Below are 284,829 nucleotides of genomic sequence, written 5' to 3'. Positions count from 1 at the left end.
GTATGTAAAATACAGTATTTCTGGACACCAAGGTCTCAAAAATCCTGCCTTCCCATATGAAGGAGCCCCCGAGAATGCACTCGGCTACACGAGGGCACAAGCCGGGGAGGGAGAGGCATGGGGACCGCAGACCCGGGATGCACCCAGGACCGAGGCGACCACGGCACCCTCCAGGTAAGCACCCGGGGCTCCGGGGCTGTCGTCCATTTAAGTTGGCAGATTACCTGACGTGTCTGAATAATAATACAACAAAAGCAAGGAAGGCCATTCCAGGGGAAAAGTGCCTCAGAAAACAATGGGGTCAGGGATATTGTGAACACATCCACACCCAGAGCAGCAGAACCTCGGGACACTGACTTAAACCCGAAACTGTGATGTTTCAGGTTAAATGCAGGATACAAAGGGGGCGTGTGCATGAGGCAGCAGGGTATAAAAAGCTGCATCCTGATCCTATAAAGATGACCTCAGCAGACTATGCCTAACAGCCAAGTGCCCAGAATCAGCGGTTCTGACCTTGAGACCGAGAGGGACACGCATGTGAAAGGGCTGGAAAGAGCTGCTGCGGGGGAGGGTCTGCGCAGGACAGGGCACAGGAGTCTTGTTCTAAGCTTGAGACGCTACAATCTGGATTTTTAAGCTTTACACATTTTATTAGGTTAAAAAATAAGTACAGGAGAAGTCTCTATTCACAATTCAATACAACGACGTAAAACCAATATAAAAGCCCTTTACCTGGAAATTGTAAAGCTCTCTCTTAAGCAACATTTGGATTAAAGAAGAAATCAAAACCCACATTTGGAATATCCAGATATACTAAAAACAGTACATCGGAGCTAATGTTCCTCAGAGGAAAATTCATAGCCTTAAATGTTTATGTTAATAAACAAGAAGCAATGAAAATAATTGAATTAAATATCCCTACAATTCTGATACCAGTTCCAATGTATGTGTTTTGTAACACACCACCAAACAATTCTCTAACACCAGCTGGGGATCCTGCAATTCAACTCAGTTCCGACACTCTCTACCTGGAGGGAACGTCAGGTTAGGGGCTCAGCCCCACGACATGCCCCCGGCCCCCGACCCCAAACGCAAGTCCAGGTTGTCACCTGTGCTTCTGTCCCGCCGGCTGTAGACTGGAGGCTCCCACGACCCCCTCCCCGGCTTCGGTTAATTTGCTGGCATGGCTCACGGAACTCAGAGAAACCTGTTACCCATGAGATTACGGATTTACTGTAGAAGGAGGTGACTCCGGAACAGCCAGACGGAAGGGACGCACAGGGCAAGGCAAAGACAACAGGTCACCCAACTTAGACGTAACTCTGGTCTCGGCTCGCCCAGCAATGGGGTCTCAAACCAGACCACCAGCACCTGCCTGGGAGGCCCTGCCTCCCCTATCGGACAGCGACCTCGCAGTAAGCAACCCGCTTTCTGCCTGTGTAATTCCTTCCGCCTGTAAAAGTCCTTCATCCTGCCCAGCCCCTCAGCTCCTTTCCATCTGCTAACTGCACGCTGCCCGCCTCACCAACCCAAAATACAGCCAATCGGAGCTTTCAAATGGACTCAGCTGAATTCTGTTTTTAACAGGGAAAAAGGCACGGGCTTCACGACCCTCCCCAAGCCCACACCTGTCCGCGAATCACCACGTGCCCACCCACCAGGAAGCTCTCCGGACCCTCTCGCTGGGGGTTTAATGGAGGCCTCAGGACACAGGCGTGGCTCATTAAGCCACTGGCCACTGGTGAGCGGACTCCATCCCCAGCCCTCTGCTCTCCGCTCCACGGTGCGGGGCGGCGCGGGGTGGGGGGCTGAAAAACTTCCAACCCTCTAATCATCAGCCCCCACCCTTACGGGACCATGAGACTTTCCAAAAGTCACCTCGGGAGCAGAAGGACACCCTCCTCCCTCTCAGCACTCAGGAAACTCCAAGGGTTCTAGGAGCTCCAGGCCAGGCATGGGGACGGAGAGCAAACACAAAGTTCCTACGATAAATCACAGCATCACCAGCCCACTTCAGAGGTGAGGAAAGGACAAGATGTCCCTGGCGGCTCTTTCTGGCCGCCCTGCCAGTGAGCAGAGCCCCCGAGCAGCGGGGCTTACCTTCCAGCCCCCGGGCGTCACGGTGCGAGCTCGGGGGGGACCTGGTGCCTCTCCACCTGGACCGGGAGCGGCCCCGGGATCCTCCTGCCCGTCGGTGTCACGGCCCGGGTCATCCTGCCCGGTCGGAGCGGCCGCACTGGGTGACGACACAGGTGACTCTGGAGGCACCGGGACTTCGTCCTGGCTCTCTGGACCACCCGCTGCGTTGTAACGACACTCGAGAGGTCCCATGGGGCGGACAGGCGCTGCGACGAGGAGCTGCCCCACCTCCGGCCACACCGGCAGGGACCCTCCGAAACGGCGCGACTCAGAGACGTTTCCGTCTTTAGCACCTGTGGTTTGGAGTGACTGGTCGTGGCGCAGCAGATAACTGGGAAACCAGGGCCAAGGCGCACTCGCCAACGGGCCGCTGCCCCAGGCCTAGGAGTCGGCAGGGCGGGAGGCGCCGCCCCGGGCGCCCGCGGTCCACCGAGAACAGGCGGCCACGCCGCACGGCCGCGGCCCGCGCCACGGAGGGTCAGAGCAGCCCGCTGCGAAGACGGGCGGCGACGGCCCAGCGGCCGCAGGACCAGCCACCAGCACTGGGCCAGAGGGGCAGGGCTGCGTGGCGCACTCGAGAAGGTTCCGTGAGCCCAGGGCCTCCCGGGGAGCTCTGGTTCCCTTTTACTCAGAGTTTGCTCTGCGGACTCCAGAAGGTTCTGGGAAGCCCTGGTTCCGTTCTGTCAGGCTTTGCTCCGCGGACTCCAGAAGGTTCTGGGAAGCCCTGGTTCCGTTCTGTCAGGCTTTGCTCCGCGGACACCGGAAGGTTCTGGGAAGCGCTGGTTCCGTTCTGTCAGGCTTTGCTCCGCGGACTCCGGAAGGTTCTGGGAAGCCCTGGTTCCGTTCTGTCAGGCTTTGCTCTGCGAACTCCGGAAGGTTCTGGGAGCCCTAACGCTAACTGCGAGGACAAGAGGTGTGGCCGGTGGGCAGGCGCCACACCCAGAGCCGGGGTAGGCGGCCGGGGCGGCCCAGCGAGCGCCGGGCTCGACTCCGGACAGGGTGACCGTAGGCCGCGGCCGCGAGGACTGGGGCGGGGGCGGGGGGGGAGCCTGGCGCAGGCGCTGTGCCGCGGGGGGCGGGGCCGCCCGGCGGCAGCAGGAGGTCGCACTTACGTTAATCATCTCTTCAAAGCCCGATCTCCAAATACACTCCCATTCTGAAGTACAGGGGGGAGACACAGTTCAGTCCATAACACTGCTGTTTAACTAGAGTTGCCAGATTTAGCAAATAAGAACACCACGACACCCAGCTAAATTTGAATTTCAGATAAGCAACCCATTTCTGTAGTTTATCTGGGATTCAAATTTAACTAAGTGTCCTGTGTTTTATCTGGCAACCTTATGCTTAACAAACCACTCCAAACTCTGTGGCTTAAAATCACAAGCACTAATTATTGCTCACGGGCCGGCAGGCCAACTGTCTGAGGTCAGCTGGCTGTAGGCTGGTCTTGGCTGGCCTTTGCCTGGGCAGCCAGCCTCTCCTCCACATGGTCTGTCATCCGCTAGCAGGTGGGCCCATGTTTGTTCCCGTGAGTCAGGAGAAAGTGACCGCTGAAGGCCCTCGAGGCCTGCCTTCAGAACAGGCACACCAACACTTCAGCCACATTTTCTGGGTCAGAACAAGTCACAGGGCCAGCCCAGACTCTAGGGGTGGGGGGATGGGCCCTGCATCCCCAAGGGAGGGGCAGCCTAGCATGTAACAGGGAGGAGTAAGGATGCGGGACCCTTTTTTCTTTTTTCCATTTTATTGAAGTAGAATTGATTTAGAATGTTGTGTTCATTCCTGCCGCACAGCAAAGTGACTCAGTTATACATATATATATATACACTCTCCTTTATGTTCTCTTCCATTGTGGTTTATCACAGGGTATAGTTCCTTGTGCTATACGGTTAGACCTTGTTGTTTATCCATCTAAATATAATAGCGTGCATCTGCTAACCCCAAACTCCCAATCCATCTCTCCCCCACCCCCTGCTTGGCAACCACAAGTCTGTTCTCTGTGTCTGAGTCTGTTTCACAGATATGTTCATCCGTGTCATATTTTAGATTCCAAATATAAGCAATATCATATGATATTTTTGTCTGACTTACTTCACTTAGTATGATCTCTAGGTCCATCCATGTTGCTGCAAATGGCATTATTTCATTCTTCTTTATGGCTGAGTAATATTCCACTGTGTACATATACCACATCTTCTTTGTCCATTCATCTGTCGATGGACATTCAGGTTGCTTCCATGTCTTGACTACTGTAAATAATGCTGCTATAAATGCATGTATCTTTTTCAATTAGAGTTTTCTATGGATATATGCCCAGGAGTGGGATTGCTGGACTATATGGTGGCTCTATTTCTAGCTTTCTGAGGAACCTCCATACTGTTTTCCATAGTGGCTGCACCAATTTACATTCCCACTAACAGTGTAGGAGGGTTCCCTTTTCTCCACACCCTCTCCAGCATGTTATTTGTAGATTTTTAATGATGGCCATTCTGACTGGTATGAGGTGGTACCTCATTGTAGTTTTGATTTGCATTTCTCTAATTAGTGATGTTGAGCATCTTTTCATGTGCCTATTGGCCATCTGTATGTCTCTTTGGAGAAATGTCTATCAAGGTCTTCTGCCCATTTTTTGATTGGGTTGTTTTTTGTTGTTGTTGAGTTGTATCAGCTGTTTGTATATTTTGGCAATAAAGCCCTTGTCAGTCACTTCGTTTGCAAATATTTTCTCCCAGTCTGTAGGTTGTCTTTTCATTTTGTTTATGGTTTCCTTTGCTGTGCAACAGCTTGTAAGTTTGATTAGGTCCCATTTGTTTATTTTTGCTTTTATTTCTATTGCCTTGGGAGACTGACCGAAGAAAATTTTGGTATGATTTATGTCAGAGAATGTTTTGCCATGATCTCTTCTGGGGGCTTTATGGTGTCCTATCTTATATTTAAGTCTTTAAGCCATTTTGAATTTATTTTTATGTATAGTGTAAGGGAGTGTTCTAACTTCATTGATTTACATGTGGTTGTCCAACTTTCCCAACACTACTTGCTGAAGGGACTCTTTTCCCCATTGCATATTTTTGCCTCCTTTGTTGAAGATTAATTGACAGTAGGTGTGTGGGTTTATTTCTAGGCTCTCTGATCTGTTCTGTTGATCCATATGTCCGTTTTGTGTCAATACCACACTGTTTTGATTACCATGCTTTCTAGTATTGTCTGAAGTCTGGGAGGGTTGTGCCTCCTGCTTTGTTCTTTTTCCTCAGGATTGCTTTGGCAATTCTGGGTCCTTTGTGGTTCCATGTAAATTTTAGGATTATGTGTTCTAGTTCTGTGAAAAATGTCATGGGTAATTTGGTAGGGATCACATTAAATCTCTACATTGCTTTGGGTAGTATGGCCATTTTAACAATATTAATTCTTCCAATCCAAGAGCATGGGATATCTTTCCATTTCTTTGAATTATCTTCAGTTTCCTTTATTAATGTTTTGTAGTTCTCAGCATGTACGTCTTTCACCTGCTTGGTGAGGTTTATTCCTAAGTACTTTTCTGATGTAATTTTAAAAGGGATTGTTTGTTTACATTCCCTTTCTGATATTTCATTGTTAATGTAAAGAAATGCAACCGATTTCTGTATTTTAATCTTGCATCCTGCTACCTTGCTGAATTCATTTATCAGTTCTAGTAATTTTTGTGTGGAGTCTTCAGGGTTTTCTATATATAGTATCATGTCATCTGCATATAATGACAATTTTACCTCTTCCCTACCAATTTGAATACCTTTTCTTTTCCTTGTCTGATTGCTGTAGCTAGGACTTGCAATACTATGTTGAATAGAAGTGGTGGGAGTGGGCATCCTTGTCTTGTTCCAGATTTTAGTGGGAAGGCTTTCACCATTGAGTATTATATTGGCTGTTGGTTTGTTATAAATAGCTTTTATTATGTTGAGATATGTTCCCTCTTTACCCACTTTTATAAGGGTTTTTATCATGAATGGATGTTGAAATTTAACAAATGCTTTTTCTGCATCTATTGAGATGATCATGTGGTTTTTAATCTCTTCTTTTGTTGATGTGGTGTATCACACTGATTGATTTGTGTATGTTGAACCATCCTTGTAACCCTGGATGAATCCAAATTGGTCACAGTGTATCATTTTTTTTATATGTTGTTGGATTCAGTTTGCTAATATTTCGTTGAGAATTCTTACATCTATATTCATCAAAGATATTGGCCTGTAATTTTTCTTTTTTGGTAGTGTCTTTGGTTTTGGTATCAGGGTGATTGATGGTGGCTTCATAGAATGTCTTTGGGAGTAGAACAGGGACACTCCTGCACTCAATCTACCCTGGCAGCCTTGGAGCCACCCGAACTGACTCCATGGTGACTTCCGCGTAGGATGGTGGAGTTCGGACATAGAGCTAAGTGGGAGCCGTAGTCATGGGGTTGGGGGAAATGGTCCTCAGTGTAGGAGGGCACGTGATTTCTCCAAAGCCTAGAGGTTCTGCTCTGAGATGGGAAGTTATCAATCACAACTAATAAGAGGCATACCTTGGAGCTATTCCAAGTTTGGCTTCAGACCACCTCAATATAGCGAATATCTCAATAAATCAAGCTGCGTGAATTTTTTGGTTTCCCAGTGCATATGAAAGTTATGTTTACACTATACTACAGTCTATTAAGTGTGCAATAGCATCATGTCTAAAGAAAGGTACTTGCCTGGTTAAGACCTACTTTCTTACTAAAAAATGCTAACCATCATCTGAGCCTTCAGTGTTTTGTAATTCTTTTGCTGGTGGAGACTTTGAAACATTGCAAGAATTACCAAGATGTGACACAGAGGCACAAAGTGAGCAAATGCTGTTGGAAAAATGGCACTGGTAGACTAGTTCCAGGCAGGGTTGCCACAAACCTTATTTGTAAAAAGCACAGTATCTGAGCAGCACAGTAAAACAAGGTCTGCCTGTACGGGGTCCTGCAGAACCATGCGAGCAGGCTGTGGAAACAGATAATCCTGTCTCTGAATGGGTGACATCTCTGCTCACCTGCAGGAGAAACGGATGCCAACGCACTGGCTGAAGACGGGTGAGGCGTCCACGTGGAAGTGCAGCCGTGCGTGTGCAGAAACTGGGTATCCCCACATCACTCATTCCACAGACATTTCCTGAGGGCCTACTGTGTGCCAGGCACTGTTCTAGGTACAGAAGACCCAGCAGGGACCAAGACAGACAAAGCCCCTGCCTCACAGGGCAATCAACAAGACAAAGAAAATGATGATGACCTATGCTTGGGAGACAAACAGAGCAGAGCCTGAGACAGCTCTGGGGATACGGCTGGTCAGAGGTCTCGCTAGAAGGTGGCACCTGATTAAACGGATGGAGAATTCAGACTCACAAACCTTAGAATAACTAGACTTGATGCTTGTTCAGTTTCTAGAATCCAGCGGTCATAACCCGGGACCCCGCGCCAGGGCAACAGCCTATCTGCTCATCACGTTGGCCATCCCAGCGGGTCTGTGAGCCCCTGTGCAAGGAGCCGGGGACATTCCTTCTCCTGACTCCAAACCAGCCTCCTCCCTGCAGGAGGGGTTCTGAGAGTCAGTTGCTATGGAAGTATTTCAACTGGCAGGAATCTGAAAGTCAAGAGCAGCTGCCTGTCCGCCTTCAAGGGCCCCCACCCGAGAGATTTAGTGGGCTTAATCAGGCATGCTGGGAGCTCGCCCCTGCAGTGGAGTGGCTCTGAGGCTTAGCAGCTGCTCCCTAACCCAGAGCTGCCTGCTGTAAGGTAGTGCCGAGGCTTCACAGCCTTCTCAGTGATGTCCAAGCAGGATCCCCAGCTGTCCGCTGACCTCAGTGGATGGAGGCAGAGGGGACAGTCTCAACCAGTGGGGAGCTCAGCTGAGGAGCACTCCAACCTCTCAGCTGCTCGTGGCCACGGCGGCTCTGGACGGATGCCCCTGATACCACATATGGGCCAGGGGCTGCAGGCAGGGAAGGGGACTGCTGGAAAAGACTCTCAGATTTCAAGAAAGGCCAGGGAGGAGCCCTGGTGGTTTATAAGGAACTGTCAGAGGCTGGGGCTGGGCAGTGACACTCCTGGACAGCATTCTGTGCCTTGGTGCAGCTCACCCAGAGAAATAATGGTGATCTGTGGGGTGGCCACAATGCTGCATGAGTAGGGGGGTTAGTAGGAACAAGGGAAGGAGAGAACTGGAAGCGCATGGGGGATGGAGGCTCCCCAACCCACCACCTGGGAACCATAAGCCCCGCCCCCCCCACGACCTTCCTCAGAGGCACTGGGGTCAGAGCTGGTGCAACTCAAACGAAAGGCAAAATGCAGCTCAGGGCAGTGTGGTCACAGGTGAGGCCCCATGGCCATGAGGGCTCCTTACACAAAACAAACACTCCAGCAATGCCATGAGAAAGGTGTTGAATGAGGGGAACAAAGCCGCAGCACCATGGCTGGAAAGGCCAAGAAATGGCCTCTGGATGGCCCCCACTGGAAGTGTCGATATCCAGAACATTCTGCCATAGCTGTGATGTGACGATCAGGCAGACATGGGATGGAAAGTGCAGAACACCAAAGGTGGAAAGCAGACACTAAAGTAGCCAGTAAAGAAGATCACCTTCAAGGAAAGAGAGCCAACTTCTTGAGAGGAATGACGGAGGCCATGGCAATGGCAGAAAATAACAACAGAATTGTGTACCTGGTAAAACTGTCCTTCAAAGGAAAGGATGAAATGAAATTAAGATAATTTCAGAGAAAATAAAAGTTTTTTCTTTGCACAGGCAACAAAAGAAAAAATGGACAAACTGGACCTCATGAAAATTAAACATTTTTGGCATCAAAAGACAGTATCAACAGAGTAACAGGCAACTCACAGAATGGGAGAAAATATTTACAAATCACATACTGATAAAGGATGAATATCCAGAATATAGAGAGAACTCCTGAAACTCAAAGAAAACCCAAAAGTCCAATTGAGAAATGAGCAAAGGATTTGAATAGATCCTAAGAAGATATGCACATGGTAATAAGCAAATGAAAAGATGCTCAACATCACTAATCATTAGGGAAATGCAAATCAAAACCATAATGATATACCACCTCGTTACAAAGGTTCCTATCAGGAGGGAAAAAAACACACAGAAAATAACAAGTGTTCACAAGGATGTGGAGAAATCAGAACCCCAACACACTGCTGATGGGAATGTAAAATGGTGCAGCCACTGTGGAAACCGTTATAGCAGTTCCTCAAAAAATTAAACATAGAATCACCATATGACCCAGCAATCCCACTTCTGGGCATGTGCCCAAAAGAACTGAGGGCTGGGTCTCTAAAGAAGTATCTGCTCTCTCATGGCATTATTCATAGCAGCTAAAAGGTAAAATACCCCACGTGTCCATCCTCAGATGAAGGGAGAAACAAAATATGGCCCATACACACAATGGAATATTAGTCAGACGTAAAAAGGAAGGAAATTCTGGCTCATGTGACAACATGGATGAACCCTGTGGACGTTATGCTCAGTGATATCAGCCAGTCACAAAAGGACAGATACCGTGTGATCCACTTAGATGAGGTCCCTAGAAGAGTCAAATTCATAGAGACAGAAAGTAGATGTTGGGGGCTGGGGCTGGGGCTGGGGAGGGGAGGGTTAGTGTCTGATGGGGACAGAGCTTCAGGTTGGGAGGATGAGAAAGCTCTGGACATGATGGCGCTGATGGCTGCACTACAGTGTGAATGTGCTTAATGCCACTGAACGGGGCACTTAAAAATGGTTAAGATGGTAAGTTTTCTTTTTTTTCTTTTTTTTGCGGTACGCGGGCTTCTCACTGTTGTGGCCTCTCCCGTTGCGGAGCACAGGCTCCGGACACGCAGGCCCAGCAGCCATGGCTCACGGGCCCAGCCGCTCTGCGGCATGTGGGATCTTCCTGGACCGGGGCACGAACCCGCGTCCCCTGCATCAGCAGGCGGACTCTCAACCACTGTGCCACCAAGGAAGCCCGGTAAGTTTTCTTATATGTATTTTACAATTTTAAAAATATTAAAAGAAACAGAGTTTATCATGAAGTGACAGGTGTGAAGGCCTCAGTGTCCTGTGTTTCAGAGTTCAGTCTCCTGTCTCTCCCAGGCACCACTCTGCCTGCCTGCTCTAATCTGTCTCCTGGCTTCCATCCTTCACCCCTGAACCCAACGTCACATTTCCCATTCTTTTATTAAAAGTTAAGCATTTAAAACACAACATCAAGAAAGTGGGGAAAAATTTTTATAAAAAAATAAAGTGAAAAGAGGGAACTCCCTAGTGGTCTAGTGGTCAGAACTCAGCATTTCCACTGCCGTGGTCCTGGTTCAGTCCCTGGTCAGGGAACTAAGATCCTGCAAACAAACTGCATGGCACAGCCAAAAAAAAAAAAAAAAAAAAAAAAAAAAGAAAGAAAAGAAAAGAATAGAAAAGAAAAAAGAAAGAAAGAAAAGAAAACTCAGAATGGGAGAAAAAATTTTGCACATCATGTATCTGATAGTGAACTTGTATCTGTAATATATAGAGAACTCTTACAATTTAATAATGAAAAGACAAATAACCAAACTTAAAAATGGGAAAAGGATCTGAGTAGATGTTTCTCTAAAGAAAATATATAGCCAGTAAGTGGCCAATAAGCATATGAAAAGATGCTCAGTGTCACTAGCCACCAGGGAAATGCAAATCGAAACCACAATGACACACGACTTCACACCCACTAGGCTGGCAATGGTCAAAAAGGCAAACAATCACTAGTGTTGGTGAGAATTTGGAGGAATGGGGACCCTTGTGCACTAATGGTGGGCATGTAAAATGGTGCAGACACTGTGGAAACTAGCCTGGCAGTTCCTTAAATAACTAAACACAGAGCTACCATATGATCCAACAATTCCACTCCTAGGTACAGGCCTAAGAGAACGAACATATATCCACATGAAAACGTGTACACAAATGTTCACAGCAGCATTGTTCATAAGTCAAGAACTGGAAACAACTCAAATGCCCGTCAACTGATGAATGAACAGTGTGTGGTCCAGCCATGCAATGGAGTATTATTCAGCCATAAAAAGGAACGAAGCACTGACACAGGTTACCACAGGGATGAACCTTGAAAACATTATGCTAAGGGAAAGAAACCAGACACAAAAGGCCACATATTGTGTGACTGCATTTATAGGAAGTGTCCAGAACAGGCAGATCGATGGAGACAGAGAGCACATGAGTGGGGCAGGGGCTGCGGGTGTGGAGAAAGGGAGGAAGTGGAAGCTAAAGAGTATGGGGCTCTTCTGGGGCAACGACCGGGTTCTAAAAGGGATTACAGTGGTCATACAGCTGTGTGCACATGAAGCACTCAGCTGTATACTCTGAGTGGTGAACTGTGTGGTATGTGACCTGCAGCTCAGCAAAGCTGCTTAGGAAACAAAAATGAGCATTTCCTCTCTTCCCCAGTTCTCTCCCCAAACTTGCTGAGATCCACCACAGCCCAGAAAACCAAGAACCCCTCTGGTTAGCACAACTCACTCTCCGAAGAAGCAGCAGTTAAGACGGACACCTACACACACACTCACACACACACACACCATGCTCCTTCATCCCTAGAATCCCTAGAAAACTGGTCTAGTCCTACTCTGTCCAGTGGAAACAGAACACGAGCCAGAAATGTAATTTTAAATTTTCTAGTGGCCATATCTGAAAAGTGAACAGAAACAAGTAAAACTTAATTTAATATCATCTTATTTAAGTCTGTCTCTCCAACAGATGATCATTTCAACACGTCACCAACATAAACAATTTACTGAGATGTTTTACATTGGGTGTGTACCCGTGGCACGTCTCAGGTCAGGCAGCCAGTCGAACACTCCCAAACGAGCGGGGCTCACTCCTTACATCCCAGGGGAGAGATCCATTTGGGCAAAGCCATAAGAAAGAACCTGTTGGCTAATGTAACTGAAGGCCACAGTACATGTCGTCTACAGGTGGGGCTGGGTCCAGGAGGTTTGTCTCTCTCTCCCTCATCTCTTGGCTCCACGTTTTTGAGCTGGTGTCACTCTTAGGCAAGTTCATGAATTCTGCACCCCCCGCCCCCACAACACCCCACATTAAGGTGTATTCTCCCTTCTCAACAGTCTCAGAAAAACGTTATTCCTATCAGGTGACATGTTGAGCCTGACCAGAAGTGATGCTCTTATTGGCCAGTCGGGGTCATGTGCCCATCACAGGTGTGGCAGCCCCTCTGGAGCATCCCCCCAGGTGAGAAGCGAGGAGCGGCTCCCAAGACCAAGGACTCAGGCCACAGGCAGCGCCCAACACCTGCGCCCTGAATCGCAGCCCAGTGCAGCCTCCGGGGTTGAAAACCCACACAGCTCTGCCGCTGTTTTGTTAATGTAACTTCTTAATTGTCCGTAACTTATCTAATCTTGCTCCCAAGCTTCTGCCCTACTGAGAAGCAGAAACAAACCTTAAACTTTCAAATATCTCAATCTGTGGTATTTAAACAGTGTCTTTTTGAGAAAATGGCAAGTCCAGGTCAGAGTTCAACTCCCTAACAGGGCTCTCCCTCCTTTTTGCTTCTTCCCAGGAGAGGGGTGGGGTCTGAGGCAAAGCTGACAGGGCTTCGCGACACTAGGAGGGGGAGGTCTGTTCCTCTGCCGGCCTCCAGCGCAACTGTCTCACGCACTCAGGGCCTCCGTGTACAGCTGCACAGGCTGTGCACTGCACAACTCCATGGGGAACCGTCAGCTCAGACTACAGTGCGTACAGGTCTTCCTGTAACTGTGTGGGCAGCAGCCCTGACCCCACTCACCTCTGGTCCCCGCCCCCGCCCAGCAGCCTCCTCTTGCTGACTGCAGGCTCCTTCCTGCTGCTGCTGGGCCCCTCAGCACCTCTGTGCCCCGGGCCGCTGTCCCTCAGACCTTCATCCTACCCTTTCCTCACCAGGTGGGGCAGGGGCCTCAGTCGGCCGGCCCCCAGGCCCGCGCCTGCGGCAGGGACCCTGAGTCCTCTGCGCATTGAAACTCTGCTTGTGGTACGTGAGGAGGCCTACAGGGTTAGGGACCCTCCCTTCAGGCTGCGGCCGGAGCGAAGAGGGGATTCCTTGGCTCGAGGCGTACTCCACCCTCCAGGGTAACGACTCGAACCGTCAGCCCAAAGGGTCTGCTAGAGCTGTTCTCCCCCTTTACCGACCAGGAGGCTGAGGCCGAGACACACACCTGCCCGCGGTCGCACGGCACTCAATACGAGACCCGGATTCCAAGCCAGAAGGGCGGACTGATCATTTTAGAGGAATGTGTCTGAGAAACTCTATTTGAGAAATTCATTCAAGGAAGAGAAAAGAGGCTCTTCCTTGCCCTAAAAGCTGCTCCGCGCCCTCCCCCGCGTCCCCTCTGCGGTGTCACACCTGTGTGTGTGCTGTCGCAGGAGAGACCAGCCCACAGGGAGACACAGGCAAGGGGCGAGCCCTAGGGGCTTCCGGGCCTGGGGGCGGGATGGACGAGGCAGGAAAGGCCCTTGGGCCGCGGGGCGGACGCCTGAGGGCGGCGGGGAGGGGGTTGCGGGAGCTTCAGGGCACAGACCTGCCGTCCACGAGGCTGCGCCGTCCTCGAGTCGGGAAGGAGAGGCCGGAAGGCCGCGGCGCAGAACCTGACCGGAAGCGGAAGTGCAGGGTGGGAACGAGGGGGCGGGGCGGAGGAGGGCGGGGCCGGCACGTGGTAACTTCGCGCGGGCAGCTGCTGGTTGTTAGAATTTCATATTAGTTTCACTTTCATCGTATTATTTTTATGGCCATTTTCTATCGATGGCAGGCGATACCGGTCATCCAGTGATGACAGCGCCATAAAGTTTCCCTTTAAAAAACGTCTTCGAGTTAAAACGGGACAAGCGTGTTTAGAGGAGGTGGTTTGAAGGTCCCGCGAAGGGAGAGGCCGCCAGGGGTGGGGGCGGGGCCGCAGCCGAGGCCTCGAGGGCCAAGGAGGGCGGTAACGGGAGCCTCGGACCCAGGGCCTTAGACGAGGACACAAAGCCAAGGGGCCTCATTCAACAAACCACCTGGGAAAACGCAGTTTTGAGACAACTGAGGAGATTCAAATATGCAAATACTAACTTTGACAAGGTCATGGGGTTATATAAGGAAAAAGTGTTTATCCACTAAAAGTAAACAGGGAAATGCTTGAGAGCTGGGCACCCAGCAAGGAACACGTGCTGGCGGGGGGGGGGGTGGTCTTCAGCTGGGCGCAGCAATGATGCCTGAATGGCCGATTTCTCAAACTAAATAATTAGACCCCAAGCAAGCTGGTGGACAGACAGCTCTGTCCCCAGGTCCTCCTGTGCCCTGAATGCTACCAGCTTATAATAGTCGGTGTGGTCTGGGTCGTGCTGCAGAAACAACAGTTCTCCAAATGTCTATGTCCTGCACAAGCTCACACCATACCCCCAATGCATGCTGGCTGGCGGCCCTGCTCTCTGGAACCCTCACTCCAGGAGCGAGATATCCAGCGCAGATGTGACCCGAGCATCTTCCACTGACACCCCCATGGTCAGGACGAGTCCCAAGGCCCCATCCAGCCATTTTCAGAAACACCACACATGCCATGAAGCAACATCACCTGACAGGCTACAAGGTCTCCACGAGGGCCCAGAGGGGTGCAGCAGGGCCAAGGCCCCTAGAGACACACAGCCTCCAGATGCGAATCAGAGCCTGCCCTCCTTGCTTCCCAAGGAGCCTAGAACAGCTTCTGCTCCTCTTGGGCCTGAGGCCCCCTCCCAGCATGGACGATCCTTGGGCTTGCACGCTGCCCGCCCCCCAGGCTCTGCTCCCTGATGGAGCACGCCTGGGTCGCCCCCGCCCAGGGGACACTGTTCCCTCTCGGGTCTCCACACTACTGCCCCTCCCCAGATGGCTCTCCCTGTCTGTCCAGCTGGCTGCCACCACACGCCCCCTCTGCAGTCGCCTGGGTGCTACCTAGCCCTGCCTATTATTTTATCCCTGCTCAGAGTCCCTGCTCCACCAGCCACCAAATCACCAGGGCTTAGCGCAGAGCCTGGCACCCAGAAGGGCTCAGCCCACCATGCTGGACCGTCAACCAGCCTCACCCCTGCCGCCCGGACACTCCCACCCCGTGCCCTGCCCAGAGCGGCTGGCGAGCCCTGGCCTTGACAGCCGATGGCTAACAGCCGCGATGAGCCCACGTGCACGGCAATCAGAAGGCGCCACCCGCCCTGCCGCGTTGCGCTCCCTGCATAATCACGCTTGATCACCGTGAGCGCTGATTGCGCCCAGAGACGGCGCCTGCTCTCAGGCTGGTGGGGCTGGGGCCCTCGGCAGCCTAATGAGGGTAATTGAGGCAGGGCTGATTGTGCCGGAAAGCCGGAGGGGACAGAGCTGTGGGGACAGGCTGCGTCACACCCCAAACAGGTCCATGTTTGCTAAATTTGTTTCCGATGCAATTTCATGCTGATTACACTGATTTCTTTAGTAATTGAGCCTGGTGCTGAGCTCACCGCCTGCAGCCCTGGCTGTCAGGATGGGCCCATTTTGGAGCAGGAGGTACTGATGATGATTTATGGTCCACTGTCAGAGCTCTTGGGTCGGAGATACTGCAGGAAGGCAGGCTGGAGTGCCGCTGGGCTTCTCTGGGGACCTCTCTCCTGTGAGGTGGTGGCCGGCTTTCAGTCCCGTGAGGCCTCTCCCCACCATGCCCCTCAGCTTCCTGTCTGTCTGGGTCACTGTGAGGTCCACACAGGTTCACTGGCCACAACAGTGGCTGAACCACGAGTGGGCCGTCAGCCTCATCACTGTAGCTGCCTGCGTCCGCCTGCAGATCAGGCACAGGGAGACGTGCAGGTCGCCCTTTGGGATCCATCACGCTCATCCTGTCCAGACCCAGGCCTGCCTCTCCCAGTTGTCACCTCGGATACCCACGCCCCCCTGGGCAGGAACGGCTGTCCCTACTGGGCCCTGGAGGAAACAGCCAGGGACAGATGGGGTGCTGCCCAGAGCCACACGCTGGGAGAGGCTGCACCGACACCTTCTGACAGGGCAGGAAACCACCTGCCAAAACCTTCATGGGATGGATCGATGGGCCTGTGCTGGGAGGGCCAGCATTGCCCAGACTGGGCCCCTCAGCTGCAAGGCTCCCAGTGGGGTGCTCCTAGCTGAGAACATCTGGCACGTGCAGCTCCAATGCTGCTGCTCAGGGTGGGGACCCAGGCCAATGTCCAGGCTTCCCCAGGCCCTGTGGACTTTAACAGGGTCTCCAGGGACCGACTGCTCTGAGCCGAGGCAGAAGAACACCCAGGGGACCTGAGAACACACTGCGTGGGCCCAGGTCAACAGGACCCCCTGGATGGGGCTCGGGCCCTGTGTTTTCAGTCTCAGCTGATAGTTGCCCGGTGGTCCGGGGGCCCAGAGCACAGGAGCTCTGTGATGCCAGGCCCCCTGAAACACAGTTGGCAGAGACCCTGCTGCACTGGCCACGCCCTGAGGGCAGGAGTCCCGGCATCGGGCAATGCTGCTCCCAGGGGGGAGCACAGGATGTGCCTGCAGTTCTGCTGGCCGCGTGGTCCCACCCCAGGACCCTGAGTAAGGAGAACCCAGCGCCACGAGTTTTAGCAAAAATGTTTATTCTCTCCTTAATGTGTGTGTATTTACAAGTACTAAATCTGAGACAGTAAAATAGGAAATGGCTGTGTATTTACACAGCCTGCGAGCCACACCGCCCCCGGGAGAGGCGGCGGCAGAGGGGCCGCTCAGGCTGCCAAGCGATCGCTCTTCTTTTGGGTGGGGGCTTGCGGCGTCAAAGGACAGCTAATCGTGGGCTTCGTCTTAAAAATATCTCTCTCTCTAAATATATCTATTCTAGCTTGTGTAGCACCAACGGCGTGAGCCCTCAGCTCCAGCACTGGCGGGAGAGCCAGGCGGGGCTCGCTCAGCAAGGGCAAAGCAGGGAGGGCGGGGGGACCTCTCCCGTGGGCCTGCGGCCTGGGGCCCGGGTCGGGGAGTGCGGGCAAGCTCGAGGTATATGGAGAGGCCAGGCTCCCGACCGAGGCCGAGCCGTCCCTGGCGCTCCTGAGACGCGTGTGAGCGAGGGCGGGGTGGGGTGGGGCCCGGGGCGGCGGGCAGTAGCAGCAGTGTCGGGGCGGGCAGGCATACTGGCACACCGCCCCACACCACGGCCCAGACCCCCGGCCCTGGGGCTGCAGAGGGGCCTTGGGGGCCACCCACCTGCACAGAGCAGCGCTCCCACGCCACACCCCGGCCACCCTCAGGCCAGAGCCGGAGCTTGGGGTCCGAGTGCCCGGCAGGAGGACGGGGAGGTGACGGCGGGTGCCTGGGCCCAGTGCCGAAGGCGCAGTAGGGCCAGCAGGACCGTGGATACAAGCGAGGAGGAGGACTTGGCCTGATTCCAGCCCCGGGAGGGGAAGGTGCGGCCGTGCTGCGGGGTGGACTGCAGGCGTAGGTCAGCGATCGGCTCGTGTGTAAACAGACGGCGCTGAAGTGCTTGCACCTGACCCGCGCACGCACTCCGTGAGGCCTCGCGCCCGCAGGGCCTGCTCCCCTCCTGCCTCACCACCGCCCAGCCCGCTGCCCGCGGGGCAAGCACGGGGCCGGGGAGGCCCGAGGAAGGGGGGCTGGGGCTGGATTCTGAAGACGGCGGCGCAGCGGCCAAGGAGCCCCCTGACCCGAGCAGGGCTGGAAGAATGGGGGCTTCGATGAGAAGCAGCTTCAGGGAAGACTCGGGGGGGAGCGAGACCCGCACCTGGACGGAACCCGGCCCCGGCCAACGCCCACCCGGCCTGAGCTCCCACTGGACACCCGCCGCGCGGGGGGCCCAAGCCCTGCTCAGTGCCCACGGGGCCCAGGGACCCCTGCACCCCGGTTCCAGGAGCTTCCTGAGTCAGGAGGTGGCGGGTTTCACCCCTCCTCCCGCGAGGGAGCAGCTCCTCAGCTGATGGAGGTGTGCGGTCTGGCTCACGCCGCTTGGCGGGGGGGACCCAAGACGGGCGGCCGGGGGCGCGGGGCCAGCCACAGCTAGCTGTCCCTTAAAGTCCGCGGGGATCTGTAGTACCGTCGAAAAAGTGAATTGAAAAGGGGACAGGCCACTGCCTTCACAAGTGACTGATTAATTAAAAAACATGAAAAAAAGGCCTAACAACCTCTAGTATTCAACTCTTGCAGTTTTAAAAAGATCAAGTCAGACTAAACGCTAGCACAGTCATGCAGGAATCCACGGCCCGCGTCCGGGAAGCTCTTGGCCCGAGAAGTCCTCTCCTTCTCACGTCAAAACGAAAACAGGACGACCCGCAGGTCGAGGGCGGAGGCCTCGGGGGTGCTCCAGCGGGGAAGCTCTGGCCACTTTCTCCACGACCATTTGGTATTGCTTTCCCGCTACCTTAATTCTCTTATTCTAAAGTGTAAAATTTCTCCTCCTCCAGGTAACTATACAGGACCCCACTGGGGCTGGAGACAGGCTACAGCCACATATATATATATATATATATGGATATATATGTACAGATTTTTAATTAAAAACACGCTGTTTCGCTCGCTGAGAGCAGGATGGGCAGACCGGCTCTGCAGGCCCCCCGGTCACTGTGTCCTGCTCCCGGCCAGGCCAGTGGGTGTGGTCCGAGGCCCCCATGGCCCCGCTGCCCAAGCAGAGCACAGCAGGACCCCCTTGCTCCCCTAAAAGACGAGCAACAGCCCCCAGATGTCCCTCCACTCCGAGGGGCCAGCACGCTGCTGAGGGGCCAGACTGACGCCGCTGGGAGGCGGGTGGGGGCCGGGGAGTGGGGAGGAGGGTGCTCGGGGCTGCTCCCGGGACCTCCACAGCCGAGAGCTCAGCCCGGGACAGGGGCGGGCGCGGTGGGGGGAATAAATAAGGGGAACGTGCACGTATGACCCGGAGCCCCAGGCCCCAGCGGCTCCCAGAGGCACAGCCCTGAGGACGGAACGGGATCCGAGTCCTTCTGGAAGTCACTTGGGCCCTGCGTGGAGCCGTCCTGCAGCCCCTCCATAGGAGGGGGCCGGGGGCCTCTCTCTGGGCGAGGTCGACATGGCGCCCTGGCCTCGGCCGCGGAGAGCACGCGGTGAATCGGAGGATGGCGGCGGCGGCGCACTGGTGAGTGTGGGGTGGCCGGAACGTGGCAGGTGGGTGGTGACGCCTGGACCGACTTCAGCTCACCGTGGCTGGGCCCTGGGCATTCAGCCTCCCCGCCTGGCCGCCAGCCACACCCCAGCCCTCAGACTCTGCCTAGGGAGCCGGGCACAGCTGACCCCCTCCCAGCCCCTGGGCCTGGCCCTCCTGGCCTCGGCAGCCCAACCTGTCCCTACAGGGGGACTCCTGCCTCCCCCCCGGGGCCTCAGCAGTCACCCACTGTCCTGAGAAGGCCCCCGGCCACACCTGGGCTCCCCAGCCCCACGGCGAGCAGCTCTGGGCGTGGAGGGTGCTGCAGGCACCGTCTCACCCACACCAATTAAGAACCGGGACCCCCACAGGCGGGAAGGGGACGGGGCGGCGAGGGGTCCAGGACTGCACACCCGGCCCCCAGCGCAGGGCACCTGGCACGGTTGGGGCAAGGCTGCCTCCGTGGACCTCCCAGCTCTGGCTGCTGCACAGGAGCCGCCCCCGAGGACCCTCTCACTCTCCTGCTGGCCAGGCAGTGGTGGCCGATGGCTCAGCTACTCAGGGCCATGGTGTCCACCACCTGCTCCAACTTGCTCCGGAGCCGCTGCCGCCGCGCCTGCTCGTCCTTCTCCAGGGCCGTCAAGATCTGCGGAGCGGGGAGGGCAGCATCAGGCCCGTCCAGGGCTCGGGGTCGCACACGGCGGCTGTGTCCAGAGTGGGCTCCAGGCTGAGGCCACTTTGTCCCTCCCACTCTCAGCTGAGGGACCTGGGCCTGGAGTCGGGACCCCCAGACCCCGCGTCCCTGGGGTCTCCATCCGCCCCTCATCCCCCAAAACCACCCAAACAGGGCTCAGGTCCCCGCCAGCCCTCCAGGTCCCCGAGCACCAGGGCCCACCCCCTGTACCCGCGGGTCCTGCCGGGTTCTGTGCTCACAGCCCTGTCTCCCGCGGCGGACGGTCAGCCCCCAGCACGTGGCCGTGCTGCCGTCTCCCTCCACAGCCCCATCGCCCCACGTCTGTGCACCCCTCACAGCACAGCCCCTCGGGAAGAACCGCAGCCCGCCACCCCCAGGTCACGGCTCGTCCTCCGCGGCCCTGCTTCCACACCCTGCCCTGAGGGCTCTGCCCATCGGCCCCGGGGCTCAGCCACCCCCTTCCCTGCTCCGGGCTCCCCCGGGGGCCACCTCCCCCAGTCTCAGCTGAAGGGCCTCCTGCTCAGCTGCAACCCCCATGCTCTGATCTGCCGCCAGGTCTCCTGCGCTCACGGCCCCATCCTCTCAAACCCACACGAAAGTCAGAGCTGGCGCCAGAGCCTTCCGGCTCCTGACGTGGTCCCTGCAGCCGGGCAGCCCGGCCGCAGCCCCTGCTCCCTGCCTCCCATACCTGGCAGTCAGGCTCCGTCTCTGAACCCCAAAGGCTGTCTCCCTCGGGAGCAGCCCAAGACCCCCCCCCAGCCTGCACACCCAGTGACGGCCCCGCCTCCCCCTCCTCTTAGGACATTCCGATTCAGCCGTTCTGCAGCTGGCCCACTCTGGCCTCAGGGCCTGGGCTCTGGCCGTGCCCGCCCTGCCCCTCCGGCCCTGGGCTCTGTCCGTCCAGTGCAGCCCACGAGCCAGTCGTCCGCCCCGACATCTCAGGGAGGCCCAGCTTTGCGCGCGCCCGCCTCCAGAAGCAGATCAGGTGCCGAGGGTCGAGGACGGCCCGTGCCCTGTCCTGGAGACGGGCCCAGACCCATCAGGCAGTCCGGGCTGCAGCGGGAGCCTGCTCAGTGAGGCTGGCGAGCTTACCTCGTCCTTGTACTTGCTGATGTAGGAGTAGATCTCGTGCAGGGCACTCATGCTATTGAACTGGCTCAGGTGCAGCCGCGACTGCTCAGCCAGGTACGCGCTCATGTCCTGGTCGCTGATGGCGGGCATCTTGGCGATGTCCGCGTAGTACCTGCAGCGGGGGGGCGGGCGGGCGCGTGAGCTGGGTTCCGGCCCCTCCCCCGCCCGGCCCTGGGCCCGTGCCCCCACCTCTCCACCCAGCTCTTGTAGTTGGGGATGTCCTTGGCGTAGAGCAGCTTGTTGGACGGCGAGTCCTTGCCCAGCTTGTGCTCGGACGTGGAGCAGGAGTCCATGAAGGTCTGGGCCACCACCGACAGGCAGGCGTCCGTGATGCTGTTCTTGTGGATGTCGAAGACGAACTGCGGGTTCTTGATCACGTTCACCCAGAAGCGCAGGGGCAGGCTGCGGGCGGGCGGGCGCACGGTCGGACAGGCCTCGGCGGCCCTCGGGCCGGCGGGGAGAAGGGGCTGGCCTGCGGCCTCGCCACCCTCCCGGCTCTGGCCTTCATGGTGACCATGGATTTCCACGCAGCCGGGGAGACAGGCCCAGCTGCTCCTGCTGGCCAGCCCCTCCCCACGGTCCCAGGGGAGGGTGTGCACCCCCACAGGCTCTCTCGCCCTTGGGCACCCACTGTGCCCGGCTGCCAGCCTCCAGGCCTGAGTGCCCGCTCACGGCCGGGCCGGCTCCCCAGGAGTCTTGGTGACAAGACCAGGAAGGGGTCCAGAAGACGCAGCCCCACTACGGCTGACCCCAACCCAAAAGGCCACCTCTACGGCAACCATCAGCTGGACTATCAACAGCCCCTAGCCATGTGTCGCTGTTTAAACTTAAAGATTCAGGTTCTCGGCTGCACCAGTTATGTCAAATACCCCTAGTCACACGTGGCCACATGGATGGCACAAACCTAGAACTTTCTATCATCCCAGAAAGGTCTCCTGTGAAGTGCTGACCTACACTGCCTCCCCTTGGTGCCCGGTGGACCCCCTTATGGGCCGTGGGCAGCACAGGTGGAGCTGGAGGCCCAGGGTGGGTTCGCTTGGAGAGGACCTGGGCTGCATCCCAGGCTTGGGGGGCAGCAGTGCGCAGGGAGAGGTCAGGGCATGGGGAGGAAGAGGCCAGAGGCACAAAGCTTGTGAGGACCAGGCGGGCCCTGCCAAGGGACCCAGTCAGCTCTGGAGGCAAAAGCCAGACCGGCAGTGAGGAGGCGACGGGACTGAGAGCCCCAGGAGTGTTTGCTGTCACCTTCACCCTCATCGCTGTAGCCAGCATGGGATGGGCCTGTCCCACTGAGCCCGTTTCTCACATAAAGCCTACACACCTGCACGCAGCCGTGCACGCCCAGAGACACACACGGATACACGTGTGCACACACACACACCCCCGCCACCCACATCCGGTCCCACAGGTGGGTCAGCGGATGCCCCCCATGGCTGAGTCAGAGAGGCCCAGACGGAGAGGGACCAGCCGTAGCCCGGGGCGGTGGACGGGGCCAGCCTCCCGGCACTGCAGCCCCCAGCCTAGACGGGCTGCCCCCAGGCCCCAGGCTTCCTGCTCCAGCGGGGACCTCGCCCCTCCCCCGCCCCTCCCCCACCCCAGGCCGGTACCAGTTGCTCTTCCAGGTGTGGCGCACGTCCGCGTCGTGGATCTGGTGCTGGTCGGCCTGCTCATCCAGGAAGTCGAACATGTACTTGATGGCCAGCGGCAAGGCCGAGCCCCGGTGCGCGGTGCTGAAGATGGTCTCGAAGAGGTCGTCCACGAACTTCTGCAGCGTGCCCTGTGGGGGGCAGGGCAAAGCTCCAGGGGCTGCCCCGGCCCCGTGTGACCCGCCCAGGTCCCCTCCCTCCACCCACCTTGGTGGCCAGCAGCCGCGTCAGGTAGATCTCGGAAACCATCTTGCTGCCACGGTCGCCCTCGCGCTGGTCCAGGTGGTCGTGGTTCTTGACCAGGTGCCACAGCTTGGTGCCGCTCTCCAGGTCGGGCGTGATCATGGGCGTGCGCGAGCGCAGGCTGTCGGGGCTGCTGGCGGTGCGCAGCATGCTCTCTGCGGGCACCACGCCGTCAGCTGCTGCGTCCCGCCCCACCCCCGCCCGCCTGGCACCTTGTTGAGCAGGCAGCTCCCCTGTATGAGCCTCAGCTCGCCCCTCTGAAAGCTGGGGTCATCCGCTCCCACCTCCCTGGGTTTCTGGGGACGGTGCTGCCCGGGGAAAGGCCGAGTGTCCCCGGGACAGGCTGTAGCCAAGCCGTCCCAGGCTGCCGCGGTGGCGCCCAGAGCAGCGTTCTGTCCAGGTCAGTGGTCTGCCCGTTGCCCCCGCCGGCCCTCCGCCCCGCCGGCGCTCACCGTATCTGCTGAGAGACTTGGTGAAGGTGGACGAGTTGGAGATATTGTAGGCAGATGTCTGCTTGGGCACCAGGGCCACCGAGGACCCATCCGTCACCTATGGGCAGGGGGCCGGGTGACGCGTGACCCACCACCCGCAGCCAGTCTCTCAGCTGAGCCCCAGCCTCCCCGCCAACCCTGGGCGACCCCCGCAGGTGACCGCGCCCTCTCCTCCTGGAGCACGGCCCCCACCCCCGAGCCCCATCGTGGGACGAGGAGGCCCCAGGCGTGGCCGCAGGTTGGGGGTCACCTGGTAGTGCGCCAGCGTGTTCAGCCTCTTCCAGTCGTTATCGATCTTGGTGGTGACGTCCTCATCTTGCAGGATGATGCGGGCCATGCGGCCCTGGCGCCACTCTGCGGAGGAGGGGGGCGCTGGGTGGGGGCAGGGCGCCAGCAGGTGCTGCCCGGCTCCTTGCTCCCTCCATCTGGACAGGCCCAGCCCAGAGCAGGAGCCCCGCACCCCTGCTGCTGCCCAGCCCCTCTGGCAGCCCCCCGCCTGCCCAGCCCCGCGTGGGGTGCCCGCCTTCCGGAGCCCCAGGCCGGCCTCCTAGCCTGGCCCTCGAGGCCTCCGTCCACCGCGGCCCCGGCCTCACCCACCAGGGGTCCAGCCTGGCTCTGCTCCCCAGGCCCTCCCGACTTAGCAGGTGCCCCTGCCCGCGGCCCGCTCGCGAGCCATCTTGAGAGCCTCCACCCAGCTCCAAGGGCCCACCTGCTTCCTAGAGCACACGGGGACCCCACCCCTGCCCCCACCGGCAGGGGCGCGGCCCTCTCAGTGCCACCCTGCTTCCACCACCCCGGGGAGCAGCCTACAGACCCAGCCTGGGTCACACACCCCTTCCCTCCAACCCTCCGGGCCAGCGCCCAGTGCTTGGGACGATGCGACAGGGCCCCTGCCGGGCTCACCCAGGTCCATGTCCCCGGCCTTGGGCCGCTGGGAGTACGGCACGCCCTTGTACACGGCATCCAGCAGCTTCTCCTTGACCTGCGTCACCGTGTCGCAGTTCAGCCCCTTCACCGGCACCTCGGGCGCGTTCTCGTTCTCGGGGTTCACGCAGTTCAGGGTCTGCAGGTGGGAGGGCAGGGCGTCAGCCCCCTCCTCCTCCCTGGCGGGCGGGAGGGGCGGGGCGCCGGCGCTCACCAGCGTCTTGTAGTCGATCTGCTGGCGGATGAGCTTGTCCTCGCTCAGGGAGTAGCGCGCCTCGCCCGTGATGGCGTCGATGGGGCCCTTCTCCATCTGCTGCTTGATGGCGCAGTAGAGCATGAAGAGCGGCTCCCCGGCGCACTCCTGTGGGCGGGTGGGCGGCGTCAGGCCGTGCGGGACCCCCGGGGTCCGCCCCAGCCACTGCTCTGGCCCCCAGCATCTACACCGGCCCCCCCACGGAGAAAGGGCAACATGGCCAAATCTGAGAACCTTCGTTCCAAAGTCCAAGGAAGACGGTGAAAACCACTTCATGGCAGACCCTCCCCCACGGAGATGGGCACGAAAATCCCAGAAAAAAACCTCAGCAAAGGGGCCAAGCGGGGAGGACCAAGGCCAGTCAACCCCGCCTGAAGCCTCGCCCAGTTCAGGCCTCAGCAGGACCACTGCCCCGGTGCCACTCACTGCCCAAAGCAGCTAGTGCTGCATGTGGATGAGGCGCAGGCTCCGGTGCCGCCCCCACGGCCCAGGGGACTACAACAGGTGTGACCATCATCTATCAGATGGGGGGGCCCCCTCAGCTAGGACCCGCCTGCAGGAGAGGGCCGCCCCCCCTCCAGAGCGCGTGGCCGACGCAATCACAGGTGCAGACGCACCAGCCCAGGGCCGGAGGCTGGCAGGGCGGCTGTCCGGGCACTTGGGGAAGGTCTGCGCTGCCCACCTCTGACCACATGGCGCGCCCCCACCCCCACTGCAGCCACTGGGCGTGTCCCCACCTCAGGGCCTTTGCACCTGCTCCCCCTACAACCAGAACTCTCCCCCTCAGGTCTTCGCTGCCCCTTCCAGACCCCACCCAACGCCCCTTTGTCAGAAAGGCTCTCCCGGGCCCTGGGCCGAGCCCGCTGGCCCTCACTGCCATCACACAAAGCCAGCCCTCTTAAATGGTCTTGTTTGCTTTCCTGCCGTTTCCCCTCTGGAGTGGAAGCTGCCTGCAGGCCAGGGCGTGCCTGGCCCCTCCCACTACATCCCCAGTGCCCAGCACGGAACGGGCGCGTGGGCGGCTCTACAGACGCTGCTGGACAACAAACACCTTTAACACACCGCTGTGGAAGGAGGGCTCCCGTCCTGCCCCCCCTCCCCTGGAGGGCTGCCCCGACTGCAGTGACCGAGCTGCTGCGTGCCCTGCACAGCTGAGTCCCCACCTCAGCAGGACACAGGCCCCTCTCGTCTCGGCCGCCCCCGCCACGGAGCTCGGGAGTGAGTGTGGCCCAAGCAGGCAGCTGCCGGCCTGCTCCCGGGCCCACCAAGAGCGGCCCTACCCGGAACCAGATGCTCCAGGCAGCTTGCTAGCATCTGCGGTAATTAAAGAGACAGCTGCCAAGGAGCGGCAGTGGGCACAGGTCACCCCGAGACCCTCCAGCAACGTGCCCGCCTCTGAAATCGCTTCGTCTGCAAACTTGGCTGCGTTACATCAGCGAGGACAGAGGCACAGCCGTTACAGCCGCCTCTCCCTGCAGACGCCACGACACCTGCTCCCCTCAGAAGAAAAGGGGCGCCTCAGGAGGGCAGAGGGTGAGGTTACACAGCAAATCACAAGAAGCCAGGACTCGAACCCACACAATCTACCGCTAAAGCAGCTGGTCCTTAAAAGCCAAGTGTCCTTACAGAACATGCAGGCTGGGCAGGCTGGTCACTCTCAGCCTGGCTGCCAGGCTCTGACCCACTCCCACAGGCCCGCCCAGATGCCGGGAAGCAGGAACCAAGGAGCAGAAAGGCTCTGAGACGGGAAGGCCCAGAACCCAGCCCTTCCCTGCTGGGCCCATTTCCTGCACAGGGAGGAGGAGGATAACCTCGGTGTCTCTCAGGCCCAGCCAGAAGAAATGTGCACAAACTGCCAGTGAATCTCCAAGTGAAAAGATGATACAAGTACAGGCTGTTTGATAAATGTTAGAACAAGCCCTTCTCCATTTGGGAAAGAAAATCAAGTGAGATCCCTGCCTCACACCATATACTAACAGAAAACATTCCTCAGCATAACACAAGAGCTGTAAATGCCAGAAAAGTTAAAAGTTCTCTTGGGACTTCCCTGGAGGTCCAGTGGTTAAGACTTCCCCTTCCAATGCAGGGGGTGCGGGTTCGATCCCTGGTGGGGGAGCTAAGATCCCACATGCCCCAAGGCCAAAAAGCCAAAACATAAAACAGAAACAATTCTGTAACAAATTCAACAAAGACTTTAAAAAAATTCTCTTAATCTTCTAAAAGAAATAACCACCCCCAAAACATGCACAAGATAAAGACATACAAGTCAAAATAAAAATAAAAGTGGTTGATCAGACAAATGACAGGTAACAACTTATTAAAGAAACAGCTGCCAACACATCAAGCAGTCTGCAAGAATGGAAAGGCCAGTGGGGGCAAGTACTGTCCACGGCTTGCGCAGGTAAGACTCAGGACGCTGAAAAGGGGCAGCCTCTCGCGCATGACAACCTGGCAGCGCATATTCAGATGAAAAATAAGCCTGATCACAATCACTCTTCTGAAACCCACCTGAGCACTGACATGGCAAGCAAAGGTCCCCGGGTCAGGATGCCAGCTGCAGGACTGTCCGGGGAAAGATTCAAGCTCCCCTGAACACCCGTTATTAAGGAACATTATACAGCCGTTAAAAAGAATGGGACACCTCTGTCCTGACTTGCAAAGATGGCCACAGCGGGGGATGCATGGTGCAGTGCAAAATGCATGGCACCAAAGAGGAAAAACCCCAAACTGAGGAAAACGTACGACACCAGGACTTCTTCTCATCATCACAAGCACGGTCTGTTTATAGATATTTGCTTCACTGCAGAAACACACACCCAAACAGATGGTCGTTACCTCCAGAACGTGGGGTGGGGGGCTCAGCCCTGCCGTTTAGGGGCACTACAAAGAGAATGGATTACCTTTCTGGGGAACTTTTTTTCCTAAAGAGAGCGAGGAATGAAAAGGATCTGCGCTGTTGAGAACTAGCTTGTGGCCCGCTAAAAAGAAAGGCGCTACCAAACCAGGAGCAGGCTTGGGGGAACCTTAACTGCGCGCTACCAAGTGAAAGATACCAATCCGAGAAGGCTACACACTGCACGATCCCAACCGCAGGACATTCTGAAAACGGCAAAACCACGGAGGCAGTGGGAAGATCAGTGGTTGCCAGGGGTCGGGGGCAGGAGGGCCGAATAGGCGGAGCGCAGAGGGTTTTTAGGGCCGTGACCACGGCCTGTATGACACCACCGTGATGGAAACACGCCGTTACACACTTGTCCAAACCCACAGAACACATCCCACCCAGGGGAGCCCCAGGGCCAACCACAGACTCTGTGTGATGCTGATGTCGGTGTAGAGTCACCAACTGTGACAAATGGACCATGCTGGTGGGGGCGTGGAGGGGCGGGGCAGAGGATATTGGGGAAATCTCTGCACCTTCCACTCGACTTTGCCGTAAACATAAACCTGCTCTAAAATATAAAGTCTGTCTAACACACGTACATGCTCAGCCCGTGGCACAGAGAACCCAGAGGCCAGTGCCAGGTCCCCTCCTGGAGCCATGTGGGCAGCAGTCCAGCCACACCGCGTCCCTGCCTGGCGTTTCCTGGTCTGCAGCCAGAGTGTGTGCACCGGACCCCACTCAGCCTGTCGGCCGGGACCCTGCCCGGGACGACGGGCGCCAGGGGCAGCTCCGCCGCGGTCTCCCAACACTTTGCCCTGCCCTCCAGGCTTCCCTCAGTCCTGCTCCCTCGGCCAAGCCTGGCCTCCCTCCCTCCTTCCACTATCCCACCCGTCCTGTGGGCAATGCCCGAGGCCACAGCACGCTCAGCCTCTGCCTGCTGCGTCCTGCACGGGCCACGCGCCCAGCCCGGGTTCTCAGACAGAGTCGTCAAGGCGGGCCTTCTCTGAACCCACCCCTCCAGGTTCCCAGAGGTGACTTAACGAGCAAGTCACGTGGTCTGCAAACAGGCGCGCTTTACAGGAAAGGCACAGCTCCGTTACTGCCACCTGTCCTGCAGGACAACACGTCGTCGTACTCTGGGCATCACTGTGCCACCACCCACCGGGAGAGCCCCACCCAGCCCGACCCCCTCCTCTCTGGACCTCGCGCCCATCTCAGGGCCTCTGGTCCCCGTCTGGCTACCTCCTGCCCCTGCTCGTGCTCACACCTCACCACCCCATCCACGCTTTCACTCCCCCGTGGACACCCCGCCCCTTTCCCTGTCTGCGCCCCTCAGCCCAGCCAGGACTCTGTCCTGAGCGCTCTACGCCGCAGCAGCCGGCCTCAGCGTCCTGCATGCAGGACGGAAAGTCCCACCGCCATCCCCGACTCGGGACAGTGCAGCGAGCGGAGCCTGCACAACCACATGGCCACACAGAGAGCAGACCCAGGCCGCCTGCGTCACGAGGCTCCACGGCCCGCTCCCTCAGCCACCGTGGAGCGCTAACCAGGGGCCACCATGCGAGGACCGGGCCCGGCTGCCAAGCCTTCGGGTTTTTCAAGGGAAGCCAGACAGACATCTGGGTCTGACGACCTCCCAGTTCTAAAATGCAGGCAACCCATCTAGCTGCTCACGGCCCTGACAAAGTCCACCTGGACCCACATCTAGCCGGCCTGCAGGCTGTACCCGTTCCGAGAACAGCCTGGCTCCCCAGGGCCTGTCTGGGGGTAGGGGCTCTCCCAGCCCGAGAGGGAACTGTCTGGGCAACGACAGTGGAAGCCCAGGCAGCTGCCCGCCTCCTCACAGCAGGGCCAATAGGACCCCCACCCCCCAAACCCCGGGCACCTCCTCAGGCTGGCCCAGGGCCAGGTGCTGGACACACACACGCCCCTGCCCGGGTGCTCCCTCTGACCTCAGGTCTGGGCCACGGGCACTGCATGAGCCCCACCGGAGCCTGGACGCACGCCCCAGCTCAGCCACATGCAGCTGCGGGACCCACATCGGACCCGGGCGTTCGCCCTTGCCTCGGCGGCTGAGTGAGGACAGGACAGCCTCCAGAAGGGGCAGGGAAGAAGCTAAAGGATGGACGCGAGCTGGGGGCGGTCCTGCCGAGGCCCCGGCCCCTTCGTGCCTCTCGGCTGGGCCCCCACCCGTCACCCTTGGCCTCCCACCCCCACCTGGGCCCCCCGTGGCCCGCCCACCTTGAGGAACTTGTACAGAAGAAAGGTGAACCAGTTGGTCAGCATCTTCTCTGCCACCGACTCAGTCCTGGGAACAGAACACACGCAGGGGCGGTCTCGGTCCCACCGCCAGGCCCGCCCACACCACCACCCCACCCTCCCCAGGGCCAAAGGTCAGGCCTTGGCCTCGGAGCAGGTGTCGCCTTGCGCCGAGGGGTCCCAGACAAGGCAAGCCCTGGCGTGGGTCCCCAGAACTGCAGCGGCAGCGCCTGGGCTGTGCCGGTGGGCACGCTGCCGCAGGGGCAGGCACGGGGCACGGACTCACCGCCGCAGCAGCAGCTTCGGGTGGTTCTTGCTTTCCAGGTTCTTCTCGATGAGGTCGGACAGCAGCTGCTTGAGCACGCCCGTGGCGTACTCCATCTCGCCCTGCAGGGCCGTCATGACGAGCGAGGCCACGTTGCCGCGGTCCCGCATGGAGAAGCTGCGCTGGGCCTCTAGCGTGCGGATGAAGGTCAGCAGGAAGTGCTTCTTGGTCAGCAGCTGCCCGAACAGCGTCAGCGACTTCTCCACGTTAGCCTGCACCTGGGGGGCCGCGGGCCTGCTCACACCTCGGAGAGCACCGGCCCTGCTGGCCGAGGGCCCGTCTAGGCCCCAGTACAAAGGGCAGGTCACCCTGAGGGTCTCTGAGCCATAGCTGTCCTAGCAGAACGGATGGGGCCTGGCAGCTGCGTGAGAAGCCGCAGCAGGCAGAGGCCCGGGGCACAGCAGCATGCGGGTGCAGAATGAGGGCCTGCTCCGGCCACCCTGTGTGCGGCCCAGCTCGTCCACCGGGCACCGGGAGTGCCCGTCCACAGTCCCTCCCAGCCAGCACCAATGCAGAAACCACCCGCCCCCTTCACAGAGGACACTCAAGTCCAGAGAGGGGAGCAGCGTGTTGCGGCCACACAGCATTGAGGTGGGAAAGTGGGGATGGAATGCCAGGTATGGCTGCTTCCAGGGCCCTGCTCACTCTTATCTGCCCCGAGGCTTGTCATAGCATGACACAAGGCTCCCAGCCCAGGCAAGACAGGTGACAGGCACCAGGGAGAACACATAGTCACAGCTAAGAGAACAGTCAGACCAGCCTGGCAGACGGCAACGCCGGGAGAGACACGATGGCGGATGGGGAACCCCCAGTGTGGCAGACACCCCAGCAAACAAGCAGGCAGTGAGCAGCCCGGGGCACCCTGGGCCCAAGCCAGCGCGACAGGAAGGCCTGCCGAGGTGCAGCTCAAGAGGGAATGTCCCACCCACACAGCCACGTGAGGGGGCTGGCTCCCAAAAATCTGAGGGGTGCAGGATGCGACACCCCCCACCCCCGGAGAGCACAACAGAGCAGACTCGTTGAGCCCCTGCCCGGTCCGAGCTGGGGGCCCTGGGCGTCTGGCCAGCTACTGGGGAGCCTGGGAGGATGTGGGTGCCAGGCGGCTTCCCCTCGGCAGGCTCGGGGGCCGCATCAGCCGTGCAGAGCCCAGCTGGGCGCCCGCACCTCCCGACACTCATGGCAGCAGCACCCCCGGCCCAGTGAAGCTCGGCACCCGGACCCACCCAGGAGCCAGGCCGGACAAGCTGCAGGTGGTACACAGTAGACTAGGGGCCCAACGAAACAGCTGGGCACTGGGGAGCCCAGGCTAAGGGTGGTTTGCTGGGGCGAGGCCCCCCACACCTGGCCCCCCTCCCAGCAGGCTCAAGCCCGCCCCCAGAACCCTGCCGCCCCAGCACCCGAGGAGCCCCTGCAGGCAGAGGCAGTGGTGAACCCCAGCCAGCAGCCCACCTCCATCTCCTTGAGCACCGGGTGGTCCTCGATGCCGGGGAAGAGGACCCGCATGGCGTACGTGCGGTAGTCAAGGAACGGGATGCCGGCACCGTCCAGGTCGTTGGTCAGCTCGTGGATGTCCGTCTGCAGCTCCGCAAAGGCTGCGGCCAGACGAGGTGTCAGGGCAGCTGCCCCGGCGCCCCCAGCACCTCCCACTCCCCCCTACACACACTCAGGGTCGGGCCAGCCCCTGACTCTGCCACTCGCCCGCTGGGTGAACTTGAGGAAATTCCTGTGCCTCGGTTTCCCCAGTCCTGACACAGAGGCTGAGCCCTCCGCCCCTGACCTGCTGCAGAATTCACCAAGACGAGAGCAGAGGCGGTGCCGGGATGGGGCTGAAAGGGGCCTCCACGTCCCGATCGGGCAGCAGGGGCCAGAGCAACTGTGGCCCTCTGGCTCGGGCCACAGGGGAAGAGCGGGGATGAGGCCGGCTGGGAAGGGGCGGAGCCCTGCACACCAACAAGCAAGCCCTCACTGCTCGGGCCAGGGGCCCCTGACACACCCGCCCACTCGCTCGCTCAGGGAGGCTCCACTGCTTTCAGAACATTCCAGAGCCGTGAGGTGTGAGCCCTGCGGCAGCCCAAGGACGCGCCATCTGGTCGGGAGCCAGAAGGGCACTGGGATGCCAGGAAGGATTCATAGGGGCCGGCCCTTCCCCCCGGCACTGCTGCCTGGAGTCTGGTCACCTCCACCTGGCCGGCCCCCGGGGGGCCCGCACACACGCTGCCAGACACAGGCATCACAGGTCAGTCCAGACAGGACGGGCAGACGGTTGTCCTCGTCCCAGGAAGGCCCAGGCCGCCGCCTCCCACCCAAGCCCCCAACACATGCCGGAGCCCCTCAGGGCGGCAGTCGGCCAGGGACTGAGGGGGCGATGGGACGAGGGCCTTTGTCTTAAGACGGGCCAGGGTTGTCGGAAGCCAACCCGGAGCCATTGCACCATGACAAAGTCATGAAGCAACGGAAGGCGAAACTGCAAGGCAGCGCAATGCCAGGAGGGTGGACTACAGCTCTGTTGTTATGTTTTATGATAATAAATTTACATATGGGGCAATTTTGGGGGGATGTTGCTCCACGTGAAAGAAAAATTCCTCTAGGACTCCCCCTCCTGAAACTACCACAGAATGGGAAGTACCCACTAAAGCCCCGGGGAAATGGGCAAAGAATTAAGAGCCTGGAACTAAGGGGATGTTTTTATGGAAAACACCCTCTAGTATGGAGTTATGGCCATGGGCCGGAGTTCCTGATGACATAGGAAATTTATGGTTCTATTATAAAGGAAGATTAATTATAGAAAAGCAAATGCCTAGAGCAGAATTGGTTGCTAGGATAGGGAGAAAACACTGTCTCAGTTGGAAGAAACAACAAGAAAGGGCATGCAGGATATATTGTAAATATTTTCGTGAAACCATTGTAAAAGGTTGCCCATGCAAGATGCCCATGCAAGAAGAGAAATAGGAACAAGTAGCTCCAACTTTTACAATTAAAATAATTATATAACTGCTTGGCTTGATTATTAAAAAATAACCTGTGCTTAATGGGAACTTAGGGAAATATTTTAATGGGACATCTAGAAACTAGGGGATATTTTTTTAAAAAATCTCTATAGAACATTTTGAGGTTAGATTGTGCTAAGATTGTTTGGTCACGTACCTGGTAATGTAATCAACTACAATATATAAACCTGTGATTGTAAACAATAAAGAAGAGAGAGAGAGATGTGCTATGCTGATACTTTAAGAAGTGTAGTCGATTTACTTTCTTCACCGACGCTATCCATCCCTTGGGTATCCCTGAACTCGCTGGAGCTGGACTCCGGCACAGGGTCCTGGGCAGACCGGACACCCCAGGCCAGTGGAATCAGTGACCACCCGGAACGAGACCTGTTAGGCACGAGGCCCCCCAGGCAAGGCTTCCGGCCCCGCCCAGCCCCCTGTCCTCATCCCCAAACGGGACGAGGCCTGTCGTCAGCCCCAGGGCTACCAGCGTTCACTCACGGACCCTGCAGAACACTCAAGGCCCCCCCCACCCCGGCACCTGACACGTGAGAGACCACCAGGCACCACCCGCGCGGCTCTGTTCACCCCTCGTGACAGCCCTGCACCCCGACGGGGCTCCCAGAGGCACAAGTGAGCTGGGGCCCAACTAGAGCCCCACCCACCTCCAGCTGGCTGGGGGCACCCAGCCCTGAGGCCCATCTCATGCCAGCCAGAAAGGCCAGCCGGGCTCGACAGAGGCTGCCTGGAGCTCACACGGGCACACAGGAGCCAAACCCCCCAGGGCCCCCGCGGCCCCGGCCTGGGCGCCCACCACTCACCGCGGCCCCGGCCTGGGAGCCCACCACTCAGTGCCTACCCACTGGCCTCCCAGCAGCCGCGACCCCAGGTCTCAGCACCGGTGGCTACGGCAGCATCTGCTCCGTGGGGACCAGCCTTGGGCCTACTGGTCTCCCGGACACGTCGGCCCCCGGGGACAGCTCTGTTCCAGCTGGAGGCCACCATCCTGGTGCTTCCCGCCGACCCGCCGGCCCACCGCTCAGATTTCCGCCGCCGCCAGCGGCCCCTGCCCTTCCTACTCCCTGGGCCACCCCCACCTGCCCTCGGGGTCCACCTCTCGGTCGGGAGCTCCCGGGGGAGCAGGCTTGGGGGAAGGGGGCATGTGGCCAGGTGTGGGGACGCCGAGCCTGTCCCCGTGGCCGTCCTAGCACCACGGGGAGGGGGAGCCGCAGAGGAAGGGGGTCCTGAGAGTGGGGTGAGGGCCTGGCTGGGCCCCAGACCCCGGTGAAGCCTCCCCGCCGAAGTGGCCTGAGCTGGTTTGCGTCACGTGCACCCCAGGGTGAGACAGACACACACCCGAGCAAGCGCCCCGAGACCAGAGGCAGCCCAGGCCCGGGTCTGGGTGCGCACAGTGGGGCTGAAGACAGGGCCCCTGCCTCAGTGCCCCCCACCGGCCGCCGGAGGGAACCAGCCGCGCCAGCACGTGGACGCGCACGGCCCACACCACCTGGGAAAATGGCCTCCTGCCCAGAGCGGGCAGGCCCAGCATCCCCGCACCTGGTGGTACATCCGTCCTACAGAGGAGGAGACCGAGGCACAGAAACGTCGTGTGCCCATCTGGGGTCCCACGGACAGGCTGGGACGCAAAGGGGGCTCTCTGGACAGAGCCTGTGTTTCAACACCACCCCGTGATTGCCCCCGGCCAGGCCCCTGCCCAACCCCCGGACCGAGCCCGGCACAGTGAGGCCGTGGGGAAGGTGGTGAAGGGAGAGAAGCTGGCAGGCAGTGCAGGCCCAGCTCAGCGAGCTCTGCACCCCCAGCACCCCCCACCCTGGACCCCTCCCCACGGCTCCCACCCACCTTCCTTGCACTCGAGGGCCACGCGGGACTCCAGGTTGTCCATCTGCAGCTGCAGGCGCTTGAGGGTGCGGTCGGCGTCCCGTGACTTGCGCTTGTAGGCGATAAGCACGGCTACGATCACCAGCAGCAGCAGGCCCCCGCCCCCGCCGATGCCCACGATGGCGGGCAGCGTCAGCAGGCTGTCCGAGTACACCTGCAGCACCCCCGGCGAGAACTCGAAGCCGCCGGCCCGGACCTGGGGGTGCAGGCCACTCAGGGGGCGCCCCAGCCCTGCACGGTCGGCGAGGTGGGGGCACTGGCACCCAGGGCAGACGCTGGGCCTGCCAGGGGCACCAGGGAGGGGCTCCCTCTGGGTGGGAGGCAAGTCTGGGGCTTGCTCAGAGCAGGGGCCGCCCTATGTGGGGCCCAGGAGGCCGGAGCTGCCAGGACCCGTGGACGCACCGTGACCTTGTGCTGCCCGGTGAGGTTGGGCGACTCGCAGAGCAGCTGCGTCTCCGACACGGTGAGGGCGCAGGGCGTGGAGCCGATGAGCACCGTGTAGTTGAGCCGAGAGTTGCCGGGCGCTGGCGGCAGGAGGTTGCGGCCCTGCGGGGCAGCGCGGGGTGAGCGGGCGCTCCGCCGGACCCCCCCGTGCCGGCCCCCCACGCGAGCCCCGCCCCACCGAGCAGCCCACCTTGAGGATGAGGGGTGAGCTGGGCTTCAGCTCCAGGAGGCCGGTGGGGCTGAGCGGCTCCAGCACAGGGTCCGGGTAGTAGAGGAAGGTGGAGGCGTTGAGCACCAGCAAGGCCCGGACGTCGTCCATGACAAACCCCAGCTCGTCTGGCCGCTCGCCCAGCTCGGGCGGGCTGCGGGCAGGGTTGTCCACCGACGGGGCCCGGCACACCATGGTGGTGTCGTTGTACACTAGGCAGCTCTGGGGATGCAAGACAGGCACGCTGGGCTGGCTGACCCGTGCAAAGCCGGGCTGTGACACTGCAGGGCTGCGGCCACGCCTGCACACGGCCCCCACCCCTCCCAGGGCCTCCAAGTGCAGCCGGGATGGCAGGAGCTGCGGGGGGGCAGGGCCCGGGGGGACTCACGTTCTCCCTCTCGACGCCCCCGTACTTGGCCCGGATGCGGGGTTCGCGGACGGTGGCCAGGTTGGTGCCCGTGACCGTTAGGAGGGTCCCTCCGCTAGAATATGAGGGAGATGAAAGTCAGGGGTGGAAGTTCCGGGCCCTCTGCCCTGGCCCGGCACAGATGGCAGGGACCAAACACACCACCCGGCTGGCTGCAAGACAGCAAGCGGGCTAGTCTCTCAGCACCACGTCTGGCGGCAGGACCACAGCAGGGGCAGCGGAGGGCCTGGTGCACGAGCCCCACAGCTGGTGCTGGGCTTTGGTGGCTCAGGACAGGGGCGTGGGGCTCAGGGTGGGCGGGACGGGGTGCGGGGGGGGACTCAGTGGGCAGGAAAGGGATCGGGGGGCTCAGGGGACCTGGGACGGGGGTCGTGGGGTTCAGGGTGGGCGGGACGGGGTGCGGGGGGGGACTCAGTGGGCAGGAAAGGGATCGGGGGGCTCAGGGGACCTGGGACGGGGGTCGTGGGGTTCAGGGCGGTCTCCTACCTGTTGATGCTCCACTCGGGGTCGATCCTCAGGATGGTGGGGTCCTCAGTGTAGTTGTATTTGACCTCGGGGTTGGTGAGCTGAGCGCGGTTGATGTTGATGACGATGGGGGCACTGCCGGGGCTCTGCCCGGGGGGCGTCAGGCATCGGATCTCCCGGGAATTCCTCCTGCGGACGCAGGTGTTGGAGCTCAGCTCCGCCGCCACCGGGCGTCCAGGCTCCACCACCAACAGGCTGAGCCGCTGCATCTGCCTACCTATGGCCCAGGCCACAGCGGGCCTGTCTCCAGGCGGGGCCCCTTCCCGTCAGCCCCTACGAGGGGCCAGGTGCTGTCTGTGCCTACCTGGGCCGCAGGCTGGCCCTCTCCCCCGACGCTGCCCTGCGTGGGCGGGAGGCGTCCTAGGCTCAGCGTGGCTGCCCCTCAGGCTGAGGGGCGGGTCCTGCCTCGCCAGCCACCCCCGGCTCCACCTCCATGGCAGCGTCAACCGGCAAGCCTGCCCGTGCCCCAGCGTGCAAGAGCCTGGCCCATGGGTTCCGAGAGCAGGCCTGCCGGGCGGGAAAGGGCTCACGGGGCCTCACGGCAGCCCTCCAGTGGCCCCATCCGTCACCCAGGGAGGGAGGGCAGGATGCAGCCGCAGGGCCTCTCCACGGGCGGGGCTCCTCCACGGGCGGGGCCCACAGGCTTCAACATCCTGGAAGGGCTGGAGCACCACGCTCAGCGCCAACCCCCGCTCCGCGCAGGGACGCACACGACACATGTACCCCCCGCCCCCATCATCCCTGATCTGAAAACAGGCTAATCGTGGGCCTGGGCCGTGAGTGGGTGAAACGAGCTGGAGGGGCTGGGGGCACTGGGTCCCCCGCAAGGGCAGCCGCCGGTCACCACTGGCACTTGCCCCATCCCCTCAGTGTCTTCACCACAGCCACCAGGCCCGCACACAGCAGGCTGCAAACACCAATAATTAGTCTGATAACAGGTAATTACCGCAGGAAAATATTTAAAGGCCTGCTCCATTATCATCCCTAATCTAAAATTATCCACTTCAGGGCTCCGGGCTTTTGCTAAGTTTTCCTTTTTCCCTCTTAAGAATTTTTCTAAACGCGCTTCTCATGTTCCACAGGACTCCCCCAAAACCCAGGACTCCCCCAAAACCCAGGACCGAGCGGCTGTGCCCGCCCCTCAGACCCAGGCCCCACCCACCACCGTGCCCTCCCGCTGGGGTAGCCTGCCTGTCTCCATGGTAACCTTCTCCGCCTCTAGGTTTCCATAGTGATCACCCTAGCCCACCTCGACACAGCCCTCCAGCTTCCCAGCCGATGGGAGAGGGCACCAGCCACCTGAGCCCAGGACCGCAAGGGGAAGGCAGCCTGTGCCTGGGGTCCCCGCTGCCGCCCGTCCACGCCCCGTACCAGGACAAGGAGCACGGCCGGCCGCCGACAGACACGGCCACGTCGCTGCCTGCGTTCAGGTGGCTGCCCTCGATGCCGATCCAGGTGCCCCCCGAAAGGGGCCCGCGGGCAGGGCTCACTCGGTAGAAGGTCGGCGTCTGGGGGAGAGGAGGCCTGCTGGAGCTCCAGGGAAGCGCCTGCAGCTCCAGCCAGGCCCACGCCTGCGCTCACTAGGTGTGAGACGTCGCCCACAGGCAGGGCCCCCCCCATCAGGCCCTGGCGGCGAGCGGGGAGGGGGCGGGGGCCCATCACTTGAGGCTGCGCGTGGCCGCGGGAGCAGAGGGCCAGGCGGGCGGGCTTACCACGAAGGTGAAGCGCCTGGGTGACAGGGCGCGGTAGTGTGGGGAGCAGTCCCGCACGCACACCTCCACCAAGGCGTCGTGGGCCCGCACGGCGCTGGCGTCCCCGATCTCGCAGACGATCCTGCGGGCACGGGGGGCCTCAGCAGCTGCGGGCACCGGGCCCCCGCCAGCTCCCCCGCCCCGCCGGCCGCACTCACTGCTCAGCGCTGATGTACTCGCTCTCCACGGGGCTGCACAGCACCTTGCCCACGCGCACGCCCAACCGCACGTCCTCAAAGCGCAGCCCCAGGTTCTCGCCCGCGATGGTGAGCCGCGTGCCTCCCTGCCGCGGGCCCGTCTCAGGGGACAGCTGTGGAGGCAGAGGCTGGGACGCGGGCCGGGCGTTCGGAGCACCCCCAACGCCCCCCCAGGCCTGGGAGCCTGCCCACCTTGAGGATCTTGGGGTCGGCGCAGCGGCTGCTGCCGTGGCGGGCGTGCATCCAGGCGGCGGGCGAGTCCGCGGGGCAGTGGGGGCGCAGGGAACAGCGGCGCTCGGCCACACACCAGCCGCACTCGAAGCGAGGGTCGGCCTTGAGGCAGAGACCGCAGCTCTCCCGCAGGGCCGGGCACTTGTACAGGTGGGCTGCAGGGCGGGGCGGGCGTCAGCGGCCACCCTCAGCCCCGTCCCCCAGCCTCTCCCCCCCAGCTTACCCTGGATGTTCTGCGGGTTGTCGATGACGAAGTGGCCGTTCCACACCACGGACAGGTTCACGGGCAGGTCACTGACGTCGCTGCCCTCGTAGGAGTACTGCGGCGGCAGGACGAGTGGTCAGGCCACACGGGCCGAGCCCGGGCCGCTGCCCAGGGCCTGTGTGTCCCTTGTGGCCACCTGTGGGACCGGCCGCTGGGGGCCCGGGCTCAGCAGGGCGGGGTCTGGGGGTCAGTCTGGAGGCAGGCTCCCCACAGTGCTGCTGCCCGCCTGCGGGCCCCACCCGGGTCCCCCTCTGCACAAGCACGGCCCCGGCCCTCAACCTCCAGCAGCTACGGGGGCACAGCCTCCAGGGTGAGCCCCCGCCCGGAAGCCAGGACTCCCCGCACCCCTTGGACGCGTGTCAGGGTTGCTCTGTGAACCTCGGCTTAGTCTCCAAACAGGCTCAACGAGCCCTCCTCCGGGACTGCCCTGAGGTGCGAGACGTGTGTCCCCTGTGCCCTGGCACCCCCGACCCCAGGCTGGGCTGGGCTCAGGGACTCAGCCCTCCCCAGGGAGCCCAGGCCCAGACGCCCAGCTGTGTCCCACTTTCTGCAGTTGAAGACTTGTGCTCCACCCCAGGGCGATTCATCATCATCTTATCTGCAGGAATATAATTGGATCCTATCAAACTCCCTGACGCTCCCTTTTCCCTTCACACAAGGGCTGCAAGAAAGATAAATGTGGGCCTGGGGGGGCGGGGGCGCAGGGACAGAGGTGACAGAGGCTCGGGGATGGGGGAGAAACCGAGAGACAGCTGGCCTCAGGGATGCACAGAAAGGAAGGAGAGGGTGCAGGCAGCCAGGCCAGGGGAGCTAGGGTGAGGCGCAGGCGGAGGGTGCAGCGGAGGGGAGGCAGGGCTGGACAGGCCGGCAGGCTTGGGGAGCCTCGGGCCCGGCCGAGGCGCCGACCTGTGCTGGGAGACTGTGGTGACCGCTGGACCCCAGCCCCCCCGCCAGCACAGAGCTGGTGGGCCAGGGGTCCACCGCCTCTGCAATGGAGCCTGACCTCTAACCTTATGCCCCTCCCCAGGGTTCTGGGGGCCTTGCAGGAGGCCCAGAGGTACCCACTCCCCACTCAGGGCCTTGGCGAGCCCCGGGAAACCCACTGCTCTCCTGGACAGATGAGCAGGCCTGCGGGCAGTCACAGGGCGAGCCGGGGGAGCGAGACACAAGCCGGCCCCAAGACACCAACTGGGACCTGTCCCCTCACCCACCGGGAGGGCTGGCCCTGCAAAGACCACCGTCCCTAACTCGTGGGACGAATTAGATTTGAGGCTCCAAAGGTGGCTGCCTCGTGGCACGTCTGGGTCGGGGGAACGCACCGGCCACCATGCACGGCTTCTGTGTCCGGACACAGGACACCTTAAAGGAGCTGGTGCTGTCACCCTGCCCTCGGCCCCCAGGGTCACTCCCCCACACCCTCAACCCCAGCCCCCTCACCCAGGTCCCCAAGACGGCACGCAGAGCCACGTCTGAGACACACTCCCTCCAAACTCTGGCGTGGCCCCTGCAGCCTGCTCACCCGGGCCCAGCTGAGGGGCTGGCTCGGCCTGGGAGCCTGAGGTGCCCCCTGAACAGGGCGCGGCAGACCTGACTACGTGCAGCCCTTTTGCTAAAGCAGAAACACGGCGTTCGGGGTCCTGGCGGCCCCGCCCGCGCCGAGGGGACCCACCGAGGAGTTCTGGCACTGCAGGCTGGAGCTGTTGAAGCGCAGGGCGGCGACGCGGGCCGGGCCCCCCGGGAGGTGGAACAGGCACTCATAGCCCCGCTGGCCCGACTGCGGCTGCGGCAGGTTCCGCGCGGCCAGGGTGATGGGCTTCACCACGCCCACCGGCACGTAGATCTGGGTGGAGGGCAGGATCTGCGGGCAGTCCTGGGGGACAAGGCTTCAGCTGAGCCGGGGAGGAGGCTGGCGGGCGGGCTGCGCGGAGCCCGAGCTCCTCCAAGACAAGCGCCCCACGCGCATTTTACACACTGGCAGACTGGGGATGCCGATGACAGCCAGCCGGGCCCGGGTTCCGGGCTGCACACTGTGACCTGGGCAGGCCCGCCCCGGGGTCCTAGGACCCCACCAGAGGGGCCCCATCTGGCAGCAGCCGAGAGGCCCCTGAGGCAGAAGCAGGAGCAAGTTCTCAGCTGGGGGCCCGGGGAGTAGGTAAAAATAGCCAGAGCAAGCACAAAAACAGCCCGGCCCCCAGGACCAGCATTTCAGCAACACCAACCGATACAACGGCCTGGCTTCCTTGCAGCAGGGCTGCAGAGACCGTGGAGGAGCCGGCCCGCGGGAACCTTGCGAAAGGTGCTTTAAGTGGAGACACTGAAAACAGACTGCAATCTCCACGCCCCACGGCAGCTCCCAAGGCACCACGGGCCGGCTCTGCAGAGGTGTTTGGGGCCCCTGGGGGCACTGCGGGAGCAGAGTCAGCAGGGCAGGACTGGCAGGCTGACTACTGACCACCGGGCCTGCAGCTGCCCTGACGGTTACCTGCACACGGGGCACTGACCGGCATGTGGGCTGCGTTTGGAGCTCAGGCTGCAGCCCTGTGGGAGCTGCCGGTGTGCACGGTGGCCACCTGAAAGGGCGCCCGTGCCAGCCCCCAGCCCAGGGACGCCCCTGCTGCCCCTCCACATCCCTCAGCAGCCCCAGCTCGTCCTGGCCACCAGGCCCCGCTGCCACTGTCCCCCAACCTCGCACCTTCCCTCTCCACGGACACCAGCTCTGCTGCCGGGAGGCCAGCACCGCTGTGTGTCCCCCTGTGGGTCTTGGGGTGCAGGCTCCACGCCCCTGTCAGGCCATAGCCTCCCTGTGGCTGGGCCTCGGCACCTCATGACCCCAGCCATGGACGGCGTCAGCCCAGGCCTGGCCCCAACCTCCTTGAGTGGCCTGAGACCAGGCTGAGCCAGAGGCAGCCGGGAACCGATAAGCAGTATGGACGCAGAGGCTCCGCCATCCGAGGAATTCGGGGCCTGGGAGTGAATGAGGGCCCACGACTCTGTTTTCATAACTCAAGTTAGGTTCTCCTAACCTAGAACCCCTTCTCTCACACAAATCAAGGAAGTATCTGGAAGACTGACCTCCATTCCGCTTGCAGGGGCACCGCCCTCAGGCCCAGAACCTCCTGGTGACAAGGCTGCCAGGGGGAGCACGTGACCCACTCCTGATCCTGGGGAGGCCGGGTCTGGGTGCAGGCCACCTCCCAGGGCTGCTCTGCTCTGGGGGTGCTCCACGTGGGACCCCTGCCAGGCCACCCCGTCCCCACCATGCTCTGGTGGCCGCCCCAGCCGAAGCCAACCAGGCAGACACGGGAGCACAGGGACCCCGTCCCATCCCGGGCGGGAAGCAGGGAAACGCTGGGCCTGGGACCCGCGGCCTGAGCACGAGCTGGGGAGGGGTCGCCCCGAGGACCAAACCTGAACCAGGGATGGGGGTGACTGTGGAAACGTCACACTCCTTAGGGACATCCCCACGCAACCTGGGACTGGCTGAGGAGGGACCGGCCGTGAAGTCCATCCCCAGACAGCCCCCCTTGACCCCGACCAGGCCCCCAGCCCCGCCTGGAGCAGGCGACCTCCTGAGCAGGGCCTACACCCCTGCCGCTCCCCGGCCCCGGCCGACGCCCACGCCAGTCCTCCCCGAGGGCCCCGCCGGGCGGCCTACTCCGCTGGAACAGCTCGGATGGGCAGAGAGCTCAGAGACGGCCAGGGGAGACCGGGCCCCCACCTCACACGTCCATTCTGCTGCCCCACCCCCCAGCCGGCTCAGCCCCCCAGCTTCCTGCTGCCCCCCACCCCCTACCCCACCCCCAGGACCCCTGGGCCAGCTCCTCAAGCAGGCCGCACACCTGGGAAGCCCACCTGCACACCCCATGTCCCCACCCGCTCTTGGCCCGCCCCTGCCATTGCTGTCTTGTCCTGTATATCGTCACCAGGGAGGGGAAGAACCGAGGCCCGAGGGAAGGGGGCGGGGCAGCCAGGGCAGGTTCTGTGACGCGCCAGTGCCTGCTGCATCCTCCTGCCCCAGGCAAGTCCAGCCCAGATGCAGCCCCCAAGCGCCCCACGGCTGGTGGGACTCACACCCTCCTACCCCATCCAGCCAACAGATGTGGTATCTACCGCAGAGGCAAGGCCTGGCATCAGGTCCTGGCTCCGCACCCGAAGGCTGGACACGGGGAGCCCTGCCCCCACCCCCTGCCGGGCAGGCCCGGGTCAGTCCGGCCTGGTGCTCAGCCCCACTGCTCCTGATACAGTCAGCACCTTGCTCGGCTCCAAAACAGCTACTACCTGATGGCTACTGACGACCACGCAGCCCTGCAAGCGACTCCAGGAGCGACCAGCCGCCTGCACCTCACCCAGCCAGACACGCTCCCAGCTAGCTCCCGGCGCACTGGGAGAACGGTCCCTGCCCCCATCGTCCCCGGACGTGCCCTGGGTCTGAGGTCCCCAAGCCAACACCACTGGCTGAGGTCCCCAGGCAGATACAGCCCCGGAAGGCGTCCCCCTATACCTTCCAGCCAGCATCCCCACCGCCCCCAGGCGGCACCCAACGCCTCCACACCTCCAAACCCAGCCCACAGGACGCCTTACCTCGGACACGTTGACGCGGCCCTCCAGGAAGGCACAGTCGGCGGCGTTGTGTGTGCACACGTGGCGGTACTTGCACCAGTGGCAGGGGAAGGAGCCGCTGACGCAGGACAGGCAGCTGCAGGCAGAGGGCGGGTGGTGAGGCCGCAGCCTGGGCCCCCACCTCACTACCGATCGTGGAGCCACCCCAGGGCCTTTGCACAGGCTGCTTGGCCTCACTCACGGCTCAGAGCTGGTCGGCTTCCGCCCGCGGGGCTCCCCTCCCTCCCCCCTCCACTGCCAGACGGTCCACCCCGGCGCCGGCCGACAGAGCCTCTCAGAGGGGCACACATGTAGAGCCGGCGCCAGGCCATGCGTGACCATCAGCGCTGGAAACGCGTTACTGCATCTGAGGAGCACGTTTTAAAGTCCACCTTGTTCTAACGCTAAGATTGAAACGTAGGTGGTGAGTGGCGGCTGCAGGCCGGACGGCCGTGGGAGACATCACCTCCCCGACCAGAAAGCAGGATCGCCTGGCAAGGGCCTGATTCGTTCCAACGTGTCTCCAGGGCCTGGACGGGCTGCACAGCCCACAACTCACCTCACCGTCCCTGGAGCTCCACATAACCCACCGCCCTGCCTCTACAGAGACCCTCGACCCCTCCAAGCCTCTGGAGCACAGCCCCTGCCCCAAAGATTCCAGCCCGCCCAGCATGGGGAGGCTGGACTCCGGTGCCAGCAACACCCAGGCCCACGGTGGGCGCCCCCCGAACAGCCAGGAGGGCGTCAGCCTGCAAGTCGGTCGACAAACGAAGACACGATTGAAAAATTAAGCGCCTCGGCTCAAGGCTGACCCCCTCCAGGCCCAGTGCTCTGGTTCCTGCGGGACGCGCAGCGGGCCCTCAGCAATTCGTACTCTTCCTCTGAGGCTGGCGTGCTCGCAGAAGACCGGAAGCCCGGGGAGAGCACCCACACCCGGCTGTCCGTGCCCCAGGGGCTGCCCGACCCAGAGGGGACCCGGACCCCTCCTGCCCCAGAGCGGCAGGTATCCAATGCCCAAGCCCCAGCTGGCCGTCCCCTGGCTAGACGATGCAACAGCGCCCCCAGCTCCCTGCCTTGCTCTGGTGCCCGCGGCCCACTCCCCACACGTGGGGAATCAGCACACGTCACACCCCAGCTGCTGCTACCGCCACCCGGCCTCAGGCCTCCCCCTCAAGGCCCCTTCCTGGCTCCTGCGACCCGACCAATCGCTGCCCCGCGGGACTCTATGCAGGAGGCCAGAGACACTCACGACTGGTGGACGCTGCAGTTGTAGAAGACGAAGTCCACGGACGCGAACTTCTTGCCCGTCTCCTTGGACTTCAGGTAGAGCTTGACCACCCGCTGGTCTCCTGCACCAGCGGCACAGGCTGCGTCACCAGGGCCCCGGGGCCGCGGAACCCAGGAGCCCCGCGCAGAAAAAGGCCTCGCCGAGGACCGTCTCAACGGCCAAGGGCACCGCCCCCCACCCCGCAGCCCTGCAGTGCCTTCCCCTGACACCCTCCGCGGTCACCACGGGACGCCCACCCACTGTCCCAGTGACCGTCCACCCCCGACAGGAGGCCCCCGCGCTGCCCAGGCCGGCCCACTCGGCCTCACCCTGGCCCCGCGTGATGGGCGCCACGTCCCGTGCAGAGGGGGAGTGGCAGTGAATCCGGCCATCCTCCAGGACGCCCTCGGACTCGGTGAAGTCCTCGAAGGAGCAGTTGACGCCGGCCGAGAGGTCGGGCACATTCCAGGCCTGCAGCACAAGCTGGGTGGCAGGGGGACAGGGTGACCGGCCCATCCCCCTGTGCCCCCACGCTGCCCCATCCCGTCCCCAACGGCCGCGCTCACCGGAACCTGAAACGTGGTCACGGACACGTTGCGGGGCTGCACGGTCAGCTGTACGCACTGTAGCAGCTCCGCGGCGAAGCGCTGGGGCTCGGCCGCCCGCTCGCAGGCGTCCCGGCGGGAGCAGCTGCGGGCAGAGGCGTGAGGCAGGCTCGGGCGGGAGGCCAGCGGAGCCCCTGGCCCACCCTGCACCCCATCTAGACCCGGTCTCCTGTCACTTGGCGGCTCATGGGAGCCGGGACCCCAGGCTCCCAGTGAGGTCGTCGGGCCCCCTGCCACCCCCACGGCCTGTGCGGACTCACATGCTGTGCAGGACACACCAGCCGCAGTGGGGGTCCCGTGACCCCAGACACAGCTCACACGACGTGTACTGCACACAGCTCTCCACGGGCACCCGAGTCACCTGACAGGAGGGGCCTCGGCGTCAGGTCCTCTCGGGCCTGTCCCTGTCCCCCACACACCAGGGAGGCCCTGTCTCAGGCTCTCCTCCTGCTTCGTCTATCCAAGGGCCAGTCCTGGGTGACCCTGACCCGGCCGAGCCGGGCCAAGCAGACCGGGCTGGTCTCCAGGGAGCGAGTCGGTGCGGGCGACAGCTCTGGCCAGTCCCTCTCGCTCTGCTGCACCCCGAGCTTCCCAGGGGAGCCGTGGGCTCTCCAGCCCCAATCCTGAGCCCAGAGGCAGGGCGCCGCTCACCTCAACCTCGCCGGCTTGGCCCGAGACATGGAGCGACCGAGTTACCCGACAGCGGGAGGGGGCAAAGGGGCAGGGAGCCCCCAGGAGGGAAGGGAGGCCCGGCCCCACCTGCACCCCTCCGGCGGCCACGGGGTCACCAGGTGGAGCAGAAGAGCAGAGGCTGGCTCCAAGCAGGCTGGACCAGAAACATGGTACGCGACCTTGACGAGCTGGCCAGGCCAGAGCCCGGGAACTCGGGGGCCCCCACAGACACCCCAAAGCCCCCAACACCGCTTCCCTGAACATGCTGTCGCTGAGCATCTGCTCCCCTGGGTGTGCGGTCGTCCAGGGACCGTGGGCAGTTCCAGACCCCGCCAGGGCAGCCTGGAGGCCGGCTGGACAGTGAGGACCCCGCCCAGCTCTCCGGGGCACCCACCTGCTTTTCCGTCATGGCGTACAGGTACCGGCGGTCGGGGCTGAGGACCAGGTCACGCAGGATGGGGCTGCCCTCTTGGGCCACCACGCTCTCGTAGGCCAGGGCAGGCCGGCCGCCGGGGTTCGCCAGGTCCACCAGCATCTGCGGCAGTGAGACCCACGCGGCGTTGCCCCAGTGTCTTCCAGCCGCTGCCCACCCCCAGCCCAGGTGCGGGGTCGGGAGCGCCCCAAGCAACCCCCCAGCCCTTGAAGAATAAGGCCGAGGCCCCCCCAGCACGCCCAGGAGCCAGTGCAGGACCAGCTGAGGCCGGCAGGCTGGTCCCGGCCCAGCCCCTTCGCCAGGCGTGGGGGTCTCTGGGGTCCGGAGAAAACCACAGCCCTCCACCCACCAGCCGTCATGAGCTGCACAGCCACATCCAGGGCAGAGGCGGCAGGAGCCCGGGGCGGCCTTCCCTGGGGCCAGGCTGGGCGTCCCCATCGCCGGGGAAGGGCTATTTGTGCAGAGGGGAAGGGGCACAAGGGGCGGCAGGCCCGCGGGGGCGTCCAGTGCAACCGAGAAGAGAGACCAGGAACCTCCCAAGTGGGAGGCAGCGGGGGCCGGGTCCGAGATAGGGGACACCCCCAGCACGAAGGCGGGAGCGGGGGCGGACGTCGCGTGCATGAGGAAATACACAGTCTACGTCCCGAACACGCGGGGGCTCACTCAGCCACCTCCCGCCCGCTGCGCGCCACGCTGCAAATATTTTTAGTCGCTTTTACCAAACAAGCGTATTTAATTAACAGCGAGAGCCCGGGGGCTTTCCAGAGACGGGCCTCGTGGGGCGGCGGCTCAGCCCGCAGGCAGGCTCCCGGGGCCGCCGGTCCACCTCCACCTCGGCCCGGCGCCCCTCCTTGGCGCCTCACGCTGACCGGCCAGGCGAACGCCCCTGGCTCGGGCCAGCTCCACGGTGGCTGGGGGAGGGCGGCCGGCCGGGGAGGCCAGGGGGAAGGGGTAGGGGAGGGCCGCATTCCTGAGCGCCCGCGGCCACCCCCCCACTTCCGCTCAGCTGCCGCCCCGCCGGGCAGGCAGGCTTAAGTCAAACCAGACCCGGAAGAGCCGAGTCCGGGCGGGAGGAGGGGGGCGGGGGGCGCGCGGCAGCCCAGCCTCAGCCCCCGCGGGTAGGGCCTGGAGGGGTGTGCTCGTCCAGCTGTCCATCCGCCACGCACCCAGCCTGCACCCTCCAACCCCAGAGCCTGCTGCCCTGCCCTCCCAGGGAGCTGACTGGGCCCTGGCCACGGAGGCCGGGAGGTTGGCCTCTGCACCCACACCGCCTGGGCCTAAGCCCTGCTCAGGCGCGTCCCGGCTGTGGGGCCTCTGCCTCAGGGTCCCCCACACACCCCGGGCAACGGGCGCCTCCCCCCACACCAGAGCCACTCCGGGGACTGAATGACCCAGCAGAGGGTGCCCGGGGGGCCAGGCCCCGAGACAACCCCCAAAACCCAAGGGCCAGACACAGAGGTGCAGCCAGGCCAGGATGGACCACAGCCAGGGAGAGAGTGCTGGACGGCCAGAGGACAGCGCAGGGCAGGGCAGCAGTGGGGACCCAGAGCCCCAGACTCATCTCGACACAAATGGCCCAAACCAGGGTCCTGTACGCCTCTTCCCTGCAGGTGCCTCCACCTGCTGCAGCCCCCCTGGAGCCCAGACCTGACACTGCCGGCCCTTGGGACTCCTGGGACGACCACACCCCTGGCCCTTGTGCAGGGGGCGCTGAACTGGGACACTGCCGGGCCCCAGCCTCTCCCACCCAGACCCCCGGGGCCCTACCCCTCCCCGCTCAGGGCCGAGGGTGCAGGCTGGGGCATGGACATCGCATCAGGGGTGCCGCCACCCCCCCGTAGGGGACAAGGGAGACAGTTCAGGGAAGGGGGGCACCCAGGGGAAGGCACAGTCCCGGGCAAGGTGGGAGGGCAGCCAGCCCGTCTCTGGAGTGTCTCCGCCCCCAGGCCCGCCAAGCGCCACGACTCGACAGGTGGCTCCCGACAGCTGCGGCAGGAGTGTGCTCGTCCAGCTGTCCATCCGCCACGCACCCATCTACCACCCACCTGCCCTGCACTGGGCGGCCCCCAGCCCTTAAACTCGCAAAGGCTCCCGTTTCCGGAGGGCACAGAGCAAGGGGGGGCCGGGGAGGCACGGCCCACAGGCCAGTGGGTGGACATGCCCCATTCTGTGCGTCGTGCAGCCCCGTCCAGGCTCCGCAGGAGCCCCGCACGCACACGTGACAGACGGGCTTTCGGCCAGTCCTCGGTACACACCTGTCGCGGAGCCTGGTTTTCAGGCTGCAGGGCCCAGGCAGCACCGAGGTAAATGAAGGCCCACAAGGACCTGCCAGAGAAACCCCGGGCTCCAGACCGCCCGCTGCAGCTGGGGACGCGGAGTCCGCTCCAAAAGTGGGAGGAGGGATGCGGCAGGCCACCAGGAGGGCAGTCCGGGGAGAAGGGGTGTGCAGGGCGGGTACGGGGCCCAGCAGCTGGCAGGACGGCAGGACACACACCACTGGCAGGGCGCGTGCTGACACCACACCCCTGCCCACAGCTGTCACTCGAGGGCCACCCCCCTGGGGCGGCGCACCCCGGGCAGCTGGGCCTGCAGAGCACGCAGGAGACTCCTCGTCCCCTGGTGAGCTCCCTGACCTCCAGCTGTCACCTCTGTGCTCTGCAAACCTTCCCCTGACGACCACCAGAACTCTCTGCTACCAGCTGAGAGCCCTCCTTCCCCAAACCCAGCTCGGGCCCTCTGGCTTGAGCGGAGCCGGCCAGCTGCCCTGGCACGCCTGCCGGGCTGCACCAGGCCCAGAAAGCCACCCAGCCCAGCTCTGACCCAGACCCTCGGACCCTGCTCGCTTCTCCACTGGGGTCGTCCCTATCCCTCTGTACAAGGGGGAGTCCCCTGGATTCTGAGCTGAGGCACAAGGGCCGTCAGTGCCCCCACGAAGGGTTTGGGCCCCAGCAGCCTCTGGGAGCCAGGCAAGGCGCTGACCATGGGCTGTGCACCTACTGCCACCACGGGCCCACCGCACCCCACAGACAGGCCAGGGAATGGGTTCACCTCGGCATCCCCAGGCCAGCAGGACCCTGGGGCCCAGGTCCCAACAGACAGGAAGTCCTGCACAGGGCCAAGGGGAGGGGACTCCTGGCCCTGGAGGCCCCAGCCCTAGGCTGGGCCAGCTGGCTGACCCATACCCATCACCGCGAAGCCCTGGCCAACGGCTGTGGGCAGGCAGCTGACGGCCCGGCCAGGTCAGCTGTCTGTCCAGCCCAGAGCCAACAAAGGGTCCATTCTCTGGGCCGAGGGCGGGTGTGGGCACCAGGGAGGATGTCTGGGCCGTCCAGGCTGCGTGCCAAGGCCGGCACGCGCCCTAGCCCCCGGAGGCAGGGGGCTGCCCAGCTTGGCCCCTACCGGGAAGGGCAAGTTCCCTGTCCTGCCCACCCCAAGACAGCAGCCCCCGTGTCTATCTGCAAAGTGGGGCTGCCCTGGCTGAGCGAGACTCCTGGTCTCCGGACGGGGATGTGGGTAGGAGAAGGACGGGCCCTTGGGTGGGGGGACAGGCAGAGAACGGGCAGCGGCCAGCAGGCCACCACGGTGCTGGGACTTCACGGGCACCCCCTCCTCCTGTAGATGCAGCGGCCAAACCTGTTCCCAGCCCCCAGGAGGCAGGGTGGTCCAGGGAGGGGCTACAAGGGACGGGAGCCCCTGCCACCCCTTCCTTCCCAGACAGGGCTGAGGCCACCCGATGGGCCCAGCTCCCAGACCCCTCCCCACCCCCTCACAGGCCACCACAGCATCCCCCCTTCTCTGACTGGGGGCAGGTTCCAGGCCCCTTCCTGGGTCCGTTCTCAGAAAGGCCAGGAGGAATTTGATACTAGAAAAGCAATTAGCAATTTCCTCTTGGCAGTAATTAGGTAATTAAAACATGATTTACAGGAGGTCTGACAGTTGTAATTGGGCCAGATACACCTGGTAAGGTTGAGGCGTGGGGGCCCAGGAATCTCACCCTTTCTATTCTCACGCCTCAACACGTAGACAGGAGAGCAGCAACCAACCAACGCAAGCAGTGGTCCTCCCTGACCCTCAGTTTCCTCATTTGCCCACAGACACCCCACTCACAGAACTGTCAGAATTAAGAAACTCACAGCTCCTAAAAGCGGAGAGGCCAGCAGCCTAATCGGGAGCTGCTTGGAGGTGGGCCCCCAAGGCTGAGCCCTGCCAGGGGGAGGTGACAGCTGTCCTGGGGAATCTGTCCCCCTGCTTATGGAGGCTGCAGAAAGTTGGGCCAGGAGGCAGCAGCGATCGTACAGCCTTCCATCACCCAGCAGTGACACGGCCAGGGTGCCACCGCGGCTTGAGACTCAAGTGGCGCCAAGGCCGGCCACGGATGCCGCAGCAGGCAGCAGTGACCACCCGGCCAGACAGATGTCCTTGTCTCAAACCCGAGACCCGCCTATCCCCTCCACCCCACCTGCACCAGCAGTTGACGCAGCTCCTCCACTTTCCCAAAATAACCAATGCTCTCCAGCTCCGTCCCCAGGCCTGACCTCTGCAGCCTCTGATGACCATCGCAGGGTCACCAGTGATGTGTCCACCACACACAGAATAAGCCCCCAACCCCCTCCAGCACTGCTCTGTCCCCAGTAGTGCTAGGGCACCTCTGAGCTGTGCCCTATTGTCCCCCCACCCAGAACACCTTTCCCGCGCACTGCACAGCTCCTTGGCCTGTTCTGGCCTCCGTACCCATCTCCTGGGCTGCCAGGGGCGCCCACTCCCCACTGCAGATGGGTCCTGGAGGGCAGAGCCCTGTCTGCCCAGGGGGCAGGGGTCCTGCACTTTGTGGGCGGTAACCTTGGGCCCTGTGAGGCCACGCCCACCAGGCTGGCCCTGAGCCTGGGCACTCGGGGGACCGGGCACAGGAAGGCCACGGCCGGCCTGCACCCGAGGGCTTCATTCTTTCCAAAGGTGCCCCGGTGCTGACGCTGGGCCTAAGCCTGACCAGCCAGACCCCGCAGGGAGGTGGACCTGGGGCAAGACCCCTGTGGGCAACCCCGCTGGCCGCCACTGCACGTGCCCTGGCTCTGGGGTGAGGGGTGAGGTGGGTCGGACAGACCCACAGGGTGACCAACAGGTCCCTGTGCCCGCTGGCTCAGCCCGCCGCAGCCAGCCACCCTCGAGAGCCAGAGACCACATCACGTCCCCCAGGACACAGCAACATCGCGGGGCACCGTGCGACGCCACCCGCAGGTTCCGGGGACCCCCGCCCTGGGTGGGCAGGGGCAGTGCACCCACGGGGCCCCACAGGCACAGCAGCTGAGACACACAGGAAGCAGGCGGCTGAAGCCCCTCCACTCCCCACCGACAACTCCTGGGGCCGGGAGCACCGCAGGGACCCAAAATCCGTCCACGAGCAGGGCTGCGTGAGGACCGCTGACCCACCCGCCGCCGGGTGCTGGAAACGGCAACACAGACAGAAACAACGTCACGTCCGCCCGGAAGGAGGGGACGCCGTCACGAGTGTCTGGAGCACAGACGCCCCCACGGCACAGGACTGACTGCACAGCACAGGTGAGTCTCGCAGGGTGCTGAGCGGAGGAAGACGGACGACGTGCCCGGGGACCCGGGCCACAGCCAGGCCCAGGGACGGGTGGTCAGGCCTTGAGGGGACCCACGGGAAGGGCAGTGCCCGAGCAGGCGCCCGCCGTGCCCTCCCGGGCCGGGCGCCTTCCTGAGGGCGAGTAACCTTCAGAGTGGATGCTGGAAATGAACGCGTCCTCCAGACTCACGGGACGAGCCCCACGGGGGTGCAGGCAGCAGGCCGGGGATGGGGCCCAGCCAGGCCCTGCCAGCATCTCTCAAGAGATCAGCGTCCCCAGCGCCACGGGGCCTCCCCCACCCACCTCCCGCACAGGCCTGGGCTTTGGGGAGCAGGGGTCTCCACGGATGCACCAAGCAGGAGGTCGGCCCAGGATGGGGGCGCGGAGCAGGGACCCTGCAGACAGGCCGCCCTGACCGCCCTGATGCAGAGACCTACCCACAGCCACTCGACTTCCAGGGCTTCTGAGTTTCAGAATCCTCGGGTGGGGGGGAGTGCGTGAAGGGAGGGGCTGCCATCTTTCAGAGGCAGCTTCTAAAGACCAAGACCTCCGGAGGGGAAGGGACGCTCCCCTCCCGGCAACCCAGGCCCAGAGCGCTGCACTGGGCAGCACGCGGCGCACTGGTGCCCGAGGGGCCGGTGGCCAGGCCAGCCCAGCCCAGGCCCGCTCTGGGGACAGAGCAGTGCGACCGCAGCCCGTGGCCTCTCCTCCCTACGGGATCACCGCACAGGCAGCAGCGTGAACCCACTGGTGGGCCCAGCCTGGGAGTCCAGCTGTGCGGCCCGGGGCCCAGCCCGAGGCCCAGTGCCCCGTGGGCCCGTGATGCACCCCCGCCGCTCAGGCTGGCCCACGATGCTTTCTTAAAATGTAGATTAGCAGCCAACACTTAACAATCAAGAGACGTCACACAAAACACAGATTTTCAGGTTCTCTCGGAAAACCGGCTACTCAGGGGACGTGGCCCTATTCCTGCCTGGTATGGCCACCAAGCGGCAGGGCCAGCGGTGTCCCCAGCGCAGTCCAGCCCTGCAGCAGTGGCAGGACAACTGCCCTCACCAGGCCCACGCTGCCAGCTGGGGAGTCGCAGGGCAGGCACCCCTGGCAGGAGTCCACAGACTGTTCTCCAACCCCCTACTCCCCCGCGGGCACCCAAGGACCTGGAGGCCACCGGGCAGGGGAGGCGCAGGAGGGGACAGGCAGGGCGGAGGTCTGGGGGTGTCAGCACAGGAGGATGACGGCCTCTGTTGGGGTTGGAGGGGCAGGTGGCGGGCAGGGCCTCTGGGGAAAGGCAGCGGACTCAGGGGGCACCCCAGCCAGCCCTCGGCGGCTCAAGCTGGCAGCTCTTAAATTAATCAGCTACAATTTTACACAACACCGTTTGGACATGGCCCAAAGCCAGCCACATCCCTAGGGCTGCCCAGTCGCTTTTTAAAGCCCGGGAAAGACCGGACGTGGGGAGGATGGGGTGTGTCAGCGCAGCGAGCCTGTCCCTGGGTGCAGGCGAACCCTCGGGCCCAGGCTCCCGCTCGGGGCAGACAAAGGACACGAGACAGGGAGCCAAGGCTCGCGGCTCACGTGGTGGGGCCAGGCCCGGGCAGGAAGGGCCTGGATTTAAACCCCGGAGACAGAGCCGAGGGCCCAGCCCGCCCCAGGCCCGGAGGAGACAGCCAGGCAGGCCAGCAGGGAGGGGGCACCGTGCCGGCTGGAGCGCCCCCTGCCCTGGCTCCGGCCCCTGGACCACGGCCGCACCCACCCCCGGGCTGGGTCAGGATGACACGAGGCAGGGGCGGGAATTCTGCTGCCGAAGGCCAGGCCCGGCCGGGGGGACGTGAGTGCCAACAGGGGGCAGCGGCCTTCAAGCGGGCCAAGGCCAGAGGCCTTGCCTAGGGACCTCAGGAGGTCCAGAAACCGGTGGGCCGAGGGGAAGGGAGCCCAGGCCTAGGAGCAGAGAGGGGACACCCCTCCCCCAGGCCCTCACACTGCCCCAGGCCCCAGCACGGGACAGGGAGGCCCAGAGAGAAGAGGACTGGGCCACCCACGAGACCTGGTCCCTGGGCTGCAGGCCGTCCCCCGCCCCACGGGGCAGGGGCGCGCAGGGAGGAGGGGTGCAGGGGGCCGGTCTGGGGGCGAAGGGGCACAGCCTCAAGCCCGCGCCGCCCCTGGGCGTGGCCGACCCCACACACTCGAGAAAGGGCGCCGTCCACTCACGCGGTGTGTGGTGCCCAGCTGGATGCACCAGGGTGGAGGGTGCCCTGGCAGGCAGGTGCGGGGGAGGCGCAGAGGAGCGAGGGGACCCCAGCTGTGGCTTCCTCACTCCCGAAGCAGCCTCTTCTCACAGGAGGGCCCAAGCCACCCCCGTGGTCCACTCTCGGGGCCTCAGTGTCCCCTCGGTGGGACTGGGGCAGGGAGCAGGACCGGCAGGCAGCAGAGGGAGGCTGCGCTGGACTCACGCCTTCCCCCAGCCTCACAGGGTGGCTGGCTACCGTGGGACAAGACAGTGCCTGGCCAGCTGCCCGCCAACCCACCAGCCATCAGGAGGGCCCCTCCCAGCCTCTGGAGTCCGGCCTGCAGCTGGGTGACAGGCTCTAGGGCCCCGCAGGAAGGTCTCCAAGTGTTTCGCCTGCAGCCAAAGCCCACGGGGGCTCTTGCCGCAGTGGGGCAGGCCACGCCAGGCCCCACCAGGCACAGCCCACCAGCGCACACCCACGGGGGTCCACGGTCCCTCTTCTCTGCTCCCCCAGCCCTGGGGCAGCAGCAGCGAGCTGTGAGCTGGGTGAGGCCCCACCCCTAGGAAGGGAGAGTGACCTTCACCCAGGGCGCAGGCAGGATCTGACACCAGGGCCAGGACGGGGGCACAGGGGCTGGCCCGGAGGGTGGCAGGGGCCCGAGCTGGGCTGCCACCACCCCAGTGGCCCCCAAGCCCTGTGAGCAGAACTCCGCAGCACCCGGCCCGGGGGGCCCTCGGTCAGCACAGTCTCCACTGCCCAAAGCCCTTGCTTCAGGCTTATTTCACAGATGCGAAAGCTGAGGCTGGGGGCAGGGCCCTTCCCAGAGGCCACAGAGCCAGCCGGCGGTGGGACATGATTCCCAGGACACCCAGCATAGCATGGACAGGAGACACCCCACCCGGCATGCTCTGGGAGCAGGCAAGGCTCTGGCTGGCCCCGGGCCCAGGCCCCACCCCCGGGCGCACGCCGGCTGGGGAGCTGTGTCAGCAGCGGCCTCCGCACGGCTGTTATTTCATGCACCAGGCCCCGCCCCTGCGCTGATCCTCGGGGCTCCCAGGCACCCCCACCCCGCTGTGCCCCAGAAACTTCCTCCACAGCAGGCCGGCCCTCCCCTGGCCTGGCCCCTACCCACCCACCAGGCCGCAGCTGAGCCGTGGGGGGCTGCTGCCCCAGGAAGCCCGCCCCTGCCCAGCTCAGCACCGGCTCCGCTCAGCCCAGCACCTGCCGGCGGGGACGGAGACCTGGAAGCACAGGACCGGCCCCGTCCCAGGGGCCCACGGAGGGGCCCAGGAGCTGACCTCCACTCCAGACCACCCCAACACTGGCGCTCCAGTGGGGGCGGGGCACCCTCCTTGCCCTGCCGTCTCCCTGCAGGATGGGGCCTCCCTGCAGGGCAGAGTGCTGTCTCAGCAGACACCGGATCCGGGAGGGGAGGGGGCCCCCCAGGCCTGCCCCGCCCCCGCCGCCCACACCCGTGGGGAGCAAGGCCAGCAGCTCCGGCGTCACCAGGCCCCCACGCCCCGCCAGGGCCTCGGGCCGGACGTGGAAGCAGCCCACAGGGAGCACGAGGGGACAGAGGCGGGCGCTCAGGCCCAGCCCCATGAGCCCATGGAGGTCACCAGGCCTGGCACGGGGGAGTCCCCGCCCCCTGTCCACCGGCACACAGAGCGAGGCAGCTCGCGCTCTGCCGGCCCAGGCTGACCTTGCGGATGCGGCCACTGCGCGTGCCCACGAACACCACGGTGCGGCCCCGGTAGTCGTAGGCGGCCACAGCGGTCAGGCCGTCGTCCTTGTCCACGAAAAGGGGTGTCCCCTCGATGGTCACCGTGCCGCCCAGCGGCTGGTTGAAGTCCTGCCCGCAGAAGTCGTCGTCGATCTGGAGGGGCTGCGGGAGCGGGGGAGGGTCGGGGGTGAGGCCAGGCACCTTGGGCCCTGGGGGGCGGCACGGCCAGCACTGGCTGGGACAGGGGCTCAGGGGCCGCTCTCCAAGGCCTGCACAGGCCACACGTGGGGCAGCGGCCTGGGGGCAGCCTGTACAGACCTGGGTGGGTGGGTGGGGGTCAGGGATTCCTGGACCCACTTGACAGATGGGGAAACTGAGGCCCTGGAAGCCGCTCGAGGCCCAGGAGCAGGTGCCGGGGGTGGGCACCTTTCACACCCACCAGGCACAGGCCCTGCATCCACTGCTGAGGGGGGAGCAGGCAAGACGCAGCCTTGGGTGTGGGCAGGGAGGGGCCAGGCCTGCTGCGCAGTGAGGCCGCACAGGCGGTGGCCAGGGACTGGTGGGGCACTAGGACAGCTTATTCAAGACAGAACACAGCGTTACACCAAAAAGGCAAAGGGAGGGGCCGGCTGAGAGGAGATGGCTACGGTCAGAGAGGAAACAATCGATAGCGTGAGGTTCCGGAGAAGGGCCTGGGAGGGCAGGGCGGACGCCGGGGGCAGGGGGAGGGGGTCTGGGCGGCTCCCCTGCAGCGGGCCGGGGGCCTGAGGTTTGCAGTGCACGAGGTCACCAATGCAGAAGGAGCACGGGAGGCGGGGTCAGGGCTGGGCCGGGGGAAGAGGGGCCAGTGAAGTTGCGGGGGGCAGTGGGGACCATGCCCAGGCAGGGGGGACCAGCCATGGCACAGGGCACGCAGAGCACACAGCGATCTCGGCAAGCGCTGGCACCCCGAGCCGCGGTCTCTCCACCTGTACAATGGAAACCAAACACCTTCTTCGAGAGGCCAAGGGGAGGATGGGCGATGCATCAGCCTTGTGCACCTGAGGCCGAGGTCTGGAGGGCAGCCCTGCTACGATGGGGCCCCGCCACACACAGCAACAGATGTGAGAAAGAAGGGCCAACCCACCCTGCTCTGAAGACAAACCAGGACGGAAATGGGAAAACTGAGGCCAGAGCGGGGCCGGGCTTTCCCTAGGCCACCAGCACGTCCCGGGCAGCAGCATCAGAGGGTCCAAGGCCTGGCACTGGAGGTCCTCTACCCAGTGACCCTGAACAAGTCCCTTACCCTCTCTGAGCCTGGGATCTTACTCAGAGAAACAATGGGCCCTACTGCCTGGGGGTGTGCAAGAGACACTCCCCAAAAAGCAGCTGGCCCCTAGAGGACCCCGTCAGGGCCTAGAGATGGGACTGCCGGCTACTGAGCACCCAGCCCCAGGGCATTCAGGCCGCTCCCAGGTCAAGTGCACGGCCAGGTGCCCAGGGCAAGAGTCAGAAGAGCCTATCAACGGGACCCAGAAGGAAAACAGTGTCTGGTGTCCACCTGACCCTGGTCTGGCCCCAGCTCGCCCCTTACTGGCCGGGTACCCTGGGCAAGTCACCCCACCCCTGGGCAACCTTGTCTCTGAAATGGAGACAAGATGGGGCCCGCAAGCACCCAGAACAGCACCAGGCGCGTGGTCAGAGGAGCTCCGTCCAATGGCCGCGGGGGCTCGTGGACTCGTGGACACGGTCACGTCACCCCGCCTTCTAATGGGCAGGACAGCCGCAGCCCAGGTGCAGCCCCGACCCTGGGAGACGGGCCAAGAGCGGCCCCCCGCGCAGGCTGAGCGCCACGCACCGAGCGGTCGGTGCCTCGCTCTGGGACGGCGGGCTGCTCACCGAGTTGATGCAGCCCAGCTCCTTGTTGAGCAGCCAGGGCAGCGACAGCTTGCCCTCGCCGCGGTAGCAGGACTGGATGCGCTCCTTGATCTTTTCCTTGATGGCCCTGAGGGTGAACAGGCACAGCACCGACTCCCGGGGCGGCTTCACACGGTTCTTCTGGCCCTGGGCAAACACGGTGAACAGCACATCCTCGTCCTCGGCCAGGCCCAGCTGGCGGGCCAGGGCGCGGCCAGGCCGGCTCAGGTAGGCGTCCTGCACCAGGCGGTACTCCACGCCCGCCTGCTCGCAGCCGATGGGGAACTCGACGTAGGAGTAGAACTTGGGGTCGTCCACGCACAGCCGCACGATCTTGGACGTGAAGAAGTGCTCGCCGGCGGCGTCGGGCGAGGTCAGCTGCGTGTCCAGCTGCAGGGTGAGGTAGTAGACGAAGTGTTCGCTGCGGAAGCTGTAGACGTAGTAGATGTCGAAGGCCGGGAACTTGGACAGCGTGTCCGAGGGGATCTTCAGCTGCGAGGACACGAACTCGTCCTGGTACACGAAGCCGAACATCTCGGCGTCCTCCTCGTCGGCCATGAGCCGGCGGCTGGACAGCGTGGGGAAGTACTCGGACTTGCCGTCGATGGGCGTGCCCACGAAGAGCTTGGCCTGCGCCTGCCCAGGAGCCCCGGCGATCAGCACGCCCGCCATGCTGCCCGCCTCGCGCACGCCCGACAGGTAGTGCTCCTTGCGGTGGTGCGGCTCGCCCAGCTTGAAGAGGTCGTCCAGCCGCAGGAACTGGCAGATGCCCTGTGAGGCGCTGCCGCAGGCCAGCAGGCGGTTGGCGGCCTGGTCCAGCAGCAGCAGCTTATTGACGTTGTCGGTGCTGCCCAAGCCGTGCGGGCAGGACTGCACGCTGGGCGGAGGGTAGCACTTCTCATTGTCCTCCACGGGGCCCGTCACGTGCGCCCGCAGCAGCGTCAGGTTCCCCGACAGCTTGTAGATGCGGTTCACGGCGCCCACGTACACCTCGCCCGTCTGCTCGTGGACCACCAGGTGGGTGAGGGCCCAGTCACTGGCCGTGAAGGTGCGGAAAGGGGGCTGCGGACCCCCGCCCGCCCGGGGCGCGGCCCCCAGCAGCAGCAGCAGCAGCAGCAAAAGCAGTGGCGGCGGCAGCGCCCGTGGGCTCAGATGTGGCAGCAGCATGACGGGCTGTGGCCTCGGGCTGCGGCGCTCAGGTCCTGCAGGGATGCGCATCACGGGGCCGGGAGCCTCAACCCTGCGGGGAGAACGGGGGACAAAGTGTGTGAGCGCCAGCAACCCTCACGTGCCCACATGCACACGTGCCGTCACCGAGCTCCAGGTGCCCGTCCTCCCCTGGGACGTCCCACTTCTGGAGCGTGACCTAACCTTCCAGGAAAAGCCCAAGGTGCAGGAAACGCACCTCCCCGCCTGGAAGCCTGCAAGCAGCTAAACCAAGCCTAGGACCCGCGGGCAGCACGGGCCACACACGCTCCATCGCTGCCTGGGCCACCGTGGCCGGGTGGAGGCGAAAAATGAACCCAGAACAAGAAGGCGGGTGACAAGGGTTCAGGGTCTAGATCGGGAGGCCCACCGACACCCAAACCTGGAGGCCATCACCCCCTGACTCAAGCCTCCCCACGCCTTAGGGAGCAAGACCCCCAGCTCCAAGCTCCCAAGGTGGGCGACCACCTCTCTGCCCGAGGCCCTGGGCGGTCCTACTCTCAGGGAGACAAGGACGCTCGGGCGGGGCCGGCAGAAGGCGGGCCAGTCACAGTGACCCCCGGGCCGCTCCCTGCTGACCCTGGCCCAGCCCCCAGCCTTGCACCTCCCACCCATCATCCCCACCCCCAGCCCACCGGTGCCCCCGCCCCGTGCGTGAGGCCCCCGAATCCTGTCCTGGCCCCACTTCCTCTGGGAAAGTCTCAGCTCCCCGCAGCCTGGAAGTTGGCAGTCGGGCACCAGGTTAAACCTAGACCCTGTTGCTCTGCAGCCACGTGGCCCCAGTGGGGGTCACTCCTCTTTGCCAGCCTCGGTCTCCCCATCCGTGCCATGGCAATGACAACAGCTCCTCTCCCAGATGAGGTGGGGGGCCCTCTCAGGGCCAGCAGGGGTCCCGCCCTGGCTCTGCTGGTCACACCCCCAGACGTGCGTGCTGGGGCCTCACCCCACTCCTGGATGGAAACTGACCACAGCAACGCTGGGTCCCCACTGCAGGCAGGCATGGGCGCGTGTGGCACACACACTCTGCCCCCAGACGACGCCTCTCGTTTTACAGGTGGGGAAGCCGAGGCCCAAAGGATAGGTGCCTTCTGCCAAGTCCTGGGCCTGGGAACTGGCCCCAGGGCCTGTGGGTCTCTGGGCCCCCACGTCTGCCCCTGCAGCACAGGGCTCCTCTGGCCTCCTGCCCCTCTCCCGGGTGCTCTTCCCTCCCTGCCCACAGCCCCCCCACCTGCTGGCCGAAGGCAGCAGCCGCTCCCTCTCAGCCACCCAGTTTAATTTGTGGCATGGCGCCTGCTAACCATTTCGTTACGTATTGTTCCCAGATGCGCTCCCCACCAGAGTGGCAGTTCCACGAAAGCAGGGCCTGGCTCTGTGGTTTCCCACTGAACCCCGGAGGCCGGCCCAGGACCCAGCACTTGTGAACGAAAGAGTGAACGACCGGGTCCCGCAGAGCAGGATCCGCTCCCTCCCCGGGTTCTCACTCCCCACCCACCCGCTGCCACTGAAAACCCACACCTCCACTCAGGTGGTGGGGAGGGGGATGCTGAGGCTTAGGAAATGAGGGCCTTTGGCCAGGACCCCGCAGTAAGGGGACAGGGCTGTGCTGCCTGCAGGGCCCCCCCACCACAGGCTGTCAGCTGCCTTCCTGCAGATCTCCGCCCAGACAACCCGGGAACTACGGCCGCCAGGGACCTCGCAGGCAGCCCCCCGCCCACAGCTCAGGAGCCCAGGGCAGACCTGGTGGCTCCTCGGGGTGGCGGTGGGGCCTGGGCTGACAGCCTGGGAACTCCAAAGAAAACGTGAATCACTCACCGTTTATCAGTTCAAAGAACGCCTGTAATTACCAGAGGCTGGGCTCTCCCCTCCTCTGGGATGATTATACGTGTCTTGACGCAATTACGGACCCTACTTTTTATATTAAACAGGAGGAACCCAGCTGAAAAAGCACCATCCAAACTCCAGCCTGGCCGGGGCCCTGCTGCCCCTCCCCCGGCAGAGCTGCCCGAAAGGACCAGCCAGAGGCACGGGGCTGCAGCCAGGAAAGGGGCACCCAGGCCTGGGGCCGAGTCCTCGTGACCACCACCTCACAGGGGCCACTGAAGACTTCGGGTGACTTCCCCTACCCAAGAGGGACGGGCCCGCGGCTCGGATACACCCAAGGTCACCCAGCTAGTTCTGAGCACTCCTACAGAGACCTGGACTCCCACAGGCCTCGGCTCTGCCCAGGAGAAAACGCATTCATTCCATGCTGGGTGGGGGAGGGGAGCACCAGCAGAGGCACGGGCGGGGGGCGGGGGTGGGGGGGTGGAGCAGCACCAGCGCTGGGGTCTGGGGAGGCCCTTCCACCTGCTCCAGAAGGACCAGGCCCCAGAGCTGGCGGGGGAGGGGCATCCCGGGCACAGAGGAGCCAGAGCAAAGGCCGGGGTGGAACCTGCTGGACCACGCAGAAGGTAGTGAGAGTGACCGCAGCGCCCGGCACAGGAAGCGGGCTGGGCCTGGCCAATCAGAACCAGACCGCGAAGGAGAAGCGGCCTGGTGCTGGGTGTGCCGACTGGAGGTGAGCAGGGCAGGGAAAAGCCAGATGGGCCGGCACAGTGGCCTCCACTCCCGCACAGGACAGGCTCGGCTGCCCAGCAGAGCATGGAGCGAGCGTCATCCCCTGCCCTCTCCCGGGCCCAGCGGCCACCACCACTCCTGGCCCTGAGAAACAAAGGCCCTCAGAGACCTCTTCACGGAGGGGAGGCCCCAATCTTGTGCCCCCCCACCCCCACCCCACCCCACCAGATCTGGATTCTTCTGGGGCACGGACAGGTTGAGGTGTGGGGGACGGAGAAGACACGGCCCTCCGACCCAAAGGTACCTTGTCAGCAACTGGGACCAAGAGCTGCCCCGTCACCCCACCTCCCCCAACAGAGGCCCCGGGAGGTGGTCCCCAGCCGCCTGCTCCCCCTCCAGGCCTGTCCTATGGGACCAGGACCCACAGGACCAGGATCCAGGGCCACTGGAGTCCTGCTCCTCAGAAAAAGTGCCTGCCCTCGGGCTTCCCTGAGGGTCCTCTCCTCCTGACGCCATACTCTAGACACAGGGACCTTCAGGGGTGCGGGGGAGCTGAAAACACACAAGCCACGACCAGGAGCCAGCAAAGGGCTGTCTGCTTTGTCCAGAACCCTCATCCGCTCCCACCCCCAAGCACACACCTCAGCCACACCGGGGCGGGCCAGGCCTCGGCAGAGCCGTCTCCCCTGACTGAAATGCCCTTCTGGGGCCTCCAGGGCCCCCTCCCAGGCCTGCTTGCTGCCCGGCCCTGAAGGGAATCACTGGCTTCCAAGTCCGCCTCTGGCACAGGACCGGGCAGGCTCTGGGCTGCCTGGCGTAGCACCTGGTCTCTCCTGCACACCCCAAACCAGGAAGGAGCCAGGGGACCTGCCTGGGGTGAGCTCCCGAGGGCCCAGGGCCTCCCGAGGGCCAGAGGAGCAAAGGCTGAGCCCACCCCCGTGCAGACCCAGAGAACCGGCCTCAGCTGGGAAGAAGGTGGAGCAGCGCGGAGGGCCGCGCTACCGGAGCCCAGGCTCACGGGCACAGGCTCGGTCCACGTCCCCCAACACACACCCCTCTTTCTTTCAAGGGGCGTGGCCCCAGCACCCCACAGATGAGCCAGGGGCAGCTCCCGGCTCTAGGCAGCCACCGGAGCCCCTCTTGCCCTCTTGCCCCCTTCCCGGGATCCCCTAGGGTCTCGGAACGGGCGGGGGTCCCGGGAGCCGCAATCCCCTCCCCGAAGCCGCTCGATCGCGCCCCGTCGCCGCCAGCCCCGCCGCCCACCAGGCCCGGGGCTGCGCAGCAGACCTCGGAGCGGCCGCGGGAAGCGGCTGACCCTGGAGAGGCCCCGCGCGGGGCGACGAGGAGGCCGGGCGCGCGGCTGGCGCACCGCCCCTCCCAGCCGGCGCGGGCCTGAGGGCCTGGGCGGACCGGCGCCCACTCCGGCCGCGCGGGCCTGCCGGTGCCGGAGATCCAGCGCACTCCGCCGGCCCGGTCCGGCCGCAGAGCCCTCCCGGCGGCGCCGCCGCGAACTTTCTCCCCGCCCGGCCTGGAGGAGGCGGCGCGGCCCCGCGAGCGCGGCGGGCAGGGTCCCATCCCGGCCCGGCGGGGACGCGCGGGCTCGGCGCCGCGGGCGCGCCCGGACACGCGTGAACCGGGCCAGAGACGCAGGGACACGCGGGGCGCGGACACGCGGGGGCGCGGACACGCGCGCCGCTGCCCCCCGCGCGACCCCCGCCCGCCCGCAACTCCGCGGAGGCCGCCCCGCGCCCGGACCCCCGCTCGAGGCCGCCCCGCGCCCAGACCACCGTGGGACCCCCGCCGGACCCCCGCCCGCCCCGCTGCGGGGAAAGTTGCACCCCTACTCACGGGCTGCCCCGGGGCGCGCCCGCCGCCGGCCATCGCCGCCCGCTGCCCGCGCCGCCGCCCGCCCCGCCCCGCCGCGGGGCCGCCGAAGCCTCGCAGGCCACCCAGGCCGAGGCCGCCGCGCCCGGGATCCACTGCGTGGCCGCCGCCGCTGCCCAGCATGAATGGGGCGCCAGCCGCGCGGATGCGGACCGGCCTCGCTCTCACCGCCCGCGGAGCGTCGCGCGCATGCGCCGCCCGGGCGGGCCGGGCCGGGGCGGGGCCTGCGCGGGGGCGGGGCCTGCGCGGGGCGGGGCTCTCGGCGGCCTCCAGGGGGCGCTCGATCCCCGCCGACCGCCCTAGCCCATCGCTCGCTTCAAAGGGCAACGCCGCTGCCAGGAGCTGCCAGAACCTGGTCCCGATGCGGCCGACGGCGGTCACGGCTCGGGGTCCTCAGGGGGCGGCGGGGCGTGGGGCGCGCGGTCCGGGACGAGGCCGGCGGGCTGGGCGCGGGGCCGGGCGGCGGGGCGACGCGGGGCAGAGAGTGGGTCCGGGGGGCGCGGGTCCGAGCTCGCCCGGGCGGCTGGGCAGACGCGGTCCCCGTGGCCGCGCTCCCGCAGCGGTCCGCGCGCCCCAGAGCCGCCCGAAGGTGAGGCCACAGGGGCACCTGGCCGAGGGGAGGCGAGGCGGCCGGAGCCATAGAAACAACCAAAGGGCCGGGGGCCCGTGCGGGAGGACGAGCTGGGGCGCAGCGAGGGCCGCGGGGGTGGCCACGGGCCGGGGTGTCACCCCTTAGGAGAGAGACCCCCGTAGGCCCGGCTGAGCCCCCGCCCCTCCCCGCCTCACGCAGCCGCGTCCCGGTTTCTGAGCTGGTCGTTCTGCATTTCCTGTGGGTCCGGCATGACTGGCTTGTCGGGACGTCGCGCTCGTCGCCCGCTGTGCTCATCTGGGGACGTGGGGACGCGGCCGAGTGGCCGATGGGCAGGCGGGCCGTTCGCTCTGCTCTGCGGCGCCCCCCGAAGGTGCGCGGATCGCTGCGTGGCTGGTTAAGCACAGCAGTCCCACCGGTTCTCAGAGCCTCCGCCGGGCCCCCGCACCCGCCAGCTCCAGCCCCAGGAGTCTCTCTGAAGACGTCCCAGGTTACACCGCTTCCCTCCACCCCGGCTCCTGCTTCTCTCTCACCTGTGGTCCGCTCCCCAGAGGAGACCTGATTAGGTACCGCTCAGCACCACGCAGTACTGTCAATCCAGATGGGCCCCGTAAAAGCACTCCAGACAGTAGAGCAGATTGTCTTCGTGACCCTGGGCCAGGGAAGGAGTTCTTCAACCCCAAGTCAAAAATAAAGGAGAATACGGGTCAATTTGTCTACCTTAATATTGGTTATTTTTGTTCATTAAAAGTTAGGAAAGGAAATATCCAGATAAGCCAGGACTTAGGAAAACACGTCTGCAACACACATACACTTGACGAAAGCTGCATATCCAGGATTTAGGAGAAATTCCCAAGAATCGACAAGGAAAGCCCACAGTCCAACAGGGACACAGGGCTGAGACCCCAGCACCGCAGTTTGTTGGAGCAAAGATGGCAAATTGCTGCTCCTAAAAGCCTTGCACAGTGGGTCCCTGCCCCTGAGGAGGCCGGCCGGGTGCAGATGGAGGGGGGACCACAGCGGGGGCTCATGGGGGGTGGGGACTGCAGCTCAGGCGCTCCCCCATCCCATCTCACAAGGAGGGAAATGAGTCAGCGGGCGCTGGGCTCTTCCTCCTTGGCTTTCCTGTGTGGGTTTCGCTTCTGTCACCCTTCAGGAGGGCAGGCAGTGTGTGGTGAGGCAGGGAAAACAATTCCTAGAACCAGAAACAGATCATGGGGGGGCGACGGGGCGGGCCTTTCCAAACCTCCAGTGTTCCTGCCTCTGGAGCCATGCCAGGGCCGCTTCTGCGTTTCTGTGACTCAGAGCTTTGTGCAGAAGTAGACTTGGGGGGCCTCTCCCCTCCCCAAGGCAGAACCCCACCAATGATGGGGCAGGAGGAAGAGGCTCGGGGTAGCAGAGAGGGCCGGACACCTCAGCCCCTTGGGGGTGGCCACTGATTCCCAGCCACCGGGCCCAAAGCCAGGGTGGCCCTGACTCCTGCCTGGCCTTCACCCCCACCTGTCACTTCCCGCCCCGAGGATGCGCCAGCTCCCGCCCGCCCCTCCCCATGCAGCTTTCCACGCAGAGGGATGCAGAGGGATGCAGCTGGAGGAGGGAGGACACAGGGTGGGACCCTCCCGTGGGACCCTCCCGGGTGGGACCCTCCCTGGGCAGACCCTCCAGGGGCTTGCTTCACACACGGAGCCCGCCACCCTGCACCCGTGGCGTGTGCATGCACAGACATGTGCACATGGGCGAATGCATACCCGGGGCTGGCCCTGAGCGTGCAGCGCCCTGGGTCCCCGTGCCCCACCCTCTCCCACCCCATGGGGTGGGTGCCACCAGCCTCAGCCCCCTGGCAGCCGCTGTGCACACGGGGCTGCTGCAGTCACTGCCGCGTTCTGGGAAGCCCACGCTGGCCGCTTTGGTGGAGATGGGAGCGGGGGTCTGTCGGTGGCCGGTGTCGAAGTGCGGCCGATGGAGGGGTGTGCACAGAGCGGTCCCCTAGAGCAGGATGGGGCTCAGCCCGGAGGCGCATCCCCACCCACCCCGCCCTCCCCAGCGGGCGCTGTGGTCCAGGAGACAAGTCTCACCTGGGCCCGAGCTCCCAGGGCCGCTCAGGTGAGCAGCAGGGAAGCGTGGTCATGGTGCTGCCACCCCATCTGTGGGCTCTGCAGGGCCCCCCCCAGCCTCTGCGCCCAGTGGCCTTTGCAGCTCCGGGTGCTTCTTTCCCAACAGGTCCAGAATATTCCCAGAATGGACCCTCATGAAGTGGGCTGGATCACAGGGCCCCCCTGAACCAGTCACCTTGGCTGGGGGTAGAACCTGACGGTGGGCTGGCTGGCACAGGGAGCTCTCCAGAGCCGGGGGTGGTCCCCCAGAGAAAGTCCAGGTGCAGGTGTTAAAACAAGTAGGCCCAAAGCAGGACAGGCAGGGTACCCAGGACCCCGTGGTGCCAGCGGACCACCACTGCCTACCTTCTCCCCCAGGTGCCCAGCGTTCTTGCTCCAAAGACGCCTTCACGCCTCAGGCCTGTGCCCATGCTGTGCCCTTGACCAGGAGTGCCCCCACTGCAACCTTTCACCTCTCAAGGCCCAAGCTCCCGCCCCCACTCCTCCAGGAAGCCTCCCTGCCTGCAGCTCCCTCCCCACCCGCGAGCCCTCTTTGGGCTTTCTGCCCCACTGGGTACCAGCGGTGACCAGCCTGGGACAAAGCCAGGTCACCGTCAGCACTACACTGTGTAGAAGACAGTAGCAAAGCTCCTGCCCACCACTACACGGAGCCCTGGAGGGCTCAGCATCACCTTGTCCTGGGGCTGCAAACTGAGATGACTTCGGGGGCCAAGCAGGTGAGGGATGTAAACAGTGAGACAGGCTGGACCGAGGGGCTGGCTGGAGGGCACCTGCCCCGCGGGTAGTAGCGTGGACGTGCTATCAGGCAGGGTGGAGGGAACAAGAGGCACCAGCGGGAAGAGCCCGGCCAGGGGTCTGTAGTTGGCGCAGCGCACGCCACGCGCAGGAGGTCCAGAGTGGGTGCCTGTCGCCTTGGGGCTCACAGTCAGGTCACAGATGATGGTCCCAAGGATGGATGCCCTCTGCAGGGCCGTGGCCTCTGGAAAAGCCACCCCTCCACCCTTTGTGGGACACAGTGGCCCTTGCAACCCGCAGCCCCAGGAGTGAGAACCTGGGGACGGGGAAGCATCCCAGGCCTTCTCACTCTGCGAAACACCGTGGGCTGAAGCGGGAGGCTGGACTCCCACCCAAAGTAACGGGCAGTCCCCGTCTGCCCACCCACGCAGGGTCAGAGGAGGCCAGCTGCGAACCCCAGATGGAGATGCAGCCGAGGAGCTCGGCACACGGCCCCCAAATGTGCGGGACCCCATCCAGAGTCACCATCAGAGCAAGCACCACGGAGCCTGCCTGGGAGCACGGGACCGACAGATGCCAGCACGCAGGTGACACAGAGGGAATGGCTGGCAGGAGTCCTCCCCCTAGGAAGCAACGGGGGAGAGGGTCGGAGAACCGGGGCTGCGCTGAAGCCGCTGCCACTCCCGCCGTCGGAGGTCTCAGCGCGGAAGACGGCGCACCTGGGACAGCTGCGATGTGGGCGCAGACGTGCAGACAGGGGAACAGGGAAAGGCTGCGCGCGGGACTGGGCCGCTCTCCCACGGAGCGGAGCCTACGGCCCACAGCTACCGCTGAGCATCAGACACGCGCTGACCTACGTGCCACCCTGCACGCGCTCCAGCCGCGGGAGGCAGCAAACAGCACAGATGAGAGGGCAGAGTCGACCCCAACGCTTCACAGTCCACCCTTGGAATATCTGAAACGACAGACTGGTGCTGCTGAACAGATTCATGGCTTGGGGGGCGGGGAAGGTTGGTTCTGTATCTCCTTCGTGGTGACCGTTCCAGGAATCCACCTGTGACGAGGGACCCAGAGCTCACACACACCTGGTGTCGACGTGGGCGTCCTGGTTTCCACGTTGTACGACAGCCTCCTGAGATGTGAATGCTGGAGGCCAGGAGAGGGTATGGGGCCTCCGCACTATCTTCCCAACTTCCCGTGAAGCTATATTACTGTAGATGATGATGATTTCACAGTAAGAAGGTAAGAGGATACCCCTGCTGTTGCTCTGACCCAGGCCCAGCTCTGCTGCCACCACCACCCCGTGGACGAGCAGGTTAGACAGCAGATGTCCCACCGGCAGAGACCCCGCAGGTGTCCTGGGCCTGCCCTGCCACCCCCACCCCCACCCCGGCCGCCCTCGTCTCCTGGTCTCCAGGCTCAGAGCTCATGTCACCTCCTCAGGGACACTACCGGCTCCCTGTAGGCTGGCCCCACCCCCTCAGAGTCACGACAGCACCAACGCCCTGGTATTTCCATCACGGGGTTGGGTGGGGAGATCCCAGGAAGCCAGGGCCTCATCTCAGGGTGGGGACACAAGGTACCAGTCCGCGTATTCACTCTCTGCCGCACGACAGATCGCCCTGAATCCAGTAGCTTCAAACAGCACCGTGTACCGCCTCTGAGGGTCTCTGCGGGGACGTGGGGATGCAGCGGGGCAGGCCCGGCCCTCCAGTTGGCTGGACAGAGCCTCCCCAGCATTCAGGCCCAGACCCGCCTCCTGCCCCGTCCCACGTAACCCCTCGGTGGCTGCCTGCCCCGTGGGCACAGTCGACCTCAGGGTGAGCACAGCAATGGAGAGGTAAGTTGGAATTTCTGGAGAGGCTTTGGAACCACCCACGGTCCCGTCGGTGTCACCCCTTCTGGGAAAACCCTCCCCTGGAGGACATCCCTGTGCCACTAGGGCTCCATCCAGAAGAGCACAGGCTTCGGGGGCAGAAACACGGGGTCCCAGCCCCCTCCCCGGGCTCCGCTCCCATCACGTGCCCACCCCTCAGTGAGTTTTCTGGGTCACGGGGCAGATGGCATCGCCCCCAGGGTCGCTGTGAGGACCAGAGAAACACAGGGCAGGGAGCTCTCCCGACAGCTCTTCCATCCTCAGCCCAGCCCGCCGGCCAGGGACGGGCTGTGACTGTCCCTTTTCACAGCGAGGAACCCGTGCCCAGGGGACACGCTGAGCCTGCTGGGCACCCCCTTCCTGCACCACCCCCCTGCTTTGTCACAGGGAATCTCTGTGACTTCCCTAACCTACCACGAGCTCTGCATGTGATGCTGTTCCTCTGTGCCCACGAGGTCACCCTGCTGACCTTGCCCGTGGCCCTGGGGCAGCCCCTCCTCTCCAGGGAAGCCTTCCTGAAGCAGCAGCCACCGCCTGGTCAGCAGCAGCCCCCGCCTGGTCAGCAGCAGCCCTGCGCTCGTGGGCTCTGGAGCTCAGCGTGGACATCACCGTCTGTTTCTGGGCCTGGGTCTCCTCCACAGAGGGCCGTCACAGGGTCCCTGGCAAGGAGTGTGAGTAGACAGAACCAGCCCGTGTCTTCTGTGTCCTTGGTGGGGAGGGCAACAGTCAGCCACGCTGCTTCCCCGTCCTGGGCACAGGCCTTGCAAGGAGCAGGGGGCAGCAGAGAGGGGCAGGGGCTGGGCCCTGAACAATAAGCTGGCTCACTGGAAACCCCCTCCAGGGCGGGCAGGGCTGTTTTGGGACAAACACCAGAGGTGACATTCAAAATGTTTAACAGCTAGAGTGGACACCAGACATAGACAAAGGACAGGACAAGCCTTGATGAAAACCTAGCTTTGCTTCATCCAGCAACACATTCACTGACTTGCTTCTCTGAAAGGTCCAAGGAGGTCTGAGCTTCAGGCGTGGCTGGATCCACAGGCCCACACGTGTCATCGGGCATCTCTCTCTCAGCTCTGCCTTCCTCTGGTCCTCAGGTGTGCTCTCCCTACCTGTTGGCCAAGACAACCCCGGCAGCTCACTGGATCTACTGGAGTCGTGTGACTGAGCCCCCTCCCCACTGCTCACTGTAACGTTAGGGTCAGGAGGGGGCGACCCCTCTGGTGGGACAGCTGCTCCAGAATCCTTTACCTTCCAAGAGGTCTAGGCTTTTGGGGTATTTTAACAATTAAAACAGGCCTTTTAATTATTAAAATATTATGCTCATGGTAAAAAAAAAAAACCCAAGTGGTGCATGAAAGGACCCCTAGTGAAAAGGTATGTCCCCCCGCTGGGCCCCCAGGTCACCTCCTGGGAGTGGAAATTGTCCCCAGTTTCCTGCATCCTGGCAGCACCCTGCACAAGGATATTCTTGCCTGTCTGCTGAAAGATGCACCTGTACACCTGCTCTGAACCACCTTTGCACGTCGTCTTTTCTCACTAACGGTTTGGAGGCTGTCCCACAAGGGTGGCCTCAGGACCCCTCCCTCTCCCGCTTGGAGGTCACACAAGCGGAAGCATCCAGTTCCGAGGCAGACACGCCAGGTGCCCCGTGAGTCACTCTGCTGTGTAACTCTGATAGGACAGCAGAGGTGGAGGATCCTGCTGGACTCCTGTAGGTCTCCAAGAGGCTCCGCCACTGGCCCTGCTGAGGGAGGGGAGCCCACCTGGCTACAGCCTGACGGCAGCCTTGTGGGACGCTGAGCAGGGGACCTGCTGGGCTGCACCAAGGCCCTGGCCACAGAGACGTGGCTGCGAGTTGCCAGGGTCAGGTGGGAAGTCCTCTCCGCCCGGCTTCTCTTGCTGACAAGATGCCTAAGGTGCGTCCAGGTAGTTCCGGGAGCTCCGGTTTGTGCTTCTCTGTTGCCAGCAGCGCTTCGTGGAAGAACGGACCTCAGTGTACCCATCGCTGGCCCTGGACATCTGAGTGGTTCCAACGCCGAGGCTGCCGCCGTGCCAACAACCCTACATTGCCTTCAAGGCAACATACGCACTCATCTCGGGGTGTCGACCCAGCAGAAGCACCCACAGCTGCGCTGTCTGGCCTCCAACTCCAGCCATTGCATGGGTATTTCTCTGCAATTCCGTGATGAATCATAAGGCTGTGGAGCACTTTTTCATGTTTCCTGGGCTCCCCAAGAGGTTTCTGACATGACTGTGTCATCTCTAGGGCAGTTTGTTGTCTGCCCATAACCCCCAAGCTGGACCTAGAGGGAAAGAGAAACTCTTTGTAAGGCGAGAGTCCCTGGGCCCTTCATGGAGCCCAAGGATGAAGGCGGAGAGCAGGGCTGAGGTGGAAGGAGAGTGACTGGATCCTGACACCTGTGTCTAGGTTCCTTGATCCAGCTATGCCTGAAACCTCCTTCTGGACTTTTCTGTCACACAAGCCAGCACTCTTCTCGCTTGTCAAGTTGAGTAGGGGTTTGTCCCTCGTGCTGCAGGGTCCTGGCTCGTGCAGGGCAGGAGTCGGCGCCCGTCTGGGTCCACCCTGCCCGGACTCCTGCGCTCCAGGAGCCTGGAGTGTCATTCCAGGGTGACGTTCTGGGGGCCCACCAAGCCCTGGGGAGGAGGTGGGTTGCGGTGGGGAGCCTCCGAGTCCCAGGGCTCCGCCAGCCCTCCCTGCTGTGGTCTGCACCCTCCTCATGGCCGCGTGTGTTTTGAGGCTGAATAACCATGTAATTGGTTTATCCGTCCCATAGCCAAACCTCAGCAAATATGTTTTTCCTAATTAGTTGATGTTTATTTAACGGGAACAACCGGCCCATTAAATTTAATGAGGCAGGTTGTCAGGTACAAAGCGGAAGTGTCTTCCTTAAGCGCGACCCGGACTCGGCAGGGCTGGTTCCAGGGCCGGGGCCGCACGGAGCTCCTGGTCTGGGTGCAGGCAGCCCTCACTCCTGGCCCCCCAGCCCCACGTCTTCTCCACTGTGTGACACCCTCTAGCCTGGATTTCGTCCGCTCCGTCTCCCCAGCGACCTCCAGGCCCCCGGGAGAGGGTCTCCCGTCTGCTCAGCGCTGCACCTCCCATGCCAGGGCCATGACTGCCAGAGTGGACGTTCGCTGCCAATGCTCGTCTGAGTAGCTTCAAGACCCCTCCTGCCCCCTCGGTTCCCCGGCCCTCCAACCCCGACATACCCTGGACCCTGCCTGGTCTCCCCACGTCCCTTCAGCAGGCTTCACACCCCCACTGCCCGCTTAGCAGGCGGGAAGCTCTTTGCTCAGGGAGATCCAGGCTCTGCTGAGGGGTCGCCCCTGGGCCCAACGGCCGGCGGGGCGGGGCCGGGGGCGGTGGTATTAGAAAAACATTCTGGTCAGTGTGGAACAACAGAAAATAGAGTTAACTATAAAAACCCTAACAAAACACACCCTAATCTGAAACCCCAGAGGAAAGCGCGGAAACGTCTTGGTGGGCACCCCTGGCCTTGCTCCTTGTGTTTCCACGTGTGTACAGGTGGGGTTTGTTCCCCCAAACGGCGGGCTCACGCGGCTTCCACGACTTCGTTTTGAAACGGACTCACGCCCCAGGCTGAATCGCCATTGTCAGTGGCCACAGAGCTGGTGGGCGGAGCGTGTTTTATTTAACACGTCCTCTGCTGCTTGGCACTTGGTTCTTTCCAGTGTGTTGCCGATGTCACTGACACTATGATAAACCCAGTGGGGCCCAGCTCCCCAGAGGAGCCCCCTCCGGCCACTGCCCAGGCCTCCCCCGAGGGCCTCACCAACTGACGTCCGAGGTCGGCTTTCCTGCTGCCCCGAGGCTTGGGGCGTGGACCAGGGGTCGACGTGGATTCCCAGCACCCGAGACGTGGGGAGGATGGCAGGGTCAGCTCCTCGGGGCTCCCAGGCAGAGAGGAGCCTGCAGGACTTCCATGAGGGACTGACCTTGGGGTCGGCACTTGCCCATAAGGGAGGGAGGAGAGGGCGGAGGCGCAGCTGGGCTGCTCTGGGATGCGGCGCGGCAGCCCGGCCTCTGTGCCCGCTCCCCCAGGCAGTCGCTGGATGCAGCTCTGGCCCTCGAGTGGGACTCTGGCCAGGTGGCTCCTGAGCAGAGCGACTTCCCAGAGGGAGCGGACTCGGGCCAAAGGCCGGACGCCGGCAGGTGGCCTGAGGGCTCTGGGTGGCGGGCCCTCCGTTCTCACACTTGCTGAGCACTGACCATGCCTGTCACACGACCCCAGGAGAAGTGCCTGTGAAGGCTGCAGGGCGGGAGGAGGGGGAGCCATGGGCAGCGGCCACGTCCCGTGTGGTTCCAGCTCCCTGAGCCAGCTTCCACTGGGTGACCTGCGCCCTCCCTTTGTCCCTCCAGCCCTGGGTGACAGGAGCTTCATGCTACTGCTAAGTTCTGGGTTATCACAGCATCCCATCCGAGGTTTCAGCTACTCCACCTCTTCTGGGGCCAACAGCCTGGACTCAACTCCTCTGTTTAAATAATCAGTGCTTTCTGGCTCCTGGTTGGACCCTGGATGTCACAGCCAACGTCATGACATTTAATCCCCAGCCACAGGGTAGGGTGGGTATAACTCCCCAACAGGCACACAGCTGGGGCCTAACTCCCCAAGAGGCACACAGCCGGGGCCTGGGCCCAGAATGCCTGCCGCGAGGTCCACACCCTCTGGACACAAGCCTCACCTGTGCCACACTCTCTCAGGCCCCACTTCCTGCCACGTATGGCCACGTGCAGGGGCTGGAGCCGCGGGCCCACACGCAGGCACATCGTGCACAAAGGCCCACGCACGTGCACACAGAGCCCGCACCCTGAGCACACGCAACCCCCCACCAAAGTGACACTCGGACACACAGCCCTACGGCCACAGTAGGGGAGGGTGGCGCTCAGCCCACGGAAGCTTGGCTCTGGCGCCAGGGGAGTCCGGGGAACGAGCTGAGGTCCAGGAGGGAGCCAGGGGCATGAGCAGGTGGACAGCACAGCTGGCTGCCTGTGAGAGACACAGGCACAAGTGCACACGTCTGCTCACACACAGGGACCTACACACACACAGGCACAGGTGGCCAGGTGCAGACAAACCGGTGCACACGCAGGCACTCTGAGGCTGCCTCCTGGGTGGGAGAACAGGGTCTGAGACTAGGAAGCTGGACGCGGCCCTGGACACCACAGGCTTCTGACGGAGTTTCAGAAGGGTCTCGGCAGTTTCTGGCTGAAGGGTGGCTCTGATGTCACGTAGGGTCAATGAGCCGGTGACCTGGGACCCCACTGAGCCGACCTCGCAGAGGGCCCCTTGCTGGGCGCCCTGCCACCTACCGGGCTGCTGTGTGTTTCTGACTGTTCCCCGGTGTGCTGGGGAAGCTGACCAGGGCCTCTGGGTGGGCATCTCCTTGGCCAACATGCAGCTGGGCTGACACGGCTGCGGGGGCAGCTTGCCCAGCCCCCCGGACACCGACAAGCCCCGCGGACCTCCAGGACCTCCAGCTCCACATGTGAGAACTGCGGGATGAGCCGGGGCTGCAAAGCCGGCATCAGGACCGCCGGCTCTCAGCTCCAGAGGGCCTGGGCTCCAGAGAACTGCGGCAGGAAATCAAGCTCACCAGCCGAGCATGCCCCTCCTGCTGCCCACACAGCGCTGGGCTGGCAGGTGCAGCTGTGCGGTCAGGACGCCTCAGCGGGGGTCCTGCCGAGGGTCAAGGACTGGCAGGTGGGCGCCGGCCGAGCAGAGCTCAGCCCAGCCCAGCCGTCACCTGCCCTTCTCGGCCCGCATCCCGTGCTCAGTCTGCGGAACCACCAGCACCCAAGAGAAACATCCAGAAACCACCTGGTCCTCCCCTTGCCCGGTGAAGTCCAGTCCTGCCAGTTCCAGCGCCTAAGGCTCGGCCTGGTCTGTCCCCGGACCCCCTGAGGGTCACTCATGCCCCCAGCCGTCTGCAAGGCTGTCCACTTGAGCCCACCGCCCCCCGAGGCCAGGGCGACACCCCTCAGAGGGACTGAGCTGTGCTGGTCCCTCAGGAGCACCTCCTCCCGGCCTGGCAGCCACCCCCAGCCCTGCGCCCCAGCTTTACTCTCTGCAAAAGCCCAGCTGTGCACAGTCTGTGCCCCGCCCCCAGCCCCCATCTGGGCTCCCACTCTCCCAGCCTCTGGCTGCCCAGGAGCCCTCCACCCGGCGCTGGACTCGAGCTCAGCCTGTCAGGAAGCTGGCCGGCTCCCCTTGCGCACCTCCGCCTTCTCTGGGCACGGCTAGGCCCGCACCCGCCTGCCCCACTGGCGCTGGTGGGTGCCCGTCCTCCAGCTTGACCTGGGGCTGCGCTCCGGGCACGGAGGCGGCAGCAGGCCCGCCTGGCAGCCCAGACAGTACTGAGGACAAGGACACCAGCTTTATTTGTCTGCGGACAGGGGCACACACGCTACTTCTGTAGCACAAGGGGCATCGGAGGTGCCAGCAGGGGGGCCGGCGCCTGCGGTCTCTGGACTGTGGTCCCACAACGGGTCCCCTCTTCAGGCTCCAAGTCACTGCCAGGCTCGGAGTGGGCCTGCGTCAACCCTACAAAGGAGAACGGAGTTCAGGTCCACCAGGAGGGTGCGCGTCCCCCAGGCTCTGCTCCACGGGGGTCCGGTTCATGGAGAGGGTCCTACCCTGTGGGCCCCCAGGCCTGGACGCGGCCTCCTCACCTCCGTGCCCGGTGCCCACGCAGCACGTGCCCGTGGCCTCCCGCCGGCCTACCCCCTGCACCCTGTGCACATGGTCTCGGCCCGGAGACGCAGCTCTCCTTCGCCCCTCGAGGTCTCCCCTCTGTTCTCTTCTCAGCTCAGAGTGAAACCGCCTGGAGAGCCCTCACACCCAGGCGCTGGCCCATGGGACACGGCACCTCTCGGGGCTGGAGCTCGCCCGGCAGCCCTGCGGAGGAGCCTTGCGTCTTCGACCTGCTCCCTCCCTACTGCCTGGCAGCTGCCAGGAGCAAAGTGCTCTTAGGGCCGCTTTAAAGCCGGAGGCTCCTGAGGCGAGACTGGCGGGGCCTGGGACCTTGGGGAGCTGGCAGGGAGGGTCAGGAAGGAGGTCCACGCCTCAGGGCAGGGCCTCTAGGACAGCCTGCAGTGCCCCCAACATGGGGCTGGGGAGCACGTGGCACCCAGACCACCATGACCACCTCCACTCACCAAAGGCCGGGCCCCGTCAGGCCGGCACAGGAGTGGCTGCCCTCTGCCCCCGCAGCTCTCCCCCTTCCACAGGGCAGCCCGGCCCTTTCCACGACCCCTACCCTGCACCCTGGCCTCTCCACCCCCCACTGCCCAGAGGTCAGGACCGGTGGCCACCCTGGACAGCAGGGCCTGACTTCACCCAGTGCTGCTCTTGGACCTGGCCTAGCGGTGCCCACAGACCCCCTCCCCGCCCACCGCCGCGGAGCCCAGGGCGGGCGGGAGGCCGCAGCTGACGCCTACCTTGTGCGCTGAGCCGACGCAGTGCTTGTAGGCCTTGACCAGGTCCGCACACAGCAGCACCTCCTGCAGGTGCTCGCGGTAGCAGCGCAGGATCTGGGCCTGCAGCCCCGAGCACACGGGCTCCACCCTGCGGGGCCTGCGGAGAGGAGGAGGCAGTCTGGGGCAGTGCCACGGGCGAGGCATGGGGGCCGCGGCGTCCGGTCACCCACCAGAGAGGGGCCGAGGTGGCCCTCGAGGGACCCCGCCCACCCAAGGCCTCCAGGGCGCCTCCCACCCCGGGTGTGGGCCACCATCGTCTCCCCCAAAGCTGTTTTTCTGATTTCAAAACTAATACATACACAATGAGGAAAACTGGAAAAACACAAAAGGTTTTTTAAAAAACTAAGGTGTTCAGACTCACTTCCTAGAGAATATCACTGCAGCATTTTAGAGGAATTTACTATTTTTTCTTTCTTTGTTTATCAAGGTAGGTTTAGAACCTAAAACTAGACTCTAAACGCATTCATTTGAAGAATGATTTTATGTTCTCTTTTTAACAATATGAAACAAAGATGAAAAAGGGAAATAGAGCTTATTCTCCAGTCGGTCACCGGGGTCTTCCTCCTGACACCTCGCCCGCTGCCGCTCCCGCCCTCCCCTCTCTCCGGACCGCACACGTGCTCCCCTGTACATGCACCCTCTCACAATCACAGGCGTGCACACACGTGTGCACGCACACACACCTGTGCACACAGCTGTACCCTCACTCACACACGTGCACATATATACACACACACGCACTCACGCCCCCGAGCTCCTGTGTTCACGGGTTCAGGCCCCTGCTCCCCGCGGCTCCAGGCGGGGTTGCTGTCTCTCACCGCCCGCCCCGACCCCAAACCAGGCAGCAGAGGACGAGGAGGCAGGTGGCCGGCCCAGGTCCCACACTAGGATGCAGGGGCTCCAGGACACACACTCACGGGGTTTCCATGGTTTCTGGCAGGTCCACCAGGAATGTCGGAGCCGCGGCTAAGCCTGGGACCCGTGTTGCCCTCCCAAGCTCGGGCGCCACGGAGGCCTCGGCAGTGGAAGGACCCCTGCTCCTGTCACCCGGGGCCTGCAGGTCAACAGCTCCCCGGCCCCAGATCTGGTTTCAGAAGTCCAGCCTTGCAGCAGGTGCTGGGCTGGAACGCTGGTTTTAACACAACTCAACCTTCCACATCCACCCGTGAAGACCAGGAACGGAGGGCTCAGCGGCTCTTGTTACCCATCTGCGGCTGACATGCCCAGTGCCACCATCCCGGCAGCGATGCCCACGGGCCCCTGGGCCCCGCGTGTGGGCTTGGTCCTCAGGCCTGCTGACCACACACTGCAGCCCCCTCCCTTCCCACTGCCGGCCCCCACGCCCAGACAATCCCTGACGAGGGAGTGACCGTGATCAGCTAAGATCCGTAGCTTGGACGGAACTGATGGTTTACAAGCTGACCAGGCAGCAGGTGGGGTGGGGAGCAGCCGCCACGCCTGCGCTGAGGTCCACAGCTCCGAAGGCCAAGGCTGTGGTGGGAGAAACGGCCCCCTTTCCCCGGAAGGCCCTGCCCACCACCCGGGATTCCACTGGGCCCTGAGGGCGCATCCAGGGGACGCAGCGGCCCTACAGCTCCTGTCTGCACAGCGCACACGGGCTCGGAGGCTTCCTACCTGAGGAGGACACGTGTCTCTCCTCGGCGCTGACCTTCGCACGGGAGAACAGACGGGCTCCCGGGCTCACCCTCTCCTCCCGGGCCCTGGGGTCCCCTCACTGGGTTCCGTCTGCCGCTGTAGTGGGGTGACCGTGTGGCTGCCCAGTGCTTGCAGGATACCCCTCCCTCCGCGTTCAAGACCTTTCTGACACGGACACGTCCAACGGTTCTGACACGGACACGTCCAATGGTGGGCCTTCTAAATGCCTCCAGACGGGCATCTCCTCTCTGCTGCTCTCGCCTGGAAACAGCTCCCTCTGCACTTCCCTCTGGGCTCCACCGTCCCCACCTGCCCTTGGCGGGGAGCCCCCGAGGCCCCACCTTTCGGGCTCCGTCCTGGCACCCGCCGGCCGTCCTCCCACACAGGCCTCCTGCTCCCCTGGCCCTGCGGCCCCTGGAGCAGCAGCTCCCATCCAGCCCCGCTCCTGACGGACAGCTCCCCACCCGTGGCCCTTGAGGGTGCGGCCAGCAGAGCTGTCGGAGCCGCAGGTCTCATGGAAAGAGGCGTCCGGGGGCAGGACGGCCGGCAGCCTGGCCCGTGGTGTGGGGCTCGTCCTGGAGCCGCACCCTCTCCAGACCGACGGCAGAAGCGACTCCCCCGCTGGCTGTAACTGGGCAGAGCCGCGGCTTCTTAACTCTGCCCCCCAGCTCCTGTCTTCAGGTCCCTGGACCAGGGACCCCGTGCGTTCTGAGGGTGAACCTCGCAGAGCACCCAGGGGGCTCCCAGTTCAGGAGAAGCAGAGGGAGGGGCCGAGCAGAACCCAGCCCCCCACCCCAGGGTCACCCGTGGGCCCGCGGACGCCTCTCTGCGCTGGCGTTTGTCAGCCACAACACGAGGAGACAGGGTGTCAGGGAAACGTCAATCGGAAGACATTTCACCTGTCTGCCTGCAAACGGGCCGTGAATGGCGTGGGGCAGGGAGGTGAGGCTGGGTCACACAGCTGGGGCCGCGGCGAGCCTGTCCACTGCATGCAGAACGGCTCAGGCTTTATAGGCTGCTTGGACACACAGGGAAGGTACCCAGGGCAGTGACCTCTCCAGGGAGGGAGAGAAGCCCTGCCCCCCGAGCTGAGGGACACGTTAGGATTCCCATCTGGGAGGCTCTGGGGGGTGAACGCTGGCCCCCTCAGAGGTCAGCTCCCCTTGCTTGCCAGACTCGCCTCCTCTGCACGAGGGGCTGAGACGCCAGACAGGAGCCTGCAGAGTGAGGGGGGCAGGGCGGGGCAGGCATGTGGCAGACGAGAGCGACGACAGGAGGCTTCGGGGCTGGGCCCAGGTGTGGGCTGGACGATGGGCCCCGTCGGACCTGTGCTTCACAGCTCACGGCTCACCCAGGCCCGGGAATCTTAAGGCACCCATCGTGGTGTCCCTTCTCCAAGGAGCCAAGAGACCCCAAGCAGGTGCCCTGTGGGCCAGTGGGGGGGCACACAGGTTTTGGGGGCTTTGCCACATCCTGCTGTGAGTTCAGGGTCAGGGGGCGAGGAGGGCCCATTGCGCACAGCAGCCCAGGATTGGCCTGTGGGGTCAGTTCTCAACACCCACACAGCTGCCAGCTGGCAGTGTCACAGGTACTCAGGGACCCGGCTTCCAGCCCGCCTCCCCGACGGCCCTCAGGGCTGCACAGTGACAGGCGCAGAGACCACCAGGCGCTGTGGGGAGTGAGGGTCTCACACAGGCCAGCTGGCCTCGGCACCGTGGCCACCTCCGGGGATGGAAACCATGACCCCAGTGCCACCTGTGAACTGAGCTCTACCCCCTGGGGGAAGTGACACGCTTCCAGGAGGAGGGTTGTGATAAAAGGCTCCCACGAGCCAGGAATCAGCCCTCTCCTCCCTCCATCCAGGAACCAACACTGCCCACCAACCAGGCGGAGAGAAGAGCTGCCCTGGGAGCTCCAGACCGCCGCCCGCTGCCCCTGCCAGCTTCGGGAGACCAGCCATGTCGCTCTCACTGACAGGCACCCCGTGCTGGGAGCCCGGCCCTCCGCACCTGCGTGGGCACAGAGGGCCCTCCTCCCTTTCCTTTGCCCCAAACACCCTAAACTTCTCCCCCAGGGCCAACCCCAGTCGTCCCAACAACACCCCCCCAAACTCCAACGCTTGGAACTGCCCCCCCGGTCCCTGGAGCCTTTCAGCCTAGCATGTCACCCCCAACCCGCCAATTCCTCAGCACATTCACATCAAGCGCCAGGGAACCCACTTCCCGCCTGGTTTCCATCTTGGTGAGTGGAGTCCCTGTCACACCTGTGACCTACCCGGTCAGAAACCGGGAGTCACTCTAGATGCCTCCCCTCCCCCCATCATAGATGCCTCCCTCTTACCTCCTACCTATAACGTTCCTGCTTCCCTGCAATCTAACTGAAAACCGCAGATGTATCACTGCAACTCCCCAACAGCAGGCGTTCGCCCTCTCTCTCCCTGGGCCTCACCCACCCCGCCGGGGTGGCTCTAGAGGCCACTGCTCGTCCTGCTGCCTCCCCCTCCTGCACCCCTCGTCCCCGAGGCCTTCAGTCCCCGCAGACGCTCGCTCGCTCCTCTCGGCCGCTGGCTCAGGTCTGCGGAGGCCAACCCCCCCCACCCCACCCCACCCCCCCCCGTTCTGCCTCCTCTGCACCCCCTGCCGGCTGCAGCTCTGGGTGGTTCCCAGAGCGGCCGCCCCCAGGCCACAGTGACCCTTCCAGAAGGGCCCCCTCCCCCTCTGGTGCTCAGGCCTTTGGGGCCCAGCTCTCCCGAGCTCTTTGTGCCACTCCCCACACAGTCTGGGGTCTGCTTCCTCGTCCCCCTGCCCCCAAGGGCCACCAGCACCCTAAGGGCACAGACACCCCTCCCTGGCATCCCAGCCTCACTACCCCTGCTTCCTACCTAGAGGAGGGGTCCTTCTGCAGGGCCAAGGGCACCCCCATCAGCCGCCCCTTGTCTCCCCCGGCACCGGGGTGGTCTGTCCCAGTGGCCCTTCTCTCTCGTACCTCCGCTATTCCACTCTCTGCTGAAGACACACTCATCTCTGGAGCATCTAAGAGGATCGCAAACCCAAACCACTTCTGCTCATGGCCCTCCCACCCTAGCCCGCTCTCCTCTCCCAGAACCTCTGCCAGGGGCTCTGCTCTCACCCCCCGGTCCAGCCCCACGGGTTCTTCCTGCTCAGGGGCCCATCGCAGCCCTCCTGTCCCTGGAGGCTGGAGGCCCCGTCCTGACTCCGCTCCGCTAGCGCTCTCCCTCCACGCATGCCCGCGAGCCCCACGTGGGGCCCCCGCTATTCCCACAGTTCTGCGCCAGACTCACGGCCAGTGTGGTCACTGCGGGACGAGCGGCCCAGTGGGTGCCCACAGGGACCCGACACCCTCATCCTCCTGCACCTCGTACGCTGGGCACGTTGTCTCCGACATCCCCATAGCCCACCCTCTCCACGGCGAGCACTGATTGCCCTAGAACGTAAAGCAGCCCACGGGTTTCTGCAACTCCAAGGAGGTTAACAAACCCATTTCTGCGGTGATTACAGCTCGCTGGACCCTGTGCTAAGCAGTCCCTCCTGTCCGCGTCTGTCCCTTCTCTCCGGCCCTGCTCTCCCCCTCCTGAACTCGGGAGGTCCCCCGTCTGCGGCCAGTCTGTCCCCACAAGGGCGCAGGGCCCGGGGCGGCTCAGAGCTGCGGGGGAGTCCATGATGGGCGTGGCCTGGAGGACCACCCTGCCACCCTGCCGCGAGGGCACCAGGACGAAGGGGGACACAGCTTCGTGAAACAGCAACTGCACATGCTCACCCATCATTCACCGAGTCACACAGCAAGGCCACCAAGGCAGCTGGGGAGGGACCTGCCCTCTGCAGCCCCCGGCGTCGCCCCTTCGCCCCCGGCTCTGCCCTCCTTACCCCCGGGGAGGGGGGGTCCGCATGGGGGGTGGGGGAGCCCAGTGAAAGGGACGGGGCTGAAACCACACCCCTGCAGGGAAGACACGGCCACGGCCACGGCCCCAGGGAACCGGACCCTCACGCCGTCTGAAGTTCATGGTCCGCGGCTGGGAACTGCTCTCAGCTGTCCTGTGGCAAAGCTGAGACGCTTGGCTGTTCCGGCCCGGAAGGCGCGTCTGCGGCAAGGTGTGGAGCCAAGGCCCTGGGAACCCACTGCGCACGTGAAGGCCAGCGGGTAGGGGCGCCTCCCCCAAAACACGCCCTTCCTGGAGCCTCAGCATGTGACCTGGATTGGAGGTGGGGTCCTGGCAGGTACAGTTAGTCAGCATGGGGTCACGGTTGGGCAGGGAGGCCCCTGATCCAACGTGGCTGGTGTCCTCCTAAGAGGAGGAGAGACACTGACCACAGACACAGACCAGAGGAGAAGCCACGCAATGCCGGAGGCAGAGGCTGCAGTGATGCGCCTACAGGCCAAGGATGCCAAGCCTCCCGGCAACACCAGAAGCTAGACAAATGCCCGGGAGCCCTCAGCTTCAGAGAGAACCGGCTGTGGGCCACAGCAGCCCCGGGAAACACGCAGCCGGCCACGCAGGAAAGCGCCGAGTGCCGACTGGGCAGAAGTTAGTGGGAGGCAGACGGCTCACCAGTCACCTTCTGACAGACAGAAACACGCGTCTTGCGTGACAGAGGCTCTGCAGTAAATGGCTCAGGTGGGAGGCCTCTCGTCCCAGGTTGCATCTCAGGCCGGGCCTGAGGTCCAGGCCATTCTAAGGACCAGCCCCTGCCAGGTCCTAACGCGGCACAGCAGCCCATCCTGCAGGCGGGGACACCAGTGTCAGAGGGGTTAGGTGACTTGCCCAAGGCCACACAGCGAGGGACAGAGCCCGCGTAAGAGCCCGGTTACCCGGCTCCACGCCGTGTCCACTTAGCTCCGTGCCAGGTTTGAAAAATTCCCCCAAAACTCCAAGGAAGAAAGAACCAAGGGTACAGAAAAGAAGCAAAAGACACATGGGATTCAGGCTCCCAGGGGAGCCAGAAGTTTGCCAACTGGAAGGGCCGACACTGGCCAGCGCGGCCACAGGGGTGGCCATGCCAGCGCGGGGCCAGGCCCCCTCCGAGCTCACACAAGCCTGGCTGTGCACGGGCCCGAGTGTGACGTCACGCACGTCCCCCTGTGGGCTCTGCCCCACTGACCGACATCTCATCACCCCCGCCTTCTCCCATCACCACCGCTGGTGTGGAGCTGGGCCATCAGACATCCCCCCGACACTTCATTTCAGAGACGCGCTGGCGGGGGTGAACGCACAGAGCGGCTTTCTATCACGGCTCGGGGGCGAGGTGCGCGGGCTCCCCGGAGCGGCACATCCATCTCTGTCAGGACCAGCTGAGCTGCGGGGCAGGGTCCGCGGTGGCCACGAGACCAGCTGCTCACTGAGGACCCGCTTCGCTGGCCGCTGCCGACCACGTGCCACTCAGCCCGGGCGGGTGGGGCCCAGAGACACGCCGTCCCAACAGGCCACATAGGACCCCCCAGGGGGGCAGCTATTCTGGGAGCCCAGGCCTAGCAGAGCTGTGCTCCCGAGGAAACGAAGCGCAAACTGGCCCCCATGGCTGCTTAGCCAGTGACAGGATTCCTCCCTGGAACTGTCACTGCACGCACACGTGCACATGTGCACCCGTGCACGGAACAGAGAGGCCACTCCTGGCTTTGGTCCTTTGTGGAAAAGCCGCAGGGGAAGCACACGTCCCCCCCCCCACCGAGGAGCCTCCCGATTCACCAGACATGTGGGGTGGACGCAGCCCAAGGAGGCGTGGGTCGCGGGGATCTTGGGGGTCCGCAGAGGGCCACACTAGGACCACTGGGGCCGCACAGCCGTTCCCCACGGTCCCTCAGCGGCCGGGGGGCTGGAGGCTCCAGGGGAGGGAGCGGCAGCAGCGGCGCCTGAGGACCCCCAGGACCCCGTTGCCGGCATCCTCTTCTTTCCTTTCCCCGAGGCCTCCCTGTCTCCTGGGCAGCGGCACCTGCTGGCGGGTGTCCCCCCCCAGTCTGCCTCCCCCACCTCCTTGTGACACACCTGGGGGGCCTCTCCAAGCCCTGCTGTGCCCCCTCCTCCCCGTGCAGGCCCAGCCGCTTGACTGCTGCCCAGGGACGGGCCGGCACCTCCTGCTCTTATGTAAGTTTTCACCGAGGCCCAGACCCCGCAGGGACCCTGGCCCCCGGCCCTGTGCTGCAGAGCCATGGCCCCAGGAAGAGCACGGTGCCACAGACACTGGCTCAGGCCTCCTGCCTGTCCACGCCTGCCTGTCGGTCCACCGTACACGGAGCGGCCGAGGCCACACTGAGGCTTCTCCTGTGACGGGTGTGACACGGCAGGGGCGACTCCCCAGGCTGCTCCTTGGCTCCCAAGCCCCTGGGATGTGCCCGCCCTGCAAGGCACTGCACAGGGCCACTGCCGGGGGGATGCTGGCTGGTGTCCCGGTGGCAGGCTGCCATCACAGGCACCGTATGGGCCGAGGTCCTGCGTGCACTCGCTGCCAGCCTCCGTCCTCCCATCCCCTCTGACTGGAGCTAAGTGTCCCTGATCGACTGTGTCACCTCTGCTCACCCACGAGGGGCTGGCATGGCTCACACCTACAAGGGCGCCCGGCGGCTGGGGCCAAACCTGCGCGGAGTGGCCCCATTGGACTGGGAGTGCCCCGCGGGCAGGGACCAGCTTACTACCTCTGCGTCCAGGGTCCCCGCCGACGCCGAGCTCAGCAGATGACCCAGCCCAGGGAGACCATCACCCCGACCATCCAGATGTCTGCCTGGTCCAGCCTGTTGCCTCTGTGGCCTGTGGGTGGGCCCTGGGCCTGCTCTCCAGCTGCCTCTGGACGGACTCCGCTTCCTGGGGGAGCCTCCCCGTGCCCAGCCCCAGGAGTGGGACCCTCGCAGCAGCCAGGAGCTCAGTGTCGACTGGAAACCAACAAACCAAGGAGCTTCCCTCTGGGCTGGGCCAGACCACGCAGCCCTCCACACGCGGCAGAGTTGGGTCGGCGGACAGCATAAGCCTCAGTGTAGGACGGCCAGCATTTCCCAGCCCCCAAAGAGGTTTGTGGTGTGGCGTGGTGTGCTCTGGTGACAGGGGACACAGGGACAGAGGCAGGAACTAACCCCCGATGCCGTTGGGTGAGACTCAGGCAGAAATACCCCTGGTGACGTGAGCAGGCACAGCTGCTCCTCCCCGGGCCTTCCCTGCAGTGACTCTGAGGCTGGGCTGTCCCTAGTCCCCTCTGTGATGGGACCGAAGCCGAAGCCTGGAGCCCCTGGGCACCCCCGACCCCTGGGCCTGCCCGGCCCTTGCGTCCGGCCCGCACAGGCCTCCTGTCGTCACAGGAACTGCCTCCCCGGGGCCTCCTCCCACCCGGCCCCTGCGTCCACTGACTCAGACCCTTCCCGAAGCCCTGCCCGCCGCCGGCCCAGCAGACCCGAACCCTCCACCTGCCACACAGCTTCCCCGCCTCAGCCTGCAGAAACGTGTCCTCAGCTGAAACCTGACACATAATCCCAGTGAAGAAACAGATTAGTGCAGAGCTGGCGCGGTGGGGGTCTTCGCAGGTCCATCCCCCGCTCTACGGTTTCCCAGCACATTTGGGAACCGCAGGGGCCTTTTCCTGGCTGACCCGGGGTGTTCTGAGGGGCGTCCCTGGACGCTGGGGCTGATTCACTCTGTGGGCCACACCCCCGTCCACTGTCACCAACACAGGAGGTGCAAAGGGCCTCAGGGCATCACCCATCCATGCACCTCACACGTCGCCGAGGGCGGGGTGGGGCCGGAGTCTCCACGCAGGAAGCACCGGGACGGTCAGCCCCCTCCTCACCCCCATCTATGCTCTGAACCACAGCTGACTCTCAGCAGCATCAGAGTCGCCTCCGGTCCCCAGAGTCCAGCAAGACCCTGGCGCCGCCTGATCCGAGGAGAGGGAGCCAAAGCCAGGAGGCGGGGGGACGCGGCCCCCAGCCGTGTGGTGCTGGGCTTCCTGTGCTCCCCGTCAGCCTGGGGTCACCGAGCACACAGCACGGGGGTGGGGGGCGCCCTCCTGCCCTCCTGCCGGAGGGGCCGCAGGGAGTGGGTGGTGCAGCCCGGGACGGGGAAGCGGCCAGAGCAGCGGTGAGGGCGCTTTACACTGAGCACAAAAGGTCAGTAACTGAGCAGGTGCGGGTGTAGCACGTGGAGGACAAGGGAGCCAGGCCCGCTGAGGAGGGAACTCCACACGTGGAGCAGCTGCAAGAACCCTAGCGCCGGAACCCGGGGAACCCGTGTGGACCTCATGTGCTCAGACACACGTACGCGTGAGTGTGCGGAAACTCACACACGTAAATGTGCACAAAACACTGACACCCCAGCAGCAGCAAGCACGCCCGGCGCCCAGATCTTGGTTTCTAAGCGCCACTCTGCAGTAAACAGAACAGAGTGGAGACGCGGCTGATTCCAGGGCTGGGGCCAGAACACCTGTGCCAGAGAGTGAAGGCCACTCAGAGCGTGAAGCCACACATCAAAAGGACAGAAGAGTGTGTCTGAAGGCAGAATCCTGGACCACGTGAGCAACGACATCAACGAGGGAATTTATTACAACCCAACAAGGCACTGTGACTCCTTGACTCTGTCCTAACATAAACGAACAAACGAACACCTCAGTGGGAGAGAAGGGAAACTCTCCCTTTAATTCAATTCATAAATGTAGAGGAAACGATGCAAGTAAACAACTGCCATGGGCCACCCTGACCGTGGTGGCTGGTTCAGGGGAGAGTAGCCCCTAGAAGCCGAGGCTGAGGCATCAAGATCTGGACACACCCTGGAGAACCTCCCACAGAGCAGGGATCAAGCACAAGGGGACACAGCCTGTGCAGAGAGACCAGGCAGACCCACCGTGACCGGGTCATGGTCCACATCCCTAGTGGAGAGGTGGGACCCACCCGGAAGGGCACGGCACCATTTGGGGGGCCTTCCTGCTGGGAACGCACGGCCTGAGGCTGGCCAAGAGGAAGCATCGGGCGGACCCAGGCTGAGGTCACCCTTCAGAAAGAGAGGCCTGTACCCTTTTAGACTGTCGAGGTCACGAGAGACAGAGAAGACCAAGGAACGGCCCCAGCTGGAGACGGATGGTCACGGAGGTGCAGCACAAACTCCTGGGCCAGAAAGGAAAGGGCCGCGGTGGGCAGCGGGGGACGTGCCTGTGGTCTGCGGCTGAGTCAGCGAGGGCTTCCCGACCAGAGGAGCTGGGTGTGGTCACGGAGCACGGTCCTGGGAGGTGCACGGTGGTCTAGAACACTTAGCGGCAACAGGTCACCATGTCAGGAAAAGACAGTCTTTTTGTCTAGAGGGAGGCAGTGAGGGCGCTCTAGTGTGACCGGTCGGGGACCTGGCTTAAGGGAACAGTTCTTGTTCTTGGGACCTTTCTATGGGCTTGAAATTATTTCAAAATAAGGCAAAATAGAACACAACAAGGATGGCAGTTCGAGAGGACTGAATGGATTCAAAAGGATGTATCTGTCCCAAAAAAGAGCCCACCAGGTTTTCCTTTTTTTCTCCAGCTGGGAGTGGGGTAGAGAAAGTTTGACAAAGTGATTCTAAATTCATTGGAAAAAGATCACCAAGGTAGAAGAACTTGCTCTGATGGATATTTAATATTTTAAATTAGTGTAGCTGCATAGTATGTTTTATACATATCTAAAACGTGCAGGCTTGGCCCCGGAAAAGAGTCCAGAAACACACCCAAGGACGTTAGCGCAGGACTGGGTGGACTTCCACATCATGCTGATGGGACAGAGAGGTCCCCATGTGGGAGAGAACCCACGTGGATCTGTGCTCCACACCCCACACCTAAGGAACCACAGTGGGGTCATCTGGAGCACGCCTCAGTGGGGAGCAAGTCACAGCGGTTCTCATCCTAAAAATGTGGGTATGGTGGGAAGGAAGGCCTTTGTGATAGAACCTAAGTCACAAACAGAAAAATTAACAACAACAAAAATGCACTGGGTCCCTATCCCCCCATCAACTTCCAAAGGACAGAAATTAAACTCAAAAAATAGTCACAATGGAAATAAAAGATTAATCACACTGTTACACAAAGACCTTTTAAAAAGAATTAATAAGGAAAAAAGGGCGAAGGCCATACGTAAGTAATTCACAAAAGAAGAAATGAAAACAGCTGGTAATTTCTGGAAGGGTTTAACCTCACCGATCCTGGAAGAAATGAGGAAGTTTAAAAAAGAGAGGTTTTGTTTGTTTGGTTTTGGTTGTGAGATTGGCAAAGATGTTTTTTAGAAATATTGTTAAAATCCTGTGCTTGGGGAAATGGACACCGTCCAGCATCATTGTTTGGAGTGAAAATTGGTACAGGGCCTCCATTGTTCTGGAGAGCCAGTAAGTAAAATGTAAACACATAAATATACACATATAAATACACAGTTGTGTGTGTGTGTGTGTGTGTGTATGTGTTCTCTGACCCAACAATTCCCTCTACAAGGTTTTAAATAAGTGCACAACAGATAAACCCTATTTGTTGCAGTTATCATTATATTGGTGAAAAACGATCAGAAAACTCCCCAGGATTCATCAATAAGTGAGCGATTACATAAATTCTGACCATCTAGAATAACAATGTGGTATGAAAAGTGAACATGTAAATGCACATTTACCAACATGGACACAGGCCCACAGAATGCGGACGAGGGAGGTGACGTGTGTTTCCACGAGCCCACTTATGTCCAACTGTGTGTGTGCTCACCTCAGAGTGACGTCACCACAACTTAAGCAGGGCGAAATTTGGGCTTTTTTAACTTTTTAATACTTTTCTGCATCGTTTGATTTTTTACAATATTCATGTATCACTTTTCTAAGCAGAAGACAAAACTATTTTTCATTTTGAAAAACTGTAAAGATACATAATCATCTGGATATTTTCATCACTGATGACTTCAAGATGCTATAGTAAACAGCAAATCAAACAATGTGCAGACACCACATCCATACGTTATAGATCTGGATGGATTCTACAAGTGCACTGCAAGGTATTATGTATATCTGAACACACACACACATAATCAGAGAGGACGAAGACAGGTGGGTGTGGAATGCAAAGCAAATGGGCACGTGCACAAAGTAGGAGTTAAATCTTTGTTGAATTGGGAGCAAATAAAGAAATGCTTCTCTCTGAAAAGTCTGAAATAGAAATCAACGTGCTGGGCTTCCCTGGTGGCGCAGTGGTTGAGAGTCCGCCTGCCGATGCAGGGGACACGGGTTCGTGCCCCGGTCTGGGAAGATCCCACATGCCACGGAGCGGCTGGGCCCGTGAGCCATGGCCGCTGAGCCTGCGCATCCGGAGCCTGCGCTCCGCAACGGGAGAGGCCACAACAGTGAGAGGCCCGCGTACTGCAAAAAAAAAAAAAAAAAAAAAAAGAAATCAACGTGCTCACAGAGTCAAAGGAATGCATGCCTCTTCCGGTGGATCTGCTACGAGACCGACCGTATGGCTCCGGCACCCCACCTGTGCCACCGCTGCTCAAGAATGGGAAGGACGTGACCCTTGCCTGCCCCGTGGTCACAAATCACAGGTGTCACGGGCACCCTCTCTCCTTTCCCCTGGCGCATGCACCCGCCCCGCCGTGCACACGCAAGCGCACACACGCTGAGAGACAGGCTGGTACAACAGGCTGAAACGAGCATGAATCAGGGCAGAGACGCTCGGCTGTAACAACCATCAACCACACAGGACAGGACGGCAGCCTGAGCTCAACACACTTCACCTGCCACCTCTAGAGCCGTCATCCTGAAACTCGCCCACTGCCATCCGTTCAGAGCTTCCCAAGCCTTCAGAAAGAGCCCAGACCCCGGCAGTCATGCCCTCTCCCCTCGGGTGGACTCGGCGGACGCGGGAGGCTGGCAGGGGCAGCCTGGGCAACGGGCCTCTGCTGACCACCGGCGCTGTCCCCTTGGGAAGCCCGTTCACGGCACGACTCCCCATGATCCTGTCCACAGAACGAGCGAGGTGACATCGTCCAGGTGCCTGGGCCACAGGCAGCATCCGCCGAGTGCCAGGGCCTCCCTCCCGTCTGCCTCGCAAGCCCACAGGAGCTGCAGCCTCCGCTCCGGCTGGGCCCACTGTGCGAGGTGTCGTGTGTGACCCACTCTGCACAGGCCAAGCACATACACACCACACGGGAGGGGCCCGGGCCTTGCTGGTGTGGAATCTACATGGGCTCCTGGCCTAGCACCGGCAACTTCCTGCCACATCGGCCCCAAGCGAAAGCTGGAGCCCAGCTGTCCCCACCTGACCCAGCACTGTTTGGCCCTCTCTGGAATGCATTTTACCTCCCAAACAGTTCCGTTTAATCGGTGTTAGAGATGTGCTATGCTGCACAATCACCCCTCATAATTTTTCTTAATTCCTCAAGATGCATTCTGCTACCTTTGAAGAAATAAACACAGCTTCACTGCTCATTTTTACCATATGGAAAGTGTCATAAATTTTATATCCAAGACAAATGGCAAGCTTTGTATTATAAAAATCCTATTTTTCCTGTTATAGCTTCAACCAGACTTTTGGCCTTTGCTTAAATAGGCATTTGGACTGAGCTGCACATGGTTTTGAGCTGATACACAGAAGCTACAGCAACAAACCCTGAGAGCAAAGAGCCTTTTGTCACCATGGCTCCCACCCTACACTCTCCAGCCAGGCAACCAGACGTGGCCGCACCTTGTTTCACCGCGCGGTGCTGTCCTCCTTCTGGGATTTCAGCCTGGGCCCTGAGGACTAGTTATCATGTAGATCAGGGTCTGGAGGACTAGACATCATGAGACTGGGTTAGGGCGGATGGGGCTGCCTGCCCGGGAGGGCTCATACCTGCCTCAAGGTCACCTAGTGGTCAGCATGGCACAGGCTGTGCTGGGCCTCAATGCCCGGTCCCTGGAGGGAGGGAAGCTCTGAAGAGCGAGAGGCACAGAGGAAGGGACATCACAGGGAGACCAGCGTCCCCTCTGCTTCACACCAACACTGCCGTGCTGCCACCAGAAACCAAGACCCAGGCGGAAACAGCGCCGATGGCTGCGGCTAGCATCCTGCATCACCCAAGACACGGCAGGGGACATGCAGACACCTGGGAACCCCAGAGCCACGTTCAAGATACACGCTCTTCCCCAAACGACTCCCAGATCTGAGCAGTTGTGTCCTTAAAACAAGGAACCATGTGTCATAAACACATTTTTCTCATCTAGGACCGAGGTGACCATATTTTTTACTTTTAAACCATTTTATATTTCTAACCCATATTTAGAAACTCATACCTGCCTGAGGTAGAAGCTTGTTTACCTGACAAAGGAGACAATGTCAAAGGAAAGAAAGGGGCAGCACGTTCCCTCAGCCCAGCTCTGACAAAAGCAGGGCTGTGACAGTGACCCTCTAGGGGACAGTGCCAGCCCTGCCGGGGCCAAGGACCCCGAGGTGGCTGCTATGAGCCAATTCACCGGTCAGGCTGCTCGCAGGACAGGTGGGGAGGGAAATCGTGTGTCAGCTCAAGCGAAACTCCTGGGCAGTGGGACAACTGTCCTCACGAGACGCCTGAAAGGCGGCCCATCCACCGCGGGAAATTCACAGAAGAGTGGGGCAGCCAGAGTCAGAGCGCCACGACCCCGCCAGGAGTCTCTTGTAGGAGCTGGGGGTCGGCCTGCCGGAAGCGCTGCATGGACGGTCAGTGGGGTCCAGCTGACCGGGCAGTGGCAGCGAGCTAGGACGGCGCTGCGGCCAGCGAGGGGCTGCCCACGGGCCCTGTGGTTTCGGGGGTGCCTCCACACGGTGGCTCACGGCGTCCCCTCATTGTGCGTGTGTTGGGTGGGAGCAGGGGGCAACAGCGGGAGGGATGGTCTGGGGACCATCTAAAGCGTTCCTAGGAATCACGGCCCAGGGTATGTGCCCTCAACTTCCCCGAGACTGGACTGTGGAGAAGCCTTGGACTAGTGGCTCTCGATTCTCTGCGGTCTGACCACACCAGGAACACAGGGCCTGTCCTGGACGATAAAACCAGGGTCCACTCCAGCCTGGACCCACAGCCGTGCCGTGAGTGCAAGGGAAGCCCCAGGGCGGCACGTGGCCAGCCCGTACCACACACGCCGCTTCTCCGGAGGCGGACCCTCAGGACAGAGAGCTCCTGGGTGGGGTGGGTGGAGCCCCCGACCCTTCAGACCCTGCAGCCTTTCCTCCAGGGGCCTGGAGGCTGGCGGGATGCTAACACGTAACCACGGACCTCTCATAGACGTGCTTGCAGAGGCTGCAGAGATCACCCTTCCTGGAGACCCCGCCCTGGTCCTGTGGCACCTGGCACCTGGAGACGGTGCGGCATCCGGGAGGTCAGCAGAGCCCTGCCCTTGTCGCCGCCAAGGGACGGGAGCCCGGCCCACGGGGCCCGGATCTGAGGGGCTCTGAGACCTACACAATGACCGCTCGACTGTCCCGAGCCCTCGGCGGGGCTGCCTCTCGGGAGGACAGGGCGTGCGGTGCTGGCACAGATGACCACGCGGGACCCTAAGCAGAGCTTTCTCTCGGAAGCGGAACAGGGAGGCTACAGACTCGGAAGAATAAACCCAAGGAGGACGCTGCACAGTGCAACCCCTTCACTGACTGAAAAGGGAACATTCCTCCACTGTAACAGCATCTGATCCCCAGAAGATGATCTGAAACGTGACCCTCCAAGCAAAAGGAAAGTGGCACAAAGATCGGAGCCTTCCAGGATGGGGGCTTCACTCCCGAAGCCACAGGCGTTAGCAGAGCTGGGATGAGGGCCGTCTCGTCTCGGCCGAGGGGAGGGATTAACAGACTGTCGTCTCTGAGCCCAGCTTCCTGAGTCACGGGTCTCTGAGCAGTAAGAAGGCACCGGGTGGCGGCCAGGCGCCCCTGGAGGCTGCGACCAGGTGGGGTGGGGTCCGCCGGGGGCTCACGCCCCGCGGGACAGGCTCTGGGCGCACCGCCTGTGGTCCTCAGGAGGCTCCCCCCGGTCAGGAGCCTCCCTCCTTCCTGCCAGGCCCTGGCCTCCCCCCCGGCGCCCGAGCCTGGGGGTCTGCACGGCCCCTTCTCATCTCTCGGTGTTGCTCCGGAGCCAGGGACGGTCCCCAGAGTCTCAGCCACCCTCCGCCCGCTGTCCCACTGCATCCTCGTCGGGGGCCCAGCTCATGTGCGGGGGCCTCGTGTGTCTGTCTGCCAAGAGGGAGAGTCACCGGCTGGCGGTGCCGAAGCGGGGCCCACGTGGGCTCCCCACCTCCACCTCGGCACTGGCGCCGCCTCAGCCTCTCCCAGATGCTGCCAGGCATCTTTCTAGAACACGAATCCCCGCTTACAAGCTTTCTCACGCTTGCCGCTGCCTGCAGGACGCATTCCAGTTCTCTCACACGCACAGAAGGCCCTTCACAACTGCGACCGGGCCGCCCTTTCAGCTGCACCCGAGCCTCAGGCCTACCCCTTGACACCTGCTTCCCCCGACACAGATCCCTGCTTTCTCCGGCACCGTGCCCGGGTCTCTGCCCACACGGCCCCAACGGCAGAGCCGAATCAGCCGGGAAGCCCCGCGGCCTCTGCCCGGGAGGGCATCATTCACGCGGTGGTAAAGCAATGATCACACTGGATATACCACGCGGGTGCTCCAGTCCGGGGCCCGGGACACAAAGCAGCAAACACGGCTCCTGCCCGCAGAAGCCTGAGGGCCAGTGGAGCACGGTGCAGGGACAGAAGGGGCGCCCAGCAGGGGTCTCGGCCCCAGGTCCACCCCGGCGAGCCCAGAGGGCGGTGCCGCCTCGGGAGATGTGTCCGTGCGCCCTGACATGTGGCACCAGCTCGCCCTCTGGGAGAGGGCCCGGATCACCGCCACCTAATCCTGTCTGCAGAGAGAAGGGACGACGGAGAGCCCTACGGGGGCAGCGAGTCACATGACAAGCACACCCAGCCGTCTTTGTGGACATGGCCTGGGCCGGGGCAGGCCACGGGGAGAGTCCCTGAAGGGGGAGCCTCCCCGCTCGAGGCCAGTCACGAGCAGATCACAAGGAGACTCTGCCCGGAGAAACCTGGTGGCCGCTGTCCACGGGCTACGGGAGCCAGTCAGCCTGCCAGCCTGCAGCGATGTCTCTGCCGGACGTCTGTGAGTGGGCACTGCGGCCCAGGAGGAAAGAGCAGGCCTGGGCCCCATCGGACCTGGTTCGGATCCCGCACTACCCCTGCCGTGGGTCCTGAGCACCCGTGGGGACCACTCGGCCCTCGCAGGAGCCTGAGCAAAAGAGGCACCATCTCCGCCCTGTTTCACAGTCCAGGAAGTGACCCCGCAAGGTGCCGGACGCGGCTTTGGCCCCTGCCACGCGCTTCACACCAGGAGACCCTGAACCACACAGGCTCTGGCACAGCCGCCGCGCGTGATATCCTTAAAGAAACGGATTACCTGCACTTTGTCTCGTGAATGAATTATTAAATGGGTGTTGATTCGTCAACCTCTCAAAGAGCCAGGTACACCCGTTTAAACCACGTATTTTGGTAAATTTCTGAATAGACAATGCTCCTTTTAACAGGTTAGGTAAGGTAAGGAAGTCAGAGACAGAAACATCCTCTGAATTCAGGCTAATACAGCACCACCTGGATTAGAGGATGTTTGAACCCGTCGTATTCAGGATTCAACCCCACAAGCACTGTCTCCATAGACAATCACCGTTCCGTCATGAGGTCCCTGACAGATGCAGACGGGGAAGCTCACACACCTGAAAACCAGCTCCTCCCTCAGGTGGGCCCACGTCAGGCAGGAGCCCGGCCCAGGTGAAGTGGGCAGCCCAGCAGCTGTGTCCTCGTGGACCAGGCCTCTCTGGTCACAGTCCCTGCAGCACGGTGACTCAGTCCCAGGAAACAGTCAATAGCCTGCATCTTTCGGCTCCCCTGTGCTGACCTCTTTGAGGGCCGCCCTCGGTGGGGCTGGGAGCTGTACGAGTTTCCTGCCGGGGGGTTGCCGAGAGCAGCTCTGGATGACTCCCACAGGAAGAGGACAGAGGTTATCATAAAAAATAGATGTGACAATAAATGCAGGATGTTCCCCGGGGTCTTAATCTCTTCCTTCAGGAAACCCAAGCAATCCCGCCTTCCGTGCTGTTGTGAGGTAGAGGGTGTGTGTGTGCGTGTGTGCGTGTGTACTGGGTTATTTGCTTCTGCCTCAGCAATGGAACCCTTCCGAAACCAGAGCCCCAGCCTGTGGATGTTGGCCTCGCCGCCCGTGCTCCTCCTCAGGCCAAGTGCTTGCTGACCCCCGAGGATACACTGGGCCTGGCAGCCTCAGGAGAGCTCGAGAGGCCAGCGTGAAGTTGGGAGGGTCACTGTCCGTCAGCGTCTAACGCAGCCAATGTGACCCACGGTGCTGTTTTCTGCTTGGCAAACTCTAACCCCTTCCTCAAAAGCGAAGCCGGGACTCCCAGCCACAGGGGAGTAGCTGGTGGAAGAACTACGGTCTCCTCCAGGAAAAAAATTAAAGTTGGAATTTAAACATCTGTGTGAAGGCTTCTAAGGACAAGACGAAGTACGACTTGATGGCCAAGGTGATGAGGAGAAGGGACCCTGGAGGTGAGTGTTCATTCCTGGAGCCGCCCCCCCATCCCCCTGAGTTTTTGCCAATTCTTGGTGTTGGGCAAACAGCTTCTGCTAAAAGGCAGAGAGGCCAGCAGGGTCTCTGGAGCTCTCTCGGGACGGTAGAGGCACAGCATGGCTGGGACTCAAGGGATCGGGACTCCAGGGAGAAGGGAGGCACACTCAGGGGTTTTCCTCCTTTAAAGCATTCTTCAGATCCTTGAGCTCAAGAAGCCTCATGGCAGGAAACTCAGAGCCTAAGTAAAAAGCCACTGAAGGGCAGAGTAGAATTCTCAGAAGTTTCATAGAGTTGAGGAAGCAAACATGGGGCTTTCGAGCTCGCCAAGAACAAGGAGCCCTGGACAGCCAGACCCCAGGGACAGGGGTCAGTCAGGAAGCCTGAGCTCCACCAAGACTGCAGGCAGGACCCAGTCAGCTCAGTCCATCAGGGTTTCCGTGATCTGCCTTCACGCTGGCCCATCAAGGACGGGGTGAGCACCTCTGGGGAAGCTTCTGTACCTCCTCTAATGCCTGGCATTCAATCAGGAAGTACCAGGCACACGGAGAAACAGAACCACGAGGGAAAAACAGGCAACAGGAACAGACCTGCAGATGACTTCAAAAGAACTACAAGGAATATGTTCAAGACTTCAGGTGGCAAAAACCAGAATCCCACCAGACACTGGGGGAGAAACTGCAAACAGAATTTCTAGAATTGAAAAAATGCAATAATTGAAATTCAGAATTCAATAAATAGGCTTAAAGCAGATGACACATTAGAGACAGGATTAGTGAAGTGAAAAGTCAATAGAGAAGACTCAGGTTACAGCATGGAGATGAAGAAACAGTGAGGAAAACCAGAAAAAAGAGCGTGGAGACACGGGAGACACTATCATTCCGGAGAGGAAGAAAGACAAGACAGGCAGAGTTTCATCTGAAAACGGAATGACTGAAAATCTTCTAAAACTAAGGAAAGGACATCGAACCCCAAGCAGGAGAAAAGAAAGAAAATTTAAACTTGGGCACACCACAGCCAAAATGCTAAAGAACCAAAGACAAAGTCTGAAAATCAGAGAAAAAAAGAATTAGTACAAAGGAGGAACAATAACATCCACACCGACTTCTCCAGGGAAAAATAGGTATCACGGAGTAGAAAGAGTCCCTGAAAAAGCCAATGGCAAGGGGACTGCTATGTGCTTCCAATTGAGGGTAAAGTGAGGATGTTTCCAGACAATTCAAAACAGAGAGGCTCTGTGATCAGCAAACTACACTGAAAGAAACACTAAAGAAGTAGTTCAGTGAGAAGCAAGTGATCCCAGGAAGAACCCATAAATCCACACAGGGTAACGACGCAGAGGATCTGAGCAGGGCTGAGCGACGTCTCCACGGAGCTGCTACGTCACGCGCACATGGAAGGTCTGCCGGAGCCAACCACTCACTGGGCCGTGAAGACGCTCAGAGTGTCTCGAGGACTTACGGCGTGTTCTCTAATCACAGAATTAAACCAGAAATCAACGCTCTAGAAGGGAACGAGAAAATGACCAGTGTCTGGAAAGTAGGCAATGTATTTTGAAACAATCTAGGAGTCAAAGACATCAGAGTGAAAATCAGAAAATCTCTGAGCAGAATTATATACCAAAAGTTGTAGGGTGTAGCTAAAGCTGCAAAGCAATTGCTACTTCAAATGCATATATTAGGAAGGAGAGCAGGCTGGAACCGGCTTCAAAGTCTCGGGCTCTGGCTTCTGCCCAGTCTCCTCATCCACCCCTTAAGCAGCCCAACGTCAAGGCCTTGAACACGCTAATCGCTTCCTGCCTGGGGCCTCCGCACCCGCTGACCTTCTTTTGAGAAGCCCTCTCTCCCTCCTTGCTTGCTCTGGCCCACGTCTTGGGTCCTGAGGAGTCAGTTTAAGTGCAGGACACCCCCACTCCAGGCCCGCCCGGGTCTGGGGTCTGGGTCGGGGCCTCAGGCCGAGCTTCTTCACTCACTGTCTTTCACGGCTCATCACTGTCATCAGCCGTTGTTTGGGCAAATGGTTTTTGTGTGGTTAGTTTTTAAATGTTGTTTGTCATCCCCTAAATGCTGTAAGCGCCCGGCTGGCAGGAACGGAAGCTGTCTTCTTTGTGGTCCTGTCACTAGTGCCAAGCAAGGTGCCTGGCGGATGCAGGTGCTCTGTGCTCCGTGTCCGTGTGTGAAAAACGCACAGGCATCTGGTTAACCACCTAAGTGACCGCTCCATGGACTCAGAGTTGCTAAAAGATGCCCACTGTCTCAGAAGAAAATGCTCCGACCGATATGACCGCAGTCAGCAGCTGCATTTACTTCTGTGGTATTTACGATACAACTGACAAACATTTGCAAATGCAAGGACTCTCCTACCAAGGACTCGGTCCCGCCCCGGGTTTTAAGTAAAACAACCTCTGACTCTGCCTCCTTGTTGGCTCTGTTTGGGAAATTACAACCGTTTTTTTAGTGATCTCAATTTACATATTAAATCTGTCCCACCTATGCCATGCTAGGTGTGGTGAAGGGACAACTGAATAAACGGCCACCATCACTAACCACCGTCACGCAGGCACAGCAGCAGCCGCTGACGGCCCAGGTCCACCGTCCACGGGGGTCTCACCCGCAGACAGGAAACCCAGCAGGAGGCAGGGCCAAGGTCTGGGTCCAGGTCTGCTGGGCTCTCACCTCCGTCCCACCGCCCACCTTACGTCCACAGGGGCCTCCATGGGACAGCAAAGCCGCCAAGACAAACAGTGAGGCCCCGAGGCCCCGAAGCTGTCCAAGCTGAGCTTGGCCCCCGCCGTACGTCCAGGCGTGGCTGTGGGCAGGTGAGGGAGCCACCCGACCTCTCTGGCCCCAGTTCCCAGTCTGCAAGATGGAACCACCGACAGCAGACGAGGGACACCGACCCTTCAGTCACACGCTCTACAGGGGGCGTCGCCCAGGATGCAGTGGACAGAGTCCCCCTGCACCACACACGCCACCCCCCTTGCCTTCAGAGGGCACGAGAATGAAAAAGGAGGTGACAGTCAAATCCACCCGAGTCCCCCCTCAGGATGGGGCCACATGGTGGGTGACAAAACGCGGCAGCGCTGACGGCAGAGCCCTGGCAGCTCTCCAGCTCCTTCCCCTGCAGGTAGGTCGAGATCCAGGGAAAGAGGGCGGGGGCTGCCCCACTCGGGAGCCTGGCGAGGGCCTGCCCACTTCTGGGGGTCACATTCCTGGGTGGCTGTCGCCCAACCTCTCCCTGTCACCCACTGCCTGTGATTCCGGTGAGCTGGAATCTCATCTGGGAGAGGTGGGGACCCCACCGGGGCAGCGAGAACGCTCCGTCCTCGGGGTCCCAGGTCTCCGTCGCCCCCCGGGGAGCGGGAGGGTCCTGCTCCCCGGTTCCCCTCACTGCCCCAGGGCTGACCTGCAAGAGAAGATTCTCCTCCCCACACCCTCCCTTCAGTCAGCTCGACCAGGACCCACGGCACCTCCCCGGCTTCGGGGGTCCCTGCGGCGCCAGGTCTGGACGGGATGTGCCCCCTCCGGGCACCCCCACGGCTTTCAGCAGCGGCCTCTCACCCCTGGTCCCCCAAACCTCCGTACGCCGTCACCTCAAGGTGGCAGATCCAAGCTGGTCCCCCTGCACCGGGCCTGGGAGAGGGAGGGGCAGGCATGGGGGCCCCAGCTGATTGATGAAGGTCGACGGGTCCCCAGGGACACCTGCACACAAGGGACCGGCTCTCCCTTCCCCACGGGGCCCCTGCAGACCTTCCTGGACCTGCACCCGAAGCAACAGGCGCATCTGCAGCGGACAGGCTGCCGCACCCCTGTTCCTGACACTCGGCTCCCAGGCCCCCAGCGCAGGAGCGGGACAGGCAGACAGAACACTGGTGCTCAGCCCTGTGCCACCCGACCCTGTCCTTCCAGAGGCAAGACAGCCCCCTGACCGAGTGTCACGCAGAGGCTCGAGGCTCAGGGCCAGGACACTCCGGAACCCGCCCAGGGGCGGGGCGGCCAGCAGCAGCCCTTCTTGACTCCCTCAGGGGCCTGAGCGCAGTGCCCGGCCCAGCTCACAGGACACGCAGGACCTGGTTCTCGAGTGGCTGGCTCTGCCCCGACCCCAGGCGCGGGGATCTGAGCCCCTCGAGAAGCTTGCAATCCGGCCTCGGGGCAGGGAGACTTTACAAACGCAGGTGGAGTTCAGGAGGAGGAAGCTCTTACTTGATCGCCCCCTCCATCTTCGAGGCTGCCTTGTGGAACTGCTGTGAAGACAGTCTGTACGTCTCGAGATTCTGCAACGAGAAAACGGACCCGACCGGTTACCAGACGGAAGCTTCTCTCCGGCCGCAGCCCCACCCGCAGCCGTGCTGAGTCCACATGCGCCGACTTCCTGACCAGGATCGCAGGGAGGTCATGGACCAGCCGCGGCCGCCAGGACACATGGAGCCCCTGGCTCAGGGGTCACACCCCCGCCACGAGCGAGGCCCGGCCCGGCCTGCCCCACCGTGTAAATAAAGTTTTATGGGCACACGGCCATGCCCACGATTTGTGACCGCACGGCTGTGGCGGCTCCTGGGCTACGACAGTGTCCACAGAGACAGCGAGGCCCACACAGCCTATGACAGTCACTATCTTAAAGAAGAAGTTTGCCGTGCCTTCGTCTGGTCCAACCCCATCTTTACGTGGACTCTGCTGCCCAGAGGTGTGAAGCAACTTGCCCGAAGCCACACAGCAGGCAGCGGTGCCGGGACCACAGCCCAGGACCCCCGCACTCACCAGCACTGCCAGGCAGTCCCAGAGGCACATGCTGCCCTCCTTCCGAGGTCACCCCATGTGTGCACAGGGTCAGCAGTGTGGGGACGGCAGCAGGGCAGAGCTGGGCTGGAGCCTGGGGCCACTGCAGCATCCTTCCGGTGAGTCACTCCACTTCTTTGTGCCCCAAGGCAAGTGGCTTCAGGCCACCCAGGCCCAGCACCCCACATGCCACGTCTCCAGAGGAGACCAACGTAAACACAGCTGGCCCCCAACACCAGCTCCTGGCCAAACCCCGTGAGGCTCACGGGTGGACCCAACATCTCCAAGGACGCAGGCTCGAGAAGGAAACCACCCAGAGGAAGCCCAACACGGGGCTGGCATCAGACGCCCCAAAAAGATGCCCTGTGGAGCTGCTGGGCCCGTGCAAGCCTGAGGTAGCCCCTTCCCACCACAGATGGGCAAACGCAGGCTTCTGGCTTCAGGGCTCCCGCGGGGGCCGGTCAGTCAGGCCCTGCAAGCAGCCAGTGAGGCAGGTGAAGGGACCCGCGGAAACGGAGACCCCACGGCCCGTCGGCCTCCAAGCCCGGCTCTCCCACTCCAGCCCCACGGAGTACACAGGGAGCCTGGCCCAAAAGGAACGAACCACTAGTGAAGAGGTGACAGGTGCCCAGATCAGAGCCGTGCGGGTCAAGCACCATACCCCACGGGCCCCATCATCCACCTGCAGGGAAGGTAACCAAGGCAGGCGCGGGGAGCACGTCCCCGAAGCACCTGCAGGGCATCGAAGGCGGAGTCTGTACCCGGGGTGGGGGGCAGAACCAGGCCGGCAGCCCTATCCTGGTACCAGGGCCCCTGGGAAGGGCCAACTGGGAGGGATGCGGAACAGTGTTCCGAGGCGCAGCTGAGCCCACAAAGGGCAGGGGTTCTGCTCTGGGCCGTGCTGGGCCGAGCCCGCTGCCGGGCCGCCACCCCCAGCTGCAGACTGAGGCCGCCCCGCCGCTCCCTGGCACGTTCCCCACCCCTGGACCAGGGAGACAGCCGAGGCCCCTCTGACGGTCAATGGGAGCTGCGAACACCCAGCGCACAACAGGCATGAGATAAACGGGGGCTCTCCCCACCCAGCCCGGCTGCCCCCCTCCAAAGGGACGTGCTGATGCCCAGCCGTCCAGCCCTGATGCTCCAGCCAAGAGACTCCAACTCCACCTCAACCAGTGGACGGTCAACCAACGCTGACCCTGGGGAGGGAGTAAGGACACAGGTGAATCAGGTCAGGCCCTCTCCGCTGAGCAGACGCTCTCCTGGGATGTCCATATTTTAACTCTCTCTGCACACGGCGTCTGCCCTTTGGGTCACTTCCTCCCTCGAGCCCTGTCTCCTAGCCGTCAGGCGGGCAGCCCTCCCCACGGGGCGTCGAGAGGGGCGGGCTCACGGGACGACCGTACCACCCACACGCCACCACTGCTTCTTCTGAAGCCACAAGCCCCCAGCCACCCATCCCCTCCCACAGACAGCCTCGCGGCTCAGGCCTGCCCTCCTGGGAGAGCAGCCGGGCACCATCCCTTTCCAGGGGAGCACCCGCAGCCCAGATGGGCCCACAGACGCTGGGACCCTGCACCTCCATGCACCGCCCGGCTGGGGAGACCTGCATCAGTGGCTGCACTGACTGCGACCTCAGCTTGAACCTGTGGTCGGTGAGGCTAGTCGCAGGAAGTGCCCGCGGGCCAAGAAGTGGTGATAACCCCAGTGCAGCTTCCTCTACAGCCTCGATGACTCAGAGGACCGTCCCCTGCCACGCCCTCTGCCCATCTAACCTTCCTGAGCAGGACAGGCACCGCCAGTGACCCCCTGCCCCCCAATGCCCCCCGCACGTGCCCTGAGGGAGCAGCTCCGTGTCCACCCAGCTTCATGGGGCCGCTGGAAGCCGTGCACTCTGAGGCCTCAGCCAGCGAGAGCAGGGCCCTTGCAGACTCCACCAAGGGGCTTCTGGAAGGACCGGGGGCCCCCCTACCAAGACCCTGCTGAGCGCTGAAGGTCCCACGGCAGCCCAGCCGCAGGCAGTGGGGCCGAGCAAGGCTCCACTCTTCAGGCTGTGCTGAGTGGTGGGGCGGCCGCGTGGATGACACAGCGACCCCCGCAGCCCCGCTGCCCCCTGCTCCCCCCGACCGCTGATCTCTCCTCCCCTAGATTCAGACCCCACGATTTCAGGGCCCCTCCTCCCCCTCCAGCTGCTGCGAGCGAGTCTGAAACCAGAAGACCCGATCTCGATTAATTAAGCCTGCCAATAAAAATTAAATAACGTGAGCGAGAAGGTGCGAGCCTTATCTCAACAGGCTTCAGGAGTCACAGTGTTTCTCCAATTACTTCCCGAGCAGTTTTCATATTTCATACTGTCTGATTTCTCCAAGGGGCTGGATTCTGGAGATCAAAAGAGAGGGAGGGGGGAGGCTGGGGACTGAGGGGGGCTGTCCGTCCCCACTGCAGCCAGGACGGGGGGCCCCTATGGCAGAGCTCGGTCTGCCGGCCTGGAGGGGAGCCCCAGGAACGGTGAGAGGCCGCCGGGCCGTGAGGGTGGGTGCAGGCCGCGGGGGGCGTCTGGCTCCCTGGCTTCTGCGTGAAATGAGGACGGTCCCAGAGCGTGCTCCATACAGTGTCGTGGGAATTGCTACCAATGCCGCTGAGATGGCACATATAAAACGCTTAGAGCTGGTGGGGCCTGGCACAGAGGAAACAAAAAATGTCTTAAAAACTTAACACCCAAATGCACGTCAGCCAAGGGAAAGAGAGGGGCATCTCCTGGAGGAGGCGAGCTCCACCAAGGGAGGGGTTTTCAACCCCTTTGCCTGACCTATCCCCAGAGCTGCCGGCGGTGCCGGCACAGCGTGGCCCCACCAGGAGCGGCTGAAAAAGGGGGGCAGAGGCAGATCCGCTAGGGCGGATCAAAAGCGTGATTGGATGCGGCATCTGTCTGGTCAGTGAAGTCTCTGAGCTGCCGCTCCGTGGACGCAGCCCCACCGGGCGGGGACAAAGAGCAGGCTGGGGGCCAGGCCCAGAGAGACCGCAGGGGCCACGTGAGGATCACGAGCTTGGACCCCTCACCCAGGTGAGAGCATTTCAGCAAACACTTCGGGAGAGTGTAAGAGAGACAGTCACTGGTTCTGCTCTGCGGCCGTGAGCTCTGAACCATCAACCAGGGACACAGGGCCCACGGAGTTCAAGTGGACCCCCAGGCCAGGCGCCGTGGCTGGGACCAGTCAACAGACTGGCCCTTCACACCCAGAGCTATGCTTCCGGTAGGAACGTCTATCCCTCTGCCGGGCGCAGACCGATGGTCAGAGGCAGACGATCCCACCCAGGGGCCAGAACCTCGAGGGAGAGAGGCAGGCCCCAGAGCCGGTCCATCAGCCTCCCGTACGTGCATGCCGCCAGCAAGGGATCCAACATACCGGGGGCCACGCAGACTGGACTCAGAGCAGACACGCGGTTGTGCCTAGAGGAACCTGAAGGCCCAGAGCTGGGAGAGTTCCAGCAAAATCAGTGCAGCTGTCGGGGCCGGGGCTCAAGGAAGCACCAGAATCTGCAGGGAGCTGAGTGAGGATGGGAGACCCCAGACCCTGTGGTGCTTCAACACGTCCAGCCAGTCACCAGGGATACGGAAAACTCACCAGCCTGACTACCAAAGGCCCTCCAAGCCCACAGGAACGCAACGGCATTTGGAGAATCTCTGACTTGAAAATAATAAGAAACAGAAAGAAGAAAAGACAAAAGTGTTTTGTAAAAAGTTCAAATAGTCAACATAAAACTTTTAAAACTGTTGGGTCGGGCTTCCCTGGTGGCGCAGTGGTTGAGACTCCGCCTGCCGATGCAGGGGACACGGGTTTGTGCCCTGGTCCGGGAGGATTCCACATGCCGCGGAGCGGCTGGGCCCGTGAGCCACGGCCGCTGAGCCTGCGCGTCCGGAGCCTGTGCTCCGCAACGGGAGAGGCCACAACAGTGAGAGGCCTGCGTACCGCAAAAAACAAACACAAAAACAAAAAACTGTTGGGCGTGCAGTCAGTGACACAGTAGGTGAACGGACAGAAATTCCGTTTTGTTGCGGGACTGAACAGCTGGCTATTCGTGAAGCCAGTGCAGCATCTTTGCCCGTCCCACGCGTTGGTGCCGGCCCTTCCCCAGTCGCCAGACCCCACCTGGACCCCACCCCTCCCTCCACTCTGCTCCTTCCCCCGACCCCCTTGCGCTGCCCTTTCAGCCACTGGTTTGTTTGTTTGTTTGTTTGTTTTATTATTAGTTTCTGCTTTATAACAAAGTGAATCAGTCATACATACACATCTGTTCCGACATCCCTTCCCTCTTGCGTCTCCCTCCCTCCCACCCTCCCTATCCCACCCCTCCAGGCGGTCACAAAGCACCGAGCTGATCTCCGTGTGCTATGCGGCCGCTTCCCACTATCTATCTACCTTACGTTTGGTAGTGTATATATGTCCATGCCTCTCTCTCGCTTTGTCACAGCTTACCCTTCCCCCTCAGCCACTGTTATTGCTAAACATGACCAAGTGACGCTGGCCGGCTATGCCCTACTCTGCTCGCAGTGGAGCAGACACCCCTTTCCAGACGTGCTCCGGCACTTACCCAGGATGGGTAAGGACCAATCTTGCCCCCACTGCCTGCCCTCATGGATGTCCACTGAGACCCTGTCAACCCCGGGGTGCCTTCCCTCCACAGTCTCCTCATCCCCAGGCACACCATCCAAACGCATCCACGGCCACCTTCCTCAGGGCCACACCCAGGGCTTCCCACCCTCCAGGAGGGCCTTACCTAGGATCCTCAAGCATCCCCAGGACAGTCCCGCCTGAGACCCCCCTCTGACCCTGAGCATGTCCCACCTGTGAGGCACCCTCCCCCCCACCCCCCCCGGAAGGCCCCACGTGGCACACCTGCCCTCTGACCCCACTGACCCCGCCTTTACCCTCCACTCCTCCACACCCTCCTGTCCTCACTTCCTGGTCCCCTGCTTTGCCCTCCCTCCAGGCACTGCTTCCAGCCCCGCCCATCACATCCTGCGACCCTCAGCTCTCACCCAGGTACCTCTGCACCCGGTCACACTCCAGGCCTGGCTGACCCAACCCACTTGCTGTGTCCGCCCCTAGGCCCAGGAGACCCCACAACGAACTTAGGCTCCAACCTCAGGTGAACCTTCCCCACAGCTTGTAATTCTTGAAAATCCAGGACAGCTGCCCCCCACCAGGCCTGTTTCCCAGCCTGAGCTCCTGCCGTGGGCAGAGGGCCGCTTCTCGACCCCAGAGACGTCGGAGGCTGCAGCCAGGCACAGACAGGAGTGTTTCCCCAGGACCAGGGCGCCTCTGCCTTCGCCCACCCCCGCCGGGCCCCGGGGCCCTCGGGCGGCGATGGGCCATCTTTGGGGCTCCGAGGAGGCAGTGACCAGCAGGCCAGGGCTCCTCTGTCTCTTCCCCTCATTTATGAGTGCCTACGGTTTACAGCAGTAAACGAGAGAGGTGCAGCCCTGGCCTTCGCAGAGCTAGCAGCCAGGTTCCAGAAAAACAACAGTTCTACCCAGGAACCAGTGCCAAAAAGACACGGCGGGGTAGGGGTAACACACAGCCAGGAAGGCCGCTCCGCGGACAGCGTGGGTGGAGACCTGAAGGACATGAAGAGGGAAACGAGATGCGGGCGAGGCTTGGGCTGCGACCACCGCGGCGCGCTCTTGGCAAAGCAGGAGGAGTGTGGCTGGAAGTCGGTCAGCTGATGGCTGGGCCAGGGCCTGGCCACATCACACAGGGCCTGCTTCAGGGCTGGCACGAAGCCGGGGGTTGGTCAGGGGACAACGCGGTCTGATTTCCATTCTGGAGGGACCACTGACTGCACCCTCAGAGTCGGGGCACTCAGGACCAGGGTCAGCTCCTTGGGGGGCTGGGGGAGGGGGATGGCTGCGGAGAGCGCAGAGGAAGGGGCCAGAACACGGCCGCCGGGAGGGCAGCACTGCCCTCACAAGGCAGCCAGCCAGGCCTTGTGCGCTGGGTAGCTGATTTTTACACTTCCAGAAACATGTTTGGCTACATGAATATCTAAAGAGTGTGAAAACAAAATGCAGAGCACAATAGAAAATAAAAAGGAATTTTAAAAATGAAGGGACATGAATTTTAACTCCACTTTTGTGACTTACTGGTGACCTGACCCCGAGCAAAGGGCCCCAGAGTCACGGTCTCAGTTACAGGCTGGACGCCCTGCTTCCCAGAACCTCGTCCCCCAGCCCCACCCCAGAAAGCTGAAAGCCTCCCCGCCCTCTGGCCAGTCGGGTGTGCAGCCCACGTGGCCCAGCCCATCCGGGGAAGGTCGGGGACCTGCAGCAGCAGCACTGCCGGCTCGTCCGGCACGGGCGGACCACTCCAGGCCTCACCGGCGCCACCGAGCACGAGCTCCCGGGGGACCTGAGTGCCTGGGACACCTGGGGGCGCAGGTGCACAGAAGCAGGCCCCCACGGGCACCACAGCCGTTTCCTAAAATCCCGGTGCCCTTGGCGGCGCCCCACCCTCCGTGGCTCCCGCTGTCCTCACCCGTCCCCGAGGCCTCGAACCCGTGGGCAGCTCGCTGTGGCCCTCAACCCTGGAGCCACGGGGCTGCCTGAGCCCAGCCCGTAGGCTGCTGGGTGGTCTGGGGTGGGGCCCCAGCGTCGGTGTTTAAGGAAGATCCGGGGGTTCCCTGGGCACCCAAGGTGGGAAACGCTGCTCCAGGTCCCAGAAACCCTGAGGTTAAGCCTGCTTTGTCGCTGACCAGCCTGTGCCTCTGCCTGTGGCCCCTGCTCCACAAAGAGCTCCATCCTCTGGGAAATCTGACTTTTATTTCAAAATTAGAAACTACAGTGGGACACTAAAATGTGGTCCTTTGTATTAAGTTTCCTAGCTGTTTGATATTTTGTGGTTTGAGAAGTTTTCAAAGAAAATCAAAGGAGGAAAGAGGGCTGAAAAAAAGGAAGAGGAAAAGGAGAAGTCTGGCAACCTCCGCGCCCCCGTCTCACGGGCCCCCTTGGCTTCCAAAATAATTGGAAACACGTTCAGCCCCGTTGTCTGTCCTGCGGAAACGCCAGACCTCCTCTTGCTTCTCCTAAACACAGGTGACTTTTCTTCATGGTTGTCACCTCCTCTGATTCCAACTTCTAATTTTAGAACAGTTTCAAAATGTTGGTAGACAGCAGGCTTTGCGGGGATAATATAGCTCAATGTATATGAGGTACAAATTACCTAAGTTAAAAATAATTCTCTCCTTTATTGCAAAAATGACTAATTAACTCAATTGAAGTACCGTAAAGGTTCTTGCTAAGTGTTTACTAAAGGTTCTAAGAGACTCTGGGAAAAGATTTCTTTTCTTTTTGACTTCACCTACAGGAGAGGGAACTCGCCTGTGATGAGCACCCACTGCACGCCACTCCCCAAGTGCTGTTACACAGCTCACGCTGTTTGTTCTGCAGACAGAGTCTGAGGCTGGGAGCTGGACCCACCAGGCGTGTCTGCCCAGAGCCTCCTCCATGTAAGGATTAGTCCAGGCGCTTGAAACAAACAGACAAACAGATGCAAATGAGGGTTTTGGTCCTTCTACAGAACGAATACCTTGATGAGCTGAGACATGAACGAACACACACCTGAACCACCGGTATGTGTTTGCTCTCCCGGCTGTGCAAACGCAAACAGGAAATGTCACAGCACCAAAGAAATCTGCACAGGTTCTCACGGAAGCCTAAAGTTTGGGGGCTGCAAAAGGGTATTTTTTATTTTTTATTTTATTTATTTATTTTTTTTGCGGTATGCGGGCCTCTCACTGTTGTGGCCTCTCCCGTTGCGGAGCACAGGCTCCGGACGTGCAGGCTCAGCGGCCATGGCTCACGGGCCCAGCCGCTTCGCGGCATGTGGGATCCTCCCGGATCGGGGCACAAACCCGTGTCCCCTGCATCGGCAGGCGGACTCTCAACCACTGCGCCACCAGGGAAACCCAAAAGGGTATTTTTAAAAAGGTCCTATTCTCATACCCGCAAATAGAGCCCAACGGCTTATGGGCTGCAGAGACAGCTCATAAGCACGAGCTCCTAAATGAAACAGGCTTGGAGTCGGGTGGTGCTGGGCTGTGCTCAGAGGAGTGGAAGAAGACCAAGAATAAACGAATAAACACACCAGAAATAAGTAAGGTGCATTTAAAAAGATCGTCCTCTGGCCTGAGCAGCACGTGGCAGCCGCCCTCGGGGGTCAGGGGGCCGTCTGCACGAGGAGGGACAGAGCCCGGCACGATTACTGGGGACATTTGCTGCTGCGTGGCGGGGAGTGACACCCCCTCACAACCACCGGGGGAGACGATTCCTGACATGTCACCGTCGGGGGCAGCGGTCAGTGCTGAAGGAACGGGAGCTGTCGTGACCACTATTATTACCACAAGTGAGCTGCTGAGGAAATTAACCTACCGGCTTCTGGAACCACGGATCGGGAGCAAGCGGGGGGGTCAGTGTTCACGGCAGCGGGACCCCAAGGCTGTAGGACCCCAAGGCGGCGGCAGCTGATGGGGGGCTCCAGGACCTGGACCCCCAGGCGCTCTGTTCTCCCAGGGAGCTGAGTCCACCAGCCACAGCCCTGGGGGCCGGCAGCTCCCGGCATGAGCTCCGGGCGCAGAGGGTAGAACGGCCCCAGGCCAGCGGCTGGCAGGCTGCAGGGGCGGCTCTTATACCCCCACCAACCCGAAGCCTCGGGCTGGGGTGGCCCAGCCAGGTCAGGCCCCTTCCCGCCACCCGCAGGCACCGTGGGGGGAGCAGGGGGACATGGAGCCCAGGGCAGGCCCCACTGCCCTCCTTCTCCGACTCAGCACTGATGCCCGGCCTCCGGGGCCACGCCCAGGGCCCTCCGGTCCAGCCTGAGGCCCTCTGCTTCCCCCAGGGCCGCCCTTCTGGAAGATGCCACACGGCCACTCCTCCCCGCCCACTGATCCCGCCCAGGCCGCTCTGCTGAAGGGGTGAAGTTTTGCGCCTGAAGGAACCTCGACCCTCCTGCACAGAGCAGCCCTGCAGCTGCCTTTTCTTCCCCTTCTTCCTTTCACAGCCTTTTGTTTCCTTCCATCCGCCTGGAAACCTTATTTCTGCTGCTCAGGGGGAGCGTGTGGCGCAGGCTTATTCCAGCCCTGCGTTCAGATCTCGCACCTTGGAGGAGAGTGTGACAGCCAGCAGGTGCGCGTCACCTGGACTCACCACGCACTGGGGCTCTGCCCATCCACCCACTCACACGCTCCTTCTGGCTGAAGCCACTTGAGTTACCGGTATTTTAGTCATCATGACCCTTTGCCCCCGAACACTTCAGCTGCATCTCCCAAGAGCAAATTAATTCTGATATTCTGAGTAAACGGTAAACAACTACCACAGTCGGGACCCTTCACATCAACAGGATAATTTTCTAATATATAATCTGTATCTGACTGTTTCCAACTGCCCCAGGAAACCCCCCCAGTCCGGGACGCAGTAGAGCGTCACAGGTCGTGCCTGGCTGACATGGCCCGGCCCGCCCCTCAGTCTAACCTGCTCCCACCCTCCCTTGGCCTTTCAGGACACTGATATGTTTCACGAAGCCAGGACAGTTATTTCAGAGAATGTCCCTCAGTTCGAACACTTGTTTTGTCATGATTAGATTCAGGTTAAAATTCCTGGCAGAGGGCTTCCCTGATGGCGAAGTGGTTGAGAGTCTGCCTGCCGATGCAGGGGACACGGGTTCGTGCCCCGGTCCGGGAAGATCCCACATGCCGCGGAGCGGCTGGGCCCGTGAGCCATGGCCGCTGAGCCTGCGCATCCGGAGCCTGTGCTCCGTAGCGGGAGAGGCCACAACAGTGAGAGGCCCGCGTACCGCAAACAAAAACAAAAACAAAAACAAAAACAAATTCCTGGCGGAGAAACGGCAGAGGTGAGGCAGCCGTCCCTCAGTGTGTCCCACTGTTGAGATGAGGAGTTAGGGGGTGGCCGCTAGGCTGCTCTACTTTCCCGAGGGGCTGCAGCCACGCCCCCCATCGCCACGTCAGTGTATGAGGTCACGGGACACTCCTCCCCTGACCCTGGTGGAACTCTGTGGCTGCTTCAAAGTGACACCACGTGGCTCTGGAGGTGGGAACGTCAACACCTGGCACACTGGTGCCTCGCCCTCTGGGAGGAAGCCTGGAACAGCCCAGCCGGAAGGGACACGTAAATGATTCGGCCAACGGTCCAGTGAAGCCCCAGCACAGCCACATCAACTGCCAGGGCTGGTGGGGAGAAGGTTCCAGATGGTTCCAGCCCCCGGCCACCATAGGGCCCCGGCAAGGCCCCTGACGTCAGGAAACAGAGCTGAGCTGTTCCTGTGTCCTGTCTGAGCCCCCGACTCTCAGAGCCCATGACCCTAACCAACAGCTGCTTGATGCCTCTGAATTTCGAGGTGATTTGCTGTGTAGGAACGTAGTAGACCTGCAACCACACCCTTTCCCTCGACAACAACCACGTGGCCTGAAGAGTGATGCTGTAAGAGCATAATTACCCTACTTCCCAACAGTCATGGTTTTTGCCTGAATTGATTATTATTCCAACAGTGGCAAATGGGTGACTGTCTATCATTGTCTCCACATTTATTAGTTGTTGTTCCTTCGTAAACACAGTTTTCCTCTCCTCTCCTCCTTTTGTTCCTGTATATTTTTATGTCAGTTTGGACTTAGATTCTCTTTTTAAAATCCAACGTGTTATAATCCATTTCTGTCATCACTACTGTGTCGCGCAGACAGGGTGTCCCAACTCGGCTCGGGGGGCCTCTTGCAGGCCGTCTCCTGGGTCCCGTAGAGACTCACACGCCCTCACCACGCTCCGAACACTCCTCACTTTTTCACAAGATAAGCTGGTAGCCACCCCAGTAGGTACGCAGCGATGTCTAACTGCAGGTCTAATTTGCATATCCAATAGCTAATGATGGTAAATGTCTTCTCATGTGCTTATTTGCCATCTGTATATCCCCTTGGTGGATTTTTCTAATTGGATTGTTGGTTTTTATTTATTTATCTTTTGCTGGTGCATTGTGAGAGTATTTTCTATATTCTAGACACTAGTCCTTTGCTTGGTGTGTGGTTTGTAGATATTTTTTTCCCCGTCTGTAGCTCCTCTTTTCATCTTCCTCACAGGGCCTTCCACAGAACGAAAGTTTTTAATTTTGATGAGGTCCATTGTAACGTTTTTTCCTTTTATGGATCTTGCTTTTGGTGCTTTTAATCTCAGTACCAGATGTTGTTAGTACACAGCAATCTGTAATGCAGTTGATTTTCATGTGTGGGTCTTGTGTCCGGTGACCTTGCTAAAAGCCTTTAGTAGTCCTAGGGTTTCCTTTTCTTTTTTCTTGGATTCCTTAGGTCATTTATGCAGATGATCGTATCATATGCAAACAGGGACAGTTTTTTTTTTTTTTTTTTTTTTTTTTTTTTTTTTTTTTTTTTGCGGTATGCGGGCCTCTCACTGTTGTGGCCACTCCCGTTGCAGAGCACAGGCTCCGGACGCGCAGGCTCAGCGGCCATGGCTCACGGGCCCAGCCGCTCCGCGGCATGTGGGATCTTCCCAGACCGGGGCACGAACCCGTATCCCCTGCATCGGCAGGCGGACTCTCAACCACTGCGCCACCAGGGAAGCCCAGGGACAGTTTTATTTCTTCCTTTCTAATTCACAGCCTTTAATTTCTCTTTCTTCTCTTACTGCAGAGGCTAGTGTCTCACTGGTGGCATAACTCTAATCCTGCTTCAAGTGAAAGTGGTGACAGCCACCTTGTTGCCATGGTGGGGTGGGGGGCATTCAGAATCTCATCCGTATCTCTGGTGTCAGCTGGCGGTTTTGGTACATGCTTTTTAACAAGTTAAGGTAGTTCCCTTCTATTCCTGTTTTTCCAAGAGTTTTTATCATGAATGGGAGTAGATTTTTGTCAAATACTTCTCTGTATCAATTAGTATGATCATATGTTTTTTTCCCTTACCATGTTGATATAACAGATTTCATTGATTTTCAGACACCGACCCAGCCTTGCACACCCAGAATAAACCCCACTTTGCATAACATGGTGTATACACACATAGTGTATAATTCTTTTCATACATTGCTGAATTTGGTTTGCAAATATTTTGTTGAGGATTTTTGTGTCCAACTTCATGAGAGACATTGTAGTTTTCTCTTGTCTTTGGTTTGGTAACACTGCTTGTCTGACAAGGTATTGAATAATACTGGCCTCATAAAATGAGTTGGGAAGTTTCCCCTGAGCTTCTAGTTTCTAGACGAGACTGCATAAAATTGGTTTTAATTCTTCTTTAACTGTTTGGTAGAAATCTCCAGAGATACCATTTGGGCCTCGAGATTTCTTCTCCTGGAATCTTAAAGAAATGAAGTCCATTTCTTCAGTGGTTACAGGACTATTCTGTTTATCAATTTCATCTTGGCTGAGTTTTAGCAGTTTGTGGTTTTCGAAGAATTGGTCCATTTCTTCTATGTTGTGGAATTTATGAGCATAAAGTGGTGTTACTTCATTCCCTCCCAGTGGCCATAGAATCTGTGGGGATACAACCTGCTTCACTGCTGATGGGGGTGACCTGTGTCTTCTCTATACCTTTGTCAGTCTTGCTGGAGGTTTATCAATTTTATCAAATTGTTCTGAGAACCAGCATTTTGTTTCATTAATTCTCTTCAGTGTTTTCCTATTATGATTATATTTTCTGTTCTCATCTCTTATTATTTCCTTCCTTCTGCTTGCTTTGGGTTTATTTTGCTGTTCTTTTTCTAATTTCTTGAGCTTTTAATTTGAAACTTTTCCTCTTTTCTAATATAGGGATTCACTGGTATAAATTTCCCATTCAACCCTGCTTAAGCTATATCCCATATATTTTGATATTGGTTTCTATTCTTTCAAATTTGTTAAGGTTATTTTTAGGGCCCAGGATATAGACTATCTTGGTCCCACAGGTGCTTAAAAAATATATGCAGTTTGTTACTGTTGGAGTATCCTTTATATGTCAGTTAGGTCCTGCTGGTTGGTTGTGTCATTTAGACCCTTTATATCCTTGACAACCTTCTGTCTATCACTTCTATCAGTTGCTGAGAAAAGGGGATACTGAGGTCCCCAAACTATTATTTTAGGTTTGCGTGTTTCTTTCTGCCCAATAAGTTTTTGTTTCACATGTTTTAAGACTCTCTTCTTCGGTGCATACACATTTAGGATTACTATGCCTTCCTGGTAGACTGATCCTTTTATCATCATATAACACCCTTCTTTGTGTCTAGTAATTTTCTTTGCTCTGAAGTACTTTATCTGATATTAATGACCACTCCTATGTTTCTCTGGATTGATGTTTACATGACATTTTTTTTCTTTTTTTTTTTTTTGTGGTACGCGGGCCTCTCACTGTTGTGGCCTCTCCCATTGCGGAGCACAGGCTCCGGACGTGCAGGCTCAGCGGCCATGGCTCACGGGCCTAGCCGCTCCACGGCATGCGGGATCCTCCTGGACCGGGACACAGACCCGTGTCCCCTGCAACGGCAGGCGGACTCTCAACCACTGCGCCACCAGGGAAACCCGACACACCTTTTTTTCACCCTTTTACTTTCCATCTATGTCACCGTATTTGAATTTTCTTATAGACAGCAGAGTCATGTGTGTGCGTGTTTGTGTGGCAATCTCAGCCTTTTCACTGGTATATTTAGACCATTTACCTTTAAGGTGATTACTGACAGTTAGAGCTTAAGTCTTCCATCTTATTACATGTTTTCTGTTTGTTCCCTCTGTTCCTCCTCCATTTCTCTTTTCTTGTCTTCCTGTCAGTTAAACATTTCATCAGATTCCATGTTGATTTATTAATAGTGTGTCTGAGTCACTGCTTCACCTAACTTTCTCAGTGGCTGAACTGAGCATTACAATACACACATGTAATATACAACCTGCTGCTGCTGACACTCTACCGCTCAGGGTCAAGTCTGCAAGCCTCACTTCCACTTAGGTTCCTCCAGCCTCTCTACTTTTTAAAGTCTACTTTGAGCATTTTTTGTACATGCATTTGCCTCACATCATACGATGTTATATTTTTTGTTTCAACAATCAAATATGATTTTAAAAATTCATGTGAAGAAGGATAATCTGTTGTATTTATCTGCATTTTTTATTTCTCCTTTGTTATTTCTTTCTTGTTCATATTCCCAAATTATTTCTTTTATCATTTCCTTCTGTTTGAATAACTTACTTTGCCATTCCTTACGGGTACACTGGGCAGCCACAAATTCTCTTAGCTCTCTGTAATCCGAGAACGTCTTCATTTCCTCTTCATTCCTAAAGGATAGTTTTGCTGGGTGTAGAATTCATGGTTAACAGAGTTTTTCTTTCAGGACTCAGGAAATACGCCACTTCCTCTGGCCTCCATATTTTAGATGAGATTCCACCATCAATCAAATTGGCATCACTGCATACCTAACATTGGTTTTCTCTGACTGCTTTCAAGTTTTGTCTTCAGTTTTCAGAAGTTTCATGATTGTGAGTCTAAGTATGGCTTCTTTGGGTTTATCTTTGGGATTTGCTCAGCATCTGGATTCAGAGCCTTTACTGCACTATTGTGTCCACTTGGTTCCTCCAAGGCACTGGGGCTCCTGCTGACCCTGTGGGGTTGCCTGAGGAGCAGGAAGGGCTTCCCCAGGCTGTGCTCCCTCACCAGCCACTTGTTGGGGAGGGGTCCCCCTGCCACTGTCAGGCATCTCTTGCCTACAGGACACAAGGAGCACTGCCCCAGCCACTTGTGGGTGGGACATCCCCTACCGGCCAGCAGCTCACCAATGATCTGGGTGGGAGCAAGGACCCTCTGGTCCACAAGACAAAGTGCTCTTCCCAGGCCAGTGCTCCCTGGCTGCCCCCAGCCCTGCTGTGGCAGGATCCCCCTGGTGTGCTGTCGAGCCATTTGGGGTCTCGGGGGAAGAAGGGAGTCTCTGGCCCCAGGGATGAAGAACACTTGTTGGGGGTGCATGCCAGGGGCTCTCACCTGACCCCCAGTGTGGCTGGGGGGGGGCTCCGTCTCAATCTGGAGGACTGTGAGCCGACCGCAAAGCCATCTGCCACCAGGCTGGGGCCGAAGACACTGGCCCTGGTTGCCTTCTGTCACTGGGAGGGGGTTGTGAGCACCTGGGCCACCGCGCTGTTCCTCCATCCCAGGGCCCCTCGCCAGCTCTTCCTCGCCCTTCCTTTCAGAGGCCTGTGGCGCCTCTCAACTTATTCCAGGGTTCCCAGCTGTGCTTGGTGGGGAGAGCAGGGAAAGGGGAGCCCACACGTCTTCTCTCTGGAAGTCCCTCTCTGTGGGGCGGTATCTGTCTGATAGATGGCTGGGTTCATTTATTTCTGCTTGTATTAATTTTTAACACCATCTCTGTCGATTTAATTTTTAAATAAGCAAAACATTAACATGGTTCAAAAGTCAAACTATTTATAAAAAACATACTCAGAGACGTCCCACACCCTCCCTGTCTTGCCAGCCCATTCCCACTCCCAGCTGTAGGGAAAAATCTCATTAGTTTCTGGTTTATCCTTCTTGAGGTACATTTCGAAAACTAAGGAGATTCGTACACTTGTCTTTTCTTCTCATTTCAACAGAGGCATGATTTTGGCCTCAGAACCTCAGTCAGCAGTTAATCATTCAGAGCCCAGCAGCTTAAAATCTTCGTAATCTCTGTGTTTCCCTTTCAAAACCCCTTCAGATGCCTCTCTGATTCCATTTAAGCCCACTCCCTCCTTTCTGCTCAATCCCTCCGTCTGTTGAGTCATTTGTCTGCTTTCCGTCTTTAAATTTTACGGATCCAGTTTTTTCCAGACTTTCCTCATAGTTCCCATTCTTTCTTCCATCATTAACACATCTGAGAGGCGATCTAAAAGAAACAAGGCGCTGCCTTAATGGGACTTTGCAGTGAGACGATTTCTGTGAAGCGAATCCTGTTCCGCAGGAAGCCCCTTCGGCGCCCTGGGGAAGGGGAGGCACAGGAGAGGATCAGGAGCAGCCTGGACAGAGCCGCCTGTGTGCTCAAGGTCACGTGTGCAGGGGGAGAGAGGTGTTGTCGGCAACACTGCTGATGAAACGGAACGTTCACGACCGCATGTCAGCTGGCAGGGGCCCCGCTGCCTCACAGAGCCCCACAGTCCCAGCAGGTCGGCTCAGCCGCTGCTCACCAAACTCGCGCTTCACACCATCTCTCCCCCAAGCACCTACTGCGGCTTTATCGCTAGAGCTCCCCAGGCCTCTCCCAAACGCCCCACTCACAAGGTCAGCAACGCGGCTCCTGGGTCCAGGGGATACCGGAAACCTGATGGGAAGGGGTTCCACTCGGGACCACTGGCAGTGCCTTCCGATTGGCTTCTCAGCCAGACAACACGTGTTCCTGGGCGTCGACAGGGAAGTGGGCCATGGGAGCAGGTGCCACAGGGACGCCTGGGGCAGGTGTCCGCAGGTACCGCTGTTCTAGGCAAAGCTGCCAGCTGGTAACCAACAACCAGGTGCCGCAACGTCATCTGTTTGTCTTAGTGACGCCTGGCATTCTCGACAGAGGCCATGAGCACGTCCACAACACTTGCCAAGTGTGACACTCTGAACAAGAGATGGGACAGCCTGTCTTCCTCCTGGGAGGATGGCAGGAACCCGGCTCCACGGGGTCCACACGGACAGCCCTCGTGGAGATAGTGATGGGCCGGAATCTTTACATCCCAAAGCATTTCAAGTAAGACATGAAGTCCTTTCTTGAGCCATTTAACTCGGGTAAATAACCTAACCTCCCTCTGCTTGAGTTTAGAGGCTGGTATTGTGAGATCCTAAGAGCGCCAAGACCCCTCCAAACTGACTTTGGTGTATTTAAGAAGGCACCAGGTAAGAGGCCACCAAGAGCCCCAGAATCTTTACATTCCACACCCTTCCCACATGATCCCCAGGTTCCGAGTGTCCGGAATGGCCCCGGCCTGGCTGCCCTGCAGTGGGAGCTGCGCCTGCCCAGCCCCACGTCCGCCATGTCTGGCGATGGGCCCCAGTTGCCGCTGACGGAGGTGGGAAGGCCTTCGCTCTGCAGGGACCTGTGGGCTGGCTTCGGGTGGGTAGGCACACAGGCCACAGCCCCAGAACCTGTGCTGGGCGTGTGTCCACAGGGGACCCTTCCCTCCCCTGCTTTCTCTGCTCTGGATTGGCAGGTTTGCTGCTGTATGTGTAAGAATCACTTCCTGACCTGGAGCTCAAGCTGGGGCAAGAGGCCAACCCCCATCAGAGGCTGGGGACACTGGGCTGGGCCAGCAGGTGGTGGACTGGAGTCTGAAGGGCGTGCAGGCCCCGACCAGGTGACGTTCAGGGCCGGGTGAGGAAGCACAGTGCAGACGAGGCAACGAGAAACCTGGATGGGACGGAGGGACGGCCACCAAGGCCTGGAGGCCATCAGGGACGATGCCCTCGTGTGGGTGACGGATGACGGAGATGCGGATGCAGAGGAGGGGACAGTTTTAACCATCGGGAAGTGTGGGGATGGACGGAGTGTAGGAAACACACAGACAGGGCGAGGAAAGAGCCCAGAAGACCTTGGCCTTCCCAGCTGGGGGGCGAGCTCACAGGAAGACGGTCCATGTGGAGACGTGAGCCCTGCATACAGAGCCGCCGCGGTGGCCTCACATGGCCCTCACACCCGCCACCGCCTCGCATGCCTGGCCATTCTATATGCTGGGCCACTGCACCGTCCCTGCCACACGGCTCTGCGACCGCTTCCTTCTGACTCAGTGACCACTCTCCTTCCTAAGGCTCCCCCCAGCTCGACTGCACTGTGACCACCATCACTGACCCTGAGGGAAGGACGAGGGGCAGGCAGACCCTCTACTACAGCAGGTGTAACACCAACCTGGGCACCTAGTGCCACGGGCTGCCTTGAGGGGACAGCTCCTTGGACAGTCACCTCCAAGTGCAGGACGTGGCATCAGACCATCTAGGAGGACGCGGTCTGCATGCAGGATAGGCAGGGCCACGTGGCCACTTCCTTTCTGGAGCATATCTGCCTGCCCATTAAAAAGATAAGTCCCCTGGGCTTCCCTGGTGGCACAGTGGTTGAGAGTCCGCCTGCCGATGCAGGGGACACGGGTTCGTGCCCCGGTCCGGGAAGATCCCACATGCCACGGAGCGGCTGGGCCCATGAGCCATGGCCGCTGGGCCTGCACGTCCAGGGCCTGTGCTCCGCAATGGGAGAGGCCACAACAGTGGGAGGCCTGCATACCGCAAAAAAAAAAAAAAAAAAAAGATAAGTTCCAGCGTGAACAGGGCGCCTGGACTAGGATTCTGAAGTCAGCCAGCCCCAGACGTACATCCCACGTCCACCACTTAGGAGGCCGTGGGGCCGTGTGCAAGCTGCACGTGGTCCCTGAGACACAGCAGGAAGAGCCACATCCACACACGGGGCCTGTAGGAGGTAGACAAAGCCTTGGGAGGTGCCTGCCCCCCGGGCACAGGTAGCAGCTGTGCGTGGGCACTGAAAAGCCAGGGTGAGAGCAGTGCCAGCGGCTGGGGACCGACTGCAGCGGCCGGCGAGGACACCAGACACCTCCACGGCAGGAGGACAGCTTAAGTGGTAAGGTCTTTAAAAACACTCTTCCGAGAAATACAATCACAACCGATCTTGATATGAGACCCGGGATGGAGAGCCGGCCTCAGCCCAGTGCACCTGTGCAGGTGATCTCCCAGGAAGGAAACAAAGGTGACCTCTGCCCTGTGCTCCCCACAGGGCACAGGGGCCATGGGACAGATGGCCAGGGCTGGGGAGAAGGGCCAGGAGGGCTGAGACCCCAGCAGGCTGAGCTGCTGGAAAATGCCGAGCACAAAGACAGGGCTTTAAAATTTGATTAGGAGAGACGGGGACCAGAAGGACAGGCCCACGCTGGTGAGAACGTGTGCAGTCAGCAGAGGGCGGAGAGAAAGAGCCCCTGAACTCCCAGCCTCCACCCAGGAGACGGAAAAGAGTGAATCCAACACGGATACCTGGGGTCGGCTGCAGACAGCATCGGCAAGCTAGATGAATTCACGTCCCCACCCAGGCGAGTCACGCAAGCTCTGAATTCCCTGATGGAGACTCTTGTTGCTCTGGCAACTCAGAATTCAGAGAAAATGGGAAGATATCAGACAAGACCATGTCCACTTTAGCAAAGGGAGAAAAGGTGGATTTGGGGAATCGTAAGGTTGGTGACCAGTCACACACCCGACAGGATTCTATCGTCTGAGTCCTTAGAAACAGAAGTGCCGGCAACCAGGGTGGCCACAGATGGAACACGGGTCAGGCTGACCCACTTCCCCACTTCTGTGTTAAGTGTCAGGGACACGGCCCAGGTCCTTCTAGGTCTAAGAGCATAGCACTCACCACTGTACCAGCTGACTCTCAAACCACTGAGCTGCCTTAGGGCCACTTTCCTACACGTGAAAAGAATCGGATTGGACCAAGGGTCCTCCTGTCTCACCTTATGGGAGGCGGTGGTCCCACCAGCCCAGGTATAAGCAGCCCATTCTTGCTAAGAAAGGCCGGGCCTCAGGGCATAGGTCTGCTCAGCTCCAGGGTCCCTGGGGGACAGCTTCCCAAGGCGGCCTGGCCAGGCGGCCCCCTGGGAGCACAGGCGGAACCACCACCCTTGGTACCCATCCTTCCCACGGCGGCCGCTCCACTGAGTGTGTGACAGGGTTGCCTTGGGCTGTAACTCATTTCCCCGGAGCGTGAGGCTGGGCCCTCTTCCTGCACCCCTGACCAGCAGCCACCTTCTCTCGTGAAGTGGACTTCCCTGAACATACGCCCCTTCCTTGGATCCTTAAGCAGCTCCTGTTTTCCTGGAGAGGCTCAGGGACTCCAGGCGGGGCTGCTTCGTGCTGCACTGAGAAGGCTGCAGGCCTGGCAGGATCAAGGCACGGCCGCTCCTTAGGAAAAGCAAGCCCAAGCAGAAAAAAACGGAAACCAGGAGAAGCACTAACTGCTCACAGGCAGAGGCTGGGATGGCGGGGAGTGGGGGCACCTCTTGGGGAAAGAGCCTGAAATCCAGGAAGAACACACGTTTCCAAGGTCCTCCCTTTCTCCCTGCCTCACTCTTTGAAACTAGACCCCAAAAGTGCCCTCTCCACTTGCAGCTGCTGAGTTTGGAAAAGTAAGACCATACTGATGGAGCTGGCAGGCCCACTGGTCACAGGAGGGTCTCAGGCGTTCCTCGTCCGGGGTCCAAGCCCTCAGCATCCCCTCCCCTCCCACCCTGGACTGTGGGCTCCGTGTGGCAGGAAGCAGCACTGCCTGGCGCTGAACAGAGCCACACTAACGCGGGATGAACGGGTGGGTCCTCCAGGCGCTCCGGGGGCTGCTTTATGCAAACAACCACGCGTCCCCCAGACAGCTGGCAGCTCGGGTTTGAAATTCCCATTTCAAAGATGAGGAAACTGAGGCTCTGGAATTTGGATAACTTGCTCCAAGTCCCAGGCTGCTGTGCTGCTGAGACAGAACCAGGGCTGAGCTCTGCTGGACCCCAGAGCCGCCCGCCCCACCCGCCTGGCCCTGGGCCCAGCGAGGCCTGGAGAAGAGGCCATCCCTGGAGATGAGACTGCCTCAGACACACCCGCTGCTGCTGGAGCGCGGCCTGCAGTCTGCAGGGGAGAGAACATGGAGAGGACGGCGGAGCTGGTGTCCAGCCCCCACCGCCAGTGCACGCTGCCCTCTGCCTCCCGCCTGAACGGACATCACGCCAGCTTTGCTTCCTGGGCCGAGACCCTGGCGAGGCCGCTGTGAACGCAGCAGCTCACCTCTCTCCGCGGGAGAAGGAAAACCCTCCTCACTCCAGCCTGGCAGCCTGGGCACCAGGAGCAACTGCTCAGAAAGATCAGGAGGCACAGGCGCCCCCAAAAAATGCTCCCCTCACTCAGGAATAACCGTCACGGGCACAGAAGGGTCACGAAGTCCCCGGCCCTGAACACTGGTCTGGACTCCGCGGGCTCTCCTGCCCGTCGATGCCGATCACATGGCCGGGTCCAGACGGCGTCCAAAGGGCAACGGGCCTCTGCACCTCCCGTCCCGACCTTCCCCACCCCGACTGGCTCCCAGCTGCTGAGGGGTCGAGGATGATCCAGCCGCTGTTCCAAGTCTGCCCCAAACAGCTCTCCACCATCAATTTCCAAGCATAAAAGGAAACCAAAAAAAAAAAAAAAGGAGCTTGATGACTGGAAGGTGCAGAAGCTGAAGATGTCAAAGTCTGAGCATTCAAAACCTGAGGCAGGACTGACATGAAAATACAACAGCAACCGCAGCTGGAGGAGAGTCTCCACGGTCCCAGCCATTACAGGAACAGACCTGTCCCCGGAGAAGGCCCACTAGGCCTGCCCAGCCCTTCTCCCCCTCCACCCCACCTCCCTCCAGGGACCCCGCTCCTGTTGTGCAAAATGCTAGGGTTTAAGCACCTGCACACCTCTTCTGGAAGCTTTTAGTAACTGCTCACAACCACACAGGCAAACCTCACTTAAAAGAAGGGACCCATCTGCCTATGTAAGGAGTCTGCACCTGACCTAGGACGAGCGGGAGGACGGTGAGAAAGAAGCAGAGCCCGGGCTGTAAGGCAGAGAACCAGAGGAGAGTCACCCTCCGTGCTGCACACCTCACACGCCTGGCGTCCCCCACACACCAACGGGTGACCCCCTTCCGTCCCCACGGACAGGCTCCAGTGCACGTGCCGGCCATCAAGCCTGCAAGACACCGCCGACCTCAAAGCTCCAAACCGAGACAAGGGACTCCAGGACCCGCGGGGACAGCAGGCACTCGGTGGCTTGGCCACGGTCTCAGGCATAGGAAGAGCCACGTGTTAACCTGCCAACCATCACCTCCCACGTTTTCAGGGTCTCTTTGAAAACTCCTTCATGATCAACAAACTAAGCCGCCCAAACAGGAAGCAAGTTACAAAGTTACCAAATGAATTTTCCTTGTTGCAGATTTGAAAAAGGGCAGATGACGTGCCTCTGAAACTCGTTCGTTTCAAAGGCTCATCTTCAGAAAAGTAGAGACGGGCCCTCTGATCCCTGACCCCCAGGAGAAAATCAGTAAGGCGCTCGTGTATTTGTACCGCGACGGTCACACTATCACTACCTCTTCCCAGCGCACGGGGCCCGCTTCCTGAGCCCGCCCGGAGCTCGGGGCCCGGCCGCCCTCCCGCCGGACCGCTCACCTGCCGCTCCAGGCGCCCGAGCTGCTCCTTGCATAAGGCGTCGCGGCGTCTCAGCGCTGCCTCTCGGCGCTCCAGCTCCCCCGCCTGCAGGGAGAGCACAGTCCAGTTAGCCGTCGGCGACCTACGAGTGGAAGCCCACGCAGTGCCACGTCGCTACCGCCGTTAAGGGGGGACCGTGCAGCACGGACCAGGGCAAGCGTGTGCACACGCGCCCCACGGGCTCCAAAGGCAGGCAGGATGGCTAGGTCCCCGTCACAACGCAGGAACAGGGCGGCTCAGGTGACGGCCCGAAGCTCAGAGCCATGACGAGCGGAGCTGGGGTCGCGCCTGGGCGGAGAAGGGCCTGGACGGAAGCTGTGCAGCCTCACGGCACGCAGGCCAGGAGCTCTGCGCCGTCCCCAGAGCACGTGTGCCGCCGACTCACCCCCTGAGCTCTGAGCGGCACGGACGCCCAGATGTCCTCCTCCTGAGCGAACCACCTGTCTCCAAGGGCCAGGGAGCTGAAAGGTGAGCAGCCTTGGAACCCAGAATCCTAGGCCTCGCGGGACAGCTGCCCCTCGGCCTCCTGACGGGAGCAAACAGAACACTGGCGCACACGGCCGAGGACCCCCACAAGGTCACAGCAGGCTACCCGGGCCAGCCCCCTCCCCACCCTCAACCAGCCGGGGGTCCTTCAACAAGTCCCTGACCCCAAGCGCCAGCTCACACATGTGCGACACATAAACCCGGAATGACTCCCCGCATGGGCTGTGCAGGGGTCAAAGGAAACCCCGACGGCAAGGCCAGGGTCACACGAGGCCCACGCACAACGATGCTGCATCAGACGAAGCAGGAATTCATGTCCTCCTCACGGGGAGGCCCATGTCCCCGGAGCCCTTGGGACCTCCCTGAGTCAGGGCCCCTGGTCTGCCTCTGCCTGAGAAAAACGGGGGCTGGCCTGGCGCAGGGGCTGTAGAAAGTGCACGCAACGCAAACGCCCGGTGTTGGCACCTGGACCAGAGGCTGTGCCGGTAACGCAGGTTTGGCGGACGGAGGTGCCCACTCTGCAGAGCGGCCACCGTCTGGCCCTTGCCTGGCGCACAGCAGGCAGATGGCCCTCAGGTCAGAGCCAGACGTTAGCGGTGTTGCCACGTGACACACACGCCTGTAAGGGGGCTGGGGCACTGGGGGTGACGGGGAGCTCCTGTCCTCATGGAGCTTAGATCCCAGCAGAAGAGACAGAAAAATAGGACAACTGCAGATGGACACGGGCTGGGGAACCACAGACAGACAGCTTGCAGGGTAGCCACTGTCGTTCTCCCTAAGACATTTCCCAGTCGGCCTTCTGGGGAAAAACACTGCATAAAGCATACTGTCTCCAACACAAAGGTAAAATGTCACCATTATGCGTGCCCACTCTCGGGTCACAGTCTTTGAAGGGGGAAGTGAAGGGAACTGTCAGATGAGCACGCTCGATGCACCTACCCTGCTCCAAACACAAGGCAGATAAAACCACGGAGACACGGCCGAACTTGTTAACAAGACGCAAATGTCCAACAGAACAGACGGGCACAGAGGCAGGTGAGGCCAAAGCCACAGCCTTGGGCAGAGGTGGGCGTGGGGCCAGCTTCACCCCCGGAGTCCAGGGCTCCCCCAGAATAAGAAGCCAACCTGAAAATCCTGAGGACCCCATGTCGGGCCGTGGTTCTCAATCTGCCAGAAGCTGGGTTCAGCCCAGAGGCCAGAGCTCCAGCCCCGTGAACCCCAGGCCACAGCTGGGTGGCGCGGGGACTGGCTGGCACTTGGGGCAGCTGTAGGCTGCCACGAAAATGCTCGGCAGGGAGACAAGAAAATAGGAGAGAAACAAAGCCAACAAGACCCAAACCAAAACTTGTGCTCAAAACAAGCCTGCAAACCAAACCCCAAATACGGTGAGGAAGCGTAAGCTTAGAAAGGCTGCCCATCAAACCAGCAGCTGATGCGAATTCACTCCAGACAAAATTCACATGATGCGACGTTGTGACACGGTTTTTTAAAACTGTTTATTATGGAAAATTGTATTACTGTACTAAAATAATACTAAATAAGCCCGGATATTATAATATTAAAATATATATTAAATAATATGAAATAAATATAAATTTATAATAAAATTTTAAAAAACGCAGATAGCCATCACTAAGCTTCAAAATGATAAACTAGGGACTTCCCTGGTGGTCCAGCAGTTAAGAATCTGCCTTCTAATGCAGGGGACATGGGTTCGATCCCTGGTTGGGGAACTAAGATCCCACGTGCCACAGGGCAACTAAGCCTGCACGCTGCAACTACTGAGCCTGTGCACCACAACTAGAGAGAGAAGCCCACGCACCAGAGTGAAAGATCCCACATGCCACAACGAAGATCCTGCAAGACTGCAACTAAGACCCGATGTAGCCAAAACTAAAATTAATTAAATAATTAACTTTAAACAAAAGGAAATATTAAAAAATGATTAACGGGAATCCTGTTTCACCTACAGAGCCCACCCCTCCCTCCCCCCAGATTCCTTACAGCAGGTCATTTCATCTGCACGTACTTCAATATATTTCTCTAAAAGATAAACACTTTTATTTTCCTAATCAGAACCAGTAGCATTGCATACCAAAAAAATGAATTCCTTAACATCATCAAATATTCAGCCAGCCTTCAAATTTCCAATTGATAAAGGATTTTAAACATGTAAGTTTAAGGTGCTCAAAAAGATAAATGAACTTCTGATTAAAAAAGAAGAAATGAACCTGAAACTGGCAAGCCCCCAAGTAGGTAAATATTATAAATGTAAATTTCTTCGAGGAACTAGGAATCAAATGGATGAGACAAGCCCCACGCTGAGGGCAGTTAGGGGGAAATTAGGAAATGGGGACGCAGTAGAGAGATTTGGTCCTGCAACGGGGACAAGGACGCACAGCAACAGAGGAGCCAGAAAACTCGAGGGCAGAGCACGGGCCGGAGTCCAACTGCCTGTGGCTGCTCGGGGGGAAGGGGACACACAGGGAGGGCGGGGGGAGGAGGCGGAGGTCCGAGCAGAGGAGGCGGGGGCCGGAGGAGAATGAGGGGAGGAGAGGACGGAACAGAAAAGACCAGGCAAGGCTCCAGGGATCAGCATAAGGAATCAGGGATCACAGCTTTTGAGACGGTCCCCCGGGATCCCACGTCCCCGAGCTTGGGCCCTGGAGTGACACCCAAATCCTGATGAGCAGCTATGACTGGAGCGAGAGGGGGCAGTTCCAGGGGCAAAGGTCGTGCTTTCGGTCTGGCGCCCACCTGCTTGTCCACACCCATGGAGCCAGCTTCCCTGGTGTTGCGGGCTGCCCTCCGGAGATGCCCCTGGGGCACGGGGCCTCAGCCCAATGGCCCGAGGGCCTTGGGATGGGACCACAGCCATGAGAAGCCAGGGGCAGAGGCCCAGCCAAGCCCAGTCCCAGCCCCAAGGACCCGTGAGGTGTCCGCGGACACCGTGAGGTCATACATGGTTACTGCTTTAAACCACTAAATGCGTAACTTGTTATTTAGCAACAGATAATGAATATAGACCACGAACCAAATAACCTCAGCCTTAAAGGAAAAAGATCACCACTTTGGGTAAAAGAAAGAAAAAGGAAATCCAACTGTATGCCACTTACAAGGGACCCAGCCCCCACACTAAGGGTCTCACAGAACAAAGGAAAGCCCTCCCCTGGCACAAATACATACTGCAGTGCCCACTGTTCTATCTTGTTTACCCAAAAGGTTCAGCATTCAATCAAACATTTAAACACACACACACACACACACACACACACACACACAAGAAAATAAAGATGTACCATAGAGAGGAAATACTCAATAGGGCTAGATGCGACAATGGCCCGGAGTTAGCCCAGAGGGACTTCAAAGTCACCAGGGTTACCACGGCGGAGACTCCAGCAGGAAACGGTGGGCACCGCGTGGGAAGTCGTGGAGACTTCCTGCAGGAAGACAGGAACCCTCCAGTCCCCAATACTGCTGAGGAGACGCCAGCCGCTAGTCTCACAGAGAGTCCCTTGCATGTGATGAGTGGTTTCTCCTGCTGGTTTCAAGACTCTCTCTTTGACTGTGGCCTCTGACAGTCTGGCTGCGACGTGTCTCAGTGTGGGTGTCCTGAGATCTCCCCGTGCACAGCCCTAGCCAGAATGCGGCCTCCAGCTGCCCAGCAAAACGTCGGAGCCTTTCAAAGCTTCCCATATGCCTCTTTTCTGTAGCTCTGCTTGCCTGGCGTTTGGGTTACCCCACTGTCCTCCACCCGTTCAACAATGGCCTCTGATGGTTCACAGCAAATGACCCCAGGGCATCCCTGAGCCACGTGAAATGAAGTCAGCCTTGTAAGTGGGGTCCTCCAGGGAACCCCTAGACAGGAAGAAGAATGACGACCTCTGGGAACGGGGCTTTGAAGGACTGCAATCCTTTTCCACCCTGTGCACTGGCTGCCAGGCTGCAGGGTTGTACCAAGATTGTGTCTGCTGGCTTTCAAGGTTACTGCTTAGGCTGGTCGGTTTAAATGCGCTCGTACCAATAATGATATTAAATATAAACAGACTTACCCTGTATTAGTTCCCTCTTGCTGTTGTAAGAACTTACCAAAAACTTAGTGGCTTAAAGTACTACAGATTTACTCTCTTACAGTTCTAGAGGTCAGAAGTCTCGAATGGGCCTGATTTGGCTACAAGCGTGGTGTCAGCAGGGCTGTGTCCTTCTGGAAGCTCTGGAGAAGAACCCGTTTCCCCGCCCTTCCCAGCGTCTCGGAGTCACCTGCATTTCTTGGCTCATGGCCCCAGGTCGCCCTGCCCTCTGCTACTGTTATCACGTCTCCTCCTCTGACTCTCCTGTCTCCCTCTTTCCCTGATCGTTCGCTGATTTCCCTTTCTCCTAATCTCCCTGACACTTGAGATCACACCAGGCATCCTTGGATAATACAGGAGAGCCTCCCCACCACATATTCTTAACTTAGTGACATCTGAAGAGCCCTGTTTACCATGCAAGAGAGTACATTCACAGGTCCTGGGGGTTGGGAGGTGGACGTCTCTGGGGGGCCGTTATTCTGCTTACCATACACACCAATGCAAAGGCAAAACCCCAGCTATATGTTATTGATAAAAAAATAATACAAACAGGTTTTAAAAAATGGGAAAAGGCTGGGCTTCCCTGGTGGCTTATTAGTTGAGAGTCCGCCTGCCGATGCGGGGGACACGGGTTCGTGCCCCGGTCCGGGAAGATCCCACATGCCGCTGAGCGGCTGGGCCCGTGAGCCATGGCCGCTGAGCCTGCGCGTCCGCCATGTCCCTTCGCGCCCACCGCGTCCGATCCGTTGGCCCCACGCTCTGCACCATCGCTTCCTCTCAGCAGCACCCAGGTGCTGGGCGGAAGGTACCACCTCGATTGTAACAGAAACAGGGATCAGAGACGACTCCTGAACGACAGGGTCGAGTCAGTAAGAACAGCAGTGACCACATATCAACAGTTTATAAACAATGACTCAAGTGCTCCTTCAACTCACCCAACAGTCCGGTGAGGAGGGAACCATTAAACCCACTTAAAAGGCAAGAAAACCGAGGCACAGAGTGATGCAGTCACCCAGAGCCACACAGTGAGGTCACGCAGAGCTGAGATGCTGAAGTTAAAGACTTTAGCTGTCCCCAGAGGGAGAGAGTCCCAGCATGTGTGGGTCTCCACGCAAACCATCCTGGAAGGTGCTACCTTCCCCGAGGTTTCTAGGAGGGCTCCGGCCTGGGAGGGGAAGGTCAGGAAGCTAAATGTAACCACGTGCACGTCTCCGCTTAAGGTGGCTGCCTAGGGGGCTGGGCAGAGCGACAGGCCGCGTGGGTCTCCTGCTGGGGAAAGCCCGGGACTGCCCAGCCTCCTCCGGGAAGGCCACCCAGCGGGGGCCACTGGGTCACAGTCCTGACCTCTCCACACGGCACGGAGGACGGGCCTGAAGCTGTGAAGTCAGCGAGGGTCACTGCTGAGTGCATGAAAGATGGGAGGGAGGGAGGGAAGGAAGGAGAGGCTCGCTCACGGCCATGAACTGCCCGGTCCTCCTCTGGTCTACTGGGTGGTGTTGGTTTGGTTTGGTTTTCAATTGAATTGGTCACCAGCGTTTACCAAACTGGGATTTTTACAGAAAAACATTTGGACTTCCCTACGAGAAACTGGAAAATGGGTCATGAACCCAGCGTGGACAGCAGTTCTGCCCGGGGCCGTGCGTCCGCCTTCCCAGAGCCAAGTGCTGGGCCCGTGTGCAGGTGCCCCCCCCCTTCCGGCACTGCACGGCCCTCTCTGGCCTTGCTTCTCCCCACACCAAGGCCCCGCTGCTTCCCAGTCTCCGTCTGTTCATACTATCAGCCACCACAGCGTCCCGGCGGCTCGTGTGTCCGGAGCCCTCCTGGAGCAAGGGGCACACCACGGGGACGGCAGGCTGAGGACATGCCGATGAGCGGCTAGGATGCCGGAGGGACGTGGGGAAGGGCCGTGAGGGCAGGGGCAGCCAGAGAGGGGGGCGGTGACCACTCAGGGCCTCTGGGTAAGTGACTCAAACGCAAAGGCTTCCCGGGGGAACAGGCTGCTGAGCTCGGGCCCGGGGAGTGGAGAGAGGTCAGCTGTGCTGAAAGGAAGGGGGCACCCAAGAGCTCTAAGCAGGAGACAGATACGATCTGACATTTATTTTTTAAACCCAGTTCATAAAAGTCGAACCGGAAGGCTGCTGCCCAGGAAGACGTCCTGATTCCCTCTTGTCGCGCACGGACGGTGATTCGCGGGCAGGCGCACGGAGCATCCCCTGCGGCTGTGTCAGCTGTCGCCACACAAGGGCAGTGAGGAGAGGCTCACAGAGGCAATAACAGGCAATCTTCTAGCCGAACACCTTTTAGAAAGTAATGATGGAGAATAAACCCCCGCCTGGGAGCGAGGCAGGGGCTGTCTTTCAGCGCAGGGTAACAACACGCCACTTGAAATAAGCCGGTCGGGCAGAGGAGTGCCTGCGCTCAAATCTGCAGGCTGAAAAGACTGGCGGGGGAAGGGGGCTGCATTCAACTCCGCCGCCCGCTGCTCCACACGGCTGCAGGTACCAGCGCTCAGAGACGCGGCTTCAACACAACGGTGCCTGGGCCATGGCTCTCGACAGAACCAGGCCACGGGCAGAGGCGCCGCGTGCACCGGGTAGAGGTGGCCACTGTGAGCGGGGGCTCCCCCCACCCCACCCCGTGCCGAGGTGTCCAGAGCATCCTCCCGGCCTGATGTGAACTGAAGACGTTCTCAGAGGTGAACGGGTCGGGGGGAGCAGCCCCTGACTCACCAGGAACGGGTGGCCAGGGGCCTGGTCACACATGAGCACGTGGCTGTCAGCAGGCAGGCGGGCCAAGCTCCTAACCCCCCAGAGGGATCCGGGCTCCGTGCAGCACTGTCCCACCACCCCCGCCGGCTCCCACGACCTGAGCTGAGACCACAAGGACGCAAGAACTTGGAAGAGCCGCCCCAGCGCTGGCGTGGGGCCTCCGTGGCACAGCCCAGAGGCCAGGCTATGGGGGACGGTGGCGGCCACCCTGATGGCCTTCGAGACACACGATGGTTCGGGGCCAATCCGAAGTCTGCTCAGACCCTGCAGGCCTGCCCACAGTCTCTGCCAGGCCACCTCGTGGACGACGGGGAGGTGACAGTGAAGGATCACTCTTCTCTGACCGCGACTCGACCACCTGAAAACGCCGCCCCCTTCACGGGTGCTCCAGGGTTTCCACGGCTCTGCTCTTGGCTCCTACTCTTCTTTGCCAGAAATGCCTCTTTTTCTGCATCCTGCCTGCCAGCCTGGCAGATTCTCCGAGGCTCTGCCCATGTGGTCTTTCTCCTTGGACTCCCCAGCCCCCTGCAAACCCCCACCTTGGGGTGTGTGGGCAGGGGTGTGCGGTCCTACTTCTACGTGGGGCAGGTGTGCTGGGGATGACTCGTCGGGCCGGGCACCCGGCTCGGGCTCCGACAGTCACCGTCCCCCGAATCCGGGCCCCCAGCCTCCCTCCCTGCTCACAACCGCGGGGCTGGTTTCTGCGGCTGCAGTCAAGATCTGACTGTCGTATCTTCTCTTCCCTCGGCATGCAAACACAACGGCTTCTCCCATCTGTGCTCCCGGGGCACTTAAATAGATTTTGTAGTTATTCTAATTATTGTTACACCAAGCGATCTACTGACCCCCTGCAAACATCCACGCTTCGTGGGGGAAGCCCCCAGCCCCTTCTGTCCATCCGGCAGTGCACCCAGCATGTAGGCACTGGCCATTCATCCTCAGAACTGAACTGATACGTTCACGTTATCAGAAGCATAACTCAGGCCCTTACACAAGGGCCAAACCTTCAAGAATCTCCTGGGAGGTTATCTACTTGCTGTCCAACAAACAGCTCATCCCATGATCGCCACTGTCCACGCATGGATGCCGATGGCAGGGCCGGGCTGGAGCTCAGGGCCTCTGGTCGTGCAGCCACGCTCTGGGCCTCCCGACACTGCTTCTCAGGGCCTCTGTCAGAGAAGCACCACAGGCCAGGCCCCCCTCAGTCACTCTAACAAAGCTGCCGCTGTTCAAAGTACTGCTCAGAACTAACATGCTGACGCCTGTCTTTAACAGTATAAATCTTCCATCCTTAAGAGAGGTACTGAGTTTCTGGAAAGAGCCAGAAGGTTTCGGTACCAGGGCCAAGGAAGGAGGTGAGCTGTCCCAAGGTGGGGGCAGACCCAGCCACAGAGTGTGCAGTGGGCACCCCGACCCCAGGGGGAACCTCCCTGCTCCGGGGGCAAGTGCGGGGTTTCCGCCCCGCTGAGCGCTGAAGGGGTGCGGGTGTGTGTACACCTGTGTGCATGAGCCTCCCGTCACACCCCCGGTCCCCCCATGAGGACTGTATCTCTGGGCCTCATCTGTCCCACTAACCTCTAAGCCCTGGGGAGCATAACTAGAGGGCTGGGTCTGTAAGCTGCTCGCCCCACAGCGACGACGAGGGGCCTCCCCACCCTCCCAGCACCACATTCCGCGGGCCTGCCCCACCCGGCCCATCATCCTCTCACGGGCCTGCAGTGGCTCTGGTCACCTGGTCCCACACCAGCCCCCCTACCGGGTCGGGCTGCCGCTCGAGTGCGATTCCCAGGGACCCGGGAAGCAGAGGGAACAAGCCAGTGCCCTATGGGGACCTCAGCGACTCCAGGAGCCGGAGACCCTCAGTCGTCCTGTTCCCTCCTCTCAGCGAAGGAGCAGCAGGGGGAGGGGAAGGAGGGACCAGGAATGGGGCCCAAGGGACCCCGCCCGAGCCACGGCGAGGGTCTCGGCAATGGGGAGGCACGGAGAGTTTCAACAAGGGACATTAATACTCAGAATCGCCCGCTGCGAAGGCCAGTCTCCGGCGGTGCTGGAAGCCGATCGCAAAGAAGAGGAAAACGCTGTGGCCAACATCCTGTTTAGCCAACCAGTGAGGAGGCCGGGACCCAGGGCGTGTCCCTGACCTGGTCTCCGTGAGAAAAGACTACAGACAGGGAAGGACAGGTCTCATCCGGGGGCTGCAAGGGGCGGGGAGGGCCCGGCGCGCGGCCTCCAGGTCGGTGGGGCGATGGAGATGGGGGTTCAGCTCATGGGAGCAGCTGTCGGGGGGGGCCCGACTAAAGCTGCCCGCACGCCTGTCTGGGCAGGCCTCCTTCCAGTCCCCACCTGCAGCGCGAGCCCTACGGCGTCTGTGGGCACAGACAGCCCGTGGCCCACGTGGCAGACCTGCTCCTCCCGGACCAAGTGCCCTGACAAGCTCTGGACCAAACACAAGAGGGAACCGTCTGAAGGCCCCAAAGAAAAGCAAGCACAGCCAGGAGGTTGCTGCTGAAATCCAGCCTCTGTGCACCGGTGCCAAATAGAAATGTGCAGACAGAGTTTTGGGTGAAGGAGCAAAGAAATAGCTTTATTGCTTTGCCAGGCAAAGGGGGCCACAGCGGGCTAATGCCCTCAAGGCTGTGTGTCCCTCCCGGAGGGGGTAGTGAGGGGTTGTATAGTGTTCAAGGAGCAGGGCGTGGTCAGCTCGTGGACAGTCCTGGGACTGGTTGGCATCAGGGTGAAGTTTCACCTTGATGAAACATCAAGCATCATCAACCTTCTGGTTTCAACACGTCTGGGGGGCTATGTGCTTGTGGTCAGCAGCTTTCATCTGGTGGGTCAGCTTCCTGCAAAAACAACTTAGGAACGTGCGTCAGGCCTTTGTCTGCATCTTTCAGGGAACTGGGAGTTCGGTGATTTTGTGATGTGGCAGAATTGTCGTCTCAGCGGTTCCCAGGTCCCCGGCCCAACAGCTACTCTCTGTTTCCCCAGTTTCACATTTCCCATCATTCACTCCTCAGTCAGCATTTAATTCAACAGACAAGGACACGGGGGCCTGAACACGGTTTCACGCGGGAGGAGGGTCGCCATGTGGAAGGAGGACATGGCGGGAGGGGCCGGCATTTCCACGAGTTTTCAAGAACTGGTCCCATTTGGTGCCACACTGGGAGCCGAGAAACTGACGAGAAAACGAGAAATCTGAGTTCGGGGCCACGCTGGAGCGTGAGGGGAAGACCCCAAAGAGGAGAGCCCCGAGCTCTGCACATGGACGCTGCCCAATCTCAGGCTGACCCTGACCTGCCCGTGCGGTGCAGTGAACGCTCATTAGAGGGAACTTGAGGTTTAAACACCTGTTTCAGCAAAGAAGGACCGAAATGTCCTCGGTCCGCTGTCCAGCCCACAAAGCTGGAAAACAAATACGAACCGGCTAATTAGACCCAAGGTAAGTAGAACAGAGGAGATAAGAGAACAGGAGTGGAAATCAAGGAAACAGAAAGCAAACAATAGAGAAAATCAACCAAGTCAAGAGTGGGTTTTGGGAAAAGAGCAATGAAACTGATAAGTTCCTGGCTGGAACGTGAGAAGAGGGCGTGTGGTGACAGGTCCCTGGGACGCAGGAGGGCGTCGCCAAGGGTGCCGAGCAGGACGGCGGACCCCACCCCGGCTGCCCCCCAAGACTGAACACCCCCTCTTCTCGGAAGGACCACACATGGCCCAGCGGGAACCACCATGAGCAGAGGCCCCAAAGGAGAAGACACCGGTGTCCTGTCCCATCCAGGCTCCAGACTGACAGGTCCAGGGCCACCATACCCTTCCAACACATGCCCTTTTTTTTAGGCCAGAGCTGGTCTCCAACCAAAGAATCCTGGCTGTTACCAGGGCCACAGGCACCCGGTTAGGACAGAGGGGATGACATGGCAGCCAGGGGACAGGGACCAGCATCTCCGACAGGAGGAGGGACACCAGGAGCTGACGCCAGAGGCGGCCCTGACGCGGTGGCACCTGCGCCCCAACTCAGACCAGTCCTTCCCCTCAGCCCCACAGGCCCCAAGAGCCCAGGCGTCCGGAGAGGCAGGCAGGCCAGAGCCGGAAATGACAGGAGAGGCGGCGACAAGAAATCTCTTGGGCCAAGGCGCTGCCGGGAGGTTCTGGGATGGACACAGCAACCCTTCCTGGCAAGGAGGTGCTCTCCCCAAAGGAGCATCTGGGGAGGCGAGTGCTCCCGCCTTTGCCCATCCCCAGGTGGCCTGGGGAACCGAGTGTCTCACGGGAGCCAGCACAGGGAGCCTCAGCTTCCAAGGGGAGGGCAGACCTGACTCCTGGCTCAGTAGCCTCCTTGCTTTCTCCTCTGCAGGCTCTAAGCCCGTGCTCTGCGCATAAACCACACCCCTGCTCACAAGCCCGCAGTTTAGCTACGAGAACGGTGGATCTCTCATCATCAGGCAGGCAGAGGGTGGCAGGAAGTTCAAGCCCAGCCTGGGTGCCATCCTTCCCTGACCCCCTGAGCCCAGGAGTCCTCCCTATGGGCTCCCAAGAACTCCAGGATTCCCCCACCATTAGTCACTGACTGGATCCCATCTGGGCTTTTCTGCACAAACTGGCCCCAGGGTGGGAGCAGAAGCTGGGCCACGCCCTGGAGGGGCTGTCACAGAGCTGGACAGCAAGGACAGAGGTTACTGTATGTAAATTATACCTCAATAATCTCTCCTTTAAAACTATCAGTTATAATTCACCACATTAATGGAATAAAGGGGAAAAACACATGGGCCTGAGCAGATTCAGGAAAGTATTTGATAAAATTCAACACATACTCATGATAAACTCAGCAACTTAGCCCAGAAATCTGACAAAGAGTATCTACAAAACCTGCACTAACACCAGACTTAAGGGTGAAATACTGATCATCTCCCCCTATGTCCACAACTAAGAGAACACCACCCAGATAATAATTTCTATCCTAAATTGTACTGGAGGTCCAGAAAATAAATGAAATTTAAAAAAATTCCCATCCTTGAACTGGAAAGGAAAAAGTAGAATTGCCATGACACTCAGATGACATGACTATATGTAGAAAAACCTAAGGAAACTACACAACAATACGTGGACTAATAAGTAAATTGATCAAAGTCGCAGGATACAATGTCATAAAAATTAAACAAAAATTAATCACATTTCTATATACTAGTAATAAATAAAAATAATTAAAATGAAAAGCAATACCATTTTCATTAGCATCCAAAAATATACAACACCCAGGAGTAAATCTAACAAAAGAGAATCTAAGATCACTGCACAGAAATCTATGAAGCATTGCTGAGAAGGCCTAAACACACACACACAGAGAGAGAGAGAGAGAGAGAGAGAGAGAGAGAGAGAGACTCGAGAATGTTAAGATTTCAACTCTCTCCAAATTAATCTACAGATGTTAATCTGACAAACTGATTCTAAAATTGATATAGAAATGCAAGGAACCTAGAAAAGCCAAATAATCTTGAAAACAACAAAACTGTAGGACTAATACACAAGATAATCAGACCTACTATAAAAGGAAAGAAACTGATTGAACTGAACAGAGTCCAGACACAGCCATCACACATAAAGTTAACTGATGAACGGCAGAGGTTTCTCTTGCAATCCAGCGAGGGAAGAGTCACCTTTGTAATAAATGTATATCCCTACCTGTACCTTATACAAACTTTAATTCACACTGGATTAGAGACCTAAATGAGAAAGATTTTTAAAAATTGAAAGGTAGCATCAGTACAATCCCTATCAAAATCTCAGCTGACTTTTTTCTTTTGCAGAAACATAAAAATACATCCTAAAATTCATACAGAATCTCAAGGGACCCTGAACAGTCAAAAGAATCAGGAAAAAGAACAAAGGTAGAGGATTCACACCTCTGGATTTCAAAACTTACCACAAAGCTCAGTAATAAGACAGTGTGCTACTGACATGAGGACAGATGTGTAAATTGATGGGAGGAATTCAGAGGCCAGAAATAAACCCTTATATTTATAGTCAACTGATTTCAATGAGGGTGCCAAGTCCATACAATGGAGAAATAACAGTCCTTCAGCAGATGATGCTAACACAACAGGACAGCCACATGCAAAAGAAAGAAGCTGGACTCCTACCTCACACCGTATAGAAAAACTTAAAATGGATCAAAGACCTAAATTTAAGAGCTGAAACTTTATACTCTTAGAAGAAAATATAGGGATAAATCTTCATGACTTTGAATCTGGCAACAGATTCTTAGATATGACAGCAAAAACACAAATAACTAAAGAAAAAATAGATCAGCTGAGCTTCATCAAAATTTAAAGCTTTTGTGTTTCAAAGGACATCATCAAGAAAGTGAAAAGATACCCATAGAATGGGTGGAAATAATTGCAAATCATTTATCTCACAAGTGGCTTGTACGCAGAACTCTTACGACTCAAAAATACGAAGGCAAGTAACCTAACTTTATTAAAAAGGGCAAAGGATCTGAACAGACATTTCTTCAAAGAAGATATACAAATGGCCAATAAGCACATGGAAGGATGCTCAAAATCATTAGGGAAATACAAAGAGCTGCCAGTCGCACCCTCTAGAACAGCTCTAGGCAAAAGAACAGACAATAGCAAGTGCTGACAAGGATGGAGCACCAGGAGCCCCTCCCACACGCTGGTGGGAATGTAAGATGGTGTAGCCACTGCGGAAAACAGTCCGATAGAACCTCAGAAGGATCAAGGTAAGAGTCACCATACACATGAATAATTCTACCAAGTAATAACAATACAAGAGAACTGAAAACTTATGTCTAATAAGAACTTATTTATGAACGTTTTTATAAGCATTATTTATAAAAACCAGACGGTGGAAACAACCCAAATGTCATCGACTGATGCACAGAGAAATAAAATGTGGTCCATCCATACAATGGAGTATTATTTGGTCATAAAAGAGGAATAAAACACTGATACATGCTACAATATAGATGAACCTTGAAACTATTATGCCCAGTTTAAGAAGCCAGACATAAAGGCCATATATTATATAATTCTGTTTCATGAAATGCCCAGAATAGGGAAATCCATAGGTACAGAAAATAGATGAATGGTTTCCAGGGGACAGGGCTGGGGAAATAGGGAATTACTGCTAATGGTAATGGTTTGGGGGGATGGTGTGCAATGCTCTAGAATTAGCGGTGATTACTGCAATATTCAATGAATATGCTAAAAACAATAACTTGTATGCCTTAAAAGGGTAAATTTTATGATATGTGAATGATATCTACAACAAGCTGTCATTTTCTTTTTTTTTTTTTTTTTTTTTTGCGGTACGCGGGCCTCTCACTGCTGTGGCCTCTCCCGTTGCGGAGCACAGGCTCCGGACGCGCAGGCTCAGCGGCCATGGCTCACGGGCCCAGCCGCTCCGCGGCATGTGGGATCTTCCCGGACCGGAGCACGAACCCGTGTCCCCTGCATCGGCAGGCGGACTCTCAACCACTGCGCCACCAGGGAAGCCCCAAGCTGTCATTTTCTTAAGTGCTTCTAGAAGAAAACAGTAAACAATGAAAAATATCTTCATGACCATAGTATAAGCAAAGACGTTCTAAACAGGAAACAAAAAGAATTAAATGTAAAAGAAAAGAGTGACAGGGGCTTCCCTGGTGGCGCAGTGGTTGAGAGTCCGCCTGCCGATGCAGGGGACACAGGTTCGTGCCCCGGTCCGGGAGGATCCCATGTGCCGCGGAGCGGCTGGGCCCGTGAGCCATGGCCACTGAGCCTGCGCGTCCAGAGCCTGTGCTCCGCAATGGGAGAGGCCACAGCAGTGAGAGGCCCGCGTACCGCAAAAAAAAAAAGATAAGTGTGACAAATGGGACTTAACAAAAGAGATTATTAAGAGTGAAGAGGCAGGCCCCAGGTTGGGAGAAGATACGTGCACTTTATATATGTTCAACAAGGGACTGGATTCAAAATATATAAAGAACTCCTACAAACTGATAGAAAAAAAAACCTAATGTTTTTTAATAAGTAAAAGATATGAACTGACATTTCACAAAAGAGGCTATCTAAATGGCCAATAAACATTTTAAAAGGTACTCAACCTCCACAAACATCAGGAAATGCAAAGCACAACCATTGCTTCTCCACCAGAATAGTTCAAACTAAAACAACGGACAGTAAGAAAGCGGGGGTGGGGTGGGACACTCGGAGGCGAGGGCTGAGGAACACAGACCGCGAAGGCACGGCCAGCCGGCCTCCATGCGACCCTGCCGGTCACTGCCTGGCTACAGGCCGCAGCCTGGGCGGGGGCACAGGGGCAGGTGAGCCCGAGTCGCTGCTGCCTGTGTGGCCTCTTCACGGGACGGACCTGAGGGGCGAGCATGTCTTGTTCTCTGCTAATCTCTGCAGCCCTGCGGCTGCCGGTGAAGCTGAAACCGCCCTCAAGGAGCACACAAAGCCGCCCTCAGGCAGCACCCTTTGGCCTCAGACAGTGGACCAGGGAAGCCAAGCTGCCCAGGAACAGGCCTGGCCTGTTCTCAGACAATGGCTCAGAGATCACCCTCTGGGCAGCTGTCGAAGTCCAGGCCCACGTACCCATACCTGATCTCAATGTGTTCTGGAAAAAGAGCCTAAACCCGGAGCCTGCAAGCCCACCTTCCCATTATGATGTGGTGGGGCAGGGTGGGGGGATGGGGTATGGCTCAGAGGACAGGCGGGCTTTACAGAAAGGGCTGAGCCAGCGGAAACGCAGGCTGAGAGAGACAGCAGAGCTGCCTGGACCACACCAGCAGCTGCAAGCTGACCTGCCAAACTGAACCTTAAAAAGCCATCCTCGCACCTGCCCAGCCTCCCCAGGGGCCTGGGAGCAGACACAACAGGTGTGCAGACCACAGCCCCACGGTCAGCATCCCAGTCTGCACTCACAGAGGCCTCCTCAGACCCACTGGCGATGCCGAGCCCGCTGCAGGAGGGCCAGGCTGTCACACAGAATGGATTCAGACAACAGGTAGGCACGGGGGACGGTGGGGCCAGGCCTCCGTCTGCTGCCCTCCCTCCCCGTCCAGGAAGCTGCAGGTCATGAGGCCTGCTGGCACGGAGCACTGAACAGCAATGGCCAATCTGCTCACATCTGCAGGCAGGAGAGTTCATCTTCCTAACTGGTGAGACGTGAAGGCTACCAGGTTGCCATGGTGACTTGTATCCGAGAACACTGGGCCCACATGGATAGGCTATCCCTTCATATGCCTTCGTTTTTTTCCTCTTAGAAACTACATTCAATATAGAGTCACAACCAGTACAGGTAATAAACATAGTGAAAGGCAGGCCGGCTGTGTCCGAGGGTACCGGTCACCTCTGCAAGACCCACGTGGAGTCTCCAGGGATGCACATGCCCTGGGCAGGCATCCACGGAGCCCGAGAGGGGTCGGCGTCAAATGCCCCAAAGCACCTATTCGCAGACAGGAGAAACTCGTCTGTGATCCCCATGGCAAGGGGCCTCCCACATGCACACGACTCCAGGGGAGAAGATCCCTGAGTTAGGAGGGTCAGGTAAGGGCTCCATGGAAAACAAAAGAGGACCACAAGCTGGAAACCTGCCCTCTGCCAGCCGGGCTCCCCAGGCCGGTCCACCCATGCTGACATGGGTTAGGGTTAGCACCGGGCTCCGCAGGCCACCTGCTGGGCACGGGAAGCCCCGGTAGGAGGCAAACGGCCCAGGGACAGAGCCCAGGCCTGGCTGACCATCCTCAGCAGGCGCCACGGCTGCCTGGTGGCCCTGACCCGGCCCAGGGGAGGGGGCGTGCAGGGCGGGAGGGGCTGGATGCGGCCAGGCCGGGAGCCTCTCCTCTGCGAGCAGCACAGATGTGGAATCGCAGTCAGCTGACGGGGAGAGGAAGCCTGGGCTGTTTTTGGTAATTCTCAATGCCCTAGAAGTGGCTTTCTGACATCTGCCTGAAAAGCTGTTCATTTAAAAAAAAAAAAGAAAGAAAAGAAAAGCCAGAGGAAAATCTATCTGGCAAAACCCCAAGGTACAGGGTTGCAAAGAGAAAACAGGACTGCTCTCCACGGGCTCTGCTGCTTCTGGCTTTCGCTCACTAAACCCGGCAGGTAAGGGGGCTTGCGGGCGACCTGAGCTGGGGCACCGGGTGGGTCCACCCCGGGGCTCCACGCAGCCGAGGCCACATGCCACCCGTCTGCTCCCTGGACAGAACTCAGGACCCAATCCCTTGGGCCCGCTTGCCACTCACCCTGTCAGGCTGAGAACCACTATTCATCCCTCAAGGGACTCAAGTCCCCTCCCCTCCCCCCTCAAGATAAGATGACTTCAAACCAAAGAACCCCCAACCTCTGCCTGAAAGAGGACATTGCTCTCCCAAAGCTAAACCAGAAATAAAACCTTACAACACTGGACTCCCGAACTGAGCAGGATCTTCAAGGCTTTGCCATTCTCCTCTGCCTCTGTGCTCAACTACTCCAGAAATGCTCTGAAGAGATGAGCAAATTTGATATGCCCGACCCTTAAATCAGCCAGGGGGGAAAATTCTCCAGCTTCCTGAAGTATGAGTTGAAAAGAAAAGGAAAGAGATGAAGATTCATTGAGTGCCAAGTGCACATCAAGTGCTTTGTACACGCTTTCCTGGTTAATGCTTTCATCGGGGATGGCGCCTCACAAACGGCAGAACGGGGGCTCACACCAAGGTCCCCCTGTGCCGTAGTAATTCCCGTGCACGCCCTGCCACACTGTGAGCTCCCGGTGAGCAGGACACACAGCCAAGGGGCACTGTGGTGGCAGCCCTCGGCCCCTCAGGATGGGCACACGGCTCCGGAGCTAAACATGACTGGAATATTTTCAGTAGAAAAAAAAAATAATAAGACCAGAGGACCAAATATATTAGCCGACGTGCCTCTCCTGACTTACCTGTTCTCCACATTTCAACCCAATTAGACTCGCTGACGTCTAACTCACCAAGCAATGCGATAGGGACCAGATTTATGGAGGTTAACAGGACAAGGCCTCTTCCAGGACACTGCAGTTGGGAAGCCAAAGGTGAGCACAACTAGCCTAAAACAAGTTTGTTGTGGAAAGTACAGTAGTAGGAAGCATTAAGAGCTGCCAGATCTCACTGGTGATACGAGAAGACAGAGGAGAAACAGGTTCACAGCATATATATGTGTGTGGGTGCCGCGCGTGTATATATATACAAATTATTTATACAAGTTTACATTATCTATTAAAGAATCACTACCATTTTTCCCCATTTATTTTTTATTGGGTTCATTACCAATTTTGCTGGAATGCTTCCTCAAGTAATTCTTTCAGGAAAAGTCTGGATGTTATAAACTTTATCCTTTCAAGTCTTTCACATGACAAAGTTTTAAAATGATAACTTTTAAAAGTATGGGTTAGAGTAAAAATTGGGGGAAAAACACACAAAACACATAAAACCATTAGAGTCCAAGAAAGAAAGGAGAAAACTTGTGATTCAGAAAAATATTTGCAGAAATAATGGTTAAAAACTTCCCAAAGTTTGTGGGAAAAAATCTATAGATTCAAGAAGCTGAGTGAATCCCAAACAGGCTGAACCTAAAGAAATCCACTCCCAGATAAATCATAACCAAATTTTTGAAGACTGAAGACACAGAAAGAAATCTTGAAAGTAGCCACAGATAAATGATGTTACCTACAGGAGAATGACTCAAGCAACAGTGGGTTTCTCACCAGAAACGGTGGGGACCAGAAAGAAGTGGCATATTTTCCAAATGCTGAGAGAAAAGAAGCTGTTAACACTAAAGTCCACATCAAAATAACTTCTGAGTAAAGGAGAAACAGACCTAATCAGTAAAGAAAAATGAAAAGAATCTGTTCCCAGCACATCTGCTCTAATTGTTAAAGGAAGTTTTTCAAAAGGGAAAGAAATAATTTTGAAAGAAAGAGAGAAAGGGAAAGGGAGTGAGGGAGGAAGGGAGGAAAAGTTGGGAGAAACGTGGAACTTCAGGAATGAAGAAAGAGTAATGGAAAAGTAAACAGGACAGGGATGCTTCTCCCCTTATGTTTGACATTTGAGAGTAAAAAACTGTAACACTGATGCGGTTCTCAATATACACAAAAGTAATATTTAAGACAACCATTTCATTAAAGGGGGAGGGAGAAGGGACATAAATGTGGTAATGCCTCTACATCCCACTTGAAGTGCTACAATGTTGATACCAGTAGACAGACTGTGGCAAGGAGTCTATGGAATCCATAGAGCAGTCACTAAAAAAAAAAAAAAAAAAAGGAAAAAGATATACTCAAAACTGCTTTAGATGAATTAAAATGAGGTACTATAAAATGTTCAGGTAACCTACAAGAAGATAGGAAAGGAAAAACATGGAAAGGAAACACAGTGGATACAGACAAAAAACGATAAATTTAAATCCTAATATATCATTAATTATATTAAATATAAATGATCTAAACACACCAATTAAAATAAGAGAATTCAGAACAGCTTTAAAAATGAACAAACTACATGCTAGCAAAGAATTTTGTGTAGGTAGATTAAAAGTTCAAGTATGGGGGCTTCCCTGGTGGCACAGTGGTTAGGAATCCACCTGCCAATGCAGGGGACACAGGTTCAAGCCCTGGTCTGGGAAGATCCCACATGCTGCAGAGCAACTAAGCCCGTGCGCCACAACTACTGAGTCTGCACTCTAGAGCCCACGAGTCACAACTACTGAGCCCACGAGCCACAACTACTGAGCCCATGTGCCACAACTACTGAAGCCCGCATGCCTAGAGCCCGTGGTCCGCAACAAGAGAAGCCACCACAATGAGAAGCCCGCACACCGCAAGGAAGAGTAGCCCCCGCTCCCTGCAACTAGAGAAAGCCCATGCGCAGCAACGAAGACCCAACACAGCCAAAAACAATAAATGAATAAAATTTTAAAATAAATTTATTTAAAAAATGGTTAACATGGTAAATGTATATTTTACCATATTTTTAAAAACTCTGTGGGCTGCAGCTAAAGCAGAGCTCAGGGAGAAAGCTACACCCTCTGCGACAGGCAGCACCCAGTGACCCCTGTCTTACGATATTCACAGCATCGCGTAAGGCCCTCCCCTTGCTAGACATGGGCTGGACTGAGTGACTTGCTTCTCATGAAGAGCACACAACAAAAGTGACTGAGTGTTACTTTCCTGATTAGGTTACAAGAACTGTGACTCACTCTGGCTCTTCTCTCTCGCTTGCTCTCCTGAAGCAAGCTGCCCTGTTGTCACCATCCCAGTGGAGAGGCCATGTGCCAGGAAACTGAGGGCAGTTTCTGGCCAGCAGCCACCAAGGCACTGACTCCTGCATGAGTGAGCCTGCAAGTGGGTCCTCCTAAGCTAGTCTTGGGATGCCTACAGCCCTAGCCAACACCCTAAATGCAGCCTTGGGAGAAATCCTGAAGCAAAGGACCCAGCTAAACTACATCAAGTTTCTTGACCACAGAAACTGAAATAGTAAATGTCATTTTAATCCATTAAGTTTGGGGATAATTTGTAACTAACACAGCACTAAATGCTTATAGTAAAATAGAGGAATGGTCTCAAATCAATACTCTATACTCTAATTTCAAAAAACTAGAAAAAAAGACAAAATGAACTCAAAGTAAGCAGACAGAAAGAAACAGACTAAAAAAGAGAAATCAGTGGAATTGAAAACTGAGAAACCATCAAGCCAAAAGCTGATTGTTTGAAAAGATTCATAAAATTGATAAACCTCTAATAAAACTACAAAGGAAAAAAGAGAAGAACAAATTACCAATATGAAGAACAAAGAGGAGATATCACAACAGACCCCTGAGATATAAAGAGGATAAGATCATACAATACAGCTCTATACATATAAATTCAACAGCTTAGATGAAATGGACCAATTCTTCAAAAACTACAAACAACCAAAATTCATCCAAGCTGATACAGATAATCTCAGCAGTCCAGTACCTATTAAAGAATTGAACTCATAGTTAACCTTTTGAAAAATAAATCTCAGGCCTGAATAGTTTCACTAGCAAATTCTTCCAAGCATTGAATAAAAGAAACATCACCAATTCTATAAATTCCTTTCCAGAAAATAGGAGCCATACTTCCTAAATCATTTTATGAGGTCAGCATTACCCTGATACTAAAACCAGATTAAAATTTACAAAGAAAGAAAGAAAAAAAGAAAGAAAAGAAAGAAAGAAAGAAAGCCTACCAATAATTAATAACAATGAAAACAGATGTAAAATCCTCAACAAAATATTAGCATATCAAATTCAGCACATGTGTGTACATAGATGTATATGTACACATACACAAACATACACACACACACAGCATGACCAAGTGGGATTTATTCTAGAAATGTAATGTGGGTTCAATAATCACAAAAATCAATGTAAACAACCAGATTAAAAGTCTAAAGGAGGGCTTCCCTGGTGGCGCAGTGGTTGAGAGTCCGCCTGCCAATGCAGGGGACACGGGTTCACGCCCCAGTCTGGGAAGATCCCACATGCCGCAGAGCGGCTGGGCCCGTGAGCCATGGCCACTGAGCCTGCGCGTCCAGAGCCTGTGCTCCGCAACGGGAGAGGCCACAACAGTGAGAGGCCCGCGTACAGCAAAAAAAAAAAATGTCTAAAGGAAAAAAAACCACATGATCATATCAATTGATGAAAAAGCATCTGACAAAATTCAATACCCCTTCATCACAAAAACTCTCAGCAAACTAGGAATAAAAGGGAACTTCCTCAATCTAATGAATAGCATCTATAAAAAATCTTCAGCTAAAGTCATAATGAAAAGACTGAATGCTTTCCCCCAGAGATCAGGAACAAGGCATGGGGGTCCACCACTCTCACCACCCCTATTCATCATAGTGCTGGAAGCTTTAACCAATGCAATAAGGCAAGAAAAATTAAAAGCAAATGATTGTTAAAAGAAGAAATAAAAAGCTATGCCTATTTGCAGATATGCCCATCTAAGCAGAAAAACCTAAGGACTTAACAGAACTCCTGGGTTAGCAAGGTCACAGGATAACATACAAGGCCGTCACATAAAAATCAATCTTATTTGGGACTTCTCTGGTGGTCCAGTGGTAAAGAATCCACCTTCCAATGCAGGGGAAGCCCAGTTCTATACCTGGTAGGGGAACTAAGATCTCATGTGCCGCGGGGCAACTAAGCCCGCGTGCCACAACTACTGAGCTCATGTGCCTCAACTAGAGAGCCCGAGTGCCACAACTAGAGAGCCCACGTGCTCTGGAGCCTCTGCGCCACAACTAGAGAGAAGCCCAAATGCCGCAACTAGAGAGAAGCCCACACACTGCAACTAGAGAGAAGCCTGCATGCCACAACAAAGATTCGTGCCGCAACAAAAGATCCCACATGCCTCAACGAAGATCCTGCATGCTGCAACTAAGACCCAACACAGCCAAAAAAACAAAGAAAAAAAATCAATCTTATTTCCAAATACTAGCAATGAACAACTGGAGACCAGAATTTCAAACTCAATACCAGTTACAACAGCTCCCCCCTCCCCGCAACAGACACACACACACACACACCCCACACACAAAATGCATGTGGATATGTATGCTGAAAACCTCAAGGCATTGATAAACATCAAATATGATTTTAAAATTCAAAGAGACATTCCATGTTCATGAATTGGAAGACCTAACATTATAAAGATCCCAACTCTCCCCAAAATTATCTATAAGCTTAATGCAATTCCTATCAAAGTCTCAGTAGAACTTTTTGCAGATATAGACAAATTCTAAAATGTCTATGGAAAGGCAAAGCAAATCAAAGAGCTAAAGTAATTTTGAAAAAGAACAATAAAGTTGAGAGAATCAAAGTATCCAAGTTTAAGATTCACCACATAGCTAAAGTGATCAAGACAGTGTCGTATAGGCAGATGAATAAACACAGATAATAGAACTGAAGAAACAGCTGAAGCAAATATGATCAACTGACTTTTGATTAAGGTTCAAAAACAATTTGATAAAGAAAGAATAGTCTTTTCAACAGTGTTAGAACAAAGAAATGAAACTCAAATTAAACCATTCATTATACAAAAATGAACTCAAAACAGATTATAGATCTAAATGTAAAACGTAAAACCATAAACCTTTTAAATGAAGATACAGGAGAAAAATCTTCATGGCCTAGAGTTAGACGAAGAGCTCTTAAATATGACATCAAAAGCACGATCCATAAAAGAAAATAACTGATGAACTGAACTTCCTCAAAGTTAAAAACTTTGTTCTGCAAAGACACTGGTGAGAGAATGAATAGGTGAGGCACAGACTGCGAGGAAATATTTGCAAATCACATACCTGATAAGGGACAACAGTCAGAGGACTCTGTAAACTGAACAGTGAGAAAACAAACCATCCAATTAGGAAACAGACAAAAGACTTGAAAACACACCTTACCAAAGAGGATCTACAAATGCTAAAGGAGCACATGAAACACTACACAATGTCATTAGCGATTAGAGAAGTGCAAGTCAAAGCACAGTGAGCTACCCTTCACATCGACTAGAATAGCGCATTATTCTATTTACTGACATTTTTTATTGTAAATACTGCCGGTACCAAACATGGGAAAGATATATGGAGACTGGCTCGCTCACACACAGCTGTTAGGAATGTCAGATAGGACAGCCACCCCACAGAACAGTTTGGCCATGTTTTATAATGTTAAACGTACACTCGCCAAATGACCCAGCAATCCCCCTCCTGCGTAGTTATGGCAGAGAAGTGAAAGTCAGGTTTACACAAAAGCCTGGGCATGTACATACATAGATGGTGGCTTTATCTGTAACAGTCAAAAACTGGAAACAACTCAGATGGCTTTCAAAAAGGTGAACAGGTACACAATCTGATATATCCATAAAATGGAACACTACTCAGCAGTAAAATGGACCAAGTTATTGATGCACGACAGCAACTTGGATGGATGCTGCGTGAAATAAAAAGCCAATCTCAAAAGGTGACACATATATAATTCCACTTACATAACAGCCTCAAAATGACAAAATTACACTCACAGAGAAGAGACAAAGGTTGCTAGGTCAGGGCTGAAGGAAGGGGGATTTTGTGGGGTTGATGGGACAGCTCTGTGTCCTTGACTGTGGGGGTGGTTACATGAAAAAATATATGTGTGTATGCGTGTATGTATATGATAAAAATTTATGATAAAATCTGACAGCTCTACACACCAAAAAAAACAGTAATAATGGTAAACAATGAGTACATATGAAAGCTGATGATTCTGAAGGAGGTCTGCAGTTAGCTGAGGTTTTACTGCCGCTGTAACTTCCCAGCTGTGATCTCTGCACTATGGCAGTATCCAGAGGGTGGGCCCATCAATGATGTCTACACCCTAATCCCCAGACTGTGAATGAGATGAGATTATCCTGGATTATCCAGTGGGCCCAGTGTCACCACACGAGACACTGCTTTCAGGAAAAGCAGACAACTTTTACCAGCTGGTGGTAGAAAAGAGGATCGGAGATCAAAGCACGAGAAGAAGTGGATGTCTGCTGCTGGCTTGAGAAGAACAGGCCTTGTGGGGAGAAGCTGGATTCTGCCAACAACCAGCGTAGCTTGGGAGCATTTTCCTTCCCCAGAGCCTCCAGCGAGCACCAAGGCTCCAGATGACACCTTAGTTTTGGCCCAGTGGACTCGAAGCAGAGAATCTGGCCACCACGTCGGACTTCTGACCAACAGAGCAGCAGTGTTGTTTCCACCCAGGAAGTGAGTGGTGACTTTTTAGAACAGTAACAGAAAACTCAATACAGAGTAATTTTCAACTGGGATGCTTTGGGGACTTTTGGTAACATCTGGAGACAATTTTGTTTGTCACACCTTGTGGGGGCACCACTGGCATCTAGTAGAGGCCAGTGGTGCTGCTAAACATCACACAGGGCACAGGAAAGACCCCCTCCGCAACAAAGGCATGTCCAGTCCCAAGTGTCACTGTGCTGAGGTTGACAGACCCTGTACTGTGATGCATGTAAGGTGTCATCACTGGGGGAGGGTACATGGGGATCTCTGCACTGTTTCTGCAACTTCTGTGTGAGCCTAAAATTGTTTTAAATTTTTTTTAAATATACAGACATAATCACAAGGACAATAGAAGGAGGCACAGCTTCCACACCACTGGAAGTGGGTAAAAAAAATAAAGTGCTTTGGGAATCTTGGGCAGATATAAGCTAAGGGGAAGGAGTCAACAGAGAGGAAAAAATTAAAAACATAAGCAAGACACTAATGAAAGAAACTGAAGACCACACAAACAGATGGAGAGATACACCATGTTCTTCGGTTGGAAGAATCAGTATTATTAAAATGACCATACTGCCCAAGGCAATCTACAGATTCAATGTAATCCCTATCAATATACCAATGGCATTTTTCACAGAACTGGAACAAATAATTTTAAAATTTGTATAAAAACACAAAAGACCCTGAAAAACCAAAACAATCTTGAGAAAGAAGAATGGAGCTGAAGGAATCATACTCCTTGACTTCAAACTATACTACAAAGTTACAGTAATCAAAACAGTATGGTACTGGCACAAAAGACATATAGATCAATGGAACAGGATAGAAAGCCCAGAAATAAACCCATGCACTCATTGTCAGTTAATCTACCACAAAGGGGGCAAGAATATACAATGGAGAAAAGACAGTCTCTTCAATAAGTGGTGCTGGGAAAACTGGACAGGTACATGTAAAAGAACGAAATTAGAACATTCTCTAACACCAAACACAAAAATAAACTAAAAATGGATTAGAGACCTAAATACAAGACTAGATACTCTAAAACTCCTAGAGGAAAACATAGGCAGAACACTCTGACATAAATTAAAGCAATATTTTTTTGGATCTGTTTCCTAAAGGAAATAAAAGCAAAAATAAACAAATGGGACCTAATTAAACTTAAAACCTTTTGCACAGCAAAGGGAACCATCAACAAAATGACAAAACAAAAAGACAACCTACTGAATGGGAGAAGATATCTGCAAGTGATATGACCAATAACGGATTAATATCCAACATATATAAACAGCTCATACAACTCAACATCGAAAAAACAAACAACCTGGTTTAAAAATAGGCAGAACTCAATAGACAGTTTTCCAAAGAGGAAATGCAGATAGCCAACAGGCATGTGAAAAGATGCTCAGCATCGCTAATCATCTGGGAAATACAAATCAAAATGACAACGAGCTATCATCTCACACTGGTCAGAATGGCCATCATTAACAAGAACACAAATAACCAACGTTGGAGGGGGTGTGGAGAAAGGGAAAACCTTGTACACTGTTGATGGGAATGTACTGGTGCATCCACTATGGAAAACAGTATGGAGGCTTCTCAAAAAACTAAAAATAGAGCTTCCATATGATCCAGCAATTCCACTCACGTGTGTGTGTGTGCGCGCGCGTGCGTGCGTGCGTGTGTATATATATATTTAAAAAAGACACTGATTTGAAAAGATACACACATCCCATGTTCACAGCAGCATTATTTACAATTGCCAGATATGGAAGCAACCCAAGTGTCCATCAACAGATGATGGATAAAGAAGATGTGGTATATATATAATAGAATACTACTCAGCCATAAAACAGAACGAGGGCTTCCCTGGTGGCGCAGTGGTTGAGAGTCCGCCTGCCGATGCAGGGGACACGGGTTCGTGTCCCGGTCTGGGAAGATCCCACATGCCGCGGAGTGGCTGGGTCCGTGAGCCATGGCCGCTGAGCCTTGCGCATCCGGAGCCTGTGCTCCGCAACGGGAGAGGCCACAACAGTGAGAGGCCCGCGTACCACAAAAAAATAAAATAAAAAAAAAAAAATAAATAAATAAAATAAAATAAAATAAAATAAAACAGAACGAAATTTTTCCATTTGCAGCAACATGGATGGATTTGGAGGGCATTGTGCTAAGTGAAATAAATCAGGCGGAGAAAGACAAATACTGTACGATCTCACTTACATGTGGAATCTAAAAAATACAACAAACTAGTGAATAAAACACAAAAGAAGCAGACTCACAGATCCAGAGAACAAACTAGTGGTTACTGGTGGTGAGGAGGAGGGGCACTATGGGGTGGGGAGGCTGAGGCACAAACTGTTGGGTGTAGGACAGGCTCCAGGACGTGCTGTACAACAGGGGACTAGAGCCGATATTTCATAATAACTGTAAATGGACAGTAACCTTTAAAAACTGAATTCAAAATTCAAAAAAAAATATATATATATAAGCAAGAAGAAGGACACTGGGGGATGAAAGTCCCAGGGGAGACCTTCCCTAGGAGCCCATCAAGATCACAGGTCAAGGGGCCGGCTGAGCGCAGAGTCACAGGCAGCGTGTGAAGGGAGGGAACGCAAGCGCTGAGTCAGAGGGCCCCGCCCTCCGCGAACCATGAACCCAGATTCGGTTCCTCAATGACGAAGCCAAGGTTGTGAATTTGACCCCAGTGTGTACGCAAGAGGCCTCCCAGCTAAACTGGCGGCCAGCACGGCTGACGGGGGCCCCAGCCTGCACCCCAGCCCCCCAATATCTCATACATGACAGTTGCTGACCAAAAGGAAGCTGTGACTCCACACCACACATCTTCACTGGAAGAGCCAAACCAATAGGACGTGGGATTGTTCTGGGGGCAGGGGTGTTGGAGGTGCACACCCAGTCTAAGGGTTTCTTAAAACACAAGGTCTTTCTGACACTCCTCGTCCAAAATGCAATGAGCCTGCCCAGGAGCTCCAAATGCTGCGAACGGCGTGACGTAACAGGAAACCCAGGAGCAGCCAGTCTCAGGGACGCGGAGCCTGCGAAGCCCCACGCGGACATGCACGGTGGTTTCTGTGAGGAGGGAGGCCAGAGCCTGCAGGGGCAGACACGCGGTGCCTGGCATGTCATCCTCACTCCCTGCTCGCGCACTCCCTGCTGTGACAGCCAGGGCTGAGGACGGGCCTCTACTGCATGGGCCTGCCCAGCTCCCGCCCTGGGTAAGAGCTGGCGGATGAGGACGGGGGAGGAGGGGACACAGTCAGCCAAAGACGCCGCCCTCCGCTGCCGAGGGTGCCACTGGCTCAGTATGTGAGCTGCTGGAACGTGAGGGGGCAGCCTGGCCAGGCGGGCGCAGACCCCCCGCCCGTGTCTCACAGGACTCACCCACCACCTGACGGTGCCCCGCCCGCCCCGGGTCCACCCTCTTCTTTCAGGCCTCCCCCTTCTCAGCTCTCCCTTTGCCTCCGGGAGCCTCCCCAAACCCTTCCAGGACCCTTCCAGGAAATCCAGGCTCTTGCTGCAGTTATAGCCAAGGCAGCCTTCTGTTGCTGGAAGAGGACTTCCAGCAGCATCAGGCTGGAGTCGGAAATGGCTGGTGTCCCTGTCTGCAGAGCAGGTGACATCACCGCCAATGAAAGGTGAAGCCAGCAGCCCGCAGTCAGAAGGGCAGAACCGGCACCAGATCACCAGGGGAGTGGGCACCATCCAAAAACCAGGAGAGACGGAGGGCCCGGCATCACCGACAGGCAAGGGCAGGAACACAGCACAGCAAGCAGGCAGCCCTTCATTATTCAATTACTCACTCTGTGGATGGAGAATTAATGTTCACGGGTTCTGGTGAGTGACATAATTACAGTTTAAAAAGGGCAATTAATCACCGGCTTGTTCCCTGCCTCGCCGGGAGCCGCTGGCTCGTGGGCACTGGCACAGCCAGGGGAGGACCAACACGCAGATGAGCGTGGCCCGGCCGGCCTCCCCGGCCCCTCCCGGCAGCCCCAGCCAGACCAGGCGGGGTCTCGACACCTGCCTCCCGAGTCCCCGTCCCCCTCCCCCTCCGCCTCCCCAGGCCCTTTCCCAGCCTGCATGCAGCGATCTAAGGGGCCGGGGGAGGCGTGGGCAGAGCAGGGGATGGGGGCAAGAGTGGAAGGCAGGGGGAGCACTGGACAGGGGGCATCTGCTGTCCACCCGAGTCACCCTGGCCGCCCCAACCCTCCGTGGTGCCCAACCACTCAGGCAGACTCCACAGACCCGGGCAGAGGCATTTCTGCTTTCTTCTCACGGGCAGACTGGGACATGGAGTTCTCCCAAAGGACGCACTCCTGGGGGAAGAATCTTTGAAGCAAAAGCCTCAGGGATCCAGCTCTACTGCACGGAACTTGTGTCTGAAGCGACCTCTGCCTGCCTCGGGCCACATCAGAACTTACTGTTTCCCATCCCTGAGCTCAGAGGTGGCCACGCCAGCTGGAAACGTCTCAGAGCATGAACACCTGTCCCAGCTTCATCCCCCACGTCCTGGCAAAGGCCCGCAGCTGATCTCAGGAAAGGCAAGCCCTCTGCCAGCCTTGGAGACAACTGTGACGACCTCAAACAGCCATGGCCACCCACTGTCCCCTGCCAGTGATGGTCTGAGGGGGGTCACAGGTCCCAGGTCCAGCCAAGGAGATGCGCGCGTAAATCGATGGACAGCTGTCCTGCCAGAATCAAGAGACAGATCGATGCCCCTGCCCCGTCCTGCTTGAGACAGTGGCATGAGGACTCGCGCCCCATGTGACCGTGGGGTGCCACAGCCTACAGCCGTGGAGAAGCTGCCCCATCTTCTGTGCAGGACGACAACACGTGCCTGGGCCGCCCAGTCTCCCACAGTCGGATGCCTGTCCCCTGCAGCCAGCAGCAGCCCTGACTGCATGACGGCGCCCCAGAGCACAGCCTCCCCACGCGCCTAACGAGCCCAGAAGGCCTGAAATGTCCGCACAGATACAGGAGAGTCAAGGGCCCCGGCACATGGACACTGAGGCCACCACACGTCTAGACTGCCGGTCTGGGTCAAGGATGACCCCCCAATGTGAGAAAGAACCAGGCAAAGGGTAGGGGACCACTGGTGCTTTTTCCTGTATACTAGTCAATGACCTCACAAGAAATCAGTTAAGTTTTACCCCAAGACGGGGGACCAGGAAGCCAGAGGAATGGCTGAAGGGGCCTTCTGTACTTTTTGACTTTTGAGCTATGTCATTGTATTATCTATTCAAAAATAAAATTATAGGTGAAAAATGAATAGAAAAAATAAAAGCCCCCCCCCAAGTGTTTCCCTAACTGTCATCATTCAAGTGTCCCCTGGTGATTCCTGCAACATCTGGGCAGCACCTTATTCAGGGCTCTTCTTAAAATCTACCTGCAATTTTTCGCTTACGTTGGTTTTAAAACGTTATATAACTAGCAAAATTGGGAAATCGCGATCACTTGCCCTGGACGGAAGCCACAGCACAGACAGAATGAGGAGACATCCCTGGGTTCTCGGGCCTGACACGCACACCGTTAAAAGGGCACCTGTGTACCAACACGGGCGGTATCTCAAGATTTTGTTTTTTAAATAATCAGACGTTAAAATAAAAGTGAAAAGGAAAATCCCAGTCCCTACGTGGCTGTCTGACTGCAGCCTCAGCGCTGCGGACTCTGGCGGGACCGGACCGCATAGAGAGGAATATTCCCTTGCACTCTCATTATCAGGCCCTTACTGCCTGCACCCCTCCCATGGGAGTCCAGCGTACATCAGACACCGCCTGGATGTGGAAGGAATCAAAGATAAAGAAGGTGTGACTTCTTGCCCTGAGGAGCTTATAACCTAGTGGGGCAGAGATAAGATAAACGTAGAAGTGCTTCATACCTACATTTATCTAGTATGAAATCAACTATACGTGCCCAGCAAAAACTAAGTCGTTTTATTTTCAGCAAGATGCCAGGACACTTTAACAAGGGAAAGAATACTCTTTTCAACAAACGGTTGAAAAACGGTCTGGGACAACTGGACACCCAGACTTCTGTCTGGGAAGAGTGGAGTTAGACCCATTCCTCACCCAAGTGGATCACAGACCTAAATGTAAGAACTCCAATTATAAAACTCTTAGAAGAAACACTGGTGTGAATATTCAGGACTTTGGACTAGGCAATGGGGTTTCTTAGATGTGACATCAAAAGCAATGAAGAAAAAACTAGACAAACTGGACTTCATCAAAATTTAAAACTACTGTGCTTCAAAGGACTCCATCAACTAAGTGAAATGACATCCATAGAATGGGAGAAAAATTCTGAAGATCATATGTCTCATAAAAGATCACTATTCAGAATATACAAAGAACTCCTACAATTGGACAACAGAAGACAAATAGCCCAATTTAAAATGGGCAAAGGATCTGAATAGGCATTTCTCCAAAGAAGACACACAAACAGCCAATAAGCATGTGAAAAACTATTCAACACCATTAGCCACTAAGAAAATGCAAATCAAAACCACAATGAGATACGAGTTCACACCCACCAGGATGGCTGTACTCAAAACAACATGACAACAAGTACTGCTGAGGATGTGGAGAAACTGGAACCCTCCTACACTGCTGGGAGATGTAACACCATGCAGGAGGCCACTTCGGAAGACAGACTGGCCAGTCCTGAAAAGGTTCAACACAGAGTTCCCCTTTGACTCAGCAATTCCAGCCCTAGGTATACCCTCAAGAGACATGAAAACACGTCCACAGAAGAACCTGTACACAAATGTACGTTACTCATAACAGCTAAGCAAGAAGCTAAGGAACAACCCAAAGGTCCAGCAACTGATTAATGGATACATAAAATGTGGCGTAACCACACAACAGAATACGTTTTAGCAATAAGAAGGAATGAAGTACTGACACGCGCCTCGGCATACATGAACCCTGAAACCATTAGGCTAAATGACAAGGCAGACACGATGACCACATCCTGACATGCCCAGAACAGGAAGACCCCAGGGACAGGAAACAGGAAGTGACTGCTAATGGCAAGAGATTCTTTTGGGGGTGATGAAAATGTTCTAAAATTGACTGTGGTGGTGGTTACCCAACTCTAGGAACATAGTAAAAATCACAGAATTGGACACTTGAAGAGAGAATTGTATGGCATGTGAATCGCATCTCAGTAAAGGTGTCGAGATCGCCCCTCTCCCCAGCACACAACCGCCTGGGAGAGGAGCCAGGCGAGCCTGCTGTGGGGCCGCCACATCTGCCACGCTGCTGAGCCCTGCCATGGACACCAGCTGTGGGGTGGCCCTGTGTATGCAGAAGACATACCTCCCTCAGGCCACCTCAGTTGCCATGTGTCTCTTGGAGGATGACTGTCTCATTACACTCACAAGTGCAAGTCTAGGGTTGAAGGTCAGTATCCTTCCCACAACAAGACCCCAAAACCCAACCCACCATTTCATCTGGTGCGGAGCTAAAGAACAGTGATTCGCCTCATGTGGCAGGAAACCCAGGTGCAACCCCACGCCCAGCCCAGCCCGCCCTCCTCACGGGTGTACGCAGGGATTTTTGACCATGTGTGGTTTTTACCCCATGAGCTGAGTTGGAGTCTAGACTGGAAAATGCAGCTCTACTAAATGGAAGTCATAGACATTCGTCAGCTGACCTGTGAGGGGCCTGGGCAGGGGAAGCCCAGCTGGGCCACGGAGTCTGCTCCAGACCAGGCAGGGGGATGGCGTGGAGGCTCGGAGAGGAAGGGCCAGGAGGGGCCCGGACCATGGGCTAGAGCCAGGCTCCCAAGCCCAGCCTCCTGGAGCCCCAGCTTCCTGATCCATAAAATGGGAATAATACCAGATTTAACTGAACCTAAAACACCTGCAACTGTAAGATGAACCATATTCTATTATCGCCAAGAAAAAAGATGAGTGATAAGATGTCACTGATGATAAAATGCATCCCCAATGCAGAGATGAAATGTGAAACAAATTTTCACCTCAGAATTGAGGACATATGGTAATGATAACTTCTCACAAAGTTGATGTGAGATTTAATGAGTAATTATATATAAAAGAAATACTGCTGCTGCTGATATCAATATTAACTTAACAAAAATTACTGAGCCACTACTAATGCCTCAGCCCTGTGGGTAACCAACATGGTCCAGTCCTTACAAATTCAAAATCTACCCAAGTTGGATGCATGGATGTGGGGACAGGCGGAGGTGTGTGTGCCCGCTCCAGCCACGGGGGTCTTGGTCTGACCGGAACATGAAGTCTCACCCTCCAGGACTGGGAGGTGAAGGGGAGACAGGTCCTAAAGCAAAGGGAGAAGCAAATGGGATTAAAATCACCCTTGAAAACCTCTTTCATCCCCTGTGAGATGCATACGTGTCTTCACATCTGACCCTGTATGACAGCACCCGTGTAGCACACGCACGGCACACAGTACAGCATTCATATGCAAAAACTGAGCAGGGGCCACACTACACCAAAACACGTTAACACTGAAATCCGTCACTACCGCAACACGTTCAAACTACAGACGGGGCAGAGGACTGAGATGGTGGGCACAGCAGAGCCGGGTCTTCCACCCACACTCAGCAGAGGCCCTGCCCACCCTCCCCCCCGCCTCTGATGCTAGGCCTGGCCAGCTGCCCACTGTGCGTGTCTCCATCAGGGGACGCTGGGAGGAGGCTGCATGGAAGGACGGAGGGGAAGGCGCGCCCCCTGCTCTGCTCGCCCCTGTCCTGCCCCTCCCCCATCACTGTGCCCCTTCCCCAGCAGCACAGCGCTTCCTATAGCAGGAGTTGACGCTGGTCTGCAGCCTTCCCCAAACCTGCAGGACAGACTTCACACACACCCTCCACTGGACGCAGAAGCCCCAGCCGAGCAGCACCCTCCCCGAAACGCTGGGTTCTCATGGGGCCCCGTTTTGGTGACAGAGGCCTCTCCCCGACCCCAGCCAGCCCGAGCGGCAGGAGCTGCCTCCTTACACCTCCGTGTTCCCGTCACACCCTTTCAATAACCTAGATACCAATTCTTGAAATACATTCTCTGTTCAAATGAGGCCTGTGGTTTCTGTCTCCTGGCTGGACCGTGACCAACACTGCAGCTGATCACCCACTCAGTTTTCAGTTCTCTCTCGCTCAGAGGACATGAAGAGGCAAATCACGAGAGAAGAAAGACTTAGGCCAACAAACGTGAAGAATATTCAGTCTCCACTTGAAACCAAAGAAACAAAAAATAACACTACAAGACATCAATTTCTGCGTCTCAGAGCAACACGTGTTACGCAGGCCAATAATCCCCAGGGCTGGCACATGACCCTCCCACACTGCTGGCAGGATGCAGACGGGCATCACCACCCTGTGGACAGGAGTTCACAGCAGGTATCAAGAATTTTTACCATCTGAGGCTTAAAAAATAAGACACCGCAGGGGGAGACAGGCTTCTTCCTCTTCCTTCTGGTAAGACAGCTAAGGACTCTGAACATTCCACACAAAACAAACACGACAGGACCCTGAGACGTGGAGAGAAGGGGGCGTGTGGCTAGGGCCTCAGGACACTCACACGCACCCAGCAGTGCGTTTCCTGTGTCCTTTTTTTTTTTTTTTTTTTTTGGTTGCTGTACGCAGGCCTCTCACTGTTGTGGCCTCTCCCGTTGCGGAGCACTGGCTCCAGACGTGCAGGCTCAGCGGCCATGGCTCACGGGCCCAGCTGCTCTGCGGCATGTGGGGTCTTCCCGGACCGGGGTACGAACCCGTGTCCCCTGCATTGGCAGGCGGGCTCTCAACCACTGCGCCACCAGGGAAGCCCTCCTGTGTCCTTTTTGCCCCACATATCCTGGACTGGTGCTCAAGGGGATGCCAGTGGGAGTGACCGAAAGCCCCCAGGAAAGCCTGTTTTTTTCTACCAAAGGACCAGGAAAGAAGCAGCCAGGCAAGACAGAAACTTTCTGACAGTAACTGCCCAGCTCCAGCCTGACACAGAAACAACTGCAGCCCCACCCTTGCCAGTCTGGGCACCCCCACCTTCCAGGTGAGGGAGGTGTGGGGGGAGGCGATCAGAGAAGACCAGGTGGGGAGGCTGATCTCCACACACCCCACCCTGCTGGCTGTCACAGAGACCTGGTTGCAGGAATCCAGATAAAATGACACAGAACTACACTTACACAATGTATCCGCTTCCCAGTGTTGATACCGCACTACAGCTACACAAGATGTAATCTTCGGGGAAAACTCCATGAAGGGTACATGGAGAACCTCCCCATTATCTGTGCAACTTCCTGTGAATCTATAATTACTTCAAAATAAGTGGTAAAAACAAAAAAGCCACTGCAAAAAAGCATGGGAGAACTTTCTGGGGAAAAGGACACGTCCTATAAGCTGATTGAGGTGACTGTTAGGTGGTTGCTACATGTTACATTTGCCAAGGTCATCAAGCTGATACTTAAAGTGTATGGACTTTACTGTATATAAATTACACCTCACTAAAGTTATCTAAAATAATGAGCTATTTAAATATCTAAATCCCTATCAATACTAATAAACAGAAGAGACAGAAAATAAAGCTCTTTTTCTAGAACAATGCCAATTAATAAATGTAGAGGAAATTGTAGAAATACAAAATGACAATTTTGCAACCACCAGCATATTGATTCAGACAAGAATCGTCAATGGCGAGGACAGTGGTGGAGTAAGCAGCTCCAAGCTCTCATCTTCCTACAAAAACTCTTTGAAAAATACGCAGAAACTCTCAGAACCAGCTTTGTCAGAACTCTGAAAAACAGCCAAATGTTGACAGCAACCAAGTGAATGCTGAATCGAGAAAAAGACAATGTGAAAACAGTAGCAAAGCTCTGTGGCATTCTCAAGTGCCCTTCCCTGCCCCTCCCGTGGCAGGTATAGCAGCCCACATTTCCAACATGGGGCCCTGGACCCAGGTTCCAGAGGGAGCAGATCTTATTTGTAAACTATTGGGTACATTTGTTCTAACCCTGTCTGGGGCTGCCTGAAGGGCTGATGGGAGACACATCTCTCTTCGCCTAACTCAGAACTCAGGCTGGAAAGGGAAAGGCATTGCTCGGGAAAAGAGTACAGTTCAGACAGACAACAACCACCTGGGAGGAAGACTTGGAGGAGAGTCTTTGAAACATTAGGACGTTTAAAAGCAACCATGTACACAGAAATATCTGGGCCAGTGATAAGACACATGCTCAGGAAAGACTTGAGAAGCCTCTAACCTTTTATCTTGGGCTGATCTCTAGGCTCAGTACAAGTTGGTTGACTGCTGAAAGGGTTCCCCAGCACAGAGCCAATCTGCAAAGGGTGGGAAAGGGCTTAGGTTTTGTTTTCCTTTTCTTTTTTTCTGGTGTATTTTGTTTCTGTTTTAATCCCTTGTCATAAAAGGAAATTTCTATCAAAACATTTGCTGAACACAAGCTAAAGGAATAGAGGTTTCAGTGACTACACACAAGGATACAGTCTTTCAAAAATAATTTAGAAAAGTCACTAAACAAATAGATTACTATGGCCTTAAAAAAATCAAAAAAATAATGCAAACCCCAGGAAAGAGGAAGAATCTGATTTCCAGAGTTATGACATTATCATATTCAAATGTCCAAAAAAAAAGTCAAAAGGCATACAAAGAAATAAGAAAGTATAGTCCATTCAAAGGAAAAAAATTAACTGACAGAAACCATCCCCAAGAAAACCCAGACATCAGACTTGTTAAACAAAAATCATTTAAATATGTTCAAAGAGATAAAGGAAAACATGGACATCTAAAAAAGGAAATCAGAAAGATGATATATAAACAAAATTAGAATATCAATAAAAGATACAGGAACTATAAAAAAAGAACCAACCAAAGACTCTGGGGCTGAAATGAAATTCATGAGAAGGGTTCAACAGCAGGTCTGAGCAAGTAGAAGAAAGAATCAGCAAATGTAAAGATAGGACAAATGGAAGTATTGAGTTTGGGAAGCAGGAAGAAAAAAGAAGGAAGAAAAGTAAATAAAATCTGAGGAGTCTGTGGAATGCTAACATCTGCATTATGTGAGTCCTAGTAGGAGAAGAAACAGACAAAGGGGCAGAAAGAATATTTGAAAAAGTAACGGCTAAAACATCCCCAAATGGATGAAAGACATGAATCTACAAATCCAAAAAGCTCAAAAAGCTTCAAGTATGATAAACTCAAAGACACCCACACCAAGTTACATTATAATAAAACTACTGAAGAAACAAAGAGAAAATCTTGAAAGCAGCAAAAAACATTATAATAAAACTACTGAAGAAACAGAAAATCTTGAAAGCAGCAAAAAACATTATAATAAAACTACTGAAGAAACAAAGAGAAAATCTTGAAAGCAGCAAAAGAGAAGAGACTTGTTATACACAAGGGATCCTCAGAAAGAGTCACAGCTGATTTTTTTATCAGAAACCATAAAGGCCAGAAGACAATGGGAAACACACATTGAAAGTATTAAGAAAAAAAAAAGCTTTCACCCAAGAATTCTATATCCAGCAAAACTGTCCTTCAAAAGTGAAGGAGAGGGCTTCCCTGGTGGCGCGGTGGTTGGGAGTCCGCCTGCCGATGCAGGGGATGCGGGTTCATGCCCCGGTCCGGGAGGGTCCCATATGCCACGGAGCGGCTGGGCTCGTGGGCCATGGCCGCTGGGCCTGCACGTCCGGGGCCTGTGCTCTGCAGCGGGAGGGGCCACAACAGTGAGAGGCCCACGTACCGCAAAAAAAAAAAAAACAATGAAGGAGAAATTAAGACATGCCTAGATTAACAAAATCTGAGCCAGTTCATTATCACTAGACTTACCCTACAAGAAATGCTGCAGGGAGCCCTTCAGGTTACAATGAAGGACACTAGAGGGTAACCTGAAGCTGTATGAAGAAATAAGACCTCCAATTAAGGTAAATACATGGGCGAATATAAAAGCCAGTACTGTCATGTTTCTGGTTTGTAATTCCATTTTCTATTTCCTAAGTGATTTAAAAAGCAAATGTCTTAAAAAATTATTATAAGCCTGTTATTGGGCATAGAACGTAGAAAAATATAATTGTGAAAACAATAATATAAAGGGGGGACAGAACTGTATAGGAGTTTTTTTTAACATTTTTATTGCAATAAAATATACATAATATTTAACCTTTAACCGGATTTAAGTGCACAACTTCAGGGGCAGTAAGTACATTCAAAATGGTGTACAACTATCATCCTATCCATTTCCAAGACTTTTTCATCATCCCAAAGAAAAGCTCTATATTGATTAAGTGATAACTCCTCCTCTTCCTTTCCCCCAGGCCTTGGCAACCTCTATTCTACTGTCCATCTCTATGAGTAGGAGCAGAGTTTTTATATGCTATTGAAATTAAGTTGGCATCAATTCAATTAGACTGTTATAAATTAGGATGTTAAATGCAATCTCCATGGAAGCAACAAAGAAAATATCTAAAGAATAAACATAAAAAGAAATGAGAAAGAAATCAAAATGGCTCACTACATAAAAAAATCAATAAACCCCAAAAAAGGCAATAATGGAAGAAATGGGGAACAAAAACAGCAATAAATCATACAGAAGACAAACAGCAAAGTGGCAGAATTAACTTCTTCCTTCTCGGTAATTACCTTACATGTAAATGTACTCTCCAGTCGAAAGGCAGAGACTGGCAAAATAGATGAAAACCACGATCCAACTATACACTGTATACAAGAGAATTACTTTAAATCCAAAGACACATGGGTTGAAACTGAAAGAACGAAAAAAGATACGACATGCAAAAGTAAGAAACTGGATGGCTATAATAATATCAGAAATAAATAGACTCTGAGTCAAAAACAGTCACAAGAAACAAAGAAGGATATAAATAATTGATGCTTATTGATAAAAGGGTCAACCCATCAAGAATAGATAGCAATTATAAACATATATGCATCAAATAACAAAAGCCTAAAGTACATGAAGCAAATATCAACAAAATAAAAGGGAAAAATACAAAGATCTATAACAATAGTTGGAGATTTCAATACCTCACTTTCAATAATGAATGGAACATTTAGACAGCAGATCAAATAGAGGGCCTGAACAACATTATAAAACAATTAGACCTTATAGACATATGTAGAACACCCTACTGCAGACCTTATATTAGGCCACAGAACAAATCTCAACCAATTTTGAAAGATTGAAATCTTCTCTGATCACAATGGAATGAAGCCAGAAATCTATGAGAAGGAAAACTGAAAAAATGCCCAAATATGTGGAAATTAAATAACACACTCTTAACCAATGGGTCAAAGAAGAAAAAAGAGGGGAAATTAGAAAATACTTTGATATGAATGAAAATAAAAACACAACACACCAAAACTTATGGAATGTAGTGAAAGTACTGCTCAGAGAGAGATTTATAGCATACATGCTTACATTAATAAAGAAGAAAGGTCTCAAATCAATAATCTAAGTTTACACCTTGAGGAACTAGAAATAGGAGAGCAAACTAAACCCAAAGCTAACAGGAGGAAGGAAACAGTAAAGGTTAGAAGGAGAGGTAAACACTACTATGATCCTGAAATCCCACTCCTGGACATATATCTGGAGAAAACTATAATTCAAAAGACATACATGCATGGGACTTCCCTGGTGGTGCAGTGGTTAAGAATCCACTTGCCAATGCAGGGGACACGGGTTCGAGCCCTGCTCCGGGAAGATCCCACATGCCACAGAGCAACTAAGCCCATGAGCCACAACTACTGAGCCTGTGCCCTAGAGCTCGTGAACCACAACTACTCAGCCCACGTGCCACAACTACTGAAGCCCACATGCCTAGAGCCCATGCTCCACAACAAGAGAAGCCACCGCAATGAGAAGCCAGTGCACCGCAACGAAGAGTAGCCCCCTGCTCGCTGTAACTAGAGAAAGCCCGCACACAGCAACGAAGATCCAATGCAGCCACAAATAAATAAAAATAAAGTTATAAAAAAAAGATACATGCATCCAATGTTCATTAAAGCACTATTTACAATAGCCAAGATATGCAAGCAAATTAAATGTCCATCAACAGTTGAATGGATAAAGAAAATGTGGGGTGTATATATGTATATAATATTTATATAATGGAATATTATTCAGCCATAAAAAAAGAGTGAAATAGTGCCATTTGCAGCAACATGGATGGACCTAGAGATTATCATACTAAGTGAAGTAAGCCAAAGCCAAAGCCAAATATGATAAGATATCGTTTATATGTAGAATCTGGAAAAGAAGACACAAATGAACTTATTTACAAAACAGAAATAGACCCACAGACATAGAAAATAAACGTATGGTTACCAAAGGGGAAGAGGGTGGAGGGATAAATTAGGAAGATGGGATGAACATGTACCCACGACTATATATAAGACAGATAACCAACAAGGGCCTACTGTGTAGCACAGGGAACTATATTCAGTATTTTGCAATAACGTATAATGGAAAAGAACCTGAAAAAGAGTCTCTCTCTCTCTCTCTCCCCCTCTCCTTCTCTCCCTCTCTCTCTCTCTCTATATGTGTGTGTATGTGTGTGTATATATATATATATATATATATATACACATACACACACATATACACACATATATATACAGACACACACATATATATATATAAAAAACTGAATCACTGTGTTGTACACCTGAAACTAACTTGACACTGTAAATCAACTACACTTCAATTAAAAAAAAGAGTAGAGGTAAACAAAATGGAGAATGGAAAAAAAATAGACAATCAACTAAAAGTCAGGTCTTGGAAAAGATGAACAAAATGGACAAACCTTTAGCTAGACTGACAAAGAAAAAAGGATGTAGATAAAAAAAACTAAAACAAGAAATGAAAGTGGGGCCTGACTCTACAAAACTTAGAGGAATTATAAGAAAGTAGTATAAACAACTGTATGCCAACAACTCAGATAACCTAGAGGAAATGGACAAATTCCTAGAAACACAGGAATTGCTTAAACTGAGTCAAGAATAAATAGAAAATCTCAAAAGACCTATCACAAGTAGAGAGATTCTGTCAGTAATCAAAAAATTCCCAACATAGAAAAGCCAGGACCAGATAGCTTCACAGGTGTATTCTACCAAACATTGAAAGAAGAATTAACTCCAATCCTTCTCAAACTCTTCCAAAAAATTGAAGAGGATGAAACACTTCCTAACTCATTCTATGAGGCCAGCATAACTCTGACACCAAAATCAGGCAACAACATCACAAAAAAAGATATAGGCTAGTGGAGCAGCTGGGCCCGTGAGCCATGGCCGCTGAGCCTGGGAGTCCGGAGCCTTGTGCTCCGCAACGGGAGAGGCCACAACAGTGAGAGGCCCGCGTACCGCAAAAAAAAAAAAAAAAAAAAGATATAGGCTAATATCCCTTTTGAACACAGAGGCAAAATCCTCAACAAAACACTAGCAAGCCAAACCCAATGTCACAGTCTAAGGATTATACACCATGATCAAATGGATTTATACCAGAAATGCAAGGCTGGTTCAACATGAGAAAAATCAATCAATATAATACATCATAATAATAGAACAAAAGGGAAAAAAACATGTAATCATCTCAACTGATGCAGAAAAGGCATCCGACAAAATCCAACAGTTTTTATTATGAAGAGGTATTTTTCATAATAAAAACTCTCAGAAAAGTTAGGAATAGAAGGACACTTCCATTTGCTATTAGTTCCAACAGCTAAAGCTATTATTAGTTCTAAAGCTATTAAAACTAATAAAATGATTTCAGCAAAATTGTAGGGTACAGGACCAACACTCAAATATCATCTGTATTTCTATACACCAGGAATGAACAATCCAAAAATAAAATTAAGAGAGCAATTTCATTTACAAGCGCATATAAAAGAGTAAAATACCTAGGAGTAAGTTTAACAAGAAAATGAAAGAATTATACACTGAAAACTACAAAACACTGCTGAAATTTAAATGACTTCAATAAATGGAAAAGCACCTCATGTTCATGGTTAGAAAAAATTAATATCGTTATGATGTCAATACCAGGACTTCCCTGGTGGTCCAGTGGTTGGGACTTTGGCTTCCAATGTGTGTGTGTGGGTGGGGGAGGGTTCAATCCCTGGTCAGGGAGCTGGGATCTCGTATGCCTCGCAGCTAAAAAAGCAAAACATGGAACAGAGGCAGTGTTGTAACAAATTTAATAAAGACTTTAAAATAATGGTCCACGTCAAAAAAATCAAGAAAAATATATCAATACTAACAATTTAATAGTATCCTCCTAAAATTCACATCGACCAAAACTTTAGAATGCAGCCTTACTTGGAAAGATGTAATTAGTTTTGATGAAGTCACAATGGATCAGGGTGGGACCTAAATCCAGTATGACTGGTGTCCTTACAAGAAGAGGGAAATATGGGCATAGAGACAGAGACACAGAGGGAAGACTGTCACGTGAAGAGAGAGACAGGGATTCAAGTTATGCAGCTGCAAACCAAGGAACATTAAGGATTTCCAGCAAACACCAGAAGGCAAGAGAAAGGCATGGAACAGATTCCTCCTGAGTTCTTTCAGACACAGCATGGCCCTGAGAACTCCTTTATTTGTTTTTTAAGCCATCCCAGTTTGTGGTACTTTGTTAGGGCAGCATTAGGAAACTAATAAACCACCCAAAGCAATCTTCAGATTCAATGCGATTCCTACCAAAATTCTAACATCTTTTATTTCTTATTAGTGGAAAATCAATCCTTGAATTCACATGGAATTGCAGTGGGGACTGAATAGCCAAAACAACCTTGAAAAAGAAGAACAGGGCCTCCCTGGTGGCGCAGTGGTTGAGAGTCCGCCTGCCGATGCAGGGGATACGGGTTCGTGCCCCGGTCTGGGAGGATCCCATATGCCGCGGAGCGGCTGGGCCCGTGAGCCATGGCTGCTGAGCCTGCGCATCCGGAGCCTGTGCTCCGCAACGGGAGAGGCCACAACAGTGAGAGGCCCGCATACCACAAAAAAAAAAAAAAAAAAAAAAAAAAAAAAAAAAGAAAAAGAAGAACAACATAAAAAGACTCACACTTTGCAATTTCAAAACTTCCTACAAAGCTACTGCAATCAAAAGAGTGTGGTAGTGGCATAAGGATAGACGGTAAGCCAACAGTCCAGAAATAAACCCGTATACGTGTGGCCACTGATGTTGGGCAACGGTGCAAAGACCATCCAATGGAGAAAGAATGGTCCCTTCAACAGATGGTGCTGGGCCAGCTGGATGTCCACCTGCAAAAGGATGAAGTTGGACCCCTACCTCACACCATATAAAAAACTAACTCAAAATGGACCAAGGATCAAGACCACAAAATTTTTAGAAGAAAACACAGGGGTAACACTTCATGACCTTTTAAGGGGAAATAGATTTAGATGCAACACTAAAGGCATGAGCAACAAAAGAAAAAATGATAAGTTGAACTTTATTGAAATTAAAAACTTTTTGTATCAAAGGACATTATCAAGAAGCTGTCAAACAAAAAACAAAAAATGTTTGCAAATCATATATCTGATTAGGAACTTGTATCTAGAATATATGAAGAACTCCTACAACCCAATAATTTTTTAAAAACCCAATTTAAAAACGGGCAAAAGAATCTAAAGAGATATTCCTCCAAAGAAAATATATAAATGCCCAAGAAGTATATTAAAAGATGCTCAACATCATTAGTTATCAGAGAAATGCAACTCAAAACCACGACGAGATACCACTTCACACCTACTAGGATGGCTATAAAAAAACAAACCAAAACAGAAACGGCAAAGAATAAATGTTGGTGAGGAAGCGGAGAAATTGGAACCCTTATACATTGCTGGTAAGAATGGAAAATGCTGCAGCTGCTATAGAAAACAGCATGGCAGTTCCATGCTCAAAATACTAAAAATAGAATTCCCATATGATCCAGCAATTCCACTTCTGGGTATATACCAAAAGAACTGAAAGCAGAGTCTGGAAGAGAGATCTGTACACCCACATTCACAGCAGCATTATTCACAATAGCCAAAAGGTGGAAGTGACCAGGTGTCTGTGACAGGTGGATGAGTAAACAAAAGGTGGTCTACACATGCAATGGAATATGATTCTGCCTTTAAGAGGGAGAAAATTCTGACACCTGCTACCACATGGATGAACCTTGAAGACATTATGCCACATGAAGTGAGCGAGTCACAAAAGGACACATCCTGTGTGATTCCACTCACATGAGGCCCCTCGAGCAGTGAGATTCACAGCCACAGGACGTGGAGTGGGAGATACCAGGGGCTGGGGGAGGGACTGGGGAGCAGTTGTTTCATGGGGACAGAGTTTCTGTTTAGAAAGATGAAAAAGTTCTTCCAACGTATGGTGGTGACAGTTGTATAGTACTGTGAATAATCTTAATGTCACTGAATTGTACACTTAAAATGGTTACGATGGCAAATTTTATGTTATATATACTTTACCACAGTAAAAGAATGATTTAAAAATGTGAAGAATGTTATGAATAGAATGGACAGAAAATCACTGGATAAAAGGCTGGAAGCAGCATATTCCAGAGTCCCAAAGCATGACTCCCGAGACTGCTAGCTCACCTCAGGGGAGAAGGTGCTGTGAAATAGAGAAGTCTGGTCCACCCACCTCAACCGACAATCAAACTTAACATCACCCACACGTTGAGGCGAGGTGGCATCACGTGCCCCTGAGCTGATTCGCCAAGAGGAACATGAGCTCTGACCCGAACCTAATCGTGAGGCAATGACCAGTTGCACCAAGTTCAGGGACACGCTAGAAAACCACGGCTTGGATGCCTCGGCACCGCCAGTGTCACGAGAGATTGCCCGGTGCCTGGCGGCCGTGCTACAGATGGAGGGACACCGCGGAGGCACAGGCACACGTAGCGCAGGCCCATTGACCCGACCCTGGGTTTTCAGGAGCCAGTCCTCAAGGACGTGACTGGGCCGCCCAGGAAACCTGCCCCGGCTTCCGTGTCAGGTACGAAGCACGGTCACCTCGTTGCTGTTGAGGAGGAGGATGTTCTCATTCTCGGGAGACGAGGTCCCCGATGATACGGATGAGAGGACAGTACCTGCAAGGACCTCACAGGACCCAGCGGTCAGCTCAGCCGTCAGCACAGCAGTGCAGGGAGACCCAGCACCAGCCCGGCAGGAAGAGAATCGTGTTGTGAGACACGGGCCCCCGAGAGAATCACCGCAGGGAGCGGCCAGAATCAAAGCCCTGGCGCAGGGAGAAGCAGGACACCGGCAGCAGGGCTGGGCTGCGGGACGGAGGAGCTGAGCAGCTGCAGAGCTAAGAGGACGAGCGGAGAACTCCACAGAGCCCCTGAGACCACGACGCAGGCAAGAAGGGAGCTCGCCCCTTCTTCCTTACTGAAGACCCATCACAGGAAAGGGAGCTTGAATTCCAACGTCAGTGACTCAGGCCAGACAGAGGGTGGCCTTGCCAGGAGAAGGCGCGGGCCTCAACCCGAGCCAGGGTCACAGCGGGCTCCCTCGGGGGCCTCCAGAGGACAGCATGCCAGCGCCCCTCCACAGCCAGCCACCTCCTCGCCCAGACACCACCTTGCACAGCGGCTGGAGAATTAAAGCCAAGTGAAGTAAATGAGTCTGCCACGAGCTGGCTTAACAGAGACACGGAACGCACACCTTCAGTTAAGAGAGGAAAGTCACTATCAGAGCAATCCCACATCCATCCCACACACCACCCTCTTCCTGACTTGTTTCCCGACTTGTTTCCCGAGAAGAAAGCCGCCGCCCTGCCCTGCGCCTACTTCTAGGCGGGATGGATGATCAACAACACACGGTGGAACGTGCTTTGATTTGCTCTGAGAAATGAGGTGTAGTTCAACACCACAGTGATTTGTGATGCCATTTACATAATTAAACATACAGCGGCCCGGGGAGGTGAGTATGCTTTAACGGAGTTACAGAAGAGCTAAAAATAGCAGACGGCTGCGGGCTGGAGGGGACACCGGGTGGCACTGCTAACGGGCACGGACGGCCACAGGAAGACTTGTCAATTCGCCAAGCGTCTCCTCTATTTAACTGCGCCTTTTCCTCAACATGTGAAGGCTCCTGGTGGACGTGGAACGGCCGCTGCTGGTGGCCTGCTTTACAGATGACAACCTTAAGGTGACAACGGGGCCACAGAGGGCTTTTAGAAGAGTTCACCCGGTCCTGAATTGCAGCTCCTCAACTTACTGACAGCCTGCATTCCCCCGAAAGACCTGATGGGAGGCTCATCCAAACCAGACGTTGGAAGTCAGTGGGCCTTGGACCATATTCAGCCTCTAGGCTGGTCCTGCTTATACCACAGTTTCTTTCTCCTCCAACGCCTTCCTCTTCTTTTTTTCAGTTTGAATACTTGCTGACATTTAAAAGTTCCCATAAGCCCCGCATCTCCAGCTCCTCGGCACCCCTGGGCCCACACTCGGGGCAGCAGGCGGCTGGGAGGGGCCCTGTGAGTCGTCACCGCACCCTGCTGTGTTCCGTTGCCAATTCTCACTTGTTTCTGCAGCCTGCTCAGCCACTTCTGATCTAAACTTGCCTTAAAATTGGCTCAGGTTTCTGGCGTGTGCCACCTCATGGTGTCCCCGCCAAGATGCCCTGTGCTCAGAAAGACCAGCATTTCCCATTCAATCTTGGAGAAACCCCTCCTGGCCCTGGTCTGAGTTTGGTGAAGGAGTCCGTGCGTGGTAAACAACGCAGCCTTGGCCTGACGGGGCACAGGAGCCCCACTGTTAGCACCGTCCCCAGAGAAGCCCTGCTTCCTTCTCACGCCACCACGTCACCCCTGCTTTACTAAGTTTAGGTCTCTTTCCCTGGATCTTCTCCAGATAGGTTATATCCTTTTTTTTCTTGAGGCAATGCCCTCAAGAAAAGTAGAACTGCAATTTTATCAAGGAAATCATAAATACTGTTTGATGTTTTTTTAAGATTTTTATCCAAGAGGAAACAAATGGGAGGAAGAGGTGGAGATGTGTAACCACTAGCCAGTCTGCAGGAGCAGAAGGACACAAATGAAACACACGTCCTGCCTTCTTGCCTCCTTCACAGGATACACGCAGGTAACCAGACTGAGATAAGCAGACTGAGACCTTGGGGCAGCCGCGGAGGACGCAGCACCTACTGAGTGCCTGCAGCGCGCCCACTGGATCAAGGTGCCAGCCTTGCAGGCCCCCACCCCACCTCCAGTGCCCCCTCCCCCTGCTCGGGGCCCAGCTCCTGGCCTCCCGTGAGTCCTCTGAGTCCCCAGAGCAGCTCCGCCCCACCCGCCATCCCCTCCACAGGCAAGCTCTGCCCCAGGTGCTCCCAGGTCGCTTCCTCGCCTCTTGCCCGCCCCCGCTCATAGGCTATGTCCCATAGGAAACAGCACACCCAAGAGCCGCGCAAGGGTGACGGAAATGTTCTGCAGCTACGTAGAGGTGACGGTTGCACAAGAATGTGAAGGCAGGAAATGCACTGAATTAACTTTAAAATGTGTGACCTGAATTCCACCTCAGAAGAGAGAAAAGCACACCTGTCCTCCGCTCTCCAACCCAACCCCCTGCCTGCCTTCTTTCTGACACGCCCGGGGGGGATGTCGCCTAGAGCCCAGCCCTGCTGCAGGGCTCTGGGCAAGGGGCCCTTGAGCCTTGGAGCGTCCGCGGAGCCTGTCCCTGCCCCGGCAACAGGAGGGTCTGCACACACACCCGCTGGGACGCACCACAGCACCCAGCCCCTGAGCAGATCACAGCAACAAGGGACTAGAGAGGCTTCGTTTCCACTTCATACATTTAATGACAGCAAATTCTAATACACTGAGTTTACGAATAAAAGGAACGACTGGTATTCTTGTTTTAGACTCATGGAATGTTCCATTTTTTTTCCAAGCCACACAAATATATCTGCATTTAATGAGACAGTTGTGCCTACCTGTCAGGCCTAAGTAATCAGGCTGCCAAAAAAAGAGCTACAGTGACACAAATACAGATATACTGCAGAATCCTTGGGGAGCTCAGGGAAACTACCAGATTTCAAGGAACGGTGTGAGAGACACTTCCTGAGCCCACGTGTGCAGCCCAGCCTCAGAGATGACCCCAGCCGGCGTGGCCAGCCCAGAGCCCAAGACACAGGCCAGGGGCTTTCAGACACGGGCACCAGCTCAGGTCCTTGGACAGGACCGCCACCTCATCTGGGCCTCAGTCCCCTACCCAGTGACAGGCTGGGAACCTGCTCCCAGCTCTGATGGTCTGCAGTTGCACACCCCTCCCCGCCGAGGTCCAGCCACCGCGAGCCAGCCAGGGCGACCATGCGGAGAGCTGCAGTTTCCTGTACCCTTCCCTCTTCAGTCCCCTGCTGGTGCCCTCTGCGCCTGACGTCCGCCCTGCGCTTCCCCTGGCTCCCCCTCTGGCAGGGTATCATACGTCTGCTCAGGGGCTCCGGCTTTCCTTCAGGCTCCCTTCCCCAGGAGTCTAGAAGATGACCACTTATCAGATCCAGGAAGACTGGCCACAGACTCACTTCCTCCTGGTGGCCATCTGCTCGTCCACCGTCAGCTTCTCTCCTGGGGCCCTTTCAAGGGACAGCCTCCAAGATCAATTGGCAGAAGGTACCTACCTTCATCTCTCCTAAACGCATCCTTCTAGAAAAGTGGAGGATGGATGCTGCAGTGGCTTAAAACAGAATTCATCTGGAGGTACGTAGTCCCTAAGGAGAGAGGCATCGGGGCTCCACAGCAGTGACACAGGCAAAAATCAATCTCCCCCGAACACCAATTAGGGAGAGCACACAGGATTGTCATCTGGCAGCTGAGCCACTCGAAGCTGCCCACTCTGGAGAGGAAACGCCAGGAAGAATGTTCCTGGACGGCTGGCCTCCTGCCCCAGCTCCCTCCTGCGCCAACAGCCAGCACCCCGGAAGGAGCTCAGCCCAGGGGGGCCACGGGGTGTTCCGGCACAACGTGCACAGGGGTCTGAACACCCTCCACGGGCCGCGCGCGGGCGCAGGGGCTGAAGGAGATGCTGTGCGGGCCTGACCCTGAGCCGGCGGCTGGCACGTCTCCCGAGGGAGGCTCTGAAGGGGCACCCTGCCCCGGCACAGGTGGAGACATTGACGCCCGCAGACACGGCACCGAGGCCGCACAACTGGTCTGAGTAACACAGGTGGATGTTCTGGGCTTTTCTATGACTCAGCACCTCCCTCTCCGGTCCGTACAGACTATGGCTCAGAGACCTGTCGCTCTGTCCGCTGTGATTCTTTTACGGACTGACATGGCCTAGGTCCCTGTCTTCGTGTCCCTGTAAACGGAGATTAAAGCCCAGGGCCACAGGGACGTCTGTGCTGCCGGCAACTCTCTACCCAGAACCGGGACACCATCCCCCACCCCCAGGGACGACGCCCCGCTGGGTCTCTCGGGTGGCCCCAGGTCCGGGGGCTCAGACTCGAGAGGCACGCTGGAGCGCCGTGGCCCACGGGGGAGAGAGAAGAAAGCCCAAAGGCCCTGATTCCCCGTCGGTGTGGAAGGTGGCCCACGAAGGCTCTGGGCAGAGTGCCTGTCTGCTGGGGGGAAGGGGAGGTGGGAGAGAGGCAGGAACTGCTGGTCTCCAGGCCCGACAAGGCCCCGACTCACAAGCTATGCAGTGTTTGCCCAGGACCCACCCCGGCGGCCAGTGGCCGGGAAGGAGCTACGGCAGGTGAGCAGGGGCCGCAGCCCCCCAGCTGCCCGCCTGCAGACCCCTCCTCTTCGGTCTCCGGGAAAAGGCAGCAGGAGCTACCAGGATCTTGGTTTCAGCAGGAAAGTCCACATTCGGAGGTCAGCTGGAGGGTCCTGAAACCCAACAGCTATTCGCCGTGGGAAGTTCCAGTCCTTGCTGTTCGCTGACTTCTCTGGGCCTTGAAAAATCCCAGGGCTGCCAAAACCGCAGCATCTGTCCACCCACAGCAAAGTCAGAATCTGCTCGCTTTGCAAAAGGGAGCTGAGAAGAAGGCACGTGCGGTGGCCTGGCCCCAGGGCAGGCGCTTGTGGACGGAGCCCCATGTCGCCTCCGTCTGCCGGCTGGGAAGACTGCCGGGACGAAGACCACAGACTCTTCTCTGGCCCCGACCTCAGTATGTGGCCAGGAAAGCAGTGACTTCGCTGCTCCAGGAGCAAAGCGGCGGCAGCTGCGAGCAGGAGCACAGCTCAGCCAGCAGGAAACCCCAACGCTTCCCATCCCTCATCTGGTCCCCACTGTCCCTGATCTACAGGACGCCAGCGACTTTCTGGGTGAGAATACGGCAGGAGAATAGGGGAGCCCTCCCCCCGGCAGCCCCGCCGGGCGGGAAGACAGGTTGCACCCCTGTCCCTCTGGGCAGCCCCACTGGGCATCGGGACCAGCCCCCAGAGCAACACAACAACAGGAGGCCTGGGGACGGACAGACGCCAAGGCCTAGATCTCCCGGCAGAAGGTGAAGGGGGCAGGGGAAGGTCAGGCAGGACGAGGGGCCTTTCAAGCCCCTCAACTAGATCCAGGCCCTCCCCCTGCCCAGGCCTGCTCCCCGCAGCCGTCCTCGCAGCCAGCGCGGCCCAGGACTGCCACCTCGTGGGCCCAACGTGCAGGACAGGAAGAGGCTCCAGGAGTCGGCCTCAGGCTCCAATCAACAAGGGCGCTAGGATGCTGGCGGTGGTAACAACCACAGTCCTTCCGCCTGCTCCAGTGACGGGATGAGAAGCAGGATGGGGCCGCTGGGTTCTTCCCCACCTCCCCAAACCCACACAAGCAGCACCGACCTGAACCCCCAGCCCCGTGAGCACAGGCAATGCAACGGTGGGTACCAGGAACCAGATCTGTCTGCTCCAGACCCTGCCGTGAACTCTTCAGGACAGAAACCCCTTTCCAGGGCCTCAAGGGAGGGAGCTTCATGAGGCGTGAGGGGCGCATCTGGGGCGGGGGGGGACAGCAGGACTCATGCGCCCCCACCCCTGCCCCCACTGAGCCGCGCGAGGGCAACGTGCAGTCAGCCATGTGCCAAGTGCCCCCGGCACCTTCCGTGCATTATCTCGAAATTCTGCTGAAAACCTAGGGACTGACCAGGCACGACCACTGCCCCCTTTAAGAGAAGGGACACGAGAGACTAAATGACGACCAAGGAGCACAGCCAGGACGCAGGACTGGTCCCAGGAGGTCTGGCTCCTGAGCCCAGGCTAGGCCACAGCCTCCAATGTCAGCTGCTGGATGTAACCAAACAATTAAAAATCTCCACGCTAAGATCCTAGAAACTCAGGACTGTTCTGGCCAGAGAGCCCAGCAAAGGAGCAGAATCCCCAGCTCCCCCAAGGGAGCAGAGACAGGAATCAAGTTAGGGCAATGCAGGCAAATTCTTTTCAGGGAGAAAGAGCAAGGAAGTGCCAGGAAAGGCCGGGGGCAAACACCAGCCCCACGGGGCCCCACAGGGTGGACAAGAGGGAGAACCGTGATCCCTTCTCCAGTCCTGGGGGCTCCAGGGAAAACCGGAGGGCAAGAAAGACGAGGCCACCCTCCATGTCCAGCTCTCTCCGCCAGCCTTCCAGAGCCTCTGGGGGTCAAGAGGGCTGTGCTGGGGTCAGCAGAGCCCCAGCCGCCCTCAGTCAGCTGCGTCGTCCCGGGAGGAGGGGGAAGGCTGGGCCTGGACACTGCCGCCAGACCCCGCGTGAGCACGGGAGGGGGCTGAGCGCCTGCCACAGGGCTTTCCCCTCGTGGCGACAGGCGGGGCAGCGCTAACCGGGATGCACGAGGCTCAGGCTAGGGCAGGGGAGTTAGCACGAAAGCCCGTGGCTCTACTCGCTCAGGGGAGGGCCTGGGAGGGAACCGGGGGCTGAGCCAGGGCCTCGCGCTGCAGAGGCGGCCGTCCTCCACCAGGACCAGGCCCCCGCGCGACGCCGGCACCGGCGGCCAGGCCAGCTCGGACCCGACCTCAGTCCCGCACCCCGCATCCCACTCCAGCCCAGGAGGACTTCCCCTGTCTGACTGCACCTGACCTGCTGGAAATCACCGTTCCTCTGGGAGACCTGGCCAGGGCCCAACCATGGGCAGGTGGCCCGGGAAGAGCCGCGGGCCTCAGCACACTCAGCCGCCCGACGGGGCCTCTTCACAACAACAGGCCCGAGTCTGAGGGCTCTGCGGAAGCCCCCAGGCCAGCTGCCTGGACGGCCAATGGCCACTGGGAAGGGAGAGCCAGAAACAGTGCGCTCCTCGGGGATACCTCTGCTCCCGCACAGCCGCGTGCAGTCCGGGCAGAGCTGGGGGCACGGCGCCTGCCGCAGCCGCTGCTGGACGTGCAGAACGGAGTGATGTCACAGCAGCACAGTGACAGCGAGTGACTGAGCGCCCAGGGCCGGGGGAAGACGGCTGTTCTGCACACGCCCTGCTGGACGGCTCCACGTGGGCAGCACCCACAGCCGTCAGGCCTTGAGCAGAGGAGGGGGGGCTCTGTGAGGACCCCAGAGCAGGTCTCCCACTGTCCCCAGCCTGCAGCGAGGCACGGCCACGCGGCCACCTTGGGCAACAAGGCTCGTCCAGGAGGGCGCCTGGGTCTGGCCCTCAAACTACTGAGTGGGCACGTGCACTGTGGTCCCTCCCCCGTCCTGGGACAAGAAACCGCCAGACCACCCCCCACCCTGCACTGTTACCTGGAGGAGCGCATGCCCCTGGGGGCCTCCTCCTCACATACCTGCTCTCTGCCCTCCTGGACACTGGGACCCCCCTGGACAGCTCGCCTATTTGGGAATGGGGACAGGCAGGAGGCCAGAGAGGGTGCGCTCCCCAGGCCCCCCTGGCGGCACTGAGACCCCCGCACAAGCCTCCTTCTTCCTCTCCCTCCCCCACCTGTCCACTCCTCCCCCGCCAATCCTCCCGCCCACTGGCCGCTGTCCGTTGTCCAGGCCGCCATGGCCTCTCAGCAGGACTGTTCTCCATATAGCACCTTGTGAAAACCTTCCTGGGGGCCCCTACTGCACCCAAGCTGCATGCCCCCTAGGCCCACAAGCCCCTCCACAGTGGCCCGGCCCCATCCCCACACTGCACTGGCAGTGCCCCAGCTCACCGACCCCCCAGCCCCAGGCCCCGGCACTGCCCCTCCTGTTCCTCCAGTCCTGCCCGCCAGAGAAGCCCTCGCTGACCGTCTAACGCAGGTCCTGCTGCTCCTCTGAGCTCCTGGCCCTCCGGCCGCATCACGCTTCCCTCGTTCTGATCCAGTGAGCGTCTACTGGCCGGGGTCTGCCTCTCCCACCGGCCCGCAGGCTCTGGCAGGGCAGCACCGGGTGGATGGCGGGTGGAGCAGGCAGAAAGGCAGGGGCGGGGGGCGCAGAAGGAGAATTTAAAGGACAGGGCAGCTCCTCTATGTCAAGGACCCCACGGAGGAAAGGTGAAGAAGGAGAGTCACCAGATCTGTTGTTTCTAAGAGCGAAGTATCAGTGGCCGTGAAGAGCAAACTTCAGGAGTTTGAGAAGCAAACTCTGACCTCAGGACACTGCAGCAGAGGGCGGGGGCACTTCAGACAGCAGGCGGAGGGGACGGAGCAGCTCCAAGGGGAAGAGAGGGAGGCGAGGCCAGGACTGGGCCAGCAGCTGCGACAGGGCTCGGCACAGCGCCGGGTGGGGGGGGACAGGGGCCCCCGGAACAGGGTGAAGAGAGGGGCGAGCCAGCAGCAGTGACAGAGTCAGAGCCCAAGACCCTCCGGCCCAGCGTGACCCCCTGCAGTGGCCCTGGGAGCCCAGGTCCAGGTGCACAGGAAGCGGGTGTGGGGCCAGACAGGAGGACAAAGGGAAGGAGGGGGCTAACGCTTCCGGGTCGGGCAGACGCCTGGGGTGAAGGTCAAGGTCAGGAGAGCCACGAGACAGCAGAGCAGTAACAACGGCCGGGAGAGCTGAGGAGCATGAGCCTCCAACCGACGGCGAGGAAGGCTTTCAGCTCAGGCCTGGCTGAGAAACGGCCACGTGCAGTTTCTGTTGAGGACCGACAAAGTGCGGACATCTTCCTAGAGGCCAACCTACACCTCGTTTAACCCCCACGACACCTCTGAGCTGCGGGCATCCTCACCACCACCGTATGGGGGGGAAACTGAGGTGCAGGAAGACCCCACACGCGGAGCAGCGGAGAACGCAGCCGACCCAAGCCTCCAGCGATTGCTGCAGGACCACCCCTGACCAGAGCAAGACCCAGGTCTTCCGGTGAGTCATCTGACCCCAGTCATGAAACCCGGGGCAGCACCAGCTGTTCTCAAGGAGAACAAAGAGACAAGGTGAAAGCGAAAAAAGAAAACGGCTCCGGAAGCTTAGAGCACCTTACAAGAGGAGCCAGTGGTCCCAGTGGCCCCCTGCAGTCATGAAGGGGCTTCCACTCGGGCTGGGACCAGGGCCAGAAACTGGGCCAAGCGACCCGGCCTGAGGTGAGGCTCTGGGGCAGGTACCTGGCCCCCGGCGGCCCCCAGGCCGGCCCGGCCCCAGTCGAGGGGCCCAGCAGCGGCTGGGGCCGGGAACCCTGAGGTGCAAAGCCCTCCGCTCTGGAGCGAACACCAAGGCAGCCCCGCAGACAGTCGAAGGGACAAAGGAAGACGGGACACCCACCACAGATCAGCTACTCCAGGCTCAGGAACCCTCCCCGAGGAGGGTAAGCACACGATGGGCTCCCGCAGCCGCTTGACATTCCCCAGGGCGCCCACAATGTGCTTCTATTAATGGCCAGCGTGTCAGTGGGAAGACAAGGGCGGCCCTGGGTCCACCGGCCGGGCACAAACGGCTGTTCTGCACACCGTCTGACACCCAGGGCCTATCCGTGCCGTCATCCGTGGCTGCACACCGACAGCCCCGGGACAGGAGGGGGAAGACGGAGCGGCCGCGGGGCCAGGGTGCAGGCCTGGGGGCGGACGCCGCCAGGTGCGTCAGGGGAGGACCCGGAGGGCAGAGTTAGCAGGAGCAGAGGGACACGGGGCCAAGCCCAGGCTAGAGGGCGGCAGGGCCAGCGGCCCAGGGGCATCATGGAAAGGCCTCACACAGTAGCCACCCACCTTGGCTAGCAAAGCACAGGGCGCCGGAATCCTCCCCTAGAAAGCCTACCGACTCGTCCAGCAGTGGGAGACGCTGCCTGCCGTGGGGAAGAATGCAGGCAGCGGGCTCCCTCAGCCTCTCGAGAGCCCGGGGCCCAGGGAGCACTCCCACCTGGGCTTCGATGAGAGCACGGCCCCTCCACCCCACACCCTTGGGAGTCAGGAGAGCACAGGGCCCCGTGGGAGCCTAGGTCGGCTTCAGAACGAAGGAGCCCAGGTGAGGGGTGCCGGCTCCTCAGGAAAGAGGACGGGACCTCAGCCCCCGTGCAGCGTCCCCTCCGCGCAGAATCACCCCCACTGCCAACTCCAGACGCAGCTCCTCCTCGCCTCATCCTGGGGGAGGTGGGCCGGACGCAGAGGGCGCAGGCACCCCTGCCCCCACCAGCCAGACGGCGAGCTGGACGCTGCGCCTGCTCCCAGCAGCTCCAGACGCTCCCACTGGACACGCGAGGAGATGAGGCTGGCGCAGGCTGTGCCGTGTCCATAGAGACTCTGCACCCAGGCCCTCAGGTCCCGCAGCAGGGAGCCTTCCAGCCCACCACCCGACCAGCGCCCAGCCCCTTCCTTGATCGCCACCGCAGCTCCGCTTCCAGCCAGAGGTGGCCCTAGGACCCCGTTCTGCCGAGGGGGCCCCTAGGGAGGCTGCCCCGCCCACATAAAACCACCAAACCTCACTAGGAAAGGCTTTGGGCCCCTCCTTCTTCCCAGCTGGAAAACTGCCGTGATGCCTGGAGGCACAGTGGCCCCCCTGCAGCCCTGAGGAGGTCGCCGGATCAAGGGGGAAGGACAGGGGCCCTGCTCCGAGCCACAGCGCCCGCCAGGCCTTGTGCCCAACGACTTGGTCTTGAAATAAACACACCCCCACCGCTGAAGCCGCCGCACCTGGGCTTCTGTTACAGCCAAACTTGTCCCGATGGGCACACATGCCGTGCTGACCCAGACACTCACACAAGCCGGGGACCTGGCTTGGCCACTGAGCAGACACGTGGGTTAGTGAAGACCTGAGACTCTCCCCTGTCCCACTGCTGGGTCTGTCAGCCAAATAACCTCTCTCCCATTCTTTACCCTGCCAGTAGTCAGCCATGGCATCTACCCGAGAGGCAAACGCGGTCTGCTAATCGACAAATCTGAAACAGAAAGGAGCAGGCAGAATGGTAGCTCCCCAAAGACTATGTGAATAAACCACATCAACAGACTTAAAATAACCCATGGCCTTCCCCTCTCTCCAGCCTGCTGGCATCCTGGAGCAGGCATAGAAGCAGGCAGGCGCCGGCCCAGCTCCACCCCAGGGGCAGAAAAGGGAAACAGGCTGCTGCCAGGATGGGCCAGGCGGAGGGCTGGCCCCTCAGGACCCACGGGGCTCAGGTGGATGGCCGGCCCCTCAGGACCCACAGGCCAGGTGGACGGACGGCCCCTCAGGACCCGTGGGCCAGGCAGAGGGCCAGCCCCTCAGGACGCACGGGCACGGAGTGCGCGCAGCGATGCCGGGTCTCCCCCGCTGTCAGGCTTGCCCAGGCCGCAAGAGACCCACTCAAGACAGGAAGGCCCCAGACTCTCAGCCAGGCCCTGGGCCTCACGAGGGACGAAGCGGGAGGTCAGTAAGTTGCCACCTCAGCCCCGGTGCCCGTCAGACGACCCAGGTCAGCCTCCGCGGCTGCATTTCCCCAAGGGAGGCCAGGCATGCAGATGCCCAGGAGCCTGGCTGAGGCCAGCAGCTGAGTCCCTGGAGAGGCCTAGGAGGGAAGGCTGCCCTCAGCGCCCTGGATCCAGCCCACCATCGGCTCGGTGCTCATCCCCAGCGCTAACGGACGTGCCCAGTGACGCGTGCCCTGCTAATAAGAAGCAGTGGCATCAGGAAGGCACCGCATCGGCCATCTGCCCCACGAGGGCAGCACTAAGGAGGGTCTCCAGCCTCTGGCGTTACCGGCAGAGGCCCCTCAGACCCGGTAGATGGCCGGGCTGTGAAGCCCCTGGAGCCCCAGCCTCTCACTCGAAGGCACCGAAGGCACCTTGCTGGGCACCCAGAGTGCCGGCCCCGCTTCAGAGGGAAGGGCCACCCGCTGTCCACTCGCCACAGGTGCCCCCTCCTCCCTGCTCGTGCCCCGCCCACCACCTCGCCTTCCAGGTGGTGAAAATGTGCACAACAGCTGAGGGAAAACAGGACTTTTCCACCTAAGGACGCACCACGGTGCCCTTGTGGGCTGGACAGCCGGACAGGAAACAAGAACCCGACGAGCTTCCCGGGTGACGCCGCTGGCCCGCCCTCAGCTCTGCGGGGCCCACAGGGCTCCCGGCGGCGGGGAGGCGCCTAGACGGGCAACAGCCTCCGCGCTCGGGCCGGACGGTGAGTCCAACGTGCCTGGACAGGGTTTCCTTCCACTCCCACCACGTACCTCCAACCTCACACGGCCAGGCCCCAGGGTCCGGCTGCACACAAGCCAGGTCCCTGCGGGGGTCGGGGGGTGCACCTGGCCCTCGCTGCCCGGCTCTGGCCACAGTCTACCCTCGCCCGCCCCCCAACGCCGAGCCCTGCTCGCCCAGCTCCTCCAGGCCTGGCTCCAGCAGAGAGCGGGCTCTCTTCCCTTGCTCTCCTCAGCGAGGGGCTCCCACTTCCCTTTGAGGCCGAGAAGTCTGACCAAGGCGTCCGTCTGGGCAGGAGCTGCATCAGGACCGGTCACCTGGAGCTCGTGTCACACAGCACAGCCCCTGCCCTCTAGGACCACGGGAGCCGCGTGGGACACACCACATCTCGCGGGGCACAGCAGCAAAAAGGGCCGAGAACTAGGGGGGCCCCGGGCTCCCAACACCGGTCCAGGAGCCGGCTCTGGGCCTGCTGCACCAGCACCACAGGGGCTGTGAGCAATGTGGATTCCGGCGTCAAATCCACTGTTTCCAGCCCAAGATCCAAGTACGTATATTTTTACTGGTCCTGGCGCACAGCACTGGGCAGCCGGGCCAAAGGCACAGAGAGCAGAGGGTGCGGGCGGGCGTCTGCCCAAGGCCAGGCTGAGCCGGGGCCCTGGTTCCGCGCCCCGCCCGCCATGCCCACACCACCCGTGCGGAAGACCCGAGGCAACTGCCCCCAAATAAATGGACGGATGGGGGCAGGAACTGCGCAGATTTGTCCTAAGGTCAGTTCCGTCGACTCCGCGTCCTGGTCCTCGGGTGGAGGTGAAGCAGAGAAGAATAAATTATAACTTTTCCAGCAACGCACGGAGTGCCCGGGGATTGGGGGAGCCCAGTGACGGGCCCCCACTCGTGCCAGGCTCCCTCCCCGGTCCCCGCGACCCCTGCAGCGTCATGACACAGGCCTGATGCGCCGAGGGCCAGCCGTGGACGTGGCGCCAGCTCTTAGCCCGTGTCTGGATTCATGCCCTCCCTCCACCCCCAGTTTGTATAAAGTATATGAGAAATAAAACCAAAGTGTTTTGTTTTTTTTGCGGTGCGCGGGCCTCTCACTGCTGTGGCCTCTCCCGTTGCGGAGCACAGGCTCCGGACGCGCAGGCTCAGCAGCCATGGCTCACGGGCCCAGCCGCTCCGCGGCATGTGGGATCTTCCCGGACCGGGGCACGAACCCGTGTCCCCAGCATCGGCAGGCAGACTCTCAACCACTGCGCCACCTGGGAAGCCCCCAAAGTGTTTATTTGGTGTGTAACCAGCTTAAAATATGGTTGCACCAGTTTTCACACGAGCCTACCTGTAGTTTTCCTTTCTCTAAAAATTGTCATATCCTCTAACCACAGGCCGAGTGATTTTGACTTTGACCTCAACAAGGAAAGCAGGAACCCAGGAGCCCTCACACTACGCCTTCTGACTGACTGCTCCAATTCCCTAAAAGAATGACGTGCACCCCCCGCCCTCTGAGCAGAGGTGACTGTTGGGGGGGGGCGGGGGGGCCAGGGACAGGGCGGGCGGCCCTTACACCAGGCCTGTGGAGGCCCCGCCGGCCTGCGGAGGGACGGCCCTGAACACCAGGAGCCCCTGGGCCTGCGCAGGCTCCTTTGGTTTGACCTCAGCAGCAGCCTCTCTTTCTACGTCTCCCCTCGTGCACCTCTGTGCGTCTTGTTCCTTAGACGACCACCTCCCAAAGGGGCGGCGCTGTGCTGGGGTCACATGGTCTTCCGTGCGGCCACTCGTGAGAACACTGAACTCCCCTAAGCCCAGAGCCTCTCGGGGACGGCAGCTGTATCTTACTTATTTCCATGTATCAATAAACTAACCCAATGCCTGACACGACAGGCACCCAGAGAACATATATACAATGCCATAAAAGAATCGCTCACTGGACAAGAAAAGAGATGGAAGTTTTTACTTTCTATCGGGTGTACTGCAGTTTCACACTCCTAATAATACGTGTCAGGAACCCAATAGGCAGGGTCGTAAATCTCACTGTCCCTAAAGGAAGGCTCTGCCAGGCCTCCGCTGCTCCATCCACTGGGTTTGTAAAGCTCTGGCACCAGAAGACTGAGGCCAAGGAACTGCTCTGTTCTTTCATATTCCTCTCTGGAACGTGGGATCTGGGCTCCAAACTTCCTCCCCGATTCAGAGGGAAGCACACGTCCCACGGGCCCCGCTGACGCCCAGGCCTCCGCCCCAATTACACCTGAGGCTCCGCAGCCCTCGTGTAACCGAGCAGGACCCCACGGGGCCTTCCCAGGGCAGGCCCTTCCCTTCCTCTGCTCCAGCTCCTCTCAGAAGCTCCCAGAAAACAGTATCTATTGCACACTGCTGAGTTGTTCTACAGATGTGAGAATCCCCACCAAATGGAAGATGGTAGCTACTTGATGACAAGCAGCCCCCAGGCCCCCTGGAGCCCGAGGACTGATACTATTAGCCCCTGTGACCCCACCTGCCACCCCACCATCAGCCAGCGTTCCGTCAGAGAACTGCGCACCCGCTGATCACACACCCTGCGACTCCCCTCCCTCACCTGGCCTTGAAAACTACTTTGCTGAAACCCTTCGGGGACTCCAGGAGATGGGGGTGGAGCCATCTGTCTCCTTGCAAGAAGCCTTTCTCTGCTCCAGGCTCCGATGTGTGCTCAGCCTCACTGTGCTCGGGCACAGGAACTTGGGGTCAGACACACGCACACGCAGGAACACGCATCAACACTCGGCAGCTCGCCGCAGCGCCGCTGGGCAGGCAACAGGAGCACTTCGGTCCTCAGAAGTAGGTTATAAAAGTTATTACCTTTCCTTGTTATTAATTTTATGAACTTTTCCCAGTAATGAGCTCAATTATTCCCTCGTGCAGAAGAGGACTGAAAAGTCCACACCGTAAAAGTCAGAGCAAAGAGCATGCTAAATGTCAGCGCGCTCAGCACCCTCTAGACAAGGCCGCAGGTGCAGGGTCGGGGCACGAGCCCGGGGCCCAGGCTGGATCCAGCCTCAGCACTCCACCCAGCAGGCTCCCTCGTCCCACCTGGCGGGCACTCAGAGGAGGAGGAAAAAGCCTCTCTGCTCCCTTCAGGTTCTTCTCCCCGTCTTTCTGCTCTTCCTTTAAACCCTGCAAAGCACAGTTCTGAGGCTACCTCCACTAAAGAAGCTGCGACCACACCGACCAAGTGAAGGTGACGGCAGCGGCCTCGCTCACCTCTGCCCAGGCAACGTGCAGAGCAGGCCCGATGGGCCTCACCTCGCCTTCCAAACCAGCCACGTGTCTCTCTGTGTCTGCTCAGCCCAAGCCCAGGACACATGGAGGTGTGGGACGTGGTCCTCCCGATCAGCGGCCTCCCACTCACCCAGCACTGCAGGTCCTAGGCCAGGGCGTGACTGGCTGCCTGGGCCATGTGCCCAGACCCTGCCTGGACCAGAGCAGGGAAAGAGGCCACTGCAATCCCACCCAGGGACACACAACAGGAAGCAGCTAAGTTCCTAAAAGGGAATGGCGGCGCCAACTGCACGAGCAAGTGGGCACTGAACAATCAAAAGCAGGGCCCCGACAAGGAGTCAGGGACACCTGCAATGTGAAGGCAGCCACGGGCCCCGCGGGCCCTCAGAGCTCTGGCAGAGGGCACCGTCCCCCCAGACGTCCGGGCGAGTCCAGGCAGGATGTGTCTTCTTCCCTCTAAAGATACCCTTCCTGCCAAGAAACCCACACCTGGACCAGAGGCAGGAGGGCGGGAAGCTGTGAATCCCTTTCGCTGCAATGACCACGTTCCAGGTGACGGTCCACCCCTGCAGGCTGCCGCGCCTACTGGGCAACTGTCCCGGGAGCCAGTGCTTTTGCTCCATCCACACCGACCGACCCTGCACGTCCCCGGCCAGGGTTCTTCCCACCAGGTTGTCGGGCTGCCTGCCTGTCCTCACCAGGTGTCTCTGTGCGTCACGATTCTCCACCAGGTGGCCACAGGTCAGAGTACAGCACCCATCCCTACAGCTCCTGGGGCTCCGTCTCAGTTTCGGCGTCACTGGGCAGGCTGCTGGTCCACGGCCTCCTGCGGTGCGTGCACGCGGCTCGCTCATCCTCACCACGCCCAGTGCCGCCTCACGCCCGCCCGGCTCAGCCCAGCTGCTCCCTCGGCCGACACCACGGCCTCTGCATCCCAGGCATATTCTCTTTGCCTCCGTCTCACATTCACTGTAACAGTTTGGCCGTTTTCAGTTTTTGGTTCAAGTCTGTCTTCGCACTAGACTGAAAGTTTCCCAGGGGCGAGGATCCTACATTGTTGCTATTTCCCGAGGGTCCAGGTCAACCTGCGTGTCCCACATGCCTGCTGCCTGATCTGCACATCTGGGTAGAGGCCCTCCCTCCTGGGAGGGTGCGTCCAAGTGATGCCCTCACACCATCCAGCTTCCTGCTGTGGAGCTCAGTGAGCCGCTCCTGGTGTCCCGGCCATGGCCTCTGGAGCACGTGGTGTCAGATGCTGCTACAGCTGTTCCCCACCCCATTCCTGGCCATGACAGCATGATTTATAATGAGAAAGATGTATTTGGTCTTTGTCCACTGTTCCTGGCACAGAGCTCCTAAAACCCTTGGAATTTCCTCTGCTGAGAGGGATGAAGATATCTTTCCCTATGTTGATGAGGTGATTCTGGGAAACCACCCAAGGATGGGGCTGGATGCCAGTGGAGCCACCGTGTGATCAGAGGCCTGGAACGTGGGTCCCAGCCCCTGACCTTCTGGGAGGGGAGGGGGGCAGGAGGTGGAATCCGTCACCAGTGGCCGTGATGCAGTCAATCACGCCCGTGTAAGGAACCCTCCATAGAAACCCTGAAGGAGCGCGTTCAGAGGGCGTCCAGGATGGGGAGGCGTGGAGGCTGGGGGGGGGTGCGGGGAGGGCGTGGAAGCTCAGGACCCTTCTCCACAGCCTCTCTGGCGCGTCTCTTCCATCTGGCTGCTCCTGAGGCACACCTGTTATCAGAAGCCTACGATCCAGTAAGTAAAGTGTTCCTCTGAGTTCTCTGAGCTGCTCTAGCAAGTTAACCAAACCTGAGGAGGGGGCCGTGGGAACCTCTCATCTACAGCTGGTGGGTCAGAAGCACACGTGACAACCTGGCTTCAACTGGCATCTGAAGTTGGGGGGCGGGCAGACTTGCGGGACTGAGCCCATAACTTGGGGATCTGATGCCACCTCGGGTAGACAGTGTCACAGCTGAGCTGAACTGTAGGACACGCGGCTGGTGTCGAGAATTCCTTGGATGCGTGGGAACACCCCACACTCCACCACTGAGTGAATTAATACTTCCTGGCAGTCCTAGTTCTCTCCGGATGCCCACCCTCATCTCCCCGCAAACGTGATTAGAAGAGAGCCCCAGCTGCAGCCAACGAAGCCCTCCCGGTTCCCTGTGCCGAGGGCTGGCCCAGCCACAGGCCCGCGCTGTTCAGGCAGAGGGATGTCAGAGCACTTGCGCTGGGGCTTCCGGAACACCCTCCTGCTGCTGCCGAGTGTGACCAGGTCCGCAGGAGAGGGTACGCGGGCCGCGATGGCGTGGTGGCCCCTGGGGCGCTGTGACCTCTCTTGCTGTGACACGTAGCCTGCACCCACAGCACAAAGACCCTGATGGCACCTCCCATCAGTTAAATGTACCCAGAATGGCAACAGCCAACGCGGTGTGCTTCTGCGATCTGCCAGCAGTGCTGGGCCCCGGACTCACCGCCTCCTCTCGAGCCGCAGGCAAGCCCGAGCATGACCACCAGGATGGTTCGAGCTGCTCCCTGGGGCTGGAGGATGCGCCCCAGCCAGTGGGCAGACAGCTCGGCTCCACACCCAGGGTGACTTCTCCTTCTGTTTCTGGCTTGTTGCAAGGCCCCAAGCCCACAGTACTCTCTCTCTGCACCCTCCTGGAACACATGTCCTCATGGCACTTACACCTATGAGGCTCCGGGACCCAGCACCCAGTGATCCAGCTCTCACTGTGCAGACCTGAGGCCACAGGCCACAAAGCAAATCAATGACACAGCCGGGGCTCTAAGAACCCCCGCTCCTGGTCCCTAGAAAGACACCCTTTCCACAGAGGAGAAGCTGGGACTTCGGACCCATCAGGTTCCAGGGCCAAGCTCTGCTTCCCAGAGCCACTGAGCCAGGAGGCCGGCCAGGGACCCACACTCACCAGCTGGGCGGACCAATGCGTCTCCGGGTCCATGCCGCCCTCGCCCTGCCGCAGGGACGTGCTCCGGGGCTTGGTAGCCGCCTCTGTGTCCCTCGTCGCCACCTGGAGCAGCCCGTCCTGGACCACGGCCTGCTCCCTGTCACACCTGGGCCAGGGAGAGACAGGAGACGTAGATGCAGACGCAGCTCGCTTCATCTGCCAGGGGCCAGGGACGTGAAGGCTGGTGGAACGCTGCGGCCGCCGCCAGAGAGGGTCAGGCACCAGTGACAGTCCCCTGGGAGTGGCGTGTGCAGGGACAGTATGACACTTTCTCAGCCAGAACAATACAGATGGGGAGCAGGAGGCCTGACAACCAGGTGAGGAACCAGACAGCCGAACCCAAATGAGAGATCCTCGGGGCACGGGATCAACCCTCACTGAGCCGCTCCTTTAGAGGGGCGAGGGAGGCGGCGGGGAAGGTTCAGAAGCAGCAGCCTTGCTTTTTTGGGGGGTTTTTTTTGGGGTTTTTTTGCAGCCTTGCTTTTGAACATTCAACTCTCCACCCTGAACACGCCCCTATCCTTGGACCTGTTTCCAGTCTTCCTGATAAAATCATCCTAGAGAGAAAAAAAAGTTACCGGCCCTGAGATGCTCTCAGAACTGTTATTTATTAGGGTGTAGAAAATGCACACAGTGAAAGGGCCGCAGCAGGTCGGCCTGGGGGCACGTGACAGACGTGAGGCCTCAGCGCCACACTGTCCACCGTGCCATGCGCTGCTTTCAAACTGAGCATCCACATACAGCGCCTTCAGCAATAAAAATGCTTATGACGAGGCATAACAAATGGAAGGTAATTAGAAGACTGGTGAAAACAGCAAGATACAAAATTTTACATGACTTTGAAAAAATAACCCTAAACTAGAGGAAAGAAGACATTTGAAAGAAATAGTCCAAAATATTAACAAGGGATGATGAATCTATGGGCGGTTTTTTCCTTTCATATATATTATCCTAAGTCTTCCATTAGCATGTGTTACTTCAATGTTTTTAAAATGTTTAAAAGCATTTTTTTAAAAAGGTTCTGGTTATTTATTTTTGGGAGGCCTCTTGGGATTAAGGACTGGAAATTCTCAGAAGGTAGGGTCTTAACCCCTGACCACGGAACAGCCATGGCTGGGCTGACCTACAGAGGGAGCTGTCCAGCCGTGGTTGACCGGGGGGCCCTAAGCTAACTCCGAGTCCCTGTTACAGAGGCCACGGCCTGGAGGCTGCAGACGAGGTCCCTCAGTACCAGCCGACAGCTCACCGAGTCAGCGCTGTGACAACTCCACGCCGGGCCCCGCGGACCACACCCCAGGGAGAGGGGCGCTCAGCTCCGCCTTCCTTGAGGCCTGGAGACTCACGGTGCACTCTGGGGACCTCTGGGCCCAGCCACTGGCCTACCAGCCCACGGGGCAGGGAAGCTCTCGGGCTGTGGGCTGTGCTGGGAGAGGCCAGCCACACCCTGGAGCCAGTCCACGGAGGCAGCTCCTGCAAACACAGCGGACGCACCAGGCTAGAAGTGCAGCCACTGGACCATTTAGTCCTGGCCCTCCCACACCCGGGAGTGTCTTCATCTAAACACTGGGATTAGTGCCACCTAAATCACAGGCTTGGCATCCCACCTAAATAAGATGGCATTTGTGACGCAAACACTCTGGCCTTTAGGAGGAGAAGGTACCCGGTGAGGAAGGTGCATTGGGCCGGGGTGCAGGGCTGGGGTGAGTGGGCCCTCGGCTTACCTCTCGAGGAGGTCCATCTCTGCCCCCAAGGGCCGCCGGCCACCGCCACTCTCCGGCCTGGGCGACTTAGACTCTGCAAAGGGGGAGAAGAAAAGGTCAGTCCATCAGCAGCAACCCATGGACGGACAGAGGCATAGTGGCACCCAGGAAAGGGCCCAGGACGTCACCCCATGGATGGATGTGCCCCAGGCAGACACAGAACACAGCCCTACTCTGTGGTCAGGAGGGGGGTGGCCCGAAAGCCCCTCTGCCCATCTCCTGCATAGGACGGCTTGGTCGCTGGGTCAACGAGGACACCTGAGTGCGGTGATCCAAGTTCCCCTTCCTCCCTCTGCGGCCACTGGGAATCCAGGTCACCTTCCCCAGAGGCCAGACCGGCTGAGGGAAGCTCTGCTCTGTCCGAGCTGAAAGCACAGCCCTGGGGTGTCGGCTGGCTTGGCAGGGCGGGGGCCGTTGGGGGAGACTCCTCGCACCTGGATTCTTAGACCCCTTTCTGTAGGGTTCTGATCCTGAATGTGGCCAACGCCCCACTTAAGGACATCTATGTAACCTTTCATCTGCTTCACCTCTAGTATCACTGGGCCCTTTAAGGTGTCGCAGTAGGTCTACCTTCCCATGGCCAAGAACGTGGGGATCCCCGAGCAAACCCAATTCACTCTCCTCTCCCACCGCGCAGGGACACTGAGGTTCTGTTCCTCCCCACCACCCCAGGCTTCAGCGTCCCCGCTCCACTGAGGCCTTGGCCACATGTCCTCCACCCCATCGCAGGCCTCCACACTCAGCCACTCGGGCCACATGAGACCCGGCCGGAGGACCAGGCTTTGGGAGGAAGATGGGAAGGCGTGCTTCTCCCAAGACCTTTTCAGCTGCTGACCTCAGGGGCTGGGGGGCTCAGCCCCTCTGGAAGGCCCCTCACCGCGCGCAGCACCCTGGGACTCACCCAGGCCCACGCCTCTCCCGGAAGGCCGGGCAGGCGCACTAGGCCGGGGAGGGCAGCCCTCGGGGCCGCACCAGGTCCTCGGCCGGGAATGTGCAGGAGGCACCGCTGCCTGGTGTGGATCTGATGTGAACGCTCCCTGGGCTTAGGGCCTGACTTACAACAACTCTAGTGACATGAGGTCTATCACGTTTATTTCTCCTTTCTATACAGTTTTCCTTTTTCACGACTATAAAAGTAACGTGTGCACCCACTGCAGAGCCCGTGGCTGGACCCCCGCGCCCACGCTCCGTGGCAGCCTGCAGGTTCGAGTGTGTCAACCCTCCGTGGAGCTGGGACTCTCGTCACCTCTCTGACCGTTTGTACAGATTCTCCATGCAGCCATCAGAGGGCTTCAAGGACTGCATACATATGAACACTGCTCACTCCCTGTTGGTTGTACTTCCCTGGTTTGTCACTCTTTGTTCATTTATTTCTTCTAAACTGCCTCTAATTGTTACAGTCACAGTCCCCACTCTTTCTCTTCTTTTAAGGTCTCTTCGCCTGATACAGGGTTAAGAGGCTACCTGCCACTCTATCTTCATGACTTCACCTCTCCCAGTTCAATCTGTGGCTTCCTGTGACACGCATTTGGGGTATGGTTTGGCACAAGGGTTTAATTTTAACTTCTTTTTCTAATCTTGTTCTATGACTAAAGTAAAAGCAAACACTGGATGTTAAAAGTAAAAGTATTTTAAAATTAGTCCACTTCAGGGCATTCCGCCCATGCTGACAAATCCAGCCTTCAGAACCTCAAAGCTCACTCATCCTCAAACAGCAAAATACTTTGTTAAACCAAAACTGAATGATAGATGAACCACTCTTCTTGCTTTTTAAACTGCTCGAACGTAGCAAGACTGAAACAAATGCTTCTTTTCTCTTCCAAGGCTGAAACTGACGTGGCCTGACATATTCCAGCCATTTTTGCCCTCTTCGTCCCTTCTGCGTCTCCCCTTTCTACAGCTCACTCACGCACGTTAGGCCTCTTCAACCCTCTCTCCAGCCGGCTGGAGAGCCGGTGAGGATGACCCCCTGGAAAAGGACGAGGGCGTCTTCTGTGGGCTTCTGCTGCGTGTCGCACTGTCGTGTGACACTGTAAGCCACAGGCTTGCACACGCGGCTCCTGACGGGAGCTGGGCTGCGTTGGGGGAGGGTCCCTGTCTCCCTGCCTGCATGTGCCAGCGCGCGTCTCATGACCGCATCCCTGGCCGGCACTCAAGACATGCCGGGTGGACAGGAGGTTGCGGCCTCCTACGTGCTTGCACCCAAACGGGGCCGATGGGCGGAGAAGACAGCTCCAACGTGAGGCCGCGGTCACTCACTGTGCGTCGGGACGGCATCCGCACCCCGCATGGCCAGGCCCCTTCCAGCCCGTCAGCGTACAACTCACACCTCAGGTTACAGCAGGCGGACCCAGATTCTCACCAACAAGCTCTTCTCATTAATCAGCTGCCACGAGAACTTTTCTTGTTTGTAGTATCTTAATATTTCTGCACCATACATTCTCCACTCAAACTCTATTGTTCCTTTGTGTTTGTCAATAGGAGTCACTTGGAGAAAAGCACAGGTTTCTTCACCTGTGACGGACACGACAGTGGGGAACAAAAGCGCTTCCAGCCCAGCTCAGGCAGCAGCTCCGCAGCGAGCTGGGGAAGGAGCCGGGGGCACGGGGTGGCGACCCTCCTGGAAGCCCCACGAGGACCGTCCCAGGAGCTGGGCCAGGACCCCGGAGCGTGAGGGCAGGTCAGAGCTCTGGGGCTGGCGCCAAGGTCACCCACTCACTGCTTACGTGCGGAGAAGCTGGAACAGTGGGGAACTTCCGGCCCTGGTCATGGTCACAGAGGCTCTGACTACACGGCGCTGCAGTCCTTGAACAGGACAGCGCCCGGTTCAGGGGCCCCTCTCTTGTGGGAAGCGCTCACATCATGCACCGCCCGTGGGCTCAGCCGGCAGCCCATCTCCGGGAGGAGCACCCACCCCGTCCCCGCCCAGAACGGCCACCCCGGCCTACCTTTTTCCCGGCCTTCAGAGGCGACAAGGGCGGCAGCTGGGGGGGTCAGCGGCCCCACTCTGGACGGCTGGCCGGGATCTTTCATGCGGTTGACCACGTTTTCAGACAGCTGTGGGAAGCATTGAGGGGAACAGTTAAGTGACAGAACCCTCTGGAGGTGAAGACTCCCCTCTACCCACGCCCCAGATTTCTGAGCAGACTAATTGTGCAAGACTGACTCCAATAACGTAAGGAAGTCCACACAGAAACTTCTCGTGCTGGCCTGGCACCCGCCAGGTCAACGCCACGCCCAGCCTGGGCTCCACGGGCCACAGCGTGTCCCCCGCTGGCTTCCCGGCTGCACCTTCTGCTCCCACACACTCAGGGGACCCCGAGTTCCCCTTCTTCTCACCTGCCCTGAACCCATTCTGCTGAGAACCACTGCGGCCCCACCCTGTACAGAGGGTGGATGCCTTGCAAACCTCACCCTTCCCTGTGGGCGTCCCAGGGTCCCTCTACGGTGGGCTCTTCCAGACAGCACCCAAGGTAAGGCCCATTTCTCCCAATCCTTTCCCTGTTACAACAGGCGCACCTCTTAGGAAGTGCCTCGCGTTCTACCGGCCTCATCTAATGGTCTGTAAATACCCTGAAGGCTGGGGCCACCTCTCTCTCCCGTCTGAGTCCCAGCAGGGCCGCAGTCACAGCAGAAAATCCAGCACGGCCTGACTCATCTCACCCTGGCTCCCCCAGTGACGACCGGATAATCAAATCTTTCCCTCATTATAGAGGAACTGAAATGGGTAAGTGGGTGTCATAAAATACTTGACTGAAATGAAACAGCCAGCGAGGGATGAATCCAGAAAAACAACCCCTAAGAGTTTACATCAATACATATTTATTAAGTGCCCAGTATGTGCAAAAGGCATCACAAAGCACAGCGAGGGGAGACGCTGAGATGCCTTGAGGACAATGTCTACCCTCAGCAGCTCCCCCTCAGGGATCCAGGTGCTCCCACATGCACACAGCAGCACTGGACTCGCACGGGAAAAGGAAACAACGTAACAGCAACGACAGGCAGTGGTTAGAGAAATGAAGGTGTGTCTCCTATGAAACACCGCAGAACTGTCGAGAAAGGACAGCTAAGACATGTGCCTGCTACGGAAGGATGCCACCGCTGACCCGTGAGCGTCAGAGGACACTTTGTATCTCGACTCTGTAAAACAGACACAGAATTATAAAGACGCAGACCTGCGACATATACACGTTGACCTGGGCACACACACATTCCCCATGTACGCACCCACTCAGAGCACGCACCGGATGTCCTGCGGCATGTCCTGCACACAGGGCAGGAGCAGCCGGGCCAGGACGTTCACCTTCAGCACTTCTGTGTTTCAGTTTTTTACCGTGAACATTTCTTTTAGCAAGTAAAGATTATAATAATAATAATTGAGTCCCTCTACTATTTAAGACAGATACAAATCAAATAGCTGATTAATGATTAGAGAACAAGAGAAGGCCAAGCATACACAGCAGTGGAAGAGAATTGAGAACCCGGAAATAAACCTACATATCTGTGCTCAACTGACTGACAAGGGTGCCAGGACCATTTAATGGGGAAAGAATAGTCTCTTCAACAAATGGTGCTGGGAGAGCTGACACCCATGTGCAAAAGGATGAAGTTAGACCCCTACTTCACACCATATACAAAATCCGACTCAAAAGGGATCAGAGACCTAAATGCAGGAGTTAAAACAATGAAACTCTTGGAAGAAAACACAGGCGTAAATCTTTTTGACCCTGGCTTTGGCAGTGAATTTGTAGATAGGCCACCAACAGCATGAGCAATCAAAGAGAAAACATATACTGAACTTCATCAAAATTAGAGTTTTGTTTTTCAAAAGACACAGTCAAGTAAGCTGAAAAGACAACCCACAGAATCTGCAAATCATATATCTGACAAGGGACATGTATCTAGAATATACAAAGAACTCCCAGAACCCAATAATACAAAGAAAAATAACCGAATTTAAAAATGGGCAAAGAATCAGAATAGTCATTTCTCCAAAGAAGATACACAAATGGCCAATAAGCAAACGAAAAGATGCTCAATATCCTTAGTCATGAGAGAAATGCAAATCCAAACCACAACGAGATACCACTTCACACGCACTAGAATGTCTATAATCAAGAAGTCAGATAGTAAGAAGTATTGGCAAGGACCTGGAGAAGCTGGAACCCTAACATACTGCTGGTGGCAAATAAATGGTGCAGCCACAGTGGAAAACAGTCTGGAAGTTCCTCAAAAGTTCAATACAGAGTCACCGTTAGGCCCAGCAATTCCACGCCCGGGTACCCACTCAAGAGAAATGCAAATACACATTCACAGCGATTTGCACGTGCACATTCACATCAGCATTATCTGTAATGGCCAAAGGTGGAAACAACCCAAATATCCATCAACGGACAGGTAGGTGAATAAAAATAATGGAATATTAGCCATAAAAAGGGATGAACTACTAACACAGGCCACACCAGGACGAACCTAAAACCATCTTGCTCAGTGAAGGAAGCCAGACACAAAAGGCCGCATACTGTATAACCCCACATATGTGAAACGTCCAGAACAGACAAATCTCTAGAGACAGAAACTAGATTGGTTGCCTCGGGTTTGGGGGAAGGAGGAAACAGGGACTAATGGTGAGGGGTAAGAGGCGGATTTTCCACCTATCAGTATTACAGGGGATCTCTGTTTCCAAAATATGTGTCTTTAAAATCTGTGAAGCATGTTAGTGTTAAGTGCTGAGAAAGAACAAAATACAGTCCGGCAGGGCCAGGTGCACATGGGTGGCAGGAAGACCCCTCAGAGGAGATGGCACTAACAGGAGACCACCGCCCTGGAGGGAGGAGGCCCCGCCACAACCACATCTTGAGATCCAAGAAAAAAGGATCTCGTTCCGAGCAGAGGGGAGGATGAGTGCAAAGCCTCTGAGAGGGGCCGAGTCTGGCCTGTCCGAGGGCCTGACAAAGGCGTGTGTGAGGAGGAGGCTGGACCAGATGACCAGGCCGGAGAGGCAGACCGAGATCCCAAGCCCAAATGTGACCCAAGGGCGAGGGAAGCTACGGGGGGTTCTGCACAGGGGAATTGGGCTCTAATTTCCTAGTCCTGGCCCCGGGGCGGGGGTGGGGGGTGCACCCACCAAGCCGCACCACCTGGTGAGTGAGGGGTTAAGGAAAACACTGGCAAGCTTCTCGCTGGCAGGAGATTTATAATATTTTTTAATGTTGCTACAAAATACAGTAATATTTTTAATCAACAAATATACACACACACAGTAGTGTGTAAACACCATCTGGGCAGTGCTCCCTGCACCAACAGAACCGCAGTGGAGGCCCCCAGAGCCAAACGGGTCTGGGAACTTGGTGCCACGGGCCCACAGGTCACTGGGCCGTCACAGCCGGCCACATGGAGTCCCGTGTAGTCAGTGGATGGAGGGCCCCACCCAGCGCAGTGCAGGGAAAGAGGAGCCCACCCACACCCAGCTGTGTGTCCCCGACCCCTTGCCTCACCTTCCCGGAGCTTCCCGTTCAGCACCTGGAAACGGGGCCCCCCAGGCTGGACTGGCTGCCACACAGCTCAGGAATTAGTACTCGGGGTCAGATGGGCCTGGGTTTGAATCCAAACTAAGCAACTTACTAGCTGTGTGACCCCGGGCAGGGGACTCCTTGTCTGAGTCAGCATATTTGTCTGTGTCATGGAAACAACTCGTGAGGACCACACGGGGTGAGCCGCACAGGGCAGCTGGCACAGAGCAAACCACCACTACCAGCTCTCACGTGAAAGGCAGGCCGCGTACAAACAGCCTTACGTCCACACCAGCCACACGCCGGGTGCGTAAAAACACAAGAACCAGTCAACAGCAAGGATGGTTAGGGACCGCCGCTGAGCACTGTGACTGGCCGTTCCGTCCCACGTGCAGCCCCGTGACCTTGGCAGGCCTTTTCCCTCCTCCGCAAGCTGCACAAAATTTAACTGGGCGGACTGTTCAAAGCGCCCTCCAAGGCTGACATCCTGGGGCTCAAACGTGGACCTGCCCTCAGGCTGGAGTAACGCAGGGACGCTGAGCAGGCGGACTTCCCCCACCACCACTGTGGTGCCCGGCGCTGGCACCTGCACAAGTCACGCCAACCACGCGGAGCCCGGGAAGGGGTTCTCCCCTGCCACAAGTGCCGTGGCTGCAGACCTAACCCCCCAGGACTGTGACCAAATCGCTTCCCTCGCCCAAGAGCAACTGAGTTCAGGGCAAGTTCCCAAAGCGTTTCCTTGTCAACCAGTTGGGCCTGCAAGTAGCATGGCCGCCCCACGAGCAAAAGGCTGGGGAGAAGGCTCTGCTTTCAAAGCGCCACGGCCTCACCCATTTCTGGACACTGGAGAGGTGGCGGGAGTGAGCACAGCCCCCGACCCAACGGAGGGGAACAGCCTGGTCACAGTCACCACAGAGCCACACCCTGCCAGCGTTGACAGCCAGCATGATGGCCTGTCCCCCTGGCAGCAGCGCAGACGCCAGCGCACTGGCCCTGGGCTGCGAGCTGCAGGGCAGGCTGCCCAGCTCCTCCTCCAGGGCTAAGGCTGCCGTGGGGCCATGGCTGCTCCCCTGGCTCGCCTCCAGGATAGGAGAAAACGAGGTGCCACCACTCAGCAGCCTCGTAGGCAGGCGGGCAGGGCTGGGAAGGGACGAGAGCCGAGCTTGCTGGAAGCCGAGCCACCCCAGCCGGGTCCCAGCCTCTTGGCCACAGACGCCCTTCCTGCGTGCCCTGACAACCAGAGAGGTCGTGGCCCCGTGGCCCCTTCTCCCTTCCCCGGCCCCCCTCTTCTCCGAGGCTCTGTGCCCCCCTCCCACCCTTCCTCACAAAACACCCTCCAGGGCACGTGCTTCTCGTCACTCCCACCAGGACACAGGTTCCGGGGCAGCGGGGATTGTCTGGCTCTTGCTGTGTCTTCAGCGCCCAGCACACTGAGCTGCTCCAGTGCTCGTCAAACACACGGACCAGGTAACACTGACCGCAGGCCCGGGGCCGTGACCGCACTGGTGCAGCGGAGTGTAGACACGGCAGCGAGAACCTCGTCCTCAGAGGCCCGCGGTCAGACAGGGGTAACACGGGCACACAGAGGACGTGGGCTGAGGGCTTCCAGAGCGGAAGGGCACGGGCACAGAGGGGCAGCACCCACAGAAGCCCAGGGTTCCGCTCGCCGAGGGCCCGGACGACAGGGGAGAGAGGCCGCGGGCCGCTGGGAGCAGACAGGACAGTCGGCAAAGCAGGAAGAGGGGCTGAGCCCGCAGAGGACCAGAGGCAGGAGGAGGAGGACGCTGCGGGGTGAAGGGAGCACACGGTGAAGCAGCCCGGCACCTGGACGCACGGGCAGCGCACGGAGGGGCCTGCAGCACCGTCCACCCAGCGTGACCTCGTGCCTACATGAAAAGGGGAGGCGTGCTCGTCGTGGAGGCTTAGGGAGCCTGAAAGGATTCACGAGGAGTTGGGAACAGCCGGCATGTAAACGTAAGGTGCATTCTGCAGCCTTAAAGGAACAGATGAGGGGCAGGTGACAGCCGCTCGCTGGAGAGGGCGCGTCCTCCCTGAGCCCGGAACCGCTCTGTGTGCGCGGGTGCTGAGTCTGTCCCAGCAGCTCCGATCCACGGGAAACAGACACGTTACACGGGCAGTGGCAAATCTGGAGCAAGAAATTAGGAATCGAGTGCTGGGGCAGGCAGACTGGAGAGAGGGTGAAATGTCCCCACACTCCGGAAGGGGCGACGGAGCTCAGGGCTGCGGGAGAGACTCAACCCAGCGGGTGCCAGGGCCTCCCACGGAAAAACAGTGACGCAAACAGCCCAGCCCAGGTACGCGAGCACCTCCACCTGCCAGGCTCCCAGCCGAGCCCGCCACACTTCACAGACGAAGGAGTGAGCACCGGGAGGTGACACAACTCAGCCAAGATCACAGAGGGTCCTAAGTGCAGGGGCCAAGACAGGAGCCAAAGCTCGGCCCCTGAGAGGACGCTCAGCGCTGGCAGCCACGCGGAGCCGCTCCGTGGCGAGGGGACACGTCACCGGGCACACAGGAGGGCCGATCCAAGAAGAACAAGATCTGCCAATCACCTTTCCTGCCACGTATGGTGCTTTAGTGAGCCCGGGGTAGGAGGTGGAAGGGGCGGCACGCATGTGTGCACAAAACAGACAGCCTACTTAAATTAGTGAAACGGCAGTACGAAAATCAACACCTTTCTCGTCTGAGAACACTACTCATCTAGACACGTTTGAGAAGCCGCAAGGTGGAGGCTGATTCCCAAGCACTGTTCTTTGCGTCAAGGAAGGCTCTGGTGGTCACCAGGGGACCATCCTCACGTCCTCATGCGGGGGGGGGGGGGTGCGGCAGAAGGCGCTGGCCCAGGTCAGCAGCCAGCTAGGCCTGCACGGCCACCGCTGCGGCCACTCACGCGCCGCCTTCCGAGCACCTGCTGAGCGCAGCCTGCTGCTCTCGCCCTTCCTGGCCCACGGCTGCCCCGTGCAGGCTGAGCACCGGCAGGTTCCAGACGAGGTGGGTCTGTCAGTGGCCCCTGGGGCCCAGACACCTGACCCGGGGAGGCGCTGCCCTCCTGTGACTCTAAGAAGATTCCTCTGCTTCGCCTGCGGCCGTTGCTGTGGAGATTTTGTTGGCTAGTCCTTCAGTTTTCTGTGAGCTGAAATTAGATCCACAGATTTAAATCCGAGTATCTGGATGAGAAGAGTCCTGGAGGCCCCCCAAAAAGGTGGCAACCACCAACGCACACGGGGCCAGGCAGGTGACAAAAACAAAAGAGGCGGGCCTGGCAGCAAAGCAGCAGTGCCAGGACAACGTGGCGAGGACAGGAGACAGCAAAGCCCCAGAGAGGGTGGCTACTTCATAGCCCAGCCAAGGGTCGCCACCTGGAAATGTGGACCAGACTTTCAATTCTTTTCCCACCAAAAAACTAAAAATTGAATTGATGTAAAGCCTCCAAGTTTTAAATGTTGTCGATTAATACCACAAGGTCTCTGGGCTGATGGTTTCATCCAAGAAATATGGAGCCAGTAGCTTAAACCTACGAGGATCTTGCTGACTTGAGCCCGGTTCCGGGTCACATGCTGGGGCCACAGACCAGGAGACGAGGTCCTGCTCATGGGGCAGAGCTCCCCCCACCCAGGACGGTGACCAGCGGCAGCACAGAGGGAACCCCTGAACGGGTCGCAAGGCCGAGGAGGAATTTAGCCAAGGAAGGGAGAGAGAGCCCTGCAGACAGAGGGGCACAGCTCGAAACAGCACGGCAGCACGTGTCCTCCCCGAGGGACGGGCGGCGACAGGAGAAGGTGGCACCAGCACACAGAGGGCCTCGGGAGCCAGGCCCAGGAATCTGCATTGAACCTGGAGACAGCGGGAAGCGTGTATGGGTGGGAAGTAAGCGGGTCGCACCTCAGCTTTAACCCTGAACGATCACTGACACCACCAGCCGGGGGGCCATCTCTGAGAGCGAGGCCGCTGGGCCCGGAAGGGAGGGACCTCCACTGGGACTGCCTGGATCTTATCCCCCCTGCCTGAGGGCTGCTCAAAAGTAAAATGTACCTTTTGAAAACACATGACCCTGCTAGCGCCAGGAAGTACAGATTTGTGGCAGGCAAGCGTGTTGGGAGAAAGAACAACTTACCAGCTGAGCAAGGGGAAGGTGGGGCGGGCCTGCCTGAGACCAAGAGCTCCTGAGGGTAAAGAGGACAGGATAAAACGGAAGCAGCTGGAAGGGAAGACACGGGAGTCGTCATTAGATGCAGACATAAAGGGCACGTGGGATCAGCTTCCCGCGTGAGGACCCGCTGGATGGACCTTCACACGTCAGGCACAGGGAGAGTGGGAGAGGCAGCGGGGGATGCAGTGAAGCACAGGCGCCCAGGAGACTTGCAGGGGGACACGGCCAGCAGCATGGGGACACCTGTGGTCTGGGTGTTTGAAACCCAGAGGTCAACAGCTCACAAATGAGGACAAAAGAGATGGCCGGGTGGAGTGCAGGAGGGCAAGAGGGCAGAAGCAGGCACCGCTCTGCAGGGACGGCAGGTGGGATCCCGGAGACCAGGGCTGCTGTGGAGGGCACGTGGTGACCTCCCTCCAGGGTGGGGCCCACGGGGCCCAGGGCCTCCCAGCGAGGGAGTGGAGCGAGAGGAACCTAGCAGGGGCCAAAGTCAACAACCCTCCTTATGTTTACGTTACTTTACGGCTTATCCTTGACACAGAAAGGTCCTCAACACTGCAGTGTGCACAGTCACAGGTATCAGGATGGAGCTTCACCTTACATGAGAGACACACCCTAGAGTCACCTGAGCTCTCACACCAGGTAAATGTCATCACTGGTTACGCTGCAGTGCTACCCAGAAGAAATGTACAGGATTTTAGAGAAGCCCCAGCTGTCCCTGTACACGTGAGTCTGAGAGCCCCGAGCTGAGCGATGAGGGCACTGCCCCATCTTTAGGACGACCCTCACCCTCAGCAGCTGTGGGCCAGGTGGAGGGACCAAAAGTGCTTTGCTTCCCTACGTAATCGGCTCCTTTGTTTCCTCAGTAGGGGGAGACGTGGTGTTTTGGGAGCATCAAAGAGAACCCACCTGGAAAGTGCCCGGCCCCGGGACCGGCACCCCCAGACACAGATGTGAGCTCGCAGAAAAGCTGGGGAGAACTGGGCCATCCGACTCCTGGCTTTGTGAGTTGGCACTTCCTGTTGGGGCCCATCCATGGCACTCACCAGACAGTCAGCCAGGTAGAGCGCTGAGCAGGGGAAGAGTGAGGAGGACTCGTGGCCACGTCTGTCAAGGCACCTGCACTGACAGCAGCCCTGGCCTGCATGTAAGGAGGGAGACATAGCCCTCTGAGAGTCAGGGCTCCAGGCCAGGCCCTCTGGGATCTCTTGTTCTCCACACTAACCCTAAGCAGTGAGCTAAGACAGAAGATGGGAGGTAAAGCGACACAATAAGGCGTATCACACTGAGACATTCGAGGTGCATGTCACTGGGCAATGGCAAGGTATAAAAGGAAGTTTGCTGCACGCATGCGGAGCAAGTTTGTATCAAAGCCTCGGAAGAGTAAAAAGCAGTAGAGTAAGATTCTCAGGCTGCAGATCACCAGCGTGCATAAAAACAATCAACAAGTCGTCCATCCAAGCACGTAATCCAACAGGCACCTACTAATAATACAGAAGCAAATAAGTAAGAGCAGTCTCTGCACTCCACGAGCTTACAGAAGAAAAACAGGATATAAGGACAGAGAGGAAGAGGTGATGGGAGAATATTAAAAGATAAAATCATCAATCTGATAAAGAGCAACTATGAAAAACCTAGAGCTAACATACTCTATGGTGGAAGACAGAATGTTTTCTCCCTGAATTCAGCAGCAAGGCAAGGACATGCACTCTCACCACTTCTGCTCAATACTGTAATGGAGATGCTAGCCAATGCAACAAGGGAAGAAAAAGAAAGAAAGGGCATCCAGACTGGAAAGGAAGAAGTAAAGCTGTCTTCATTTTGCAGACACCATGACCCTACCTATATAAAATCCTAAGGAATACACATACACAAAAAACCTTACTAGAACTAAAAAATGAGTTCAGCAAGATTGCAGGACACAAGATCACTATACAAAAATCAACTGTATTTCCACATGCTAGCAGTAAAGAATCCACAAATGAAATTAAGGAAATAATTCCATTCATAATAGCATCAAAAGGAATAAAATACTTGGGAATAATTTTTAAAGAAATGCAAGACTTGTGCACTGAAAGTATAAAATGCTACTGAGAAAAACTTTAAAAGATCTAAATAATGAAAAAGAGATTTCATATTCACATATTGGAAGACTTCATGTTGTTAAAATGGCAATTCTCGCCAAAGTAATCTTACAGAATCAAAACAAACCCCATCGAAATCCCAACAGGCATTTTACAGAAGTTGACAAATTGATCTTAAAATGTATGTGGAAGTGCAAACGACTTAAAACAGCCAAACGGTCTTGAAAAAAAGAACAAAACTGGAGTCTTATACTTCCCAATTTTGAAACTTCCCACAAAGCTTCAATAATCATGACAGTGTTGTACTGGCAAAAAGACAGACACATAGCATACAGATGAATGGAATTCTCAACAGAACTGAAGTCAAGAAATAAACCCTAAACCCTTATGTTTATGATCAATTGATGTTCACCAAGGTCCCAAGGTAATTCAAACGGGGAAAGGACAGTCTTTTCAGCAAATGTAGTTTGAGAAAATTAAATATTTCAAGCAAAAAAAGATGGATTTAGAGCAGAGTTCAACAAGCTCTAGTGCTCGAGCCAAATCCAACCCAACACTTGATTTTATAAATAAAGTTTTACTGGAATATAGCCACACCCATTCATTTACATATTGCCTATGGCTGCTTTCACCCTAAAATGGCAGAGTGATTTGCCAACCCGATTTAGAGCCTTACTTCACATCATACACAAAAATTAACTAAAAATGGATCACAAACTTAAGTATAAAAGCCAAAACTCTTAGATGAAAACATACGAGAAAATTTCTATAGCCTTGGGTTAGGCAAAGATTGCTGGGATATGATGCCAAAGCCCAATCACTAAAAGAAAAAAATAAGTTAAACTTCATCAAAATTACAAATGTTTGCACTTCAGAGACACCATGAAGAAAATGAAAAGACAAACCACAGATTGGGAGAAAATATCTGCAAATCATAATATGAAAAAGGGCTTATAACTCAATAAAAAGGACAAACAACCCCATCAAAAGCTATTAAAAGTGGGCAAAAGATTTGAATACACATTTCACCAAAAACAAATATATATGGGCAGCAAATAAGCACATGAAAAAAACATTCAACGTGAATAGTTATTAGGGAAACACAAATTCAAACCACAGTGAGATACCACTTCACACTCACTAGAATTGCTATAGTCAAAAAGATGATAACAAGTGTTGGTGAGGGTATGGAGAAACTGGAACCCTCATACACTGCTGAGGGGGATGTAAAATGGTACAGCCACTTTAGAAAACAGTTTGGCAGTTTCTCAAAAAGTTAAACCTAATAATTCACCAAGGTCATAAATAGAACGACCCATCAATTCTACTCTTACGTTATCTATCCAAGAGAAATGAAAACAAATGTCCACAAAAAAACCTTAGGTACAAATGTTCACAGCAGCATTATTCATGATAGTCAAGAACTGGAAACAACTCAAATATCCATCAGTTTGACTGAATAAGCAAACTGCAGAATATGCATACAATGAGATGCTATTCGGCAATAAAAAAGAACTCCTAATACATACCACAACGTCGAGGAGCCAACCCCAAGAACATTGTGCTAAGTGAAGGGAACTAGACATGAACGATGCGTGATGTATTTCCATGAAATGTCCAGAAAAGGCAAACAACACAGAGGCAGAAGACTTAGTGGTTACCTGGGGCTGGGAGTGGGAGTCGGAGTGGGGAGCGACTGCAAACAGGTACAAGGGAACTTTTTAGGCCTCGTAAATGTTCTAAAATCCCACTGTGCTCAACTCTGTAAATTTGCTTTAAAAAATTTACAGCAACTCTGTAAATTTGCTTTAAAAACTCTCTGAAAGGGTGAATTTTACATGTAAAATACATTTCAATACACCCATTTTTTAAAAAGTCACTATCATCAGATAAAATCTTTCCAAAGCTCCACCCCTGAATAGAGAACCACAATGTTGCCTCCAGAGAAACGTGTGAACAGCCCTGCATCACCTGTCTAGCCTCATCACCTGGCCAACTTTCTCCACCATCCCAACCTCTGTGTGGCTGCCAGGCACACAGGCTATGGAGCCGGAAAGTTTGAGCTTCCAGCTCTACCACCAACTTGCTGTGACCGGGGGTTCCTTCACCTCCTTGAACCTGCTTCCTCACCTCTGCATGGGGATGAAACCTCACAAGGTCAGCCTGGGGACCAGGCGACACGGTGCCCTGAAACCACTCAGCCCAGAGCAGAGAAGCCTTTCCCCGCTGGCCCAGGCCCGTCGTCACCGTCACCTCATCCGAGCAGCACTGTCTGACCAGCCCACCTGAGCAGGAAGCCCCGTCACTCTTCGCATCCTGTTTGTTTTCATGGCACTTGCAATGCTTTTCTATTCTTCTGCTTCTTCTCTCTTTTGGTCAGTTCCCCCTCCTGGGATGAGGTTTCCATGACGCAGGGCCCTGTGCATTGTCCCCTGTGGTCTCTGCCAGGCCAGGCCCAGTTCACAGTGAGCACTTGCTGAGGTGGCGGTGAAGCGGTACCCACACGTCGGGGACACGTGGCCTCTCTGGTGTGGGCACCCGGGGAGCTGTCCCTTGTGTCGCACGACCTCCTCCGAGATCTTCCCTTCAGCAGTGGTCCAGACTTGCCTCCCGTGGCACTGAATGATGGTAAAGGTGGTATACCCCTGAGGGTGAAACGAGCCTGGGGACACAGCCAGAGCAGCAGCCTTGGGAAGCGACCTGGGAAGGGGAGAGGGAGCCGAGTGCTTGGAAGAGGCAAAGGCTGGAGGACAGCGAGGGGTCTGCATGTTGACATGCGACCAACTTCAGCTGAGTCACCAAAGATGGTTGTGCAGGGGCAGAGGGGACAGTCACACACGGGATGTTGTGGCCATGTGTGTACCTCCTCTTACTGGAGGATGAGATGAAACACACTGGTTGAAATGAAATCTTTATGTATTTCACACATGCTTGCTCTGAAAAACAGAGGTGAATATAATTGCAGCTTTTTGCATTAATTAAATTTCTTTTACCTTCCTTGGAATTAGGGCTTGAACTCACTATGTAAATGTATGCAAATGAGTGTGCAAACGAGCAACGTCCTGGCATTTAATTTTAAGGAAACTAGAATGCTTTCCAGGACCAGGTCGGGGGATTAAATACAAGAGGTCTTTAAGAATATTTAACTTTCAGACTTCACTGGTGGCACAGTGGTTAAGAATCCGCCTGCCAATGCTGGGGTCACGGGTTCGATCCCTGGTCCGGGAAGATCCCACATACCGCGGAGCAACTAAGCCCGTGCGCCACAACTACTGAGTCTGTGCTCTAGAGCCCATGAGCCACAACTACCGAAGCCAGTGCGCCTAGAGCCCATGCTCTGCATCGAGAAGCCACCGCAATGAGAAGTCCATGCACCGCAACGAAGAATAGCCCCTGCTCTCCACAACTAGAGAAAGCCCGTACGCAGTAACAAAGACCCAACGCAGCCATAAATAAATAAATAAATAAATAAATTTATTTAAAAAAAAAAAAAAGAATATTTAACTTTCTCTGAAGGAGCGGGCAGATGTTCTTCTTTGGCACACACCTCCTATACCTTGTATTAAATTAACTTCTCGTTTGGGTCATCCAATGATCTTTTCTAGTGATTTTCACTCACCTGCTTAAAGACAAGGGGGACTTCCCAACCCTCGAGTCACTTTGCTAGCAGGAAAAACCTTACACCAAACACTGCACTGCCATCACCTCCTTTCTCTGGTCTCCCTCTCTCAAAACAGGCACAGGAGTGGATGGAAGGAAGGCTGGAAGGAAGGAAGGGAGGGAGGGGTCTCGGAGCATGGGGCGGTGCCCCCAACTGTATGCCTCTAGACAAGTTCTTTATTCTCTCTGATGAGTTTGCCCAAAGCTCCCTCTTTAACAATCTCTGGTAGAACGAAGCATGGCACCAGTACCCTGTCAAGACAGCTAAAGGCTGTAACAGAATTTTCACACTGCCCTGCATATCACTGGGAGCATGCAGGGGAGGTTGGAGCTGTGAGAAAAGGCTATTTCTTGTACCCAAAAAGATCTGGGTTAAGGTCCCGGAAGTAACACCTTGGACAAACTCCTTAACCTCTCTAAGCCTGATTCTCCATTTTTACAGAGAATTTTGTACTTTGCAGAACTGCTAAGAGAACTAGAAATAAAATGTGCCTGTCTGATATAAAACCCAAAAGAGATGATGCTCCTCTGTCCACTGAGAAGACGTTCCCACCATTGTAAAGCAATTATACTCTAATAAAGATGTTAAAAAAAAAAAAAAAAAAAAGACGTTCCCTTAGAAGTCTCTGACTGACTGAACTTCCCAACACTCTCCAAAGCAGGTGACAGCAGTGGGAGAGCGCCCACACAGAGCTTGGGGCATCTTTCTAAATTCTGATTCGGCTACTGCCTCTCACCTTCCAACGTGAGCGGAGCCGTCTTCTCTCCATTTTGACTTTGCCCCAAGCCAGGTCAAGACTGGATAACACCTAGCAAGTACCAAATATGCTAAGTAGGCATGCTAAGAATAGAGGCTCCCACAAAACACTCTGTACTTTTTCTAAACAAGTGCACACACATCATCTTATCCAAGGCAGCACCTAGGATTATCACAGCCTGCCCCCGTTTTTTAAAAGATGTGGTGATTGAGACTCCAAAGGTAAGTTGTTCACCCCAGGTCACACAGCTAATGAGCAACTATCCAGAAGTCAGACCTCCTGATGTCCTTTTTTTTTTTTTTTTCCTTTTTGGCCACACCACGTGGCATGTGGAACTTCCCCAACCAGGGATCGAACCCTTGCCCCCTGCAGTGGAAGCGCAGAGTCTTAACCACTGGACCGCCAGGGAAGTGCCCTGATGTCCTTTTCTGAGCCAGCTCCCTCATTAACTAATTCACCTATGCCCGACTCTGTGCATTCCACGGACACTTGGTGCCTGCTTCACTGGGGCTCGTCCATTTAATCACTCAGCAATGGTTTACAAAGCACCCACTACGTGCAAGGCAGAGGTGCAGCAGGAAGCAGAGCACAAAATGAACAGTCCCTGGAGTCCCACTGAGCGCAATCCCAGCTCGCTGGCTTGTTACCTAGATGACCCTGGATAAGTACTTCATGTCTCAATGCCTCGCCTGTCCTCCATCCATAAAATGGGCAAACAGAATCCGACCTCTCAGAGAGCTGTTGAGAATTAAATGACAGGGTACCCGTCAAGGGTTAGCACAACCCACGGCCCCCACTAAGCACTCAAACGTGAGCTGCTTTTATTCTTCCTCTAGAGTCTGGGGATAGAGTCTGCAGTCACACAAGAGCCTTGGCCTCAAGCAGCTTACACTGCGGTCGGAAACACACAAAGAAGTAAAGCATCAACAGAAGTTTCAAATGGAGATGAGCGAGCGCTACGACAAAAACCAGTGTGCGACCGCGGGGATGGGCAGGCACTCTGGACTGGTCAGGAAAGGACCCTCACGTGAGACCTAAACTACAAGAACGCAAGAGCGGATATAAGGCAAACTGGGGGCGCGAACACAACCCGTGAGGAGATCGCGAGCCGAGCAGGCCGCCACCTCGAGGGACAAGGAGGCCCTGAGGCCAGCGAACAGGGAGCGGGGGCTTGGGGGGACTGGCACGGGAGGTGGTCAGTCAGGTCAGCAGCGCGGCTCCGGAACCCAAGGGTGGGGGGGCGGCTCGTTGTCCTCGTACACGCTTGGGCGTCCGCGGGCGGCGAGGGCACAGGATCAAACGTCCAAGGCGCACCCGGGCAGGGGTCCAGCTAACGAGGCCCCGCCCCCCGGTCTCCGTCCGTCCTCCCACCCTGAGGAGGCCAGGCCTGCGGCGCCCTCCGAACTCGCGGCCCTCTCGCGGCGAGCGACGGCAGACGCCTCCACGCCCGCCCGCCGGCCACCCGCTCACCCGGATGCCCTGCAGCACCCGGACCCGCTCCTCCTGGTCCATCCCGAAGGACGCCCTTCGGCCCTCGCGGCTCTCGGCGCTGCCCATGGCGGAAGGGGGGTCCGATGCGCCGGCGCTTACGGGACTGGCGCCACCTGCCAACAAGGCCGTGCCCTATTGGCCGCAGCTCGGGGCTCAGCCAATCGCGGCGCGGGCCGTGCGGCATTGTGGGGGCTGTAGTCTCGCGGTGGCCGCCCACTGGACCAGGAGCACGAGGTGCGGCGCCCAGACGGCGCGTAGCCAGATGGCTGGCTGAGGAGTGCAGGTTCGCGGTGAAAAGACGGAGAGCGTGAAGGCGGTGAGGAAGACAGCGACGTCGCGGTGCCAGGAGAGAAGCTGGCGGGAGGCGCCGCTCTGGGGGGGAGGCGGTGGAGGAAGAACTTCGTGCAAAGGCCCTGAGGCAGGAGGAGAGCGAGGGCCCAGCGCGGGCCCGGAGTGCGGGAGGGTGCAGAGCAGACCCGGAGGCGGGCTGAAGGTCAGAGCGGAGAGGGCTTTGTCGGCGGGGCCAGAGCTTGTTCTAAAGGCCCGGGGAGGACAGTGAAGGGCCCTCGGCGTTGAGGAGACACGCACCGTGTATCCAGCGTCGTGTTCACGCCTGTCTCGCGGGGTCACACGTGTGATGGATGCGGTGACTGCTGCTCACCGCCTCGGCCACCTGAACCAAGCCCCCTTTTGGTCTCTGAGCTGCTGACTCGCGTTGATCTGCCACAGTGGGCCCGGAGCTGAGTTTGGGATCTGGAACTGGGGAACCCCCGACTGCTCCATGAAATAGTAACGGTCATTTGGAGCCTTTTCGAACCTGGAAGGGAAGCGGGGGGGAGCAGAGGGTGGAAGAGAAAGTGAGATGCTCTGAGATGAGAGCAGCTTGGCTGAAGAAGACGGTGGACATTGCGGGGGACGGGGGGACGGCAGGGGGCGCTAGAGGATTTTTATCCTCTAGGATAACAAGGACATCTGCCAGATTCCTTCAAAATACTTTGATTTGGAGGTCTTCCTCCATCTCTTCCCTATAAGTAGAGCCTGAGTAGGAGATTCTGGTGCAAGTGGTTTACTGGGGGAGTGCCTCAGGAGAAAGCTGAGATGCCGTCAAAGCTGGGCTCTGGAGCACAAATTATGTCCAGAGTTGTCCCGGCTCGCAGGCAAGGGGACTGGTCTTCTGTTCCCCACAGCATTCGGTCCTTGGCAGCCCAGTGCAGGGGTCATCTGTGAGCTCTCAGCAGTCCACACCCACAGCAGCCAGGGGATGGCCTCACGAGCTGGACGGGGCACTTTCAGCATCTACTCCATGTTCCTCACGTTTTCCAAGGTCTCCCGAATACCCTGTGACTGTGGAAGGGGTTATAAAAATTGAGGAAAGGGATGGATTTCACTTCTGAGTTGATGAAATAATTAACCACTGAACTAATTCATCCAAACAAGAGTCAGGGCCACAGGTGCCTATGAGACTGTGTGTGGTCTCCCCTGCTCCCACCATGTGCAAACTCCTGGGAGAGAATTGGAATCCCACGAGACTGAGAGTGGGGTTACACTGACACCAGCATAGCTAAGCCTCATGACAACCCAGCAAGTCGTGTATCCCTACTTCCCTGAAAAGAAAACCAAAGTGCAAAAAGGTGAAGATGGTGACGTTATAAATCCAAAGAAGGGCGAGGACTTTAATAAAAGCAGTGGCAGAGGAAAGAAAGGGAAGAGAAGTTCATGGTTTTTGAGCACCATCATGGCACCAGGCTCCATGATGCAGGCACACATGCTACTCATGTAGTCCTGGAAACCATCCTGAGAGAGTATTACCCCAGTCTAAGGCCCAGGAAATGGAGACTTCGGGGAGGTAAGATGTTATGACAGGCCCACTATTTGCTGCCCAGTACCCATTCTCTCCTTCCTTAGGACAGAACCCAACTTCCTTAGGTGTAACAATGTGTCTGGTTAGAAAAATTGGTGCCTAAGTTCCCACTGGCCAAACGTGGGACAACTTGAGCATTATAGCAATTTGACAGTTTGAACCTATAACATTTAATTTTTTTTAAATGCAATAGTCCATATGTTAAAAGAGATGGGATGTAAAAAACGGGGGGGGGGGTCTTCTTTACAAAAGAATGCCAGCAAATCAGTGTGAGATTTTAAAATTGCCATTTTGTGACCCTCCGTGAATTAACTGAATCATGCAGAACTCATCAGTGGATCCTGAAGCTGTTGAGTGACAACTCCCAAGACTCACCACAGATTCCTGAACATCATAAAGAGAAAACGATTACATTGATGAGACCTGGAGGTCACTTCCTTAACTAAATGGCTGGACTTAGCATCACAGAGAGTGGGACAACATGACATGATGTCCCTCCCCAGGAGATGTAAGGGACACACAGTGTCCTCTTTGGAATGTTGTTGCCAAAAATGTGTGCCCTGAATCCAGTCGTGAGGAAACAATCAGACAAATCCAGAATGTGAGACATCTTACAAAACAACTGTCCTGGACTCTTCCAGAAGGCTAATGTCATGAAAAAACAAGTTTCAAAACATGAAAGAAGCATAACAATGAGACACAGCAGTGAATCTTGATTATATCCTGGATTAAAAGGACAGTAACAGCAACAAAGCTATAAAAAGGTACTTGGAATGATTGGGAAAGTTTTATATATGGAATAGTGTCCTAGGTGACATCATTGAATTAAAGTCACTTTTCTTGTTTTAGGGAGATGCATTTGGAAGTATTGGGGGAGTGTCAGTGTCTACAACCTGCACTCAAAAGGTTCAGGGAGGGCTTCCCTGGTGGCGCAGTGGTTGAGAGTCCACCTGCCGATGCAGGGGACACGGGTTCGTGCCCCGGTCTGGGAAGATCCCACATGCCGCGGAGCGGCTGGGCCAGTGAGCCATGGCCGCTGAGCCTGTGCGTCCGGAGCCTGTGCTCCGCAATGGGAGAGGCCACAACAGTGAGAGGCCCGCCTACTGCAAAAAAAAAAAAAAAAAAAAGGTTCAGGGAAAAATGTTAACAATAGGTGAATCTAGGTGAAATATGTATATTGGAATCCATTATATCTTCCACTGTTTCTATGCATTTGAAATTTTTCAGAATAATAATCAGGAAATAAAATTCTGCACTTGGGGAAATAAAAAATACTTCCCTCTCTGGACTCCCTTCTCCTTTGTAGCTGGAGGTGAGCGTGTGACCTAGATCTGGTCGGATGGCTCTTGAGCAGTGCGGTACCCGGAGAACAGTGCAGTCAGTGCTAAGAGAGCAGCGAGATGGGATGCAGGGCTGAGCTCTGCCTCCTCCTAGACCTGTGCCCCTCAGTTTCCTGATATGAGTGGTGCCAACATTACATGCAGTGCTTGGACTTAGTGAACTCATTCAGCAATAGCTATTATTATTGAGAGTTGTTCGTTTTTTTTTTTTAAATAACTTGGCAACCAGTATAGGGGGTGGGGGAGGGGGAGTCGTGTGAGCTGGCCTCTCTTAAATTGGATTCTCCAGAAGCAGAGAAGAAGAAAAAATGGGCTGATAGAGTAGAAAAGTCAGAAGAGGAGTTTGCTTTGTCCATGTTAAAAGCCAAAAGGAAGCTTTTCCTATAAGATCAAGAAAGAGACAAGGATGTCTGCTTTCACGACTTCTATTCAACACTGCACAAGAAAATGAAATAAAAGATTGGAAAGGAAGAAGTAAAATGATCTCTTTGTGGAAGACATGATCTTGTATATGAAAATCCTAAGGAATTCACACACACACGTGCACACACACACACTCAACCGAGCTAGTAAGCAAATTCAGCAAGGTTGCAGGGTATAAGAACAATATACAAAAATCAGTTCTATTTCTATATACTCACAATGAGCAATCCAAAAATGAAATTAAGAAAACAATTCCACTTACAATAGCACCAAAAACAATAGAACACTTAGGAATAGATTTAGCCAAAGAAGTACAAAGCTTGTATCCTGGAAACTAAAAAATACTGTTGTCTAGGAAGGGGGCTGGAAATGGACAGGAAAATAAAACTTGGAATAGTGGCTACGTGGTTTATACATTTATCAATACTCACTAAGCCGTGAACTTAACATCTAAGCATTTTACAATATGTATATTATACCTAAGTAGAAGTTGAAAATATTTGAGGTGGAGGTCTAACATAATGTTTTATTTCTCACTCAGGCAAAATGTGGTTGTGCAGAACATGGCATTCCCGGCCACCAGAGAATGCTCTTTACCTGCACGTCTGAACATGCGCCTTCCTCGGCTGACTCAGCAGGACGAGTGAGCCTCAGAGCCTAGAGAACTGAGCCCCAGCTTTCCCTGCCTCGGCAACTGTCACCCCCATTCACAACCACTGGCCGTTCAGGCCCACTGCCCCTCCCACCTACAAGAGTGGGGAAGTGCCGTCTGCTGTGAGTAGAAGGAGAAAGGAAACGTCTGAACACTAGACCATCAGGCACAACTGGTGAATGAACAGCTCACTGACCCCTTACTGTTTCCTGAGAAGGTCCATGTAAGAAAGATGTACTGATAATAACCGAGAAACTCCAGACGCTGAAAGGTCACACTGAGACAAAATCACAATCCATTCTGTGCACAGGTGTCGTGATGACAGCATACACACATCTTCTGTCACACAGTAACTGTTCCATGGATCTTCTGTCTTACGAAGGTGTTTCCTGGGTGCTAAGATGGTCACCCAGCGATGCGGGCACGTGTGTACCTTTGAAAGCAAGTTGTCGCCGCTCGTCACTTGCCTGACTTTCCCTTCTGCTGTGTGTTGACACGCTTCCTCTGGGCTAAAGTTTGGAGACCACTGGGGAGGAGTGGAGCCCTGATGAGAAGGGGGCTGGAGTGACAGATACTCTCGTGCAGGAGGCTTGGGGGGCCCACGGTCTGGGAGCCACCCAGAGGAGTCACCGAGGGAGTGGGGCCCCAGTGCTGGGGAGCATGTCCGAGTTTTCTGTGACTCTTCACCTCTGAGCCTCAGGCTCCTGGTCTGTAGGATGGGGGTGACGCAGCCCCTGGTAACCACCCCCTGCAGGCCAGGAAAATGAGAGTAGCTGGATGTGGGGCCATTTGTAGTGTTCAGGATGTCTGGGCTCACGTTGAGGCTTTTGCTGAGCGGACTGTGAGCTGGATGGCTTCTGAGAGGTGGAGGATAGGGGCGGAGCCAGCTCCGTTGAAGGACAGTGGGCTTTGGAGTGAAGGAAGAAAGGCAGAAACCTGGTTGAAGAGGAAATTTGGGAAAGGCGGTTATGATTCCAAGTGGCAGATGGATAGATTTTGTTCAGTAATACATGGTAGGACCGTCTCTTTCTTCCCATGTAATTCATTTTCACTAAAGTTTGCCTCAGTCAGCAGTGCCTTTAAATTGGATTGGGTAGTTTCATTTGTCTGGCCCCAGGCAGGCTCAACGAACCTCCCCCAAATCCATCCTTGGACCATCAGTAAGAACCCTTTAGAGGATAGTTGGCCAACGGTGGCCCTAGGGAAGGAAGTGGCAGGGCCCTGAGTAGGAGGAGAATGGGCTGTGGCGGGGAAAACTCCGGAAAGGCTGGTTGGATCGTGAGGACAGAGGCCTTGAATGCTGGGTATGTCCTTCCACCCTGACGCACGGCAGTGGAAGACTCTTGATTTGGGGGCTGTGCTTTGGGAAGCTCTCTGCAGCCCCACAGTGGAGGACATCTTTGCAGTAGCTGTGGAGGTAGATGGCTGATGACAGGGCCCGTCCCTGAAGCACAGCCTACCCCTCACCACCACCTGAATTTGAGGGAGACTGCAGCACCCTCCCCACTGCCCCGCCCTGGCAGACACTGGTGGTCCGGGAACCTCCTCTCTCCAGCCTTGCGCTTCCACAGGGAGGGACAGGCATTAGCGTGACACTCGGGTAGAAGTTCTTGCGGGGATTCGGCATGTGACACCGTGGCAGCTCTCTCCTCTCCTCTCCTCTCCTCTCTGAGGTCTGCCTGCCTGCTTGGAGCCTGTGCTTCTCCATCCGTGGAGGATGAAGGCTCTTCCCATCTGCCTGCCCAGCAGGTTGGCCGCATCTCCCCTCGTGGTGTTGGTGTGGAGATGCCAGCCTGGGTTCGGAGCATCACACCTGCCCACCTCTGTCCGCCCAGCTGGAGGGAGCAGCTGCGGAAGGGCGCTCTCCCTTTCAGCACAAAGGAATCTCTCCCAGAAGCCAGTCTCTCCTGTAGTCACGCTGAGGGCCTGCCCCGGCAGAGGGGGCAGGGTGGCCACGGCAGGTTAAACCTGCGCGGATCACTCCCCAGGCCTGACGGAACCAGCCGCCGGCACCGGTAAGCAGCCCCCTTACGGTGCCCCCCCTCAAGCACCCCTTTCAGCTGCTCTCGGGACTGGGCGGCTGCGTGCATAAGCGTGCCCGGGAGGAACAGGGCGCACCGGCCGCAGGGAGCCTGCGCCCCAGCGCCTCCCCAGGACGGTCACCCCCTGTCACGGTTCTCCCGAGGGCAGCTTGCTGCGCGTGGGCGGCCGGGGACCGTGGGCGCTGCGAGCTCAGTGGGAAGAGAGAGACGCTGGCTCAGCAAAGCCGCGTGGGCCACGGACTGCGGCGGCGTAGCCGGAGCGGAGTCCGGTCAGCCTGTTGCGGCCTCCTGGCGGATCAGTCTGTCTTTACGCGCCCCACCCCCGCACGCGCAGGTACACACATGCGCACGCACGTGCCCGCCCACGGCTGTAACCTGAGCTGGGCTTCCCGTCTCCAGCACAGGCTCTGGCCCTGCTCCTGACCCTGAGGCTCCAGCTTCATCCCTGAATTCCGGGCACCTGGCACAGGGCATGGGACGGAGCGGGCGCTCAAGGCATCGGTGACTGAGTCACTGACGGGCTGGCTGAATGGGCTCCCCTACTGGTGAGTGCGTTGCTCCAGGTTCAGAGAGGCAAGAAACTGAGTAATTAAGAGTGAAGATTTTCATCTCAGTCCCAGCTCGGCTGCCCGTGTGGTCTCCAAAAAGTTCCTTCACCTCCCTCTGTCTCGGTTTCCCCATCTGTAAAACAGGCATAAGCACAGTACCTACCTGTAGCGCTGATGTGGGATTGCATGAGTTAATACATGTCATGGACCCAGAACAATACCTGGCAAAGAGGGAAGCACTCAGTTATCACTAGTTATTGCTGTGCTACACATCATCCAAAGGAGCCTGCCAGCTGAGGCTCAGACAGGGGACATGGCTTGCCTGAGGTCACACAGCAGGAAGGAGGCAGACATGAGATCTGAACCCTGGTCCCAACGTCTCAGAAGCCAGAGCCCTTTCTAGGGTCCCACCTGGCTGTGGCGCCTCCCTTGAAGCATGGCTTCCCGGGCCCTTGGGTGCGGGGCTTGGGAACTGGGGTGAAGGCCCGGGAAAGGGGGTTGGGGTGAGGGAGGGTAAGAGGGTCTGCTGGGGAGACCGTCCTGGTACTGGCTCCCTGCCCCACTCTCGATCCCTTGCACCCCCTGCAGCTGCATCCACTCCCCACCATGGGACTCTTACAGAGTTTTATGAATCATTAAAATGTATGCACAGACTCTAAGGAAATAACACTGGGCTGTAATAAGAGCTACAAATTGACAGGATTCCTCAGAGAGCTCAGTGGTAAACCCGGTTGCCTACTTGGCAAGATGGTTTTCCAGCCTTTTGCGTCTATTAGCAGGGGAAGGGAGGGACCGACCAGGGAGTGCCCCATGAGCTCTGAGCAGCCACAGGAGGCTCCTTCAGAGCGGCCTGTGCCAGAGCAGCGGCCACACCAGAGCATTGGGGGGGACCGTTACCTCCCTCCCATCATCTCCGTCACCCCTCTCAGCCATGCTAAACAAAATACCCTCTAAGTGGAAGCCTTGTGTTTGCATTGCAAATGGAGCTTCAAGATAGCCTCCCAGGTTTTCACCAGTGTGATAGAGAAGAACATTTGTTTTACTTTTAGTTGCAATTCCCGGACTATTGCTGTGTCTAAAGCTCAGCCTCTTCACATTTGTGCTGGTCCTTGATACTCTTTTATCTGTGAATCACCTTCTCATATACTTGGCCCCCTTGCTTGTGTTGTTCTGTTTTGGTTTGGGTCCTTTCATTACTGGTTTGCAGGAGCTTTTATAAGCTCTAGATGTCACTCCTCTTCTCCAGTGCTCTATTTTCTCCCATCTACCACTTGTCTTTTAACTGTAGGTCATTTTTTGACAAACAAGTTCAAACTTTTTTCATTCAGATATCTAATTCATGCTCTTTTTTGGGTTGTAGATTTTACATATTAATAAGGAAGTATCTCCTACTGAACTTGTAAACAGTTTTTTAACGTTTACCTTTTAAAACCATTTGCAGTTTATTTTTTATTATGCTATGGGATTATGCTGGATAGAATGTTTTCGTATAAATAGCCAATTATGTAGATTTTATATATAGCCCTTATCATTTATTGAATGTTTTGTTTTGCCACTGAATTTAAAAAGCCAACTTCATGATAAACTATTTTCCATATGTACATAGTACACTGCTAGATTTGTTTCTCTATTCTTTAGCTTTTTTATAGCAACTCACCACTGATTTAACTACTATAACTTTCTCAGATATTTGGATATCTGACAAGGAAAGTCCCCTCATTGTTTTTCTCTTTTAAATTTTCTTGACCACCTCTGGAGATTTCCCTTCTCGGGGAAAGAAACCATCTTGTCATATACCATTAACAGTCCTCCTGAGATTTCAACTGGGGTTCCATTGGATTTATAGATTAATTTATGGGAGAGCTGATATAGCTAACTCTTCTTGAAGGCCTTTCAGTAAACTTTGGTAGCTTTCTTTATTTAGTATTTAAACATTCTTATGAGGTTTCTCTCTAGATATTTTATGGAATTTGCTGCTTTCAAGAATGAGTTCATTTTTCATTTCATTTTATAATTGGTTTTTGCTAGTATGTAATTAAGCTATTGAGTTTTTCTATGCTGATCTTATATGTGGCTGCACTGTTAAACTCTCTTATTGGTTTTGCCAATAGATTCTCTTGAGAATTTTCCAAGTAGATCATTGTATGGTCTGCAGATAATCTCAGTTTTGTTCCTTTTTTCCAGTATTAATGACATTTTCCCTCGTATTATAGTACTGGCTAGAATCTCCAATAAAAAGGTTGAATAGCACAATGATACTAACACTGACTCTTTATTTCATTATCAAGTGGTGACGATTACTGTAGAGTTTTGATGCCCTTTATCATATTAAGAAAGAACCTAATTTGCTAGAAGCTTTCTTTGTCTTTTATCCTGAAAGTACATATGTTGAATATTTTCAAAAGTGTTTTTGTTCTCTATGAAAATAGTTATGTGATCTTTCTTGTACTCTAGAAAAGCAGTGATTTAAACCGGTAGATTTTTATTCTAAAGTTGAACACATATCTGCATTCTTGGAATGTCTCTTAATATACTGCCAAACTGAATTTGCTAATTTTTAAAAAATAAAGATCAATTTAATTTAAAATATAATACTATAAAAATGTTCTGTTCATCATAATTTAAAATTAAAAACACGGAACACATTCAATTAATAAAAACATAACATTTACATATTTTTGATATTTTTTAATGAAGGGAGAGAAACAGAAAAAAAGGTTAAAAACGAAAGTGGAGGGGCTTCCCTGGTGGCGCAGTGGTTGGGAGTCCGCCTGCCGATGCGGGGGGCGCAGGTTCGTGCCCTGGTCCGGGAGGATCCCACGTGCCGCGGAGCGGCTGGGCCCGTGAGCCATGGCCGCTGAGCCTGCGCGACCGGGGCCTGTGCTCTGCAGTGGGAGGGGCCGCAGCGGTGAGAGGCCCGCGTACCGCAAAAAAAAAAAAAAAAAAAAGACACTTTCACACAAACATCTAGACACAAAGAAACTAAAAATGTGAAACTAAAGAAAGAAGACAAATTAGAGAACAAAGGCCAAGAGACTCACAAATAAACATATTTGGAAGACATATAGCTGGACATATAGATGAAAACTAGATAGATGTATACACAATTATAGAGAGAGATGGGGGGTGGGGGGAAGAGAGGAGGGAGAGAGGAAGGCAGAGCCGGGGATACACGCTGAGACTGCAGTGAGGATAGAGTGATTCTTAGGCAGAGTGACCTTATGGGCAGCACCCCATCGTCTGTGTGGCCCTCAGGTTTCCGTTCTATACGGCATTTTATTTGGGTGTTTTGCGCCCGTGTTTATGAAGAAGATCGGCATATAGCTTTATTTTCCTGAGCTCTTCTCCTTTGTCTCTTCATCTATTGAAACATCTACTTCATTGACCAGCTGCATTGCTTTTGTTTGTATTTTATTAATTTCTACTTTAGCTTTAATCCCATCATTCTACTTTTTTGGATTGTTTAAATGGTTTTTAAATAGTTTCTTTATTTGAAAGTTTAGTTCATTTATTTTCAATCTTTTTTGTTTTCTAATAAATGCATATAAGTCATACTTTTTCCTTTGAGTATTGCTGTGGCAGAAAAACAGATTCTGTAATGTGCATCTGTGATTGTTCAGACATTAACTAGTTCATACATTCTATATTTTAATTTTCCCTTTAATTCAAGAGCTATTAAAATGTTTTTGTTAACTTCTAGTTTTATCCTATTTCAATCAGCCTAAATAATAGCAGCTCTGAAGTTTATTAAGATTTCCTTTACGGCCTTGCATAGGTCAGTTTTTCAGAATATTCCATTTGTGGTTAAAAGAATATATAATCTCTGCCAGTTGAGCAGAATGGTAATTAGATTAAGCTCATTACTTATTTTATTGAAATCCTCTTTTTACTTATTCATTTCTATGAGTTTTGTCAAAATTGCCCCCTAAGACATTGAGGATCTAGTTTTCTATTTGTAATTCTGACAGGTTTCTGCTCTATGTATTTTCAAGTTGTGCTTTAAGTGCAGTAAAACGATCATTAGTTACCCTGTGGATTGATTGTTCCCTTTCTTCAGCATGACATACCCCTTTCTTTTATTATTAAATGCTTTGACCTTGAATTCTACTTCATCTGAATTTAATATGACCATCTTTGTTTTATTAGCATTTTCTTTCCTTCACTTTCATTTTTCCTGGATTATTTCTTTTAGATATGTTTCACATAATTTGTACTTTTATCCAACCAGAGTTTTTTTCTTTTAATTAATGAATTTAACCCACATCTATTGTGATGACTGATATTATTAGAATTGTTTGTTCCATTTTTTTGTTGTTGTTTTTGTGTTATACTTTTTGTTTCTTTCTCCCCTTTCTTACATTGTTATACCAACTGAATTTTCTTAAAATTTTTTTACCCTTTAAAAATAATTAATTAAGGTTATATTTATAAAACACTATCTGTAGTTAAATCACCTCAAGTCAGACAATACGTGCTACTTCCCTCTGCTCCATTTACCAGTTCCCTAGAATTTTTATTCCGTGATCATTTTTTTTCACTAAAGTATAAAGACATACGTTACATGCCCACATCTTAAGTGTACAACTTGATGAATTTTTCAGGGTGAACACATCCCTGCAAACAGGACCCAGAGGGGCACAGAACACCGCCAGTTCTCGACAAGCCTCTGTTGAGCCTCCCGTCGTTGCCGCCACAGGTACACCACAGCACCACTCCCGTCACCATCGGTCAGTGTGTGAAGTCTCTCAACCTGTATGTTTGAATCACAGTGTCTGTTCCCTTGTGTATGGCTTCTTCTGCTCCGCATCATGCCTCTGAGACTCCTCCACACAGGAGCACGTGGCAGTGGTGCTTTCCTCATCCCTTCTACAGGTGTGTCACAGGTGGTCTCTTCTATGATGGTGAAGTTTGTGTTGGCCCCAATGTGTGGGTGTTGCAAACTACGCCGCCGTGAACATTCTAGCACCTGTCTTTTAGAACAGGTATCTATGCATTCCTTTTGGATACACACTCAGGACAGGGCACGACTGTTTAGCATTTGAGGACACTGTCACTTTTCCAGGTGGTGTATCACGTTGTTAATTAAAATGTCTTATTTTAAACAGACAACACTCATTTACTCTTAAAGGATAGCTTTTATTGTTTTATTTGATCACCTTTGTACCCTACCATTTTTATTCTTGCTAGAGCTCACCACCCAGCATTTGTTTGTTTTTAGAGAGTGTCTGTGGGCCTTAAATGTTTGGCTTCTTTCATGCCTGGAAATATCTTTATTTTGCCTTCACAATGAATGATAGCTTTGTAATACTGAAGTTAGGCTTCATATAAAGTTATAGGTTCCAAGTGATTTTCACCCAGAACTTTGAAGATACTGCTCTGCTGTCATGCTGATCTCTTGAGGGGCCCATCAGTCTCAGCATTCCTGCATTTCTTCAGTTTGGGGGGGAATTTCCTCTATCACTTCTTGGAAAATCTCCTCCCTTCCAATCTGTCTATTCCCTCTTTCCAGAACCCCTATTTGATGGCTTTTACAATTTTTTACTCTGTCCTTCGCGTCGCTTGACTTTTGTTTCATGCTTTCTATTTCTTTGTACTCTTATGATAATTCCTCACTTAGGTTTCCTAGAATGTGAATATTCCATTTTTCAGCCCATCCACTGAGCTTTTGTTTTTCCTAATTTAGCAGTCAAGTTTTTAATATCTTTTTTTTTACAAAGGCCATATCCTCGTGAATCTCTCTGAAGCCATTAATTATACTTATTCAAAATTCCTGTCCTGCTCTCTCTATAAATTTGATCCCTCACTCTTTTGTAGTGTTACTATTTAGAGAACACAGTGGAAAGCCTTTCTTATTACTCATATTCAGTCTCGAATCATCACACAGATTTGCAAACAGATCTGAGCAGTTAGCGGCACTGGTGCTGAAATGGAGCCCGATCTGAGGGGCTCACGTCAGCCGTGTCTGGTGTGAATAGTGGCCCCTTCGAACCTACAGACGCTTGCCTTCCACCTCCTTTCTCTCCCCTCCCAGGCACTCCTTCCCACTGCTCCAAAGTGGTAGCTCATGTCACCCCTGGTTTACAGGTTGGCTTGGGGCCCATGAGGGAACTGGTTGGTGGGTCCTTGGGAGTCAAAGTTAGGTTGAGGTGTCCCCCCTAGGGGAAGAAAGAGGAGGAGAAAGCTAGGATGTGTGGAAATCCCTCCAAAGTCCAAGGGTTGAGCCAGGAAAATAACATCAGTTGAGCCATCTGCAGAAGGATTGGGAAAAAAAGGAAAGCCCAGCATGGGCACAGGTGAATGTGGGAGGCAAGTAAGGACATCGGCCCCAGGTGGCACCTGTGCGTGCTGCTGAGTGTTAATGGCTGACCTTTCTCAGCCACCCTGCATGCCACCCTGCAGGGACCTGCATGTGGGATGGGTGGGGTTGGCCCAGAGCTTCTCAGTCGGATGGACAGAAACTTGTAACCCCGCCCCACTCCTGCAGGACAAGCCCCAAATGCCACTAGTTGGATTCCCAAGTCCTCCCCTTTCTGGATTTCATAAGATTCAGGCTCTGTGTCTCCTGTTTCTCTGAGACTGGGATAAATACAGTATAGTACCAAATTCACAGACTTTGTAAATGGAGAAAACTCAAGATCTTCCTCCAAGCCCAGCCTTGATATCTTTGCAACTTAGAATTTCAGTCTCATGTGTGTTATAAACAGCTTGTTGGCCAGACCTAAGAAATTCACCCACACTCCCTGGTTGGTTGAGTTTTCTTCCCTGAGTCTGTAGATATCCTTCATCACAACTTGACAGAAGAATGGTGCTTTGAGGCCTGTTTCATAGGTTTTCTATTCCACAGGTTTGCTGCCCACTGCTACCATCTGTCAGATTCACAAAGCAGTGGTATGTACGCATTCCTGTTGGCTGAGTTTATGTAGATGCTAATTCTTGCAGCTGTTAAAAAAGGAGAAGGCAAAAGCAGGGAGGAGCACGCAGACCCCTCCTCTCAGAAGATTCTCGCTCATCACAGTTTAAAGGCAAGAAGCACAAATAATGCTGCAAGATAAGAAAATAAAGAAATAAAACCACCAGGATTCTAACAATCGACAATGACTGTTCTTCCAAATTAGATACTGGAACTTGCAGAAAGGAGCCAGATCGCCAAAAACTATTATTCTGCATCTTTAACCAGCAGAGGACACCTCTACAGTTGAGGAATAAAGTGAATTCTTTTAGGTGAAATCATTCCTGCAAATGAATAGGAACCAAATCAGAGGCCAACATGCAGGCTCCAGTTTTATGAGGCCATTACCAGTCCCTGGGAGGAAAGGGGAAAGAGCAGTGAGTGACACCCCACCCCACGCCGGCCCCAGGACACAGCCAGCTTTGTCACCTCCCGCTCACGTTCCTGAGACAGCCCTTCCAGAGAAACGGGGTGGCTGCACTTTGATTATTTCACAGCTGGAAAGCAGCTCAGGATGTGGCCTCAGAGCCATCATCAGCTTGTTCACTCTTGTTCTCTGAGCACTGTCTGCAACCAGCGAGCATCCCTCCAGCTCCCGTGTGCTAAAGGACCCGGATGTGTTCAAGGAGAGAGCCAGAGCCTGAGACGGGAGGGGCCGAGACAAGAGGTGATCGTGCACACCGCACCCCCAGAGCCCCCGTCCTGCACCCTCGCCCGGGTGGACTTTCTGTTCTCTGCTTTCACTCCTACTTTCCGTGTCAGCCGTGTGCCAGCACACACCCAGCACTGATGACACAGTGCTGACCACATGGCCTGCTCCCCGCCCTTCCGCTCTGGGGGAGGGGGTGTGCCAGACATTAATCAGAAAATCACACAAGTATAGCATTACAAATGACGGGCTGTGCAAGGGCTCTGAGAACATGTCACAGTCTGGGCTGATGGCAGAGTGTGGTCCAAAACTGTCTGCAAGGGGCCCTGGGCCCGGCTCCCAGAGGGCGTGGCATCTCCCTGCCCAGGCCTCTGGGGAGAAGTGCCATGCCATGCGGGTGGCCTACAGCTGTGGGCTGTGGAGGGGGTCCCACGCTGCCCCTGGCGGGCATCCTTCTCCTGCCTTTTCGCCCCTCGCTCACTGTCTCCGCCCCTCCTCAGCCCCACCTTCCGTTCTGCATCTCCCTTGGCCACTTACTAAGATGTGGGCTCCAGCAACTCACGACTTCTCTGGGCCTCAGTTTCCTTGTCTGTGTAATGGGGACAATCCAAGTAGCTCAGAATCAGAAGGCTACCGTGCGGTTTCAATGAGTCAATACAGGCCAAGCGGCAGCACACTTTCTGTCCGTCCTTCCTTACGTCGCTGCCTGTGCACGTGCCTTCTTGCGCAGGGCGGGGCTCTTGGTGGCCGACCAGGACCTTCCTTGAGAACAGAGCACGCCTCTGCTCTTCCGGTTCATCAGGGAGTCCACACTAGGCATTTCCGCTCTATGGAACCCTCCAGGGTTCACGCCATGCGCTCATACCTGTTCCCTCCGTGAACCCGAGACGGGCTTGACCTGTTTAAGAGGAGAAATCCAGACCCGGAGCGAGGGTTGCTGAACGGGGAGACGTCCTGCGGGGGCCGGCCCCCGCGGTCCTGAGGCGCCCAGGTGCGCCGGCGCGGGCTGCGGGGACACACCTGCGTCCAGGTGCGCGGAGAGGAAGCGCCTCGCGCCGCCCGCTTCCCGAGCAGCCACTGCCACCTGACGGCCGGCCGCAGAAGTGACGCTGGGCGGGCCCCCCACGCGGGGGCGTCCTTGCGGCGCTGCTCGGCAGGCGGACGCGCCTCGGAACGCGCGGAATCCCGGCAGGAATCCTCCAGCGGTGCCAGGCCCCGGGCCCTGCTGCGCGGGCGCTGAGAGACGAGCGCGCCTGCGGCAGAGGAATCACCTCCGGGAACCGACCGCGGAGAGCGCAGCCAGTCCGCCCAGCGGCCGGCGAGCCCTGGTCCCGCGCTGCGCTCCAATCCGCCGCTCGCTCTGGCTTACAGCTGCTCTGCATCTGAGGCTGCACCCTTCCCGGCCCAGTTGTCCAAGAATCCCCGGGCCGTGCGGGAACGGCACCTTCCGGGCCCGAGCCCGACATCTCCCCGCGGGGACCCGGGGCTGGCGCGGTGGGCAGGCCGCCCGCAGCGGGCTCCGCCCTCCCCACGGAGTTACCTTCGGGGCCGGAGCCGCCTTTCCCGCTGGGACCTGAGGGAGGCCACGCGCTGTCGGCGAGAGGCTCTGCTTTCAATAACGGCAGAGAGTCCTCCGCCCCTTCCCTGGAGGGCTGGGGGCCGCGGTGCGAATGTGCCACCATCCCCTCCTGACCCTGTTTACTAAGGACTCTGGAGCGTAGGCATTTCCAAGGCAAAGAAACTGTTGACACCTCTTCTAAAAAAAAAAACAGTCGGAGCTGCCGGCCTGACTTCCGTTTATGTAACTTAAAGAAACTCAGAAGGTTCCGCCTGAACAGGCATTTCCATGACTCAGACCTCCCCGCTACCTTTCCCGGCTGCTTTCTGGAAAGATCAACGCCAGGAAACGGGCGGGGGCAGCTCTCCCTTCATTTGAGTGGCCCAGCCTGACCCTCTGCTGCCTCCACGCCTGGGAGGGGAGAGTGAGTCTCTGCTCCAGCAGGACCTGAATCCCACTCTGGTGGGTCCCTTGGCTCAGGGGAGCCGTGCTGGGCTGACCAAAGGCTCCTCCACGTGCGGAAAACAGGGAAAGAAGCACAGCAAAGTCTGAACGACTCAGAACACCCGGAGTGGAGAAAGAGAGGTCCCCTTCTGCTACCTTCTGAAATCCTTGTTTTCTTCCCCCGTGGGAGACTGTTGGCAAAAGAAGCCCCGGTTTTGTCCCCTCCCTGTGTGCATGTCCTTGGTGATGGGACTGCAGCCCGTCCTGTCAGGAGGAGGGCAGGGTACCTCCCTCTGGCCCTTTGGTCGACAGGAAGTCGCAAAAGAGAAGGTGTTCTGGTTCCCAGCCAAGGCCTCTGGAGGCCTTGCATGCTTCCTGTCTCTCAGAGATCTCTGGGCCTGCCTGCTGCAGGATGAGTCACCCAGCTGTCCCAGCTGAATCTCCGGATGCGCTAGGAAGCTGCGCGGAGAGGAGTGAGGCCGCACGCTGACTCAGGGCTGACTCACAGCTGACACGGCAGCAAGCCCCGCAGAGCCCGGCTCAGAAGGGCAGAACCCTGCCTCCTCAGACCACGAGCACCGAGGGCTGTTGATGAAGGATGGTTCCTTACGCAGCAGCAGCTAACTGACACACCCGCTGCCTTTATTTTTCTGCCCGTCCTGGGCCCACTCAGTGTCACCCAGCTGGGTAGCCACGTCTCTGGGTTATTCCCCCACTCTCTGCCCTCTGGGGCTCGGTGATAGGAAAGCAGCCTCCCACTAAGGAAACTTTACAAACACTGGGTGTCCGCGGAGGCCGGGTTGGTGAGCCCTCTGCGCTGAGGAGCAGCAGGGGGCTGCTGCCCAGGCTCCGGTTTTTTCCCGAACATTTTCCTCCTTCTCTTTGAAACAACTGCTCTGTGAGATGGTGGATTGGCTGGAGCATTTCTTCAAGGGTTAGCTCCTCATTTGGGTGGAGGAGATCCTCAAATAACTTCTTGAGAAATGCTCTGTGCAGGGTCAACCTCCTGAGTCCTTCTATGTCTGAAAACACCTTTACTTTGCCTTTAAACATTGGCTTATTCTAGATGTCTAGGTGCAAAATTAATGTTCCTCACAAATTTAGAGGTGGTGTTCCTTTTCCCCCCAGCATCCAGAGTTACTGGTGAGGCATCTGATGCCAAATGCATCCCCTGCCGCACCCACCTTTTTTGGAAGCTCGTAGGATATTTCCATTATTCTTGATATTCTGAAATTTTGTGCTGCTGTCATGTGGGTCTTTTTGATCCGTTATGCTGGGCATTCAGAGGGCCCTCCTGGCCTGAAGGCTCATGTGCTGGGAAGTTGTCTCCTATTATTACTATTATTTTCCTATTTCTGTCCCTTTTTCTCTGTCTATATTTTTGGAGCTTCTATTGGACAGACATTGTAACCTCATGGATTGGTTTTTTTGGTTTCTTATCTTCTTTCATATTTTCTGCCTCTTTATTGTGCCATATTGTGGGAAATTTTCTTATACATAGACACGTGCGTATACATAGAAATATATAAGTGTAGATAATTATGTAATATATATAATTCATATCACACTTATATATAATATACATAATAATTTATATTATGTACAATATTTTTATATATAAATAAGTTTTGCCAACAATACATCAAATTTCTAAGAGTTCCAGTTTTCTAATTGTTTCTTGTTTTATTTATTCGTATTTTCTTTATTTAACAACTTAATTCACATGCCATGAAATGCACCCATTTAAAGTGTAAATTCAAAGGCTTTTAGTATATTCACAGAGTTATGCATCCATCGCCATGATTTTAGAACATTTTTTTCTCAAGAAATATCCTGGGCTTCCCTGGTGGCGCAGTGGTTGAGAGTCCGCCTGCCGATGCAGGGGACATGGGTTTGTGCCCCGGTCCGGGAGGATCCCACATGCCACGGAGCAGCTGGGCCCGTGAGCCATGGCCGCTGAGCCTGCACGTCCGGAGCCTGTGCTCCACAACGGGAGAGGCCACAAGAGTAAGAGGCCCGTGTACCGGAAAAAAAAAAAAAAAAAAAAAAAAGAAATATCCTATAACCCTTAGCCCGCACTCCCCATGCCTCCCTATTTTCTCCCCTGCTGCCCAGCCCGAGGCAACCACTAATCTAGTTTCTGTGTCAATGTCTTCTTGGCTCTATCATCTGATTTCTTGAATCTGACTTCAATGAATTAAGGACTTACAAGGGATAAGAGGTGATTAATTAGGCTGTTTCCTGCCCCAGGAGACAAATATGGAAGAAAAAGACAAATATATGTTGAAAATTAAAGGATAGAAAATGATATGTTTATAAATACCAACAAAAGAAAGTAGATTGGGCCACAGTAATATTTGGAAAAATAGAATTTAACAACTGAAGAGTTAACAAGGACAAAGAAGGATATTTTATGATAAAAAATATACTCCATTAACAAATTATGAGTCATGAATTTTTCTGCACCTAACATCATAATCCTGAAATATTTTTATTTGTTAAGATGCTTTTTATTGCAAGTAACAAAACCCACAACTTGAGCTGGCTTACATAATAAAGGGAATTGAAGGGAATTGCAGTGCTGATCCTGGAGAAGGCAGTACCCCAGAGGGAAGGGCCCGAGACCCGAGTCTGTCCCTCCTCCGACATCTGTGTGGCCTTGGGAAGATCCTGTTCTCATCTCCATCCTTAGCTGTCTCACCTCTCAGGTGGAGACAATGATCTCTCCTTTCTGGGGCTGTTGGGAGGAGTAAATAATGAAACTTCACACAGGTACTGATTGTGGGCTTACCAGGTGCCAGTTGCTGTCTTAAGCACTTTATGTGTATTGACTCTTGTAAATTCACATCAACCCTTTGAGGTAGGAACTGGTATTAGTCTCATCCTATGACTGTTGTCTCAGACCACTGACTAGGAAGCAGTGGGGCTGGGATTCTGAGCCAGGCTGTCTGGCTTCAGAGCCTGTGCTTTTTCAGAGCTTAATTAAAATACAGTTTCCTAAAAACAGTGTCATAGTTCTGAAAGGCCCCACCAGTGAAGCTTTGATGGATCAACTAGATGTAAGGCCATGAACAGGATATAAAGGAAAACCCAGGAAGCAGGGAAGCAGAAAGAAATGTGTTATCCTTTCTCTCAATGACCCAGCCTCTGGCCAAGGAGAGGACCGGAGGCTGAGGACGGGGAGGGGATGGGATGTTTCATCGTAAGGAAGCCTGTGAAACTCTTAAATTTTTAAAACTAAGGTTAGAGGCATCCTCAGGGCCAAGTAGATAACAAATTTGGCACAAGGGTGTTGAGGACAATAAACCTAAGTTGAAGCTGTAGGCAGCCCTTTCTCCTTACTATCATATTTGTAGCCATAAAGCCAATTCCACAGTAAAGTAGGTGATACTTAGAAAGGAACCTGCAAGGGGCTGTGAGTGAATGGTCAGCAGGAGACCTGGATTGACCTCAGCCTGCCTGAGAAATGACCTCAGGCATCTCCCTCTCATACTGCCCCCTAGAAAAAGCTAGATTTGCTGGATGAGGGAGAACATCTAGGCTGAGTAAACAGAAAATGCAAAGACCCTAATGCGGGACTGTGTTTGACGTAACTGAAGCACAGGGAGTAAGCCAGTGTGGCTGAAGCACCGGGAACCACAAGGTGTCAGGAGATGACCCCTGCGAGGGACCAGGCCACGCCTGCTGGTCTTGTGGTTGAAGATCTCTCTTTATTGGGGTTTAATACATTCATCCTACATCCACAGGGGGCTGTAAGTCATGGTGAGCAAGTTAGCCCTGAGATCCCCCACCCAGCCACCCAAATGATGGCTACAGGATTCCTGTTCTGGCACAGATGACTTCAGGGTCCCTTTATTAGAAGTGCCTCCAGAATTCTATGCAGTATGGGACTGAGGGGTAGCGACCTAGGAAATTCCTTTAAAAACTTGGTAGAGATAAGAAACACAGTAGTATTTTTATTTACTTTGCTGGATACAAGCTTTAAAAAATAGCCATCTTTCCTAAAGATGGTTTTATTTATTCACTCTTTCCAAAGATTGAGACATCCATCCTCACTGAAGACCATATATCTATTTTTAAGGTGGCCTAAAGGGGTTTGTGGAGTGGAAGTAAGTCCTCCACAGGGGTCACCCCTGGGAGGTCACACGGAGACTGGGCGGTCCCGCGGTGCGCGTACCAACGTTGGGATAACAAGACCATACAGCTCGGCACCCGCCCCTTTGCGAAGGGCAGGCAAGTCCCCACAGAGGCCGAGCAGAGACCTAGTTCGCATGCGCCGGGGGCGGAGCCGGGGCGAGCCGGGGCGGAGCCGGGGCGAGCCGGGGCGGAGCCGGGGCGAGCCGGGGCGGAGCCGGGGCGAGCCGGGGCGGAGCCGGGGCGAGCCGGGGCGGAGCCAGCGGCCGTTGCAGGGCGTGGGCGGCGCTCGGGGTCCCTGCCTAACTTTCGTCTGCTCTCCCGGAGCTGGTGTCTCCTCTCCGGGCAGGCCCGGCCCAGCCGGGAGTGACACCGCGGCCCTGGCGCAGCTGCCGCCGCAGCCGCCGCCGCCCTCGCGGGCGCAGACGTCCCCGGGACCAGCGAGCGGCGCCGCCCCCAACCGCCGACTGGGCAATGTCCGCGGCGTATCCGTGCCGCGGTCGCCGCCCGGGCGCCGGGCCCGCCTGTCCGCCCCCGGGACCAGCCGCCTGTCTTCCGCGGCCCGCGAGGAGCTTCGGCGCCGCCTGCTGGGCCTTATCGAGGGCCACCGAGTGGTCATCTTCAGCAAGAGCTACTGTCCGCACAGTGCGCGGGTAGGCGGGTAGGGGCTTCCAGGCCCACTGGTCCGTCGCCTCCGCGACCCCCCACCCCTGCCCGGGTCCGCTGGTCCGTGTCCGCCCGCTCCCCGGGCCTCGGGCCCGTCCGTTCCGCCCTCGCCCGCGGACCCTGTCTGGAAGGCTACACCGGCCCAGCCGTCCTCGGCTGGGCCACGCGGTCCTGCCTTCAGCCTCCGGACGGGCCTGCGGGCGAGAGCCGTTGTCCTGCCCTGGCCGCGAGCCTGGTGGACGTGGGCGGGGGATCCGGAGGGAAAAGGCCTCACCGGTCCTGTTCTGGGAGGAGAGCAGCGGGGAGAGGCCGGCGCTGGTCCCGTCCCGACCGCGTGCCCCTCATCCTCTTGGCGCCTCAGCGGCAGTTTGGGCCGGACTGCACGCGGCCCCTCACTGCACGTGTGTTGTGAGTTTGAGCAGTGATCCTCTGGAAGACAGACCCATCTGTATGGTTGCACTTTGCGTATTTGAGCTATACTTCACGTTATTGAGAGTCGAAATAATACGCGGAAGATGCACAAGCATAAACTGTTGGGATAGGTGCGTGAAATTAGGATTTTCAATCTTATTTTCAGATTTCCATTGACTTATACGTTGTTCAGGCAAACGTGTATCCCGCACGTGCTCCTTCCAGTTTCTCTGGGAAGACCACACTCCGGCAGGAGCCTCCTGATCCCCTGGTTCATACCACCCCCCCGCCCCCCCACCCCAACCAGGGTGACCACTAGCCAGAATTCCTTGCTTTTCCTTACAGTTTTGCCGCCAAACATATGTATCATTAAACCGTACCTTGTTCCTTTTGGCTTGTTTTGGTACTTTATGTTAAGTAGAATCATGCATTTGTATTCTGCACTTTTTTCCTTCAGCAGTTATGTTTTAGAGATTGATGCATGTTAGTACCTGTAACTGGGGTTTGTTCATTTTCATTACTGTAGTCTTCCCTAGGATGACTCATAACCACAGTGTATCAGTTCTGCTGTTTCTAGTTTGCTCTTCAATACAACATGGTTATGCCTATTCTTACCGTATGGCCCGGTGCACGTACACAAGACTCGCTATTTTAGAGTAGGCTTTTTTTTTTTTTTTTTTTCTGCAGTACGCGGGCCTCTCACTGTTGTGGCCTCTCCCGTTGCGGAGCACAGGCTCCGGACGCGCAGGCTCAGCGGCCATGGCTCACGGGACCAGCAGCTCCGCGGCACGTGGGATCCTCCCGGACCGGGACACGAACCCGTGTCCCCTGCATCGGCAGGCGGACTCTCAACCACTGCGCCACCAGGGAAGCCCTAGAGTAGGCATTCTGAAGCTGAACGGCTGGCCCACAGAGGAAGCATGATTTCTTCCTTAACGAGGTGATACCAAAATGTTTTTCCGGGCTTCCCTGGTGGCGCAGTGGTTGAGAGTCCGCCTGCCGATGCAGGGGACACGGGTTCGTGCCCCGGTCCGGGAAGATCCCACATGCCGCGGAGCGGCTGGGCCCGTGAGCCATGGCCGCTGAGCCTGCGCGTCCGGAGCCTGTGCTCCGCAGCGGGAGAGGCCACAGCAGTGAGAGGCCCGCGTACCGCAAAAAAAAAAAAAAAAAAAATGTTTTTCCACGTGGTCTTACCACTTACCCCGCCGCTGGCAGGGTATTAACAGTTCCCATTACTCTACATCCTTGCCAACTGTTGATATATTTAATTATTGCCATTCTGGCATTTATGAGATGGTATTTCATTGTGGCTTTAGCTTTGCATTTCCCTGATGACGTTGAACATCTTTTCACGTGTTTACGGGTCATTTGAGCTTCCTCTTCTGCAAAACGTTCAAATATTTTGCTTATTTCTCTATTAGGTTGTTTTATTTATTTATTGTTACTGATTTATAGGTGTTCTTTATGTATTTTGGATACTAGTCCTCTGGTGGTATGTATTGGAAAATCACCCAGATTTGGCTTTTCTTTTTACTCTCTTTTTGGAATCTTTTGGTTAACTGAAGTTTGGAAGTTTAACATGGTTGACTATCACTCTTTTTCTTTTCTGGTTTGTGCTTTTTGTGTCTTATTTAAGAAACCTTCTTCTTTAATTCCACCTGGACTTGAAGCTGAGGACGTGTGGGGATCCAGTTCATTTTTTCCTTTATAACTTGTCAGTTGTCCCTGCTTCATTTTCTGGAGAGTCCATTCTTTCCACGGTGGTTTGAATGCTCACTCATCACCTCTCAGGTTCTCACATATGTGTTGGTCTCTTTCTAGCCTCTGTCTTCTTTCTCTACGTATTTAAGTAGTCCTTTGGAGCTTATAAAAGGGCCAAGCGGTCAGAACTGTGCCTGGCCACTGCTGTGTCACTAGGGCCTATAGTAGTGTGAGGCAGGTAAGTGAGCTGAGTGAATAAACAGCCTTAGATTGTTCTGGTCAAACCTTTGCTGACACAGAAAATCTTAGGACAGATGATTTTCTGTTCTGTGTGTGTCACCCCTTCCAACAACGTGGCCACTACTTTGAGTCCTGTTACATAATTGGACAGCTCCGTTTACTGGAACTTTTAGAAAATTGAGCCAAAATCTGTCTCCCTGAAACATTTACTCACTTTTGGAGGTGATTGTTGCTCCAGTGCACAGAATTAAGAATCTGGCTTCTACTTGGATGGCAGATATTTCAGTATTTTCCCTGAGTGTTTTTCTTTCCTGGCCAAGCTTTTCATGTGTTTATGTCATTTGTCTCTACATGTGACCCTTCGCTAAATGGATTGTGCAATAGTTTGACCATGAACCGCTTAAATGTGTCACCCAGACTGGACACCGTATTCCATATCCCTACCTGTGCAGAGTCAGGTAGAGAGGTTTGTTCCTTCATTGGGCCGCTAATGTCATTCAGCAAGTGTTACTGGGTGCTTAGTGTTTTGGGCTGCAGAAATGAATAAACTGTGGCCTTGCCTCCCAAGAACTCGTGGTCTAATGGAGCTGTGATCAGCCAGTTCTCAGGTACCCAAAGAAACGCATGTGCAAGACAGGTGCTGTGGGAATGAGAGACAAAACAGCTGCTTCTGTGGGGATCAGAAAAATTAAGGACGTGATGTTTAAGCTGGTCCTTGAGGGATCAGGTGGATGTAGGCAAGGAATAGCATCTAGCTGAGGAGTTCCTATAAGCAAAGGTAGGAGATGATGCCATGAAAATAGTGGGGCTGAACACAGGGTGTATGAAAGGGAATCAGGAGAGTAAAGTGGCAAATGACCGAACTTCAGTTTCTCAGCAGTATTGAGATCTAAAAATGCGTGGGGGTAAGCGTGGACTTCATGATGTCAGACTTGTGAGGAGTGAAAGGGTCTGACCTGTGACCTGGAATCTGGCAACGGTGTGTGGAGTGGGCTGCACGTGCAGGCACCTGACTAGGCGGGAACTGCCTGTGAGCCACATGCAAGACCACGGCCCAAAGGAAATAGTGAAAAACGCGCTCATTTTTTAGCCCCTTCCCCACATTAACTGTAAGCCATGTTTTCCCCAGCCCTTAATTCATACATCTGTGGATTAAAAATGTATACTTCCATTGGTTAGCTTTTGTGTTCTGTAGTAAAATACACGTAGCATAAGGTTTGCCGTTTTAACCACTTTAAGTTCAGTGGTGTCAAGCACATTCGCGTTGCTGTGCAGCCATCACCACCAGGCAACCACGGAACTGTTTTCATCTTCCCCAGCTGACACTGTGTCCCCATTAAACAGTAACTCCCCGTCCCCACCCCCCAGCCCCTGGCCCCGCCATCTGCTTCCTGTCTTAGGAATCCGACTCCTCTAGGGACCTCACATAAAGGCAATCGTACAGTATTTGTCGTTTCCCGACTGGCTGATTTTGTTTAGTCTGATGTCCTCAGAGTTCATCTGTATTGTAGTATGCGTCACAGTTCCCTTCCTTTTTAAGGCTGAATACTATTCCACTGTCTGTATAGACCATATTTTCTTTATCCATTCATCCATCGATGAACAAGTGGGTCACTTCCACCTTTTGGCTACTGTGACTATTGCTGCTGTGAACATGGGGGTACAAATATCTGTTTGGGTCTCTTTTCAGTTCTTTTGGGCTTATACCCAGAGGGGGATTTGCTGGCTCATATGGTATTTCTATATATTTTTAATTTTTTGAGGAACCGCCATACTGTTTTCCATAGGGGCCATACTATTTTAAATTCCCACCAGCAGTGCACAAAGGTTCCAGTTTCTCCACATCCTGGCCAACACTTGTTATTTTCTGTTTTTTATACTGTTTTTGTTTTGATAATAGTTATCCTAATGGGTGTGAAGCGATATCTCATTGTGGTTTGATTTGCGTTTCTCTAATGATTAATGATGTTGAATATCTTTTCACACGATTATTGACCATTTATTAATGGACAGTATCTCTTTTGGAGAACTGTCTATTCAAGTACTTTGTCAATTTTTAAATTGGGGTTTTTCTTGTTTGTTTAGTTTTAGTTCTCTATATATTTTATATGTTAATCCCTTATCAGATATATGATTTGAAATATGTCTCCAATTCTGGAGTTGCCTGTTTAGTCAGTTGATAGTGTCCTTTAAGGCACAAAATTTTTAACTTTCATGAGGTCCAATTTCTCTGTTTTCTTTTGCTACCTATTCCTTTGGTGTCATATGCAAAATACCACCAAATCCAATGCCATAGAGCTTTTGTCCTATGTTTTCTTCTAGGAGTTTTATAGTTTTAGCTCTTACATTTAAGTCTTTAATCCATTTTGAGTTGATTTTTGTATATGGTGTTAGGTAAGTGTCCAACTTCATTCTTTTGCATATGGATACCCAGTTTTCTCAGCTCCATTTATTGAAAAGATTGTCATTTCCCCATTGAATGGTCTTGACACCATTGCCGAAAGTTATTTGACCTTATATGTGAGCCTTTATTTCTTGGCTCTCTATTTTCTTCTGCTGCTCTTCATGTCTGTCTTTATGCCAGTACCACACTGTTTTGGTTACTGTAGCTTTGTAGCAATTTTTGAAATCAGGAAGTGTGAAACCTCCAACTTCGTTCTTCTTTATCAAGAATTTTTCAGGGCCTCCCTGGTGGCGCAGTGGTTGAGAGTCCGCCTGCCGATGCAGGGGATGCGGGTTCGTGCCCCGGTCCGGGAGGATCCCATGTGCCGTGGAGCGGCTGGGCCCGTGGGCCGTGGCCGCTGGGCCTGCGCGTCCGGAGCCTGTGCTCTGCAACGGGAGAGGCCACAACAGCGAGAGGCCCGCGTACCGCAAAAAAAAAAAAAAAAAAAAAAAAAAAGAATTTTTCAGCTATTCAGGGCTCTTTTGAGATTCTATATGAATTTTAGGATGGATTTTTCTATTTCTGCAAAAATCACTGTTGGGATTTTGATAGAGATTAGATCACTTTGGGTGGGCAGTATTGAAATCTTAACAATATTAAGTCTTCTAATCTGTGAACATAGGATTTCTTTCCAGTTATTGGTATCTTCTTTAATTGTTTCAGCAGTGTGTTGTAGTTTTTAGTGCACAGGTCTTTGCCTCCTAGTTAAGTTTATTCCTAAATGTTCTTCTTCATGATATTGTAAGTGGAATTATTTTTTAAATTTCTTTTTTTGGATTATTCATGATTAGTATATAGAAAAACAGCTGATTTTTGTGTGTTGATTTTGTATCCTAAACATTCCTAAATTTTTTATTAGTTATAACAGTATTTTGTACAATCTTTAGGAATTTATACATATAAGATCATTTTGTCAGTGAACAGAGATAATTTTACTTTTTTTTTCCAGTTTGGTTGCCCTTTATTACTTTTATTTTTTGCCTTATTTTTCTAGCTAGGACTTCCAGTACTATATTGAGTAGAAATGGTGGAAGTGGGCATCCTTGTCTTGTTTCTGATCTTAGTGGAAATGCTTTCAGTCTTTTGCCATCAAGTCTGATGCTAGCTGTGGGCTTTTTTATATGGCCTTTATTATGCTGAGGTGATTTCTTTTTATTCTTAGTCTGTTGAGTGTTTTTATCATGAAAGAGTGTTGAATTTTCTTAAATGCTTTTTCTGCATCCATTGAAATGATCTTGTGGGTTTTTTTTCTCTTCATTCTGTTAACGTGGTGTGTACTACATTAATCTATGTTTGTATGTTGAACTACCCTTGCATTCTAGGAATAAATCCCACTTGATCATAGTGTATAATAGTTTTAATACTCTGTTGAATTCCTATTGCTAGTATTTATTTTGTTGAGGATTTTTCAGTCAATATTTATGAGGGATATTGGTCCATTGTTTTCTTGTGGTGTCTTTGGCTTTGGTATCAGGACAATGGTAGTCTCATAGAATGAATTTGGAAGTGTTCCCTCTTCAAATTTTTGGGAGAGTTTGAGGAGGATTGGTGTTCACTCTTCTTTATATGTTCAGTAGAATTCACCAGTGAAGCCATCTGGTCCTGGGCTTTTCTTCATTGGGAGGCTTTTGATTACTGATTCAGTCTCCTTACTAGTTACAGGTGTACTCACCTTTTCTACTTATTCATGATTCAGTCTTAGTAGGTTCCATGTTTCTAGGAATTTATCAGTTTTATCTAGGTTGTCCGATTTGTTAGTGTTAGAGTGTTCAGAGTACTGTCTTGTAATATTTCTGTAGAAACAGTAGTAATGTTGCTTCTTTCATTTCTGATCTTAGTTATTTGAGTCTTCTCTATTTTTTTCTTAGTCAATCTAGCTAAAGGCATGTCGATTTTGTAGATCTTTTCAAAGAACCAACTCTTGGTTTTGTTAATTTTCTATATTGTTTTTCTATTCTCTATTTTGTTTATCTCTGCTCTTATTTCCTCTCTTTTGCTAGCTTTGAGTTTAGTTTGTTCTTCTTCTAGTTAAGATGTAAAGTTAGGTTGTTGATTTAAGGTCTTTCTTCTTTTTTAATGTAAACATCTATAGCTGTAAGTTTTTCTCTTATCACTACTTTCACTGCATCCCATAAGATTTGGTATGTTGTGTTCTCATTTTCACTTGTCAAGATATGCTATGATTTCCCTTGTGACTTCTTCTTTGACTTATTGTTTAAGAGTGTGATGTTTAATTTCCACATATTTGTGAATTTTCTAGTTTTCCTTCTGCTCTGATTTCTAGTTTCATTCTACTGTGATAAGAAAAGATACTTTATATATTTTAATCTTTTTATTAAGACTTCTTTTGTGACCTAGGCTATGATGTATCCTGGAGAATGTTCCATGTTTACTTGAGAAGAATGTGTATTCTATGTTTTTTGGGTGGAGTGTTATGTAATGTGTCTGTTAGGTCCAATTGGTCTACTGTGTTCTTTCAGCCCTCTGTTTCCTAATTGGTCTTCTGTCTGGTTGTTCTATCCATTTTTGAAAGTGGAATATTAAAGTCTTCTACTATAATTTAGTTCTATCCGTTTCTTTCTTCAATTTGGTTAGTGTTTGCTTCATATATTTAGAAGCTCTGAGGTTTGGTGGATATATCTTTATGATTGTTATGTCTTCTTGGTAAATTGACATACAATGTCCTTTTAACATATAATGTGCTTTTTGGACTTCCCTGATGGTGCAGTGGTTAAGAATCTGCCTGCCAATGCAGGGGACACGGGTTTGATCCCTGGGCTGGGAAGATCCCACATGCTGTGGAGCAACTAAGCTCCTGTGCCACAATTCCCAAGCCTGTGCTCTAGAGCCCACAAGTCACAACTACTGAGCCCACGTGCCACGACTACTGAAGCCTGTGCAAGCTAGAGTTTGCGTGCCTCAACTACTGAGCCTTCATGCTCTAGGGCCCATGTGCTACAACTATTGAGCCTGTGTGCTGCAACTACTGAGGTCCATGTGCCTAGAGCCCATGCTCTGCAACAAGAGAAGCCACCACAATGAGAAGCCCACGCACCACAAAGAAGAGTAGCCCCTGCTCGCCGCAGCTAGAGAAAGCGCGTGCACAGCAACAAAGACCCAACGCAGCCAAAAAAATATATATATAATAATAATAATAATAATAAACTGTATAATGTCCTTTTTAGTCTCTTATACCAGTTTTGGTGTAAGGTCTATTTTGTTTTATATTAGTATAAACATTCCAGCTCTCTTTTGGTTATTATCTGCTAGGCATGGCTTTTCCATCCTTTCAGTTTCAGCCTGTGTGTGTCCTTAGCTCTAAAGTGAGTCTCTTCTAGACAGCATAATGTTGGATCCTGTCTTTTTATCCATTCTGTCAGTCTGTGTCTCGTTTGGGGAGTTTAATCCATTTACATTTAAAGTAATTACTGTTAGGGAAGGACTTGCTTTTGCCATTTGGGTCTTTGTTTTCTGCGTAGCTTACAGTTTTTGGCCCTCATTTCCTCTCTTACTGTCTTCCTGTATGTCCAGTTGATTGTTTGTAATGGTACTCTTTGACTCCCTTCTTGTTTCCCTTGTGTATATTTTGTAGGTATTTTTGGGGTTACCATTGGAATTACATATACCATCCTAAATACATAATCTATTTTAAACGGATCGCAGTTTAACTTCCATCACATACAAAAACTCTCCTCCTTTACAGTTCTGACCCCTCCCCCTTCATCCCTTCATGTTATGTCACAGATTGCATCTTTATATATTGTGTATCCATAGACTTACAGTTGTTTTCTGACTTATGTCTTTTAAATCCAATAGAAGAGTAAAAAATGTAATTATAAGCTAAAATTACAGTACTACTGGTCTGTATGTTTGTATATGTTTACCTTTATGTGAGAACTTTGTATTTTCATATGGCTTTGCATTCCTGTCTAGCATGCTTTCGTTTCAACTTGAAGGGCTGCCTATAGCATTTCTTGCAAGACAGGTCTAGTATTAATGTTCTCCCTCAACTTTTGTTTATCTGAGAAAGTCTTAGCTTCTCCCTCATTTTTGAAGGACTTTTTTTTTTGTTTTTTGGCCAGATATAGAATTCTTGGTTAATAGTTGTTTTTTTTTTTTTGGTTTTTGGTTTTTTTCTTTCAGAACTTTAAATATATTATCCAGCTCTCTCTGGCCTATGAGGTTTCTACTGAGAAATCCACTTATCACTTGTAGGTGACGAGCTGCTGTTCTCTTGCTACTTTCAAGATTCTCTCTTTGTCTTTGGTTTTTGACGTTTTGATTATAATGTGTCTTGGTGTGAGTCTTTTTGTGTTTATCCTCCTTGGGGCTTGTTAAAGTTGATTTTATTTATTTATTTATTTTCGGCTGCATTGGGTCTTCATTGCTATGCGTGCACTTTCTCTAATTGCAGCAAGCAGGGGCTACTCTTGTTGCGGTGTGCAGGCTTCTCACTGTGGTGGCTTCTCTTGTTGTGGAGCACGGGCTCTAGGCACTCGGGCTTCAGTAGTTGTGGCACGTGGGCTCAGTAGTTGTGGTTTGCAGGCTCAGTAGTTGTGGCGCATGGGCTTAGTTGCTCCACGGCATGTGGGATCTTCCTGGACCAGGGATTGGCAGGCAGATTCTTAACTACGATGCCACCAGGGAAGTCCCCTTCTTGGGGTTTTTTGAGCTTCTTGTATGTGTATATTCATGTCTTTCCTCAAATTTGGAGAGTTTGGGGGCATTAGTTCTTCAGATAAGCTCTCTGCCCCATTTCTTCTTCTGCAGCTTCCATAACGTGTATATTGTTTAATGGTGTCCCTCAAGTCACTTGCTCCATGTTCATTTTTCTTCTTCCCTTTTCCTCCTCAGACCTAATCATTTCAAAGGGCCTGTCTTCAAGTTTGGTGCTTTTTTCTTCTCTCTGGTTGAGCCTGCTCTTGAATTCATCTAGTGAATTTTATAATACATTGATTGTATTTTTCACCTTCAGAGTTTCTGTTTGGTTATTTTTATCTCTTTGCTGATATTTTCATTTTATTCATATATCATTTTCCTGATTTCCTTTAGCTCTTTGTGTTTTCCTCTTTGGGCATATTTAAGACAGTTGTTTTCAAGTCTTTGTCTAGTAAGAATGAAGTCTATATGTGTTCAGGGACATTTTTGGAGATTCATTTTTTCCTTTGAGTGGGCCATTTTTTCTGTTTCTTTGTATGCATGTGATCTTTTCTTGAAATTTTGGCATTATAAATATGGCCACCTCTCCCAGTCTTCACAGACTGGCTCCAAGTTAGGGAAAACTTGCCCTAACCAGTGCAGCATGGAGGCCTAAGCTCTTCTGAGGCCTTTTCTGGACATCTTCCCTGGGTCTGTATGTGTGCTTTTCACTCAGTCTCAGTTAGGCTTCACCAAGACCAGTCCTTCAGGCAGCCCTCACGTGGGGACGAGGGCCTCTCTGCTCTCTCCACGCTGTGAAAGAGACCGGGGGCCCAGGCTGCTGCTCCCCTCTTACTGTGCTGTGCAGCACTGGGGAGATAGAAGGTGCCACAGAATTCTCTCCCATTTAAATGTGGCTCTTCACTGAGCATTCACTTGGTTGCTGTAGGTCTCTGACCAGTTTCCAGAGCTTCACTGAGTTCTCTTACTTTGACATCGTTTAGCTTCTTGGATTTAGATTGCAGTTTTTCATCAAATTTGGGATATTTTTGTGAATCTCTCCAAATATTTCTTCTGCCCTTTTCTTTCTGTCTCTCACTGGTTTTCACACCATGCGTACATTGTGCTTAATGCAGTCCCATATTTCTCAAAGGTTCTGTCCTTTGTCTTTTCTCTCTGTGGTTGAGGCTGCATAATCTCCACTGATGTGTCCTCCGCTTTGCTAATTCTGCCAGTTCACGTCTAGTGCTGAGATACTATCGTGGGATTTTGATTTTAGTTACTGTACTTTCTCATAATTTCCAGTTGGTTCCTTTATATGATTTCTGTCTCTTTATTGATATTTTCTACTGGATGAGATGTTAGCATCATACCTTCCTTCATATCTCCTGAAGCATACTTTTCTCTAGTTCCTTGAATGTATTTACAGTGGCTGCTTTGCCAGTTCATCATGCTATCTGGGACCTCTCAGAGGCAGGTTCTCGTGCCTGCTTTTCTTCTTGTGTATGGATCCACTTTCCTGTTTCTTTGTGTGTCTGGTAATTTTTTTTTGTTGAAACCAGGACATTTTAAGTAATGTATGATAGCAACTCCAGATACTGGACCCCTCCTTCTCTGTGGCTTGTTTTTGCTTGCTTGTTTATTTCTTTGTAGTGCATTGGCTGGATTATTTGGGGGAAGTTTGTTTCCACCTGAAGATGGAGCCTCCCATGCTCCTCAGAGGTGCAGCCTTGGGTCTGCGCAGCCACCCTGGGATAACAGGGGTTTAGCTAGCAGGGCTCTCGCTGGGCATCTGTGTTATATTTTCTGACCCTGTCAGTGTCATGCCAGGTGTTAGGCTCCACTAATTGCAGGTTGGTTGCTCTGCTGTTTTTGACAATGCCCTGGTGTGTAAATTGTTCCATTTGCTGATCTAATTAAATCTGGGCCCCTTTGCAGCTGTAGTTTTTGAGGCAAATTTGCAGTTTGTTCTGACCCTAGAAGGGTTGTTGTTCGATCTGTCCTTCCCTGGCTCTCTGGTAAACCAGCTGGCTACAGAGGATGGAGCTACCAGCCTACCCTTAACTGCTCACCACTGAAATCTCCATTGTTTCAGTTGCACCTTTAGACTTGAACTTCCCCACAGTCTGTTTCAAATAAAGCCCGTTCCTTTGGGTAGAGTTTTGGAGCTCTCTGGTCTTGTGGTTTACCTCTTGCCCTGAGCAGAGTCTCTGAGACCTTGCTCCAGAGCTGGGGTGGGGACAGTGAGCCCCTTGTCTTGGAGGGACAACCTGCTTTATGGGCAGCTCTGGTGAGGCGGTGGCCTCTCCCAGCCTGGAACCTGGCCCCACCAGTGGGCTGGAGCCAGGGGGATCAGGGCCCTGGCGTTTTTGCCTGGGATAGAAACTTGGATTTATTAGTGGGGGTGGTTGAAGGAAGGGAGCTTTTCCCATGTTGCTGGCCACGCTCCCCGGGAATATAGCCTCTGCCACTCAGAGCTGTGGGGAGATTGGGAAATGGTGGTGGCCTGACCCTTCTGGTGGCTGGGATCTCAGGGAACAGGCAGTCTCGTTCCCTTGGCCGCGTTCACCTGAAGTGGAGCTTCCATCACGCTGACGGGGGCAGAGGAGGGAAGGCGCAGGTCACGGCTCAGGTGCCTCAGACTCCGCTCTTACTGACATCTAGTAGATTTTCTTCAATAAATGTTTCCTTATTTGCTGTGTGCCCTCAATTTCGAGAGACTTTAAGTGGCTCTTTTCAAACACGTTCCACCAGTTGTGGACGTTTGCCAGGGAGCACTTCTGCCAAGTTCCTCACGCCTCCATCCTGGAATTGGAGCCCCTGGGCTTTACCTTGAGGGCTGAGGGCGTTGAAGGGTTGGAGCCCTGCTGAAAGCTGACCTCATCAGCTGCAACCTAGAGAGCCCCTAGGAGGGAGCTGAGAAATTCCCGTGGTGGGTATCACTGGCTGAGGACAGCGACTGTGGGGAACTGGAAAGATGAACTAGCTCCATGTAGAGGACTGTCGAGACTTAGTAATTAACGGGATGGATGAGGGGTTCGTGAGGGGAGGAAGACACTGCAGGAGAGGGAAGCGCTGGAATGACTCACAGTCCGCGCTCTGCAGAGTTCTCAAAACGCAGATCAGCATGCAGGGCCTGCGTCTGCATGTCTGACGGCTCCTAGTGATGCCCACGCTGCTGGTCCCCCATCTGAGTAGCAGGGACCTAGGGTTTTGTGTTCAAGCAACTGGCGAATGGTGACAGGGTGGAATTGTCCGTTTCCCCTACTGGAGGGCAGGGATGGTGTCTTTCTCATTGTTGTATCTTGAGTAGGTAGAACAATGGGTGACCTCTATAGTAGGTGTGTGGTGGATGAGTATTTGTTGAATGGCTTAATGACTGTTGACAGAAAACGCAAAGAGGAAAAGTGATGTGGGAACAGATGAATTTTATTCGGGGCATGCTGCACGTGAGGTACCTGTGTCAGCCAGGTGGAGAAATATTGCTCGTCCTGAGTTCAGAAAGGGGATTTGGGCAAAAGTTACAGATTTGGAAATCGAGAATGCAGATTGTAAAGGAAGGAAAGAGGTGGGGTGAGGTTTTCCTGGGAAGATGCATAGAGGACTGGGGAGAGCATAGACCAGAGATGGGGTGAGGTTTTCCTGGGAAGATGCGTAGAGGAGGGGGGAGAACGTAGACCAGAGATGGGGTGAGGTTTTCCTGGGAAGACGCGTAGAGGAGGGGGGAGAGCGTAGACCAGAGGTGGGGTGAGGTTTTCCTGGGAAGACGCGTAGAGGAGGGGGGAGAACGTAGACCAGAGCTCATGTTCCTGAACATCTGTTGTGAACACCCCTTGTCACTATGCCCATATTTCATAGCTCTGTCTAACCTTTGGGAGAGTAAACCTTAGGTGCATTTTTGTTGCAGGTTAAAGAACTCTTTTCTTCTCTGGGAGTTGACTGTAACATCTTGGAACTTGATCAAGTTGGTAAGTAGAATGATTAGTACACGTTGTTGTTTGTAATAAACGCCAACAAGACTGACTTCTTTCCCTTTGCCTCATTCAATTCCATTTACTCCTGTCTCTTTCGCTTAGACGAGCTGATTTCATCTACATTCAACCCCACAGAGAATGAACCTGTATATGAAAATAATCTGCGTAGATTTTTTTTGTTTATGTTTTTTGCATTTGAGGGGAGGGACTAGAAGGAAGATGTATAAGCCGGTAAGCTGGAAGTCCTTCAGGCATTTCAGATGTGTCTGCCAACTTTCTAGCACAGTAGATGAAGCTGTGATAAGTGAAGTGAATCTGCCCGTTTCCTGAGGGTATTACCCCGTGAGGGGCAACACGTCAGTTTTCCAGCTTTATGCTTTTGAATTCCTGTCATCTGTGCACTTTACACGTGCATGTGTTTTGCAGGAGTGGGAGACGTCATGGTGAACAAACACCTGATCTGAGCCTTCATGGACTTCACCCCTCCTTTTAGCCAGGTCACTTTAATAAGTGAAGTATTCTAGAATCTTTGAAACGTTTCTAAAGAGTATCCCAAGTAGGGTGCGTGAAGTACTTATGGCCCAGTTCTATTTTTAGGGACTATGATCATAAAGATTTTTCAAAAGTAATTATAGGAAATATTTTCTGAGTTACCACTGTTAAAGCAGATCTTATTTTATGTTTGCTCTTTAAAGAGGATTCTTATCTGTCTCTGCCTAGTCATTGGATTATAAATCAAATTCTAATTTAGAAGTGTTTATTTTAAAAAGAGTCAGTAGGGCTTCCCTGGTGGCGCAGTGGTTGAGAGTCCGCCTGCCGATGCAGGGGACGTGGGTTCGTGCCCCGGTCTGGGAGGATCCCACGTGCCGTGGAGCGGCTGGGCCCGTGAGCCATGGCCGCTGAGCCTGCGCGTCCGGAGCCTGTGTTCCGCAACGGGAGAGGCCACAATAATGAGAGGCCCACACAACACAAAAAAAAAAAAAAAAAAAATGGAGTCAGTAGACTGGTCTTTATTCTTTTTTTTTTTTTTTTTTTTTTGCGGTATGTGGGCCTCTCATTGTTGTGGCCTCTCCCGTTGCGGAGCACAGGCTCCGGACGCGCAGGCTCAGCGGCCATGGCTCACGGGCCCAGCCGCTCCGCGGCACGTGGGATCCTCCCAGACCGGGGCACGAACCCGTGTCCCCTGCATCGGCAGGCGGACTCTCAACCACTGCGCCACCAGGGAAGCCCTGGTCTTTATTCTTTAAGGTTCCTTTTGAACACCTGAGTGTTTTCCCCTCTCAAGTCATCATTTATAAAGTTTTATGATATGTTGACCTTTGTGGGTGTGCAAACGTGGGTGTCTGAGTGTCCTAACACTTCAGCTCAGCTCACAAAGGCTTAGAACCTTTGCAGTGTTTTACATATTTAATCTTTTATTCCGTAGATGATGGGGCCAGTGTTCAAGAGGTGCTGTCGGAGATCACTAATCAGAGGACCGTGCCCAGTATCTTTGTGAATAAAGTGCATGTGGGCGGATGTGACCGAACTTTCCAGGTAATGACAGTATCGTGTGTTCTGGAATGCTGTTTGTTCAAATTTTGTCTTAAAAAAAATATTTAAAAGGGGGAGAAGATGGTTTTTAGAAGTCTATTCATTTGTGTCTTTTGGAGCTTGTAAAATCAAAAGCCTATAGGATGGTTATCAGATAATCTTGATTACTTTAATGGAAATTAGCTTTTCTACGAATTCAAACTTCAGAAGCTGAGAAGGAGGAGGTTTTGAGTGAGGTTGCAGGACAGACAGGTGAGCGGCCCTGCTCTCTTCCTCCTGACGGGACGGAAACAAGGCCTCTTCCCTCCTCAAGGTTTAGTGAAACGAGCTCAACACGGACATTCTGGTCCAGGGTGCATAGGACTCCTACCAAGGCTGCTGACCCTGCGAGCTTTGCAAAGCTTTGCTTATTTGATTCCTAGAATGCAGAAATGAACAGGAATCATTCGGTTAAGTAGATAAAAATTGTTATTTATTAAATAAGGTCTGTATTTTAACTAGTTGTGTGCTTTTATTAAAATTCTGCTCTTGTATCCTTTATGTATGTATGCAAATGGTAATAATCAGGGATTGATTAAATACTTACATTTAGATTTCAATTAAGAATTATATTTTTGTCGGGAAAAACGATTGTCTACGTTGTATGTTAATCTGGGATTGGCCTTGTTATCTAGTGACAGCCTGCTCTGTCTGTCCTGGAAGCTATAACCCAGCTCACGTGGTGGTAAGTACCACAGTTTATAGCCTCGAAACACCTTTGGAGTTGCTGATCTTGCCAGTCCTAGCTGGGAAAATACTGTCAGAGCATGGATCTGGGGCTGTAGAGATGTCAGTTCTACTTCGAGACTGCAAGACTCTCCCTTGGACAGCAGCTGTTTAGGAGGTGGATTTCCCTACGGACCCCTAGGAATCAGGAGGCCACCCGGCTTTGGGACCATGCACAAGACATCTGCTGGGTCTATGGTCGTGTGGCACTTCTATTGCGCTCCCAGGATGAGCCCATTCGAAAGCCGGTGTGTTGGGACTGAGCAGCCGACTTCACACAGACAGAACTATTGTTTAGTCACATGTGGAGCCTCCGACCTCATCTAAGCTTCTTCTGACCACAAGGAGGGCCAGGTGGACAAGAGAATGTGCTGCAGGGTCAGCCTCCTGACCAGAAGAAGCAAGTTGTTTGTGTTGCGTAGGAAGTTACAAGATTTAGGTCAATTTACGAGAAACCAGGAAAAACTTCAAAGTGCATGTCCTGCTGATGATGCATGAGAATTGTTTTCAAAATGAAGACTAGCACAGGTGAACAAAATATAGAGGATCTTGAAAAATGGTGCTTGGCTATTTAACTGCACTTAGTTATTCTGTAACTCAGGTTTATCTGCTCTCCACTCGAAAGCCAATATCAAGAAGCAAGTGTTGGGCATCCCTGGTGGCGCAGTGGTTGAGAGTCCGCCTGCCAATGCAGGGGATACGGGTTCGTGCCCCGGTCTGGGAGGATCCCATATGCCGCGGAGCGGCTGGGCCTGTGAGCCATGGCCGCTGAGCCTGCGCGTCCGGAGCCTGTGCTCCGCAGCGGGAGAGGCCACAACAGTGAGAGGCCTGCGTCCCGCAAAAAAAAAAGCAAGTGTTAGTAGAAAGGAAAGTTGCTTTAATCAGAAAAGCCAGCCATCTGGGGAGAAGGCAGACCGATGTCCCAAAACCAATTTGGAAGATTCTGCTTGGCTATCAACGTTTTTAAAGGGAAAAAGAGGAAATAATCTCAACTAATCATTAAGACAGGAGGTCAGATTCTTCGTCATTTCTCCATTGTGTGCAGACCTGCTGACTTCTCCTGAGCTTCCTTTGGATGCCATCTTGTCCACGTGGTCCGCCTGCAGATTTGCTAAGGGGGGAAGATGGGCACAGAGAGCCAGTCATTCTTTACCTACCTAATCCTTCATTCTTACTCCTTTTAATCCAGGAAAGGAGTCAACAGGTCAGGCGAGGTATTGCGTGCATTCAGTAGAGCAGAAATCAGGAGCTAGTTTAAATGTTACCTATGATCTCAGTTTTACAGTTAAGGTCTGAGGAAAGCAGAGATGAGCAAACAGAAAAGGGCAGAAGAGCTGCTTACAAAATGACCTTGTCTGACATGGAAATAAGGCCATGACCTCCCCATCATTGGACGCATGCCTCACTATTGGGTGATAACCAACAAAATATATGTGCTTTGGCATCTGTTCTAACTAGTTGGACCCAACTGAATGCCATCCAGGTAAACTGACAGTTCCAGCTTACATAAATTGTAGGTCAACTGTTTCCAAGATTTTTATAAAAGAAATTTATGCTGATTAAGCATAGGGTACAAAGAAATAGTTTGAAAACAAGTCATACTGTGTTCTCTCCTTTGGTTAACCCTCAGGCACATCAGAGTGGTTTATTACAGAAGCTCCTTCAGGAAGATCCAGCATATGATTACGACCTCATTGTCATTGGTGGTGGCTCTGGAGGCCTTGCGTGTGCTCAGGTATGAAGAAAATGACACCCGAAGATAATTTTCCTGGTGATTGCCATGAGCATTTCTTCTGCTACTTAAAAAAAAAGCCATTTATGATGCTCCAGTCTACTCTGTTGTTATAATAGCTGGTTTAATGAAGAGGAAAAACTGGGTTTCATCACAAACAGTCATCGTTTAAGGGAGAGAGAAATCGGGGGAGTGTCAGGAAAATGACAATATCTCTACTGTGGCTGTTTTCATAGGAAGCTGCCGTTTTGGGGAGGAGAGTCATGGTGCTGGACTTCGTGGTCCCATCGCCCCAGGGCACATCGTGGGGTGAGCTGCTTTCCCCACCATCGCGCGGCGGTGGCTCTCTGTCGGCTCAGTCTCCCTCAGTCCTCACAGCACTCTCGAGTGTAACCCACCTGTTTCAGGGGTGAGGAAACTAAATCTCCAATCACACTGTTAACAAGAGGAGACACTGGAAGAATAATAGGAAAATAATTAAGGAAGACTGTGCGAAAGGGAAAAATGCCATGACCCCAGTATTCCAAAACTTCTGCCAGAATAATTTTTGTGCACACGCATGGATGTTTTCACACACTTGTGGTCACGCAGTGGTGTGTGCCCCCCGTTGTGCTCGCCTGAGTTGGCCATGATGCTTTTCTGTGTTTCTGCATTGATTTTATCATGGACCCCAGTGGCTGCAGGATGGTCAGTTGAGTTAGTGTGTGTGGTCATCCCAGGTCCGTTTAATGCAACGCACAGCAAGCTCCCAGCCTGGGACTTTGCTGTAGACAAGAGTACTCGCCTGTCCACGCTCTTTTCCCTGTAGCATAGAAGGCATAGGTTTTGTGCTGGGTGTTTTCTGTCTGTGCTTCGGTCCATCCCCGTTGTCTGTACCCTGCTCTCCCCACAAACTGGTGAATTGGCCGTGTGCCCTCTGGCTTCTGCTGGGGCGTGGCCATCGGGGTAACGGGAAGAGCAGAGGAGGAGGCGTAGGGCGGGGTCTCCAGGCCCGCTGGGCACTGCAGGCTGGTTCTCCCCCGTGGTCCAGCTTTGCGTGGTGGCACTGGCCCCGTCGCTTACCCCTTCACGGGGCTGGTGGTGGCCCCCCTTCCACCCACTGCTCTCCTGCCACACCCTGTAATGATTCCTACCCTCTCCTCAGTTCCCCAGCTGGAGTGTCACCTGTTTCCTGCCAGAACCCTGACAAAATGGGAAAGTTGGTTTTTGTTTTTGTTTTTTTTAATAAATTCATTTATTTTATTTATGTCTGTGTTGGGTCTTCATTGCTGTGCACAGGCTTTCTCTAGTTGCCGTGAGCGGGGGCTACTCTTTGTTGTGGTGTGCGGGCTTCTCATTGCGGTGGCTTCTCTTGTTGCAGAGCATGGGCTCTAGGCGCACGGGCTTCAGTAGTTGTGGCACGTGGGCTCAGTAGTTGTGGCTCGCGGGCTCTAGAGCGCAGACTCAGTAGTTGTGATGTGTGGGCTGCATTGCTCTGCGGCATGTGGGATCTTCCCAGACCAGGGCTTGAACCCTTGTCTCCTGCATTGGCAGGCGGATTCTTAACCACTGAGCCACCAGGGAAGCCCCGGGAAAGTTGCTTTTTAAAGTTCAAGTTTACTCAAAAAAATTTAGCCTGGAATTTCATACATTAAAGGTAATCCACCTCAACTCTGCTCGTATGGTTGGAACGCTTGTCTTTCTTCTTCCTTCCTCTGCCCCCGTCCCCTCTCCTGTCCAGAAAGAGCCCGCTTAACCTGCACACCAGGAGAGATGTCCTCTCAGAGGGCTCTTCTGTTTGTAGCCCCGTGTTGTTGAAGGACCCAGAGTAGATGTTACCTGGCAGCTGGCAGTGGACCTGTGCTGGCTCAGAGGAGGACTCAGGTTTGCAGAAGCAAAGGCTGGAGGCTACAGTCTTGGCCTCAGTGCAGCGTGGGCCTAATTAACCTGACGCGGTTCTGACCACTTTGTGGGTCAGACTCAAGTGGAAGTTTTGGACTCTGTCCCCAGAAAACCGTTCACATGCACATCCATGTTTTGCACATCCCTGGGCCTCCTTCATGGACCCTCGGTCAACAAGTTTGGTGAATCATTTCGTGTTGTTGTGGGGCGTGATGGTGACCCCATGACCGTCAAGTTTGTCATTTCCACGTTTTAATAACACCCACTCTGCACGTGCGCAAAACCACACACACACACACACAACGTTACAACTGTGACTTTCTCTCTCAGGTCTTGGTGGCACTTGTGTGAACGTCGGCTGCATCCCTAAGAAGCTGATGCACCAAGCCGCCCTTTTGGGCCAGGCACTAACTGACTCAAGGAAGTTTGGCTGGGAGTACAATCAACAAGGTGGGTGATAGCGTGTAAAAATATAGATGGGGAGAAAAGAAGAAAGAATGAGTTCCTTAGAAATCCTTGCTATTTACATTTCTGTAGTTTAGTTTTATGGGGGTTTTTTTTGGCTGCGCTGTGCAGCTTATGGGATCTTAGTTCCCTGACCAGGGATCGAACCCGGGCCCTCGGCAGTGAAAGCGTGGAGTCCTAACCACCGGACCGCCAGGGAAGTCCCTGTAGTTTAGTTTTAAATTAGTTTAATAAACACTTGTGAAGAGCCCACCGTGTGCCAGCCAGGCCCAGAGAACTCAAAGATGGTCAGTTGAAACCTGCTTTCGTGGGCCTTAGTGCTTAGGGAGGGCGTGGTTGCAGCCTCGGCCATTTCAAACCCTTGGCAGAGTGTGAGAGGGAATAATCACTATTTTCAGATTTCTTTCAAATATAAAGAAAACAGAATAGCAAGGGTCATTGTGTGGATTTTATCCATTACTGTGAGGACATTTTCTCTTTTATCAGTGTTTATGTATGTGTGGTTAATGAAAATGGAAAACAAATTCACCAATAAAAACCTATTGGTGGGACTTCCCCGGTGGTCCAGTGGTCAGGACTCTGCACTTCCACTGCAGGGGATGTGGGTTCGATCCCACGTTGGGGAACTAGATCCCGCGTGCCGTGCGGTGTGGCCAAGAAAAAATAAATCTGCAAAACACCTATTGGTGAGGCTCTGAGGATGCAGAGATGAGGAAACTCTCACTCCTGCCCTGGAGCAGCACAGCCTGCTGGGGGAGGGAGGGGCGGGTGGGGGGAGGGACGGGAGCGGGGAGGGGAGCGGCTTAGTGCCCGTAATTGGTGCTGAGGTTTCCAGCATCAACCTGAGGGGCACTTAGGAGCCTTGAGGAGTGGAGGTGGCGAAGGTGGCCCTTGAGGTGGGACACAGGACAGGAGGCAGCTTGCCCCACACCCTGTGAGCTGTGTAGAGATGGTTATCAACCCCCTGGGATCATGGGCACGGGGTCTGGGAACGTAGTAACCAGGATGGCCATCTGGACTGCAAAGTCTTAGGAGCCTTGTTGTCCACTGAGGCCCTAGGCAGGGTGACGTGGCGCCTGGGCCGTGATCACTGCCGCCGCCCGAGCCTCCGCGCACTGCGACCTCCGCCTCTTCCCTGTGCCCTCCTGTCCCACGTCCCAGTGGGCGGGGCCCTCGAGAGCGCTGGAGGGGTCCGGGTCCACATGTGACCAGAGGGTGAACCCCCCCCCGATGGATGGGTTTGCCGTTGGGGACCTCCCCCAGCTTCACGGGAGCCTTGGGCTGGTGGCTCCTTGGGGACCGGCATCGGCAGGTGAGACGAATCCAGGAAAGAGACCCCACCTAGAAGGTCCAGGATGAGGAGGAATCTTGATTCCGTCAACCCCACCCCGGCTTCGACAGGAAGTGGGTGAACTCGGTCATCTCAACGCGGGGCATTCACTGTCACAGCCCCACCGGGGACCCGGGGGGAGTGGCCGGGGAGGTGTCCCGCACCTGTCCTGGGGGTGTTCCTGGTACCTCGAGACCCTGGGGCCTGGGTGCGAGATGGCTGCTCCCCACCCTCCTCCGTGGGCTTTCCTTGTTTTGACAACTCTGCTTTTCACATCTTTTGTATCATAAAAGAGGAAGAAGTATAAGCCGTGACTGGCATAAAAAAGCTTTCAGCTGCTAACTTCTGTTCACTTCTTGATTCTTGAAGCGATAGATAGGGTGGCTCGTGTGTTCCATGTGACTTACCGGTGACAGTGTAGCCCCTTCACACCCCCTGGTGATTTCTCCTCAGTGAAGCACAACTGGGAGAGCATGACCAAAGCCATTCAGAACCACATCGGCTCTCTGAACTGGAGCTACCAGCGGGCTCTGAGGGAGAAGGCGGTGGCCTACGTCAACTCCTACGGGGAATTTGTTGAACACCATAAAATCAAGGTCTGTTGGGGCGTTTTGTCCCGTTCATTGCTTTCTTTGCTTCTGCCATGCCTGCCGTGAACCCAGACTCCGTGTTGCATGTTAAGGGCTGCAGCTGGTGTGCGTGTGCACAGCCGTGCACGCGTGTGCTTTCCCCAGTGTTCGTTGATTCCACGTCTGGCTAAAGTGGAGAAATTGCCTTTTAAAGGATTCTCAGTTTTAACTTATTTGCCTTTCGGTTTCATTGCCATCTTAAAAAGAGAAAATGTTTAAACAGTTCAGAGTTCAAAAATCTAAAAAGATCAAAATTTTAGGAGTGCAATTCTTTTTTAAAATGAAACCTTAACTAGAACTCCGGTACATATTATTCATAAAAGCACTAGTAAAAGTAGTATCAGAATTAGTGTACTTTATACATTTATATTTGTAATATTTGTGTGTTGTAAGATCAGTACTTAAGGAGAATGAGACTGTTCTGATGCTCACAAACATTTAACTGGAGTATGAGAGACGGTCCGATACCATCCTCCACACCTACTCCACCTCTGTCCTCTGCTTTGGTGGCACAGTACTCGATGGCCTGGACAGGACTTGAGGTCCTTTTGTGGTCACCTGTTGTCTCTAGAAAGGTGTCAGTGGTGTGTTGAGAGCTGAGAACCTCACGTGGCCACAGGAGACCGGGGTGGCAGCTCCAGTCGGTTGGCTTGTTTCTCAGGCCGTCACCTGCCTGCCTTCTCCCCGCCGCAGCCTAGCTGTTCTGTTCAGGACCCTCCTCCAGGCTGCCCTCCCTCCATCCCACTGTTTTTTAATTTTCTAATAAAAATGGATTTATGATTTGCTTGTGTAATTGAAAAGAAACAAGCAACGAACAGCTTTGTGCATTCCGCAGAGCCTGGATTTCGGGGCGGCGCACAAGGGTCTTCAGGGTTGGCGCCCTCTTTCCTTGTTCCTTCCCGGCACTGGCCGCTCCCCAGATGCCAGCTGCTCTCCGGCCTGCGCACTTGGCCACGCTCTGTCCTCTCTCCAGTCACCCACGCGGCCGCCCTGACTGGCCTTCCAGTCCCCCGCTGCCCCGCACCGCGGCCATGGTGACCAGGCTGTGAACACGCCTGTTTTCTGTGCAGGAGGTTATCACAGTGCGTTACTATCTTTGCATGTGTGTTCCCGCTGACAGGAAGCTCCGTAGTAACTACTGAGTCCCGGGTGTCTGATATTCTGTGGTGTTTGATGAAAAGTGAAGTTTGCTTTGCTCTTTTCAAGGCAACCAATGGAAAAGGACAGGAAACGTATTATACTGCAGCAAAATTTGTCATAGCAACAGGGGAAAGGCCGCGCTATTTGGGAATCCGAGGAGATAAAGAATACTGTATTACTAGGTAAGTTAACGAGGCATCTGACCGTAAGTTGTAAATAGTGTGTTTCTGTGTCTCCAGTTTATTTACTCCCTGCCTTATTTCACAAAAGATTTGAACTAATGACAAATAAAAGTACATACAATGCAAAGCTAAGTAGTTTACATAATGGAGCACAGAGACCGTAGGCTCTGTAACTAATAAGGTCACGGATGCACACAGGTGTGTTACAGGTCTCCTGGTAGGTGCTCTGGGAGCGGGTCTGGGATTCGGTTCTACAATTTCTAGAGCTCACAGGGGAGCAGTGACTACTTCACTGCTTTAGGGTTTCGTGTCTGTATGACAGTAATGAACCAGGTGACCAGGAGAAGCACGGCTGTCCTAATCCTGGGATGTAATAGGAATTCTCATTGGACGGTTGTAGCAAGACATACGACCTTGACATATAAAGCTGGACAATGACTTTCAAACTTTTTTGAGCAGGGGCACTTTAAGAAATACATTTTTCACTGTGCGGTTGTTCAGGTGAACACACAACACACACGCCAGACAAAGCAGTGTTTCTTCTTATTACATAGAATGTGATCTAATATCCTCTATTCCATTTTATTATTTACAAAATCTTGGCCTGTGACCCACTAGTTTGGTTTTGAGACACTGGGCTGGACATCTCCCTCCACAGTGGACACGCACTCCACAGGCTGTCTGTCCCCTTCAGCACCTGTTCGTTTCGGCCCCGCATGGCACCATCCCGCCTGGAAACCCCTTCTCTCTTTGCAGCGATGACCTCTTCTCTCTGCCCTACTGCCCGGGCGCGACCCTGGTGGTGGGCGCATCCTCCGTGGCGCTGGAGTGCGCAGGCTTCCTGGCCGGCCTGGGCCTGGAGGTCACGGTCATGGTGCGCTCGCAGCTCCTGCGGGGCTTCGACCAGGAGATGGCCGAGAAGGTGGGTTCCTCCATGCAGCAGCTCGGCGTCCGATTCCTCCGCAAGTTCGTTCCCGTGGAAGTGAGTCCCCAGCACCTGCCGGCCTTCGCTGTCGCCTCGCCCTCCCCGCTCCCGCGCTTTCCTGTTGCCCTCGTAAACTCTGCTCGCCAGGGACCCTGAAGATGGGGCTCCCACCCCGGTCTCGGCGCCCGGCCGCCCCTCCCCCTCCTCCCCTTCCGCCTCTCTGTCCCTCCCCGCGCCGCACGTCCTGTCTCAGTGCTGAGGCCTCTGCTCAGGCATCCTCCCCAACTCCACACCCATTTATGCAGCCGCCTGCTGGGCATCTCCACTTGAATTCCTCTCAAGCATTTTAAATTTAACAAGACGAAATAAAGCTCTTGATTTCCCCACCAAATGTGCTCCCTGCTGTGTTCCGGCCTGTCTCAGTGCTCGGGAAGTGGTCCCCTGGAACACGCCATCTGTTAAGTCAGTGCCTGGAAAGCATCCCTCCGTGGCTCCCCTTCTGTCGTCTCCAACCAACCCAGCAACTTATCTCTCCCTCCACATTGCCCTTGGGACGGCCCTCTTGTCTCTGTCCAAACACCTAAACATACACACACCCTGTGGTCCACCTATTTTCTGTCACTTGTAGAGATAATCCTTGCACTGTTCCTCCTCACCAGGTTCAGCAGTTGGAGAAGGGGTCACCCGGGAAGCTGAAGGTAGTGGCTAAATCTACGGAAGGAACAGAGATGATTGAGGGCATTTACAACACGGTGAGTTTCTGTCGTGTGAGCAGTGGGTGGATGAACACGCTCATAAGTTAGTGCAGATGAAACTTATGGGAAAATTATACCAGCATTAACTCTTTTCTTGATTCTTCGTGAGCGTCTGATACATATGGAAGGTGCTGTTGACATTTGATAGTTTTCAGTGGTACATGAAGCATACGATGGTAAAATATACGTGTGTGTGTGACTATGCAGAGAACAAAATCTGGAAGCAGGTATACGTGACTGCTTTTAGTGCTTACTTCTGGGGAGTTAGATGTGTTATACATTTCTGCACTTGAATATTTTTGCAATAAACATTGAATATATTTTATAATCAAAACAACAATAAAGATATTTTAAAAAACCAACAATGTAAAATCTCCAAACAGTGTGACTAGTCCATGGACTTTTGGGTGACAACAATTCTAATTTAAACTGATGATATTTAGAGACCATTTCTTTTGTAAACTGTAGTTTATACCTTTTTTTTTTTTTTTTTTGCGGTACGCGGGCCTCTCACTGTTGCGGCCTCTCCCGCTGCGGAGCACAGGCTCTGGACGCGCAGGCCCAGCAGCCATGGCTCACGGGTCCAGCCGCTCCGCGGCACGTGGGATCCTCCCGGACCGGGGCACGGACCCGCGTTCCCTGCATCGGCAGGCGGACTCTCAACCACTGCGCCACCAGGGAAGCCGTGTAGTTTATACCTTTTACATAAACTGTACAGTTATGTTTTACACACTCTTATAACATGATTCTTTTCAATTAAAAATAGATAATGTGGAGAGGCTCACCAAAGCCAAAAATATGTAAAACAAAAACAAAAATAAAAATCAGCCTCCATTCAGATTTTGATTAGGATTGCGGTGGATGCGTAACCAGTTGGAAACACTGGACTTCTTTGCAGTGTCCAGTCTCCCAGTCCATGAACATGGTATATCTGTCCTTTGACTTAAGCCATCTGTCATAGTTCCCAACAAAGTTAGTACATTTCTCTGTAGACATCAAGAAGGTCTTATGTTAGATTTATTCCTAGGTACTTACGTATTTCTGTATAGTTACAAATGATGTTTTTTGAAAAAAATGTCATTGTCTTTCACTGTTTGTTGCTGATATATAGAAATGCTGCTGATTTGTGTGATTTGATTTAGTATTCAGTGAGCTTGCTGAAGTCCTATTTGGTCATGTATCCTTAGATTATGTGGGATCTTCTTTGTACATGTTCATAACAAGGGTTTTGCTTCCTCCTTTCAACTGTTTCCCTTTCCTCCTTTTTCTTGCACAAGGGCACCAGCCATGGCCTCCAGTGCAGTGTTAACAAGAAATGCAGAGCCAGGCGCTCCTGTCTGTTCTCAGGGTCGGAAGGAAGGCTTTCACTGTTTCATGGTTATAGAGTAAGGTATTCCATAGGTTTTGGGTAGATATTCTTAATCACGCTAAAGAAATCATTTTCTATTTCTTGTTTGCTAAGTGGTTTCTTTTGTTATTTTGGTTTTGTTTGTTTGTTTTAAAAGTCAGGAGTGGATATTTAGCTGTAAGATTGTTTCTTTTGTAGCTGTTAATGATTATTTTTTCTTTAATCTGTTAGTGTATTGAATTACATTGGTTTTCTAATGTTCAGTCAACTTTGTATTCCTGATAAACCCAACTTGGTAATGGTCCTTTTTATATATTGTTGGATTTGGTTATTTAGAATTTTTGCATCTATATTCAAGAATTGTATTGGCTTATAATTTTCCTTTCATGTACTAAACTTTTCAGATTTTGGTATCAAAGTTATTCTAGCTCATGAAAGAAGTTTGGAATATGTTCCTTCTTTTTCTGTTCTCTGGAAGCATTTAGTAATATTAGAATTAGTTCTTTGTATGTTTGATCGAATTCACTGATGCAACCACCAGGGCCTAGAATGTTCAGTGAAGATATAGTCAATTTTCTTTAACAGACAACGGACCTTTTAAAGCTTTCTACTTTTTTCTACATCAACTTTTGATTTGTTATATTTTCTCAGAATTAGCCTGTTTCATCTAAGTTATCAAATGTATTGGTATAAAGCTGTGCAGAATATCTAAAATTGCAAATTGTTTATTTTTGTAATGATGTATCATCTACATGTAGTGATATGCACAGTTCAGTGGCTTTGACAAGTGTACATGTTTCTGTAATGCACACTCCTCTGAGAGTAACAGAGCATTTCTGTGGAGTCGGGAAGCTCTCTTGCACCCCTTCCCAGTACCTTACCCCAAGCAACCCTGATCTGGTTCTGTCACCAGAGACCAGTTGTTCCTGTCTAGATGTCACGACGTGGAGCCATGTGGTTCGTGCTCCTCGAGGTCTGACTCGGGATCCATCCATGAGGCATGTATCAGTGGCTGGCTCTTTTCACCATATGAATTGTCTGAATGTACCACAGGTCACTCACTTTCCTGTGGAGGGATGCCAGGCTGTTTGCCGCTGGGTTCTTGTGACGAAAACTCTGTGAAGGTTCTTGCGTGAGGCCTTCTGTGGACACACACTTTCCTTTCTTGTGGGTAAATACCTAGCAGTGAAATTGCTTGGTCACTGGGGACTTTCTGTGTTTAACTTTTGGGGAAACTGCCAGACAGCTTCCAAATGATTGTCTCATTTTATATTTCCACCAAGGATGCATGAGTTGTGGTTGTTCTGTAGCCTCACCAACATTTGGGGTTGTCGACTTTTTTGTTTAAGCCACTCTAGTGCCTGTGTAGTGGAATCTTGTTATAGGTTTAACTTGCATCTTCCTAATGACTACAGTGATGTTTGGCAATTTCTCATGTGTTTTTTGGCCATTTAAATATTTTCCCTTATCAAGTGTCTGTTTGAGTCTTTGGCCCATTTTTGGTTGGGTTATTGAATTTTATTTGGAATTGCAGGAGTTCTGTGTGTGTTGTGGGTACATTCTTTTTTCAGATGTATGTGTGTGGATATTTCTTCCCATCTAGTTGCCCATTTAGTTTTTTATGGCATCTTTTGATGAGCAATAGTTTTAAATGTTTGCTGAAGTTCAATTTATCAAATTTTTGTTTTATGATTAAAGTTCTCTGTGTGCTCTACCCAGAGGCTGTGAAGATATTCTACATTTTCTTCCTGAAGCTTTATAGCTTTATCTTTTATGTTTAAGCCTGTAATTCATCTTGAACTAATTTTTGTTTACAGTGTGAGGTAGGAATTGAGGTTCTTTTTCTTCCATGTTGATACCCAGAGCCATCTGTGAAAAGGCTTCCCTTTGTCCATTGAATTGCTTTGGTGCCTTTGTGATCATGTGATGTTTAACTGTGGGTCTGTTTCTGTCCTCTCTGACCTGTTTTGGTCATTGAAGCTTTATAGTAAGTATTAGACCAGGGAGGGTGGGCTCTCTAACTTTGCATAGGGCCTTTCCATATGAAATTTTTTTATTGAAGTATAACTGATTTACAATGTTGTGTTAGTTTCATGTGTACAGCAAAGTGATTCAGATATATATGTGTGTGTCTATATATATATATATATTCTTTTTCAGATTTTTTTCCAATCATAGGTAATACAATATACTGAATACAGTCCCCTGTGCTATACAGTAGGTCCTTGTTGATTATCTACTTTATACATAGTAGTGTGTACCTGTTAATCCCAAACTCCTAATTTATCCCTCCCCACCTTTTCCCCTTTGGTAACCATAAGTTTGTTTTCTATGTCTGTGAGTCTGCTTCTGTTTTGTGAATAAGTTCATTTGTATCATTTTTTTAGATTCCACATATAAGTGATATCATATGTTACTTATCTTTGTCTGACTTACTTCACTTAGTATGAAAATCTCTAGGTCCATCCATGTTTCCAATTTGTTAAAAAAAAAAAAAAAAAAAGTCCTGCTGGGACTTTGATTGAGATTGTATTGCTTATATAGATGAATTTGGGAGAACTGACATCTTAACAACATTGATTTTTCCAATACACGAACCTCATATATTTTTCCATTTATTTGCGAGTTCTTTAGTTTCTCTCAGCAGCTTTTTGTCATTCTTCTCTAGAGGTCTTTCATGTATCTTGTTAAATTTATCTCTAAGTATTTCATATTTTTAAACTACTGTAAATGGTATTTAAATTTTTTAATTTTCAGTGGTTAGTAGGCAGTACATAGAAATACAAATGATTTTTGTATATTGACCTCCTTAGGATTTGTTCTGCATAAAACACCAGTTTTGTTTCTTCTTTCCAATCTGTGTGCTTTTATTTCTTTTTCTTGCCTTGTTACACTGATTAAGACATCCACAACAGTGTTGAATGGAAACTGTGAGAGTCCCCCATCTCAGCAGTGAGGCCGTCTTTCAGCACAGCTGGGATGTGAGCTCTCGGGTTTTTGCAGATGCCTTTTATCAGGCTGGGGAAGTGTTCTTTTATTCTGAGTGTGCTGAGGATTTTATTAAAATCCTCAAAGGGTGTTCGGTTTTGTCAAACGCTGTCCCCACATCTATTGGGATGATTAAGTTGTTTTCTCCTTTATTCTGTTAATACAGTGAATTACACTGATTGATTTTTGTATGTTAAACCAGATTTGTATTTTTGGGACAAAGCCCACTTTTTTTATGTTGCTCTATTTTACTTGCTGACATCTGTTAAGGATTTTGCATCTATGTGCATGAGGAGTGTTGGCTTCTAATTTTCTTTTCTTTTCCTGCCCTTGTTTGATTCTGTGTCAGATGATTATGCTGGCCTTCTACAAAGGACTTGGGACGTGGTCCCTCTTCTGTGTCCCAGAGAGTTTGTGTATCATTAATGTTACTTCTTTTTTAAAAAAATTATTTATTTATTTTTTGGCTGCACTGGGTTTTCGTTGCTGCTCGTGGGCTTTCTCTAGTTGTGGTGAGCTGGGGCTACTCTTCATTGCAGTGTGCGGGCTTCTCATTGTGGTGGCCTCTCTCGTTGCGGAGCACGGGCTCTAGGCGCGCGGGCTTCAGTAGTTGTGTCACATGGGCTCAGTAGTTGTGGCTCGTGGACTCTAGAGCTCAAGTTCATTAGTTGTGGCACACGGACTCAGTTGCTCTGCGGCATGTGGGATCTTCCTGAACCAGGGCTCGAACCTGTGTCCCCTGCATTGGCAGGCGGCTTCTCAACCACTGTGCCACCAGGGAAGTCCTTAGTGTTATTTCTTAAGTGTTCCATAGACTCTACCAATGAAGTCACCTGGGTCTGGAGTTAATTTATGGGAAGTTTATACATTGTGGATTCAGTTTCTGTAGTGAGTGTAGAGTTCCTTAGTCTGCTAGGGCTGCCATAACAAAGTGCCACTAGACGGGGTTTCTCTCGGCTCTGGAGACCAGACCCCTGAGATCAAAGTGTGAGTAGACTGGCCTCTTCTGAGGCCTGTCTCCTGGGCGTGTAGACGGCTGCCTTCTCCGTGTGTCCTCATGTGATCACCCCTCCGTTTGTGTTGTGTGTGTCCCCAAAACCTCTTCTTATATAAGGACACAAGTCGGACTGGGTTCAGGTCCCCCTAATGGCCTTGTTTTACCTTAATCACCTCTGCAAAGGCCCCATCTCCAAATACAGTCACATTCTGAGGTTCTGGGGTTACGGCTGCAACATGATTTGGGGAAGGGGCACAATGCAGCCCATGACGTAGGGTTACGCAGACTTGTATGGGTGCAAGTTTGGTAAATTCTGTCTTTCAAGGAATCTATTTCATCTAAACTGTCAAATTTATTGGCATAGGGTGTTCATAATATTCTGTTACTATCCTTTTAATATCTGAAGGATCCATATTGAGGTCCCTTCTGTCATTCCTGATGTTGATCATTTGTTTTTGCTCTCTCTCTAAATGTAGGTTTTGTTAGCAATTGGTCGTGACTCCTGTACGAAGAAAATCGGGCTGGAGAAGATTGGTGTCAAAGTCAATGAGAAGTGAGTCCTGGGTGTCACCACCCAGCGCTGCACGGGGCAAGACCCAGCGCTGCACGGGGCGAGACCCGGCGCTGCATGGGGCACAGCGTTTCTACACATCACCTCCTGGAGACTCTTATCTAATTGCTAACATGCAAAGTTTCAATGCTTTAAATTTACTTTATAAGTACTGTGCCAGCTCTGTATTATCAATTTTTTCATTAATCAATTGATAACTCTTCATGTTTTCCTTAAATATCTCATGCATTAAACAGTTGTTTTTTTAAAAATGTGGGAATGTATTCACCTACTTTCTGTGATTTAGAATGAATTTGTATGTCCTTGATCAGGCACAGAGAAAAATTTCAAAGCTATGGGTTTGACTCTGGGGGAATCTAGAGATACTTTGGCACCCAGGCCCAGCAAGTGGGCCTGGTTTTTCAGCCAGAAGGGTGTTTCTTCAGGAGCCGCAGGTGCCCCAGTTGTTTGAGCCCACAGACACTTGATGACACAGTTGCCCGAGCGCTTAGCGGGCTGTTTCTCTCTGAATCAGCCTTTCCCTGGCCAGGCGTTCATGCCCAGCAGTGCAGCGTCGTCGTAATGTCTTTTTTCTTTCCAAACGTACCAGGACTGGCAAAATCCCAGTGAACGACGCAGAGCAGAGCAGCGTGCCCTATGTCTGCGCCGTCGGGGACGTCGTGGAGGGCAGGCCCGAGCGCATGCCCGTCGCCGTGCAGGCGGGCAAGCTGCTGGCTCGAAGGCTTTTTGGGGGCCGTTTAGAAAAGGTAAGTTTCTTACTGCTGTTTCTGAGATAATGTCTAAATCAAAATTATGATTTGAGGACAATCAGTACAGGTGGCACCTTGTGCCTGTTTTGCTGGGGAAGCTTCCCCCTAAACCGTTTGCAGTTCCGTACCGTTTACTGATGGTTTTAAATAAATATCTTATGAGTATCTTGATGTGCAAGCCATTGTACTGGGTGACATACTGGGGGGCGCCCAGGTAGGGACGTCTTGTCTTCTGACTGGAGGGGTCTGGAAACGCGTCCCGGGTGGATGCTGCTCAGCCACCGGGTGGCAGGGCCCTGCGGCCTGGGGCGGAAGGGGCCGGCCTCTGCGCCTGCTCAGCCTGTGGACCTGGTCTAGCCACCCTGCTTCCCCGGGCTCCGGGCTCTGTTTCAGCTGGTGCACAGCTGACGGTGCATCTGGCACTCCCTGCAGTCTCCCCACCTCCCGCAGTCTGTGGTCACAGACGAGCCTCTTGCTCTGCGGGCTCTGTCTGCTGGGGCCGAGGGTGGTCTCGGGAGCCCCCAGCCCCACACGTCAGGAGAGCAGGGACCTGTGCGCTGCTGGCAGATGAAGGCAGCGGGGGAGATGGCCGTGCCGCATGGGGGTGGGGCTCAGGGGGCCTGCTGTGCTGCCCCAGCCTCAGTGCAGAGAGAGGCCTGGCATGTGCTGGCAGAGCAGGGGGTCCCACAGCTGGGAAGGAAGAGTCTGGGAGCTAATCTGGTGCCAGATCATCAAAAATCTGGGAGGCCGCAATAAGGAACTTTTATGTCCCCCAGCGTTTTATTCAGAAAGGTGTCAAACTGCAGAAAGTTTAGTAACAATCACCCGTATGGACCTCCCACCTGGGCCTTGCAGGTGTTAGTGCCGTGTCATCCCCCTGCCCGCATTTCCGAGTATGCGGATGTTCAGCACGAAGACTGTTTTGCGGCACTTCGGAAGCGAGTGGCCAGCGCTTTGCCCCGGAAAACGCTTTCAGCAAGTGCCCCTAAGAGCACGGGTGCTCCCTCCATAACCACAGCTCCATCTCCGCGCTGAGGAAGTGAGCGAAGTGCGTCACCCGCAGGCACACGTGCGCATCGCCCGGCGCATCTGGCTTTTCAAGCTCTTAGGTCTCTTTTAATCTGCTAGAGCCCCTGCCTCTGTTTACCTGTTTCTTTGCTTTATTTCTCATGACGGGTTTTTTTTTTGTTGTTGTTGTTTTGCGGTACGCGGGCCTCTCTGTTGTGGCCTCTCCCGTTGCGGAGCACAGGCTCTGGACACGCAGGCTCAGCGGCCATGGCTCACGGGCGTAGCCGCTCCCCGGCATCTGGGATCTTCCCGGACCGGAGCACGAACCCACGTCCCCTGCATCGGCAGGCGGACTCTCAACCACTGCGCCACCAGGGAAGCCCTTGTGACGGTTTTTTTGACGTATCCAGGCTACTCTTCTTGCAGAGTGTCTCACGTCCTGGGTTTCCCTGATGCTTTGCATGAGCAGGTTCAGGTGGGATGTTTGGGGCCCGGCTTCTTCATAAGGAACTCCGTGTGCTGTGTTTCACCACCAGGTGCCCAGCGAGGTCGTGTGTGGAGACCTCGTGGGCACACGGAGGCGTGGGTGGGTGCAGGGTGACTGGGGCCGTGGCCCTGCTGGCCTCGGCGGGGGCAGGGGTGTGAACGGATGGGGAGCTGTCCCCTCCGCAGGGCATGAGCACTGGGCTGTAGGAAGCACAGCAGTTGCCTGAGGTCCTGAGAAGCGGATCCCAGGGGCGGTGGGCAGAGAGGTGAGAAGACAGGGAAGCGCGTGTGCAGAGAGAGGTCAGAGGACCAGGGCGGAAGGAAGGCTGCAGGTGGGGTGAGGCGCGGCCCAGCTCAGGTGGAGGTCCGAGTTCAAGATGTGGGATGTGCTTTAGGTGAGAGGGGAAGCTGGGGAGTTTCCTGTTGATTTTCCTCAATTGATATGAAGCAGGAGAAAAGCATCTGCTGAGAATGAGGCGTCCCCTGTGAGCCATGGGGTGCAGGGTTGATGGCCAGACTGATGAGCAACCGAGGACCTAGGAGAGGTCAGGAACTGCTGCATACAGCCGTCCGCACTTCTGTGGGTTTCTGTAGCCATGCTGGAAAAAAGAGAACAAATGCTTGGCTGGTCCGTGATTTGCAGGTCGTGGAACACGACGTGTCGGGGCCTAAGGTGAGGGTCAGGCTGGCGCGCGGTGTCCACATTGTCCACCGGCTGCAGGGACGCCCGGTGGTGTGTGATTGGCTTTTCTCTTGGGCCACAAAGCAGCGCCTCGCTCAGGCCGTCACGTCGGCGGGGTTTCTCGTGAGGATCGCACAGTAACCTGGAGGGAGAAGCAGGCTGGGGTGGGGCTGGGCTCGCGGCTGCTCTGGGCCCCGAAACGGTGGGGTTCCCGGTTGCCCACCACTCTGCCTGAGCATTTCGTCCTGTCCAACCACCACCCAGGGGATTCACCCCTGGGGGCCTCTCCCTTCGCCTCTAGTTCACATCCTACAGAGGGAAGAATGTGATGGCTGGAGCTCCTGTTTCCTCATGCAGTGCGGGCAGCCGGTCGCTCCCTTTGGGTTGGAGTCTCCCCTGAGCTAGTCACCTGTGAGCTGTTGGCGGGGTGGGGGACGTCGTGCGGTGGGCACCGCTGCCCTTGCAGAGCTGTGGGCGGGCAGCACAGTGACCTTCCTCTCTGGCTTTGCCCGCCCCCTTTCTTGGCCCCGCACACGCTTTCTCTCTGCGCTGTCACAGTCTCCAGACAGGCGTGCACTTGTGCTCACACTCGCGCCCCGGGATGCAGGGCTGCTGGGGATGGCGTGTGGGGCTCAGGGTCTGCAGCCTTCCCGTGATGTCCTCCTGTGCTCTGTCCCAGGTTGATAAGGGCCCTGAAGGGTCCCGTCTCCGGGCCCCGCGGTGTGGCGGCCCTCCATGCGCGTGGCTGTCTCCCTGGGGCGGGCTGGGCCACTCACTCTGCCCTGCGCGGCTGAGCGGCTTCTCCGCTCATCCGTGCAGGGGCGTGGTCATGTGCACGGCTGCGGTGGCCCAGGTCCCGGTGCAATGGCAGTGTGTGGTCCCTGCCCCGGAGCCGGGGTGCACCCGTCTGCTCAGTGACTCCGTTCCCTGAAACGGTGGCAGTGAGGGTCACCTGCACGGGACCATGCTTGTTGATCTTCCTTTTACAAATGTGCGTCGTATGGATTTTCCCTTGTGGTAAAAAGTACCACAAGTTAAAAGACCGTGACTGGTTTGTCTTGCAGTGTGACTATATGAATGCCCCCACTGTGGTGTTCACGCCCCTGGAGTACGGCTGCTGCGGGTACACGGAGGAGAAAGCCGTGGAAGTGTACCGGAAGGAGAATCTGGAAGTAAGGTGGTGTGACTGTGGCACGTGCAGACCTTCTCTTTTAATCCACGGTTTGTCTTCAGCCACTTTTTATTTTGTAGTTTTGCGAGTTACTGTAATGGTTGTATTGTAGGAAATTGTATTCCTACTTCAGGGAAATTGGAAATTATTATTATTATTTTTTTTTTATTAGTTTCTGCTTTATAACAAAGTGAATCAGTCATACATATACATCTGTTCCCACATCCCTTCCCTCATGCATCTCCCTGCCTCCCACCCTCCCCATCCCACCCCTCCAGGCGGTCACAAAGCACTGAGCTGATCTCCCTGTGCTCTGCGGCTGCTTCCCACTATCTATCTACCTTACGTTTGGTAGTGTATATATGTCCATGCCTCTCTTTCCCTTTGTCACAGCTTACCCTTCCCCCTCCCCATATCCTCAAGTCCATTCTCAAGTAGGTCTGTGTCTTTATTCCCGTTTTACCCCTAGGTTCTTCATGACATTTTTTTTTTTAATTCCATATATATGTGTTAGCATACGGTATTTGTCTTTCTCTTTCTGACTTACTTCACTCTGTATGACAGACTCTAGGTCTATCCACCTCATTACAAATAGCTCAGTTTCGTTTCTTTTTATGGCTGAGTAATATTCCATTGTATATATGTGCCACATCTTCTTTATCCATTCATCCGATGATGGACACTTAGGTTGTTTCCAGCTCCGGGCTATTGTGAATAGAGCTGCAATGAACATTTTGGTACATGTCTCTTTTTGAATTATGGTTTTCTCAGGGTATATGCCTAGTAGTGGGATTGCTGGGTCATATGGTAGTTCTATTTGTAGTTTTTTAAGGAACCTCCATACTGTTCTCCATAGTGGCTGTACCAATTCACATTCCCACCAGCAGTGCAAGAGTGTTCCCTTTTCTCCACACCCTCTCCAGCATTTATTGTTTCTAGATTTCTTGATGATGGCCATTCTGACTGGTGTGAGATGATATCTCATTGTAGTTTTGATTTGCATTTCTCTAATGATTAATGATGTTGAGCATTCTTTCATGTGTTTGTTGGCAGTCTGTATATCTTCTTTGGAGAAATGCCTATTTAAGTCTTCTGCCCATTTTTGGATTGGGTTTTTTGTTTTTTTGCTATTGAGCTGCATGAGCTGTTTATAAATTTTGGAGATTAATCCTTTGTCAGTTGCTTCATTTGCAAATATTTTCTCCCATTCTGAGGGTTGTCTTTTGGTCTTGTTTATGGTTTCCTTTGCTGTGCAAAAGCTTTGAAGTTTCATTAGGTCCCATTTGTTTATCTTTGTTTTTAGTTCCATTTCTCTAGGAGGTGGGTCCAAAAGGATCTTGCTGTGATTTATGTCATAGAGTGTTCTACCTATGTTTTCCTCTAAGAGTTTGATAGTTTCTGGCCTTACATTTAGGTCTTTAATCCATTTTGAGCTTATTTTTGTGTATGGTGTTAGGGAATGATCTAATCTCATACTTTTACATGTCCCTGTCCAGTTTTCCCAGCACCACTTATTGAAGAGGCTGTCCTTTCTCCACTGTACATTCCTGCCTCCTTTATCAAAGATAAGTTGGCCATATGTGCGTGGGTTTATCTCTGGGCTTTCTATCCTGATCCACTGATCTATCTTTCTGTTTTTATGCCAGTACCACACTGCCTTAATTACTGTAGCTTTGTAGTATAGTCTGAAGTCAGGGAGCCTGATTCCTCCAGCTCCGTTTTTCGTTCTCAAGATTGCTTTGGCTATTCGGGGTCTTTTGTTTTTCCAAACAAATTTTGAAATTTTTTGTTCTAGTTCTGTGAAAAATGCCAGTGGTAGTTTGATAGGGATTGCATTGAATCTGTAGATTGCTTTGGGTAGTAGAGTCATTTTCACAATATTGATTCTTCCAATCCAGGAGCATGGTATATCTCTCCATCTATTTGTATCATCTTTAATTTCTTTCATCAGTGTCTTATAATTTTCTGCATACAGGTCTTTTGTCTCCTTAGGTAGGTTTATTCCTAGATATTTTATTCTTTTTGTTGCAATGGTAAATGGGAGTGTTTTCTTGATTTCATTTTCAGATTTTTCATCATTAGTGTACAGGAATGCCAGAGATTTCTGTGCATTAATTTTGTATCCTGCTACTTTACCAAATTCATTGATCAGCTCTAGTAGTTTTTCGGTAGCATCTTTAGGATTCTCTATGTATAGTATCATGTCATCTGCAAACAGTGACAGCTTTACTTCTTCTTTTCCAATTTGGATTCCTTTTATTTCCTTTTCTTCTCTGATTGCTGTGGCTAAAACTTCCAAAACTATGTTGAATAAGAGTGGTGAGAGTGGGCAGCCTTGTCTTGTTCCTGATCTTAGTGGAAATGGTTTCAGTTTTTCACCATTGAGGACAATGTTGGCTGTGGGTTTGTCATATATGGCCTTTATTATGTTGAGGAACGTTCCCTCTATGCCTACTTTCTGCAGGGTTTTTATCATAAATGGGTGTTGAATTTTGTCGAAAGCTTTCTCTGCATCTATTGAGATGATCATATGGTTTTTCTCCTTCAACTTGTTAATATGGTGTATCACATTGATTGATTTGCGTATATTGAAGAATCCTTGCATTCCTGGAATAAACCCCACTTGATCATGGTGTATGATCCTTTTAATGTGCTGTTGCATTCTGTTTGCTAGTATTTTGTTGAGGATTTTTGCATCTATGTTCATCAGTGATATTGGCCTGTAGTTTTCTTTCTTTGTGACATCCTTGCCTGGTTTTGGTATCAAGGTGATGGTGGCCTCGTAGAATGAGTTTGGGAGTGTTCCTTCCTCTGATATTGTTTGGAAGAGTTTGAGAAGGATGGGTGTTAGCTCTTCTCTAAATGTTTGATAGAATTCGCCTGTGAAGCCATCTGGTCCTGGGCTTTTGTTTTTTGGAAGATTTTTAATCACAGTTTCAATTTCAGTGCTTGTGATTGGTCTATTCGTATTTTCTATTTCTTCCTGAGTCAGTCTTGGTAGGTTGTGCCTTTCTAAGAATTTGTCCATTTCTTCCAGGTTGTCCATTTTATTGGCATAGAGTTGCTTATAGTAATCTCTCATGATCTTTTGTATTTCTGCAGTGTCAGTTGTTACTTCTCCTTTTTCATTTCTAATTCTACTGATTTGAGTCTTCTCCCTTCTTTTCTTGATGAGTCTGGCTAATGGTTTGTCAATTTTGTTTATCTTCTCAAAGAACCAGCTTTTAGTTTGGTTGATCTTTGCTATCGTTTCCTTCATTTCTTTTTCATTTATTTCTGATCTGATCTTTATGATTTCCTTCCTTCTGCTAACTTTGGGGGTTTTTTGTTCTTCTTTCTCTAATTGCTTTAGGTGCAGGGTCAGGTTGTTTACTCGAAATGTTTCCTGTTTCTTAAGGTGGGATTGTATTGCTATAAACTTCCCCCTTAGAACTGCTTTTGCTGCGTCCCATAGGTTTTGGGTCGTCGTGTCTCCATTGTCATTTGTTTCTAGGTATTTCTTAATTTCCTCTTTGATTTCTTCAGTGATCACTTCGTTATTGAGTAGTGTATTGTTTAGCCTCCATGTGTTTGTATTTTTTTTTTATATTTAATATTTTATTATTATTTAATGGCCAAAGATTTTAGAAATTTAAAAAATATTGTAGACTAGAAGCTTTACAATAAAATGTGATTAGTCTTGGTTGGGTCATCAGATTATTAGTGTACAATACCAAGTGTTAGCAAGGATATCAAACAGCTGGAATGCTCATAAAGAGCTGGTGGGGTATAAATTGGTTCAAGCACTTCGGAAAACTATGTAGCAATATTTACTAAAGCTCTGCATATGTATGTGTATATATACCCTATGGCCCAGCATTTTACTGCCTCCAGTCATTTCACATATACTCCATAATAAACAATAAGATCTCTTTAAAAGCAAATGTTTGTGGTCTTTTGCTCCTTAAGAAGACTCGTATGTTCTTATTGAATATCAAAGTTCAAATTTTTCAATTTGATTGCATTTTATCTTCTAGTTCTATTGATACCTTTGTGTTCCTTTCAGGCATGTTTCCTTATTTTTCTTTTTTTTTTTTTTTTTTTTTTTTGCTTTATCACAAATTTAATCAGTTATATGTATACATATGTTCCCATATCCCCTCCCTTTTGCGTCTCCCTCCCACCCTCCCTATCCCACCCCTCCAGGCGGTCACAAAGCACCGAGCTGATCTCCCTGTGCTATGCGGCTGCTTCCCACTAGCTATCTACCTTACGTTTGGTAGTGTATATATGTCCATGCCGCTCTTTCACTTTGTCACAGCTTACCCTTCCCCCTCCCCATATCCTCAAGTCCATTCTCTAGTAGGTCTGTGTCTTTATTCCTGTCTTACCCCTATGTTCTTCATGACCTTTTTTTTTCTTAAATTCCATATATATGTGTCAGCATACAGTATTTGTCTTTCTCTTTCTGACTTACTTCACTCTGTATGACAGACTCTAGGTCCATCCACCTCATTACAAATAGTTCAATTTCATTTCTTTTTATGGCTGAGTAATATTCCATTGTATGTATGTGCCACATCTTCTTTACCCATTCATCCGATGATGGACACTTAGGTTGTTTCCATCTCCGGGCTATTGTAAATAGGGCTGCTATGAACATTTTGGTACATGTCTCTTTTTGAATTATGGTTTTCTCAGGGTATATGCCCAGTAGTGGGATTGCAGGGTCATATGGTAGTTCTATTTGTAGTTTTTTAAGGAACCTCCATACCGTTCTCCATAGTGGCTGTACCAATTCACATTCCCACCAGCAGTGCAAGAGTGTTCCCTTTTTTCCACCATGTGTTTGTATTTTTTACAGATCTTTTCCTGTAATTGATGTCTAGTCTCATAGCATTGTGGTCGGAAAAGATACTTGATACAATTTCAATTTTCTTAAATTTACCGAGGCTTGATTTGTGACCCAAGATATGATCTATCCTGGAGAATGTTCCATGAGCACTTGAGAAAAATGTGTATTCTGTTGTTTTTGGATGGAATGTCCTATAAATATCAATTAAGTCCATCTTGTTTAATGTATCATTTAAAGATTGTGTTTCCTTATTTATTTTCATTTTGGATGATCTGTCCATTGGTGAAAGTGGGGTGTTAAAGTCCCCTACTATGATTGTGTTACTGTCGATTTCCCCTTTTATGGCTGTTAGTATTTGCCTTATGTATTGAGGTGCTCCTATGTTGGGTGCATAAATATTTACAATTGTTATATCTTCTTCTTGGATCGATCCCTTTATCGTTATGTAGTGTCTTTCTTTGTCTCTTCTAATAGTCTTTATTTTAAAGTCTATTTTGTCTGATATAAGAATTGCTACTCCAGCTTTCTTTTGATTTCCATTTGCATGGAATATCTTTTTCCATCCCCTTACTTTCAATCTGTATGTGTCTCTAGGTCTGAAGTGGGTCTCTTGTAGACAGCATATATATGGGTCTTGTTTTTGTATCCATTCAGCCACTCTGTGTCTTTTGGTAGGAGCATTTAGTCCATTTACATTTAAGGTAATTATTGATATGTATGTTCCTATTCCCATTTCCTTAATTGCTTTGGGTTTGTTATTGTAGGTATAGTCCTTCTGTTGTGTTTCTTGCCTAGAGAAGTTCCTTTAGCATTTGTTGTAAAGCTGGTTTGGTGGTGCTGAACTCTCTCAGCTTTTGCTTGTCTGTAAAGGTTTTAATTTCTCCATCAAATCTGAATGAGATCCTTGCTGGGTAGAGTAATCTTGGTTGCAGGTTTCTCTCCTTCATCACTTTAATTATGTCCTGCCACTCCCTTCTGGCTTGTAGAGTTTCTGCTGAGAGATCAGCTGTTAACCTGATGGGGATTCCCTTGTGTGTTATTTGTTGTTTTTCCCTTGCTGCTTTTAATATGATTTCTTTGTGTTTAATTTTTGACAGTTTGATTAATATGTGTCTTGGCGTATTTCTTCTTGGATTTATTCTGTATGGGACTCTCTGTGCCTCCTGGACTTGATGAACTATTTCCTTTCCCATATTAGGGAAGTTTTCAACTATAATCTCTTCAAATATTTTCTCAGTCCCTTTCTTTTTCTCTTCTTCTTCTGGAACCCCTATAATTCGAATGTTGGTGCGTTTAATGTTGTCCCAGAGGTCTCTGAGACTGTCCTCTGTTCTTTTCATTCTTTTTTCTTTATTTTGCTCTGCATCAGTTATTTCCACTATTTTATCTTCCACCTCACTTATCCGTTCTTCTGCCTCAGTTATTCTGCTATTGATCCCATCTAGAGTATTTTTCATTTCATTTATTGTGTTTTTAATCGATGCTTGATTCATCTTTAGTTCTTCTAGGTCCTTGTTAACTGTTTCTTGCATATTGTCTATTCTATTTCCAAGATTTTGGATCTGGGAAATAGAATCTTGGATCAGCTTTACTATCATTATTCTGAATTCTTTTTCAGGTAGACTGCCTATTACCTCTTCATTTGTTAGGTCTGGTAGGTTTTTATCTTGCTCCTTCACCTGCTGTGAGTTTTTCTGCTTTCTCATTTTGCTTATGTTACTGTGTTTGGGGTCTCCTTTTTGCAGGCTGCAGATTCGTAGTTCCCGTTGTTTTTGGTGTCTGTCCCCCGTGGCTAAGGTTGTTTCAGTAGGTTGTGTAGGCTTCCTGGTGGGGGGGACTAATGCCTGTGTTCTGGTAGTTGAGGCTCGATCTTGTCTTTCTGGTGGACAGGTCCACGTCTGGTGGTGTGTTTTGGGGTGCCTGTGGCCTTATTATGTTTTTAGGTAGCCTCTCTGCTAATGGGTGGGGTTGTGTTCCTGCCTTGCTAGTTGCTTGGCATAGGGTGACCAGCACTGTAGCTTGCTGGTCGTTGACTAAAGCTGGGTGCTGGTGTTGAGATGGAGATCCCTGGGAGATTTTCGCTGCTTGATATTATGTGGAGCTGGGAGGTCTCTTGTGGACCCGTGTCCTGAAGTTGGCTCTCCCACTTCAGAGGCACAGCACTAACTTCTGGCTGCAGCACCAAGAGCCTTTCATCCACCCGGCTCAGAATAACAGTGAGAAAAAGTAGAAAGAAATAATTAGTAGAAGAAAGAAAGAGAGATTGAAAGAAAGGAAGAAGGGAAGAAAGGAAGGAAGGAAGGAAGAAAGAAAGAAAGGAGGGAGGGAGGGAGGAAGGATGGAAAGAAAGAAGGAAAGAAAGGAGGGAGGGAGGGAGGAATGAAAGCAAAAGGAAGAGTGAATGGAAGAAGGGAGGGAGGGAGGAAGGAGAGAAAGAAAGAAAGACAGGAGGGAGGGAGGGAGGGGGGAAGGAAAGAAAAAGAAAGTGGAAAGAAGAAGGGTGGGAGGGAGGGAGGGATGGAGGAAAGAAAAAGAAAGAAGGAAAGGAGGAGCGGAGGGAGGGAGGGAGGAAGGGAAGGGAGGAAAAAAAGAAAGAGCAGGTAAAGTAAAATAGAATAAAGTATGAAATATAGTAGCGTTATTAAAATTAAAAAGTAATTATTGAAAAAAACACGGACCGATAGAACCCTGGGACATATGGTGGAAGCAAAGCTATACAGAGAGAATCTTACACAGAAGATTACACATACACATTCACAAAAAGAGAGCAGGGGGAAAAATCAAAAATCTTGCTCTCCAAGTCCACCTCCTCGATTTGGGATAATTCGTTGTAAAAAGAGGAAAAGGGCGAAAAGTCTGAAATCTTGCTAAGTCCACCTCCTTAATTTGAGATAATTCGTTGTAAAAGGAGGAAAAAAGGGGGGAAAGTCTTAAATCTTGTCCTCAAAGTCCACTTCCTCAATTTGGGATGATTCGCTGTCCATTCATGCACTCCACAGACGCAGGGCACATCAAATGGACCGTGGAGCTTTAATCCGCTGCCTCCGAGGCTGCACAGAGAGATTTCCCTGTCTCTGCTCTCACAACTCCCGGGTCTCAGCCTTGGACCTGGCCCCGCCTCTGCGCGTAGGTCGCCGGAGGGCGTCCGTTCTTCGATCAGACAGGACGGGTTTAAAGGAGCCGCTGATTCGGGGGCTCTGGCTCACTCAGGCAGAGGGGAGGGAGGGGAATGCCCTCTCCTCGCGCACCAGGCAACAAAAGGGAAAAAAGTCTCTTGCCTCTCCGGTAGCTCCAGACCCTTTCCCCGGACTCCCTCCGGGCTAGCACTAACCCCTTCAGGGTCTCTTCCTGCCGCCAGCCCCAGTCCTCACCCTGCGCTCCGACTGAAAGCCGATACCCGAGCCTCAGCTCCCAGCCCCGCCCACCCTGGCGGCCGAGCAGACAATCTCTCGGGCTGGTGTGTGCCTGAGGGCACCGATCCTCTGTGCCAAAATCTCTCTGCTTTGCCCTCCACACCCCTGTTGCTGTGCTCTCCTCCTCTACTCCGAAGCTTTCCCCCTCCGCCACCTGCAGTCTCCGCCCTCGAAGGGGCTTGTACTGTGTAGAAACCTTCCCTCCTTCACGGCTCCCTCCCACTGGTGCAGGTCCCGTCCATATCCTATTGTCTCTGTTTATTCTTTTTTTCTTTTGACCTACCCAGGTATGTGGGGAGTTTCTTGCCTTTTGGGGGGTCTGAGGTCTTCTGTCAGCGTTCAGTAGGTGTTCTGTTGGAGTTGTTCCACGTGTAGATGAATTTCTGATGTATCTGTGGGGAGGAAGGTGATCTCCGCGTCTTACTCTTCCGCCATCTTCCTCCGGCTCCCCGGGAAATTGGAAATTAAATAATGTGAACCCTGTCTGTAGCAAACTGTAATAATTACATAGCTGGGGAGAGAAGGACATGCTGTGTGCGTCAGGGCTCTGAGCTACAGCAACAGGCGTCTGTCTGAGGAGGCTTACGGGAGGGTCGCTGTGCGACTGGGGGCGCGGGAGTGTCCGAGGCCTTGGGAAGCGGTGGGAACCAGGAACTGGGAGACGTGTCAGCTCCTCCTCTTCCTGGTGGGGGTTTGTGTGCGTGCGCAGGCAGTGCTGTCCCTGTAGGAACAGAAATGCACGTAGCGGCAGAATGTGGCCCTTCCCTGCTCCGAGTTCACCCGTGGTTCTGGTCTTTGGAGGAACTGACTCACTGTTTTTCGTCTCAGTTACAAATTATGAGGGGCGTTCGCTGGTCCGGGCTGGGTCTGCTGTCCACCCCCTCCCGCTGGGCGTGACGGGAGCCAGACTCAGGCAGGACCTGGTCCGGGACCCTCCGCCCGCCGCGGGCTCAGGGGAGGGGCAGGTCCGGGGCTGTCGGCCTGCTGGGGGCTCCTCAGACGCCCCGAAGGGGCTCTCACCACCCCTCCTCCCCTGCCCGTCTGGTCCTAACTGCCTCGTAAGCGGGTGGTTCAAGTGGCTTCTCCCTGCACCTCCTCCCCACACAGGAGGGGAGGGGAGGTGAAGAGGGTCAGAGGTTTAGGACCACTGGGTGTTTGAAGCCAGTGAGTTGAAGTCGCAGGCCCTCCCCTGGTTACGGGGAGTCCTCTGAAGCGCAGCACTGGGGCTCCCGCGCTAAATGGCCGAATGACTTCCTGAGACTCTCCTTTATGTTTCCGGGGTGGGGGACCAGAATGATGACCGATGGTGCTATTTTAGGTGGTGTTTTCAGTGAGAAATTTCCATTTTAGAGGACATTATTTGATCAGTTTATAATTCACTTCTGCTAATAATGAACCACCCATTTGCAGTGGTGAAATTTTACTTGGGTCTTGGAAAAGTGATGGTAACAATTACGGATTTAACACTTAGTTCTAAAACTTTCTGAAATCAATGAGAAATTAAGCTCGGCAGGCACGTGAGAGGAAGGATGCAGGAGGCTGTACCCCAGGTAAAGGGATGTCTCTGTAGGAAGGGTTCCCAGGTTTGTGGGGTTACTTTAAGGTCTCTTTCCTAAGGCTCACTGCAGATCAACTCACCTAGTCTGTACATTTATTTATTGCATTTTACAGGACTGAAAATTTGATCTATTCGTATTTTTTTAATATTCCAACTATATAGAGGAATGAGGAAGCCTCTCATAAATACACATACAATTTCTTTTAAATGAGGAAATGGAGGTGAAAAGAAGATGAGGGTAGAAACAATAAGACAGCGTAAGAAGAAAGATTAATTGGTTCACAAAATTAATGCTGTAAAGTCTGGTGGACTTTCATCTCTCTGATAATGAACTTGTATGCAGAGTATCTAAAGAACTCCTACAACTCAACAATAAAAAAAACCCCAAATAACCCAATTTTTTAAAGGGCAAAGAATCTGAATAGATATTTCTCCAAAGAACATACACAAATGGCCAATAAGCACATGAAAAAGTTCTCAGTATCACTGATCATCAGGGAAACGTACATCCAGACCTTAGTGAGATACCACAGGGATGATTTGTAAAAATGTTCACCATTTCTGTGCGTTGTCTTTTCACCTTCTTGATGGCGCCCTTTGAAGCACGAAAATCTTTCATTCTGATGAAGTCCAATATGTCTTTTTTGTTTTCTGTTGCCAGCCACATGTACTTTTGATGTCACTTCTGATACATCAGTGCCTAATCCAAAGTCGTGAAGATTGATGCCTATGTTTTTTCTTCTAAGGGTTTTACAGTTTTCAGCTCTTACGTCTGGGTCTGTGATCCATTCTGAGTTAGTTTTTGTACACGTGTGAGGTAGGGGTCCGACTCCATTCTTTTGCATGTGGATGCCCATTTCTCTGTGAACAGCTTCTACCTAGTAAAGGAAACGCCGCCAATGATCTAGCTGCAAATCTGAGTATAATTGGGAGGGTGGGGATGAGAGTGCAGGGGCCAGGAAAGAACGAGTTAAATCCTCCTGCTCAACAGGGCGAGTCAGTAAGTGAAGCCGAGCACAGGAGAGTCGGGTGAGAGCAGCGTAAGCGTGTCGTGTGGAAGCACGGGGGCGAACGACCGCGCGCAGGACGTGCACGTGGTTGTGCCGACTGATCAAGGAGGGCACCGGGGCGGCCCAGGTGGCAGCGTTCATCACAGAGCTTTGAAAGTTTGCCGTTAGTGTGCATAATTTGATTAAAAGATTAAAACTTTAAAAAAAGACAATCATAGGGAGACTGTTTGTTTGTTTGTTTTGGCCTTGCCACGTGGCGTGGGTGATCTCAGTTCCCCGATCAGGGATCGAATCTGCACCCTCAGCAGTGAAAGCACCTAGTTGTAAGCACTGGACCGCCAGGGAATTCCCAAGGGTGATTCTGAATAAGGAGAGTCCTGGGGGGAGACTGAAATGTATGTATCCTGTAACCACAGTAATTAGACTTGTGCCGGAGTGGCACGCAGGTGGACAGGAAGGTGAGTGAGACAGAATTTGGAGCCCGGATTGACTCAAGTGCTTAGAAGAATTAACGGGTGGTAAAGGTGGTATTTTAAATCTGTGGGAAAGGACATTCATTTAAAGGTGCTGGAGTCTAGGGGGACAGCATTCGGGAAAAATATGAAGTTGGGTCCACACTTCACACCCACTTTGAACCAGAAGGATCAGAAACTTAAATAAAGTAAAATCTTCCAAGTACTAGGAGGAAAAACACACCTAACACACACGAGGAAAGGAGCGGGAGGGTGGGAAGAGGTGTGGGTGCAGGGGCTCAGGGCGCATCAAAGCCAGGAGCCTGCAGTTTCAGAAATCCTGTTTAAAAGCTTGGAGTTGGCACCATTTCTTTTCTTAACGTTAGGGGTGTATTTTAGGAATACTATCTTGAGATGAAGAAGCATTTATCTTCTGTTCCTAATAGCCACGGAGACTGACAAGTTTGTATTAAAATATGAGGAAGAGTTTATTTCTCTTCTGTTCAATACGCATTAAATCTAATGTTTTGGGCTTCCCTGGTGGCGCAGTGGTTGAGAGTCCGCCTGCCGATGCAGGGGACACGGGTTCATGCCCCAGTCTGGGAGGATCCCACATGCCGCGGAGCGGCTGGGCCCGTGAGCCATGGCCGCTGAGCCTGTGCGTCCGGAGCCTGTGCTCCACAATGGGAGAGGCCACAGCAGTGAGAGGCCCGTGTACCACAAAAAAAAAAAAAAAAAAAAAAAAAATCTAATGTTTTTTGTTACAAGTAGCTGTGGACTATGATGTGTTTTAAATAAAAATGTCATTTTAACTACGTATGCATTAACCACTGATGCTTCCTTAACTTTTAAAATGGTTATTTCTGGACAGTGGGATTTTTTTCCCCACTTTCTTTGTAATCCTCTGTACTGTGTTGTTCTTTTAATAACCTTGTATCATTGTTATAAAAACAATAAAGACAGTATTCCAACTGTAAAATACATAATCATATTAAAGAACAAAGAGCCCGTGCTTCCGCCCCTCCCCTGCGGGGGGATAGTTGAGAACACATTCTCATCCCGGCAGTGCACACAGATCCACCGCCTTCTGTGTGGAGTGATTAGGCGTAGGGCCACCGGGACATGTAGCTGCCCCGAGGGGATGAGGGGGCGGATGGTGTGCAGTGCGTCCCTGAGGCCTGAGCAGGTTGGGAGCCTTCGAGGTACCCTGGGCTCTGGGGGGCCTTCAGGTGGCAGGGGCAGTGTTCCTCATACCGTGGGTGGCTGGACTGCCTTGTGGCTTCTGCTTCTCCTAGATTTGGTTTGGATATGAACCTCACAGAAGGCGTGGGAACCGATGGAGGGCAGGACCTAAGGCTTTCTTCACTGTCTCAGCCTCACAGGGCCTGGAGCGTTGGCTGCTTAGAGAGTAGCCCTCTAGGTGCTTGAGGACCAAAGTTAGTTAATCGGAGAAAGCAAAGATCACACACTCTACAGCTGGCACTTAGGAGCTTGCCCAGGTGCTCCCGGCAGATTCATAAGCTGGGATCCTGCAAGTTTACATTTCTGAGAGCTGGTACAGAAATTGTCGTCTTTGTATAATAAGGAGGCTGTCAAGCAGCGGTCTCCATGGACACCAACCTCGGCCTCTCTCTTGCAGGTCTACCACACTTCGTTCTGGCCTCTCGAGTGGACAGTGGCCTGCAGAGACAGCAACACCTGTTATGCAAAGATTATCTGCAATAAATTCGACAAGGTACGTCATACGGTTGGAAGCAGGAATGTTCTGATTTTAAAACAAAGCTTTTATTCTAGTATTTGGGTTTTTATAATCTCTTTAAAGACAGCTCTAAGGGCCAGGTGGAGATCCTTGAAACTGTTACCCGGGCACTGTGTTTGAAGAGTGACAGTTGGGCAGTGGCTTACCTTTTCAAAATCATAGGAATGTGTCACTCCAGAGCTGTCTAACTTGGCAGTTTAGAACTATAGGGTCTGTGAAAATTTGGGTCATCAATGATGAAATGTAAGGCGTATGTTTGTGTACATTTGGAAATACAGGCATACCTCGAAGGTATTGTGGTTAGGTTCCAGACCACTGCAATAACTCGAGTTTTGAGTAACATGAGCCACAAAATTCTTTGGTTTCCCAGAGCTTATAAAGGTTATGTTTACACTATACGGTAGTCTATTATGTGTGCAATCACATTATGTCTAAAAAAACAATGTACGACCTTAATTTTATGCTAAAAAACCCTGACCATCACCTGAGCCTCAGCCAGTTGTAGCCCTTCTGCTGGTGCAGGGTCTCGCCTCCAGTGCTGGCGGCCGCTGACTGATCAGGATGGAGGCCGCTGAGGCTGGGATGGCTGCGGCCATTTCTGAGAACAACGCCACCGTGAAGTTTGCCGCATTGATGGACTCTTCCTTTCATGAATGATTTCCCTGGAGCAGCAATGCTGTTTGGCAGCGTTTTACCCACAGAACTTCCTTCAGAACTGGAGTCAATCCTCTCAAACCCTGCAGCTCCTTTATCAACGAAGTTGTGTCATATCCTAAGGCCTTTGCTGTTGTTTCAACTGTCTTCACAGCCTCTTCAACGGGAGTAGATTCCGTGTTAAGAAACCACTCTCTTTGCTCGTCCATAAGAAGCAGCCCCTCATCTGTTCCCAAGTTTCATCGCAAGATGGCAGCAATTCAGTCCCATCTTCTGGCTCCACTTCTAGTTCTTGTTCCCCTGCCCTTTCCACCACGTCTGCAGTCCTTCCTCCATGAAGTCTTGAACCCCTCAAAGTCATCCAGGAGGGCTGGAATCAGCTTCTTCCAAACTCCTCTTAATTTGGATATTTTGACCTCTTCCCATGAATCACAAGTGTTCTTTTTTTAAAATTTTTATTGGCCACGCCATGTGCGTGAGACACATGGGATCTTAGTTCCTCGACCAGGGATCGAACCCGCGCCCCCTGCACTGGAAGCACGCAGTCTTAACCACCGGACCCAGGGAAGTCCCGCACATGTTCTTAATGGCATCTAGAATGGTGAATCCTTTCCAGAAGGTTTTCAATTTACTTTGCCCAAATCCATCACAGGAATCACTGCCTATGGCAGCTACAACCTAACAAAGTGTATTTCTTAAATAATAAGACTTGAAAGTCCAAATTACTTCTTGATCTACAGGCTGCAGAGAGGATGTTGTGTTGTCAGGCATGAAAGCAACCTTAATCCCATGGTCCATCTCCATCAGAGCTCTTGGGTGACCAGGTGCACTGTCAGTGAGCGGTAACCTACCGCCCCTTTCTTTTACTTTTGTCCCAATTTCCATTTCTGGAGTGTCACCCCACCACTCACTGTCTTCCTGGAGCTACGCTGAAAACCACGAACAGGCTTCCATCTCTCAGAAGCTCCTCACTTTCATTAATAAGTGGCTTCCCCCTCTCTGGGCCGCTCCTTCTCCCACTTTGCTGCACGTGCACCCCTCAGAGGTTCCCGTCCACGGCCCCCTGGGAGCGCAGCTCACGGGGTATCCGTTTGCCCACCTGCCGCGGGTGCCCGGAGAGTGGGGGGCACAGACGCCTGCCGCCTGTCATGCTCCCTCTCTTCACCTTGTGCACTTTAACCCTGAAGCTCTGGATGAAGAAAAGTGATGAGAAAACATGGACAGAGGAAAGCCTGAGTGCTGGGAGTGCACGGGGACGAACCCGCGTCCCCCGGGCCTGCATGCGCGTCCTTGCGGCTCGCGGTCCCTGGGGTGGGGAGCAGGGGCCGCCAGCCACTCCTCGGTGTCTGCTGAGCCGGCTCGGAGCCTGGCAGCCTGCATCCTGGGCTGGGAGTAGCGCCTGCTGCCTCAGGTCTTAGCCTTATTCCAGCATTGGCTGTTAGTTGGGATTTGTCGTGTTGTCGTTTAGCGCTATCTCAGTGTAATGCGGAAATATCCATCATACAACAAACTCGTTCGCGCAGCAGGTTAATTGCTCGTTCTGGTAAATGTGAGTGCGTGTTAACACAGGATGTGCATTTACTGGCTCACCTAACAGATTGTCGCAGGGCACGGTTTCATGGTGGTGTTCTCTGCTCAGTTCGGCATTAGAGGTGCTTTTCTGTGGGAGTTGCTGTCAGTGTCAACGGTGACCTTGGGATGACGAGATTCCTATTCAGATCCTTAACCTACTGGCTTCCCTTTGAAAGGAACGGGTGATAGGATTTCACGTCCTTGGACCGAAGGCCGGTGAGATCACCCAAGGATTTGCAGCCGCCATGAAATGTGGGCTCACCAAGCAGCTGCTGGACGACACCATTGGGATCCACCCCACGTGTGCACAGGTACGGACACAGGAGCTTGTAGACCTGGACTCGGTGCGGTTTGGAAAACTGTGATAAAGCATGTTGTCAGTAGACGAATTTTATATTAATAACTGCTTTGTATGCCGTAAAGGATGACGTGGATGTCACATTCAGGACGTGTTTTCTCAGAGCAGAGCTCAAGTACCGACTAAGTGTGAATTCGTGTTGTTTCCTCCCCGTGGGCAGGTGTTCACCACCTTGGAGATCACGAAGACTTCGGGGCTGGACATCACGCAGAAGGGCTGCTGAGGCTAAGCCGCCGCTGCCGCTCTCCTTGTCCCGCGGCCGTTTCTGTGAAGACGGCACGCTCTCGGGTAAGCCCGGGGACAGCGTGGGGACAAGGAGGCGGGACAGCAGCAGTGCCGTCCCCCCGCCTGGCTGACGGGGAGGGGCAGCCACGCTGCGTCCTTGACGTCTTAGCTCGGAGCCGCCAGGTGAGCCAAGACTGACCTCTTCCCTGTCAGCTCCCCCGACAGACCTTTTAATCACACAACTCATCTAAGTCGATGTTCCGGGTTGCTGGTGTTTTTATCCCCTTGCTTTGTTGAGTCCACGGAAATATTTTCTTTTATGAAACTGACTCTGAAGTGGGAATCTTCAGTGCATGGGCGTCTGGGACGCCCCCGTAGCTGCCGCAGAGCACGAGTGCGTCGCCTTCTCCTGGGGGCACGTGTGCAGCCGCCGGCAGACCGCCTCGCCCTCTCTGGTTCCCAGCAGTGACCACCTGGCCACTCTCCTCTTCGTGTCACTGGACTGAGCAGAATATCTCACGTCAGAGAGAGTTGCTCGGACTTCTCATGTTGGTCTTAAGAATAATATTAAAAAGTTCTCAATACTGTATTATGTGAAACGTAATTTAAAACTATTTAAGTGGCTCTGTCCTCAGTCTGTTTCCTTACAGTCGGGTTCAGTAAGTGAGCAGGTGATGTTAGGAGATTCCTTTTGAGTTTGCACCCCTGTCAGCATCTAAAAGGCCCTTGAGGTGGGAGGCCCACCCGGGGCCCTTTTGGAAGCTTGTTTTCTTGGGAGCAGACCCCCCCCACCCCGCACCACGTTGAGGGTTCCAGGCGGCAGTGCTCTCCTGGGCCGTGCGCTGGCCACCTGCTTCTGTGGTCAGAACATCTGGGCATACGTTTTAAAAGAAGCTGTAAGCCAGGAACCAATTGGGGAGCACCATCTGTGGATGGGGCTGGGGCACGGGGATTGGGCACCCAGAGTAACGCACACAGGATCCAGTTACAGACTCGCCTTTCTACTGGGGAGGCAAAAGCAAGAGAGGCGGGTGGAGCAATTGGGTCATGTGTGCCCAGGGTGGCACGGCGAGTCGGGCAGAGGCCGGGCTCTCACCTGGCACGCCCACGGCCAGCCCAGCCCTTCACAGACCCAACCACAGTGTGAGCTCAGAGGGGCCGACAGTGCCCTGGGCCCCAGCCCGTGCCGACGCTCCCCGGCTGTTCCTTTTAAGCCGTAGTAAAGACGCCGTGGCCAGAGAAGAGTCAAGGGAACCGAAATCAGGCTTAAGGCTGTGGACAGCCTGCTGAGAAGTCTGGCTCCTGCACAGCCCTGGATGCCCGTGTGGACCCGTCCACCCCCCTCCCAAGCTCCTGGGAGTCTCCTGACAGCACGGCCATCTCTGCAGACCTCCTCCTCCATCTCATTCTCCCTCTCTTCTGTGACCGCGAGGTTGGGCCTGCACGGACCTCTGGACCAGGCTGGTGTCCCCAGCCAGCCCTCCTGCCCCCTGACCGCGGTGAGGTGCTGACTCAGCACTGCTCTCCCAGGGACGGGACACCACGGGCCCCAGGCCAGGCGTGACCGCCCAGGCCCCACAGGCTGCCCCCACCTGAGGGCACGAACAGCTCCGGGGAGGTCCCTGCAGGGCTCCCCTGGGACCAGTCGGCCACTCAGACCTGCCCTGTCCTGCGTCCCTCCCTCGGCAGGTCCCTCGACTAGAACCCCCATCTCGGGGCTGCTCCGGGGACCCCAGCTGACACGCTCCCTACGTGTTCACTGGCAGATACAGGCCTAGGGCATCAGGGCAGGAGGAGGCCTTGCTTTTTACACCATTTGCCTTTCCTCTCCTCTAGTCCCCACTTGGGACGCAGGCACCTTGGCCTGGGATGCTCGCCGTTGCTAGTCCAGTGGAGACCCTGATGGTTCTGAGCCTGCCGGGGCCTCCATGGGGCAGCAGGCCCCGGAGCTGCGCCCTAACCAACTGTACTCCCCTGCGTTGGCCAAGCCCGACGGTTCCTGGGCTGCGGCTAGGGCTCAGTCAAGGTCAGCCAGAAAAGGAGCTCTTCTGCAGCCAGGGCGAGTTGTTCGCTATTTCTAGGCCTTCTCTTGCACTTAGTCTGAAGGAGGGCTGGGGGCTGTGCCACCAAACGTGTAGGTGTGGGTGCTCCCGTCCGGGGTCCTCGAAGCTGGGATGCCCTCCAGCCCAGCCCTCACGCAGCTGCCCTCATGGCCATGCCCCGGCCAGCAGGGCTTCAGGCTGGATTCCAAGCCACGTGGCTTAGTGGCTGCAGTGTCACTGATTGTGACCCCAGGGGCTTCTGATGCTGCAATGAGCCTGTGGGCCTGGCCCCTGCGGCCCTGGGGCCAGTGCTTACCTGGTACACAGCAGCCAGGACCATAGCCAGCACCTCCCCCGGCTCTGGCGTCATTCAGGCGGCCCGGTGAGTAGCCGGCCCCTCGGGGGGTTCGCTCACCCACTCCTTGCTGGCTGCAGGCTCCCTGCTGGGGGGCTGGCCCTGGGTGGGTGGGCAGTGGCCCTCACATCAGCATCTTCCTGGGCAGGGTCAGTGCCAGGCCCTGCGATCCGTACCCTGACTGGCACTGCCGGGAGCGGGGAGGCAGCCTGTGTGGCTGGGAGGGGCAGCCCCAAGTCGGCCTGGGGAGCAGCAGCGGGACGGAGGGCTGCCCCGGACCCGGCAGGGCCCTCCTGCCCCGCGGGAAGCAGGCTCCGCACAGTTTGCAGGGCCAGGCCCAGGGCTTAGAGGGTCTGCAGGTGGGGCCCGGTGGGCATGGGGTCCCGTCGCCCAGCCCCTCCAGGACTGCGCCACTTGGCCCAGACACAGCCCGGACCCCACCTCTTCCCCACGTGCTGGGGGAGGGGGGTGCAGGCAGAGCAGTTCACCTTTTAGAGCCTCAGTTTCCTTACCTGAAAATGGGATGATGGCAATGTGTCCTCCATCAGATGGCAACATGAAACAAGGTCCTGCACGGAGCTTAACAGACACTTCATCTCCTGTGCGGACCCAGCCCCGTCCTGGACCAGGGCCCTCTCCTGGCTCCTCGGGGTAGGGGGGCTGAAAGCTTTACCTGATAGCAAAGGGCTGGGGTCCAGGACCACGGACAGGTCCCTGGTGTCCTCGTAACAACCCTGGTCCCACGTCAGAGGCTGCAAAGGCCCCCTAGCCTGCGCTGGTGTAGAGCTGCCCCGTCCACACGGCCCTTTGCCGGTGGCAAGTCAGGGTCAGGAGGACTCCTTGGTGGGGCCCAGCCTCCAGGACGCTGTGCTCGGGGCTCACAGGCCAGGGCTTCCCGCGTGGCCTCGTCCAGGTGCTCAGTGTGCCCAGTGGGGCCATCCAGCCTCACGGCCAGCACACTCTGCCACAAAGCCGGGGCACCTGCCCCAGGCAGCCCTCGAAGCCCTCCGGGAGAGCAGCCTGGCCCATCTCTCCACCTCTCCCCCAGGAGAGAAAACCCAATCCCCACTGGGACAGCGGGCTCCTGGGAACCCAGACCCCAGACTTGGGAAGGGGCGCCTTGTTTCCAGGAGGCTTTTCTCCAGATTTCAGGAGAGCCATTATCATGCAAAGTGTTGTCATGGAAGCCCAGCTGCTGGGACCAGAGAAGGGTAGGGTGGGCAGCCCCAGCCTGGGATGGGGGGTGGGCTTCAGTCTGACAGGGAAGGAGGAGCCAGCAGACAGTGGCTGCCCTGCTCCGGAGGGGGGTGTGGGGGGGAGTGATGCTGGGGCCAGACGGCCGCCTGCGTGCCCGTGTGTGTGCGCGCGCGCGCACGTGTCCGCGTGTGCTCGCGCTTGTGTGTGGTCAGACGCGGTGCTGGGGGGACCTGACCAGCCTTCGCCCTCTCCGCCTGGTTCCTGGCGGCTCAGCCAGTCCGACGACAGACAGGTGTGTGCTGCTGTGAGATGCTTTACTTGGGAGCGGCTCCCGCGGCTCGGCAGGGGTGGGAGGTGAGAAGCGGGGAAAGAGGCCCTCCACGTGGCGTCCCCACGGTGGGCAACTCCGCCCAGTCCTGCCAGGTCCTCCGCGGGCCGTGCTGTGGGGAGCGCGCCCCGGAGCTGTCCCGGTCAAGGGACCGGGCAGCCCGGCTTTCCTTCCGCACCCTGTCCCTGCGTCGCCAGCGGGGCTGCTTCCAGGGCACTGGCTCCCGGGGACCTGTCTGGCCCGGCGCAGTCAGACCCACCGGTCAGGCACGTCCGTGGGTGGCTGACAGCATCCACACGATCCCCACCTGGAACCAGCGCCTCGGCCGGCGCTTCGGGACCTGCCATGCTGGGAGCCGCCGCGCCTGTGGAGCACGGGGTGCCGGCAGGTGGCCGGCATCGGCCCATGAAGGTCACGCACGTGCGGAGGAGCTGGCTGTGGGGACCACAGTGCAGCCACATTAGCACAGCCGCTGGGGTCAAGGGGCACGTGAAGCCCCAGTGGTCAGGTCTTAACCCCAGCCCTTCTCAGCCCTGACTTGGGTCACCCTTACTCTTGGGTGCCTTAAAAGAGAACCACTCGTAACTGCTGGGCAGGGAAAATGACCCGGCGACTCGAAAACCATGTGGCAGCTCCCTTTAAAACTAAAAATGGGCCTCCATCAGCCTGGTGACTGCACTCCTAGGCACCTACAACAGAGAAACCAAGTCTCATCTTCGTGCAGAAAGTTGTACGTGAACATTTGCAGCAGCTTTATTCGTAACACCTCCAGCCTGGGAACTGCCCCGGGGTCCCGTGAGGGACAGTCGGTCCAGCTCAGCCCTGGGCGGGAGCCCCTGCAGACCCAGCCCTGCGACGGCAGGAGGACGCCAGTCTCCAAAGGGTGCCAGCCGTGCGACCCCACCCATACAGCCCCGTACAGCCACAGCCTCGCACAGACGGGAGCAGGTCCGTGGTGGCCGCGGCTGGGGTGCGGTGGAGGGAGGATGTGGCTGCCGGCAGGGGAGCAGCTGGGAGCCTCCTGGGGCCGGTCAGCCGAGCGTCCCGTCGACCGTGGGGCAACAGGGAGCCACACACAGCATAGAACCGCATAGAGCTGCACGCACACAAACACACATGCGTACACCCTAACACACTCATACACAGACACACTATACACACTCACAGCAGAGCAAGCATCCTGGAGCAGGGTGCTGAGGTGGGGCCCCGGCTCACCGGCAGCTCACAGCCCTCCCCTCGGCCCTGTCTCCTCGGCAGACAAGGGCGGGCGGTCAGTCAAGGGGAAGCCATGCCGTCCAGGTTCCGACTGGCTCCTCCCCCCTGTCTTCCAGCTATGGCTGAAGGGCGAACCCCAGCTTAGCCCCCTTCTGCGATGGACGTGAAGGCCCCCAAGGGGTCCCACCAGGGTAAGAAGAGTAAGAACAGGAGTGAGGAGACGTTTGCCAGGAAGTTTCCATACAGGTATCAGACCCTGAGCCCGGACCCTAACCCCGGGCCCTGAGGCCAGGCCCTGACCCCAGACCCTGACCCCAGGCCCTGAGCGCGGACCCTGACCCCTGACCCCAGGCCCTGACCCCAGACCCTGACCCCAGGCCAAGCCCTGCCTCCCCGCAGGCACCCCAGGAACGCACTCTGGGGCACACAGCTGGAGCGGGGAGTCCTCTGTCCGCAGGGAGCTCCCTGACCAGCTCTGCGCTCCGTGACGGTGGGGGTCCACCTTCGCCCCCATCCCACCCTGAGCCAAGGGCCTCCAGAGAGGGGCCCAGGGCCCCCGGGCACCCCCCAGAGCCATGGCCAACAGCTTTCTTTGGGCTAGTGGCCCTATCACCCGTTCACAGCACCTGCTCCTGTGATGGTGTGATGGGATCCGGCTGCGGGGGGGAGGGGCGGAGGGGCGGGGGCGGGGGAGGAGTTTGCAAAGCCCCAGGGCACTCAGGAGCCAGCAGAGACCGCAGTGTGCTGAGCAGGCAGGCGGGGCCTGGGAGGGAGTGGGAGGGCCGGCAGCTGCCCAGAGCAGAACCTAGGGGCACACGGCCTCCTCGCGAGCGCCCGGAACCTAGGGGCACACGGCCTC

The 284,829-nt window shown here is 55.1% G+C and overlaps 3 protein-coding genes across 3 annotated transcripts; 1 reads left to right on the top strand and 2 right to left on the bottom strand.

The window, feature by feature from the left end:
* Positions 1-19,791: 19,791 nt before the first annotated feature.
* PLXNA1 (plexin A1) lies at positions 19,792-59,275 on the bottom strand (the record flags this gene model as incomplete). Its single annotated transcript, XM_079713896.1, has 31 exons — positions 19,792-19,917; positions 21,058-21,208; positions 21,286-21,498; positions 22,701-22,870; positions 22,947-23,137; positions 23,435-23,531; positions 23,724-23,827; positions 24,377-24,536; positions 24,612-24,758; positions 29,773-29,839; positions 30,077-30,333; positions 31,565-31,707; positions 34,963-35,197; positions 35,404-35,547; positions 35,636-35,875; positions 36,042-36,135; positions 36,567-36,734; positions 37,977-38,113; positions 38,318-38,438; positions 38,515-38,666; positions 38,746-38,939; positions 39,008-39,104; positions 40,719-40,919; positions 43,631-43,745; positions 44,898-44,997; positions 45,245-45,398; positions 45,482-45,605; positions 45,781-45,881; positions 46,587-46,727; positions 56,141-56,323; positions 58,040-59,275. The coding sequence occupies 31 exons, from the start codon at positions 59,273-59,275 to the stop codon at positions 19,822-19,824; spliced, it is 5,733 nt and encodes a 1,910-aa protein (XP_079570022.1). The 3' UTR covers positions 19,792-19,821.
* Positions 59,276-75,418: 16,143 nt separating this feature from the next.
* CHCHD6 (coiled-coil-helix-coiled-coil-helix domain containing 6) lies at positions 75,419-207,080 on the bottom strand. Its single transcript, XM_079713900.1, has 8 exons — positions 206,968-207,080; positions 191,261-191,369; positions 188,274-188,346; positions 186,514-186,658; positions 122,732-122,815; positions 99,957-100,027; positions 76,501-76,636; positions 75,419-75,604 (listed from the first exon to the last, which is right to left on the bottom strand). Exons 1-8 carry the CDS (start codon positions 207,052-207,054, stop codon positions 75,599-75,601), a joined length of 711 nt encoding a protein of 236 aa, XP_079570026.1. The 5' UTR covers positions 207,055-207,080; the 3' UTR covers positions 75,419-75,598.
* A 20,645-nt stretch (positions 207,081-227,725) lies between these two features.
* TXNRD3 (thioredoxin reductase 3) lies at positions 227,726-278,957 on the top strand (the record flags this gene model as incomplete). The annotated part of the gene is made up of 16 exons (XM_079714065.1): positions 227,726-228,241; positions 241,595-241,655; positions 243,088-243,197; positions 245,590-245,694; positions 245,928-246,000; positions 247,903-248,022; positions 249,821-249,963; positions 251,203-251,318; positions 252,075-252,300; positions 252,903-252,995; positions 258,808-258,884; positions 259,492-259,648; positions 262,892-262,999; positions 275,905-276,000; positions 278,427-278,561; positions 278,769-278,957. 16 exons carry the CDS (start codon positions 227,726-227,728, stop codon positions 278,829-278,831), a joined length of 2,199 nt encoding a protein of 732 aa, XP_079570191.1. The 3' UTR covers positions 278,832-278,957.
* Positions 278,958-284,829: the final 5,872 nt, after the last annotated feature.

Source organism: Hyperoodon ampullatus, assembly GCF_949752795.1.
Source record: "Hyperoodon ampullatus genome assembly, chromosome: 10".
NCBI classification, from domain to species: Eukaryota; Metazoa; Chordata; class Mammalia; order Artiodactyla; family Ziphiidae; genus Hyperoodon; species Hyperoodon ampullatus.
Note: the sequence above shows the minus strand (reverse complement) of the source record. Positions and strands in the feature narration are given on the sequence as shown.

Bases quoted from the DNA above. Each gene is read 5' to 3' on its own strand.
- CHCHD6 (XM_079713900.1), bottom strand. From the start codon at position 207,054: ATGGGCAGCGCCGAGAGCCGCGAGGGCCGAAGGGCGTCCTTCGGGATG. The intron at 186,659-188,273 runs GTAAGCCGAGGG...TCCCTGGCCCAG, and splicing joins GAGATGGACCTCCTCGAGAG to GTGTGACAGGGAGCAGGCCG. The intron at 100,028-122,731 runs GTGAGCGGTCCG...TTCTCGTTGCAG, and splicing joins TCGGGCGCCTGGAGCGGCAG to AATCTCGAGACGTACAGACT.